The 243,793-nt window shown below is 42.3% G+C and overlaps 14 protein-coding genes and 1 long non-coding RNA gene across 24 annotated transcripts; 10 read left to right on the top strand and 5 right to left on the bottom strand.

Moving 5' to 3' along the window:
- Positions 1-7,343: 7,343 nt before the first annotated feature.
- Positions 7,344-18,801, bottom strand: eif4ebp2 (eukaryotic translation initiation factor 4E binding protein 2). 2 transcript variants are annotated; one of them, XM_030106262.1, is made up of 3 exons: positions 18,463-18,791; positions 16,774-16,953; positions 7,344-10,129 (listed from the first exon to the last, which is right to left on the bottom strand). In XM_030106262.1, exons 1-3 carry the CDS (start codon positions 18,593-18,595, stop codon positions 10,098-10,100), a joined length of 345 nt encoding a protein of 114 aa, XP_029962122.1. In that variant the 5' UTR covers positions 18,596-18,791; the 3' UTR covers positions 7,344-10,097. The 2 variants fall into 2 exon arrangements, with proteins under 2 accessions (XP_029962122.1, XP_029962121.1); XM_030106261.1 differs by lacking the exon at positions 7,344-10,129 and adding an exon at positions 15,085-16,326 and having other exon boundaries at positions 18,463-18,801.
- Positions 18,802-19,988: 1,187 nt separating this feature from the next.
- Positions 19,989-23,697, top strand: ppa1b (inorganic pyrophosphatase 1b). Its single transcript, XM_030106456.1, has 11 exons — positions 19,989-20,123; positions 20,905-20,969; positions 21,241-21,294; positions 21,710-21,829; positions 21,906-21,992; positions 22,128-22,254; positions 22,343-22,470; positions 22,846-22,931; positions 23,030-23,105; positions 23,187-23,226; positions 23,315-23,697. Exons 1-11 carry the CDS (start codon positions 20,063-20,065, stop codon positions 23,344-23,346), a joined length of 876 nt encoding a protein of 291 aa, XP_029962316.1. The 5' UTR covers positions 19,989-20,062; the 3' UTR covers positions 23,347-23,697.
- A 1,076-nt stretch (positions 23,698-24,773) lies between these two features.
- Positions 24,774-29,414, top strand: sar1ab (secretion associated, Ras related GTPase 1Ab). Its single transcript, XM_030106070.1, has 7 exons — positions 24,774-24,895; positions 25,988-26,058; positions 27,114-27,233; positions 27,340-27,405; positions 27,492-27,595; positions 27,700-27,831; positions 28,130-29,414. Exons 2-7 carry the CDS (start codon positions 26,001-26,003, stop codon positions 28,244-28,246), a joined length of 597 nt encoding a protein of 198 aa, XP_029961930.1. The 5' UTR covers positions 24,774-24,895; positions 25,988-26,000; the 3' UTR covers positions 28,247-29,414.
- A 907-nt stretch (positions 29,415-30,321) lies between these two features.
- tysnd1 (trypsin like peroxisomal matrix peptidase 1) lies at positions 30,322-34,380 on the top strand. Its single transcript, XM_030106066.1, has 4 exons — positions 30,322-31,521; positions 32,453-32,583; positions 32,686-32,871; positions 33,076-34,380. Exons 1-4 carry the CDS (start codon positions 30,446-30,448, stop codon positions 33,276-33,278), a joined length of 1,596 nt encoding a protein of 531 aa, XP_029961926.1. The 5' UTR covers positions 30,322-30,445; the 3' UTR covers positions 33,279-34,380.
- Positions 34,381-35,715: 1,335 nt separating this feature from the next.
- Positions 35,716-66,325, bottom strand: spock2 (SPARC (osteonectin), cwcv and kazal like domains proteoglycan 2). Of its 2 annotated transcripts, XM_030106067.1 has the most exons (11): positions 66,019-66,322; positions 52,806-52,814; positions 52,260-52,305; positions 43,404-43,518; positions 42,928-43,033; positions 40,428-40,536; positions 40,104-40,238; positions 38,238-38,456; positions 37,758-37,820; positions 36,812-36,943; positions 35,716-36,263 (listed from the first exon to the last, which is right to left on the bottom strand). In XM_030106067.1, the coding sequence occupies exons 1-11, from the start codon at positions 66,208-66,210 to the stop codon at positions 36,118-36,120; spliced, it is 1,272 nt and encodes a 423-aa protein (XP_029961927.1). In that variant the 5' UTR covers positions 66,211-66,322; the 3' UTR covers positions 35,716-36,117. The 2 variants fall into 2 exon arrangements, with proteins under 2 accessions (XP_029961927.1, XP_029961928.1); XM_030106068.1 differs by lacking the exon at positions 52,806-52,814 and having other exon boundaries at positions 66,019-66,325.
- Positions 66,326-74,246: 7,921 nt separating this feature from the next.
- LOC115399499 (DNA damage-inducible transcript 4 protein-like) lies at positions 74,247-75,359 on the top strand. Its single transcript, XM_030106916.1, has 2 exons — positions 74,247-74,433; positions 74,555-75,359. Exons 1-2 carry the CDS (start codon positions 74,268-74,270, stop codon positions 75,046-75,048), a joined length of 660 nt encoding a protein of 219 aa, XP_029962776.1. The 5' UTR covers positions 74,247-74,267; the 3' UTR covers positions 75,049-75,359.
- A 1,245-nt stretch (positions 75,360-76,604) lies between these two features.
- LOC115398952 (dynein regulatory complex protein 11) lies at positions 76,605-82,006 on the top strand. The gene is made up of 19 exons (XM_030106026.1): positions 76,605-76,652; positions 77,137-77,464; positions 77,588-77,707; positions 77,889-78,071; positions 78,158-78,229; positions 78,468-78,673; positions 78,792-78,876; positions 78,964-79,074; positions 79,231-79,300; positions 79,445-79,551; positions 79,691-79,777; positions 79,861-79,922; positions 79,998-80,080; positions 80,342-80,449; positions 80,538-80,737; positions 80,932-81,018; positions 81,111-81,288; positions 81,386-81,624; positions 81,896-82,006. Exons 1-19 carry the CDS (start codon positions 76,642-76,644, stop codon positions 82,004-82,006), a joined length of 2,448 nt encoding a protein of 815 aa, XP_029961886.1. The 5' UTR covers positions 76,605-76,641.
- A 1,209-nt stretch (positions 82,007-83,215) lies between these two features.
- dnajb12a (DnaJ heat shock protein family (Hsp40) member B12a) lies at positions 83,216-87,964 on the bottom strand. The gene is made up of 9 exons (XM_030106028.1): positions 87,791-87,964; positions 87,274-87,451; positions 86,370-86,515; positions 86,106-86,276; positions 85,336-85,415; positions 85,136-85,245; positions 84,882-85,054; positions 84,514-84,660; positions 83,216-83,238 (listed from the first exon to the last, which is right to left on the bottom strand). Exons 1-8 carry the CDS (start codon positions 87,921-87,923, stop codon positions 84,539-84,541), a joined length of 1,113 nt encoding a protein of 370 aa, XP_029961888.1. The 5' UTR covers positions 87,924-87,964; the 3' UTR covers positions 83,216-83,238; positions 84,514-84,538.
- A 66-nt stretch (positions 87,965-88,030) lies between these two features.
- trmt2b (tRNA methyltransferase 2B) lies at positions 88,031-90,631 on the top strand. Its single transcript, XM_030106027.1, has 2 exons — positions 88,031-88,914; positions 89,188-90,631. The coding sequence occupies exons 1-2, from the start codon at positions 88,081-88,083 to the stop codon at positions 89,794-89,796; spliced, it is 1,443 nt and encodes a 480-aa protein (XP_029961887.1). The 5' UTR covers positions 88,031-88,080; the 3' UTR covers positions 89,797-90,631.
- Positions 90,632-93,036: 2,405 nt separating this feature from the next.
- Positions 93,037-99,487, top strand: scdb (stearoyl-CoA desaturase b). The gene is made up of 5 exons (XM_030106030.1): positions 93,037-93,550; positions 95,373-95,503; positions 95,857-96,062; positions 96,514-96,746; positions 97,927-99,487. Exons 1-5 carry the CDS (start codon positions 93,316-93,318, stop codon positions 98,124-98,126), a joined length of 1,005 nt encoding a protein of 334 aa, XP_029961890.1. The 5' UTR covers positions 93,037-93,315; the 3' UTR covers positions 98,127-99,487.
- A 2,890-nt stretch (positions 99,488-102,377) lies between these two features.
- Positions 102,378-106,954, top strand: wnt8b (wingless-type MMTV integration site family, member 8b). Its single transcript, XM_030106029.1, has 6 exons — positions 102,378-102,457; positions 103,183-103,216; positions 104,284-104,422; positions 104,872-104,997; positions 105,083-105,225; positions 106,385-106,954. Exons 1-6 carry the CDS (start codon positions 102,387-102,389, stop codon positions 106,952-106,954), a joined length of 1,083 nt encoding a protein of 360 aa, XP_029961889.1. The 5' UTR covers positions 102,378-102,386.
- A 1,367-nt stretch (positions 106,955-108,321) lies between these two features.
- LOC115399406 (uncharacterized) lies at positions 108,322-123,633 on the top strand. The gene is made up of 3 exons (XR_003932642.1): positions 108,322-108,331; positions 112,670-112,679; positions 123,564-123,633. It is a non-coding gene; the product is annotated as an uncharacterized LOC115399406 (long non-coding RNA).
- On the top strand, positions 114,859-122,731 carry hif1an (hypoxia inducible factor 1 subunit alpha inhibitor). Its single transcript, XM_030106730.1, has 8 exons — positions 114,859-115,279; positions 118,257-118,507; positions 119,025-119,173; positions 119,292-119,437; positions 119,943-120,049; positions 120,784-120,847; positions 120,951-121,061; positions 121,373-122,731. The coding sequence occupies exons 1-8, from the start codon at positions 115,100-115,102 to the stop codon at positions 121,427-121,429; spliced, it is 1,065 nt and encodes a 354-aa protein (XP_029962590.1). The 5' UTR covers positions 114,859-115,099; the 3' UTR covers positions 121,430-122,731.
- Positions 123,634-124,792: 1,159 nt separating the features above from the next.
- Positions 124,793-139,627, bottom strand: cuedc2 (CUE domain containing 2). 4 transcript variants are annotated; one of them, XM_030106734.1, is made up of 10 exons: positions 139,616-139,627; positions 127,914-127,983; positions 127,170-127,256; positions 126,929-127,072; positions 126,637-126,698; positions 126,371-126,504; positions 126,092-126,259; positions 125,930-125,994; positions 125,784-125,844; positions 124,793-125,704 (listed from the first exon to the last, which is right to left on the bottom strand). In XM_030106734.1, the coding sequence occupies exons 3-10, from the start codon at positions 127,241-127,243 to the stop codon at positions 125,558-125,560; spliced, it is 855 nt and encodes a 284-aa protein (XP_029962594.1). In that variant the 5' UTR covers positions 127,244-127,256; positions 127,914-127,983; positions 139,616-139,627; the 3' UTR covers positions 124,793-125,557. The 4 variants fall into 4 exon arrangements, with proteins under 4 accessions (XP_029962594.1, XP_029962593.1, XP_029962592.1 ...); XM_030106733.1 differs by having other exon boundaries at positions 127,170-127,261; positions 139,616-139,621; XM_030106732.1 differs by lacking the exon at positions 139,616-139,627 and having other exon boundaries at positions 127,170-127,261; positions 127,914-128,015.
- A 32,662-nt stretch (positions 139,628-172,289) lies between these two features.
- Positions 172,290-198,022, bottom strand: pax2a (paired box 2a). 5 transcript variants are annotated; one of them, XM_030107027.1, is made up of 11 exons: positions 197,901-198,022; positions 196,420-196,597; positions 195,110-195,307; positions 191,604-191,689; positions 191,329-191,448; positions 190,301-190,345; positions 183,443-183,618; positions 181,453-181,573; positions 174,421-174,522; positions 172,768-172,854; positions 172,290-172,566 (listed from the first exon to the last, which is right to left on the bottom strand). In XM_030107027.1, exons 1-11 carry the CDS (start codon positions 197,941-197,943, stop codon positions 172,490-172,492), a joined length of 1,233 nt encoding a protein of 410 aa, XP_029962887.1. In that variant the 5' UTR covers positions 197,944-198,022; the 3' UTR covers positions 172,290-172,489. The 5 variants fall into 5 exon arrangements, with proteins under 5 accessions (XP_029962887.1, XP_029962889.1, XP_029962890.1 ...); XM_030107029.1 differs by having other exon boundaries at positions 196,420-196,585; XM_030107030.1 differs by lacking the exon at positions 190,301-190,345.
- Positions 198,023-243,793: the final 45,771 nt, after the last annotated feature.

Below are 243,793 nucleotides of genomic sequence, written 5' to 3'. Positions count from 1 at the left end.
AATGATCAAAGTTACCTGAAGAAAGATTACTTGTGTTTTATTTCACTTCTACTGAAGCAAATTAATGATTAAAAGTTTTATTTGAGTTATTATTTTTAAATGTTTTTTGTTAAACTAGGCATTCATCGTCAGCTCAGGGGCTAATTGCATACCATGATCAATTTCCCATCACCCCACAGTCTCTGTAATCGTAGTGTAATGAAATCTACAAAATTTGACCCATCAGTAGTATTGATCTCCAAATATTGACATGTAAAATACCCATACCTGTATACAAGGAAAGATGTTTTATATTTCACCAGAAGATGGCAGCAGACCTAAGGCTGCACTCTGACTGCTTGAACCTTGCCTGACCTTTTTTAAAGCCAATTTCAAAAGAGGGACTGTAACTGAAAAATGTTGAATGAGTTACAACAGTTTCTACTGTTGTGTGTCACGCTGACGTAAGATGGCTCAGTCAGGTGTGTGCGGTACATCATTTCTCTCTTGGGGGGGGAAATCGGTCAATTCATGGGAAAAAAGGGGACAACCGCTGCTACAACTATGTGAGGCTGGCTAATTTTTAGCTGACAACACTGCATGTGAACACACGAGCCTCCAGGGGCAAATGCTGTGGGGAGCCAGTTGTATTCACACATCAAAGCCTTTTGGGACCAAGCTGCAACTTTTCCACCTGTCTCCACGCAACCAACACTGTGCGTTTCCCAGCACTGCAGGAAATGAAGACCAGTTTTCCACAGAACTAAATCAGTGTGCTACAAGGCAGTATGCAGCTTCCGTCTCATCTCTGGGAGAAGGTTTAATAACAGTTTTGTGATTTTGCAGCTTGTGAAAGGGAGATCACATTTTTTTTCTTCTAATTAATTTAAGCAAGTACTTAGTGAGAACAAGTCTAATTGACGTCTTGTCCGTCTATCTTGATAGTTTCATATTTCAATCAGACACCAATAAAACCTGTAAGCCCATGCTAAATTAATACCAGCTCAGCCCATAGATTTTGCATGCCTGTTATATGGCTTGTTATTGTGTGAATGACGGACACTCATAAATTAGACTTTTTCACCTTATTACACACACAAAGCTGCCATTCTTTATCCCATGAACGGTGAACTTTGACAACATGAAAGGCCATCACACTGCAAAATCTTAGAATGTAGGGAGTATCCTGGTGAGGCTAACCATCTGAAAAGATGAGAGATTATTACTGGTATGTTGATGAATGCAATGTAATGTTGGAAGCACACTGTTCAGTTTTTTGTTTTGTTTTGTTTTTTTTTCGTTAAAAGAAAATAACTTGAAAATCCTGAATCATTTTCCCTCATTTTATGATTATGCAGCAAGCAGGGTTGGTCTAACATGTAAATCCCCAATAAAATATATCCACAATTGCAGTTATAATATGACAAAATGTTAAAAAGTTCAAGAAGCCATGGTATGTTCTGATCTATAACATGATAGCATTTAGTGAAATATGTGGCCACACGACTCTAGCCACCAACAGCCAGTGCAATATACACAGAGTATCGGAGGTGTGGACTCGAGTGATGACTTTTGACTTGACTTGATTTTTTTTTTTTAAAGACTTGCAACTCGACTTGGACTTGAACAGCAATTACTTGTGACTTCACTTGGATTTGAGCCATTTGACTCTCAATGACTTGCTGCTTTCACTCAGCGCAGAAATCGAAAAAAGTGAAAAAACACTGAACTCTCCCTCTTAGATCTGTGTGTGATATGCGTGTGCATGCAGAAGTGACAGGCACAGCATCCTATCAAATCAAATGAAATAACTCAAATGAAATTCAGTATATGTTGTTTGAACTGATATCAACCGACGAAGAAGATTAGATTTTTTTTTTTTTCAAAATGTCACGTTCGTGTACACATATTGCCAGATATACAAAAAACGAATTGCAGTGTACAAAACATGCTGGACGAAGATCACAGATGGAAAGGCAACAACTTCCAACGTCGTCAGACATCTGAAGTTGCACAAAATTTGGTACGTTGAGCTGATGATCTAAGGCTACATTATCCTATCTCCTAGTTACTATGCTAACATCCTGAGGAGTTTTGTGCCAGGACTGGTAAAATGAGGGAGAATGCCTCATTTATTTTATAGTACTTTCTATTTTATATTACCCTCTTCTTTATATGTCTGGGCCTCAAGTAAAGAAATTCATATCAGGTCATGCACTTGCTGGTATGAAAATAAAAGTCAGTTACAATTGTAAAATAATATTTTAAAAATGCTAATTTATTTGGTTACATGTTTTCAGAGAAAAGAGAAGAAAACGTGCATATAAATTACAAATATTGTATGAGACATGATACAGTACGTTAAACAATAACACAGTATAGTGTTCACAACATTTACTTTACATTAAACCGACAATTAAACCCCACTGCCCACCTCGAGGGGCGGTGGGGGTTTAAGCAGCCGCTGGATGTCCATCACCAGCCGATGGATATTAAACACCTCTGCAGCAACATGGAGCTCCTGATAGGAGTATTCAACTGGCTTATGAAGAAAAGAGGAAAAAAAAGTCCTGACTGGAAACTCAGGCCTGTGATTCTCCTCCAGATCTTTAAACTGCTGGTATGATCCCACCATCACTGAGCCTCTGGACTCACTCGAGAGGAATTCTTCTCGGTCATTACTTCACTTTTAAAAGGCTCAGAGGAGGCAGAACGTTCGCATGAACACAGTATTTCAACTGTTTGTTTTCCAGTACAGTCCAATGCTTTGTGTTTGACACAATAAACTGCAAATAAAAGCAAGTCCTGGTAATTATTACACTGACATTCTTTATAGAAGACATGAAGTCAATTCATGCTGCAGATGGTCTTCATACATCACAGTTTCAAAATGTAATGGTATTGGTGAATTAAGTGTCACTTCCAAAAACAGTCTGGGGAAGATGTTGAATTATCTCCTCCTCTCAGAGATGCCCTGTGGACCATCTTTTAAAAACAGTTCTTTCCTGAATTTTTTGTGCTTTCAATTTGAGATATATGAGAAACTTTCATGTATGTACTCTTGAAATACTGTAACTCAAGCCTACATAATTAGTTTTTGCTAACGTTTGATTCATAATCACAAATACCACAGTAATTTATACTGAACTAATATTAGTTTTATTGCAAAAACATCAAATTTTTGCTAAATTTACAGTAAAAAGCTCTTGTTGTCAAGATTTGCTGGATGCTTGAGTCCATCAGCTGAAAGTGTCATAAATATATGATGAATGCCGACCATCCTCTTCATCAGATGCTATAAACAAAGCGTGACTGCAATAATTCTTAAATCTAACATTTGGAAGCAGTGACACATGAGCACTCCTCAGAAAATGGAAACCATGACCTTTACTGAGCAACCTTTAGGGTCACCTCTCTTTCCTGGGGAACCTATCAAGACGTAGTCCTGCAGAATTTGGCTGTGGCGCTTCTGACTGCGCAGTGCTGACATGTCTGTGCTTTGCCAATAGTTCCTGCTATTAGCAGATCAATACCATCCAACCTCTGATTCTGATCAGACAGCGGTAGCTGCTGGAGAAGGTGCGTCGTGCGCGGTCCCAGGACCCAGACCAGCCGGGGGAGGCGGAGGCCCACCATGGTCGTCTATGGCGGATGTGATTCCTCCTGTGAAAGCTGTATGAAGCTGGTGCTTCTCGACTCCTCCACTTGCGCTCCATTTATTTTTTACTTAATCTGCTTCTTTCAGTGTGAGACGAGCGTCATTTTCCCGCTACCCAGTTTTCAGCCCAAACTCAGCGTAACCCGGCCATCTCAGTCTCAAAAACCAGCCCAAAGTACGCCCAGTTGAGTTGGACTGTCCTTCTTGTGAAAGCAGGAATAGCCAGCTGAGTTCTCCATGGGGTGGCGTTGACCGCGATGAGGAAGCCGCGGTCAGCCAACTCAGCGCGGCGACATTTCAGGCCCAATCCTTTCTCAAATGAATTCGTGCATCCGACAACCACACATATTACTATCACCTTAAAAAAAAGGTGTTTCATTCACGATACATGGAAAACAAATCCTCCGGTATCTCGCTTAGCTGCACTGTTCACACCGCTTTTAGCCTACCGCAAGTTTCCAAAAAGCACGTGATCACAGCCTGTCAGGTCAGGCCGACATCTAAAAAAAAAACTTACAAAAATATACAGATGTGGATAAAATTGTTGGTACCCTTCATTTAACAAAAGAAAAATTCACACTGGTCAGAGAAACAATTTGAATCTGACAAAAGTAGTAAAAAATTAAAATTTCATGAAATTTAACCAATGAAAGTCAGACATTGCTTTTCGACCATGCTTCAGCAGAATTATAAAAAAAAAAATGAAGTCATGAAACAGGCCTGGACAAAAACCCTTAAGATTTAGTTGCACAACCTTTTTGAGGCAATCTCTGCAATCAAACAATTCCTGTAAATAACTGTCAATGAGACTTCAGCACCTTTCAGCAGGTATTTTGGCCACTCCTCATGAGCAAACTGCTCCAGTTGCCTCAGGTTGGAAGGGTGCCTTTTCCTGACTTCATGTTTCAGCTCCTGTAGCGGAGCCAGAGTGGGGGCAAGGGGGCAGTCGCCCCAGGGCCCACAAGGTCATAGGGCCCCGTTTCATGTGATGTGTTCACATTTACTCGTAAATAAATTATTATAATAAAATGTGCAGTGTGTGCTAGAAGGTATACGCATATGAGTGTGGGCTCCAATTTGACAATTCTTACATTACGACTGTCCATGAATGCATCAGAGCTGTAAGCCAGCGCTGATTGGCTGTGTGACATGAACGAGTTTTTTCTTTTGCACTTGATCTGGACCAGGGGTCACCAACCCTGTTCCTGGAGAGTCCCTATCCAGCATGTTTTAGTTCTCTCCCTGATTCAACGCACCTGAATCTAATTATTCTCTAATCACCAAGCATAGAGCAAAGCCCAGTAACGAGCCTGTTGATGCCAGCAGGTGTGTTGAAACAGGGAAAGAAGGAAAACATGCTGGATAGGGGCTCTCCAGGAACAGGGTTGGTGACCCCTGATCTGGACTCTTTGGAGGGAAGTTCAACAGTATGCTAAACACTATGCTAGCCGCTAGCGGTACTACCCAAAACCTAACATCGGAGCCATTGGTGAGTCAGTGAAACCTTCAGAAATATTATCTTTATCAGAATGCTGTGGTCTTAAACATCTGCCTATTTGAATGTGCCTTGTGTTGCTTTCAACTATAAGAGACCGCTGAGTCTATTGTTTTTTTTTTTTTTATTATACGTGAATTCCAAAAGATATAGATAGCTGTGTCTATATCTATCTGAATAGATTGTGTAATTTTAGACCAGCTGTGTTCATTTTATGTTTAAGCTGTATCAAAGATGGCACAGATTTAGCCAGTAAATTTTTAATCTGCATTTTCAGCACCATGGACAGCGGACGCTCTGAGTGACACCTGTCAGGCTGCATTTGTGAGTGTGTGTGCGTGCGTCTGTGTATTTGTTCTTCAGAACAAGTTTGTGAACTGGTTTGTGACTTTATTCTGCTTTCTGAGGCATATAGGTTTGCTTGGCTCAATAAAAGTGAGCATTAGTGTGTTGTTTGATGGTAGCATGAGGTATTGTTTGAATGGTAAAATTACTATCATAAAGGCCCGTAGAGAATGCTCTGCCCCTTCTATACTGAGACCCACGCTCCGCCTCTGTTCAGCTCCTTACAAAGATGTTGGATAGGATTTAGGTCAGGGTTCATAGAAGACCACTTGAGAATAGTCCAATGTTTTCCTCTTAGCCATTCTTGGGTGTTTTTAGCTGTGTGTTTTGGGTCATTGTCCTGTTGCAAGACCCATGACCTGCGACTGAGACCGAGCTTTCTGACACTGGCAGCACATTTCTCTCTAGAATCTCTTGATAGTCTTGAGATGTCATTCTATCCTGCACAGATTCCAGACACCCTGTGCCAGATGCAGCAAAGCAGCCCCAGAACATAACAGAGCTTCCTCCATGTTTCACAGCAGGGACAGTGTTCTTTTCTTGTTATGCTTCATTTTTCCTTCTGTGAACATAGAGCTGATGTGCCTTTGTAAAAACTTCAATTTTGTCTCATCTGTCCATAGAATATTCTCACAGAAGCTTTGTGGCTTGTCAACATGTAGTTCCACAAATTCCAGTCTGGCTTTTTTATGATTTGTCTTTAACAATGATGTCCCTCCTTGGTCGTCTCCCATGAAATCCACTTTGGTTCAACCAACGACGGATGGTGCGATCTGACACTGATGTTCTTTGAGCTTGAAGTTCACCTTTCATCTCTTTAGAAGTTTTTCTGGGCTCTTTTGTTACCATTCGTATTATCCGTCACTTAGATTTGTCATCAATTTTCCTTCTGCAGCCACATCCAGGAAGGTTTGCCTACAGTCCCATGAACCTTGAATTTCTGAATAATATGTGCAGCTGTAGCCACAGGAACATCAAAGTGCTTGGAGATGGTCTCATAGCCTTTACCTTTAACATGCTTTTCTATAATTTTCTTCCTAATCTCCTGAGACAACTCTTTCCTTTGCTTCCTCTGGTCCATGTTGAGTGTGGTACACTTCATGTAACTACTGTCTCCCTCTAGATGAGCCACTGACTGATTACAGGATTGTTGACACCTGTGATGCTAATTAGTGGACACACCTTGGACTGACATGTCCCTTTGGTCACATCACTTTCAGTCTTTTCTAGGAGTGGCATCATTATTGTCCAGGCCTGTTTCCTGAGTTTATTTTTTTAAATAATTCTGTTGAAACATGGTTGAAAAGCAATTCCTGATTTTCATTAATTACATTTCATTGAATTTCTTTTATTATTACTTTCGTCAGATTCAAGTTATTTCTCTGACCACTGTGAATTTTTCTTTAATTAAACAAAGGGTACTAACAATTTTGTCCATGTCTGTATATCAATTATTGTTGGGTAAAGAACATGTCATATGCACACAGTGTTTCAAAGCTGTCCTAAATAAACAAAGGAAAATGATAGTACCATCAGATTTAATGCATCAATCTATGCTGGCTTCTGAAAAGTGATGCCAGTCAGCACCTGTCTCGTTGCTACCAAAATGAAAATATGTTATGTTTCTAGCGGGCTTTTCTTTTTTTTTTAAGTTAAGTTGTCTTTGACTTATTTATTTTCAGCTTTCAGCCTCATTATGGCGAAGACTGCATGATATTTACAATTCTCTCACCGAGCAGTACTTCATATTTAGTTTGACTCTGAATGAATTTTTCAAAAGGGGAGAACTGACTGAAAACATTTCACAGCAAAATCATCAAAGAAGAAGAAGCAAATAAAAAGGACACAAAAAACCACAAAGTCTCATTTTCCTTCAATGGAATTTTATTGATCTTGCAGCAACAGTGTCCACTGGCATTGGAGTTTCATGTAAAATAAAGTTTTTGAAATCAAAACAGAAGGTTACAGTAAGTTTGTTTCAAATCTCTTTCAACACAATATGTAAAGCCCTCATTGTCAAACTAAACCGATTTGAAATGAATTTCCCATCTGAGTTCTGTATTAAGACTGTTGTTGCCAAAAATGTGCAATGCAAAAACTGGGCTCAAGCAACCCTTCAATATAACTGTCACCAAAACATGGTCAGAGTTAATTCCAAAGCGGGACAGAAAATTAAACAATAACCTTTGATAAACATCATTCAGTGGTTCCAGTCAATCAGAGACACGGGAACTTCGTGGTTGATTGGTTCAGCAGGTTTTAGAGCTGCGACAAAGAGTAAAATTACCAGACCGGATTATAATTATGTTAAAAATTAGAGAAAAAAAAAAACCTAAAAGTCAGAATGAGGACAAAATGAGCATGTGGTAAGTGCACCGCATTTCCATTTCAATTTCCACAACATGTCCGTCCGTCCATACAATGGTCCACACTCACACACACGCACACACACTCACACACTTCACAGCTGTTTGACAAAGACAACTATGTAGGAGAAAAGAAAAAACAAACTTTGAACGTTCAGTTCTGTTGAATTGCCAAGTACAATGTCACCTGTTTAATGTCACAGTGAAAAAATAAACATCTGTTGGAAAGTACAAATTGATGACGAGGAACCTACTGAAGTTACTGCATTTCCATGTTAAAGTAAGGCATGGGTGGGCGCGACGCATGACGAGAAACAGGAAACGTCAGGTGGATTAAGGGCACTGGGGGACAGATCTCAAATTGAAGGGATCGCATCTATCGAAACCAGACGCAAACAGTAAATTTACTGGTTCCTTGATGAGTCTAAAAATCCAGGAGGCTTGAAAGTGCTCGTACCTAAAGAAATACCCTCAACACCAAGAAACCGTATTAAAAAATAAAATGCATATAAAACATCTGGATTACTTTAAAAAAAAAAATCAAAATCTTCATATCTTACCCTAAAATGGGGAGTACTGTTGGTTGTTGTTGTTTTTTTTTTTTAATCTGATCAGAATAGTTAAAAACTGTGAAAGCCCATGGCATTCACACAAGAAATAATGGGAGCGTTTTTTTTTTTTTCTGAATTAACCAGAAAAACATTCCCAAAACACACAAAAAATGATCTGTTTCTCTGAATAATGAGATAAGTTGGGTTTTTTTTTTGACTTGACAAGGTGAGTTTTAATTTATGGAAAAAAAAGCCTCAGAAACTCATCCAGGACTACTGTGGTGTGCTTCCAAACAACAAGCGAGGAGGAAACTGAGGTTTTACGTGTTGTGAAAAACTAACGTGCGTATGTAGAAAGTAAACCATGAAGCTGGACTGTGGTGCAGTGGAGAGCTCCTTCCTGTCGAACAGAAATGGAATTCCTCGTTCAAGTCCAGCGAAGATGAAATGATGGAGGTAAACCATGACAAGAGATATTTTAAACATCAAGTGTGTCGACCATTCGTTTGGCTTCACTGTAACGTCTTGACAAATCAGAGTCTCTCTTAAAGGCAATCTATTGAAGCTCAGAGGAAAAAAAGGACTGGTATGGAGCACTGGGTGAACATAAAAAGTTGAAATTATGAGTTTATAGTTTCATCATGTATCTGTATGGTAATTCAGATAATTCATTCATGTTTTTTTATTTTTTAAATGGAAACTTATCTCAGTTTTTCAGGGAAACAGAGGACTTTTCCCCTATAAATGAACGTAGAACACCCGGCAAATAGCACCCAGCTCAACTTCCTCCTACTAAGTTGAAATAAAGTTTTTCTTAGCAGACAATAAATGTGAAAATTCATTGCGAGGCCACAGCAGTGAAATGTAACCTTATTGTTAACTGTCAGATTTGTGAAAATCTGTATGTAACATTGGGAAATACAATCATTTCATGTTAATAAAACAGTCCAATCGCTGCCCTAGAAGTCATTAAAACATTTTTAATAAAACAACATGTTTTCCCTTGAGAAGTTGGAAAGTCATGCAGGCTTTTATCGGTAATGAAAACTAGAATCTTGGAATGACATGAAACCTTCACCTACGCTGGAATAGAGTAGCAACACCGCATCCGCTCACCTACCATCACTGGAAATTAACTTTACGAGTGATCATCGATTGTGGAGCTTTTCAAGTCGTTTCAAACAAAATCAAACAGGAAAAAAGAAACATTGCCTAAAAAAACATGGTCACAAGGGTCTTTAAAGCAAAGTCTGAGGAGGGTAGTGAAGCTTTCAACAGTATCTCAGGCTGGTACTAAAGAAGACTCCCCCTTAAGTTTAATAATGTGGTCTGCCAATCCCAAAGCACAGAAAGCTGTAAAATTAGCACTGCAAATGTAAAATAGGACCTTTTTAGAGGGGGGGGATGGGGGGGGGGGTTCATGTGATCCACACACACTCCCTTGTTGTGTTCTTATGCATTGATTTGTAGTGGTAGCCATGAAAATCAATTCAAATAAGCCTAGTTTCCAGAGTTTGGTCACACTGTACCTGTATGAATGATGGACTGAATCCCCATGGTTTTACACACATTACATCCAGCAGTGAGACGAAGAGCGAAAGAAGATGGCCGCCATGAGGGCTCACGACACTGGTTTCTACAAGCCAAGCCACTGGCACGGGTGGTGCCAGGTCACTTCCTTTTGCTGGTGTGGTTCCACTCGGCTAGATGTCCATTTCAAACTGAGCGTCATCACCTTGAAAGCAAAACAAGACACTGAGATAGGAACAGGTTGGTTGGCTTATTGCGACAACAGAGTTGAATAAAGACGTTCAGGCTGGGCTGCAACAAAGACACCAAGTATATCTATTTAGCTGCTCAACTTTATATTCTGTTGCACAAACTTTTATCTTAAAATCAAAAATTATACATATAACCTTGATTACACTGAATTCTAAAGCATGTTTTTATTTAATTTCTTCATTTCGTTTCATCACAGCACAGTATGTTGTTTTTTTCAAGCAAATAAAGGTTCAAAATCAATTTATTATCAATGTAATGGAATTTATGTCAAATAAGTTTTAGTTTCAAACTGTAACTGTAGCAGTTTTGGGGTTTGCACATGATGTCAAAAGACTCATCAGATGGTGTAAAGAATCAAACATGCACATAATTTTTTTCTTTTTTTTTTTTAACTTTGTTTATTGGGTTTTTCCAACAGGCCATGTTCAATCACATCAGCATATTACAGAAAAGCAAACAGTCTGTTACAATCAAACTAAAAGGGCAACAGAAGGAGAACAAAACCTAAAAAAATAACAACACATCAGTCAATAGGAAAATAAATAAGAATGAGAAAGACTATAACCTCGCCGTATGTGACCCTAATCACATATGTATTCACAGACCATTCACTTCTAAATGTCTATGTCACTCTGAGGGAATGTAAGTTTTTCAATATATTGAAGGAAAGGACCCCAAATATTATTGAATTTACTGGATAAACAATTTTTTTTCCAGTCTTAGAAAATAAAGAACGTCCCTTATCCAGTGAGCATGAGAGGGAGGTCGGCTGGATTTCCAGGTGATAAGAATGAGGTGTCGAGTCAAAAGAGGTGTGATGGCTATAATGTCCTTTTGGGGCTTGTGAAGAGAAGATGGTGAAGGAGAGACTCCAAATAAAGCACAAAGGGCATTTCGCTTAACTCACTCCACTACATCTACTGACAAAGTATCAAAATTGTCTTTCCCGTATTTGCAAAGAGAGGGACAAAGCCAGAAGGAGTGGATCAGGTTTGCAGGTGACTGATGACATCGGACACATAACGAAGATACAGTTTTATAAATTTCAGCTAACTGTGAATAGATATGATGAAACAGTTTACATTGAATAAGGCCACGCTTTGCACAAATTGAGGATTTATGATAATAGAGATATTATAATAGAGATATTAAAGCGAATCCGGTGTACCCATCCCCAGACCCTCAATCCAAAGGGACCTTATAACATTAAGTGACTGTGGGTGCAATGAGTGGATTTGATTGTAAATGAAAGATTTTAAAGACGCGATAAGCTTGAAAAAATGATCTAATGGCGTACCACTCAGCAGGTTGGGAAACTCTGGAGATGTACTGCGGACAAAACTGCGAACCTGTAGATACCTGAAGAAATAATGTTTTGGCAATGAATAAGATTTGGAGAGATGCTGAAATGATGCAAATGTCATGTTAATATATACATCTTTAAACTTTTTAATCCACAAATTTGGAGGAGGAATATGATTTGCAATCAATGGAGCATAAACTGATATTGAATGGAGTCCAAAGTGTTCCTTAAACTGAACCCAGATCCTACAAGCATTTCTAACCATCAGGTTATAGGTGAGGTTGAGGAGTGGATGGGTGCATGTACTAGAGCTTTTAATGATACTGGGGATGAGGAATTGGTTTCTAGAACTAGCCATGCAGAAGGGGGATTAAAGGCTTTAGCTTGAAGCCAGTATTTTAAGATTCGAATATTTGCCAACCAATAGTAAAGCCTGAAGTTAGGTAAGGCCATTCCACCCATTTGCCTCGGTCTTTGCAAGTATAGTTTTCAAAGCCTGGCAACTGTTTTGTTCAAAATATACCCCAAGATCAGACTATCTAACTTGTGAAAAAAAAAAAATTGAGGAAGAAAAATCAGTAGGCACTGAAAGAGATAGGAGAACCAGGGGAGGATATCCATTTTCACCAAACTGATTCGAGCAGGCAGAGGTAAATTGACCATCTTTCAAAGTCTTTGCGGACACGGGTCAGAAGTGCAGCAAAGTTAGTTTTATATAGACCTGAAAAATTATGTGTGACATGGACTCCAAGATATGTAAAGGCATCCTGGACAATTTTGAAGGGCCAGTTATGCAGTGGGTAGTTTGTTGCAGCAGCATTTACAGGAATTATTTCACTTTTATTTAAATTCAATTTATAACCTGATATTTCACCAAACGAAGTTAGAGTAGTTAGGGCAGCAGGAATAGAAACATTCAGATTAGAAATATCCAAAAGTAAGTCATCAGCATAAAGAGAAACTTTTAGTTCTACAGTATATCACTGAACACCGGTGATAAAAGGATGAAAGTGTAAAGCTATAGACAGAGGTTTGATGGTCAAAGTGAAAAGTAGTGGGCTTAAAGGACAACCTTGTCTCGTGGAGTGATAAAGACAAAAGTAGCTTCAATGTGTCTTATTTGTACAAATCGAAGCCATAAGTGATTAGTAAAGCAGCCTGTCCCAAGAAATTAAAGTCCTTTAAAAAACAAATTTCTCCAGTGTAAAATAGGTCGTCCCACTGTAGCCTATCGAAGGCTTTTTCTACATCCAAAGATATCAGAGCTTCAGGACAATTGGAGGACGGGTTGTAAATCACATTAAAAAGGCGTCTGAGGTTTGAAAAGGAGTGCCTGTTTCGAATAAATCCAGTTTGATCTGGGGAGATTGATGGGAGAACAGATCCTACACGTGAAGCTAATCATTTTCAAAGTATTTTAAGGTCTACATTAAGTAAGTTTTTAGGTCGATACGAGGACCAATTCAGAGGGTCTTTGCCTTTTTTGAGAAGAACAGAAATGGATGCCTGAGAGAGAGTTTGGGAAAGATGGCCGGGTTGAAAAGAATCAAGTAATAAAGGAGCCAATTTACCCCAATTTTTTTTTTTATTTTATTTTTTTTTATAAAACTTAGCCGAGTAACTATGTGGACCCAGACTCTTCCCACTTTGTAAAGAAACAATTGCAGCATTTAGCTCTGAGATGAAAATTATCTGTGACAGCTTGCTCTACAGAAGGAATGTCCAAATCCTTAAAAAAATCTATCAAAATTGAGAAGGGCAGTATCAGGATCAGAAGAGTTGGGAGAAATGTAAAATTCCTTAAATGTTTTAATAATTTTAGAAAAGTCTGTTGTTATGCCTGTACTTGTTTGAATCTGAGAAATCTGACGAGCCGATGAAGCCTGGCGCAAATGTTGAGCTAATAGTTTACTGGCTTTATCCCCATGTTTGAAAAACTAAGACCTAGTCTGAAGAAGAAGCTCAGTGGACCGGTGTGTTGTAAGAATATCATACTCTGCCTGTCGTAATAAGTGTTCTTCATATATCTCGGGTGATGGAGAGGTGGCATATGTGTTGTCAAGTTCTTTTCTGAGCTTATTCTCGTAGCCAGTATATGAAATTATTTCTCATCTAATATATGCCTTTAATGTCTCCCACAGAAGGGATGCTGACACATCTGGAGATTTGTTTTAAACTCACAAAAAAGTCAATTTGCTGAGAAACAAAGCTCACAAAATCTTCCTTATAAAGTAAGCGTGAATTGAATCGCCACCATGGTGACTCCTTCATTACATTATCAAAATAAATCATCAAGGAGACTGAAGCATGATCGGATAAAACCACAGCATTATATGTACATTGAGAGACAAAAGCAGGAAGTAGTCTGTATGATGATCGCTAGACAAGAAAGAATACTCTTTTCACAGTGTTAAAGTGGCGCCAGACATCAGAGACAGCAAACTCCTGCATGAAAGTCTGGATTACTATGGCAGACCTTGAAACTGAGGAAAGCTTGGTGGAAGACTGATCAAGTTGTGGGTTTAGCCAGCAATTAAAGTCTCCTCTAGTAGCAAATACTGACAAGACACATCTGGTAAAACTGAAAAAAAAAAAAAAATGCTTGAATCGTCATCCCAATTAGGGGCATAAACATTTGCTAAAACCAAGTGGGTATTATAGATTTCACCTTTATCTGCCATTACGGTCAGATATTTTGTTAGAATGTATAAATGGGATAAGATTTACGTAACATGACTGCTCCAGAGATACAGAGAGATTGCTCAAGATTTGCTACTGAATGAGGAGTGATAAACCTGTCCAACCCATCTGCTCTTGAGCTGAAGATGATCTGTAACTTTACGGTGAATTTCCTGTAAACAGATAATATGTGCCCCAGGTGGTGAAGCACCTTACTTCATTTAATGGGATTATTCAAGCCTTTCCAGTTGAGACTAGAGAACATTGCGTCACTCCCTGTGAGTGTAGTTGATGTGCCGCCAATCTCTGCTGGTAAAATGGGAAGATTATGCGGAAGCACAGAAAATCTGTAATTTTGGGGAAACTCCAGCAGGGGGCGAAGATGTTGATTTCAGAAAGAGCCCAGGTCTCATTGGAACCCATTCAAAAATTCAGATTTTCAGAGTAAACATATAAAGGTTTCACAATATGTTTTGGCCTCTATCACTAGTTACTACAAACATGTCGGCTTTACCAGACTCTGATTTTCGCATAAATCATCTGTTGATTTTATGTTACGAGTTACAGTTTTGCATAAATCCTCTGTCCACGTGATGCGGTCACGTGACAGGCTTAACCAATTGCATTTACATCCGGTTTCAAATATTTGATATGGAGACGTCCTGCTCGAATCAACACACGGGATTTCAGAACGCTATGGGTGACGTCATGTAGGTTTTGTCCATCTTTATAAACTGTGAATGGTCATAACAGATAAAACGACAAAATAAGAGCACAGGTGGTGGTCTGCAGGGTTGTTCATGACAACTATGACTGATGCAAAAACACACATTGAAATAAAACTACAAAAATAAAAAAGTCAAACATGTGAAATCAAAATACCCCCCCCCCCCCATTAGCAGAAGCATCTCCCCAAATGAGACGCACGCTTCTTTCCCACACACTATTAATGAACACTGTGGTCTGCAAAAACTCCAAACTTAACTTACCAATAATTATTGGCAAACTCAAACGAAATGTGACATACTAGTAAATAACAGCTGGAAAACATAACCTTCTGCAAACTTTAAGATGTTAGAACAGCCTTTAAGCCACTCAAAATGTTTTGAATAAGAACAAGGCACAAGCTAAAATAACTAGATTGAAAAAATAGAGTGCAAATCTGGCAATGTAAATATGAAACCTTTATCAAAACTATTTACAGTATGTGCTGCAAAAAACACAGATCGAAATATAAAGTATTCAAACGTCTCAACATACATGCGGACCTATAAGTTGTTTTTTTTTAACTAAGAGTACAAATAGAAGAAACAGTCAGATGGACACCGATTGTGAACGTGAATTACAGAGTCAATCCAAAGTGAAATGTCCGCAGTGATTAAACAACCTGAACGGTAACATCACCTAAATATGTTACTAGGTGCTTCCTGTTCACTGGAGGCCCATTAAACACTTTCGGGACTGACTGTTTTCTTTATGTGCTTCTGAATAAAGTCTGACGCTGATGCCGGATCTTCAAACCGGTGAGTCTGTCCGCTGGGCAGGGTGATGTGAAGAGTGGCTGGAAAAATGAGTCCAGACTTGACATTGGGGCAGGAGTGAAGCTCCCTCTTCACGGGAGTGAAGGCAGCTCGTTTCTTGGCCACTGCTGGGGTGAAGTCTGGGAAGACTGAAATCCTGCTGCCGTTGTACTGAAGCGGTGACAGCTCACTGGCACGGCGCAGGATGTGACTCGGTGGGATGGCGACCCTCTGTGCCCTCAGGAAAGCCCACCAGCCGCACATTACTCCACCTACAACGCTCCTCCAGGTCCTCACATTTCCTCGTGAGCGCCTCGACTTGAGTGGTTAGCATAGCAGCCTTCCTCTGAAGGTTGGCGAGCTGATTAGCATGATCGTTGGACAAAAGCTCGAGGTCTGCTACGGGTTTAGCTTTCAGAGGTTCCAGAGCAGTGGATAATTCCCTCTTGATGGTCGCAGAGATGACAGACTCGAATCTGGAGATGATATCAGTGCGCATCTCGTCCATCATCACTTTAATACTTGCCAGCAGGGCCTCATTTGCATCGGATACAGGAGGAGATTCCGACTCAGGTGTCAGTCGGGCCTTAGCATGGCTCGTCTTAGCCATCTCTGATTTTGGACGGACGGACACGGTCGTTGTTGCAGCTGAGCCGAAAAAAAATCCCACGAATGAAAAGAAAGTCTTTTTAAAACGACTAATATCAGCTAACGGAGCAAATTAATGCCAAAGGATACTATTAAAAGTAGCATTTCAGGGAGCCACTCCAAAGCACCATCCTACATCCTCACTGCTCAGCAGCGCCATCTTACATTATGAAAAACAAAAATCTCACAGCAATTCAAATTAAAGAGCAGTTTTCATGATAATTTCGAAATAAAACTTTTGTTTTTCTGGATCAATTTTGGAAAACACTCTGGACGAAGTGATTCACTTCTGGTTCACAAAGGAAAAACTAAATTCAATAAATGTAAATGAGTTTTCCTAAGAAGCACTCAGTTTTTTTTAAATCTGGATGATTTCCTCATAGGACCAGATGATGTCAAAGATCGACAGACAGACTGTGAAGCAGACACTGAGTTTTCATTTCTTACCGGTTGCAGGCTTGCCATCATGGTTGTTGATGTGGTTGTTGGCTTCATTCTTCTGGTTCTCGCTGAGGACATGTTGGCTGGTCACTCCTGGGATGACAGGCAGGTGAGCAGGGGGGGTCTGGGCAATGGGGGAGTTACGCCTCTCCAGCAGAAACCTCCGGTCGTAGATGATCCGGGTTCCTGCAACAGGACATTTCAAGTTTCTATTCGTCACGGTTTTTCAGAGGAAACAGTGAGGGTGCAATCAAATCATTAGTCAACAGGCTGGCCTTCTTCCAGAGAGCCCTGAGTCGAGCCACTCTGTCTATAAACACCTACCTGTCACGTAGCAGCTATTCTCCTTCACATTCAACCCAACCAGATAAAGGATAATCTGTGGAACAGGATTTTAGGACAGAAAATCTCATGTTTTTCTGTGGTGCTAAAAAACATCCCAGTTTAGATGTTCATTATGTTTTCTAGGCATACTTTATTTTAACATTTCTTTCAAGTTGTCAGAGCTTTGAGCAAAAAATACACTAAAGACATTGATAAGATGCAACTTAATGACATTCATTATGGGAAGTTTCATCTTGACAGCCATGTTGACATTAGAACAGTTCTGTTTGTTTATCACTCATAAATTAATCAGACAGCATGCAGATTGCATGTTTCCACAATAGATTTGTTTGACTTGTCTTAACAGGTGAAACTAAATTGGATTTTGTAACATTAACATTGGCAAAAGTTCAGTGATTTCTGCACCTCGCCATAGTAACATAACTTCTGTGTGCTTTAAGAAAGCTGCAGTAATGAAAAACACAAATCTGATTGAAACTATAAAAACTGCACACTCCAGAGCTTCAATTATTCTGTAAATACGTCATTGTAAACTACAACTGATTTGTTTTTTGAACTACGTGTCATATATAGTAATGATCATTCAACTTGGTCACACAAGCTAAATATTCAGTTAATTAATACTCAATATTCCTTTAATATTAATGTTCACCAGCATCTGTCCTCTGACCTGACTATGGACATTTTTAATTATCAATGAAAGAGTCTCTGCTCACAATCAGTACTTTGTAATGATCTCATTGAATTGTAACTGACACTATCTAAACTCCACAGTCTTTTATTTGTTTTTGGTCTTTTTGACCACAGTGTGGTTGCAGTGGGGTTTCTACTCCACACGTTCATCTGCTGCCATAGTTACTAAAAATCATTATAACTTCTACTCTCAAGAGAAGAAGAAAAAGTTGGGGAATGTGCTGCTGATCTGATTCAGTTTTGTCATCAATGCTTTAATTCAATTTTGGTCATGTGGCATCTGGTTCTTCTCCTTTGATTCAAACACGGACACACAAAGTGTTCTCTGTAAAGCCTGTCTAAATAATCATGGCTTTACTTTGTTTCTTCCTACTTTTGCAAATGAATGGTAAAACAGGGAAATCAAATTTGTGTGTTCAACATCCTTGCTGCATTTTGGCTGCATTTGATCAGATTTTATCATGACTGATATAAAACACATTTATTTTCATCCCTGCGCTGCAAACCAGCCAATTAGGTTGCAGCTGAAAGAAAAGGGGCGGGGCTTATCTTTGTTTTTGTTTTGATCAGGATGACAAGGCAGCCGAGGCCGGACTGACAGTTTACGACACAAAACAAGCGAGGGTCTGTCATGAAGCAGAGCCGGTGTGTCCTCACCTCCGGGAGTGGTGGAGAATAAAGTGCCTCCGGGGGTGGTGCAATAGTCATGAGGTAGCTGCGTTGTGTCGTTGATCAACACCGTCCTGTTCGGGATGGCCCTGCTCTCGCTCAGCTGACGACTGGCAGACATCTTCGGCGCCGATTGGGTGACAAATCCAACAGCTACAGAAAACCGGGGTGCTATTTTCCCGACGGACGGTGGAAACCCGGGCCGTTCCCCTCTCTCTTTTTTCCTCCCGAAGGCTTTCTGGTCTCTCCTTTCGTCCTCCCAGCCGTCAGCACCGTCCCCTCCCTCAGCAAAGGCAGGAAGCACGACGAGCTGCGACCGGACGTGACGTCGGGGGTTGAAATGCGCATGCGTGACTTATTTCCGAGGTTCATCAAAGATAAATTAAAATGTTGAGTCAAACCGCATTTTTCAATAATGCGTTCAGAGCACCTCGTAATTATTTATTCTAAGACGTCATAATATCTGTTGATTAGTAGTCATGCATGTTCTTAAAAATATTTATACATTCATGCATTCAGTTCAAGCCACCCTTTCATTTAGTAGGTAATGCACATAAAAAAATTCCATCATTGTTTGTGTGCAAGTGGGTTAGGGTTAATTAATTTAAAGCAGTCACAGCCACAGGCACTCTGGGCACCTCATGGGGGTCAAGGCTCTTGCAGGGAGCCACAGCGTCTATCCAATGAGAGGATCAGACTTGCAAACTCCCAATTTCAAGTCTGTGTCTCTGGCCACAAGGCCACCGCTTTGCATCACTGTTATATTTCCAATCATTTATATATATATATATATATATATATATATATATATATATATATATATATATATATATATATATATATATATATATATATATATATACACACACATATATATATATATATATATATATATATGTGTATATATATATATATATATATATATATATATATATATATATATATAATAGTTGTTTGAATTCTTTTGTTTCTCTCACTTCTCTTGGTGCAACAATGCAAATGTACCCTTTGCAGGACAAATAAATGATTTTCTGATCTTATAGGAAGAGTAAGTACAAAACAGAAAAACTTTAGATGAACAAATAGGCAAGAACTTTCCCAGAATTATGCATAAAGATCTGTACTACAATGGGGTACTATGGAAATTGACCAGCATATCATGCGGCATTGCAAATTGAATACTGACAAGTACTAAAAGTTGTGGTTTAAAAAACTATGCATAAACAGTGAAGAAGGTGGAGTATTTAGTAGGCACTAAATATTCCATTTGACAAGTTCGTTTCTTACCCTAATTTGATGGTGCATGTGTAAAGAACATGCATTTTTAGGATGAGCTTAATGATGTTCACTTTTAATTTACTTTTGATATCCGTTGCTAGATCTGAATCACAAGACTTAAATTAACAAAAACGTGAAATCTCAAAATTTGTTCACACAGATGTGTGAAATACATTATTACCGAGGGGACCTGAAGGCATCAGTATGGGTGTGCGCATGCGCCGTGGCACCACCCACTCCCCGGTGAAGACGTATTCTTCCGCCGCCATCCCTCATCCTGAGCCACACAGCCACACACTCACACCCCAACATGAGCTACACAGTGGAAGAGAGGGGCAACCCCAACACCTTGAACTACCGCATTTTCTTCAGTAAGTACAAAATGAGTAGAAGTAAGAAATAAAATGTCTCTCTTCTAACTTTTCCTTTCTCTCAAGTGACACCGTGAGTCAGCCTAAACCTCCCACGTGTCACCTTTTATTCATTATTGCTGGTGGATTTCGTCCTGTCACTGTTAGCAAGAGTCGCTATAATTACATGCTATTCTTTATAAGCATTGATGAAGAGGAGGCTTCTAAGTCATAGAAAAGACGCCAACCAGTCCTGCGGGTTTCTCGTCCCTATTTCACCTGTGTCGCTGGTGTTTCGGGTTAACCGGTTTCCTTGCTAACTGGTGACCGTCCGTCTTTACCGACCCTTGTCGTCGACTGTTACTAGCAGCAACAAGAGACGCCAAAAGACTTCGGTCACCAGTTAACAGGGAAACCATTTACCTTGTAACACCGGTCACAGAGAGGCTGGCGTGAAAGTGACGTGAGGCAGGCCCGGTCCCCGTCTTCAGGAGGCTATTCCCGCTTCATCCAAGCAACAGGAAGTTTTTAATCACTGGAAATCACTAATGAAACTCAGCGTTCCTTCTCTAATAAAAAAATAACTTTTCATTACTCACTGCAAATGTAGATCAATGCTAAGATGTCCCTTTTTCAAATTTTTGAGCCCTTAAAATACAGTGTTTGAACAAAACTTCCTTCAAAGTCGTATTCTCTATGAATGCAGGTTATTCCCAGTCTTAAAAAAGACGAAAGTAGAGAGTGCAATCTAGTTTTGCCATGAGTATGTGGAGCTAAGTCATTTAATTGGACTGTTTTCCAGAAAATGCTGAAGGAAAGTACATCTCGCCCTTCCATGACATACCAATGTATGCCGATGAGAGTCAGGTAAGAAAATGTCTGCCTAACCTTAGTTTAATCCCACATGTTGTGAAGTAGTGTTCTTTCTCTCATCATATTGATACTGATATGCTTTCACTTGCGAGCTACATAGTCTGATTACTAGGCTTCGTGGCCTTTGCTCTGGTGCTATGTCAATACACCCAGTGATTGCAAAAGATTATTGTCCTGTCTCGATAAAAAAGCTGCTCTTTACAGGTGAAAAATACTTGTGATTGTAGAGTTTAAATGCTAAGAATGTACTTCGTGTATGTTGCAGAACATCTTTCACATGGTAGTTGAAGTGCCAAGATGGACAAACGCAAAAATGGAGGTAAGACTCTTATTAAAATTTTCACTTTCACTTTCATTGACTGTCATAGTTCCATTCAAAAATATTGGAGCAACAAGGCCTATTTCTTTGTTTGTGTTGTTCACTAAAGATATTTTGGTTTTAGTTCAAAAGATGAATATGAGACAAGAGTTGAGAATTTCAACTTTTATTTCCTGGTATTTCTATCTTGTTGTGTTATAGAACTTAGGACATATTACTGTTTGTATTTTCTTACATGAACAACAAAAACAAAGAAATTGTCCTTGTCATTCCAATACTTCAGGAGGGGACTGTATATATAACCTTTCATAATGTTATAATGTTGCTAGATTAAAAGTCACAGCTCGTCATGATTTGATTAAAGTGAATATTATTGTGCGTCACCTTTTCAAGGACTAATTCACTCTTGCTTCAGATTGCAACAAAAGACCTCCTGAACCCGATCAAGCAGGATGTGAAGAAAGGCAAGTTGCGATATGTTGCCAATGTTTTCCCACACAAGGGCTACATCTGGAACTATGGAGCCATTCCCCAGGTCAGTGTGTAAGATCTGAAATGCTGAGAAGTGTCAGTATGTCTGATGGATTTTAATTTGTGGCGTTATGTTTCAGACGTGGGAGGACCCTGCACATAAAGATGGAGACACAGGCTGCTGTGGTGACAACGATCCCATTGATGTTTGTGAAATCGGCACTAAGGTGATGCTTTTACTTCCATAATGACATTTGTTCGTCTCAATAAGCTGTTGTTTTTTTTTTGTTTTTTGTTTTTTTTAATATTACTAACATGTAAAATGAAAATAAACATGCTTGAAAACTGAAAATGTCTTTTAGGTGTGCTCCCGCGGGGATGTAATCAAAGTGAAAGCACTTGGGATCCTCGCCATGATCGATGAGGGTGAGACTGATTGGAAGGTGATTGCAATCAATGTGGAGGATCCGGAGGCCAACCACTTGAACAGTAGGCACTCCATTTCATCCTCTTTCTTCCTGCTCAAGTGTTTTACTCCAGCAGCAGCTTTTCATACATGGATTCGGTCCGTTTTTAGACATCGGGGACGTCCAGCGCCTGAAGCCAGGATACCTGGAGGCCACAGTCGACTGGTTCAGGAGGTACAAAGTGCCAGATGGGAAGCCAGAGAACCGGTTTGCTTTCAACGACGAGTTCAAAGACAAGGTCTCTCCTCTTTACACACCTCACTTTTTGGCTGTGTGACCATTTGATTTAAAGTGATCACACACACCCTGTTTCCCTGCTCACTTGAAGTGAGCCTAATACACAGGAATAAATCGGGTTTAGAGTTTTTTTTTTTTTTTTTTCTTTTCTATCTGGTTGTTTGATTATTGAACTTGACACACATCCATCGTATGAGCTTTTTATTACCAAAGCAGAGGTACTTATTCTTTTTAACAGTTTGACAGCTTTAGCGCCGACATGAATTCAGTCAAAGGACGCTGGAGATTTTGTTCAACATGTCTCATTTCAACTTCACTTCAGGACATGAATTACAAAGAAATAGAAAACTTAAGTGTTCACTGTGATGTGTTTTAGGACTTTGCCATTGAGGTGATTAAGGGCACCCACGACTCCTGGAAAGACCTCATTTCCCAAAAGGCCAGCTCTGGTGAACTGATCTGGTGAGTTTTGTCATTTTTCTCGCTGCCTTGATTTACAGATACTTTTAGATATTATTTAAAATAATATGTCATGATTTCTTGATTAAATGTGACCGCAGCAAAAATACGTGCGTCTCGAGTGGCGACAGCGCATTCTCCTGCTCAGCGGATGAGGCAAAAGTGGCTGTTGAACAAGTGAGTAACCTGTTTTTGTAAAACAATAACTTCAGTTTTCAACATGGTACCTGTTAAGCTGATGTTTTACTTTATTTTTAGACATGTCCTTTTGGAGAAGGAGAGTCCATCCCCTCATCAGGTAGGCTTTTATGGGCTGTTTCTTTCACTAATGTCTGCATTATTGACTTTCTGCTAAATTTAACTGCTTGTCATGTTATCATTTGCAGTTGATAAATGGTTCTACTATGAGAGGAAGTAAGCCGCCAGCTTCTTGGACTGGAGTGGATGAAAGGCTCTTCTCTCACAGAAATACTTGAAGATGAAGTTCTTGTCAGGAACTGATGTGATGAAGAGTCGCTCAGAACCAGTGGGATGGTGGAGGCCTGGGTCTGGGTCGGCTGTCTTCCCGTAGAGCTAGTTAATAGATACTGTAAAGAATGAGAACAGTCCAAACACACTCATGTCTTGACCAACAACACATTTCCACTTATTAAACAAAGATCTCTTTGGAGATGTGCTATTATGAGCAACGTACAAACGCTATGCCTTGTAGACACCTGTGCCCTGCGTGAGACCGCTGTGCTTTAATAAAGCTCCTCTGGTGAAAGAATCTGTGTGTGAGTGCGTGATTCATGAGTCCTGAGCCGCATTTCATCTGACAGGAGCAGCCCTCCATCGTGTATGTGTGTGACAATTCCTCACCCCAGCATATATGAATTCACTGCATTGGTCAAATTATGATCAATTCCTGCTCATGTAGCTGATCTGCTCATATGAGCAGTGCTGGATTGGGAATATGTATATTGAGCTGGTGGGTTCAACAGGGCTGATGTGGGGAGAAGCTTGTAATGATGCTGCCACCTTGTGTTCGCTTCTGTCTATTGTCTGTCCTACTTTCAGAGTGTCCTGTCTGTTTAGGAACCACTGAATCTCAAATGCATGCCTTTGGAGTGTGAAAGGGACTCCAGGGTACCCAATAAGAAAAAGAAAAAAACGATGCTCTAAAACCTCAAACTTTCTCATCAGAGCCTTTTGAAGTGCCAAGACTCGACTAACAGTTACTGTATATGTGACTTCCTACAGTTTATCTGATTAATGAGGGAGGTGTGCCTTATTTCCGTATTTAGAGAAATAGTAACTATTTTGAAGGTAAAGTCAGTTTTAATATAGAAACAAACGTAATGAAGTACAATAGAGGAGGAATAAAACTTTATATTTTTTGTAAAAACTGTCTTTCATTAAATTTTATGGTTATGCTGTGACATGCATACAGATAAGGCGATGTTTTGAAAACAATTGAAACAATGTGATATTAGCTATGTTTTTTTGTTTTTTTTTTTTTTCTTTTTACATTTTGCACTCGTCCTTGTGTGGTTTTGGAAAAAATCTATTGAGAGTTGTGAAGTAGAACTTATTCCAAACTACTTTTTCATTAGTTGTTGACTAGTTTTGCACTACTTGTTTATGTGCTGTGGACTGGTTTTGGACTAGCGAGAGAGAGCTGTGGAATAGCTATGCATCAGCCGTCATGGTGTCATGCACACGTTCTTCTTCACACTCTTTATTCGAACAGGTTTTGATGTTACAAACATCTTGATACCAGCAGCCTTGTTCCTTTATTTCGGGTTTTATCAGCTGAGAGCAGCCCCGCGGCCCAGTGCGTCCCTGCCCCTCGCGCTTTATTGGGCACAGTGACGCACGCGCGTCCGGGTAACTGTCAAACTTGCGGGCTTCGCTGCAGTCGACGGGACAGGCCCGGACCGAACGGCGAGCGACAAGGAGTTCACAGACTCGACAGAAAAATAAAGGTAACACCGCGAAAGATGAGAGAAGTGGCGCTTTTCCCCTTGATAGTAACAGCTCCTCTGTCCCTCTCCTCCTGACGCTCTGTGGTTTGGTCACTCTGTGCGCTCGTGTTATTTACTACATACATGTGTTTTAACCTTCTTATTTGTTACTGTGGATTAAAAAAAAACCAAATGTAATAATACTCACACATTTTTTAAATGTTGTGCCCTATCCTGCTTTTATAATATTTGCATAATTGTTTTCTAGTTCTAGTTTAAGAATTGCGTAAAATGCGAATGCTATTTATACCAAAGTATGTCACCATGCATCTTGAATTACAGCGAGCAGTCCCTGACATGTAGTAATCACACGCGATTCTTTATATCTGGAGACCGGTGGACACACCGTGTGATGAAGTAACACACAATTGGGTCATTTCCCCAATCCTGGGCCAGAAGAGTCAACCCTGTCCGCAGCAGTCAGCACATGGAGTCCAGACAGAGTGACAGGTGTTTGTGAGCCAGTGAGAAACAGAAACAGAGGCTGACCGCCAGATCAGGTGTCCTTGCCACAACCTACCATAAAAATAGTTGATGATGAGTGTGAAGAAGTTGGGAGGCAGCTCTCACTTCAGAATAAAACCACCAGAAAGGCTGTTTGTTGCTTTCTCTTTCATGCCTTGAAACTTGTGCAATTACACAGAGCTTATGCATACCAGCAGAGTAATCCAGGTTCAGGAATAATGAGTAACAACGAGTCTTTAGTGTTGGATTCTCTAACAATGGCGTCCTTTTGCAACACTATTTCATAGTAATTCTAACAGAGGAGGAGTAAATAGCTGCTGGAAATACGTTCAACATGGTTTTAAAAATGTAGATATCAAGCAGAAATAGTTTGTTTAAAGGAATGTTGCACTTGTTACAACAATGCAAATCAAAAAAGTTTGACACAGATTTTGGATCTAGTTGGTAGTGATGATTTTTGAAATAACACAAGTTGAATCACAATGTGCAATTTGTTAGACCAAACCATTAATTTCGTGTTCTATTTTAGAGGTACTTTCCTCTTGACATTGTTGTGCCATAAGAGGTCACTTTGATTTTCTCTTTCAGGCTGTCACCAGAAATGTCTTTTATATTTGATTGGATCTACAGGAGCTTCAGCAGCATCTTGCAACTATTAGGTAGAGTATAAAACAAAGGTGTCATTATGGTCCAAACTGAAACTGCACAAGGACAAAACACTGCTACTGTAACACTGTATATGTCACAGAAACAGATCAGAGAATGTTTGAAAACCATAAAATCTGAATCTGAATAACTGTCAACACTATTGTCTTTACTTGTATCAGACGAAACAAATATGCTTTTGCAGATTCCTAATAAACAATAAGTGATATCTTTCGATCTGTTCAAATGTACATTTAAACACAAAAACTCACAAATGTGTAGTTTAAAAAATATGTTTGGGGTTTTTTCTGGAATGGGAAGCAAACTGGGACTGATTGTTCATTCAGAGCAGTACTTAAGTACAGTAACAGATTGATATTAATTTTTTGGCTTTTTACTTTTACTCATATGGGCAGAAATATTTGTGCTTTTTTACACATTGAAGACAGGTTTATTATATCAGATTTATTGATGCCATTGCATACACTCCTGACATGAAGACTGAATTTAAATAGTAGAAACAGGAACACTATTGTGCACACAATTCAACTGCCTGAGAGACAAAAAAAAAGATAAAAGTTATATAAAGTTGATGGAATAGTTAAGGAAGACTTTACCATGAACCAGTGACTCCCATTGAGTGTGAGGTGTGATATAAAGACAAGTAGAAAGTGAAACGGGCAACACTGGACAACACAGCAGCTTCAGAGCAGCACCATGTACTTTTTTCATCACTCTTCAGAAATATTTGAAGAACAGAAACATCTACTGGAAATTTCCTTTTCGTTTTCATATTGTAACAACACACGTATATTTTTTGACACAGCTTTTTGTACATTTTCCAATCATTTTTCTGAGTATTGTAACAAAAAATTAGAAATCCATTGTGCATGTGATGATAATAGAAGCTCCTCCTCATCATCAGTCTGTTTGACTCTGTTGAATTCACAGTGGATTTCATTCTGAGTTCTCTCTCTCTCTCTCTCTCTCTCTCTCTCTCTCTCTCTCTCTCTCTCTCTCTCTCTCTCTCTCTCTCTCTCTCTCTCTCTCTCTCTCTCTCTGTCAACAGGATTGTACAAGAAGACGGGCAAATTGATTTTTCTTGGACTAGACAATGCTGGAAAAACAACCCTCCTGCACATGCTCAGGGATGACAGGCTGGGACAGCACGTGCCGACGTTATATCCAAGTACATTCAGCAACATAACACAGCGTTCTGCCTGCACTTTTTTTGTTTGTTTGTTTGTTTCTTACATTATCACTTACCTAAAGTCAGTTTTTCATTTCTGCTTCAGCATCCGAGGAGCTGACAATTGCAGGAATGACCTTCACAACATTTGACCTTGGAGGTCACACACAGGGTCAGACACTGGACTGTATTTGTGTCATTATCTTGGTGCATCTCTGGAGGTGTCTTATAAATACTGACATGTTTTGGCTCCAACAGCACGAAGGATCTGGAAGAATTACTTCCCAGCTATTAACGGTATCGTCTATTTGGTCGATTGTGCAGATCATGAGCGTCTGGCTGAGGCCAAAGTCGAACTGGATGTAAGTTATTTTCATTTTCCTCTTATTTTGTCCCTGCAGGTGTTTCCATCTATCTCCGATTGGAGTAATCTTTTTGATCATCTTCTGCCACGTCTCTTCTGCAGGCTCTTTTAACAGATGAAAGCATCGCAAACATCCCTGTTCTCATCCTGGGGAATAAGATAGACCGCCCAGAGGCCATCAGTGAAGATGCGCTCAGGGGAATGTTTGGTCTTCATGGACATACGACCGGAAAGGTAATCAGCAATGTGAAGTAGAATTCAGTCAGTATATTTTTAAATAACAAAGGAGAATTGCAGTGGCCAGTCTAATGCACCGCAGTTATTATTGCATCCTCTCTGTATGTTAACTTATGTTTCAATGTGCCTAAATCCTTAATGCAAATTATGCAAATAATATTTTTCCACACTGTCTTGGATGTGCAGAATATCACAGATAAATAAAAAAACAGTTTGTTCGCGTGAACTCATGTTGAAAGGAATGCACTGGAACTTAAAGGCTGTGTTTTCAATGTGTGGTTTTGCTTCTTTTCAGGGTAAAGTGTCACTGAAGGAGCTAAATTTGAGGCCGATGGAGGTTTTCATGTGCAGCGTGCTGAAGAGACAGGGATATGGAGACGGTTTCCGCTGGCTCTCCCAGTACATTGACTGAACTGCGCTCCTGTAAAAGCCTTAATCAGATCTGCTGATGCAGTCTGTGCACAAAGACAAGTTCCACACAATACTACCTGCAGTAGATTTAATTAAATTCATGTGATGTAAGACTTTGACTGCCAGTAAGAGCTATGTTTCAAGTTTTGTTTTGTGGTAATACGCATAATCTGTAATGTAATCTGTGTATCACAACGATCATACACAAGACATCAGTGAAGATGAAATACGAATCGCCAGTCTGTATTATAAGGATAGAGTGTGAAGAATCATCTTTATGCTGTAGTTTGTACCTTAAAGCCCACAGGGAATCTGGTCTGCTGTATGGAACACGGCCTCACAGTGAACTAGTTTCTGACCCAGGTTTATTTTTGGCTGCTGGTGTTGACTTACAGTGAAGGTCAATTTAGTTAACATTGGGAGCTGGGGGGAACTCCGTCTCATGTAAGGACGGAAGATTTTTGTTGGCACAGATACAAATTGTATCTTAAATTCTTTCATATTTTTCTTTTGAAGTACTACAAATCCGAAAGCACAATCCGAAAAGATGTCTTTTAGAATGTGCAGCACAAATTGTCACCATATCATTTAATAATGTTACTGCAATCTGTTTGTCTCTTCTTTTTTTTTTTCCTTAAAACTACAGTTTACAGTTTAACACATTTGTATGAAAGTGACCAGCAGTGCATTTAATGATTTTTGCCATAAGGAGCTTTATTCAATATACCGTGTCAAATAATTGTAGGATAAAACAGCACAGCCTGCGGATGTGACTAACTCTTCCGCTGAGAGGAGATGACAGTAGCTGTGTTTATAATTAATTGCTGTGAAATGACTCGAGTACTTTGTGATTAGTTGCTGCTGAAAACATGCAGTAATATTATGAGAGTACTTGGGTGGTGCTTGAAAAAAAAACATTATGCAAAATATATGCATGGATTTATCATGCAATATCTTGTGGCATTTTGTGTATACAAATCTATTTATATTTTTGCAATAAAAATGGGCTTGCCCGATGTTACATGCAGGAGTTCAACAGGAAGTAATGCATCTGTTGCAAAAGGTAGGTCATATTCTTATTGGACGTGAAGTGTGTTTAAGGATGCTAAATATTTTTGACAAGACATTGAATTGTATTTAAGTATTATTGATTATATTATTGTTTGATGAATAAAGAAAATTTAAGAAATTCTGGGTGCACATTACACTTATCTAGCTCTTTCCCTTTTCAGTGTTTTGTGTCCTGCAAGTATTATATTTTACATTCACAGTACATTGTATCCAGATACAGTTTCCATCTATTCACCTTCAGCACATAGGAAGGCAGATTCCACTGTGGACTGACCACCAGAACAAACATAGAAATACAATCACGTATGGGCAATTCTGCAGTCACCAATTAACTTCAAATGAGTGTTTTTAGGCTGTGGGAGGAAACCACACAACCCAGAGAAAACCCACACATGCATAAGCAGAACATGCACACTCACACAGGACAAAAATCAAATCAGGGACAATCAGGTGCTCACCACTTGGCTTGTGTTCTGTAAAAGTGAATAATTGACCTGTGGAAAATGCAAGATCCTCAGTAACTGAAGCTGAGCTGAACAGAAACTATATAAGATCAGTGTTTCTTTCACTTTTACTTTTGTTTATTTTTATTTATATTTCTCTTCTATTCGGTTACTGTTTGTTTCTATTTTTTCCTTCATATAGAGAGTGAACAAAAGCCTTGTGGTACCTCATGGTTTCGTTTACATTGCTTCTTTCCAAACAATAGTATATTTTTCATTGTACTTTTGGACTCCTTTTCAGTTCTGTGTATCTAAGTGTTCATTGCGTAGCTTTTGTTGCTATAATCTGGTGGTTTTATTCTTATTCCTGTTTGTTTGGGGCCCTGTCTCTATTCCTGACTGTATAAAGTCCATGATAAGACTCCTCTCTTTAGGACACGCTGTGCTGGAAGGGTACAAGGTAGTCCCGCCCCCTTCGTTGCTATTGGCTCTCAGTTCCTGGTGTTTATATTTCAACCAATCACGTTGAAGCAACCAGGAAGTCGGGAACCGGAGGAGAATATTGATGAGAAAACATGTTGGATACTGTCATTTACACGTGTGGAGACTTTTCTTGACAAGCTGTAAATGTTTTTGTCGAACTTTTTCTTTTAAGCGATCCTCTGTTACGGTGGCACGAGAGCATCATGGAGCTGAAGGAGGTGGAGAGATGTTGCTGTGTTGTCAAAGTGTCAGAGGCTGTTTCCGCAAAGAAATCCGCGAGTTGCAGCGGTGTTGTCGTCCATCCTCAAACTGGAACTATTATTTGCACTGGCCTCCCATTTTCACGGTTCCTCGCTGACAAAGGTTTGCTGTCTTCTTTTTCGGACGACCGCTTCTTCCTGCCCCCGCGCAGCTTCACCGACAATCTTCAAATCCGCGTCAACTTTGCTGCCCGGCGAGGTCTGGACTCGGACCAGAGCCCACCCAGGAGCAGAACACCGCTGCTGCAGGGAGCTGCGGCCGAGCTGCTGATGCTGGTGAACTGTGTGGACTTCAAACGGGCTTTCCAGACACTTTTCCAAGGGGTGGACCAGTGGCGTTTCCATGGCGACGAGACTGAAGATGAGGAGCTGATCAGAGATGCTCAGCTCCTCAGCTGGTTCGCTGTGCTCAGGACAGGTGTGGAGGCCCCCAGCCTGCAGGGGTCAGAGGGCATCCCCAGGCAGAGCAGCTCAGCTCTGCAGAAAGGCTGCCCGGTGGTTGCCTGCGGGTCACCGTTCGGTTCTGTCTGCCTGGACCTCTTCATCAGCACCCTCAGCAGGGGCATCGTCAGCAACCTCGCCGGTGAGGACAACGCTGTCATCCTGACAGATGCCCGCTGCTTGCCAGGCACTGAAGGCGGAGGGCTGTTTGCAGTGGATGATGCATCAGAGAGGGTGCGTCTCATTGGGATCATCGTGTCTCCGTTTGGCTGGAAGGCCAGCGAGTGGATCGGCCTCACTCTGGTGTGCTCCGTCCAAGCCATCTTTAAAACTGTCATCAACTGTCTGAGCGGTGAAGATCCACTTAGAGACACGTGGCAGCATCCGGGGGAAGCAAACCTCTGCATGTCCACCGCAGCTCATGGGTCAGAGGCTTATAGATACCCCACTGTGTGCTTTGTGGACAGCGGGCAGTTCTGGGGCTCAGGTGTTGCTGTCACCTCTCGGCTGGTTGTAACCTGCCGGCATGTTGCCAATGGAAAGTCAACACTCACCCTGAAGTTTCATCACAAGGACAGGTGACAGCAGGGAAACTCAACACTTTTTGTGCTTTGGAAGAGATTAGATTTGAAGGCCCAATTAACCATATGTATTGATCATGATAAGGGAAGGGTAGCAAGAAGTGTTCATACTGTTAGTATTAACTCTGATTTAGCCACTTTTCTTTTGGAAAACAAACAAAAGTTGGAGCAGTCTATTTCTTTTCTCCCAGAACAGGTATTAGATCCAATTGACCTTTTTCTTTTCTGTTTCTATTAGTTTTGTCTCATGCAATTTTGTATTTATGATACTGATGTGTATGAAATGCTCTGATGGATATGTAAAGGGAGTTCTCTTTTGATGCATCAATATCTAATCCTTTTGTAAAGCCAGATTAATGCACATACAAATTCAAAATAGAGCAGTACACTCATCAAAAAAATGTCCAGATATTTTCAACTTGTATTCAGGTCCACTTCTAATTTTAAGTACATAGTGTCAGGTATTGCAGTCTCATTGGCTAGGCATGCCACATTATCTTTAAAAGCATAAATAAGAATATGAATCAGGCAATAGAAATCACAAATGTTCCAGTTGGAGCTCCTAATTAAATATGTGTAATATGGCTCCATATTAATCTAAAAATCAGCTTTCTGCTGGATTACACCTGAGTCAACTGTATGTGGAAGTCATCCAGCGATGCAGAAGCCTGATAATGAGTCATTCATGTGTGTCAGGTGTTTTGAAGCAGAGACAGAGAAAACATCTCGAGCTGTTGGTCTCGAAGACTAGGTTTTATAAAACACTTCTCTGAAACGTTGCACATGGAGCAACACAGCGTATTTGTGATGCTGAACATGTTTGTGAAAATGTCCTGCATAGAGGCTTCATCATGTATTGTTTCTGTTTACAGTGCTGAAAAGCTGAATCATTAAACTTAAATGTTTATTTTGGTTGTTTTTGTTTCAGGGTCCGTCACATTGTGGGTGATGTGGTGTTTTCCACTAAAGCGTCTTCGCCTTATGACTTGGCTTTAGTAGAGATGCGAGTCCCATTCCCAGAAGCCGTGGCCCCTCGGATGGCCAAGAGTTTTACTCCAGGTTGGTTTTGAGACACATTCAAGGGAATACTTCTAATTCACAGGAAGCTGCTGCTTGGGATGGTCTGTAATGACGGTGCCAGCTGCGCCTTTCTGCCTCCAGGTCAGCCAGTTGTCGTGGTGGGATACGGCGGTTTGGGCCGGAGGTGTGGCCCATCCCTGACCAGCGGCGTCCTCTCCAAGGCCATCATCTTGGATTCACAACCCGTCATGCTCCAGACTACCTGTGCAGTACAGGCAGGGGCCAGCGGGGGCGCCGTGGTTGAGAAACACTCAGGAGAGCTGCTTGGTGAGGAAGCTCTCAGCCGGAAAATGATGTGCTGCTTTGAACAGTGGGGGGCACACAGTGATCGAGAAAACCTTCACTGTGACATTTTGTGTTGAGGACAAACATGTAAACACTTCAGCTCAGGCTGTTCTCTCTTTTCTGCAATTGTAAAAATATAAAAGAGAAAATAAGCGTTTATTTTTTCTTATTTTTGCTGTTTTGCAGGTATTGTCTCCAGCAACGCCAGGGACTTGGCCACTGAGGTGACCTACCCACACCTCAACTTTTGCATCCCAGTGACTGTTTTTCAGAATCTGCTGCAGGATTTTCGTCAGACAGGAGATGTCAGTGTGTTCGGGGTGCTGGACAGCGCTGAAAACCAAGTCAGAAGTGTGTGGAGACTCCAAGGTGCTCAGAGCAAACTGTAATCGAGGGTGATTGCACTTTGAGATGTAACAGATATCAATCTGATGTTTAATCATTGCATTTTGTGGCCTAATTCACTTTACACAATCAAACTGACACTGTGTGAATTTGTTAAATGTGAAATTATATTTCCCAATATTTGTATTGATTTCTTCTTGAAAACAGTCACAACACTGAATGTGTAAAAGCAACTAAACCACAATTAATTCTCAGTATGTGAAAGCATTTCATCTTAACAAAGTCAGCTTTTAAACAATACTATTATTGATTCATTGCACTATAACGTAATTACAAGCCTTCACTCTGGCATTCATTCCCTCCTGGGTGTATGGTATGTTCGTCACATCACTGCAGCTGCATAAAATAATATTGATTGTCCACTCGCTCGACAGCATTCAATGGTTTCCAGCTTTGAAGAAAACCTAATTTCACATTTTCACCGAAAAGACATCTTTTCTGAAAGCGCAGCCTCAGATTTTCCCGGTATACTGTATATGACTTGTTTGTGCCAAACAGCAGGAATATTCAGCATAATGAGCTGACAGGCGGCTGAAAATGATTGGTCCCTTTGGGTAGCCAGCGGACTGCTGTCGGTATCAGGTATTCAAACATCTGTTGGAAGGCATACCCACTCACAGCTCACACATTTGAGGTTTCACCCACTGGGACATTACTGGTACTGATTTCCATTATCACAGAAATGCGAAACTGAGAAATGACATTTCAGAGGATTGGTTACTGTCATTTTTCACAATGCGAGGACAAGCTTTCCCAGCCCGAGCTCCCGAGGACGTGCCGGCGCTGTGGCACGCCGAACGTTTTCTGTTTCGCTGTCGCCAGCCTCTATGGTTCACAGCCAGCGGCTCGAGCAGAGTCCCGAGGAGCCCGAGGAGAGACGTTTCTATAGGCATTGTGCTGTTAGAAGTGCTGATATGCAGAGCCGGGTCTGTATCTCATTTCTGCCGGTTTCCCATAGCTATAAGGTACACTTCACTTCAGAATGAGGTAAGGCAAGAGGAGAGGGGAGCGAACAATAAGATCTCCTCCTCTGGGAATAGCTCACTCACAGAGGAAGACTTGTGTCTTTGAAATAGTGGGGTTTTTTTCTTCTTTTCTGTAAGAGCTGCAGAAGTGTTCACTCTGGCTGTCCGGGTCAGTTGCTCTGAAAATTGTCTCGAACCTCCGACTGACATTGGTGGCTTTGTTATGAATTTACAAGTATTTTTTTTAATAATACATTTTACCACCGAGATGGGAGATGTCATTAACAAACAGAGGTTGGAGGGAACAAATGACAAAAGTATTTTATTTTGGAATATTTGTTTCAGTCAACACTTTATTTACTGCAGTGTTTACCATCATTTTATTAATTTATATATTTGCATAGTTTTGTGTGTGCTTCCCTAAAGCAAAACTGGATTCTTCTCTCAATTTGATGCGAATGCATCCGAGTCCTTCAAGTACAACAGTTGCTGAAATACGACTGAATGTGAATCAGATAACCGGCGATGGAGCAGATTTAGAGCAGCCCACATAAGGCCTCTGTGAGAAGGAATGTTTGGAGGTTAATATTGATATCCTAAGCTGAATCTGTTTCAAAGACCATGCTGTTTTTTTTTTTTGTGAATCACACACAATAATAGAATACAAAGTTTCTAGCAAGTCATATTTCACTTTCTTCTTTAGGAACAACATCATGTAGGACAACAGTACTTTAGTCTTCTATATCTGGGGCTATAAAGCTCACACTTTCTAATGATGCTACCTTGATTGTTTTCACTAAATTGAAAAAACACCAAATATTCTTAAAGAATACACAAATAATCATTTTTTCTTTACATCCTAAGTAGCTCAAATTAAGGCCTGCAGGGCCAATATTCGTCAGTACTTCAAGTGCAGGGTCTGCTTGAGTTTCTGCATCGATGGAGCAAAGTTGTGCACAAATCTGACAACAAATAAAACATGACCCGGATGTATGGTGGCCCGCTGAGCCACGTAGATGAGTTCGTTTTATTTGTTTTCTTTTTTTATTAAACACATAAACTGATCCACATTATGATGCGATGTACACTTGTCCACTAAGCAGCTTCCTCTGCCCGTCTTCCAAAGGCGTTGATTACAGGACTAATAAGTGACATTCCGTCTTCTGATAACACACATTATATACAAGCTAGAGGGTGACGCGAGAGAAACCTCTTAAGTCATGAATGAGACAGAGCACAACTGTCACATATGAGCTGAAGCGTTTGACATGAGAACAGTAACGTGAAAGGGTGTTTTTCAGTATTCCAAAGTGGCTTCCTTGCTTTTATTAGTCAGTTTCCTCCCAAAAAACTGTTTCTCTAAATGTTGTTAATTTGCAAACAGAAAAGATGAAAGAGGCCAATTTGGACGACTGAATTGCACCCAGTCTTGCTTCTTCTTCTTCTTCTTTTTTTATTTTTTAAATGCAAGCACATGACGAGCACCTGCAGCTTCTTAAAGTCTCCATAATGCATCAGCTAAAAACTCCTCAAAGATAGTCTGAAGGACATATAACGGAAGAGAACAAAGATTCACAAGTATGAAGGACAAAATTCAGGACTCCAGACCCATAATTTCTTAGCAGTGATATTTCCCCCTCCCCTTTCCCATTTTAGGAACATTAAATACTCCCACAGCATCTATTTTCACCCTCCCAGCCTGTGCAACCCTCCCCCTTGCTTTTCCACCAACCAGTGTTGTTCTGAGTGTGTGAGCGCGTCATCATGTCCATCTCTTTATAGGATCTGTGTGTGTGCGTGTGTGTGTGTGTGTGTGTGTATGTGGGACCATCGAGATGCTGGACTGCACGTTGGCACTTTACCAGATATATCCCCCATCATCCACCTCTCCCACCTCTCCCTCCTCCTCTTCAGCCTCTTCTGCAGTCTCCTCAGCCTCTTTCTCCTCCTCATCCTCCCATCCGACACCGCTACCAAAATCACCCGAGTAAGTCATTTCATAATCTGCAGAAAGACAGGGAGAAGAAAAAAATTCAGAGGGTTACAGAACTATCAACTGTGGCTGTCTTGAACGTTGCAATAAATTGTGTTCTCCATGCCTTCCTCATAACTTAGACGGAGTTCCTCCTCCACCAGGCACAAATCCCTAAAATCAATTTAAAACATTGCCAGCAATGGTGGAGAAGAAAAGGGGCATATGTTTGACTTTGTCTGGATTTTAATAGCTGTTTCTGAACCTTGCCAGGGGACCCATTCTTATCAGGCGCAGGTTCAGTCCAAGCAGCTCTCATTTATCTTGAAAGACTTTTCTCACAGTGACAAGCGGCGCTTTGGCATGCAAATGACTCCGGACACATGAATGTGACGCCGGTCCCTGCAGTGAGTGACGCTGCGCTCGCCCTCAGCCCGTTAACATAAAGGGAACCTTGTGCAAAATGCATGTAGAGAAGAAGACTCCATTTTAACCTACATGATTTGGTTTTTTTTTCCTGTCGATTTTAAATTTGATTTCTCCGATGTTCTCGGATGACTTTTAAACCCGCAGGACTCACCGCAGTCCGGCTTGCCACGGATCCTCGATCCAGCCACCTCGCCTCCATTTTGGTCCACGCACCAACACTCTCCCCTGTCACACTGCTGCTTCCTGAAGTATCCGTCTTCGTCGCAGCTGGGAATGAATCGACCTGGCGACGGCGAGCACACAGCCGAACAAATAAATAAAAGTCGCGGCGATCCCTCCGAACCCCAGACAGACAAACACACCCTGCCTTCTGCCTCATCATATATGGCGTTGAGCCGGAGCGAGGGGGTAATGCATGTGCTGTATGTGGCAGCCAATTTCATATTCCATGAATACAAAATATGTTCATAGGGCAAGATACTGAGAAATAAGCACCAAGTCAGCATACTGCAGCATACTGGGGGGGTGCAGGATCGGCTGACTAATATTCATGTTACACAGTGAAAACATGACTGGAAAATGTTGGTGGTTTTTTTAATGTGAACACAGTTTTGAAGTAGGGGCCGTTCTCACATGAAATCTTGGGAGATGAATAGATTTGTCTTAATATCTCAGCTGGATTTTTTTTATAATGTTGTAGCAGTAATGCAAATGAGACTTGGGGTGGGGGGGGGGGGGTAAAAACTGAACGGTCTGTCTGTTCTTTCAGGGGAAACATCTGAGCGTGGGGCTGGCAGACTGCCCCCCGCTCGCCGCTCTGTGTCCTTGGAGAGTCCTGACTCACAGCCCAGTCAGCCAGCCAAAATCTGCAGTGCGCGCACACACGCGTTCATATTCACACCCGCTTACACATACATGTAAGGCGGACCAATAGCCGCTTTCCTCTTCCCTCCGTCTGTCAGTATCAAGTCATAATCCACAAGACTGATCGGGGATTAATCCCCACCTCCTGCTTGTCATCTGCTCGATGAAACCCTCGACCAAGAAAGACAGATCCAATTGGGTTGAAATCCTCTTATGGGAAGTCAGATACCTACCAAACTTTCTTTTGCCGCCATCTAGGACTTGGATCCTCTCAAGTTCAGCCAGACAGGGAGGCTCTTAAAAGAAGAGACAGTTATATTTAAAATCTAAAACAAATAAAAATGAAGGCACAATTAGAAACTTTCTCCAATTCTCAAGTATTTCCTTCCTAAAGAGATGAGCTAGTTTCTGCTGGGTTGGTTAACTGATGCGCTCAAATCTCTGAAAGCTGTGGGAGAAGCATGCTGTCAACAAGCAGCAGCAATGTTTTCAGTGCCTCGCGGAGACTATTTCACCCCACAGGACGGGGGACAGGAGGAGCAGTGGGAAGACAAATAGTGTTGGACCGGCTCTCGGCGCGGAGGCAGGCTGCACCTGGGGGCAGCCGAGCGCCTTGGAGTTAGAACGTGTCCGCCAAGAGGGAAAAATGTCAGCTCACAAACACCCAGACGTGCCCACGCCTGCGGGCACGCGGCCGCCGCCACGACACTCACTCTCTCTCCAGAAGCAGAGGCACCATTCGGCGGTGGAGACTTTCCCGTCCCTGTAGGAGTCGCAGGAGTTGAAGAAGGGCCGGATGCAGACCTCGTACTTGTCCAGGTTGATGGCGGCCAGTTCGGCCTGATCCAGGTACAGGTCGTTGTTGGTGTCCAGCTTGGAAAACATCCAGCCTATGGAGTCTTTACAGCTGGCCACCAGGCTCCTGTCCAGCACTGCCAACACAGAGACAAACAATTTCTTATCAGGACACACACATGCAAAATAAAAAAAAAGACAACAATGCAAGTGAGCTCTGAAATATGTTCTGTTTCCTATTCAAGTGGTCAAAAACTGATGAATGTCTTCATGGATGAGGATTCCTCACATGCAGCACACACTTTGTCTCATACGAAGTAGTCATTATTGATTCATGCAGGACTTTGATGTTATTCACAAAATCATGTTATTGAGTGTTTGGTTTTGCCCACAGGCAATAAAAAGGGAAGTTATACTCCACATTTTGACAGGAAGAGTCTCAGACCGTTAAGACCACAAGCAACATTTGTGTTCGTCCCTTCAACGCGGGGCGTGGACTCTGCCCTTTCCGCCATGCATTCCACCGAATCACGACGCATTATGATACTCTGAGGTGACACAGTATTGAATACTTTGACATTTAACTGACACTGCTAAGAGATTTCTACTGTATACTCTCAGTGAATGTTAATGCTGCAGACATAACTGGAATAAAACACAAGGTTCGGTTGACCTTGTTGACGATTGTTTTGAAGTGAGGGTTCAGCCTTTTGGTGTAAAGGATTGTTGCATTTGGTGTAACCTGTATTCTCCATTATTATTAATACAGTGTCAAGCTATTCTGAACAACTTTTACAATATTTGTGAAAAACATATTTTTTAAAGAAAAGTTTCCAAAAAGAAATTCAACCTTTAATTTGAGGGTATGTCTTGTGCAATTTAGTATCAAAGTTTTTTTTGCAACATACTTTGGAAGAAAATATGAATTCTCATTTATTGTTTTATCACTGAATATTTTCAGGTCTATTACAAAAAATGAATACTAATATAAATTATATAAACAAGAACACAGATAGACATTTGAACAAACTGGGTGCATTGAATTACTTCAAAGCAACTGAATAAGTCACAGAAGAGTTTATCTTTAAAATGATCAGTATCTTATTTATTCTGAAGAAATAATCTCCACATGAAGCGGATGTATTCATAGCCTGTGTAAACACTTCCTGATAAGCAAAGTGCACTATTACTCAATACTACCAACCTATTATCAAGATTTCTCACTTCAGACTTTAAAAGCTGCAATATTTTGAGAGTGATAAGGCTCTCCCTTTACCGACCAAACCATAAATATTTATTCCTGCTTACAATATGAAGCATGTGAACATGTGATGCATGTTGATCCACAACCACTTAGAGTGGAGTAAATGTGTCCAAAAATATAACAACCAGAGATTTCTTGCTTGTTTAGTCCGGTGAGAGCTACAGAAAAGGGTGGAAGCAGCACGAGCAGAGATGTAAAGTTAGATTTAAATTTGCTAATGGACGGGCTTACTGTTGATCGTGGCAACCAACACCTTGAAAACAGTGAAGATGAGCAGCTTAGGCATTCATGGGACACAAATGTGTGTTTATTATTTAGACATCCAGAGTTGTGAGTAAAACCACAAAGAGCTGCAGTAAAGAGTGTCGAAGCAGTACCATCTGGAACTGCCTTTGTCTTCACCGAGGTATAAAATCCCATTTAATGACTTGTTTTGACAATTTTATAGCACACTACCTGTAACTGAAGTACTGAGACATGCTCCTGATGCAGTTGGAATTCATTACGTAGCGGCTCTGACCTGATGTGGTGCTGGCCGAGGCCGCTCTGGCCCCGGGCTTGCTGTTGTTGTTCTGCTTGGCATTGGTCTGCAGGAGTTGGAACCAGTCCCTCAGACGCTCGCCGAGATCAGCCAGATCCTGTCCGGTGCAGCTCTCTGTGTGGGCCAGAGGGAGAGGCAGGCAGAGAGGATGTGGCGTTTGTTGCACTGGTTTATGATGATTGTGAGTGACAGTCTGAGAATAATAAAAACGGCTGAGAAGCCTCCAGTAAATTCCCATTTAACGCGTGTGCACTCAGTATCTTTTCCTGCATGTTGCTGATGTTACTGTTTGCTCGTCCTTACCATATTTACTCTCCTTGGATGTGGTGGCAGCGGTTGGACAAGGACACAGACCTGAACATTTCAGGGTGAGATCCTTCCCTGTAAGACACGCCTGCTGCTCCAACTTGCACTGCAACACACACATATACAGCCATGAATGCACACACACACATACACACACACACCCGCCGGTGACAAGGGGACACAAAGGTGAAGTAAAATGAGTTATTGCTGCGATGCAAATCAAATATTCATGAGGTGACCGACTGTAGGCCTTAATTCAAATCTGAGTCCTGCTCCTGTGTGTGTTTCCTGACCTCTACTCGCACACAAGGTCACCCACAGTCATCCAAAAGATAAAGCATTAATCAATAAACAGATGGAATTCTGTCACCACAAGACACTATTGGTCCTTCTGGGGCCTGATATCATGGATCTCAGTCTCAGTTTCTCCCCTGAGAGTCTCCTCACACCGTTCTGCTCTGAATGTGCGAGGTTTGTGTCGCTTCCTTATTCATAATGCATGATGCATTATGTTAACATATGTACATTGACAGCAGTGGCGATTAGCACTCCTGTATCACAGCAAGAACATCTCCGGTTCCAGTCTGAGCTCTGGGGCCATTCTTAAAAATATGCATTTTGGTAGTTGGTGACTCTAGATTTTCTGTAGGCATGAATTTGAGTGTACGTGACTCTTAGTCCTGGAGAAACCCTGCCTTCACTGGTAAAATGTGTCATGTTTGGGTTAAAAAGCAGGGCGACATGCTGGTTCTGGAGACTCAGCACTGTCCCATCATATCAGGAAGACGTAGGTTACATTTTACTCCGTTCTCTTGTGGATCCAGACAGAATCCAAGGACAAGCTTGTTAGGTTAATTGATAAGCTGATTGTGCCCTTCACTCAGAAACCCCCCACAACTCCTACTTGAATTAAACAGATGAAAGAAGCAAATATTACAACGCGGAAAATTTCAGTTCCTCACTTGTAGGAAAAGCTGTATCCTTCTCCTGCCAAGAAATCCCACCCTTCACCCACATCCACCAGTTGTTTCTACTTTTCATTTTTTTAATCGCACTGTTTCATTATCAAATAAGAAACTTTGCAATTATTATTTTTTTGTGGAATTAATTAGAACTCTGACATCTTAACACTGCATTAAGTAGATAGGAAAGTCGAATACGATTCAGTGTGGTTCAACAAATTACATCCCACAAAATTACATTTTATTAATTTCAATAAAAAATAAATGAAATCACCATTAGGAAGATTTAAACTGCTGTTCCGTGTTCAGCGTTTTTAAAATGAAGCTTTCAGCATTTTGAATGTTGTAAATCTGCATTCAGGCAGCAGGAAATCTTTGGAGAATTTTTGCTTCATATTTTAAAAGCGCCTCTTCAGCTCAAACTAAAGATCAATCTCTTTGGCTTTAAACCTGTTTTGGAGTTTCGAGTCACTCAGACCACATGTGAGCCGCTGTGCTGTTTCATCAGGAGGTTGTTTTCGTTCCCGGCCCGAGAGTCTGACCATTTCTCTCAGGATGGAGCCTCATACACCACATTGTTCTGCTGATACTTGGCTGTTTTGTCCTTGGAGTGGACATGCTTCACCCTCACAGTCTTACTGGGCTTGAATACAAGCATGCAAGGTTTTGTTTTTTTTTTCCCCCAGATCCTCTGACAATGTTTCCCTCTCTGTCTCTTCAGGGCTTTTCTGTGGAACTGCTGTAAGCCCAATTCAGGTGAATGTTTGAAATGCTGCCGTTTTCCCCCTGTCCTTGTGTGTCAGGAAAATATTTGAATTGCGTGGATACCAAATCGAATCTGCACTGACCTTCATTAAAGCACAAATACATACAAGACAGGCAGCAAGGAAAGGTGGGATTAATGGATAAGCCTTGAATTTCCTCGTGGGAGAAAGCAACCAATGGAGTTTGTCCATAAGGACAAAAAAGAGGAACCATATATACAAGTAATGCAGTGGAAGAGTTGGATTACATCGAGAAAAAACTAGTCCTCAAATTGATTTACAACAGTGGGTAAAGAAAGTTGGTAACCACGGGTTTATTTGAGTGGGTCAGCGACTCACAATGTGACTTCCACAAACTGTCAGTGCTTTTATAGCCTTGGACTCCACCACCAGCTGGCGGCTGAAGAAGCTTTCAGGATGAGAGGTTAAAACATCAAAGCGTGTGACACAACACGGGGAGGCCAAACCATCCGGCCAGGACTCAGCAGTCCTCCTGCATCTGAGGGCGCCGTCAGCTGAGGACAGGAGGAGCACACACATTTTGGCCGGTGGACTGAAAGAGGTCACCCACGTCAAAGCGGATCAATCAATTCCCGGCGCTTTCGGACAGCCCTTGCCATGAGAGACGACTTAGAGTCGCAGGCCCTCCATCAACCACCAGAGATTTAATTAGCGTTTGTTTCGAATACATCTGTGGAAATTACAGGTCTAAAACTGACTGCAGCACGCTGTGATCCAAAACCCTGCGGGAATGCATGCGATCGGACGTACCTTTGAGGCGTAGTTGTGACCGTCTGATCCACACACGGGCCCGGTGGAGGAGATGGGACAGGGCTGACAGTTCCCATCAGGAGACCTGAGAGCCGGCTGCTTCAGCCTGGATGACAGAGGACACACAACGCTTCAGTCTCGCTGAAGTCCAGCGGAGACAGAAAGCTCCGTGCTAATTCGGTGCTACAGACACGGCAGCACTAACCTGCGCAGGAAACAAACAGTCCTCCACAATGTTGTCTGAATGTATTAGCTTATCATTAAACAGCAGGCGGTCAGACCACACCGGTGTACAAACAGGCTTTATTATTGCCTCCGCGGCTGGGCAGAGAAACACACTCCAGTCCATCGCGGACCGCGGTGTGTAAACTCTGCTGTGTTCACCTCATGTTAGTGTGTGTGTTGGGGGGGGGATTTTGACTTTCTGTATGTTTGGGGAATCAGTCGGTTCTTGCCCAGGAGCTACAAACACTCACCTGTGTTCAAGTTTCTTGCGGTTGACGCACACAGCTCTCTGGTAGCCCTGGGCGATACACACCTTGTGTCGGCTGCACTTAACCTTTTGACACGGGTCCTTGGTAGTGTCTACATCTGGGAAAGAAAAAAAAAAAAGCAGAAAATTAGTTCTATACTGGAGCATCCCCACAGCTACACTTTCTCAGCCATCTGGCTGTCTTTCTGTTCCCATCGCTCCATGTTTTGCAAACGGCCTCAAATCCCAAATCTCTCGTCCGTACTTGCTCAGCACAAACCTGAGAGGCGGTCTAAATCATTAGAGCTGTGCAGAACTGGTGGCCGTGCATTGTTGCAAATAAGCATTGTGAGTCACTCTGTGGTTTACAGAGGGAATAGCAGGAATTTCATTATTGATGATGAAAATGACACAGTGACAGGAACACTGAACATGATGAGGCACATTTGTTTGTTTTTGGGCTCAGCTGCTCTTGTTTTTTTTACGCCTAATCATCTCAATGATGTTCAATCACTCTCAAAATACAGTTAATATATTCAAACAAAAGGGGACCTGGACGCTGTAAAGTGCCTCTGCCATCACTGGAAGACGTCTTTGATTCACTTATTTAAATCTAACAGAACACTTTAGGTGACAAAGCAGACAAATGCATCCTGCGATGTCGTCTAAAGCCTGGACGGTTAGCTGGCTCTGCTCCATCCATCACACTCGCCGCTCGCAGCTAACGCTGGACCGGGTGTCAGCGCCTCACGCACACTCATATGTCACAGCTGTCTGTTCCTCGCAGGCCTGCTGGAGCCCGACCTGGACGTCACCTGGATTCTCTTTAACTCCCCCCCAGCCTTTATTCATCTGCTCTATCCATCAGAGCGCTGAGCGGGAGTAAGTGCCTATTCACACACTGCCATCGCAGTTTTCATCTACATGATAGAAGCACATGTAAATCATGCATTCATTCACCTCCTGCTCTTCCTGCGTCCCGCTTTATGGGGCTGTTTATAATTGAGCGGGCGGGCTTAGGATCCCCTCTCTTGTCCTCTCTGCTGGCTGAACACATTAATGCCGCCTGCATCGCGGGATTATTGAGGCAAACTGACAGATATCTGATTTGAGAAGCAAATCCAAAACAATACACCCTCCTGTCAGAGCTGAGCCGCTTGTATAACCGCCTTCTCCTCTGCTGGGGAGGCACAGTGACGCCGGGCCGCGATGCCAGATGCAGACATCATGTACATTTAGACTGTCAACACTGGAACCATTATCTGCGGCTGTCCTCACATCCGAGGTGGAATTGATTATGCAGACTATAGAGTATCTCACCATACAATATAATCTCTCTACATTTCAGGCTCTCGCTCTCATTCAGTTATTATTATTATCATTATTACTGCTGCCTGTTGGTGGAGGCTGTTCTCAGAGTATAATTGCTTAGACTGAAGACAGCACGGAGAACAGATGATGTCCGGGGTCGATGGGGACTTTGAAGCTTTCTTTCTTTTGTCGTCTTTATAATGTAGTGTCTTTATTAAGGCAGGGTACTGCTCTGTTCATGATGCATACGGCCAACTCAGTACTTGCTGTAAGTCTTTGTTTTCTGCCGTGCGCCTGGAGAAGCACATGGTGCGGCAGCAGGTCAGGATGTTTTCTCTGGCTGCCCGATCAGAATGAATAAACATGGGATTAAAGGTTTAAATATTTCATCTTGCTTAGATGTATTCCTGAAGGCATTTTTAATCCACTTTTATTTTATTTCATCTTCATGTTCTTTCCTAATGGCTCTTTTTTCAATCTGCTTTGTCCTAGCAAACACCCGATAGGCACTCTGAATGGCGCCAATCGATTGATCGATCGGGAGAATCGGGGTGGAGGAGCTTGTCCCACCCTCTCACATGACGGACAAGCCGATTAAAGCAATAACACGAATGCCATGTTTTACAATTCATTTACACAAAAGTTGCCCTCACTGAAAAGAAAAGACGCCGTGTACAAATATAGAGGAGATAATCCTGCCGTCTAATGGCAAAACATTTGTAAATAAATCTTGTCTGCGGCAAGCAGCTACAATGCTGGCACAGTGCTGTGTTGTGAGTACAGAAGCATAAGGTGGCTGCCTGAGCCTCATGTTAACTTAACAGGCTTCCACGGATTAAAGCAGTGCCTGCGATGATGACGTTTCCATAGCAACAGGCTCTCTGTGGTCTGGGAATCATTTCTGGGTTGACTGTGATTTGCAGCTCAATCTGGTGTTTCTGAGAACTCTCTCTCCCTCGCCGTGTCGAAACCCCCGTTGTGCAATCACGTTTAGCGGCCCACCTCCTTTTCATTTTTTCCACATTCCTTTGTCTTCCTCTTATATTAGCCGTCCTCGCCGTGCAGTCTCACCCCTGGTCCGCCTGCACACTTTTTTTTTTTTTTTCCTCCCTCCTTGCATACACTGTTTTTCCACTGAATCCCCACTGCACCCAACTTACTTCCATTTTTACTTTTCAAAAGTCTCTCCTACGGTATTAAACTAATGCCTGCAGCAGTAAACCTCTCCTAATTAGGCTCCCTGCGCTTCAGTCTAATCCAATACAGATTTGCATGAGGTTTATCCCTGCAGATTGAGGATAACGGAAGCAGAGCACAGGTCGCATCCTCATCATCAGCCCTCTTATCTGCTATTTACACAGTCAGTCTTTAATGTCATCAGTGCTGCTGCGTTGTCTTGGCGTTTGCAGTGCGGCGGGGCGTGACTTTGTTGTTTAGAACTGCTAATGCGCTTAATGTTCAAATGTCTTGTCAAGATATGGACGGCTAAATCAGTTCTGCTGAATCTGAATATGATGCTGATGGAATTTTTTTGTCCCATTTTTGCATCTGGTTACGTAAGCATTGACTGAATAATAAACAATCAGGTAATTTCAAACAAACAAACTTACAAAAAACAACAAAAAAAAACGTACTTTCTAAACTCTTAAACTCTGGTTTTGTTGAGAATGTTGTGAAAAAAACACATTATTTCAAAAAAGAACAAATGTAGTGGGTACAGTAACTGAGATCTTTGGTTAAATGCCACACAGATGAGGCCTGTTTGCGAGAAAGCGATGCGAGGCATGCCTTAAAGAGATTATTTTTAAATACTTTGGTATTTGATAGGAGCAACCCGGGGTGGTCTGAAGAGGGAGCGCGGTGAGGGAGCGTCGCTGGACGTGTTTGTGAAGTGCGATGGGGAGAAGGGCAGCGGGAGCCCTGGAGGACTGTAATGGCTGTTTTTCAGAGGTGCGGAATTGTAGTGGTGCAAAGACACGATGTCGACAGTGTGTACAAGGAGCTGCGCTGATTCCCCAGCTTGGGGTGGGGGTGGGGGTGGGGGGGGGGGGGGGGGGGGGTGGGGTGGGTGGGGGGGGGGGGGTGTGAGTGTGATTTGCTGTACATTGTGAAGTGAAAACATCTTTTCGGCGGAGACAGCAGGGAGGATTTTTTTTCCCACAAAAATAAAAGAGCCGCATGATTGTCTTGACATTGCCTTGAACTGCTGGGCAGACATCCCATTAAAGGCTTCAACAAGGTGTTTGGTGACAATCGACCACATGTTCCTGCGGGTGCACAAGCTGCCCAAACCGCTAAAACTACCGACGGCCTTCAGAGGTTTCAGAACGTAGACCTCGTGTCGTGTGGACTCAGCAGCTCCTTCCTGTCTGCCATTGATCTGAAAGCGCTGATTTGACAGAACGTGTCCATTCACGGCTTGCCTGGCCTCTGAAGCCTCTCTAAGCCTAACATGCAGACGACAGTCTACGCTTGAGAGTTTCTATATAAATGGATCAGGCCCGGGGTGAGTGCTTTCCACAATCACTTTAGCACTTGAGTGTTTGTGCATGTGTGCAGATACGCTTGTTTGTTTTAACAGGTCCAAATTACAACCGCTCGCCGGCAGTATTTTCTGTCTTAAGAGCAAAGTGATTCAGTCAGCTGCTGGACTGATGAATCGACTGCAGAAATCAACTGCAAATTACCCTGACCTCTCCCTCGCTTGGCTCGGCGCGCCGTCGTCTAAAGTGGAGTCAGCCACTGCGGTGCCTGAATGCAAATTTCCACCTCAGCCTGTTGTCTGCATCGACTGTCTGTGTGTTAGGGGTGTTGACAGCTCCGAAGCTTTGTCTTACTCGGCATGCCGCCGCCGCCGCCGCCGCCGCCGCCGCCGCAGCAGGCTCGTGTGCATGACTGAGAAATGAGGCCCGCAGAATCAGACTCGGGAGTGAAGGCTTCAGACTGATTTAGAACCGTCTCAGAGGGACAAATCTTCCGTCTTCACTCCGGCGCTTCATTAGGCCACTCATAAAGGAAGGCAGATCAATGGAGGGAGATGGCACGTCCACGTCAAAATGAGAGGAAGGCAAATAGATAGATGTAGGGCTTTATGCAGTATGAAATGAAAGCCCTGAAATATGATTCATCTGACAACCTAAGGCGAGCATTAAAACTTTGCTGAAGTTTCATAAAAACACAAGATGCTACTTGTGCAGTTGATCTACACTGATCTATAGCGGGAAACCTGACAACAGTCTGTGAATTATTTAATCTCCACAGACAGAAAGAGACATCGATATGGGATGATTCAGCGAAACCAGGGAATGGATTCAAAGACAACAGTTAATTCGCTGTGTAAAACCGACTGAAGATAGATTTACTTTACAGACACCAAATTCTGCAGGGTAGCCGCGGAACGTGCTCCTGTCCAGATATCCGACTGCACAACACGGCGATGCGGACCGCGGGAGCTGCGACGGGAAGCGTTCTCCCGCTGCTGCTACGCCGTGGCTGTTCCTTCCACTCCGTGTCATTTTGAGACATCTCTTGTGACTCATTCCTCTTTGTTGTGTGATTCGGGAGAAATCACTGTCTCTCAGAATGCATTAGTCCGACATTGGGAAGATCTGTCCAATTTTAAATTACTTTTTTTTTTTCAGATAAGAGAAAACAGATCACTGCATTGGTGACATACTCCAGGCAGGACTTTTATATTGGCTTTAAGATTGTTGAAGGAATAAATAATCTGTTCAGAACTAAATCTAATGATACTTGCATGTTTTATTGAGCAGTTAAGCTGAATTAAGTGAGAAACACTGAATGTGTTCACCCTCACCCTCTTTCTCCTTCATGTGACATAAAAACTTCATTACACTGATAAATCAGCCTTTTAGCAGTTTGTAATTTCTATTGTTGTGATTCCTTCTAGACTTTTTTCAAATGACTGAACTGAGGATAGAGTGAACATGCCAGGTCTTGTTGATTTGCATGTATTTCTGCACTTTCGGCCACACCAACGCAGGAATTATCCAACACATCTGCTTAGAAACACCTGAATGTCAAGAAATGCACATTCTCAATGCTGTTTTATCTGATTCAGGGCTGCGGAGTGTGAAACTGATCCCACATGACTACAGATGAAGGCAGAGGAAATCCCAGACAGGTCACCAGTCCATCACAGAACAAACAAAGAGACACACACACACACACATAACAACACACTCACATTTACACCTGCAGGCAATTTAGAGCCACCAATTTACCTCAGATCTGTTTTCGGACTGATTTGTACGTCCTGACTGGGCGAGAGGAAAAGTCTGAATGTATGTTACAGTCAGTCAGCAAAACATTTTCCAACGCAGCTGGAAAAAATCGGACTTCTGTTGCTTCGTTGTGAAGCAGTGAGCCCCCCGGCCTTGTTTCTCAGAGGAAAATCTTGGTATTTTCTTTTCAGTTTGGGCATTTCATGTCTGTGTGCAGGGGATTTTGCACTCAGATCACCTCCTTCTTGTAAAGCAAGCAGCTCTTCCTCTTCATAAACCAACAGAGCACAGAAGCATCCTTTCGTTTCCCCTTTTAAAAAAAACAAAACAAAAAAAAAAAAGCGTACTCTCACACTCTCATAGACCTACCAACTTACTTTCATCCACCACAGTCCGCAATTTACTCATCACGAGATGGCAGGAATAATCTTAATGTCAGCCGCTTTGTGCTAAATCAAGTCATATTAGCCACCCACCCCCCCTTTCTTTTTTACGTATCTCTCTGGAGTTTCATTAGAAACCATAATTAGTCCTTCATTAAGTCCATGGAAATTGCGCTAATGGACTCTGCCATTCAGTTGACTTCATTTAAGCTGCAAATCAAACGACAGCGGTCGAGTACACGACTCTGTGTCATGACTTCATCTGGCGGGGGGGCTCAATTAAAGCCGGAGTTGAAGCAGGAGGCAAGAAGGAGACCTCCGACTCTTTGCACACGGCTCCTCATCGAGCACAGGCAGAGAGAAAAAAAAAAAAAGAAAGAAAAGGAGAAAGAATAAAGCGGTGATGGGTTGAAATGGAGGCGAATGTTTAGCATCTCCTGGGGGAGGCACATCAGATCCACTTGAGCAGATAAAACACAGCGCTAACATCTTTCAACCTTTTCAGCTGAGGTAACATCGCCGGCCTGGACGGCGAGTGGCCCGAGCCCAGAATACAAACGCAAAACACACACGGGGCTGTCTAATATGATGAACCGGTGCCGGTCTGGGAAGCATCAGAGTTCAGGAACAGGTCACAGACTCGGTCTCTAAGCCCCAGAACAAGCTAATGACATTCAGTGTCAATAAATCTCACAGGCTTTTGTTTTCACTGCATCAGCACACCTCACAGACACTTACCGCAGGTCTGCCCCTCTTTCTTTTCTGCATGTATAGATTTGTATTTGTGCCTGGAAGCATGATGACACATTCTGGGCAGAGACAAAGACTTTAATTGGCAAATGCAGATATTTCTGTTACCTACTTAACTGTGGGTAAGTCTGTAAGTGTTATACATTTTTGCTGAAGATGTGCAGAATTTTCCAGAAAAGTTCCAAATATGTCTACTGTTTATTTTGTATTGGTCTGTTGCATGCAAGCATTTAATAACAGTGTGGTATCTGACCCCAGGATGTTTTGTGGCAGATCCTTTAAGTTCCTTTCAAATCGAAACCGTAGGACTTTTGTTGTCCCATTTTTCAGATTCTGGCGGTTTTACATCCTCCAGCAACTTTTGATAAACACCGATCCCCCATGAGAGCTTGCAGTTCTGATTACACTCTGCTCCAGTCATCAGAATTTGAGTGATTCAAATCTTTGCGGTTGATCAATACAACATCTTCTGAGGTGAAAATGTCCACTTTCTGCCAAATAACTCACAGCTACTATCATCTGATATGAGGAAGAGATGAATAATAATGTATATCGATCAACAGATGTTCTAAAATCATTGTGATGTACAATAATATACCTCATAGGATAAAGACTTATCGTTGGTAAGAAGTACATCTTTGAGCAGAACCTCCAGCAGATGCTCTCTCTGAAAGCTGTGAATGTTCTTTTAAAGGTAATACCTTTGATGGAGTATGGCCATATTGGAGCGTTGCATTATAGTAACATCTGGTATTAACGCCACCAGGCTGGAGCGTTTCTTTATGGAGGCATTTCGAAGGTACATAAGAAATGCAATCCCACCTCGTGGGCTGCCACACGTTCTGGAATCATGTGTCAGTGGAGCGCGAATCAATCAGGAATCACAGATATAACTGAGTTTCACAACGACAAGCTGGAAAATGTCAACCAACAAATCTGAGCGGGAGACTGTGTGAGAACTGATATAAACAGAAGGAATAAGCACCTGCACATAAAAAAAAAAAAAAAAACGCAGTCAAACAAAATACGCAGCACCGGATTTATGTGGCACTTTCATGGAATTATTTAATCTTTCACTTTCAAATAGCATCAAGGAGACAGGTTTTCTTTTTTTTCTTTTACTCTCAGTACAGCTGTATCTCAAGGAAACAGTTCCACCAGCATGATTAAAAGGTCACCAAAAGCTTCAAGCCTAGTTCAGTTTTTTTTTTTCTTCTTTAACCACAGAAATTATTATGAAGCAGAAATAATCAACAGAGAAGTTGGAGTTTGTGTTCATCAAAGATTAAAACTAAGTTTTCAGGTTTCAGAATAATAATAAAAAAAGGAAATATTACACTATGCATACATTGTTCTTTCAGAATCAAGTCCGGATGTCAAAATGACGTATCGTGGTTCACATATCGGCCTCGTGTTTTCTGTGAGAGAGCCTGTCCTCCCTCCTCCTCGGGCTTTATTGCTGCTCTCCTAACGTCTCTCACCTGTACCTGAGAGTGTGATTGTCTTCACCTGGTGGATTTGGTGTATATTGGGTGTCTGTGGTCTACTCTGATGTTGGGCTGTGTTGATTTTGCTGATATATCTCTTGTGGTTAACGTGTGGATTCTGTTGTTGTCGTTTTGTTTTTTTTTGTTTCTGCCTTTGCAAAAATAATATCAAAATCCTTTCTCATCAACATTACTGTTTCTCATTATTTTCTGCAACTTTCAGGTTTGTCTGATGTTAGGTCTGCTCAATACCAGATGATCTTTATTTTCCCAATGAAAATCTTGTTTATGACTATTGGAATGGTTCCACAGGAAGAATTAAAACACTTCAGTAAGCCTGCTAGAGACTTTTAGAGTGAAAAGCCAACATAGCTCTTCATATAGAGCCCCTCAACCTTTACTGTACATGTATTATTGCACCTGTTATGTTTCTTTTTTTTCATCCATAATTGTTATTTCTCTCTATTACATTTACATAATATCTCTTTTTGACATGTGGCATTAACTTAAACAATGATACCATCACTCATTCCTTTTTTATTTTGAGATAGAAAAAGGGTATGTTGGTTGAACGCCCATCAACACGCCTCACCACGTCACACTTATCCGCAAATCACAAACATGACACACCGCTTCCCTTCAGCATCAATCAGAAAGTCGGTGAGAAAAAAGATGGCTGACTTACTGTCATTCGAACCCTGATTTTCATCCCATGAGCGCACATAATCGTCCTGCAGAAACATGAAGACAACAGCAGTTTATTAGCAGCTGCAGAGGAGGAGGAGGAGGAGGAGGACATGCAGTTGACTCAGTGTTGTTGACAGTTCAACACATGAACATGCTGGCATCGACATTCAGGAAACATGATGTAGTTTACATTATCAACGCACGTTGATTCTAATGTGTACACTGTCGTGATCATTAGCAGACAGACGGTTATGTACCGTGGCTGTGCATTGTGTACAAAAAAATGAAAAAAATCCACAAATTTGCACCCTCTGCTTCTATGTGAAACATATGGCAGCAGGGTTGAGCTGTCTTTTGAGTGCTCTCCTTTTCCTTCTGTTTAATTAGAGCATTAATCGTTCTAATTAAAATGAGCCAGCTGAAGGAGATGTTGGGGTAAAAAAAAAAAAAAAAGGGGGGGGGTGGAGAAGATGGGGAAAGAAAAGATAAAGATGCACAAAAAGACGTGGAAATGAGTCACGTAAGAAAAAGGCATTGAACTGACCTCTACCTCCTGGTGAAATGACAGCAAAAAGAGAGAAAAGAGCCAATGTTAGTGAGCAAAACGTGGAATCTTAGATACACTGCATTAACATATTCAATGGATTAAATCCATCTCTAAAAGAGATTTAATGTTAATATAGCAGAACCGAACTAGTTCTGTGTAACATAAAACGTCTGCCAATGATTAAAGCTGTAAAAACAGAGTTTTTTTTCTGTATTTATTAGGTTTTAAGGTTTAATCAGATGTGACTGAATGGGGCCTAGCAGTATTAGCATAAACATGGTTCAAGGAAACAAGAAACACCAACATTTCCTGCTCAAATCAATTCAAATCAAATCAAAGATAGGGAATATTTCCGTTGAAACAAACAAAACTGTCAGTTTTGTCAAAAAACAGCCCAATAATAAGAATCAGAAAAACTGTGATTTTGGGAGACTATGGAAGAACTGAAGGTAAAACGCATATTAGACACATTTCCTCCGGTTGAGGAGAGTCCTATAAGACAGCGCATATGGAAACCTTTTAAAGTATACTGCCGTCTGATATAATAAATATGAGTCATTTGGAGATATTTACAATCGGCCACCACCCCACCTTTTCGCGATGACTTACTCATCACCGTAAACATTTACTGTGGTGGAAGCGTATGCCAAACAGCTCCCCGGAAGGTGATAAATCCCAACACCACACGTGAGATAAGCAGGCCTCGTGAAAGCTGGGACCTTCTATTTCGACCCTCACAGCTTCGTTTCGCAGAGGTAAATATTTTTATCTCTGGCGAGGGCTTCTCCCGCGAGTTGAGCTCTACCGAACCGGACTGCTGTCACTCGACTCTCGCTTTTCCGTCAGCCGCCCCGACGAGCTCCGTGAGCGATCGTCAGCTGTGTAGTTTAACCTTGTCGGACCTGACGCAGTCCCACATTATCAGGGTGACACCTGGAAGAGTTTATGACCCGGCCGTTAATCTGATGCCCCTCATGTCGTCTTTATTGATGCTTCAGCTCCTGCATTATTTAGCAGCTTCCCCTATATTTGTGCTCCTGCCAGGACCGATGAGGAAACCGTCCCGCTGTGCTGACAGGACTGGAAATCAATGATTTCATAAAAGGGCGGCTGCGGAAAACGTGTTTGAGGAAAATAAATTCTCCTGAGTGCACAATGGAAGTGAATATGAAAAGTGAAGCTCTGTGACAAGTCTGGCACTCGGCAGACAAGTTACATCAATCAAAAGTGATCCACGGACTCAGATTGCGATGAAAAGACTGCTTGGTTTTTGTTTTGTTTTGTTTTTTTGTTTTCCTTACACAGGAGTGATTAGAGGAAGCAGACTGCAAGCTGCAAACACTCGGCCGCATCCAGGAGCTCTGTGATCTCGCCGATAACATCAGAAAGATCTCCTCTTGTTAAACAGAGCGGGGAGGCTTACCCTCCACATCAAACATGGCAGAAGCGTTCACCCCGCTGCACAGCGGCACAATGCTGATTGACAGATCACAATCCCCCCCCCCCCCCCCCCCCCTCCTCCTGTATCTGCCGGGGGAGGATCACACCTCAATGAGCCCGTCCGCCGAAAAACCGGGTTCGACTCGGGAGGAACTGCAGAGTGTCAGAGCTCACTTTAGAGAGACGGTGACAGTCAGAAAACCGAGCTTGTTTTTGCTGATTGAAACGAAGAACAAACGGAAAAGATGGGTGAGAAGCTCGCGCCGGCGTCTGTCTTGAGCGTGTGTGTGTGTGACTGACAGGTGTTTCTGGGTAAATGTCAGCTGTCACATGCACTCTGTGTTCGCCGCGGTTATCCTGCAGGGGGGGTCTGTCTGCAGCGACCGCCTCGTCGCTAACAAAGGACGCAGTAATAACACCCTCCTCTGGAGATCGGTTTGGGCGGGATGAAGGTTCACACTTGACCTTTCCTCGCAATTACTGCTCATATTGGCCTTCATTGGATTTATCAAAGTCACGCACAACCTCCCAGAGCTACAGTGTGCACACTATCAGAGAAGCACCGGGGGTCATACAATTCCCACAATAACAAAATGATTACAGCCTACACACACAACGATTCTTGTTTTTTAAGTGCGACAGCGACCAACACCTTTATTAGGAGAGAGGAGAGACGTCTGAGAGCTGGCGCATGCAAAAAAAAAAAATGTGATTACTCCCAGCAGTGTAATTATTTAATTTAGGTTGAGGCAACATTTTTATTTGATTATTTATCCCTTTAGAAAGAAATTTGCTGCTCCCTTAAAACAAAGTCATGAATTATGTCAAAATGAGAAAAGCGTCACAGCCGACAAAAACATTTGCAGGTGATTCACGCCTTCAAGCATTTCAAGCAGAATGTCACTGGCATTAAAAAAGAGCTTGATTTGAACTGAGAGAATGTCATAATTTCTGTTAAATACATGAAAATACACTCACCGGCCACTTTTTTTAGGCACACCTGCCCAACTGCTCCTTAACGCAAATTTCAAATCAGCCAATCACATGGCAGCAACTCAATGCATTTAGGCATGTAGACGTGGTCAAGACGATGTGCTGCAGTTCAAACCGGGCATCAGAATAGGGAAGGAAGGTGATTTAAGTGACTTTGAACGTGGCGTGGTTGTTGGCGTCAGACGGGCTGATCTACTGGGATTTTCACGCACAGCCATCTCTAGGGTTTACAGAGAATGGTCCGAAAGAACTATCCAGTGAGCGGCAGTTCTGTGGGCGAAAATGCCTTGTCGATGCCAGAGATCAGAGGAGAATGTCCAGACTGGTTCGAGCTGATAGAAAGGCAACCGTAACTCAAATAACCACTGGTTACAACCAGGGCATGCAGAAGAGCATCTCTGAACGCACAGCACGTCGAACCCTGAGGCAGAAGGGCTACAGCAGCAGAAGACCACACCGGGTGTCACTCCTGTCAGCTAAGAACAGTAAACTTGAGGCTACGATTCGCACAGGCTCACCGAAACTGGACAATAGAAGATTGGAAAAACGTTGCCTGGTCTGATGAGTCTCGATTTCTGCTGCGGCAATCGGATGGTTCTTCTGATGGCTACTTCCAACAGGATGTGATATAATTTCAAATGTATCCTGACCTCAGAAGTACAGCTGAAGTATAATATTTTATTGACTCATTCATCCATTGCTAGCCATTATTACACTCCTACACTAAATATCTAACCCTCAAATGTTCGCAGTCTTGTCTCATCACACAGTTTTACTCCAGGCAGAGAGGCATTGTTCACTGGGATGATCCAAAAAAAAGTTGGATAATATAGTACAAAAGATGGGTTGATATTTTTAATTTCAGTTTTAAAAATACAAAATAAAATGCAATGCACCACTCCAATACTGGTGACTGCTTATTTTTTCTTTCAGCAACTTGACCAACAGCGAAGGGCCCTACTTCACCGTCGCTGTGCTGCATGCTCACCACTTCTGCTGCTCAAGGCTCTTTTTTTTTTTCTGTGCTCTTTCGAGTCAACAGCAAGAAAGAGGTCCTTCAGGGAACACTTGAGCATGAGAGCCACTGAGGGCACATAGAGGCTGACCAATAATGAGAGTGTTCGTCAGAGATGGAACCAATAATTAGCTGATCTCCGGGCAGCAGAAAAACATCCAGGTTCCTGCTGGAAATAGCCACACTAGAGACTTGCTGTAGATTCAACAGTAAAAAGAAAAAAAAAAGTGCAGCTTATGTCTCTTTCTCTTCTGAAATGTTTGATCTTTCCGGGACGTGCTCGTGCACTGATGTTTTATTTTACATCAATCACAATTTAGCGGAGGCACCCTGCTGAAATAAGCTCTGCCGGTGCCGAACTACAGAACACAGCTGAAATTCACATAAAACAGAGCTGGAATCTTAAAGGCTATATCGCCCTGAGGTTTTCTGCAGCACCGTCAGAGCAATATAATGTGTGACGGCACACACGGCTTCGTATCACATCCTCCCACCTTGAGACTCGTATAAAGACCTGAATGCTGCTCGTAGCCTCTCGGCTCTTTCCAGATCACATGCAGCAACGCCCGAGATGAAACAAAACCCCCTCAACAATATCCTCCCTCCGTACGTCTTCTTCCTATCTCCACGCTCGCTGAGGTGCGGCGCACGAGAGGTGAGCCCGCTGAGTCGCGTCTCTACATTTCACAGGAGGTGAGGAGGGTGGGGGGGGGGGTGCGTTCAGAGCCGACGGTGAGCGGAAGCGGCGTGCGTCACGCTGAGATGCCGGTCTGGCTGCAGGAAGCAGCGAGCTTAGCGTAAGAGAGCTCAGAAGAATGGCTAAGCAAAAGGTGAAACAAGGGTTAGCCGTCTTTCAATGGGAAGAGAGACACAATGAGGAGCAGCAGCTCAAACAGGGATTTCACACAATAGAAGAAAAAAAAATCTCACACATGACTCGGAGGAAAGGAAACATTTTTCTAAACCAACATTATTTAGATTTTCCAGCATTACTATCCCAGTAATAAATAATTTGACCTACTGAGGGCAAAATAGAGAATGCTCTTCGTCTCAGTGAATTCAAGAAAACCTTGAGCGTTTCCACACCAACACGAGGCTCAGAGCCGGCGCTTCAGAGCAAAGGTCGGGACAGAGGAGCCGACGAGCGTCCAGGATGGAGCGAGGCTGGAGCGAGGCAGCTTAGAAAAACGGGTAAGTAAAGGGTGAAGCAAGGGTTAGCGGATTTTCAATGGTTAGAAAAGCGGCCCAGCAGCTCGAGCAGGGATTTCACACAGTAAACAAAGTTTGACATGCCTTGACATGACTTAGAAAAAAAAAAAAGAAAAGAAAACTATCTAACTCATATTTTCAGTTTTACTTTCTTCTAATTTTCCCAAGTGAAGTAATAAAAATTTGACCCCCTGGGGCCCAAACAAGATTATTTCTTTTTTCCTTCTCACTAAATTCAGAAAAACCCTTCAGCCTTTCCTTTGTTGTTATGAACACGAGAAATAAGCACATGAAATGGTATTTTTTAACTACCCAGGGTTCCACCATGAGGACTGCTTTCTCCAGAAGTGAGACGTTCAACCAGGAGAGGAGGAAATACGGGAACAAAACTTATTTGATGTTTTTGCCAAGCACAAAGTCCCAAACCTAAACAATCTTATAAAAAATTTAGAAAGGCAAAATGCCCAAAGGAGGCAGAAGCTGCAGCACAACGTACAAAAAAAAAGTATTACCGGGCAAATAAGAAATTTGGGTTCTTTTTGAAAAAATAAATAAGAAAACCCTCGAAGATCATCTCAATTAGGAAAACATAATTAATCCTCCATTTTTTCCCACTAGAATTTAACAGACTCCACAAAAGACCTTTTTCTTCTTTGTCAGGGCATTGTAACGAAGGACGCTGCATCATAACTGTTATTCATTATTAGATCATTTTGATTTTAATTAAATATACTTTATGACTTTTTCCAAATGTAATGATGAACTGTCTTCTATCATCGCAGTGTGATAAATTACTGGCATGCATATGTTGCGACTGAGTTTATAAAAAATAGCATGAACGATGAGGGGAAGGAAAGCGGCGTTTCGAGAGGTTTCTAAGAGCGCTCTCACACTGAACTACTGAATTATCCAAACCCATGTTAAAAGCTGTCGATCTGGCCTCCTGCAGCTCTGTATGCACAGTTAAACACCTCTCATCAAGCATCACTGTGAAACCTGAAATGTGCGTTTTAACAGTTTTGTCATAACTAAGCGTAATATTAAAGATTTGAGTTTTAAAAGTCAGGTTTTTTTTGAACAGTGGGACCAGTAAAAGGAAAAAAGCGTTCACAATAAGTGTTAATTCCATCCACATGTCCAAGGTTTCATAAAATAAACAAATATAATCTACGTTCTACCTCTACCTTAACGCACAGACACGTATGTTCTTTGTTTCACATCTACTCATTATGACTCTTAATGAGTGCTCTGCTTCATACAGCAGCTGTATCAGACAATGCAGCGCTGAGCTGTAAAGAGTGTGTGCATACATTCACAGAATGATTCGATTCATTGTTCAAGTAAAGCTCTGACGTCACTCTGCAAACTCAACCAGAGACCAATGACAACAGAAACTGTGACAACAAACAATGGCTAAAATAATATTTAGGACTGATTTTGTTGAATCTAACAAAAAATGTGAAGTGGTGCCATGAGATATTAGAGTATTTATTCCTTTATTGTCCCACAATGGGTGAATTTGCATTGTCACAGCAGCCAATAAAAGACTAGCAAAAAGAAGGCATCTGAACAATAAACAGGTATGTAAAAAAACCAAAAATAGTAACAACTACAGACACCGAAATCCAGCTCTGAAAATCACACTCAGTTCACAAAATCACAATGCACTCATGCCAGCCCTATGCTCACTATCTATAAATAAAATCAACCCTTGTGCCTTTCAGCGCCCTGTGGGGAATAAGAAAACAGTCTGCAACTCACTGGAGAATCCGCTACAAACAGCAAGAGCCTTCACACTTCACTGAAAACACCAAGCTCGGCTGAAAAACAGACTTGTACAACAATGGAAAATCAATGAAGTTGCCTAGGTAAGGCCTGCAACATGGATGGGAACCAGCCGATGATTTGAGACAGAGAAGTATAAAACTGTGTAATCAGGTTAGAGTCACAGTCAGATCAACAATAACAGGACTGCAAATCTGACCTCTTTCAGCGGGAACAATTAACCTGGGTGTCATTCATTTAAAAAAAAAAAAAAAAAGGAAATTGCTTTGGCATAAATATACACCTGACACTTTCAAAGGTTTAAATACCGCAGGGAATAATGACCTTTAGATAGACCTGCTCCTGTTTACCCCGACTGGATCACAAGCAGGCGGCAACGATTCCACACGTCAACGAAAAAAATGAAACAAATGAAGCAGAGCTGGCTCAAAAAACAGGCAACGCCCATTTCAGTGGAGCTGGGGCTCTCCTGCCGAGCTATATGGGCACAGTGCGGCTCGTCCTGTTTCAGCTGGCTCCGTGGTTTGATACGTGGGCCTCGTTTGGCTCATCGGCTGACTAATCTGCGCTCGCTGAGCAGGATCTTTGCCAAAACTGACCAAGACACGTTTAAACAGAACTGGGGCACTTTTGCTGAGTCATATGTGGACACCATAATGTCCACTGAAGTCATGTTATATACGACTAGCTTTTATATTTTTTGCTATTATCACTCATTGTTAATTGATTTCTCCAAAAGTGGCTCATTGATTGTGCACAAAAGCAGGGTCCTCGTGACAGTTGTGGTTTTTCAGCTTTTGTTGGCTTTTAGGTTGCACCAATGTTATCCCGCCGTTAAAACGGGACTTTTCTTTGTGTGTTACAAAGCCCAACAAAATAATACATGAATTGCCTCTGACGTTGGGAGGAACACTGGGGAATTTCACTACAATTTAATAAGGTAATTATCCTGAGAAAGGGGTGCAATTTTATGTTTCACACAGACAAACCCACCGCTTAAATTGTTCTTTTATGCTTTTGCTTTTGTAGTTTTAGATTTGGAAAGTGCGGAACGGAAAATTACATAAAATGTAAACCTCTGAATGGGAGAGTTATTTCTACACCGCCAAGCACGTCGCCTCCACAGAAATTATAAGCTCAAAACATTTGAAAAACTGACCAATCAACTACTTCAAATTATGGCTCAGGCTTGTTTCGGTTTATCAGAAAACCTCAAACTCCTTTTTCAAACAAGCATCTTAATTCCAAATGTTTCTATGCACAGACAGAGTATATTAGAATATTTTTTGCGTGAATACCGCAAATGCTTTCTCAGACTCGTCGGGCTATTTCCTAGTCAGAACTCTCAAAAACATCAGGATCTGGTTCATTATTATGAGCCACTTCTAACTTTTTTTTTTCCATCAGAGCTAATCAAATTCTTTTGTATCAGCTTCCGTACCTGCAGGACCTGATTTCACGCTGGCTGTGAGTCAGTCTGGCTCGGGCCCAGAAGTCTTTATAGTGGAGACAGCTACTGGCACTAAATGTTGGTTTGGTATGAAAAAAGTTAGATTTATTGAGCCTGTCAAAAAGTCCTGTTCAGCATCTGAATTCATATTGTCACTACACACTGATGTGACATTGTGGCTACTTTAGGGAATATTACTTTAAAAAAATAACTTTGATTTTTACTAAATATACACGTTTTCTGAAAAACAGGACATTGGAAGTATCCACAGTTTATTATAGAAATCAGTATGTCAGGTGTTCTGTGTGAACGGGGCAAATCCCATTCATCTGTTCATTCTCACTTCCACTTTTTCATGCGGAGGCATCATAAAGCGTCCCAGACGTCTTTGACTGATGCGGCTTCTGCCGGCTTTTCTCTGGACAAGTCGGGCCAGATGTCCATATGAGAGATATTCCTCTGCAGCAGGCCCCGTGCCGACCTTGGGGTTTCCGGCGTAGTGGGCCTGTCATGGAAGGCGACGAGGCGGCATACCGATCACATGGCTGACCTTCTCACTCTATCACCGACGATGACGGATGTAGATGACATTTCAGATATCAGAGAATGTTGAAAAATCATGAAAGGCTTGAATTTCTGGCACCTGCAAAAAACAATATTGCTCAAACAAGTGTTTAAACTAAGCTTTTCGTCACATTTGTATGAAGAGATCTGAAGGAAAATGGATCAATACATCCATCTTCAACATCGCTTTATTCAACTGGTGAAGGCAGATCACACTCTGAACTGGTTGCCAGTTCATTACGTAGAATCAGTCACCTCATATACAAGTTTTCAGACTGTGGCAGGAAACAGGAATACGTACTGAAGGGAGAACCCGCCCAACCCAGACTGGAACCAGGGACATTCTTGCAATGAGGAGAGAACTAACCACTACATCACGACGCGGCCTCTGTGGAGGCTTTAAAAGAATTGCATCTTCTGAATAACTTTAAAATTCTTCGTCCTTCACTGCTGTTTAGGCATTGTAACGTCCACGGCAGTTGTGCCCTTCAGCTGCGGCTATTGTGCCGCCATGAAAGCAGCTGTAGTCTGGCGTGATGAAAGGCTGATTCTTTCTTTTCTTCTACACAATCACAGACCACCTGGGTTCCTGGTACATAGCCAAGACAACCTCACCATGCACCAGTGGTTTGTCCACACCCTGAGAAAACACACTACCCTTCCCTAGAATGTACTCGGCGTGCGATGGGGATGCAGTCCATCTGCATGTCTGGCCACAGAGCGCTGGATTTTCGCAGCCACACAGAGAAAACCCTGGAACGATAAGGCACGACTCATGCCAGAACAAAGCATGACTAGATAGACTAATGGATTTCTGATAAGCTGTTATCGTCCTTCATAGTATGAATGCAACCCTGACAGACTATTTTAACATCACAAAGCACAGGGTAGTCAAACAGGCTGCGCGATAGGGAAGCCCGACTCGGCTGGCGATGATAATTTACTGTTCATCTGGATAGTCTTTAATGGATTATTTGGCTCCAGTTTTACAGACACCATTATCCATAATTATTTTTTTGTGTGCCACAGGAAAATGACACAAATAAGTCTCACTGAGGTCTGCACCAACAATAACATGGAGCTAAAATTCTGCTGGACTGAAGCCAGTCGGAGCTCAGGACAAGATGAAATCAGGTGGGTGATTATAGAACAGGCCAGGTATGCCAGGCAGTCAAATTGTTCTGTGAACATTTCCGGCGCGTGGGGGAAAAAATAAAAAAAAACAAAAACAAAAAAAACACAACATCGCATCATCTTAAGAACTGTCAGAACCTCCTGCAAGTGCTCCCAACATCCTGCATATCTAATCCTCCGACGTCGGCGAGGGATCTGATGTTTTTGCGCCGGCACAGAGTGTTTTCTGTTCATTAAAAATGAAGTGAACGGATACCAGGTGCAGGCAGGGATGGCGCAGCCTGACGAAAGAGGCGTGCATTTTTAAGATAAGGATTTACCAGGCACAGATAGTGCTGGGTCGGATGGGAGGGAGACAAATATTCAACAAAAAAAAAAAAAAAAAAAAAAAAAAAAAAACCCGACCTCGTCGACAGCGAACATTCTTCATCTTTCATGTGTGTTGTATGCGAACGAAGCGAATCGTCCTGCATCAACCTGCATTGCTATGACCTGATGATCATCGCATGCACAGGAGATGTATTTATCTTAAACCTCCAAGCGAAAGACTTGAATCTAATTTCATGGCTCCGTGATTTTACGGACAGCATCGTTTTTAGAAGGGAATTTAAGAAAAAAAAAAATTAATTTAGCGTTGATCTGCTCAGTGTTGAATCTGCTCTGTGTCAACACTGCTGGAGTCTGCGACCTGAAATGAAAAGACAGCGTCTGAACTGGCCTCATGATCTCAGCTGACATTTGATTAACTGTTCCTGTCACTCAGCCCACAAATGATAACGTCTGATGGTTGTAAGTTGTTGTTCTTGTTGGGTTTTTTTCTGTACTTTTTTTATTCAATTGTACAAAAAATAAAATATTTGTCATGATCAGATCAGCCATCTTCCATCTTCTGGCCATTCACATTCACAGAACACTATCACTTTCTGTGTTGTACTTAAAATTTTAGGTGTGTTGTTAACCGCAGCTCTTTAGTCAGCCTTATCTTTCATGAAAAACAGTAAAAACAGAGCCCAGTGAAGATAGCAGGCAAACATCCTGTCATTGCATTAATCAATGTTTGGACTAAAGGTGGCACATTTCCCATTTCAAAAAACTGAACTCAGGACATATATTTATGGGCCAAAGTGGTAAATCTGCATTCAGTTATCATGATTATGTTCCATGTTCACTGATGTATCTTTTTTTTTTTTCGCAGGATTTGGTGCATTAGTGGAATTAAATGTTGAGTGCACCTGTCAGATTAAAGGATTGAAGGTATCCCATTCTATTATTTGTTGACTGTAACTGTTAAATCTAATCGCCTTGTCTTCCTGTGAGATAGATTGAATGGAAGTGTGGGAGCTGGCGTGTTTTATCGGAAACGAAAGAGCCTCTTACGCTGATGCCGCTTTTACATCCCCTGAAAGAATAAATATGAAATATTTACACTGCACTTTCCACTGCCTATGTATTGTGGGTGTTTATGTGCACGAGAGGGTTTTTTTTTTTTTTTTGTGCATCTGTGTGTGTGTGTATATGTGTGTGTGTGTTTGCCTCTGTGCAAAAGAGCGACTTTCATGTTGTGCAGCTTTGATTATTGCTTTCCAGTGTTGGATTAATATTCAGCATGCAGCCCTCAGAGGACTTTGCAAGTCCACATCAATTTGTGTAAACCGAATACCTATAACTGTGTCACTGGCTCATTGGCAGCCATTTATGCATCAACCGAAAAAAAAAAAAAAAAAAAAGTCAGAGCCTGAACGCTTCATTATTCAGTTCAGCTTTTCTCTTGCTCTCTGTCTCTCTCTTTAGGCCACAGAATAACATGCAGCACAGCCAAACTGATCATTACATTCTAGGTAAGGAGGCTCTCATTAAAAATAATGAAAATAACACTAGTTAGTGGCACAAATGGCATTTCAGCTGCTGAAGTCCACAGTTTTAATGACTCGAAGAAACCTTAATTGAGAATATTTTCGTTTAGTCCTCCACCCTGGAGCAGGACTGGTGAGGGGATAGAGTCATCAAATTCCCTGTGAGACCTGCTCCATCTCAACACCATAACACAGACACCGCTGTTGCTACGGCAGCGAGCTGAAATCAAAGTGGTTTCTATTGGCGATTCCTCCGGGAGGTTCAGTGGTTCGCTTCTCTGATGTTTCTCCTGTCACCATCATCATCATCATCATCATCATCATCACCAGAGACGCCACAGCTCTTTAGCACGCTGGTAAACATGCACACCACATGCAACAGATCTTCTAGAAATACTACAATGTGAACAAGACACAGTCGTGTGTCTATAAGCACACAAACGCACAGTAACGCATTGAGACAACGACCCATTGGGAATAATAACCATGAAAGAGATGCAGTGTGTAACTGCAGGGCCCATTTGTGTTGCACAGCAGCTTTGATGTTAAATTGAGGGAAAAGAGAAGCACACAGTGAATGAAATCTTTAAAAGAGATGACAAACCCATAAGCAGACTGTTATCATATCTCCAGACGTGCTACATCTTCCAGTCAGGTTTGTGTTTTGTTTTTTGTTGCACAACTGATCAGGATCACTTAAATTCAGAGTAACACACTCCCTGTGACTAACATTTTAGGTCAAAGTTATATCTCAATATCTCACTGCCAGGTTTTTTTTTTAATGAATTTCTCATCATCTTCCTCTTGCTATGTCTTTGTTCTCAAATAATACACACTCAAGCTGAAGCCAACTGCTCACATTTCAGATCCAATACTGATACCTCCATCACATGGTGCATCAGCCACCCAGGATCAATTAAAACCCAATTAACAGGAGGCATATGGAGCATAATCCAAGCTGCACTACAGTCAAAATCCTGTTGGGATCATCAGTAATCGTTTCCCAGAGCTGGAGGCAAAACTATGTCCATACATTCACAGATCCAGCAATAAATCACTGAGCGTAGCCTGCAGGCTTTAATCAATCCCCGCAACCCAGTTCAGTCTGTTCAGTAGGTGAATACATACATCAATCAATCACTGCCCCTCTGTCTAATTGCTTAATACTCTTGTTTGTGAAGTCTCCCGAGACATGTCTTGAGGCACATCTGAGGCAATCTGTATTAAAGGCAACGTGATGGAATAGGTCTATGCTGCTGTGCATCTGGGACTTAAACATTAATTGCTTGCAAATTGCACAGGCCCCATACTGTAAAGGTGGAATGAATCACAATCTAAATGCTTTGGCTGCCGAGTACAATCTCCTGGTGTATAAGTTTTCCAGTGAATTTCAGTTTGGCACCTTTGAATTTTGAGAGTATTAAAAAGCAAAATGAACACGCTGCTTAAAAAACACGTTTACTTTACAAGCAATGTTTTTATAAAGTCAGTGTGAATAGGATCACTCATACATTTTTGTGTTTATTTCTATTTTATGACTTTACAAATGGAGTAAATGTGGGGATTTGGGCTTTTATCTGCGTGTTCGAGATATGACTCAACCACAGCACCAAGTTTGGCTGCATTGCCGAGCTGAGAAGAAAGTACAGAGATCACTGCAACAAATTGTTGTGTGAATAAAGTGTGCGTGTCTACAGATGCGTGTTATTATTATTATGATGAAGTGTCGCGCGCCGCAGTGGCGCGCGCCTCTCCATCAACACTTACATCTCTGAAGCGATTCCAGTGCTTGATCTTGCGGCTGTACTGTGAAATGGTGGACAGCCAGTGCTCGTCTTCCATGAAATTCCCCGTCTTTTCCGCCTCTTTTCCGCCGCTTTTCACCTCGGTCTGGAGGGTGGACCCCGCCAGCACGGCCAGCGGGACGAGAAGGCACACGATATCCGTAAATTCTACCATGGCAGCGGACGAAAAACACCTCGCGCAACGCACCGGTCTGACGGCTTCCCTCTACTGGGAGGAGGAGGAGGAGGAGGAGGAGGAGGAGGAGGAGGAGGAGGAGGATGCTGAGGCTGGATTGAAACTACCACCTGATTAGCCTATAGGATGGAGGGAGAGAGAGAGAGAGAGAGAGAGAGAGAGAGAGAGAGAGAGAGAGAGAGAGAGAGAGAGAGAGAGAGAGAGAGAGAGAGAGAGAGAGAGAGAGAGAGAGAGAGAGAGATATCCGTGGATAAAACTCAGGATTAGTCCTTTGCTGCACCAATGATTTATTTCTCATCCCTGAACCTTGTTCGTGTTTACAACACACAGGTCACCTGACTCCATACATTACTACCTTCACCCCCCCCCCCCCTCCCTCTATCCAGCTTAACTGGAGAGTGAGAAAACCTGACATAAATGTGATAAAACTCAACATGTCCTGTTAAATAAAGCGTAGATCCCCAGTAGTATTTTCTACAGTCCTACTTCAGCGAAAGCCGAAATGTCCAAAGTGTGAGTTTAATTTTATTAGATCGGCTTTTCTCATCTTTAACTGTCTCAGCGTGCAACACATAACTGTCCCATCAAGGTCAAGATAATGAGTTAAAACTCAGAATTTTGCTTTTCAGCAAAATTTTTCATTTTCATTTCATTTTCATTGTTAGTCACGTTCACCCATTCGCACATACATTCACACCCAATGGAGCCAGCAGCCATGCATGGTGCTCAGTCCATCCATCAGGGGCAGTTTGGGGTTCAGTGTCTTGCTCAAGGACACTTCGGCATGTGGACAGAAAGGGCATCCAACCTGAAGCTCTCTCACCTCTCAGCAAGAATATTCCCAGTTTTAAGTACAGGTGTGGAGTTTGCATGTTCTCTTTGTGGAAGTTTTTTTTTGGCAATAGTAACTCTCCAAATTGCCGTTCTGCCAAAAAGTGACCATATTCCGAATCAGCAGTACGAACCCACCATAACATGTCACATTCATGCAGAAAACTCTGCATTCCTGACACTGAAGAGGCATTTCTTTGATAACTTCTCATCTGTCAAGCCAGCAGCGTCTCAGGATTTCGAGTTCTGAAGCAGATGAAGCCTCCTGTGTTCAGCTCACAATGTGGCGAGATTACCGGATACCTGCCAAAAGACGCAGCGTCTGGGACACTGTGTTCCGTTTACCAATGTGGCAGGAATACTATAAACCCACAGAGAAATGTGTCCTGGGTATTAATGAGTGCCACGGGCGTAAGAACAATGGATCATGTGGTCCATAAAATGTGTCATGAAGAAGTTTAAGAAACCGGATTGGAAAAGCGGAGAATACCAAAGGATGTGGACATTTAGTTTCATCCATCCAAGAAATTGATTGGAAGAGTCAAATAACTTCACCATTACAAACAGATCTAGTTGGAGTAGAACCTTTCCAGTCTACAATCTGCTGTCTTCCTCTTAATTACTTTGGTTTTCTTCAGATTTCTGTCTGTGTGCATCCTATGAATCACAAGCACAGGCAGTTTTGTTGTATTAGCAAAATCAAAAACACATATTCAGCCTTTATTTTTAGGTACAGTGATTGTGTTCGAGAGATGAAGCAGTAAAATGTTCAATATAATTAAATTCAGACATGTATTTTGAGTTGCGGTGTACTATCACCTTCAGCTTTGTTCTCTTTCAGTGCCTCAGTCAATTAAGGAGCTGAGACACTGGAACACCTAAATGGAATGCAGCCATAATTAGTGTTATCAATTACACCTGTGCCTCTTCGGCTGTCCAAACGGAATCAATTAACTTGTCTGAAACACAAGCGTAATAAAACATTCTATTTAATGAATAACAAATGCAGTGCAGCTGTATTTGGTGATGCTCCCGTAAGGCTGTAATTTGAGGAAAAAAAATTATTGATTGATATTAGTGGATTGCATTTCATTTTACAGGTTTAGCTTTGAGCACGGTTTGCTCGTCCCTGCAGGAACAGAGGATGACCCTAAAACCTCAGTTTTCGGTTTCGGCTCAAAAGACGGGTTTAAATGTATTAAAACCTATTTTGTTGGAGTTAAACATGGACAGTGTCAATTTGACCTGGAAATCATCGTGTTGCTTAAATATTAACATGACATTGAGCTAAGGGACAAAACCAGCTCAGGACTTGTGAATGTGGTCAAAGGAAATGGCTGTGTGTGCAGATGGTTTGTGGAAATCAGCAGGGTTTCCCACTGCATTTCTAGGAAGGAAATTATTATTTTCCCTGCGACTGTTACAGTCCCTGCACCGGCTGCTCTATCTGCGCCCGCTGCAGTCCCGGCTCCAGAGACACGCTGAATGACAGCTTGTAATTGAAATCCTGGATTAACTGATGCCATCTTTTTTCCATCCAGAAAGGAGAGTCTTTAAGGCCTCTCTTAATAAAGGCAGGCACAAGATGAAGTGTCATCTAATCTCTCACAGGGACGCAATCAAGTTTACCAGAAAAGAAAAAGACAGAAACTTGTTCAAACTGAACACACGCCTAAAACCTGTGAGGAAAATTACAGTCTCCAAGCAACTGAACCTCTACTTTTACGTATAATGAAGAACACAGAGAGTGTGATGTATGTGTGCTCTCCTTTGATAGCAAAGTGCTCAGGTCAGAAATAAAATATTCAAGTGTGGAAAACCCACAAATTTTGCCGATAGTTGGAAAGAGGCTATACTCGCTTTGTACTCCAGTGCAAAGTATAGTCATATACTGACCCATTTTAGGACGGTGCTCTGCAGCTGCTGCAGCGTGCCTGCTCCACTCCCCTTGACTTCAAGCAGACTAAGAGCAGAGAGCCAAAGACAGGAAAATGGCAGTATGATAAGCCTACTTGAAACGTTAAAGAAGAAATGCAATGAGAGTGGAGTGCGGGCCTGGTCATGGAACCCCAACATATGTGATGTGACAGACACCGGAGCAGGAATCCAGAAGGAGGAGGGGAGAACATGGCAGGCCAACAATGATTGTCTCATTTATTGGAGAGAGTTAAGGAAAAAACGGCTGAGCAATCCTGGAGTCACAGAGCCAGAGGGGGTTTCAGGTAATCCCCTCATAAAAGCTGGCTGAATACACTCTGTCAGCCGAGTTGAGTGTGCTGTCCCCAGGTCTTATGCTTTGTGATTTAAAGGGAGGGGTGTAATTGTGAACGCTGGAATGGCTGCAGGATGGAGACGTGGAAAGATCAAATGAGGCTCATCAACAAAACATGGTGGCTCCCGGCATCCAGAGCAGACGCAGAGAGATACCGGGAGTTAATGCACCGTAACCTCGGGCCACTCTAAGTCTTTACATGCTTAAAACTCAACTTCATTTAAGCTGGTAAAATTATATAGGACAACCTCAGTACTTCACCATTAGAAGCCTGCATCTGTAACCTCTATGCTTCAGTGTTGGGAGACCATGACAATATCATAAAATACATGTAAAGCTTCCTCTCATGAGAAATAGAAATATTAACAATCATCAACAAGGTTCAGCGGTCAAACACAAACTCTGTTATTTACTGTTTCTTTGGCGAATTTTCTATGTGGATGACATGTTATGTTTCATATAGAGAGTTAGACGTATGCTTGAGCTCAGACAAGAGAACAACATCAGCTGGGGAAGAGGAGAGAAACCCTTTCTTTAGGCTATAATGTTTATGTTTAATTTAGAACTAGAAGGTAGAATATATTCATTAAACATGAATTATATTCAAAATACTTTACAATTCAAAAAGCGATGACAACAACACAGCAAGTCTTGTTTAATTCAAAACCAAACACGAAAGCACAACATTGGCAGCGCTGCTAAATAATGTACATGCTTCTAAAATGAGAAATAGCTTCACTTGGAACATTTCACAATAACAGAACTTATAAATAATAATTGAGATGCTTTTCTCTAGCTGCTGTCATGTGATCGTGATTCATTGTATATGCATTGAAGTTTCACTCACACCAGCACATTTCACTTAGCAATATGCTTCCTGTGCCAAATGACATTCAGTCAATATCAGTAATGATACTCATTCACAGGCACCATCATATAAATTGAAAGCTACAAATAATCCCGTTCTCTGGGTGTGTTGTGTCATGTTGGAGAGGGAAACAGTAATCCTTCTCAACATGTAGCCTTGTTATTCATATTGTCCTTCTGGCAATTTTAAAAAATAGAGGAAAATACAGCTTTTATACATACTAGTGTAAAATACACCCAGCTACTCCCAGTGTTTGCTTAAAGAACACTTCCATAAAGGGAGTGAGCAAAGTTTTTGTCCTGAAAGTTGAAGTGTGAGAAGCAGAGATCTCAGTGACTTTGACATGGGGGGGGGGGGGGGGGTCTTGATGTATGTGGAGGACTGGGTCAGGATCTCCAAACTGTTGCTCTTGGTCCTGGTCTGACAGTTCTGTATTGAACGAATGGAATGAAAAGTCAGTGAACCAGCAACAGGGGCACGAGGAGACCTGGTTCACTGGTGCATGTGATGACTGACAGCTGGCATGTGTCGTCCTATCCATCAGACGAATGCTGTAGCTCAATTTTTTTATTTTATTTTTTTCAGAAATGAATACTGATCCTGTTAGAAAGGTAGTGAAATCAGTACCTCAACACCTTGCATAACATTATGGGTTGTTTGACCCTGAGACAGAGCTGAAGTTGTGAAGCTCTTATGAGATTATGAGAAGACAGTACATGAATTTGAAAATGTGTTGAGTTCCTGTACTAATGCCGATATTCGCGTCAAACATCCACGTTTTTTCCGTGTTTAAAGTTAATTCTACAAGCATTTCTTTCAGTAAAAGTGACAATTGAAACATTCAATAAACCATGTAGGCCTGTCTGAAAAAATATACTCCTTAATTCCCTCATGTCTCTAAGTATATGTAAATTTGCATTCTTGTCTCCAGAGGATACAAACTGTTCTATTTAGTAAATGTTTAGCTTTTTGAATGTGCTTCACACTGAAACGCATGGTCAAGCAGAAGTTAAGAAATGACCTCGTGATGTTTGAAGCGTGTGGTATTTATCAAGGTTGTGTAAAGTGCGAAAGCTTTGATAAAGAACAGTGTGCATCAGCAAAGGCTCGCCAAACATCACGTCTCTCCTCTCCTGAGAAAGCAGGTCTGTTTCTGCTTCTTCCAGCAAAAAATAAAATCCTACATGGAAGACCGTCGCAGCTCCAGATTCAGGTGTCCCGGGCTCAGAGTGCTGGAGAGAGAGCAGACATCTGGTGAAAAAGGCTCTCCAGATAAACACAGGGTTCAATTAGAGACAGTGAGCTGAGATATTTATCTCCAGGGTGAGATGACTCTGTTTTTTGTTTTCTGATCACCGCACTGTCACCAACATCAGCCCAGTTTCTACATCACAAGCAGTGCAAAACAATGACGAAACTATAAACTATTCTTAGTCAGAACAATACACAGTCTGTTGCAGCATGTTCAGTGGAGAAGGCGGTTGTATTTGAGTTAATTCAGCAGTAAATTTATTGCATTCCCATCTTAAGTGCAAAGTAATTGCTTGTTCTTTTTACACCATTCAATGAAGCATATACAAGTCACTGGAGCAAAAAAACCTATAGGTCTTTTGTTCTGATTCACTACGAAGCATCTCTGATTAAAGCAAATTGTTGGAGGGGAAAAAAACCCTTCTCAACAATCCATTTGGTAACAGATTTATTATACATGAATTACATAGCCTGCGGCTGGCTGGCCTAACAACTCTCCCAGGCCTGTTTGAATTGTAAAACACAGCACCTGTCACGCTTTATTTCCTTTTTTCCCACTTTTCTTTTCTTTTCTTTTTTTTTTTTTTTTTCCATGACACAGTACAAATAATGTCTCCTCTCAAACAGTGCAGAGTAGAAACTGTGGTTTGGTAAAGACATGCACGGGGCAGAAGCAAAGCTAAAAATCACTTAAGATTCTTTTAAGTGCACTCAGAAGATGACAAGTCAAATACAGTGTATTTATAGGTACATTGACGTAAAAACAATAGGCGCAATCAGGCATAAACATTTCACATGCAAACGTGCACAAGGCTAGATTGTTTACAGAGGCTTTACAGTGTGCAGTTTAAAAATGGGACAGTGGCGCCCTCAGTTGGAGATGTAGTGTATAACAACAACTAGAAAAGACTCAGTAGACTGGATCTCATGAGTAAAAAAAAAAAAAAAAAGGTAAAAAAAAAACTGTCTGAATACTTCCATCTTTTCAGGAGCTCACGATTACTGCCTCTGCTCCTCACCGAAGCTTATTTAAATTTGACAAAAGCAAAATGCATAACTGTAATGCGGTCAGATTAATCTCTTTTGGCAGAGGAGACAATGGTCACTGTGTCCTGCAAATTAAAGAGAAAAGAGACCATCTGGCTTGTTATGAGAAGAAAAGCCACCACCTCTTCTTATATCGGAGTTCAATAACATCTGTGCTTAGGCTGCTTACACATATCAATACTAATAAATGACATGTTTTGGGACAACGTATGTGCTCATCCACTCTCAGGAAGGCCTTGCATGATTCACATATGTATTTGCATTTGAGAACTCCTATAGATGAACTGACCTGCCTGCAGTCCAGATTTTTCACCATGAGAAAACAATTAGCACATTTTAGAAGGTAGGCTACTCCTCCAGCAAAGGACGGTAAAATTCCACATCATTCATCATGAACAAGACGAAACTCCTCTCCAGACTCCAGAAATCCCTCTTGCTTCACAAAACAGAGGTGTTGCAAGCCAGAAGGAAGGCTAGTGAAGATAAACATTACCTGATGTGATCAAAAACTGGAGCTAATATTGCCATGAAAGTTTAAAATATCTTGCTTATGCTTTCTTTGTGGTTTACTTCATATTAAGTAATATTAAGTAAGTGATGTAGTATGTTTGGCTTCACTTGAAATTGCCAGAGAGGCTTCAGTCTCCAAGCAACTGAACCTATTAACTTTATTTGAGTTTAAGAGGTTTTAGTCTGCAGTTGTGTTGAACTAGAATGTAAAGTTTTTTTTGAATATTCTACATTTGTTACAACTGTTACAAAGTTTTAGAAAGCCTTGTCAAAACAAAGCTGAGTGTTCAATACTGCAGCAAAGGTAAGATACTAGTGAAATTAAAAGTCAAGTAAGCTTGCAAATGTGAATGATGAGTGCATCTCAATAAGCGGTTTATCAATCCACAGAATAACACCATTTTACATTTTGATGATTCTCACTGTTCTCTCGCACAAAGTACACACATTTTTGGAGTTTGTGTGAAACAGTTAACACATTTAGCCTAAATACCTTAACGCTGCAAAAAGAAAAAAAAAATCACATCAAAAGCATATTCACTTTTACAAGAAGGCATATGAGAATCGATGTGGAGTTAACTGAAACCTGAACGTGATATCACCAGAAAAGTAAATAATCCAGAGAACTCCAGTCGCATTTACTGCTCTTAAGACGCACAAAGTTAGAGAAAAATACTGGATCATTGCACAAGTTAAGAAATAACCTCCGAGAAATCACGGCGTGCACGTTTTCTTTCCTGCGCCTTGTGGAAAACTACCAGGTCTACGTGCGATACGTGTCAGTCTCAGCAGACGGAACACTGCAGGATTCTGTCTTCAAGTCTTTTTCTCCCAAATTCCGTGTGGGTGTGTCCTCCTATTGTTTGAGCGCATGCAACATTTCACTCACGCCGTTTATAGTTTCATACTTCACCGTCAAACAGCTGACACAGTGAAGCATGCACGAAAAAGTTGTGCGCAGAAGTTTGTGTTATGGGTCGATCTCGTGCACGACCTGAGGTTTGGCCTTTGCCACCATCCAAGCCCGTGAAACTGTTACCAGGCAGGACGGATCGCTGACGACGTGAGCTGCAGCCCCATTGGTCCAGAAATCCGGTGGGCGTGGCCTCGCGACAGGCCTATTTAACGCTTTGTTCCATTGTCAGACTGTGTGTTTTCCAGCTTGTCAGGCAGCAGTGGAGAGACACTGTGAAAGGACACCACCGCACTTTATCTCCACCAAAACAAACAAAAAAAGGCTCTTTTAGAGAAATTTAAATGTCTTTTTCATGCAATCATTCTCTGGATGGCAGCTTTCCTCCGTCCCCAGCGGAGGACAGGGGCTCACAGAGGCTGTCCTGGGGCAGTTTACTGCAGAGGCTGACAGAGCTGAAGGGAAGCAGCCAGAGGGTCACAGTGGATCCCTACTGCAGGAGTGAAACTGGTGAGTGACTTCTGCCTTTTATATAAACTCATGCAAGAATCTTTCTTTCTTCACAACTTTCACTGAGTAAATGATAAACCGAGAGTCGAGGTGGTGACGTGCATCCTCTCCTTTGTTTCAGGGTCTGAGGCCGACCTGTCCCTCTCAGAGTTAGACAACAGCTTCTTTTATCCACTGGAGGAGAACTTGGCCTCTGAGGTTGCATCCACCATCGCACAAAGCCTCAGCGAAGCCTCACATCTCCTGGGTTGCTCCAAACTCATCCTGCCTGACTGTCTTCTGCACAACATAAGTCAAGAGCTCCTGCACTTGGCTATCAGCGAGCCCTGTGGGCTCAGAGGAGCACTCATCGACCTGTACGTGGACAAGGGGGACCAGAGTTCACTGTGTCTGGTGGATGAAATAGCAGTGGATCCTTCCCTGGTCCCGATTTTCCACATGACCCTGGTGCTGAGGCTGCAGTCCAGCGGGCTGTGGCCGAAGGTTCAGAAGCTGTTCAAAAGTAACAAACCCCGGCAGACAGCTGCACCAACTCTGAGGCTGAGCACGGGCTTCAGAGCAATCAAGAGAAAACTGTACTGCTCTGGGGAGCTGCTCATCGAGGACTGCTGCTAATCCATCTGTCTCTTCCTGACAGACAGACTGCTGAAACAGGCCTACTGATTTCAATAAAGTTTGGTTAAGATCCCAACATTCATGAAAAGAACCATTAAGATGGTCCAAAAAGAACAAGAGAAATGCCTTGTTTGTGTGTTACCTGCATGTGCTAGTTTATGTCTCATGGCAGCTATTTTTTGTTTTTTTTATACATCATGGGTCAAATGCTTCTATGAATGTAAAATCACACCTGTAAGGGAATGACTGATGTGTTTGATGGTCAAATATCATCATCTGAACAATATCTTTTGTATTTTTAACTACTTGAAAAACAGATGAAAATAAATTATTTTCTTGTAATTGGTGATCTCTTCTTTCACATACTGGTTTTTTTTTCCACAACATTTTGCTTCCTATAATGCATCGTGAATTTTAAAGCCACATGACTCCTGAATGGATGAAACATTTTGGTCAAAGAAAGCAGAGGTTCAATTAAGTGTATTTTGAACTCTTGGGGAACACTAAGTTGTTTTACATGCCACAAAATAACTGTAAATCTAAATATTTCTCAGTAAATGTCTCTTTTGAGAAAGAACTTTTCAGTACAATGCCATTACAAGCTTGATATCTCAAGGCAGATACAAACCGCTGTGTTGTTAACAGGAATATTGAATATCAAACGTGGATCATCAACATTAGATTTGTCGTTATTCCAATTATATGTAGGAAACAAAGCAAAAACAACAACAACAACAAAACTTCTCATTTCCAGAATACTGTTATCAAACTGAGACTTTGGTGTTGCACGGTTTTTAAACCCAGAGACAAGTGGCATCTTCAGTATTACCGTCTTGTAAATGCAGTGCTTCACATCGAGCCAGAAATCTGAGTGTACTTATGTTCTCAGAAATGTAACAACCACATTAAGACAGTAAGACAACAACAAAATCAGCTTACATACACATGAAGAATATTGGAAGTCTTATGACCAGAAAAGCTTCACAGAAAGTTGTAAATGCATTCATTTTGAGCAGGTTTTATTATTGTAACAGTGTGCTCGCAGGTCTTCCGAAAAATGTGTCAGAAAACTGAAGCTCATCCAGAACTGCAGCCAGAGTCCTCACAAGGAGGGAGGAGCTTTTTATATCTGAGCTTCAAGGAATCATTTTCATCATTTTACTTCTCCAATAACTGTGCAAAAAAACTTCCTAAACAGCTGGAGTCTGATAGCACACTCTTGCCTGTCAAATCAATACTTCAAACATTATTATTTATTTAGAGTGTTTTGTTGTTGTTGTTGTCTTAACATAAAGTTTGCAGAAGAAACGTCAGTCTTTTTTTTTATGCATTTTTTTAATCGCCTTGTTTTCATTAGTTTCCTAATGTTCAATAATATCTGCTACCGTAATTGGCAGAGCGACATTCAAGATGGTAATATATTTAACTAAAGACACTTTGAAATGAAAATATGTCACCCATACTCAGTCAGTGTAGACGCTACTTCCTGATTCCCGTTGCTATGGAGACCTGTAAACGCAGACCTCGCGGCTGAGCTCCAGCGAGACGACGTTCAGAAAAAGAAGAGCTTCTGTTTCCCCTGGAGGCTAAAACATGTCGCAAAGGTAACTTTTCTAAGAGCTACACACTCTATAACAGCGACTGTAAGTAGAGATAGTCTGTCACTGCCGTGATTAACACCTGAAATAACTGACAGTTTCTTATATTGACACTTAAGACTCAAAAAAACAATAAACAAATTAAGAAAAAAAAACCACTCGTCAGTGTTTGCTTTCTTATCTAACAATTGCGTTTGGACATCTATTTAAGTGGTGAAGTTGTGAACTTTAGTTTTCTCAGAGAATATTTAACAAAACCTCCTCGATTAAAGCATATTTGCACTGTGTGGACAAAGTTTGCCCGATCATTGATTTTGCTTGTTTGTTAGTTCATTTGATGCACAGCCCACTTCTGTACAGTGTAAATTAATTCTTTTCTCATTTTTCTTTATTTTTGTTCATTGAAAGGTATATTTATCTGATCATCACAGCCTTTGACTACATCATGATGTGACAGTCTTTAACCATCAGTTTGTTCACGCTCTTGCAGGATGTACAACCAGATGTGGACAGATGCCATGGCCGAGCTGAGCCACTTGCTGACCGAAGAGCTCCCTGCTGAGCCTCGGCGTCCCGAAAAGGACAGAGTTGTGTTTTTCCAACACCTGGCTATGCTTTACGTGCGCTACATCCAGATATTCAGAACGCTGGAGACGGTCTATGACCTGGTGGTCCACCCTCAGAAGAGGAGAGTGATCCGGCTGCTTCTGGATGGTGTGATGGGGAGGGTGTTGGAGCTGAAGAATGAAATGGTTGAGAAGGAGTTTTCAGAGTACCACTACATGGATGATGTGATTTTCGACCTCAAGCTCACACCTGTATGTGTTATTTTTCACTGCATGCTTTAATTTTGCTAATCAGAAGTCTCTGTGAAGTATCCACACTAGACTCTCTCTCTTATCTGTTTTTTTTTTTTTTTTTGTCTGTTGTCATCTGATTAGGCTGACCTTGAGATTCCTATTCCTCGCTTCTTCCTTCATGAATGCAGCAAAGAAGTCCAAGAACGAAAGACCATGCTTACTGATATTCTTAAAATGGTGGAAATTACTGAAAGCTCTGAGGTGAGTGAGCCGTACTCTGGGAACTTGTCAATTTTTAACCATTTTCTTCACTTAACGTCATAAATATATTCGGATGAAATGTAATGTAACAGTGATGGTTTTCCTGTTGTTTCACACATTCACTGTGCGACCATCAGAAGCCTTTTAAAGTTATTTGTTAACATTCTCCTGGTGCCTGCAGCTTCTTCTGAGCAAAGACATGAAGCAAGAGGAGGCGATAAAGATCATTCAGATGGCAGAGAGGGCACGGCAAGGGCGCCTGAGAGCAAAACTGAATGAAAAAAGCATAAACATGAACAGGATGTACAAGACAAAGGACTCGGGCGCAGCTGTCGCTGAAATGGCCGCAACCTGCATCCAAAAGGTTTTTTCTCTACCATTATCATGTGCAGCCTGCTCTGCTTCAAGTCGTTCCTGATGCTCAAGTATTCGGTTTAATGTAACGTACAGATGTGGCGGGGATACCTACAGAGGAAGAGGACGAAGATTGCTCGAGAAGAGGAAATGATTTTTCTGGGAATGGTGAAGAATAACAATACAGATTTTCCCACTTTTTTATACACAATAGCAGTACATACCAGTGATTCAGTGGTAAGAATACATGTTTAATTTAACATAAAATACTATTTTGGAGGTTTTGGTAATGGAAAAGTACACATTCTTGTTAGAATTTTACATTTGAAAATGTTTTATTTTACAGAAAGCAGTGAGTGCATCAGGGTGTTTCATGTTCCATCTGTTTGTGTGACTGTATTCCAAGGCTATGGATCCAAAATATCTGATGCCGTGTCCTGCAGAAGTCACAGCTGATGCCATTGACGATTCTACGCGCCTTAAACGGGACGCACATGAGGAGATTTTCCAGAAAGCCGCAGTGACCATCACTAAAGAGCTCCGGGACACGGAGGGTCGTGACATGAGTGAAACCAAGAAGGGACAGATTCGTCAGTGGTTCTTTGAATGCCGGTAAAGGGGTTTAAAGTTTGCATTCAAGATCTTTGCTGTGATGATCAAATATATTGACACATAATAAATCTGAATTTGAAGTTGTAGCGTCACTGCTTGTGTCCTCTGATCTTTATAGCAATACTACCGGAGCGTTTCCAGACTACCCAGATGTAGAGGATGGAGGATCTGCACTCATTTTTGTTGAAAAGAATCCTCAGCAGGTGAGACTGCAGCCTCACTGGAAAGTAGATTTCATCCTGCGTTGTTAAGTTCATTTACAGAAAATCCTTCTTCACGTATGTTTGTAGTTACTGGAAGAAATTGCTGCAAAGGAAGAGGAAGATGCCAACAGTAAACCAAAAGGAAAAGAAGACAAGAAAGCAAAAGGGAAGAAGAACAAGGGGAAAGATGAAAAGGAGGTAATAAAGAAGCGGTGAAAAAGAACTTGCATGTAAAACATGTGAGTCACAGTCACATTAGTATTAGCATCTTTATTGTGGCTCTAATGAGATTTTGCATGATCAAACTTAATTTCACTGCTGTTTTCCTGAATTTAAATGTCAAAGGAGGAGGAGGAGGCAGGCTTGAAGATGCTTCCTTCTGCTTTTCTGTCGGATTTGGAAGTGGGACAGAAAGCTTACGTAGGTATGTCTGAATGTAATATCAAAGATTGAAGTACTTCATCAGTCTGTGTATGACCTCTCATAAATACAATAGGACATCTTTATCCGGTTTGTATGTAGAACAGGAGTAAACTGTGATTAATGTTTGAATATTTAACATCCTCAGATTTTTGGCAAAGCCGAAACGAGTCTGGAAACTTCAACCAGAGACATGAGGTGGAGCTTCTCAAGGAGGAAATGAGAAAAACCATCCAGGCAGAAATTCAAGTTCAGGTGTGGCTGCTCGTCGAGCAGAAAACATTTCACAAGCCCAACTTGCCTTCTTGTCCAGTTCTGTTTTCCAGGACCAGTGTTTAAATCAGATTACAGTAGACTTGTAATTGCTCTCTCGACTCTGCGGTGGTTGTTCCAGGTGGATGAAGAGATGAGACAGGAGCTGCTTGAATGGAAGCTCTCTGTAGATAAAGACAAGGGCAGTAAAACAAAGGCAAATGCCAAGGTATTTAAGTGAAACACGGCAGGCACCATTTACAATGATTCCCTTGAGCTGTCACCCAGATGAATCCTTTGTTTCTCCCACAGAAAAAGAAAGGATCAAAGAGCGGCAAGAAGAAGAAAAAAGAGAAAGATCTGACAGCTGATAGGTGAGGTCAGACGCAGCCTCTGTATGCAAAGAATGCAAATGAAAGATATAAGGAGAATTTGTTTCTATGGACTAGGACTGTTGAGTCTCTGTGTAAGGAACTGGTGGAACAGGGCTTGTTGAAACAGCCGAATAATGTCAGGCTGCAGGACTACTTGGGTAAGTCAGTGTTTCTATGGATCAATTTGGTGTCTTGTATTAATGTTTTTCTCTTCGTATGGCTTCAAATGTTGGACTGTTCTGAGATTGATGGTGTTACCAGACTGAACGTCATTGTATCGATGAGGTTTCAGTATTTCATTATTGCTGAATTGTTCTTGGTAGCTGTCTTAACACTGTACATTCTTTAAGATAAATATTCATCTTTGTTAATTGATAATGTAAAAGTCGTGACCTCTCCTTGTAATCTCGTCTTCATAGGTGACTATAACTACCTTGGCACCACTCTCAGGCAAAATGACATTGAGCCCATGCCGTCGCTGTCAGACGTACGACAAGTCTTAGCTCTTTACGCCGTTCTGCCTTTAGGTGTGAGAATTATTTCATCCAGATCATTAAACAGTACAAATCTGAAAATGTCCATGATTTCAGAAATGCGTGTGTATGTTGCTTACAGGCTCTCAGGCTGTGCACGAGAAGGCTCCTCTGATAAAGGCCATCCTGCTGGCGGGGCCGGCCGGCGTGGGGAAGAAGATGTTGGTCCACGCCGTGTGCCAGGAGACGGGCGCCAGCCTGTTTGATCTGTCTCCTCTGAACACCGCGGGGAAGTACCCCGGCAAGAGCGGCCTCGCCTTGATGCTCCACATGGTGTTTAAGGTACGACTGAAAGAATGAGCCGCTTTTGTAGTGATCAAATCAGTTTTTCCATGCGTGGGGAACCTAGATTTTCAAGGGAAATGTATCAATAAAAAAAGCACATCCACTGCTGGTTAAGTTTCACGTGGCATCCGTAGCGAATAAACTTTTCAGCCCAGCTTCGGAAGAAAGTGCTAAACAGTGTCTCCACACAGGTTGCGAGATTGCTTCAACCTTCAGTGATTTGGATCGGAGACGCCGAGAAAATGTTCTACAAGAAAGTTCCCAAAGAAGAAAAAGAGGTATTCGGAAACAAAATGAGGGCCTAGAGAAATTGTGTGTATTTTTTTTTCATAACTCACATTGTACTCTTGGCTTTCTAACCTGTCGACAGCTGGACCCGAAGCGGCTGAAGAAAGATTTGCCCAAATTCCTCAAACTGATCAAAGGAGAGGACCGAGTCCTGATAATAGGAACAACTAAAGACCCGCTGTGTGCCGACATCAAGCCGCTGTGTAAAATGTACAGCAAAATCATCCTCATCCCCAGGCCCGACTACGGCTCAAGACACAGTAAGAACAAAAAAAATACCTAAAACAAATTCCAGATTTGAACACTTTCATATTTCTTTGTGAATAATTGACCTTTGGCCTCTGTTTTTGCCTTCAGTCTTGTGGAAGAAGCTCATCAAAAGTCATGGCGGCGAGGTGACGAAGGCCTTGGACCTCAGCTCTCTTGCAAAGATTTCTGACGGCTACACCCCGGGCCACATCGTCCAGGTGATCCAGAGCGTCATCACGAAGCGCCGCATCCTGCAGCAGGCCAACAGGCCCATCACTGCCGCCGAGTTTGTGGCCCCGTTAGCCAAATACGACCCTGTGTTCCAGGAAGAAGAGGAAGCCCTAAAAGTACGTCCGGGATTTACTTTTAGAGTAACTTAAGGTCACAAGCTGGGAAGCTCAACCTTGTTCTCCTCTTAGAAAATCACTAAAACCCAGTTATTGATGGTTGTGGATAGAAATGTGCTTGTTCAACATGACCATATAAACCAGGGATTAAGTCGCTGGCACAAACTTAAAGTCAAAGTCAAACCACCAGAGGTTGGCAAACAAGCCGTTTGTACTTTTTATTGGCATTGCTTTGATATATTATGTCATTTTTTTTTTTTTTCTAAACCAGAACTGGTACGGCAAGACGCCCCTGGGAAAGAAACGGATTAAAGCTGCCACTGGAAAGGAAGACGAAGCACCGGTTAAAGGCAAAAATGCAAAGAAGAAAGGAAAAAAATAACGTTTTTCATCAGCTGGCAGCTGCCTTTTATTGAAGGTTGTGTTAATTAAAAAGAATCAAAAAAATCAATTTTGTATTTTTTATAACCAATCTTTCTTCGACATTGAATTATTGAAACAGTGTTTTAAGTTCTGCTTTGAAAATGATCTGCTACAAAATATGAAAAACATTTTATAACTTATTCAAGAGACAAAATAAGACTGTTGAGCTGGAGAAAATGTATTTACTTCTACAGTATGAAGAAGACTTGTTTAAATAAAAAAAAGTTAGGGTTCCAAAAGTCTTAAATTCAATCAGGCGTTCTCCAAGTTGTATTATATCTTCAAGTTTTGGATTAGTCCTTTATGAATCTGTAAATAAACAAAAGAAGAAAAAAAACCTCTGTGAAAAAGTGGGTTTGATGCTTGACCTGTTAAAAAAAGCCATCTGGGGAGTCAAAGTTTACAGAATCATCTTAGATTATAAACTAAACTTCTCTGCAGTGGCAAGCTAAATATCAAACTCATCTCCAAAATAGGAATTTGGTTTTTTAGTGAACAATTTTGGAAGTTCACTTGGGTTACATTAAATTCATAGGTTTATACAAAAGAAAATAAGCGGCAGACAATCAAAGGATAGATTTAATTTAAAGAATCCTTTATACAATTTCAGCATGTTAATTTAATAAATATGTTTCTTTTATTTGTGCAACAAATTTCAAAATCATATTCCAACAGGCTACAAGCAAAATCCACATAACATTACTGCTTACTGTCCAATACACCCCGCACTGTTAAAGTAAAATGAATATGTACATTGTTAAGAACTATAAAAATTACACACTTTTCTTGTGAGTGGCTCAGACATATGTCTATGAGAAGAGAAGGCCATGAAGTTTCTCAAAATGTTTCAGGAAAACAAACAAAAAAAAAAAAAGGGTTGGAACAGAGAAAGCTAATCTCAGGAGCTTTGTTTCGCCGTTCCAACAGACGATGGTTTTATTTTCCACCATGACATCCCCGGCGGGACTCTCACTGATGCGGAGACACGATCATGTCAGCAGTCGTCTCAAAAGCTTCTCACAGTTCTACAGGAAGTCGATCTACATGGAGGTGCAGAGAATTTCCCTGATGAGGTCTGCTGCCCACTGGATGTAAGGCATTCTTGATTCTCTTGGATTTCTGCAGGTATTTGCTCAAAATTTGAGTGGGCTCAGGCCGATTTCTTCTAATTAGTTTCAAGTAGTGACGAACCTAAGAAAGACAAAAAAAGGCATCGGCATCAGTCATGCAGCCATCACTTATGATATTTAAGATATCTTCATAATACATGAAATTCACAATCATTGTGCACTAAGAGGCTGATTTACTGAAGGTGAAAGGTCGCAACCTTGAGATTGTCTGCTGGGATTAAAAGGGAAAAAAACCAACTGAGTCATTGGAATGTGTTTCTCTTTTTTCAACTTTAAGAAAAGGATCATGGTGAAGAAGAAAAAAAATGGAGGATCATACTATTTCAGTATGATGCTCACTAGGACTGAATGTCTTTCAAGTGCTGTAGAAAACAAGTAAAACTGAAATGACCTGTAATGGTGAGGCGGCAAACTAAAAGCATCAAACTGGCATGACAGTGAATTATGCTCTCTAAACAAAATACTGAAGAGATTTTAGAGAGGCTCATTCCTCTTGGCATGAGACAAAGCATGGGAAGTTGAGAGGCTCATCCTCCCACACTGCTTTACCGAATATGTGTGGAAGGAATGACAGTTCATGCTAACAGGCTAATTCATCACGCTTGATAGGATTTCAACACCTAAAAACAACTGTGTCGATCATGATTGTTAACATGTTGGAAAAGAAGGTGCAAATCAGCTCAACCTTCAGAAAAGATTGTCGCTGTTCATGCACTGATAGGTCAGCCGTTGTCAGTTTGTTCTGATACAGCACTGACTTTGAGAAAGCTCAGAAAGCAAACTTTAACCTTTTGTGCTGTTATCCTCCTCACTCCCTGCTGTCAAATTTCATTTTGTGCTTCAAAGCCAACAGTCCTCAGTGCAATCTTTCCATGGTAGATTAAAACAGTAAACATGCACAAACCCTTTATCTACTTTTTTGCCTATACTTATTCCTATTGATCACCAGCACTCAACCGCACACTCCCCATTTTGGATCTTTTTTGTGAATTCATTCATTGTGAAAATCATCCACAACACTGCAGTTATCAGCAGAGTCTGTTCTATAAAGGACTCCTGGAGCAGCGGAGTGTTTGGGGGGGAAACTCGGACATCTGAGACGACGCTCAAGACTTTGATATCTGGTGTCAGTTCCAGCCTGCTGCTGCATGTCGACGGCCTGATAAGTTAAAGGATAAAAATAAAACTGCTGGCTACATTTCATTTAAAGGAATGGAAACTGGAGACTGGCTGGCTGGAGTCAAATAACTGAGAGTGTGTTTGATCCGTAGGGAGTCAGAGAAAAACAAATCTTTGCAGCATTCATCATCATGTTGTGTGAGTTGTGTTATCGTACCCATATCCATGTGTCCAAGTGGTTTCTAACCATCCAATATAACCTGAATCTCAGATAGTCTGGAGCAGCTGGGAGTCCCCATCCTCTGTGCCCTTTGGTACAACTCAGAGTCTCCGAAGTAGCGAGCGCGATAGAGTAACCCTTCCTCTGAACGCACAAAAACAAGAGAGCATCAGCACCGCAGACAGACAATCAACCTGGAAAAGTGAAATGACAGAATTCTGGTCCAGGAAACAGATGCATTGGAATTATTGAGCTATTGCTTTTGGGCTTGAGCATTATTTGCAAGAAGCTAAAAAAAAAAGTTAATTTGCTGTTTTTTCTTCTCTTTACTAATATTAAATGGAATATATATGCCGAGAACTCACTCTGCTGCTTCTCTTTCCAACAGTTGTTTCGGAGATTAGAGATGTAGTCTTCCTCCACACTTCTCTCCACATTCTTCAGGGAACTCCCAGAATATTCTTCATTAAAGCGATCCCCCACAAAGAAAGGCACCTTCAAGTGTGCTGTATGCCTTTTGTGAATATGCCCAGCTGACCTGCAGAAACATAACATTATAGCAGAGTGTGAGACAGCCATTATGATGATAATAAAGCTTTCTGCAAGACGAGGCACTTACAGGCGGTAGCTAAGGCTGTATGGAGGCTGTGTGACCATCATCTGGCTGAGAGCGGAGACGACGATGAGGATTAAGATGGGCATCAGCTGAACGAACAGAGCAAGACCCCCCTGAGCAGAGAGAGGAAAATGGAAAAAAGTTCAGTTCGAGTTCATAAGACAGTACTTAAATCAAGGATAAATATCAAAAACACAGCTTACATCTCTTTGTTGTTCTCTTCTTTCTTGTCTATTATGGTGCCCAAAGTGCATTCTTCCATTTCTGTAAACATGTACATTGTCTAGAGAGAATTTAAGAAAACTGGAGATTAAACAAGGCAAGGTAGAACTCAGTCAAACTCAGATTTTTTTTTTCACAGATATTTACAAATTCACTGCGACGCCACAACTGGACCACACAGAAAGCAGAAAGCTTTCAGAAAGCAGTTCAAATTGCAAAGTACAACTGAAGTAGTGGTAGCTACTAGATGCTTATCATCTCACTCCTCAATATATGAAACAGTGAAACTAAAAGTACGACTATTTTTGTATCATGGGCAAATTCAAGTTTAGAGTTGGAGGTGTTCTCGGCCGTGGCTGAAGAGTGTGAAGAGCATAAGGCTGAGGACGGAGCCCAGCAGGGGCTCCTATTTTTACAGCGAGGTGTGATTACTAACTCAAACTTGTTGTGGCCAGTTCACAAGGAAGTCAGTAACATATGAAGTCAGAGAATTCAGTCAATGTTCCAAGTCACCGATCAGGCAGTAGAGAATTACAGTGTTAAATACAGAGACCAAGTTTCCAAATTCTTCTTCTGAGCCTGTCAGTAATATTGAAGCACATAAAAATAAGCAAATTCACAAAACAGGTCTCTAATCAGAACATTTCACCTCAATACTGAAATCAGACAAATGTATAAAACAAATCACGAATTGCATTGCAAAGAGACACACCTTCACAGCCTGGCTGATCGTTTCCTGGCCTCTACTTACTTGTTGGGAACCCACCACCGAAGAACATATTGAAGAGGTCCTCAGGCGAAATGTCTGCTTCGAAGTCGCGGTGCTGTCTGTGTCGGGTCGGGTGTGTTCTCTCCTCTCCATACTGGTCGTACTGCCTTCGCTTCTCAGCATTACTCAGAACAGCATAGGCATTGCCGATAGCTGGGGGAAAAAAAAAAAAAACAAAAAAACTTATCAAATAGCTGTCACTTAAGTATGCAGCCCAAGAAAACTAATCAGTGACTTTTTATATACCTTTAAACGCTTCTGTGGCTCCAGGAGCGTGGTTTTTATCAGGGTGAAATTTTAAAGCCAGCTTTCTGTAAGCCTTTTTAAGGTCCTCTTCAGAAGCCGTTTTTTCAACTCCAAGAATTTGGTAGTAATCTTTACAGCTCTTTATCCTAAAGTGAAATCAGAGGCAATTAGAGGAAAAATTCACACAAAACATGCAGAACACACAAGTCCAAACTCCACAATCTACAATTTTGAGTAGCTTCAATTTTTATGCATTTTAACTTTTAATGTCTTTCGCCATCATGCCCACCACCCTGGGAAAGGAGGAATAAAGTCAACAGTCTTACAACTTCAGAATTTCAGAGTACAAAATGCGTTTTATATATTCAACTTTGACTGTCTTATTTCTATGTGGAGTTTGCATCTTTTCCCTGAGCATGCATGGATACCAGTCACTCTTGTGTGAACCTGAGTGTGTGCTATCATGTGTCTTTTGGTGTCTGTTCTGTGACGGAGAAGCAACCTGTCCAGAGTATCCTGTCTTCACTCACTCTGAACTGGATTGATCCGTCAGTCTGATAGGTGGATGGATGCTCTTAAACTGTCTTAATGTGTGAAGAACACATTGTCTGGTGCTGTTATACCTTAAACAGTAATGCTTTTATGTAAAGTAATGCTTTGAACCTGTAGGTTTGGGAAGTTTCCTAACACTACTCGTTGTTTTGCTCATCTTTTTTATCATTCAAACAACTGCAACCTTTTCAAAACTTTTCAAGATCAAAACACTGATAACAGAATTTTTCGACAGCTTTGGGCAGCTCTGAGCATCGCCTTTTTGAAGCCTGTTACAAAGTGTTTTACTCGTTACTGGAGAGAAGAGACATGATCAATAACAGATAAGCGAACTGCTCCCAGATAGACTGACTTCCTGACGGCCTCCAGCTGCTCCGCCGTGTATGGCTTGGCCGACTCCGAGGCTCCATTTGCGGACGCATCCGTCTCCTGTCTGTCGCCGCGGTGCCTCATGCTGGGTCCGTCTCCGTTTATATGACTGCCGTTCTCGTCCGGAGGCTTCCCATTCTGTGCTAAGGACTCCAGTAAATCTGGAAGAAAGAGACAGCGGAGACATCGCATTCAGTGTTCTCACCCGATTCCACCTGATCCACTCCGAGACGCGGCTAACAGTTAGCATAGCGGCTGCTGGCGACGACAAGCGCAGAAAATGTAGAGTTCTGTGCGAGTCCAGAACAAAAAGAGTGAATAACCGACCAAATAAAAAGGTAAAATTCATGTGGGGGTGAAAAACTACAAATACCAGCATGTTGACGGTGTAGCTGGTGTAACGTTGAGACCTTGATGCTAACGTTAGCTGATTAGGTTTCACGGCCATGGCCCAGTACACGAGAAAACAAAAAACAGAAAGAGGCGATAACTCGACGTACTTTTGGCTTGATCTGTGGGAAACAAACGCTGCGCCTTCTCCAGAAACTTCCTGGCTCTGTCGGGCTGGTCGCTGCTGAGCGCGTTCAGAGCTATTTTGATGCACCGCTCCGCTTCGTCCTTGTTTGAGTCCATCTCGACAGCGGAACTGTTTACCTGCCTCGCGACGCGCGGACATGACGTTATCACGGAATCCGTCTCGCAGAGATGACGTAAAACCCTCAGCGTGCGTCCCGCACTGTGGAAGCAAACTATTGTTTTTAGCTCAACACGCACCCCAACAACCGACCCCATGTCTCTGGCAGCTGCTTTCAACAGGTCAGTGTCTGTCAGAGGTCAGACCCTGAACGCTTTTAGGAAAACCCGCGTGCTGTTTATATCCAGCAACACATCCGAAGCCGAGCGGGACAAGCCTCCAAAGAAAAGGTGGAGGAGAAGTCACAAGAGTAGCATCTTGTCTGATGATAAGTCCTGGGAGGAGAGGCTGGCTGATGTGGTCACCCCTCTGTGGAGGCTGAGCTATGAGCAACAGCTCGAAGTCAAGCAGAAGCAGCAGGAGACGATCATGTCCCAGCTCCTAGGACATCTTTCATGTGACAGAAGTAAACCTCTCTTCCCTGTGCTGCCCATCCTGCCGTCACCAGTCAGAGAGGGCTATCGCAACAAGTCCACTTTTTCTATTAACAGAGGAGTGGATGGGAATCCAAAGACGGTTGGATTTTATGTGGGCACAGGCAAGCAGAGAAACATCGTCTGTGTCAGTGGAGACCATTTGCTCAACATGCCAGAGAAGCACAAACTGGTGGCCAGATGTTACCAGGAGTTCATCCGCTCGTCCCCGCTGGAGCCCTGCCTGCTCTTCCACACAGGGGGTCACTGGAGGGAAGTGACAGTGAGGACCAATGCCCTGGGCCACACCATGGCCATAGTGTACTTTCATCCACAAACGCTCACGCCAGAAGAAGTGGCTCTCCACAAGGCGGACCTTGTGGAGTTCTTCACACAGGGTCCCGGATCAGTCTGCCAGCTGGACTCTCTGTACATCCAGGAGTGCACCATGACCCGCTGCACACACGAGGACTCCCCCTACCAGCTCCTGTATGGACAGCCACACATATATGAGGAGGTATGAGTCACTGATCCTCCCAAGTAGCTTTTTTGTAATGTCAAATTCTTTGCTCCCTTTTATACATTATACGATACTATTGCTAATAAAATCCACAGCCAAATAAAAGTAAAACTCCCCTTGATGTTTGTGGTCAGTCTCATGTATTGTTTACAGTATCACAAATCACACTTACCACAAATGAAGTTCTCATAATGTGTGATTCAAATAAATCAGAAAAATTGTAACCACTGTTTTCAGATTGTTAATCCGGTGGTATTTTGTGATTCACAGGTCCTGGGCTTCAAGTTTCGTATCTCTGCTGATGCCTTTTTCCAGGTGAACCAGTCAGCTGCTCAGGTGTTGTACGGCACAGTGAGAGACCTGTGTGTCCCGAACACTGAGCCCGGTGGAGTTGGCCGTACACTTCTGGACGTGTGCTGTGGCACAGGCGCCATCGGCATCACTGCATCCCCCAAAGTGGACAGAATCATTGGCATAGAGCTCATTAAACAGGCGGTGGAAGATGCTGCACACAACGCAGCTCTGAACAAAGTACTGAACTGTGAGTTTTTGTCTGGGAAGGCAGAGGTGGTGCTTCCAGGCCTCATGTCCTGCTTGAGCTCTGCAAGCGGAAGTCTCACCGCTGTGGTTAATCCTGCTCGAGCTGGCCTCCACTACAGAGTGATCCGAGCTTTACGAAATCAACCGACCATTCGCCGGCTGGTCTACGTTTCGTGTAAACCAGATGGGGAGGCCATGAGGAACTTCAGGGAGCTTTGCTGTGATCCTGACCCTAAGAAGAAACTGACCGGGGAGGCGTTTGCTCCAACCCTGGCAGTGCCGGTGGACATGTTTCCACATACTCCACATTGTGAACTGGTGTTACTTTTTGAGAGATAGGATAAAAAAACTAAAAAATACCTTCATTAATTGAAGCTGTCAAAGCAACCTTCAAATGTTTTGACAGAATATCCCAGGTTCGAGGATCCTTCTGTGGGGAGTTTGCATGTTCTCCCTTTTGGTGCATACATTTTTCTGAGGTGCCCTGCTCTTCTCTTACAGTCCAAAATCATTCCTGAAAGTCAGACAGTAATGGAAAATCTTTGGTTAACATGACCTGTGGTTCACATATTGCACCTTTGTTACTTATCAGCTGATGCTCAGCTGGCAAAGATTCTCTAGTTTGTACAGGAATCACTTCCTTTGAAGCAATGCAACCACTGACTGGCCTTCTCTAAGCTGTCATTCACATTCTCAATTCCTCTTTTGCTTTGCCTGCATTTTCTCGAGTGCTCGGGAAGCCTACGATTTTTATGCATTTGCTATTTTTGTGCAGTAGGAGGCGCCATTACAGCATAAAACCAAAGTAGCCTTGAACATCTGTATCATAATGCATGTGCTGGGTCATGTCAGTCATTTCATTTTAGTAAGATTCATGACCTTTGATCCATACAGGTTCGTTCATACAAGCTTACACATGAGAGAAAACAGACAGAGGATCCTTTATCACTCGAGTGATGATTCTCACATGGAAAAATGTCAATGTTCTGGGTTTTATAAGAGAAGAAATCTTGGTCAGAGTACTGTACTTCAAAACACGTGTTCACTTTGTGAGTTTGTACTTCTCACCTGATGAAACAAAGATAAATAATGGGGGGGGATGTTCACTTTGCACTTATTCAGCAAATATGGACTCTAACACAGTAAAAATGTTCTGTCAGCTACTTCTAAAACTATTTCAACTGCCATTCACAATCATGTCAAATTTATTCTCTGAAAGCTAATAAAACATTGAAAAAAAATTGAACTTTCATTTGTTTGGAAATGGTGTCTTGCAAGAGGGAGTAAATATCACAGTCATGATAAATGTTCATTTTTAGATTGACCTCTGACACATGGGGCCACCATTCGTGGCTGACTTCATGATGTCGGATGAGCTGACCCTTGTTTGCAAACTCTTGCAATGTTTGGTTTTGATGTCACATTGAGATAAAGATACTGTTCAAAAAATAATTGGGCAACAGCAGTCAATTTTTTGCATGATAAGATCGTGTAAAAAAAAAAAAAAAGCATTTAAGCCTCAGATGAGCTCTCAGCCAATATCCAGAGGCAGCTGCATCTCTCTGCTCGGTGGTTGTTTTGAAACATCCTCAAGAGAATCAATAAGAGGAACTTCAGGAACTTGATAAAAGCACTAGTGGCATCCATCTCCCTCTCCATCTCAGTGCAGAGGACTCATCTCTGAAGTTCAACTGGGGTAAGAATCCATTTAAATCAATTTTAAGCATTTATAATTTACATGAGTGACTGTTGTAGAGGTGTGTGTAAAACAACTGGTGTTTCATGGTAAATTCAGGGAATCATAATGAATTCAATATATCATAACAGGAACGTTCAAGACTCAATCCCACTGAAATGAATAAAACCATAAGTGAAGCTTATGAAAATAGATGACATCTAAATGGAGATTATATTATGCTAAATCTGATGATGGCGGAACTAGGGATTTGAAACTGAGCTTTTATCTCTTTTTCATTCATGTGATATGCAAAGATGCTGATGCAGCAAAACTGCTTTTTATGGTATTGTGTGCCGATCATGAAAGTAGCCTGTTTATTTCGAAATGTCTAGTATAATATTGGGAAGGACTTGGAGAAAACACACATAGTCATATCAGGAACGATAATCTGTGATGAGAAGTAATCCAGCTGAAGCTGTTTGTGAGCAATGTCCAAACCAGTTTAACTACATGAGACCTTCAAAGCATATTTTTGCAATATAAAAAAAAAACATGAAAGTAAATACATTTACATATAGATCATGGTTTTTGTTGAAGGTGTAAAGCTATTCAGCACATACTCAGTTGCCTCTGTGATTTTAAGAGAAGCAATGCAAACTACGTTCAAAATTGTACTGTAATTGTGGACACTGTTGTGTGCACTTGTAATTTGCAGAAGTGAAAGTATAGATACTTCTGTAAAAAAAGCATTAAAGGAAAAGTAGAAGTACCATTTTAATTCTTGTACTTGAGCAAAAGTATGAAAATAGTGAATGTACTTGTTTATAAAAATAAAAGGGTTTTTTTGTTTGTTTTGACAGTCATGACTGTGGTGGACATACACACACACACACACACACACATTCATAATGTTAGTTAGATGAATTCACCAGATTAACATTGAGGGTCTGGTCGTCAAACCAGATTGAACACATTGATTGGTGAGTGAACAGACACTGCAGTTTTGACTAATTAAAGACTTTAAAATCTTTATTTACGTATTTCTCACTTTTAACCAAACTGCTTCAACGCCACATCAGGCTTATGGATGCTTTCAAAGAACAAATCTAAAATGTGGAGAACAGAAGTACTGATAACTCCGAAATCTACCTAAGTATTTGTAGTTCATAACTTGACAGTCTTTGTAAATCTACATCATGTTCACCCTACCCAGGGTCACAGGGGGCAGGAGCTGATCCCAACTGATGCTGGATGAAGACCCTTTGGACAGGTCACCAGTGGTCACAGGGCAAGAACAGGGAGAAAAACAATCCCCACACATGCACAGGAAGAACATTAAAACTTCGTGCAGAGAGGCTCGTCCATGTGTTTCTCACACCTTGGGTGTTCTGAAAGACACCTATAAATAAAGTGTATTGTGATTATCATGAAATTGCCCTTAGTTGTGTGTGAGTGTGAGTGTGTGTGTGATTGTCTGTCTCTCTGTGTTTACCCTGTGATGGACTGCAGGCCCGGGGTGTTTCCTGACCCACAGTAAACTGGGATTGACTCCAGCCTGCACAGGATAAAGCTGTAGAGAAGACGGATGGGATCCCAGAGTTGGAAGATGCTCAAACTCTCCTGCGTTTATTAAAACTTCCAAATGCAGTTTTTATGGAGGGAAGTGGGCTGAAACAGATGTATGAGAAAATGTAAACAACACAGTAACATTTTTTTTTATTTGAAATAATATTTTAAAAGAGATTAAAGGTGGAGATATGAACTTGAAACGAGTGAGTAGGAAGAGGACTTCCTCCTCCGCTGTGAAGGTCGCAGCCACAGAGTCGTCGTTACTCGTTACATCACTGAGATGATAATAAGGGGGCGGGAGAAAATCACACGCCTGTACAGCACGAGTCATATTTAAAATGAGCCAGCAGAAGTGAAGCGCGCAAAGAGAGAATAGAAGAAGAAGAAGAAGAAGAAGAAGAAGAGAGAAAAAAAAAACACTGAGATTGCAAACAGTGGCACATCTGCAGGCGTGATCCGATCTTTGCGCGCGCGGACAGCGTGCATGAGCTCCGGCAGCCGCCGTCGCTTCCTCCGCGTCTCCGCCTGCTGCATCCTGCTGTGCGCATTTTCTCTGAGCAGCGCCTCGCCGCTTGTGTTCCAGGCAGCTCCGGGAGAACAGCGGGGGGAAGATGACCCAGACGGAAACCAGGAACCATCGCGCCGTCCAGCAGCAGCGGGGAGACGCCGCCGCCGAGACGTCGACCGTGGAGGATGTTTTTGACGACACCTACAGAGAGAAGGAAGGCAAGAAACCACCCAGGATATTTGTGTGGAGGAACATCATACTGATGTCCCTCCTCCACGTCGGAGCGCTGTACGGACTGCTCTTCCTCCCCTCCGCGTCGTGTTTGACTCTCGCATGGAGTAAGTATGGGGCTCGGGCGCAGCGCTGCAGGTTTTTCCTGCTTTTTTTCCCTTCCTGCAGGCCACAGCGGGAGAACAGAATGTGCTGATGTGGTGCGATCGCTGCTTACTATACAGGACATGCTGCCTGAGGGGGTCATGCCTGTGGGAAATGAGTCACTCCAGCCCTGTAATTCTCACCGTTCGAGTGGTTTAATTCGGCGTGAGTCACAGATTCGGGCCTGCAGTGAGAACCTGTTACAACTTGAGTTTACACTGAAAGCAAGTTCTGCTGAAAGGATTGATTTTTCATTACCCCGGCTTGTTATTACCTAATTAATCAGAATGGTGGAAGTAAGCACTGATCATAAACTTAAAAGCCTATTTTATCACCAGAAGCCATCAGACAGCCCAGGTAATCACTTGGAAGATCATTCTAGATGTCAGTGTGTTGAAACTCTCTCCTGCTCAATGTACAAATGCTCCATTGCTGCCACATCTGTGTGGTTTGCAAACCAAGAAAATGACCATTTTAGGCCACATCGCAGCCTCTCATCGTGGTTGAAGTCCATATTTTCACAGTATCAAAACTTTATCCCAGCTATAATCCTTCAGAGCCGAGAGGGGATGGGCATAGCTGAGGCCTGCTGGTGCATAACTGAGACAATCTTCAAGCTCATCTGAGCTTGAAGCTTTCATTTTTCAGATAAAGGCCAACCTTACTGGTTCTTTCAGTTATTTCGGCGTACTCCGGCACAGTACAGCATTTGGACAGTATTTTGCAGCCACTCTCATGCTTGATGCTGTTATTGAGAACTTCTGCAATCAGTTTATAGCAGGAGAAGCAAAACTGCCCATCCTTTGTTGAAAAGCTTTAAAAAGTGGTTCTTGACTCTTTCCGGACTTGTATGTCTGAAACTGTCTCACATTGTCTGTAATTTCCTCTGATTTTTCACCCTTTCAGTTAACACTGGGCTATTTTTAAATGGTGACTTTGCATAACAGGGCTGGCAGAAATGCTCTGGTCCAGCTGTATTCAGTTACCAGGCTGCTGGTTGAAGCTCTGTACTTCCTATGCAGACTCAGCTCATGTTGCATAATATTAATCTTGCATCGCACTGTATTAACGGTCAAAATGTCGTGTTAACTCTGAATTTTTTTTTCAAGATAATCATTCACTTATAACACAGCGACTCTGCCTGCAAATGCTGACATTCCTCCACACCTGCATGGCATTTTTTGTGAAGCGCATTAACCCTCAGCTGATTGTAAACTATTGGGACATGTTATGCGCTGCATGTCTCCAATTAGCAGTATTTGAATTTCAGTGGTCGCCGTCAAACAGTGTGCTGATTAATTTGAGTTATTGCCCTCTATATGTAGACCGCAGAGGCATGACTCAAACTCCTGAACAATCTGAACTTTGTCTTCCTTCTGGCACCGCATAATTTTCCCCTCTCGTTGCAATGCTGGGCTGCATATTATTTCACTTGGGAAGACAAAGCACAATCGCCGCTGTGATAGACATCCCATTGTGAGCTGCGTGACACCACAACAGAATGCTCTTTGCCAATCAGAAGCCCCCGGTGCTCAGACCCCGGGCAGTTTTGTCTGGGCTTCACATAGAACTGCATTCAGCAGTTTTAGAACAACAAAAGTGTGAGGGCCGACCTGCGCGCTCCCACTGTCCCGTCTCCCTGTATAGATGACTTTCCGCCGAACAAAAAGAGTGTTATGAAAGGAACATGGCGTCCCAGTGACTCTGCTCCCAGGGGTGTAGTCCCACAGAGTGCTGACGGCTCCCTGTAAAGATACCTCTCCTCTCCACCTCTCTTTCTCCCAGCTGCAGTGTGCTACCTCTTCAGCGCTCTCGGTGTGACTGCCGGTGCACACCGGTTATGGAGCCACAGATCCTATAAGGCTTCGTTCCCCCTGAGAGTCTTCCTTGCCCTCGCCAACTCGATGGCATTTCAGGTAAAGGAGAAAACAACAATGTAGTAGTTGACCTTTATGTAAGGAAAAATGTTTGATTATTCATACAAACTGCAATGCAATGAAATAGAGATATTAAAGCCATCCTAATGTTTGACAGATACACTTACTTGTTACAGCATTTTAATCAGGATCACACTTGTAGTGGTATGCTCCTCTAAGTGACTGTGATGTTAGTGAAAACGTGTAATCTGTCGATACATTTACTGTTTCCCTGCCACATGGTATCTGACCTTAATCTGATGATCTGAAGCTTCCATGCATATCTATAAGTGCCTAATCTAATCTAATCTAATCTTCTCTGTCGGTGTTTGTTTGTGTGTGTGTGTCTGCAGAATGACATATTTGAGTGGGCCAGGGACCACCGTGTACACCACAAGTACTCCGAGACAGACGCAGACCCCCACAATGCCAAGCGGGGCTTCTTCTTCGCCCACATCGGTTGGCTGCTGGTCCGCAAACACCCCGACGTCATCGAGAAGGGACGGAAGCTGGAGCTGTCCGACCTGAGGGCAGACGAAGTGGTCATGTTCCAGAGACGGTGAGAAAGTCTTCCGGTGCGCGGGAGGGCGGTTCCCTCATGAAAGACTCAAACAGTGCAGACTAAACACGTCCTTGTGGACTGTAACAGGAGACGGTGTGTAATCAGCTGCTGGGCGATTGGCCGAGCAGCACTGGACTTACAAGTTCCAGTGCTGCACAGTAACAAAAGGTGGGACAGAGTAATAATTCTCATTTCATAATGTTAAAGATTTTGTCCCCCTCTTTTCAAATATAAAGCATGGGAAGGTGCTGTTTGAACATCATGGAAACTTCTGTAACCTGACATCCAGTCTGCAGGATGGGGAAGGAAGTCCTGTTTTAAACAAACTCCAGATGACTCAGGCCCACACAGTAGTAACAATCAGGCCACGATCTCGTTTGTTAAAGAGACTCTGAGCCATGAAGTCTCTCTGTCTCTGTGTCCGATAATGTCTCTCGTTTGATTCCAGGCATTACAAGCTGTCCGTGGTGATCCTCTGCTTCCTCGTACCGATGTTGGTGCCCTGGTATTTCTGGGGGGAATCCTTGGCTGTGGGATACTTCATACCCGGACTGCTGAGATACACTATAGTGCTCAACGCCACCTGGCTGGTCAACAGCGCCGCACACATTTGGGGCAACAGGCCTTATGACGAGTCAATAAACCCCAGGGAGAACGCTCTGGTTGCTTTCAGCGCCGCAGGTAAGGATCCGCCACTGACTGATACTTCTGATATTGCATCATGCTTCACGGAATAGCGTGACTTTAAGAATTTGTAGAGTAATTTCTGACTTTATGTGTTTTGTAACACTTTGTCTTGTTACGTCAGCCACAATGGGGTCTTTGTGCAGCTGTGGCGCACTGCGAAGATCCAGTGACTGTGGGTCATTTTGTCCCGACTGATCCAGTTCCAGTGCTCAAACGCGTCACTGTTCGTCTCTCAGACGTTTTGAAATCTTTCAGAAGGTTATTTTCATGTCGTGTCAAAAAAGACCATGAAAATTATACTCGATCATTCAAAAAAACACGAGCAGCTGTGTTCTGTGCGCCATTTGAGAGTGGCGTGGCGACATCTCTGTAATTCACTGCTGAAGCTTTCTGTGGACTTCAGCACAAAACCCAGTCGATTATTCTCCATCTCTTGGCAATGATTGAATGAGAAGACGTGGCACGTGTCCAGCATGACTGCTTTTAACAAAACAGTTGGAAAATTCTTAGTAGAAATGTTAAATATTTGATCTAATCACCCGATTCATATTTCTGTCAGCGACAGACCTCGTCAGGCTGTTTTCTGCATGATTACCAAAAAGCGCCTCTTCTTGTTGGTCTGGATTTCAATAACCGATTCAGTGAAACAGATCAACACAAACTAACTGATGGAACTTCAGCTGAACGTAACGAGTGAATCGGTCATCAGACTGACCCACACAATGCAAACCGCTCAGCAAATGTGTCACAGCTACAGTCATACAGCTGTGTGCTCAGTAAGCATTGGTATCTCTGAATTTATTTTTATTTGTTGCACATTTATCAAGGTTTAGCAGCACTGCATTCCTGTTATGGCGTGATTTTATTTATTTATTTATTTTAGATGTGTTACTGTGTGAGATTAAATACGGTTTAAATTGGCAAATTTGATTTTGCAGCCTGTAGACGACACCACATGACAGTCACCCTTAAGGATTTCAGAACAAAGAAAAGGTCTCCGCTTTGCGCCAAATCAAATTACTGATCACCTTCTACCGTCAGCTGTATCCCTTTACTGAATTTCATTCTTGTTAAAGTCTTTAAAACACTTTAATTTAGAGCAGAACCCTGAACAACAGACTTGCTTTCAGAGTGTTAAACCCTCATGCACTGACCTGCCCTTTTTGTCGTCCAGGCGAAGGTTTCCACAACTACCATCACACCTTCCCCTTCGACTACGCCACCAGCGAGTTCGGCTGCAAGCTCAACCTCACCACTGCCTTCATCGACCTCATGTGCTTCCTGGGTCTGGCCAAAGACCCGAAGAGGGTTTCGAAGGAAATGATCAGCGCCCGGGTAAAGCGAACTGGCGACGGCAGTTACAAAAGTGGCTGAGCGACGCGGCGGCGGCGCGGCCGATACAGCGTGTCGAGCGAAGGCAGAGGGGGCAGCGTTTCACTTGCTGGGGTGTCGATTACAAGATTTCTGATAATAAGTTAAAACCTCTTCTTGGAACTAATATTGGCTTTTTACAGAGTTATAGGCCTTTTTGTAAACTGCCATGGGGCTCCTAAATTCTGAAGTGTCTTCATCGACTATTAGCGACAGGTAGCAAATTAACTACATGTGCAAGCACAGCTTTTTCAACGGGCATGTGGAGGACGGAGGCCTTTCACAGGCGCATCGAGACAAGAACAAAAAAGCAGGTCTGTGTGAGCGGCGTGCAAAAGCAGTAATATCAGAATATCAGAATAATTTACTGTATCTTGTATTTATTAATTTGCTATTTATTAATAGGTTTTGGCATGTTTTGAAGTTGATTGAAGCCCTTATACTGAGGTTTCTCTGCAGGCAAAACTGAAGTCGCTCAGTTGTGCTCTCATTTTTTTTTATTTTTTTTCTTCTCAAAAGGTGGCACTTTATCTTGATAGTAATTCATCTTAAGCTAAGGTTTTCCTCCCTTTTTTTGAAAAGCTGTTCGTCTTACTCTCCACGGACTGCCGCGTTCAGGCATATATTTAGACAGCCCTCTATTAAATTGTCCCTCTTGGTCACACAGTTCAAATTCGTTGTACTTGTAACACTTTGAACCCACCGTCTACCTGCTCAAGGGACTTTTAATGAGACTGAAATGATCTCGTGGAAGTCAGATTATACCTCCGGTAGACGACGCGAAGCTACCTGCAGATCTCTTCATGAACCCTCTCCATGTCGGTGCCTCTGGACTCTGAACAGAAATCCAGACTTTTCGCTCTTTATCCAAAAAGAGTTTGTATTTATTTTGTAAAGATTTAATTGCAAGTAATACAAGATCTCCACCTCCCTCAGATAAGGCCTGCGAGCTACGAGACGGAGGTGCATTTACTGCACCTCCAGTGCGGTGTGATGTTACTGAAACACACGTCAGGAGTTTTGCCCAAATGCCTTATGACGGTTTCACATCTGTTTCAGAAAATTAAAAGTGCAAGTTATAAATGTATGAATCAATTAGGGCTTGATTTCTGTTGAATTGGTTGTTGATCAAGGGAACACTTGGAAAAACGGAAATCCTTCATTTATAAGTCAAAATAAGTTACTGTGATCTTACTTTTGTGTAACCAAAACCAATACTTTGCTCTAAAACAAGACCCATGCTTGTTTGGACATCTTTAATGACATGGTTGTAATATTTGTCACGATCCCTCTTTTACAGAGCAAAATTTTTCTACAGTGTTAAAAAAAAAAAGGCACATTTTTTTCAAAGAATGTTTTTGTATGTATTGTACGTACCGTAAATAAAACCAAATTTTCTACATGTGACAAAGTACGTTTGCCTGTTTTTGTTGGAATTCTGTAATACTCCTTCAAATACTGAATAAAAACTATGATCACAACTGGAATGGTACTTCAACTTTTATTTCATTACCGACCCACCATGAGGATATGTGCACACTGACCAGTTTTCACTGTGTGATAGAGGCACAAACACACTCGCAGTGGTTTAGTGGTTAGCACGCTTGACTCATACCAAGAGTGTTGTTGAAGTCCGGCCCCTGTCTGCTGAATTGAGCGTGTGCATTGGTCTTCTCCAGATGCTCCATTTTAATTTTACAGTCTGGAACGTGCATATGAAGCTCGGTGCTGACCACGAAGCTGTGAGTGTGTGAGGTCATGAGTGTTTGAACGTGCATTTGTCTACTGCTAAGTGGAATCAGCTGCTGCTCTCCAAAGACCTTGAATTGAGTAAACCTGTGTGGAATCTCGATTCTTAGAAGCTTTGATAATGTTATACATGTCAATGAAATTAATCATATTTTCTGGTTCTATTTAATTCCTAAATATCAGCCTGCACTTTTCAAAAATCACACATGAATGATATATCATTATCAGTGGCAGTGTAGCAGAATGCTTCATTTATTTCCTCTCAAAAACACTGTCTTCGTTACTCGTTGCAGGTTTTTGAGTTGTTCACGTGCACATCAGGTATTTATTTAGCGATGCCAGAGTCCAGGCATATCAGAACGTTCTTATCTCCATCTTTCTGCTGACGTTACCAAGCTTTCAAAATGTCAGAATCTGTACAAGTTTTACCAGACATGAGAGGAGAGGCGCCCCTGGAGTGGCTGACATGTCGTACCTGGTGCTTTGTCTGCTGTCTGCGTGCCTGCGCTGATGGGGATCTACCTCTGGCGTGCATGCCTGGCTCGCTTGTCTCACAGTGTTGTCAGGACAGCGGCTCTTGTGAAATCAACCACACATTTTTACATTATCTGCAGATGTGACTTGAAGATAAATGTGCCTTCCGCAGCACGTGTTGGAGAAGACGCAGTCTGTCATGTTTGCACGTTGACAGTCTGAGACACGCCTTCACAACTGTTACTCAGAGAAAAGGAAGGTGAAAAGATGAATGTCATCCATGTCACACTTTAAGCATTAGTTGAAACTGGAGTGATGTGAACCCTCTGAGTCATTTTGGCACTTGCTCCCTCTGTTGGAGGAACATGGGATCACAAAACACAGAATGCATGATGTATGGGAAACACATGAAATGTGATTTGACTGTTGCATGCGGACTTCTTTTCTTTTGGGTTGTTTATCTGCAGGAAACCCTTGCCAGTGTGCATCTGTGTTCAGTTCCAGCAGGGTCCTCATGTACTGTCGGTGGGACAGCAGTGCAGATCCCAGTCGCGCTGACAGTGACATCAGCCCTGTGTCCATTGGCTGCTGACTGTCAGGCCATCCTCTCTGGGGCATGCAGCACCTCAGTGACAGCTCGGACACTGCTCACTGGTCAGCTGCCTGCAAACTTATGCAACTTCAAACTATTCAAACAGATGAAAAGTGACTGCTGCTGTACGCATGTCTATATAGATAGATTTAGATTCACTTCCCGTGGCTCAGAAATAAATACTTTACTATAAAATTATTGGAAATATAATTAAATATGTGCAGATTATTTTACAAGTGGTTTCCAGCAGAATAAATAGATTTGTAAAATTTAACAAGAAATCACATTTAAAAAAAGAAAACCTGAGTTTAAGACTGAGCTTTAAATACATATAGTTGTTTTTTTGTTTTTTTTTAACAACATGTAATGATGACAGACTAAAATGTTTTGGGAATTGTTTTGTGTAACTCCAAATAAACTGAAACAACAGGACGGTCCCTGTTTTTGTCCCCTCTCACTTGTCATTTCTCTTTAAACCTTAATCCAAAAACATCCCTCAGAAGTTCCCGGGGCAAATCACTCTTTCCCACTAATCCTAATTTGCACACAAGAAGATTGCAAAAGGCCTGCCTGTGGCAAAGGAAAGAGACCTAGAGGTCAGACAAGGTTACTGAGGAATAACCCTTCATCCAGTGTTAGGAAAGGCCGTCTGGATTAGTCATGCAAATGTCCCGTAGCTATCTGATCAATGGCCCAATCCTCCCTTTATTTTCTGCAGATCATCACTGGCAGACATGCTTGCTGCTAAATTCCTCAAATAGTTAAACAAATTACAACCATCCCATTCCGATGTTTCCAGGACATAAAATGTATAGGTAATGAAAATTAATCTTGTTTTTACATGTTTTTTTTTTTAAATGGAATTTACCATTTATGCAAATTTACAATGTAGATCCTACATATTGCGATTTGATATATTTATTTAGCGAGGGATGAACAGCTAGATGAGTATCACTCCTCAAGTTTCGAGGTGACACACACTGATTTAATCACATTTGAATAATAATTCAACCCCTCGACAACACGAGGGTCATTTTTATCATCCCATCAAATTAACAATCGAGCTGTATCTTCCCCTGATCCCCGACAATCATCTGTTAGAAATCCATTAGATAAACGTTTCTCCTCAGTGAGGGATCAGTGTTACACTTTCCCTGTGGGATTAAACAGATCTTCCTTCGCCCCTGAATGGAGGCAGGGAGCCCAGCCTGGTCCGGCCCTGAAGGCCCAGGGTGCCCTTTTGATCACTTCACTCTCTCCTCGGCGCAATACTTCTGATTGGCCGGGAGAGCAAGACGGGGGAAAATCTTTAATTAAGCAGATAATCTCTTGTTGGGACCAGAGCAGCTCCATTTCAGAGCCCCCTCTCCTTGAATGCTGGAAGCCCCTGGTGAAGCTCCTCAGTCTCGCTGGTCCATCGCTCAGGCTCAGTCCGCTCACCTGTCAGGATGTTCCTGCACTGCGAGACTCTCTACTACGCTTTTATTCTGCTGGCTCACATGAGATCCTGCTGCTGCTGGTAAGACACTTTTTTAAAGAATATATATAACTTTTTTTTTTTTTGGCACGTGCAACCAATATTTCTATCTTCTCTTGTTAGTCTAAATGAATTAGAACAATGAGTTTGTAGAGGTGTGCACATAGAGCCATGAACACTAATTACTCAGTTTTTGCAAAAAAATAAAAAACTGAAATCTATTTATTCCTTTCTAATAAGAGGTATTTTTAAGGTGCGTGAGTTAAGTCTTGACCTTGAGTGTGGGGAACCCTAGTTTGAAACCTGGTTTAAAAACCACTTAAGTCAATGCTGCAAATTAAAGTGACTTTCCAGTCATCCTCCTCTTTGGTTTAACCAAAACTAGTGGTTTTCCCAGAAAGGGTAGGCCTGCATATTATCTCAACCTCATCAACACTGTTAACGTGTTTTTTTCAAGATTTATGAACATTTCTTATAGTAGCCATGATGTCCTTTTTGATAAATGGATGTCCAATATTTCTAACAGCATTATGTTGGGAGCAGGAATCCACTGGATTTTTAATAACTGGGATTTTAAGGTGGAGTGCATCAACTCCTGTCATTCTTCAAACCCTTCGATAAACCAAGCGCTACCTTTCACTGAGGAGTGTATGACTGCTGGTGTGACAGTTTAACATGTTCCAAAGTGCACTAATGAGAGATGTTAGCCGAGGAATTTGCAAAGGACACTGAGCTTCCTTGAGCGAATAAGCTGTCTTCTTTTCCAGGTCAGTGAATAATTTCTTGATGACTGGGCCCAAGGTAAGCCAATCTCCTTTTGATCTTTTTCTCCCAAAAGAAAGAGAGTGGTAGAAAGCATGCTCTTTGTGTTGTCTTACCTCGAGTGTGTGTACAAGCTCCAGTACCTGTTTTCGTGCCACAATGACAGTGATATTCTTTGGCTTTTGTGATTTTTTTCTCCCCCCTCTGTACACTTGACCTTATTCAGAGGCTCTGTGTATTCCAGGGTTGAATGTGTTAAGAGGCAAGGGCAGCCCGGGCTGTAGTGGGTGGTCATCATTAGCGAGCCAGACCCCTGTGAAAGAGGTGGTACTCCATCTCCCTGAAGGCCACTTGAGACATATTAGTTATATTATCATTCACACAGTCTGAACAGGAGACGGAGGGGCAGGCGAAAGCCAAGGACGGAGCGCACCGGTTCAAAGAAGCTCAACAACTTATTGCGCTCAGTTAAAAGTTTATTAATGTGGGAGGTCAGTGTGGGCCCGCATTGTTTTTTGCTCAGTGAAATTGACAAGATTACTTTGTGTAAATCCAAAACATTTTAACCACATTTTCAATCCTCCGCTGTAATTTAGCGTTGCTGTGAATATTGCTTTAAAAAGACTTTGAGCTGAAGGCTTCCAACAACCCCAGGAAGATAAAAACAGGCTGAGATGTGTTTTCAACTGCCATTTTGCAAGATCAGACTTTACCAGCCATCACTTAGCTCAGAAATGCCCTGAAGTATTCTCATAGACACTTAAATCACTTTAGGATTCACACACGCCTGCACAAATCAGACACGCTGAACCAGTTTGAGGCTGCCTGCAATTCAGCCTAACGGACAGCCAAAGTAAGCAAAGTTTTAAATATTCCACCTTGGCTCGGAAAAAAAATATGTTAACATGCTTTTCTTACTTACTGGGTTGTATTATACATTTGGTTGCAATAGCTTGAATGCATGCAACAGATGAGGAATTGCATAACGCTCAGGACACCTGTTCTACTACGAGTCGTTCTACTACTGATAACAAGACGTGAAACGCTCTGTTTGTGTTGTTTGTTTTGCTTTGTATTATATAATATCATATATTTTGCTGCCACAGGCGTATCTGATCTACTCGAGCAGCGTGGCGGCAGGCGCTCAGAGTGGCATAGAGGAGTGCAAATACCAGTTTGCATGGGACCGCTGGAACTGCCCAGAGAGGGCTCTGCAGCTGTCCACACACAGCAGCCTACGCAGCGGTAAGCCTTCAGTCCCTCAGAGTCCTAACGCCTGCTCAAACAACTCACAGTGATGCTTTTCAACGTTTTTTTTTTTAAAGAATAATAGTGCAAAAAAAATTTTCAAGGATGCTTTTCTTTAGATCTGTATTCTAAAGGTGTTTCCCTCCCTCTGTGGAATAGAGCTGACTGCTGAGTGAACAGAGAGTTTGGAGAAGTTACACTTACCACTGATGTTAGGAGTAAAACAAACAGACTAATCCCTTTCAAAGCATATATCAGAATCAGTGCCATATCTAGGGATTAACAAGGAGAAAGAAACAATGTGTTTGGAAAGGCATTATGATGCAGATTAGAAGCGTAACTGTTATTAAATTTGGATTTTATGTCTTCAACAAGAAAAAAAAAGCTGATCAAGCCAATTTTTTACTTAATTTCAAACGGGATGGTCTGTGCATTTCTGTTTTCAGCAAATCGGGAGACAGCCTTTGTCCATGCCATCAGCTCTGCCGGGGTTATGTACACCTTAACCAGGAACTGCAGTCTTGGAGACTTTGACAACTGCGGCTGCGACGACAGCAGGAATGGACAGCGAGGTGTGTGAAAACACATCTGTTTTCGTTCTTTCCGAAGGCGCCGGAGCAGCAGTCAGCTCTCGATCTGTTTCTGTTTCTCGTCCAGGCGGTCACGGTTGGCTGTGGGGCGGCTGCAGCGACAACGTTGGCTTCGGAGAGGCCATCTCCAAGCAGTTTGTCGATGCCTTGGAGACTGGGCAGGATGCACGAGCGGCCATGAATCTCCATAATAATGAAGCTGGACGCAAGGTACAGTGGGTGTTGATCTGTTTCAGCTGCCTTGGAAATGACTGATGAGTTTCAGACGTAGCATCCATATGCAGTCGAAAGCGTATGGTTTGCCACTGGGTGGCAACTTGGTTGAAATTTTTGCAAATCTCTCATGGCCCTCCAACTGATTGGCCCTTTTGAATAATTTTTTTCTTTCCTGCTCCGAATTACACTGAGTGTGCCACCCAAGCATCTCTTTCACGTCGCTATAAGTGAGGTGCCACTCGCCTCTAATAATAACAGTGTGTTCGGTGTACCAGAAGGGCCTATTTACCAGTGTTGAATGCTCCTTATGACAATACCTCAACTCAAGAATCTCAGGATCGCTGGTGCAAGCTTAATTAAAGATCCCGGGGAGCCAGACATTGCACAGCATTCTGTATTATTCCGCTTTTTAAAATAAGTGTTTAGTTTTATTCTTGCAATAAGGATCCCACATTTATGTTGGTCTTTGTTTGGCCCTGAGGGTGTCTGAGGGGACCACAGGCGTGCAGCTGAAGTGCTCTTTGTTTCTGGTGCCTTTGCTCCCCCCGGTTGGACCTTGGGATCCCCACGGCACCTGGAGCATCATTGTAACAGAAAAAAATGGGGACATAAAGAGAGAAAAAAACTCCTTTTTTTTTTATTTTTCCGCTCAATGGGACTCTCCATTGGGTCTTCTCACACCAGAAAACATGTTGATAATGAACATGCTAAATAAATACTCCTATTTATACTGGGGCGGACAATAAGTCTCATTGTGAAACTTTGATTCAGCCTCACCTCAACAGAAAGTTCATCCCCTCTTCACCGCAAGAAAACTCCCTCTTTCAGACGACAGCTGTTTTGTGTCGGGCAAAGTCAGGAAAAAACACTGAGGGTGACAAAAAAAAAGCTCTGCAATGGAACCTTGAAGCTGGCATTCCTCCTTTTCATCATATTCATCGTTTTATTTTAACCTAACTGGGGGAATTTTGACAATACAATATGTTAATTTGACAACGCATCAATCAAGAAACAGGAAAGAATCCAGTTTAATCTTACATAGGTCTGATTTTATTAATAAAAAAGATGAATTTGATGAGTTCGATCAATTTCTGTAAACAACATGAGAACGCCTACCGTAAGTAACGCCCGTGTCGCCGCTCTGTGTCCCCAGGCTGTGAAGGGGACCATGCAGAGGACGTGCAAGTGCCACGGCGTCTCGGGAAGCTGCACCACTCAGACCTGCTGGCTGCAGCTGCCCGAGTTCAGGGAGGTGGGGAACTACCTGAAGGAGAAGTACCACCGCGCTCTGAAGGTGGATCTGCTGCGAGGAGCGGGCAACAGCGCCGCCAGCCGGGGAGCCATCGCCGAGACCTTCAGCTCCATCTCCCGCAAGGAGCTGGTCCACCTGGAAGACTCCCCCGACTACTGCCTGGAGAATCGAACCCTGGGCCTCCCCGGCACGGAGGGCCGCGAGTGCCTCAAGAAGGGCAAGAACCTGAGCAAGTGGGAGAAGCGGAGCTGCAAGAGACTCTGCGGGGAGTGCGGGCTCGCCGTGCAGGAGCGCAAAGCCGAGATGGTGTCGAGCTGCAACTGCAAATTTCACTGGTGCTGCGCGGTGAGGTGTGAGCAGTGCAGAAAGACGGTCACCAAGTATTTTTGTGTCAAGAAAGGAGGACAGAGGGGGAGGAACGAGAGCGCCAGCAGCCGGCGGAAAAACCTCCGACTGAGGAAGAAGCACTGAACTTCTCCGTCTCTTCACAGCTGCTGTCCGCACCCAGGAACTGCTCAGTGTTTGGCTAGTGTGTATTCTCTACAAAAAAAAAAAAAAAAAATCAGCTAAAGTACTCCAAGTAACACTTAAAATAAATGACAGTGAGGTGTGTGTAAAGCCACAGGATGGAGGAGAGAAAACTTTCACTTTTTTTTCTAAAAAAAAAAAAACTTTGTAGTATTTTTGGTATAAAAGTATTTAAGGTATATTTTTATACTTTTTTTACATCATTTTTTGGAAAAATTTCTGGGCATTTGAAGTTTTTTTTTTTTACTACGAAAGTCACTTACTGTACATTATTTATTTTCATGTATACACAAAAAATCTTGGGGTTAAACCTTAACAGTTGGATGACTGATCTGGCTAATCAATATTTTTATGAATGCTGCATCTGCAGCAGTGAATCTTTGGATGCTTCAGCTGCTGCTGCCGCCAGGTTCTGGTTTCATTTTCCTACACATTTTGACATTTCCGGGCTCATCATGCTCTCCCGTTGTTTGGTTCACCTTGATCTTTGCTGCCCATCTCGATGTATTTAATTGTATATAAAATGAAGCACTTTGTACTGTACATTGTTAATTTATTGCACATTTCCCTAGTTTTGCTATCTTGGTAGTTGCCCACGTGGTTTGTTTTCTATTAAAGTATAACAATAAATCCTTCCATTGTGTATCATTCAGCCTGAGGACAATGTCTCTCTGTGACAGTAATACCTTGTTGTTTGGAGTAAACACAGCCTCGCTCTTCGCGCTGCTCCCACTGGGGTTAGGATACTCAGCAAACCAACGAGCACAGAAAACTTTTCAGCGCGCTCTTCTATCGTGCCTTTCTCAATTTCGCCTCAACAAATACCTCCCGTTCTCTCTCTCATCATTGGTAATCCTCAAAGAGCCTCCCTAACTCCTGAGCGCTTGGAAATTTCTTCACTGTTTAATACTGGTTTAATTAACTTTGTCCAGACAGAGTAGGGCCTTGGGGGTGGAGGGCATGAGGCAAGTTGCCCTTAAAAATGAGCCCGCCTCTAATTTTGTATGCTAATCTCCTTTTTCACACCGCCCTTCCTCAGGAGTGGGGGGGGGGGGAAAGAAATGTTGGGAAAACTTTGGGTTGCCTGTGCAAGGCTTCCTGTGGCTGTTTTATTTCTGGGCCCACCTATTTGGATCCTTTCACTCCTCTAGGGCCTTCCTTTGCTCGATTTAACAATGAATGCAGAGCTAATCAGCTCTCTCGGAAATGCACCACTGTCGAGCAAGGTAATCCCTCCTTCTCTGCTCTCAATGGGCCGTCGCCTTCTAAAGGACTTTGGGAAAAGGCTTTGCTCAGATTCACACTGTTCACTCAAAAGAAGTTAGTTCAAGTATTGTGCCCAAACAAGTGGGTTTTATAAACACATGCTTGCCAGGATACTCACCCCACCTGCAAGTAAGAAGTGCCAGGCCCAGGCAGACTAGCACATGGCAGCCGAAGCCGAGGCCCTTCAGACAAGAAGCCCCTGAAAGGGGAGATTAGAGGTCCCATTGAGAAGGGGGCGTTCATTTCTGCACCTTCCTCCTTTTACTCAGTGAAGTGTCAAGGAAACACCTTGTTGACATCTTATTTACCTAATAATGATCATAATCAAAACTACCCTCTCCTCTGATGACCCCTGTGGGCAGACTGGATTGCTCTGCCTGGCATGCAACAAAACGCTCTCGCCAACAAAAGATCCAGCATACCGAGCTGTTTGCCCCGCGGCTCTGTGGAACTTCAGCAATATGCCGCGTTCAAGCCTCAAAAGTTAATGCAAAAACTTGGTTACGACTATTTTAGGTTAAATCCGTCAGACCTGCTGCGGTCATCATCCCACGTCTGCCCACAGAAACCCACATGTATTAAAATTATCACTGAAAGAAAGGCTGCAACACGGATATGTGAGAGATCTGCTTTGTGAATCTGGTCTCTTTCACCTGTTCTCTGGGCCTCAGCTGTGCATCAGCAGCAGAGATAAAAGAGGGCATTGCTCAGTTGGAGGCAGCATGTGTCAGCCGCTGCAGGACTGCAGCTTCAGCTGAGAGAAGCACAGAAATATCCGCTGAAAAAAGACAAAACAAATTCATGCTTACAGTGTACTGCAACCTTTAATCTTTGATTTTATTCACCAGCGCAGTGTCTTTGGTGCATCTCACCTGCTGACACGCAAGAAAACTCAACTTGTCTCGTGTCATCTCCTGTTTCTATATATACTATACCTTTTATCTGAACAATGTCTACTTCATTCAATTATAACAGGCGTGTGAAACAGCACACGGTGTCAGTCATGATTGAAGCATTCGATTCCCTCCACCCCAGAGAGTGACACGACCTCCGACCGAGGGGCCTGAACTTCCGTCTCTCAGGCCGGCCCTGCCATCTTCAATCTGCTGGAGCACATGAATCCAAGGTGGCAGCGATAGAGGCAACTCTGCTGGGATTTCAGGCACATGCTTTCTTTCAAAAGCTTATGTAATTAATTTGAACCTCTGATCTGGAAGCAAATACACAAAGGTGGGAAAAAGAGGACACACATTTTCTATATAGTACACATACCTAGGTGAAAAAAAGGGTACTTAGCGTATTCCAATGTTTCACTTAAACATTTATAGGAATCAAATTCTCAAGTTTTATTGAAGGTCTATTGAAAAAAAACAAGACTTTGATGATTTTTAAAAGATTTATTATAAATAATATATTGCACTTGTTTTATGTACGCAATGCATACAAGAATATAAAAACTAACTGTTGTGAATGAGACACGCTCAGATGGACCAAAACGCAACCAACCATGTGTGAGATGTTAGGGTAAGTGTTGTTATCATTTTTCAAAATTCTAAAACTGATAGATAAGATACAACTTAAACAGTGTACAGCCTAAACCTTTATTCATTACTCAACCTGTTCTGCCTGCCACAGATATCATTTTCAAATTATCACATTTTATTTAGAATCATCTCCCCGTTTGACTTGTTTTGGGTTTTTCTTTTTTATGAAAACCACATTGGTATTAAAAAAAATCCACATGCAAACAAAACTAAATCCAAGGTAAGTCAACTTTTGTGAATATCTGAAAAATATTTAAGTTAAATATGTTTAATAAACACATATATTTGTATGAATTGGATACCTGGAAACATATGCATGAAATATACAGAATATTTTTTGGCATTTTGTATTATAATACTGTACAAGTGTTACCAGATTTAAATCTTGGTTTGATGTTGATTTTAACGTTTGGGGTGTTCAGAGATATCTCAGTGGCTCTGCAGAGGCTGCAGCTTTCTCAGGTACGCTATCATCAGGTAGCTAGTGATAATGCAAACAATTAAAGCTGGGAAAATGACTTTTAATGCTTCAGAGAATCCCTGGCTAATAGGATTTATGGCTTAAGGGTTTTGGACCCACAACACCTAGAGGGGCGAGGGTCAGGGAGAATGTGAGAGAAAGCCATCACAGATGAGCGGTGCAGGCACCGTGTGCTCCGGTTTACATGAAGCTGTGAAACCCGGAGCTGCTCTTTGTTCAGGTTTTGGCGTCTTTTTAGTCATTATTGCTTTTGCCACCGCCTGCCCTTGCTCTATTTGTTAGGTACCTCCACTTATCAGGAAATCGTTGTTACTGTAGCTCCCTAAGAGGGTCTTATCAGCTTGTCTATTTGTTGTGGAGGAAGCAGCGTCGGCCCATGTTTGTTTGTATCAGACGGACTGAGATACAGGCTTACTGTGACTCACCAGGGTGATCAGTCACCAGGCTGTGGGTGTCTGCAGAGAACTGGAAGAAGACGGATCAGCTCAGCTCAGCTCAGCTCAGCTCAGCTCACTGATGTGCACAGGAAACAGAGCATGGGAACCCAGCAGGAAGCCCGAACCAGCTCCTGCAACTCAAATCTACGCCTGAAGTCTGGCAATGGTCAAAGTGATTAATAGGAACATGTTGCCCATCTATTTCTGAGCTTGTGTCATATTGACTAAACAGAGTTGACCGAGCAAGGTGCATTTTGCTGTGTCACAGAAATCCCCCCACTGACCGAAACAGCAACACGCGATACGTCATAGTTAAATATTGACTGTGTTTTTCAAGTGTGTTTGTTCAGTTCCGAGCCATGCTGTATACTGTTTGTTGAATGCGTTCAGGTCTGGGCCTGTACACTGTCGGCACTAAACTCTGACGTTGCCTGAGGCACAAAAGTGACTCAGAGCAATAAAAAAAAAAAAACTTTCACTTGAATATACTGTACACGCTCTCCTTACACCTGCTGTCCTGACATGTTTGCATGCCGCAGCAAGCAAAGCGCAGGTGGGACTGCAGACAACCCAGCCACTTCCAGGGTGCTTGTGTTCACAAGCTTTGCATTATTGTTTTGTTTTCGTTTTTTTCTTCTTTACAGCGACTTCTAATGCAAATGGGTCAAATGCAGAACTATAGTTAAATAAATTATGGAATATTGTTAAAATGTAGAGTCCAAAAAGTGTCCAGGGCATCTTTTTTCTTTAAGTTACCAGACATTTTCAAGGAAATGCATGAAAATATTCCAGAACATTGTATTTCAGTCACTCCCCCATGTCTGCAGCCTCCCTGAAGCTCTCATGAGTGACATAAAGTTCGACAATTCTCCAGAAAAGCATATTGAAAGGTTTTTGCTAAATTTCATCCATCATCTTATTTGCATCATCTAATTGTCACAGGGTGCTGGAGCCGGTCACATAACATCGAAAACAGAAGTGTTAAAGTAACTGAAGGCATGGTGTGCCTTCATCAAGCAGGTTTAAGTCCAACCAACAGACTTTGCTTCATGCTGTGGAAGTTGTCTACAAACTGCAGCAAATACAAGCGCTACTGATCTTGTTCAACAACTCAAAATCCTCAATTCTTCCCAAATAACAGCCGATCTGTATTTAGATATTGACTGGAAGCATTAAGACGGTATAAAATATCCTCATAGGAAAGGCGGTTATCGTAAACAAACACAGTTCATCACTATAAATTTGCACCGTAACGTCTGCCAGCGATATGTCATAAACTATTTATATGCTTATATTCCATTTCTGCATTCTTAATGGAGGTACTTAAAGGTGGAGCATTAACTGTTTTCTTTTTTTTTAATCTTTCAAACATTATACTGAATCATCATTATTATTGATAGCAGTCAAATTGATAGTCTTGATGGTACTGCAGTTCAGAATTTTATCACATCTCATATTTTACCAGATGATCTTGTGTTTTAAAATAAAAAGAAGGTATCTGCAAACTGGTTCACTTTCAATGTCAGCAATCGTGCTTGGAATAAAAAAAAATAAAGGAGGGCTGAGTAGTTAAGAAGTTAAGAAGTGGATCATTGACTCTGCACAGATCATTGAGAGGTGTGCCCGATAGAGAAATACAGTGATACAATAGTAGGCTGATGAACCTGTGTTACTCTTCTTGAGAAACATTGACCCAAGGTTGATACAGCATCTGCATTTCTTTGAGACCACTCTCCTCAAGTGTGTCTTCAATGTCCGATAGAACGTGTATTCAATTTATCGGTGGCTGACAGTGCAGAGATGGAGTTCTACTGTCTTTAGAAATCCACGTTGGTGTAAAGAACACATTGTACAGCTTTGTATCAGCAACCTTGTCTGTCAGCAACCAACCTTGTCTGTCCTTGGAAAACAGTTGAAAGGTTGTTCTCAGTGGTGGAAAAGTAGTAGAGTCGGCCATCCAGCACACAGTTTCCTCCCTTATGGCGAGGCGATTGTCACAGTGTGTCTAGTTGAAACTATGGCTGTCATGGCTAACATGTTGATACAAACACTGTTTCAGGTGTTTTTTAAAACGCAAATCAATTTTATACCTATTTCATAATTCCCTTGATACGACTCTGCCACATCTATGCTTTTCTTGCACATATACTGCATCCTGTGTTCACAAATGAGTTTGCCCAAGAACAGATTTAATCGACATGTGCACATTGTTTTCAAACTCTCATTGCTGTGAAAATAAATGTTACAATCTGTACAATCTTCATTTACATTGGGAAACTACGGAGCCCGTAGGAAACATTATTTCAGAGAAAAAAAATACTGTTCCCATTTCTTTTCTTTCTTTATTTTGGCAAGGTGCACCACTGTCTATCTCATCAAACAGATAAATGTAGTTTTTAGCGAGTTTGTAGGGAATCCCTTGTACTGAGCAACACATTGTCAGTCTTCAAGTGGCATTCTTTTCCTGGCCGTACAGTAATAAATCTAAGCTGAAACTGCATAATTCAGAAGAGATGAGATTGCAAGGGAATGTCCTGATGATCTCTCCCCCCAGTTCAAGCTTCAGCTTTCGAAACCTTTCATTCAGAACCTTTGTGATCTCTGGCGCCTCCTAACGGAGGTTAAAATAACTGCATTGAATAACCCTGCAGAGCAAGAATTTGCACAAAAGGTCCCTGAGTGCAACTATGCATGTTGTATGTATCTCTGACCCCACATTTTCTACAAGCAGATGTGTTCTGGAATATAATAAGGATATGTGCCATTTTTTTTTTATTATCCATACGAGTTTATCATTAAAACAACAAAAAAGAATTGCATCACATCTCTGATTTTACTCTTGAGTTTCTTGGACTTTTCTGTGGGGGGTTGCATGTGATTTGATGTCCTCTTGAACGCAAGGAAAGCTAAATTTGGTCGTTTTGCTAAAAAGTGAAACTGTGACCTGCTTCAGGTCATAGCTATTCTGATTTTCATCCGATTCAACTTCACCTGTGAAATGAAATTGAAATTTTAGGGAGTAAGGTGAAAAAAAAGAAAAGGCATTGTCTGTGATAGAATAATAGTTTAATAAGCATCGATAATGGACATCAATTCTCGTTCAAAGAGCCTCAACTCATAATGTAATAACTTGAAAATAAGATATTTCATTCATCATCATCTCCAGTGATATTGTTGCTACATGATTAAAATAACACAAAAAAGTATTTCAAAATGTTTAACCACACCAATGTGTAATGATCACTGTTAATCAAGTTACTTTAAGCTGCCTTTCAATGACCGGGGCTCTCTGTGTCTCTGTTATGTGACGTGATGTATTTTGCACCAATGAGGTTCCTTCGTTCTGTGCACAAACTTCTGCACTGTCGGCTCAGTTAGAGTCCAGTGGAGAAAAAAAAACCAAGCTGAAAGCAGTGAATTATAGTAACGGAACCACACATATTAGTCAGAGACAGTAATGGCGTTGTAACTCTGGGAAAAGTAAATATCTAGTTAACCCATTACTAAAAATAGTAATATAGTAATGCCATTTATTTTAACACATTTACTTGAATTACTTGTTTTGACCATTTAATTAAATTTGTCCAGGATATGCAAATGAGCAGCAATGCAAGTTAGATGATGCGTCCCTGACTGAAGAGGTGGCAACAATGTATCATTTTTAAATGACGTCATCACCTAATTGAACCTCGATATGCAAATAAGCAGATATTTAAAGTAGACGATGACGTCATTTGTACTTTACTGAGTTGGCAACAATATATCAGTTGTAAAGCAACTTTGTTGTTTACAAAACACAATAAAGTGAATCATATTTATTTTTTTTAGCATTTAATGCAAGTATTATCATTATTTTCAGAAATTTTCGTTTAAATTATGATGACATTGTAATATGGTCAAGCCACGACTGTAAGACATATTAATCAAATGTTCTGTTTGGGTGATTCTGTACTTCAGTGCTTCAGACCATTAGGGTTATTTATAAATAAATCTAATCCAACAGCGCCCCCTTGCGCTGGAAACAATTTAAAAAGTGTATCTAATTGTCCTCCGCGCCGCTGGGTGTCGCTGTTTAGCAAAGCGGGCACATTAAGCCGAAATGTTTCCTGTCGTGTTGTAGGCTGTCGTTTGTTTGGAGGCTGTCAACACGCCGATAGCCCCCCAGACCGGGCGGTGTAAACATACACGGAACAGCGCCGTGCAGAGGGGCTGCAGCCAGTCTCCGTCCGCCGGCTCCATGAATGAGTAGGCTCGTTTTAAAGCCCCGCTGCTGACCGTGTGGACGGAAAAAGGAGCTGGTCTCTGCTCCCATCATTGTGCGGGACGACGCAGGCGGCACACCGGGCGCTCCTCGACGACCATGGCAGCGGCGACCGTGGTGGAGGCAGATCCGACAACGAGCGACGGCGGGGCGGCTTTCTCCGGCGTGCAGAGCCGCGGCTGGGATGAAGCTCAACTCCGCAAGTACTCCTTCCCGACTCAGCCGATCCCCAGGCTGTCTCACACCGACCCCCGAGCGGAGATGCTGATCAACAACGAGGTAACGGCTGAGAGTTGGACCCGCTGACCCGGTTTGAACTGTCAGTGCGGGGATCTGAGCCATGTCAGGATCCACAAAGACAGCTGCACCCCTGTAGCAACATTTTTGGCTCCTCTGTACCTATTGTCTCTCCAGGATCCAGCACTGCACTGACACCGAAACTCGCTCCTGCAATTTTAATCAATGAGTAAAAATATTGCAGTATTAATGATTGCAGGCGAATTGAAACAGAGATATTAGTCCAATTTTAGAAGACACGTGTTGCAACGTAAATAATGTTGATTTCACTTTCGAGTTCAATCATCACAGCTGTATTTTGGTTTGTAAATTTGTACTAATTTAATTTATTATATATTTTTAAATGTACTACTTTTTATACATCAGAATGAATCCAAATGTCTTCAGTGATCTCCTAAGAAGTGATTGACCAAGAGTCCAGGAAGACATGCAGAGCCTTGGCTGATACTTAACTGTGTGACTGCGATAATAAAGAATCGGAGGATCTGAGATGCACTCAGATGCAAGTCCAAAGAGGGCTATAAAATCCTCCATAAAAGCTTCATATCAGGTCTGCAATTGACTAAACATCAACCAACAATAAAAATACCTCAAAGCAATAGCAGCAGGTGTATTTTGCATGCAGTCACATCGATGTGAGGAGATTCACCACTGATGTTTACTTGCTGTCAGCGGTCATTTTGTAGTTTTGCCAATGCATAAAAACACTGCAAAGCCTGCTGGGTTTCAAGTTCAAAGGTAGTCCACTTACCAGTGTCATGTTGTCCACACTTTGACATTTGTTGGAAAGCACTTACTGACAACATAGATAACTGAAATATCTTAACATTGTGTTTTGGTTAAGAGTACAGCTCATGGTAGTGTTTATAGCTTGCAGCAGCTTTGCAGTGATGTGATGCAGGTTGATATTTTAGACAGCTGCACCTGTATGTTCAGCTACAACAACCTGATCTGAATACTTTGCTTAGATGTTTGTATTTTACGCAAATTGCTTGAGTTATACCTTATTTGCAGACATAATGGCATTTCAGACCAATGTTTTTTTTTCAGATTAAAACGATGCCTGTTGTTCATCATAAGCAATAGTTCCCTGTTGAAACTACTGATCGAACAGTGACTTATCATGTATATGGCATCTGACTGAAACTGATGACTGTTGACATTTCATTTCTGAAGAAGCTACACCCTCATGCGCTGTTACCGGAAGCTTGTGATAATATATGCTTTTTCTCACCGGAGCTTACATTCTTTATACTGCTTAGTCTTGCTTAGCTTTCAAAGATTAAAAATCACAGCACCTTTAGTTTTGTTAGGATGCAATCAGAAGTGTAGGTTGCATTTTTTTTTTTTAAACTGCCCATTCATGTGACCATATCTTACTCAAATAAAGACCAGTTTTACATTAATAGCATTGAACCTTTCACTTTAAAGCAATGACTGGCTTACAGGAATAGAAATGTGTCCTCTTCAAGACTTCCTCTTTGTCTTTCTGCCTACTTTTTTGGTTTTTCTTACACACCAAGCCCTGGTAGACATTTTGCAAGATTAGCTGCATCAGTCTTATGAAATCTACCTTTTATTTCAGGGGCCAAGACGTTGTTGCTTGGTAAGGGAAGATAAACTGGCTCTTGTTTAAAGGACTGTTTGACATAAACACTGTAATGTAGGATTTTTCTGTATACATCAGCTGCTGCCATGTGTAATTTATAACTCATCCATAATTCAAATCCATTATCCTAATCGAGGCACACCGACTTCTTCTATTCAGTAAGCTGGCCCCCGTTATGTCCGCAAATCTTATTGACACATTCATAATATCTATTTAATAAAAAAAAAAAAAAAAAAAGATAAAATAAAACACTTGCAAATCACAAAGGACAAATCCACTCAGGATATGTGATATCCAGCCCGACGAGCGGCCCGTGGTTTCTCTGCTGGCAGGCGCACACGGATAAAAAAAAAAAAAAACAGAAGCTTGATAACCGACTGAAAACTTAAAACCGCTAACTTCAAGCGCGCCTGATGCGCGAGCATCAGTTCCTCCCGCGAAAGTGAAACCCGGAGTCGGTGCAGAGCGCGCGCAGCGGCGGCGCGCACTGCCATGTACGTTCAGTTAGTCACGTAGCCCCTGTGAGCGCGGGGGCCTCCGTACGAAGCAAGGAGCACTTCTGCATGTTTCTCCGGTTCAGGAAGCATGTTTTACTGAAAGCTGCTGAATTCAATCCGTGCATGACCACATATAGAGAAGCACCATAAATCCTGCACATTCTATTCTACTGGAAAGTAGAAGAGTCCACAGTCCTGTCATAAGCATAGTATAATTAATATTTTTCAAGATGTCGTGCAAATATTCGCATTGAATTAAAAGAGACTGAGTGTGCAGGCATCCCCTGCAAAAACCTTTCTGCCTGCGTTATTTTTACCCCATTTTGATAGCTGAGAGTCATGCATGTGGGAGAAGACAATAAATCATGCCTTGGCATGGGATGTGGAGGATCCAGGTTCAAATTTCAGTTGCAGATTGAAAGGCACCCTGCATGAAAATTAACCAGTTCTTTGTTGTGAGTCGTAAAGATTTGCAGTGTGAACTCGCTGCTCCCCTGTCGGGAGAGATCAGGTGAACGCACTGAATAGAAATGAATAAAAATGATAAATTAGGTGCAAAACTCCTAATATATTTGTAACAGTCAATAATGTCTGCTTTCTGTGAGGACTTACTGGATTCTCTGTATTATAAGCATCTAACTGACATGAGATGAGTGTTTCCCTCATTGATCTCAACATCTTTTAACATTTAAAAGTCTAGTAAATTCTATGAAATATGCCAGGTTTTCAATGGGAGTGGTAGAATTGGCTGCAATATGGGTCAGTTGTGCAGTTAAACTTAATTGCAATAAACAAATGTCATTTTATGTGTTTTTGGTAACAGTGTAGTAAAATGATCTTGTTCTTTTTCCAGGAGCCAGTGGTTTTAACTGACACAAACCTCGTGTACCCAGCTCTAAAATGGGACATCGCGTACCTCCAGGAGAACATTGGGAATGGAGATTTCTCCGTCTACACTGCAGAAAACCACAAGTTTCTCTACTATGATGAGAAAAAAATGACCAACTTTGAGAACTTTGTCCCCAAGTCTCGACGGATGGAGATGAAATTCTCCGAATTTGTTGATAAAATGCATCAAACAGAAGAAATGGGAGGAGAGGAGAGGTAAGATGTAAATAAAATTCAGTTTTAGCTGTAGCTTTGCACATGCATGCATGCATCCTAACCCTGCTCATGTTTATTGCTCCAATCAAGTTGATTTTTCTTTTTTTGTTGAGGCTCAAACGGTTCGGTGTCTGGAGTTGTGATTGCGAGACAGGTGTGGCTGGCAGTGAAGGGTGGCTTCGCTCATAAAACCCAATGCAGCATATGAAAGCGGAGCAAATGACTAAGCATTTACAGCGGATAGCATAATTCCTTTGGCCCGAATTGACCTGACAGCACACACATAGATCACTTACTGCGAGCACGGCTCTGTTTTTCGTTCAGGCCCAAACTGTTCATCTCAATCAATGTCACATTGTTCTTCACGCTTTAAAGGAGACAGAGTGGGAGTCCTTTTTGATCAAACTGATATCCCACAAATTCATCCGAACCACTTTTTGAAAAATCACCCACATTCTGCCTTTTCTGTCCACAACAGAGTGACATACATTTAGTTTCTTTTGTTATTTATTTTAAGAGTATACCTGCAGCAGACCCTGAATGACACAGTGGGGAAGAAGATTGTTGTTGACTTTCTCGGTTTCAACTGGAACTGGATCAACAAGCAGCAAGCCAAGAGAAACTGGGGGCAGCTGACATCCAACCTGCTGCTCATCGGCATGGAGGGTACGTTCCTGTCAGTAGTTCTGGTTTCTGCTTTGAGGTGTGCTTTATGTTACCTCAGTTGTGTAACGGTGGGTGCATTTGCCTCTGCACTTGCTCTATTTACACTCTCTCACCGTAGGCAATGTGACACCGGCGCATTACGACGAGCAGCAGAACTTCTTCGCACAAATCAAAGGCCATAAAAGATGTATCCTCTTCCCTCCAGACCAGTTTGAGTGTCTCTATCCTTATCCTGTACATCACCCCTGCGACAGGCAGAGCCAGGTAAGGCCTGGATTCTCCTCGTTTTGACAGTGAAAGCAATCGAAATGAGGGATTTCATGAAGGACACACAGTGCTGTGGTGAGACGATGCTGGGATGATTTTCAGTTCAACACATGATTAAAGTGATTATCCTCCCTGTCCTGCTAATAACTTAAAAAGTTTTGGAAATTGCTCATGGGCCACGAAGAATGGTCAGTTCCTTCCACCGTCTCCTTCCAGTGTGATGTGTGTGTGTGCAGCATCCTGAGGTGCTTCCCCTGCATCAGCACTGGAGACAATGGGATAACTGATGATCTTGTTTACGTCAATATTTAAAAGTCTCAAATGTTGTCAAAACTGTTGATTTCTTCCATTTTTGTGGTTATTCGGAGCTATTTAACAATGACAAGTGTTCTCAAGAAATGTTGTCTATTGAACATGAGGATATACTAATTTGGCTTTTTTTGCTCTAAATAAATATCTGTATCAAAATCCAGGTAATGCATTGTATAATTTTCTTTTCCAGGTTGATTTTGACAACCCGGACTATGAGATGTTTCCCAATTTCAAAAACGTTGTTGGCTATGAGGCTGTTGTGGGCCCTGGAGATGTGCTGTACATCCCGATGTATTGGTAAGGGTCTCTTCTTGCGTGGCCTGTCTGTAGAAATCGCATAAACAGTATTTCCCAGGAAAAAGCTGCCTGCGTCTTGAGCATTGAGTTCTGGAAAGCCCCGTCAGCCGATGTGTTCATATCCTGCTCTGCAGTTCTTTCAGTGTGAAATTGTTTGATGTAATGTCTCCGCATGCAGCTGAACAATTATCCACCAGTCATTTTGTTTACTGTGCTTTATTGATCGCTGTGTAATTAGTTGACAGTTGTGCAGTCAGAATGACTTGGAGGCAGTTGTAATCGGTTGTAATTGTCTCTATCAAAGCTGTGCTGGATCATGACTCCAAATTGTATCACAATAACACCTCTTTAACTGGTAAGAATAAATACCCATGGTAACAATAGCCAAGAGGTGTGTTCTGATTTGAATAAATCAGAGCTTGAGGCATTTCTGCTAATAAGACGTTTTAATTAAAAATACATTTAGAATATCAATCCTCGTTTAAGCTTTGAAAAACTACAGCGGTATAATTAAGCTTCGCTTCTCTTAATCAATATCTCAGTTTCTGGAGATTTTTAATACATTTAAAATTTTATCACTTCAAAGTGCCCAAACTGTACTGTGTTTATTACAGGATTCCTCTTCATGTAGTTTAAATACTTTCTGCTGAGAAAATTGTTGTTTTGCATTCTAGCTCTGTTAACCTTTTTTTTTTTTTTTTTTTTTTTTTAAATAATTATTGCTCTTCCTTTAGGTGGCATCACATTGAATCATTGCTAAATGGCGGAGTAACGATCACTGTAAACTTCTGGTACAAAGTAGGTATATTTAAGGAGCTACAGGCATAATTTTTGACATTTGTTCTTCCAAGTTTGAACGTTGGTCAACAATTTCTCTCTTTTTTTCTTTTTTTTTTTTTAGGGTGCTCCGACACCAAAGCGGATAGAGTACCCTCTGCGAGCTCATCAAAAGGTGGCCATCATGAGGAATATTGAGAAAATGCTGGGAGAAGCACTTGGAGATCCACATGAAGTAAAAGCGCTTGATTTTTTTTTTTTTTTTTTTTGTCCCCCCCCATGCCGTTCCACCTGTTATCGGTTCACAGATTGCAGTCGTCGCTCGTGAATGTCACGCTGCCCGTTTCTGGAACATCAAATCAGACCCACATTTAGGTCACCTGTAGCGTGAAATCCCCGGGGCACGCTGACCCTTCCAGAAACCCAATTACTGTGAATATTTATGGCGTACCTGATTTAGTACATGTATGCATTTTTGGGCCAGTGGCTGAAACAATAAAATATGCCTGACTTGTAAGATAATGCTCATGTTTGTGTTGTTTGCAGGTTGGACCTTTACTGAAAACGATGATCAAGGGGCGATATGACCAGGATCACAGTTAGAGCTCCCGCCTCTAACTGAGAAAAGTAAACTGCTTTGAATACGGTATGCATGTGAAAGTGACACTGCTGTGTGTGTGTGAGTAAGTGTGTGTAATGCACATGTTATCTGTGGAGCTACACATTGCTGCATGGCAACAAGCAACCATCAGTCTGCTTCAATCATCTCCGAGTGCCATCGCCATGGCGACCTGCCACCTTTGCAGAAGAAACACCGGACTAACTCAAGGGAAGTTGAAGAACTTTTCCTCTCTGAAGACAAAGCCTGATTTGGCCTCCGTGTTTGCTCAGCAGTCCCACAGTAGTCAGCTCTCAGGACTGTTTGAGATCGGTACCTTTTGGAAAGCCTGATTGTTTTGACCACTAATAAAAAAAAGGTAATCGTGATTTTTCATATACGTGTACCGTAGACAAGTCAGATGACTCCCATACACAACACGTAAGGCGGTGGAGGCCTGATTGGTTGATTTTAGATTGTCATATTGTAGTCTCCATTTTCAGTGTCACAGTTTCTTTGCGAGTGACATGGCTTCAGCATCGGCACAAGTTTCAACCGCTCACGAGTAAAGTGACCTACAAACTGATAACGTTTAACAAATGTGTGTGAGGAAGATTAGTATTTGGCTGAAGGAGTGCTATCAGCAGAGTTTTTTTTTTTTAAATGGAGTGATTGCTTTTTTATTTTATAAAAGCTCATTTGTATATTAATGACTTCATTAGACATGCTACTGTTGGTCTGTGTAATAGTAATTAAAGAGAGGGTTGCTGCTGATAAATGACACTGCAAATTGTAGTTGCAAATGTTAAGTTTCAGGATTAGAAGTAAACATAGTTGCGAAATGCTGGTGGAGAAACTTCTCAGGAGTGATCCAAATGATGAGAATCCATTAATTGAGTTGAGTTATACATTTTACTGGTGTTGAAAGGCTCCAGTGGAATGAATCCGTAGTGTCTGTGCTTCAGCTCACCTGTTTCTGTCTCGTAGCTTGTCATTCTGCTGAGCTTGAGGTTGACACACTCATCAGTTCAGGTGTTTTTGAGCAGGAATGTCTGAAACGTGCAGGACGGAGGCCCTCTGGTGCCAGGATCAGACACCATTACCAAAAGATGAGCTTTTTTTGAGTATCTGCAGTGCAGCATAAAGCGCCATCTAGTGGCCACTTATTTTAAAGTAAGCAGTCGTAACTGGAGCAGGTCTGAGTTAAAACATGTCTGCAGCGTGTGCAAGAAGAGCGGTTCCGAGCATGGAAGGGATGGCAGTGCCAGCCCAAAATGCTCTCCTGACACATGATGTACCTTTAACAAGAACAAAAAGACAGTGAATCCATAACCTGTGATGTATGTGCCAAACTAAAGTACAAACGAGTGGATGATTGTCTCCATATTCAGAGAGTAGACCAGCAAATAGGACTATTGAACTTTTTCCGAGGCTTTTTCCCCATCTGGATAAATTCTGCCTTCAAAATCCTAATAGGCGTTCCAGAAATAGATCAAGTAAACGATCAAGTAAGTGCTAATTATTTTGTAAATTATAATTGACCTGCGATCAGATGGAATGTCTTATCTCTTTTGTCATTGCTAGGTTAACTGTTTACTGTATAAGTGCATTGCCTGAAACCGGCATGGCATTAAATGTTGCAAGAATTTGATTTTCAATTTTTTTCTATGTTGCGGTAAACATATTTTCACTCTTGCATTAAATGGTTTTAAAAATGCCTTTTATAGAGACAGAGGCATGTGTTTTTTTTTGTTTAACATGTGGTCGCCTTGTTCCTCTGATTAAAAAGTTTGCAAAAGTCAACACTGCTGTGTTGTGATCGATTGCTGTCCTGCTTACACTGTAAATTCACGTGAGCAAAGAAACAAGACAACAGAAATGGTAGTCTACAAAAATTAGTCTTTATTTACTTATAAATTGTGCGTCAGCGTCTTCTTAAAGCAAGAGGTTAAAACTCAGTTGAGAAATCCACTCTGTGCTCTCTACACCATGATCGAAGATGACATTGCTGCTGATAGTGACGATCATCAGTCACAACACATCTTCTCAACACTCGGGACAAGTACACTCTACCACCAACTCAACATAATTGCTTATAAGAGAGGATACTCAAAAACCAGTATATCAGGGAAAAAGGAGAAAAACATTTATCCTAATGCACCATGAACAAGAAAAGAGAATCCAGTCAGAATCCAACCAACAGCTGCAATATTTCCACACGATGGGGTCAGAAAAGCCATGACACGGATCCACGTGGGTAAATAATATGTAAACAGGCTGAAAGCAAGCGCACGGCCTTTTGTCCTTATGAATACATGTTTGAAGACTTTGCAAATCTAAACATCTATATCAAAAATAAAGTGGAAGCTGCAGGAATTCACTTCTTTATCAGCAGCAGCTTTCATCTGAGGGGTGGGGTGCGGGGAGCGGGGGTGGGGGGGGCTCTTCTCCAGAAATAACAGTGCTGTAACACCTCCTGAGGGAAGAGTCTGTGGTGCAGTAAAATCACTTACAAAACGGTAGCAGAGTCACTGACGGATATGCGATCTTTCCTCACAGGATTAAATACTGCAGAGTCATGGTCTCACTGCACAGGTCTTCCTACAGCACAACAACTCAACGAACATCACAGCATCATGTTACTGCAGTGTATCCAAGGAAACAAAGTTAAATTGGCATCACTCAAATGATATGTACATTATAAATATAAAGCTGTTCAGCAGAGAAGTCCACAGCACCACAAAAAAAACAAAAACAAAAAAAAACAAACCTATTTACAGATATTATCGTAGATCCATCCACAACGATGTGCTGCGATGGTGATCTTATAAATATATCATGGCAAGGAAAGTTTGAGAAAGTGAGTATTGTCAGACCTGCTGAGAAAGCCAACACTCGATACAGTAGATTAACAGATGTGCGTACACCCCTGTGTCATAACACGTTTGAAAAAAACAAAAACACTGCAGTGATAGTTTTGAGTATTTCTTCTTTCTAATGAGCGAACCGTGAACACTTTGACATTGGTGACCCCGACATGATCAAAACCAAAAACCATGGTCTTCTCCCACAGTGGACAATGCACAATGCATTAGAATTAAAAGTATCATTTGAATTTATTTTGCAGTTTTCCTTTTATTCCCTGTAGTGACTTAGAAAATGTTCTTCCTGCACCTGTTTGTATTTCCTGTGATTATTCACACACTCAAAATAAAAATAAATGAAAAGATTGCTTTTCAATGTGCCTGCACAAAGTTTGATAGCCAAAGTTGCATAAACTACGGAAATGTTTCTCCAGCACAGCCATGTCAGCTCCCAGTGATGAACGTGTCCCATACAAAAAAGGATTTGGCAACGGTGGATTTTATCAGGCACAATGGTAAATGGAGATAGTTTTACAGCAACGCCATACAGCAGCAGTGATACTGTCATGTTTTCTGGAAAAATAGATTTTTTAACTCGCTGTAGTATCCTTACATTGAGTTTATGTGAGTTACAGTACGCATTTTAAAATTGCTTTCTGTTGTTTGCTTGAAAAAAAAAAGAAGAAATAATTCATCTATGGGAGCACCTATAAGTTTTTTTTTCTTCAAAAAGTAAGCAAATTCATGACAGTCGCCATACATACTTTCATACCTCTGCTTACTGTTTCTTTTGTTCATATTTGCTGATTGTGGGAGTCCACAGGTAACGCCAGGTCAGCATTGTAGGGCTGAAGTTAAATTTCCCCCATGAGAACAGTGAAGTAAAACACTGTACCGGACATGCTGGAATCCCCTCAGTTGATACAATTTGGAATAATCCCACACATACTACACACACGGGGGGTGTACACACTTCTGTAGCACATTATAGGTTAGGCTGTTGAACCAAAACACAAGTTACCACAACATGACTGGAATATCACTCGATTAAACAGTACTGCAACCAAAACACTGTCCAACTTAAAGTTTCAACCAAGGCATATGATGGTGTAATAATATTCATTACAAAAAAAAGCCACGACCACGCTGTTGAATTTCTTCCTGTACTTGAGAGAAAACAAACGGCTAAATGAACTTGATAAATAAAAAAAAATAATAAAAATACTGTAAACAATATCGTCAGTAGCTGCTCTTACAGTGTTGTGCTCATCAATGAAATCTGTACTTCCGTGCAGGCTTCAGATTGACGTACGTCTTCTTCATGTCCTCCGCCTCGTTTGTCTTCACGAGCTGATACCGCTCACCTTTGGTGGTGACCACTTGGTTGCTATGGTAACGAACTAGCTTCTTTGGAGCCTGCGACAACAAAAATCACACCATTAGGTTTGAGTGTATTCAGTGTGAAATCTGAGAATATTTATCGCGGCAGTCTTACATCTTTGGGAGCAACAGGCCGATGTGTCTTGTTATCCTCCTCTCTGTCCACGAGCATGTACCTGAAGACACCAAACACAGCCTTAACCAAACCGGAAGCAAACGAGTGAGGCCAGCGTCTTCTAAACGTGACACAAATGACCTTACTTTTCAAGGATGCTCTCTTTAAGCTTCTGGTCCGCCTGTGAGGAAATGTTTTTCCCATGGTTTACCTGATGCACCGTCAAAAAAAAAAAATTAGTCATCAGAACTCTGGACAAACACAGTGTGCTCAGATGCAGTTTGTTTGGGTGTGCAGTGGAGGCTGACATTGAAAGGAGAGGGGCTGAGCTGGACGTCTCCCTCGATGATGAGGCGCACAGCTTCCTCCATGTCTCCTTTGGCAATAGACAGCGCGCTGCGGGCCTCGGACAGACTGCACTTGGGAAACATCTCGAGCAGGTGTTGCTCCTGAGCCTCCCACTCAGACACTGGCAGCTGAACAGACACGCATTTAAAATTCCTCATTCCTAATGAAAATTACATCATCCAAGGACACACAGGAAGCTGCATCAACAGTGCAAGTAAGTGAGCTGCTGAAATGATAACCTTGGCAGTGGCGCCCTCTGTCGGTGTTTTAAGGCACTGCGTTTCTATTCCTGGTTGGGGCTCGTTGGGCATCTTGGCCACTTTCAATGTCAGTTCTGCAGTTGTTTCCTTCGGCGCATCATTTTCGTCATCAGCTAAAAAAGAACAACAAAGGAATCAGCTCCGACACACAGTGGGAAAAGTGTTCAGCAGATTATTTCTGTCTGCAACACATGCTAGAAGAGTAACAACACAATATCCATGAAATATGACAATAAAAACAATACCTGAGGTCCGAGCAGTCGCAAGCTTTGAAGCTAAACTGAACATCATTTCACAGACTTTCACGCTGTTAAAAAAAGGGGAAAACAAGCTGCATGACACAGTGAAATTGAAATATAAACAGGATTAGTAGAACTGATGTGAAACATGACAAAGCATCCCACTTCTGTTCTAACCTGACATATATTCACATAAACACAGACATGTTTTTTCTTCCCTTTCCACAACCTTTTCTCCAGCACGACCATCAAACCACAGGTGACTTACAAAATAGAGAAACAGCGGCTGTCTTTATACCTGTCTATTTCAGCAAAGCCCGGAATGTAAGCCTCCAGCATCTCTGTGAAGACCTCCACATCAAAGTTCTCCTCAACACTCTGCTGTGAGCCAAGATCCTCCAGGACTCCAGTTATGTAAGACAGGAGAACATCATCCAGTGTGCTGCAATAGAAGTAAGAAAGAAAAAAATGCAGCCATTGCAAAAACTAACCAAACAAGACGTCTCTTGCAATTACAATAAATCTGGGAAACACTTTACCTGAGGTCTGCATCAGGGATGTAAGTCTGAATAAACTCGTGCAGCGCATTGTGGATGATTTTGTGGAGGTCCATTGCTTTTCCCCTGCTTTGCTGAGAGAAAATACACGGTCAGAGAGAGAGAAGAGAGAGAGAGGCGAGGCTGCAAACCTTTCAATAACCAAACCATGAACCAAGTGTGGCACATACTTTCAGGCCAGTCTTACATGAGCCTGTTACAAAACCAGTCCTTACAAAAGCTTTTATTTTTTTGACAGGACGACGTTGACTTATTCTAAAGATCCCAAGTCGAGTTAGCGTATGTGTTGAAAAACAAAATAAAAAAAAAAAAAATACGAAGCTAACTATCAAGAAAACGTGCATTACTGCTCAGTGTTTAAATGACACAACAGCGCTCATCTGCAGCAGTTTAACAATCTCCATCACGTTAGCAGCTAATGGTTAATTATTAGCATGGATGCTAACCTACAATAAGCAAAACCACAAAGTCTGCAAGCGTGCAATAAAGTGGCACGCATATCGACACGCGTCTCCAACCTTATCTCTCTACATTCGCCAACAAGGTTAACCTTTATCTTTCATTCTTTTATCTTAGCAGAGAAATAGCGGCGGGCTGAGGGCGAATTAGCGCTAGCTGGTAGCTAACACACAGTAATAACAACAGGGCTAACGATGCTAACGCTTGAAAGCCGAGTCAAGCTCGTTTTTCTTTTTTTGAGCAAGTTCTCACGGGAACCAGACCTACTGTGACAGGATTTATGGAGACATGAATGTCAGATGTGTCCCCAGATGTGAGTGGAGAGGATGGATACACACTGGCTCTGCGATGCTCCGTAACCCGCACCATTCAAAATACCGCACGTCATTTCCCCTCAGTGTAAACAGCCCGGGGCAACAAACCTCAGTCCTGTTGTTTCACAGGGGGGAATTACAAACTGCTTATAGCTAATAATAATAATAAAAAAGTAATTAAAAAAAGTATTTCTCACCTTGCCTAGTTTTATAATGTAAAGATGGTGGTTTTGCATTTGAAGTGAGTGCAATACCTGTTTTATATGTTATCTTTTATTACGATACACAAATGTATTTATTCATGAAATCAGATTATACTGATCAACTTGTCTATTAGAAGTCTGTCTCAAACAGATAAAGTCTTGGATGCGCTGTAATTTTCATCTTCTCAAAGCATTAGTTGTTATATGTGGACCAAAACATCTGAGAGGGAAATTATCTCAGCTTAATAACACTGAATGGTATTACATTGACTTTCTCTGTGAGTAACCTGGGAGTTACTTTGACCAGAAGTTATCCTTCGTCTGTATGACTGCCTTTTTTCACCTGCCTAATGTCTCCAAAATTAGAAACATGTTGACTCAGAGTAATGGAGCATGCATTTTTTTCTCCATCCATCTATCTGCTGTACAATTTACTTCATTTGGGGTTGCAGTGGCAGCAAAGTAGTCTCTTTCAGCTGTCAGGCTCCCGTCATGAACCAGCTCACAGTTTCATTGAGGGGAGCTAACCCAGTCTCTACTTTTACCTTTCCTATTTAACAGTTCTGGCTCGACCAGGCCACCCTGGACTAATTTCTACTGCTGTAGGTTTAGATTGCTGGGAGGTCTACACAGAGTGGATTTTTTTCTGGTCTGTCTCATGTCTGTGCTCTTTCTTCTCTTTTAATAATGCCTTTATGCCTGGTAGATCAACTTTCAGTTCTTAAGGCATCTCACTAAAGAGCATTATGTTAGTGTTTAATGAGTCAGAAATTGGCTCCATGTTCCTCTGTAACTTCCTGCAGGGTCTTTGACAGTGAAAATGACAGTTTGTGTTCTGCCTTCTATGCCTCCATCAGGCCCGCAGAGAGTGGATTGGCCTGCTTTATGGCAATCTGTTTTGTTTGTTTGTTTATTTGTTTTACTTAAGAGATAAGAAAAAATTTCGTTCTATTCATCCCACCTTTTGAAATTCAGTCATCACAGCAGCTCATTGCACAAATGATATGAAAATAAGCATTTAAGGAATAATAAATATTCCAATATTGTTCATATTTAAAAGTAAGGTGTAAATAACCAACAGACAAACAAAAACACTGAGTTTTTCTTCTTCATCTGTCAAACTGTTTTAAGATGATTATTTTATCATTGATACTAAAAAGTATTGAATTGACAACCAGCTTCTCAGGAGCTGTTCTTAACTTTGAATATGATGGATCAAATACAGGGAAGTAATTTTACCAAATAAAATATGCTTCTTTATTTTTTTTCTCCTGTGGTTTCCTCTCATATATATTCAAATCATTATTTCTATCCAGCTCACGTGACTCTGCACGTGTCATTGATCGTTGTTCCGTCGTGACCGGAAGTCCTCGTGGCAGAGCTGCAGTTCAGGTAGTACAACTAAAAGAACTTTGGTTATTTCCTCTGACATTTATTTCCAAAGACGTCAAGATAATTTAGAAGGTTGTTTTTGGTCACAATATGTTCAGAGGCGCTTTTGGGCAATTTGCGCGATTGCGCAGCGCATTTTACCAATCCAAATTAGCATGCAATGGTCGCAACCTACCCATCCTACACTTTAGCAACCTATTGACCTTGCCCATGTATTTACCTTTGGATTCAATGTCCTCGAACGGGAGCACAAGACATAGAAGTAATTAACTAATTTCTGAGATATAAACAGTTGAATACCAATTATTAGTAATCAACACTAAAAAGAAAAGTATTTATGTTTGAAAGAAAAAAAATCTGTAGTTGAAGATGAATGGTATTGCAGCAGCATGCTTTAAATATGAATGTACTGTGATGCACTGAGGTAATCTTTTTCCAACATCCACATTGAAAACATTGGAAACTATAATAATCAGAAATCAGACTATTCAATCAATCAGGAGTATTGTCAGAAATATTTCAGCATCATAATGCAAAAAATTCTCTGTGTATTTGTGGTGGGGGGGTCCAGTCTGGGTCCTGAGGGACCCCTGTCCCGCATGTTTCAGGTCTGTCCCTGCTGTGGCACACCTGATTGCAATGAATATATCCATATTTGGTTTCCTTGGAGATAGGTGATGGCTTAATTGTTATATTCAGATGGGCTGATATACAGAACATGCCCAGTGAATGAAATACCTCCATCTTGATAATCGGGTGGTACCTTTTGACTGCTGCCTCTGTGTCAGTCACAGTGTTTTCAATGGATAAAAAGCCCCGCGCTCCATAAAAAGAGAAGAGGCAGTTATGTTTTATATCTGGCTGTCTTTGTATAAATGAAGGCTGTAGCATTTTAGTAGAATCTGTAAAATTGTTAAAGGCACTTGTCTGTGTGAAAGGAACTATGCTTCTTTTAGTTGAATAACATTAAAATGGTTTGACAGTTTTATGTTGTAAATCTTTCATGTACTCTTGGAGACCAATACGGGCTAAACATGTTTTGCTGTGAACTATTTCTGAAGTCAAAACCAGACATTTTAGGCTGTGCTGTAAACATTTGGAAGTAGAAGTTGATGTCTCCATGTCAAAAAGTATAATGAGTATAATGGAGAACATAACAAAATAACTGACAGTGAAAGTAATAGGCTGCAGCCTGATTGTGCCGTGGAGCTGAAATGTCGCCTTGACTTAAAATGATGACAGTAAATAATCAGCCAGCATTATTACTCCTCGTGTTTAATTGTAGTTTAAGTTGTTTTTGTTCAGTGTGTCAGAACGTCTCAGATTGTCCTCTTCAGACATTCATACATGGATCAGAATCATAGCAGGGGACTTTCATATTGAGCTTGATGTGTGTTCATTTTATTAGTCAAGAATCTGGCAAGTGGATAAATGTGAGGCTTTTCTTTAGTTCTCTTGTCAGAATCTGTGACTGTGTGGTCCACGTTAGGCGGGTAAAATAGTCTACTCTCACTTAGACCTTATCCAGATCCATACATAGTTGATGATGGAGGTGTTATCTGAGGCAGCATCAGTGATCTCATGAGATCCTGCTCTCAGTTACCGCCGCCCGTGTTGGTATTATAGCAGATATGTATGTGTAAATCATTAATGCCCGTTCGATTGTTTTCTTGCTGCCCTGGCAGTATCTCTTGCCGGCTGTAGTATTTCATGGAGGAAATATGGTACACGCCGCTGATAAAACAAGCAAAGAACAATTCTCAACTTGGCTGAACTCTGTTTCAACTCTGAGCTCATGGCTAGACAGGCGCAGCGGCGGAGGTATCGGGGAAGAGCGTGTAAACGCTACAGTGAAGGACAGCATTTTGTTTATCTGTGTGTTCACAGCTGACACATAACAGCAGCCTGCGAGCCATGGAACACCCCAACCATTTCCCTCCGATGTGTTGTGCTGTTACTTTCACAGGTGTATTAAAGTTGTACACGCTCGCTTCAGGCAACCTTTGCTTGTACAACACTTAAATAAACAAAATGCTACACTAACACAGACCACAGCCACGCCACATTTAGCGGAACATAAAACAGAATAACCTCCCATCCTCTCACTGACCTGTGTATAATCACATTTTCCATCTTTTCTAAGGTGAAGTTAACTGCTTAATGCAGCCTCTAATGTAACAGATCTGCTAAACTTCCAGCTTCAATTCTCCTTTAAAATAAAAAAAAAACTGAAGATGTCTGGACACTGGGTGGCAGCATTGAGTTATTAGAGACAGCAGGCCCCCTGTTTATTTTTCAGAGGGGATGATATGCTCTTTGGACCTTTAAGTAAGACAAAAAGCAATTTTAAATACATGTATCAAATTGACAACACACTGGCGTGTCTGGTTGCTTCCCTGATTATCTGTAAACACACACATAATCCCGAGCCGCCCTGTAATCCTAAAAATATAAGTTTAAATTACATTTAAGCAGTTTTTTGTTTTACTCACTGTCACTGAAATCTCCTTATGTTGTGTTGACATTTTAACCTTTCATTTCTGTGCGGTTTGTTTCCCAGCTTGCTTTTCTAATTTATTTTTATGGGTGAAGACAGACGTGCCTTTTTGATGCAGGCAGTGGCTTTTGAGAAAATGGAAGGCACGCATGTTTCAAAACGGGTTATTTCTAACAATGTCGAGGAAAACTGATAAAACCATGGATGTAATCATGTCCTTTAAAGAAAAAAACAATTTGACTTGAAAATAACAGAAACATTGAGTCTCTTCTGTTGTTGCACACATCAGAAAGCATTCAGCTGTTTGACAAATTAAATATAAAAACATGCTGGCAATTACTTAAATTAATGTACTCTATGTTTTATATTCACAGAAACTGTACTAGACAAGACAGTGGGTGAATAAGTTAAGCAGCAAAACATTATCCTTATGATTGTTTTAAGAATGTGGCAAAAAGAGAACATGATAAAATAGTTTCTTGAAAAGTGTGTAGTTGAAGTAATATATATGAACATTCCATTTAAAAGAACAAAAACTGTTCTGAAAACATCCGTCATTTTATTTCAACGTGTAAAATTAGATTTAACCGTTCACATTTTGCTCATTAATGTAAGTGAAAGGCGGCCCTTAATGTGTGCTAATGGTATGTTTATACAGTTCTGCTCCTATATGCCAGGGCACAATCAAGCATGTCCTGCAACAATGTGGAGGCAGGGCACATAATGTGGATATTGTACTGGTGGCACAGATTTCCATTTTCACATAGACAATAGGAACTGGGGGTTGGCTGAGGCGACGTCTGAGAGAGAGAGAGAGAGAGAGAAAGAGAGAGAGAGAGGGAGAGAAAAAAAATAATTTTACAGTTCTCATCAGACTCCCCAAAACACTGAATGATTTACTGCCAAATTAATTACCCTTTACCCAACTTTAGACAATAATGCTCCGAGCTGTCTGTTGGAACAGTATTCTTCTATTAACGTTCAATTTGCAGTTCAGCCAGAGTGACTTCATATTTAGATTTTATTGTATTTTCTCAGTGAACGTGTGGCATTGCATCCACAATAGAAAGGCTGAGAATTATGTGGTATTCGCAGTCGAATCACCTGTGCGGCAGAGATGGGATCGGCACATTCTTGTCAATGGAGAGTTTGTTAAAAAATTGTTCTAAAGCATGACAAAAGGTGCATTTACAGGGTGAATTCAAGCACAGTGCAGTTTAATTAAAGGAAACTTTTACAATATAAGTCCTCCTTCATAATCATAACCCATGTTTAATCAAATTTGGGACTTATTAATCATCATTTCACCTTTCTCTGCTTGGTTTGTGACGGTCAGGTGATTCGAAGTGATCGTGTGCAGGTTTTTTTTACAAGTACAGTGTTAAGAATGCTTGTGAAATTAAAGTTGGCACATGTTTTGTAATAGAAAGTACCACTACACACTTCTCTTCTTCAAAAGAATTGACTTGAAATGAGTTGGAGCGCAGTCTTAAGGTTATGCGGGCTGTTGTTGGAGCAGCCGATCCAGATCCTGGCCCCCATATGTGGGCCTGCTGCCTTCCCGTCTGCCTCCGGAAACGGTCACCCGGCGGCCCACTGGCACTTTCTCCATCCTTTCAAAAACTTCCACAGTCGGACACAAACAGTGAAGCGCCAGACTGGTTCTGCAGGAAATGTTGATTCCTATTGATAAAACAATTTAATTAACAGAGGAAAAACCGACACGTCCTCGGAGATGCAGTTGTTAAACCCGAACTTAAGTGCTCGGGTGAAGTTTTGTGTAGCGACGACAGATGGGCGCAATAAGCAGAGCGATGCAAAACACAACCGGCTCGGGTTCATCCCAGCAAATGAATCGGTCTCCCCTGTCTTGGTCTGTGTGTCTCTGTTGTGCAGTCGATAGGTTAACCTGCCCGTGGCATCCATCTTTTGCGGCCCCCCCTCGCATTACCATTGATCTGAGGGAAATAAAGAGCACATGTGTTATTATATACAGCCCAGAAAAACACCCTCTCACAGTGATGGAGTGAACAGTCCAAATGTATGAAATATTGCCCCTCCAACATATTCCGTCTTCCTGTCAATAGTGCAGCCTTTGCCCATAAGCTGGATCAATAGGGACTTATCTTTTCATGATAACACATAACAATGTTGTCTGTTGTCTTTTTCTGATATCGAAGCTCTAATTCCACCCCGCCGCCTTTTTTAAATCACCAGCGCTGATATGTATATTTAAACGTTAATTTATAACCATTCCTCTTTTTTTCCTCCTAAGCGAACTGGCGCGGGCCCGCTAGTCTCAGACTTGGCAGTTGCAAATTTACATGTTGGTTTTCTGGACGTTTCTCTGAAGCTTTTGGGGGTCTCTCATGTGTGAGACTGCTCAGCAGAGAGAAGACACCCCTCTGTAAAAACATCTGTTGTGGAAATGGCTGTCAGACTCCCTTTTGCGGGCTCCGTCTCTTCTTTGCACAGAGATTGTCATTTGTTTTGATCATTTACGTGGGTGAAGGAATAATGATAAAGAATCGGCAGAACGCGGCCGTGCACTGGAGCTGTCTCCGGGAGGTTGTGTCTGTTTTCTTTATGGAAGGGAACACTTCCGTCTTGTTTCACCGGCGACGTGGGCTGCACATCGAGGCATGTCATTTAACCGGTGTTATTTAATCTGAAAAGTGCACTACATCGCTTTCTGTGTGATATAATGAAGTGAAGTTTTTAGAAATATCTTGCAATTAACCATTTCAGTAAGCATACTTTTGCCAGTGTTATCGACAGCCTGCATGGAGATGATTGGAAAAAAAAAAAGCTCTTCAGTTATTCAGGCTGTGATAATTGTCATGATATATGGAAAAAGTCACTAAGGGAGAGAAATTTCGACTGTTTCAAATTGTTTCAAGTGATTGTTTTGTAAAAAAAATGTGATTCATTTTGCAAGAAAATCACAGGTTTGCATGAGAGAATGAAGCAGGCGATGTTATTTAATAGGTTTTATCTTACACTGAAAGCTGTAAATAATCACAATCCAGGTAATAGGAGTTGAGTTTGCTGTCTGGATTCCTGAAATTTATTGTCAGTAAAAGCTTTGCGATATTACTTCTTCCTTCAGAATGGCCCAGGGTGCGGCGACGGCGCCGTTCTCCACCTACACCATGTGGAAGTGTTTTGAAAGCACCTGTCCAGCGGCCGCCACGAGGCTCGCCGCCCCCCCCAGTCCTCTGCAGGTCAGCTGCCATTCATCTCAGTCACAGTGCTCTCCTCCTTTTCTTTTCTCTCCCCCCCCCACTGCTGAACAGCAAAGGCAACTCAAATGTATTCTGAAATAATTCGCCGCTTTGAATAAATTTAGGAGGAGTGCGTGCAGAAAGTTTAATCAACTGACGCTGCCATGCTTGAATGTTTTTGTGTGTGCATGTTTTTTCAGAGACCTCTCTCAACTGCTAAATTACTGAGGTGTTCAATCATTAGAGCCAATTAAGGAATTTATGTAAGTCTATTTTGACAGCTGACTAACACAACCTGGACAGATACACATCCTGTATAAGTTAAAACACTTTTTGTTTTTTAATGGCAAACACAATTTCTTCACAATGTCCAAATTTTATTCCAAAAGTTTAAAACACTAAAATCAAAGCAAAGCACAGTTTGCTTTCTTATCCTGTAAACTGAAGTCAGTGATGTGTTTTAGTGTAGTTGTTAATGAAACATGCCGTGTCACCATACGTACCTATAGCTTCCATACATAATTAAATAAAATCACACTAAACATGCAAATGAAATTTGGCATTTAACCAGCTAAACATTGTGAGACTTGGTTTTTAAATGTGCGAAGGCATCTTCGTCTTAAATTATTCATAACAGTAAGATCCCTGTGTGAATTAATGGGACGCCTGTTCGTGTGTGTGTGTGTGTGTGTGTCTGATTTCCCTGCAGAACAGGTGAGTGTTTGAGCAGGGTGACACCTCATAAACTAGCTGATAACCTGTTCTTCTGTCTCCTTATCTGTCTTCCAGACAATCCCGGCTCCCTGAGCGCGTTGTCGTTTCCCCTCAGGCCCATTATCAGATCCCCTCCGTGGGCTCCCAGGAGCTGCGGTTATTGTGGACGACGCTGCTTTTATAGCCTCATGATGCCTCTGACAACACCGCTTTTTATGAGTGAGTACATGTTGTCTGCCAGTTGTTAGGATGCGAGTTCCCCTCTTTTGTTTGGCTGTGAAACTTCCCTCAAAGTTAGATTTTTTTTTTGAACGTCAAAATCATGATACATTTCTCTTTTTTTGCAAAGTAAAAGAGGATTATTGCAAATGTGGCAATTTAGTATTTTTTTTTTTAAGTTTATTACAGAAGTCAAAATTCAGAGCAGTTTAAATATTGCATTAAATATATCTAAGAAATTGAATAAGACAAGCCAAACAAAAGCTTGTCTCAGTATTTAATGTCATTGTTCTGACACTATTTTCACTTACTGTATCATCAATCATCTTTTTCCAATCCCGTTTCAGCAGTGATTGGCCCCCCTGCTATCTGTGGGAAGCATGTTATCTTCCTCTGCCATTCATGTACACATTTATTGGCTTCCAACTCTCTGGGATCAATCTTTTGGCCACCAGAGGAGCATAACTAATGGCAACATTAGAATGGCTTTGTGAGAGGGACTGGCCGGATGCGGTTTAACCAAGCAGGAAATAATCTAGGATTTTATATCCTGCATGAATGGCCATAGGATATGCTGAGAATAAATTAATCCCCCCTTCCAAAATTTTAGCGGTGAGGTTATCTTTTGAATGAAACAGTCTAAAAAAGCCAGGCGGATTTCTCTGCCCCATTTTTATGGGGACGATGTTTTGCTCCCCTGCGTGCACGTGTGGAATTTCTTTCCAGATAATGATCGCCATCTTAATGCTCCGGCAGGGTCAGGCTATCCATTCTCTCCCTCTGACCACCGGTCTAGACGGTCTCCCTCCGCAAAGCCTTTTCGCCCTTCCTTTTAAAGACCCACTTCTGTTTTCCTGTTGTGCCCAAACAAGGATTTTATAAAATGGGTGACATCGCCACACAAGCTGTCTGTCGAATCCCCCTTAATTAAAGTGACGTTTAAAGCCTTCCTCAGACACTAATAAACCCCCTCTCCATTAAGATCCTCCTAATTACTGTGTGCAAAGGAAAAAGGGGGACACACACAGACAGACAGTGTGGAGGTAAGCCTGCTGGCATTTGGCCTCATAAGCTGAGCGCCACACAAAAGAAAATGTCCCCTGGGTTACCCATCCTACCAGAGAGACTCCTTTTTTTTTTTTTTTCCAGCATCACTCCCCCTCTTCTGTTTTCTTGTGAATGAAAGTATATGACATGTGGTCCTGGCTGTCCATTCACAGAGCTGGAGGAATGTGTGAATTAGGGGTTTTGAATGAGGACTGAATCGCAGCCACCTGATTAGTCATTAAGAAAGCTTTTGACATCAGCTTTGTTTGGACGTGCGTGATGGAGGTGAGAGTGCTGTCATCTATAAAACACCCATTCACTCAGCTGAGGCTGATTGGAAAAGATGAGCAGCTTAAACTTAGGCCGTCCATTGTTTTCTTAGAAAACATAAAGCAAACTCTTATGAAGAAACTAGAATATCTGCAGTGTTAAATTGTGCTTCTCTGTTTTTTGAAAAGAGATTTGTATTCTTTCATACAATGAGCTTTAACTGTCCACACACACACATACACACACACACTCAAGGTACAGGGTTGCTCCAGCTGCACGGTGGAGGCGAACCCAGAAAGGTTAAACGTGTTTGGTTCATGGCCTGGTCTGCAGATTAATGACATTAACGAAGTTTCCATTATTCGCGCAACTGGGGGAGACAAGGGCGTCCATGCGGAAAGCCACATGACCGACGCAGAGATAAGAGAAAATGAAATACGTCTTCGCGGAGACAGGAGGGGCCAGGAAGTGCCACTCCAAATTAGCCGCAGGCCCAGTTTGTTGTTACTTCATTAACCCAACAGCCCCGGGAAAAATAAAAAGCAGGGTCACAACCTCTCAGCAGCAGGGAGGCCTGCAAATCACACAGAAACTCCCTCAAACTTAGATTGGATGCAACTGTTGCCTCAGTAAACAGTAAAATTCATGGAGGAAGGCTGTCATTATAAAACTGTCTTTGCATTGTCAGTCGTTTCATTAATTAAATCTTATTAACTATACACACTGCTTTGAGTTATATTTTAGATGAATCAATCAGTTAAGAAAATGACATACCTGCAATTACCTTGTTTGGTTAATTGTTTAGGAAATTCTGAAACAAAAAAAATATAAATATATTCATCAAATGCGATTCTGAAAATGTTCAGAATTCAACGTCAGTTTTTCCACCTGCACCGACTTCCAGTGCTCCGCTCAGACGGCGTCCCTGACGGAGGAGACCTCATCCCATCACACTCTTCAATGCCTGACAGTCGCATCAATAATATAAAGTCATTATCAGCTGTTCTACAGATGAGAATAAAAAGCATATTACAGGAGCATCAATATTAGATAATGCGCATTGTGCTGTGTCTGTTGCTCTTTAACATTTGCTGGTGTACTTCAAAACAAAGCCGAGGTGTATAATGCCGCCCTTGTTGTTGTAACACGAGCTGCACACTGGTTCTTTATTTGCAGGCAGTGACTTTATTAGAGTCTATGGTTACAGACCCTTGGAAGGAGGGCTATTGTATTCTCACCCCTTCTCTGGCAAACATACCTCTGCTGCTCTCGTTCCTTTTGTACACTCCTCATAACAAGCAGACCTAATGTGACCTGAAATCTGAAGCTACCTGTGTTACTTAGACGTTTTTGGAGTCTTGTTCATAATAATTCACTTTATTTATTTTCATGGAAGTCTGTTTTCTTCTGAGTATGTAATGTTTATTCCCTAAAATTTAGTTAAAGCTAAGTTATTCATGCATTTCCCTGAGTTTTTTTTTTTTTCCCCCTCTCACTGTCACACACGCTCGCCCAGACCCACTCAGCAACATGGATGAGCAGCAGCTGACTTGGCGAGAAAGTCTGTGGCACAGGTAGACAGAAGCAGGGTCCAGCGAGTATCTACTGAGGCTGCAGACACATCTGCCTGCTTGATTTCACCTGGTAACTGAGCATGTAGTATTTACTTCTCGGCTGAAATGCAATCAGGGACTGGTAGCTGGCAAGGAAGCAATGAGCCTGCGATTAGCTCCAGTCCCCTCCTCCTCCGGTCCCACCTCGCAAGAAGTGAGGAAGTTTGACTTCAAGAAAGATGCTTTGCAACAATTTAGTATCTGACAGTTTAAACTGAAAAAGGAAAAAGTTGTACGGAGGAGCAAAGAAAAAAGAATCCTTTGCTTGTTTAGCTTGATACGGTGCATTCAAATAGTGTGATGTTAATAATAAAGCATTAACTTTAATAAGAATGAAATCAGGATTTAAGGTCTTGCTTATGGAAAAACACAAAGGCTCACTGTTTGAGGCGAGTCTTAAAAGCATCATTATGAGTTTGTTCATAGCTGACGACAAGAGCCTCGTGAATTCCTGATGATGAACGTAATAGTGACACCGCTGAGGTTCTTACGGTAGAGCGCTCCCTGTGTGCATATAAACATTTTACATCCTCGAGACAAGAGTCACCTCTCTAATCTGGCTGAAGGAGTGTGTGGAGAGGCCCTTTATCTCACCCTGCTTTAACCGGTTGCTCACAGAAGAGCCATTTACCTCCACTAATGGGGAGTGAGTCTTTCACCGGGACCCGTTTGCCTCTCAACCCCCTGAAAGAAAAGTTTGCCAGAGAGGAGACATTAAGAAAACCAGTTAATCTGCAGCAGTCTGTCTGTGTCTGCCCAGGGAGTGGACCCAGCTCCTTGGTGCCTTTTCAAGAGGCTTCTCTTCTCAACAACTATAGAAGTGTTAGATCAGCACTTTCCTCAGTTGCTCCGATAAAGTCACAGCGGTTGAACAACTAAGTGTTTAGTCCTTTCTGGTCTTTGTTTATTGAGTTTGAAAGCTTTGGACAAACCTTTACTGTGCACTGCATAGTTTGTATTTATTGCAAAATGTCTCGTCACCTTATTTCCAAAGAACTTACTGCATGTCCAGCTCTGTGAGGAGTTTAATAGCACCTTTGGTTGAATACTAAAATTATGTAATATCTTTTCAGCAACTGCAAGGTTTGCTTGGTCATTTTAGTAAATACAGGTGTTGGTATTAAAGCTATCCGTAAGTACAGCTGAGGCACAGAAGAAAATGTCATTAATTTTAACAGAAACAGTCATTGGTTTTTTTAAACAAGAAAAATGCACATTATCACATTAATCTAAATGTTTGCCAAAACATGATTTTTTAAAAATCTGTATTCCTTGTATAAAAGTTAGAATCTCTCTAAAAAGAGAAAAAAATTACAGCTTGTTCAAATTACAAGTTTCCTGGATCATCTGTGATAATGTAATTACAATGAAAAAAAGACATGTAGATGAAAACGTTCTTCAGGAAATCCTTAAACATGCAGCACAATCAATAATTCATTCTCATAATTTTATAAGAAATGTTGATTGAAGAAGACCAGCGATGAGCTGCAGTGTTGAATACTCAGTATATAAATTTATTATAGGTTGGCCAGCGCATAATCCTTAAATAGGCTTAGCTGCTGAAGCTTAATTTCCCAATATTTCTTTTTTTGGAAGGTGCTGCACACTCTGGACCAAATGGTGGCGCTACCCGACAAAGTCATTATTTACCATTTGTTGATAAACCTCAAAAAAGATGTTAAAAATGTATGTTTTCAGTTTGCTTTGTGAGTAGGACTGATCTGAAGCACGACACGCAGGAGTTTTTGATGTATCGCAGATCTTTGCTTGTGCATTGCGCACGAGATGCTGTTTCATCCATATAGGTGCAAGTTCAGTATTAAATTTTGACGATAACGCAGGTCAGACCTGGTGACGGTGCTCGGAAGGGAAAGTTGTGCACTAATGGAGCAAATTCCTGCCTCTCTACTCTACGGTGATCGAATTGCTTTATAACCTAAAGACTGAGCAAAATGTTGATATTAGAGGGCTGGTTTACCACCCTTATAAACCAGTCAGTGAAGCCTTACTCGCTCTCTGAAAAGATCCTGCACCAGGAGGAGCTGAAGCCCCGCCACAATCACACCCAGTCACTGTTACTTACCTTTGTTTGTGACAGTGGGGGCCGTTAACCCTCAGACACTCAGTCTTTACTGACCATTTATGGAGCAATCCTACTGTGGCAGGAGTGGCGGACCAAGGTCATTAGTGGCTGAAGCGAGAGTGACCTGTCGTTAAAGACATGCCAAATAAACACAGGAGGGACTCTGGAGAATGGGGGGGCTAATCCCGGTAGGTAGCCACAGTGGCAGGTAGCTGCCAGGGTGGGATTACCAGGGAAAAAAAAAAAAAAAAAAAGTGTGTGTGAGGCAGGTGCGGGGTGAGATAATAGCGGCTGTGTTTGAGTGAATTTTTAGCGCCGCGGCATGAAAACGCAGAGGGCAGAAATAACAGGGGCAAGACGCATCAAGAGCCCATATAAAATACAACGCATTCAAACACACACCCTCCCTCTCTCTCTCTCTTCTCTCTCTCTCCCTCTCTCACCCGCTTGTGTTTCACGACAGATGCCGTATGGACGGCTGTATTCTCGGCAGTGAAGGAGGTGCCCTGAGGGTGTCTGCTGTCAGACAGTACACCAGGGATCATCTGTGACACGCTGACACCGATCCCCTCGTGTCACACACAATGCTGCTCTAACACCACTATCTGTGTAAAGCGTGTGACTGTGTGTGTTTCAAATATACCACCACACATTTATTCATTCCTCATCACACAGCAGCGGGTTTTCTCCACCTAGATCACCCACCATCATTTTTTTTTTATTTATGTTTTTTTACCTCAAACACAAACATGTAGGGATATTTTTGGACATAACTTTTACTAACAAAACAAAACTGACAGTTTTGCATGTTGATGTGCACTGGGAACGCTGGCAGCTGCTGCAGGTTGTACTGCCCGTGTTTGGCCAGTTGAGGCCATGCTTTCCTCAGGGTGAGCGCGGTGTGTTTTCACCGTTGCTCTGGCCCACATCTCTCCTCACAGTCACGCTGGATATGTGGGTCATGTGGAGAGAGAACAAGCATTTCCCTAATCATTTTGCAATAAATGAACCCCGAGCAGCAGTGGAACATTTTTTTTCAAGACTTTTATCTTTTATTATCATGCATACATAGTTTCTTCTTTTACTCTTAGTGCATGTACACTTAATTTTTTGTAGCCGATTAATGCTGTTTTCAATACGTCAACACTTAACAGTGTAGGACAGAAAATGATGTGCACTTTAATATTTTTGCTGCTGCTCAGACTTACTTTGAGAAAACACTTTATTTTGCGCTCTTTTTGAATAACTGAACATGTCTTCGCATTTACAACCAGAGTTCTACAAGTTATGATGCATTTAAGCTTTATAAAATATATATTTTACCACTGATATTTTAGAAATGTGACATTCTGGTGCACTATCAACTTTAGTAAAGGTTCAAATTAATAGAAAAGTCCTGCATAATGTGTGAGACGATAGAGCTGAGACTGATAACTGAGCCTGGCGTCTCATCCAGCTGCTGTGGTCCACATGGAAAGCCGGTTCGCCTCTTTCCACCATCTCGACTTAAAACCCGCCACGAACCTGTCAAATAAGTAAAGCCAGAGAGATGTGTGGCCTGTGAAAGGGATACGCTCATCCCGCGAGTGTGTGCAGAGACGCTCCTTTGTTTCCTGGCATGTCTCACATACTTTCAGAGTCCAGATAAGCCTCCGCACCATGAAACACGGCTTTATGTTTGGCCTCGGTGACGTCCCAGAGAGGGCAGAGTGGACCCGGAGGAGAGACCAGCCAGTAGGCAGGTAATATGTCCTCTGAGTCACACCTTATTAAAGGGGCAGATACATCAAGGAGCAAAGGCATTGTAGACTGGAAGTATTAAAGTCCCGGCTGAAAAATCCTCAAATAACCAAAATTCCCAGTTTGGATTTTCCTCTCTCCAAGCTCTTTGGTCATTGTTGACTTATTTCCCTCCTTGTCTGAGGAGACGGGGGTGAGCTGGGATGGAGAAAGGTGAAGGGGGGGGCAGGAGGTGGGAGTTTGAGGGGAGGACGGTGGGGGCTCGGCTGTTTCCTGAAATCGGATTAGTAGCTACTCTACACTTACATTGCAGAGACTGGGGCTTTAGTTTAGCCCAGCTCAAGACCACCCAACAGGTAAACAGGTACATTACTGTGGAGCCAAAAAAAAAAAAAAAAAAAAGGGAATGTGAGTGGTGGTGAGACAGAGGATAGAAATGCTCAGGCGAATACTCAGTGCAGCACGGACGGATCATTAAAAAAGGGTTTCTTTCTCGGTGATGTGATAATAATTCTGAAATTTGCTCAACAAGCGGTCAAGAAAAAAAAAACTGCGGTGGAAAAAACAAAGAATTAAAAACTGGCAAACCCTGCTTAGTTTTGAAATTTATTCTGAACCACCAATTTATGAACTTCCACTTCTTGAAGCAACTCTCTGGACCTCTACAAAAGACCTACATATCACCCCCCCACCCCCAACACACACACACACACACACACACACACACACACACACACACACACACACACACACACACACACACACACACACACACACACACCGAGATATCTAAACCTCACACTGTCATGCTGCTGCCACTGCATCCCACAGAAAACCTCCTGAAAATTAGTTTTTGGCAACCGGCTCGCAAACACACTCTCCTGTCTACTGCAAGCCACCAAGGCTTTGTTAGGCAGGCCTGCTCTGAGCCCAGAGCCTTCAAGACCCCCATTATGCAGCGGGACTCAGCGGGGCAGAAAGAGCAGGAGTGTTTTCGCCAGTCATGTGGGCACACAGGCATTATACACTCTTCAGTGGCACTGTAGATATTTTGTGAGTCTTACAAACAGAGGGGGAGGCCTGCAAAGGCTGCAAGAAGAAGTTTTGATAATTGGGAGTTATATAAGTTCCCAAATCCTCACAGGAGGATTTTAAGTTTTTTCCCCTCCTTTTCCCCTATTGTGTGTTTTTGAAAAGCGCTGTGCAAAGTCCCCACTGTGAAGGTGACAAATCTTTTGACGTAAATCATTGTGTAAAGGTTAAAGGGATACAGTCAAGTGCTGAGGAAGAGGAGCCTCTAATTGCCTGCTTTGCTCCAGCTTTGCTGAGCAGTGTTTTACAAATTAAACAACAGCTCCTGCATGTGCTGAACATTTGTTTGTGCGTCCTCGTACGTCAGTGTGTCTTTGTTTACGTGTTCCCGTGTGTGAGTGTGTGTCTGTCCACTTGCATCCACTTGCAAAAAAAAAACAAAAAAAACGCTCGTTCGGAGCTCGTGTCAAGATCCACGGACGAGCATATCAGCTGCAGCTGGGCAGAGAGAGCTGGAGTTTTTAACTAATCAGTGATGGACAAACTCGGGGCTCCCTGCATCTCAAACATCACTGCTTCTGTCAGGGGCCCCGAGTGCAGAGCAAGTAGGTTGAGCAGCTCTGATCAGCAGCGTTGTCTTATTTTTTTTGTGTTTTTTTTTTTTTTTTCTCCCCCCGCTGGATCACACAGGGGAGTGTGTGTGTGTTTGAGATGCAGGGATGCATGGTGCTAACCCTCCCCTGAGTAGTAATGCATGAACTGTTAGCAAAACATTGTTGCTGCTGCTGTTTCCCCCTATGTTAATCAGACGTGGATCGGGGCGGGGGCTGCAGCAGGTGCACAGATGTAATTCAAGGTTGACGTCCCAAGATTCATAAAGCACCTTCAGAGACGGATATTATGAATGTGGCAGACTTTTGGTGAATGTTCAAAGCCAACAGACAGCACCATTAAGTTTGTATTAAGCTGTAATATTAAATGGCCTCTTTTTTTTTTTTTTTGTGTGTGCGATTACATTTTTCATTCAGCTGTTTAGGAAAACTGACATTAAAAATGATCCATAAACTAAACACATTCAGGAACGCTTTGACACAGAAAGCCCACAAAGCCTCTGTGTTTGTAACCTCTGCCTTTTATGCAGCATTTTTGAGCTGTCAAGCCGCTCATGTCACTCAGTTATATGTTGTAGAGAGAAGAGTTTAGGATGTGTAAATGTATTTATGAATGCATGATTTTTTTTTTTTTTAAAGTGTGTAGTTGGCTCTTTCCTCTTGCTGTCTAATAACTGGTAACCCCCAGCTGTGTGTGTATGTGTGTGTGAGTGTGTGCGTGCGCGCGTGTGTAAAGCCGCGGCTCGCCGGGGCACTGAGGCGTAGCTTGGCCCCAGTCAGGCCAGTGCGCAGAGGGCAGAGACCAAAAAGCCTCCAGCCGTGCTTTCTCCCTATCTCTCTATTTCTCTTTCAGTCTTTCTCCCTTCCACTGGGATTTGGAAATAGGTAGCCCGGAAGATGTAACATTTATTTACTGTGTATACAACATTCGGGGATTTTTTTTTTCTCTCTTCTTTTTTGTGTAAATGCGGATGTAATGCATTGTCGTCACCTTGCAATGTTCAAAAAAAAAAAAAAAAAAAAAATCAGTCCAATTTGATCATGTTGCAGATTTTGATTCTTCACTTATTTCCTTGCATATGTTCATCGTCTTCCTCTCGTCTGCTTCCCTCCACATTGGACTGTCCACTAGGAGAAGCCAACAGGAAAGGATCTGAAATCAGATTATATATGGGCCTGCTCAGTCGACTTAATGGATTTGAAGAGACTATATCGTATTAATAAAGGAATAAAAGTGATGGGGGGGGAAAGGAGGAAAAGAGTGACTCTGCCCTGGAGGCTGTGGCCCCACGAGTGGGACTAGAAGGCTAATCTGCCATGCAAATGAAATGCTGCCTCTCTACGCTGGCCCCTCTAATGTCCTCCATTACACACCTCTTATCTGTTGTTGTTGTCTGATATTACAAACAGCAACAGTCAGGGGCTTCAGATGAGCAGGGATGATTACTGTGGAAGATAGAAATTCCTCCTCCTCGTCCAGGCGAAGTGGTCTTTCCCTCCCAGGAGCGAGCAGTGGGAATATTCAAAGATTGTATGCAGATTGGGACTGACACTCATTTGGCGTCTTCACTGTGCTTTTTTTTTTTTTCCCCCTTCTTCTTCTTCTTCTTCTCTCAAGGAATCCACCTTCGTGAGTTCCAGGCAGGATTATGATGCAGTTGAGACTGAGAGGTTTAATCAGCGAGGGTGGCAGTATTTGGGCTGCAGCAGAGCTTACCCCGCCGCTTTCTCTTTTGTCTTAATGAGATTGTACTTTGCTTCATTCCTTGGAAGTCTACCTCTCGCACTCTGTTTCTGTCGAGCTGTCAAAAGTAGCTGTAAAAACACACATATATGTCACATATGCTAATCCGATTTGCACTTAATCATGACAGGGATTACACTGTACGTACAGTAGCCGCGGAGCTGTGAAACTTTCTGTGCTCCCTCGGGGTTTTCCAGCAGCAAAGTTCACCTTTCTGTGAATCTGGAACAAGTGTGCATGCTAGACAATTTCACTGCGATTAGGATTTAAAAACGAAACAAGGCACAGAGAAGGAGAAAAGAAAAATCCTAAGAGCTTGTGCGTAAGTAGCTTTTAAGGTTTCCTGTTCAGGCTTTTACTTCAATAATCACACGGAGTGAGTAGATGAAATTCTGGCTCAGGTATTTGTTTGTGCTGCGGCCAGTTGGTGGGAAAGTACCGTCTTTACACAGAGCAGTTGGAAATCTCTTCATCTGTATCAGGAAGTATCATGTAGGCAATGAGAACAGCTTTTTTTCAGTCAGGAATGAAAAAAAAACTTTGCTGAGAAATAAATGCTTCTATTGCATTTATTATTTGAAAATTGATAAGATGAGAAATCCAAAGTGCAGTCTTTTTTACATTTCTGCTGTACGTACATATTTTCTTATTGTTCATTCTTGAAACAAAAATGACAAATAAATCTGCGCTCTCCACGTTTTCTTTCAAACTTGGTCAATAAAACAGCTTTGCTTCTTGTAAATGCCCCACATTTTCTATTGAATGTTAAAAAGATGGTCCTACTCCTTCTCTTGCACTCTGTCAGGGGAGGAGGAGCATTAATTCTGTCCAATCACGACAGAGAAATACGCAGCTAAAACCGAGCACAGGCATCCTTAACCTATTACCAGTGTTTGACTGTTTGACCAATCATTGCAAGAGAAACTGCTTCTGCAGGATAAACATAAAGGAAATCTGGAATATATCCTGTGTCTCTGATATCAACATCCTGCCAAATAAAAATGAATATCCACCTTTCAAACAAAGGTATGCCTGGGAGTGTGGACCTCATTTCAAGCACAATTAACTTGAAATGGAGTGCTGCAAGATCAATAGTCCCCAGTTGATCCAGAGGGAGCTGTCAGTCTATGGAAATGGCACACATATGGTAATATCCCCAGCTTAACAACAACTTAGAGGATTTACTGTTGCTGTTTTCAGACCCACATGAATAACAAACAGTGGGCCACCCCCTGGGAACCATTTTGTTTTATCCCAGCTTCAATTAATCTTTAAGGGGGAGGATACCATTTTGGAGAAATGGCAGGGGGGATATGAAGAAGGCGTTTGTGGATGCGAAAGGTATACTGCTAATTATGAAAATTACAAATAGACAATACGCTCATGCAAATTTCACTGAAGTGCGTGTTCCGCGGTTGTTTTCACCCAACTAGCTTTTCATCATCTCCTCTTTTTTCCCCCCCTTCTCTCCTCCCTGACTCTCACTCCTTCACACACACAGATGCAGAGATGAAGTGTGTTTGCACTTTCACTATCTAATTAGGGCACTTTTGTCTCAGTGAGAGTTTCTATTGACATGCTCGCAGACATTAGCGGGATTATATGAGTTCTTACACTGATCAGCGGGATGAGATCTCAGGAGATGCGTATAGATTTAACCTCCTGCTGACTGCACTTCTCTCTTCCTAGCCTTGGGCGAGAAAACCTGTGGCTTAAAAGGTTTTTCAGACTGGAAAATGCAAGTGAGGATCCGCGGCGAGCGTGGTCGTTTTCCGCTCCAGTGTGGTGTCATTAAGTCAGATTCGTTTAGCGGGAGTCAGGTGCGGACAGCCATCACGCTTCGACAAAGCAGTGTCCCCTGAAAGAGCTCCCGGACGGAGGTCAATTCAAAATTGATTTACCTCAACTTTGCGATTGATGAAGTCCGTTCAGGTTAAACTGCGGAGTTCTGGATTGAACGTGTACTTTGGGGAGTTGGCTATTGGAATTGACTTCTGTGTGTCACCCTCCGCTCAAGCCAGGTGGGAAATTGAGTTACAAAGCACAGCGTGGAGAGGGGATAGATGACCTCTGTGACAGTTATACAGTCTGTGTCTGCCTTTCATAACTCCAGCTGCAGAGAGTCCGTTGATTGACCTGAAAAAGAGACTAACGTGAAAAAAAAAAAAAAAATCCATATTGCTCTTTTCACTTTTGTAATCTCAAAGCAGGTTGAGTCCCCCTTGAGACGAAAAGTACTGAAGAAATGGCACTATTCAAAACACAACAGGGAAAGCTCTGCTCGGCAAATTGCAGAACGACGAGCCAGTCGGAGGCATGTAAACTACACTCCCTTCTTCATGTTCAGCAAGAAGCAGTGTAGGTGGAGACGTGTGACTGGCACAGAGGCAATTCCCCGTGCTGTTTTCCAGGGAGCCTGTTAAGTCCAATCCTAATAGCTATGATTTCATCACTTGCCTGTGATGAAGGAGAAGTGATGTTGGTAAAGAAATGTGGGGGGGGAGAAAACGCCAAGGTCCGGGGCTCGTGGCTCTTCCCAACTCCAGCTTTTATCATGCAAATAAGCTGAATGAGAGTTGGTGAGCGGGACAATTCCCCAGCTACCACTTGGGCCAAATGCAGCTTTCCTGCATTTTAGATCCACAATGAGGAATGTATTTGGTGTCCTCAGTTTTAATTTAACCGGAGTGGCAGCTGAGGGGGCACCAGGGACTTCGTCTCATGACTGCTACAATCACTCGGGTGCAAGGAGGGGAAACCTCAACCTGGCGCCTTACATTTCAATGTGCAAAGTCTCTTCCACGGCTCCATCACACTTTGCGTGTGTGTGTGTGTGTGTGTGTGTGTGTGTGTGTGTGCGCGCACATACGAGCGTTTTGTGTGTTGAGGCTGACTGTTGCACCCGCTCCGTAACACCTCTCTGGTTTCCCGGGGAGGAAACACGCTTTCTGCTCCTCTCTAACATTTGATTCATTACAATTTGCAACAGCACATCAGTTTGCTTATTATGTCTTAAAAAATCCTCTCAACGTCCCAAAGAGCAAGGGGGGAAAATCCACCGAAGAGGCACTGCCTTGAAATTGACAGCTGTTATTGTGCTGTGCCATCTGGTGCATTTGCCATGAAACAGAAAAGGGTTAATATTCTATGATGTGTGGTAGCAGTGGCACAGCCTCCCCTGCACAGCCAGCGCGAGACGCCGTGTGCCAGGAGTCTGTGCACCCGATGGAGAGAAAACCTCAACATTAGCATGGCGCCATATCAACCAATGTGGCTAATTTAATGGGTCAAATACGGTTGGGAGAATGCCAAAACAACAGCCGTACCGGCAGCATTTCTAACAGGGAGGAAAATCACAAAGGGAAGTTACGGCGTTGCTTCGCATTATGCAGCTTTTATTCACCTTTTTTTATTTATTTTTTTTTTTTGCAGACAAAATGCAGAAAGAGTTGAATTTTTTTTAACCCCCACATTTTACATCTGTATTCATGCTTGCGCGTCCATTTGCGTCTGTGTACATTGTGCGCAAGTATGTGTTTTGCTGTGTTGGAGCTGTCATTATTCATTGACCACAGATGTAAATGGAACTAAACAATGGGACGTGCGTGCTGCGGGTAGCAATCGCCCCTGGAGAGGACAGGGCCTGCTGAAATTAATAGGCCTCCCGTGGCTAAATAAGCAATGGCAAAATAAGCCTAAATGTCCCCCAATCACATGACAGACAGGGCCCAAGAATCCGAACAGCAGGTAGTTATTATATGAATTGCTGGAGAGGGACATATTGCAGACCTAACATGCCACATCAAAACCATCACACTGCACTGGCTCTGAATCATTATGTGTACGTGCTAATTTTCTGCGCTATGTTTCCAGTGATGCTCTGCCTTCTCTGTACCAGCGTTTTGAAAATGTCAGTCTATCGCTTCACTCATAAAAAGAAAAGTCAAAGTGAATGTTATTGAACTTGTCGAGACGCGAGGGAGATAGGAAAATAAAGTGCAAAGTATGAAACGTCGAACATTAAAGCAGTGTCTTCCTCTTAGAAAGCATCACATATGGGCACTCATCTGCCCAAAGCCCTAATGTAGGGGGAAAAAAATATTGAAAAATATGGATAGAAATATGCTCCTTAGCTGGAAGACACACTTTTTTTGAGCCATCGGCTCATTTCTAATTCTGAGTGCTGGTTCACAAAATGGTCCAACATTTAAAACGACTGGCAGGGGGTAAATTAGAGCTCCGAGATGAATTATCATACAATTAAGGAGCCCAGAATGTGCCAAAACACAAATCCCACAATATGGAGGAAAAGACCTACTTTCCCCCTCATTCATCAGAGGCAGACTAGTTTTGCATTATCTTTTGAAGAGAGAGGCTCAACTTTTGTCCATTTACAGAAATACTCCCACACAGCTGCGCTTTGTCCTGAACATGAACTGCAGATTTTCTGATTTTCACCGATAGATAATCATTCTGAGAATTTCTGTGGGAAAGAAAAGGAAAAAAAAAAGTCATTAACATGCATGTAGCATGACTGAGTGGTGGTTTAGAAGTAGCAGTCTTTCATTCTTCGTGACATGTGCTCCTCACGCTTGCCGCTGTCCGTCTTTTCTTCTGGCTTCGGCGGCGGTGATAAAGGTGGCCGCACTGGGGATCTGAGCCGCGTGGAGTGATGGGACTGCTGAGGTGGTCAATAATCTATTACCACACACAGCCCTCCGCAGAGTGACAAATGTCTATCAGTGAAATGGGCCCGAAGAGGTCAGAGCAGGGCTACTGATCACAGCCCTGCTCAGCCACCACAAACACGGCAAAGACAGGCTCCGGAGGAACGGAGCCTCTGATCACAGCGCTATATGTGCCTTTATAAAAATGAACCAACGGCCGACATTTCAAACATTTGTTATCTCTCAGTGTTGGACTCTTCATTCCTTCACAGGTCTTTAAAGTGCAGCCTGAATTCTCAGACTGAAATAGAATATGATTTAGATAGAAGTACTTCATAAATCCCAGAGGGAAATACTAAAACACTGCGATCCCATTGCAGGACACATGCATTAAAAAAAATCTCATATTTACAGTGCCAACTTGGGAAAAAACTAAGTTTGAAAAATATATGTTTTTGCCGTAGAATGGACTGATATTAATGTTCCACTGCTGCAAGATGTCTCTCAAACAAAACAAGAGTGTGAAACAGACTTTGACGTGCTGTGCCGTGGGAGTTGTTGTCTTTATTGTTTAACCTCCATTGCTGTGGATAAAATCAATCTGTCAGAACTCAGACAGAGGAAATGGAGAGATGTGAATTTCTCTTCATGGAGGTCAGGAGGAGTCTCAGGTAAATCTGGTGTCGTATCAAATCACAATGATGTTTTTTTTTTCTTTTTTCTTCTCAGTATAGACATGATGCAGAATGCTGGTGTCACTCTGTCGGATCATTTGGTCATTTCTGTGTACCCAAATCACAGATTTGTGACAGAGGGAGCGGAATAGTTATGTCACTAGTACCATTAAACCAATGGAGATATAGCTTATAGCCTAAAATGTTATATTGAAAAATATCAAAAATGCTTTTATCAAAACCAGGTGTCAAATCGAGTTAATGTATGCCATTGGATGATGAAAGGTATCAGGATTTTTTTTCTTTTTTCTGTGCTATTTATGAAAACAAATTCCACTGGGGCCAAAGGGTCAGTTCAGACAAATGGGGTTTTACCAACATTTCGCTCAACTCCTATTTGGCCGGGGGTGCTATTAACTAAGTTTGGGGTCAGCAGCAGGAAATGCTCGACCACCATGGATTTTTTTTTTTTCTTTAACCAGCATCTTTAGCAGAAGTTTTTGGCTGATTTCAGAGCTCTGGATGAGATGCCATACTCTTCAAACTTTTAAAAACAAGTTGTGAAATCTCCCAGTGGATTCTTGAACTGGCTGGAATACATTGCAACTGCGTCGCTAAGTTGCTTTACTGTTAGTTCACACAGGTTGATATTACAGACTAGAAAACAAAATCTTATGTGATCATTTTCTCATGAAGGGGACAAAGAGGAAAATTGGCAATAATCCCTTTCACAAAAAGAGTCCTGATTTTGTTTTTTTTTCAGGAGAATAATGACTGATTGTGATCTATCATGGCTTAAATGTACACCACCAATTAAAGCTAGGAAGCAACAAAGAAAAAAAAAGAAAAAAAAAACACAACATGATAAAGGATTATGGTTAACACGTTGAAATGAGAGTGAAAAGTCTGGCATTAGCACAGCAGAGCATACACTCTATAGTCGCACTTGTTTTTTTAATTGCCCTTGATCAGATGGGGAGGCTTAATCCAGCAGAGTGGTAAATGCGGCACAGCGCAGACGGCGAGGAACCAAACTGGGTTCATTATGTCGGCTGTGTTGAGGAATGCGGCACTCCTATATAGAGATAACACCTAATCCTCTTCACTTCTATGCAAAAGTAATGCTCCAAAATTAGGATAAGAAACACAACCTGAACACTGACGTGCATTTACTAATGACATTTGAAGGTTCCTTCCTATGAAAAAAAAAAATCTAAACCTTAAGGGTTATTTTGCGACTTTACATAACTTTTCAATAAGTGATAAATAAAACCCAAGTGTCATTTTCTTTCTCATTTTTTCAATCTCATGTGTTACTTAAAGTCTATCCATGGACCAGAAGTGTCGGGTCATGTTGTCATTATCATGCGATTCTGAAGAAGCAGGCTTGACTTTGTAAACTGCATCCTAGAAATGAAGTTGGTGCTGAATGAGAGCACTAAAAGCTCCCCTGCAGCCTTTCGGAGTCACCCTGAGAGGAGCCCGCGGTCTTTTTGTATTGGCAGCTCCGCTTCCAAGTTGTAATGATAGGAATGGACGTAGCCCATTTAAGTATCAAATCAATAGCAAATTAAATTTTTTAGCAGTGCAAGCTACACTCAGAATCACCTATAATTAGCCTTGACAGACTCTGGTTACTCCTGTTCTCATGTCACTTTGCTCTCAATACCCCCACTTTTAGAGCTACCAGCAGTTTCTGATCTCAATATGTATAATGTGTTACGTATTCTCGTCTCTGTGGGTCCTCAAAATGTTTCTTCCCTTGTTTTGAAAAGTATTAAAGCACTACCTAAACAACTGAAATAGGTTAAGAAGACACACAAGCGTCTGGCCTGGTGGCGTGGGTTGGAAAATGGGCTGAGACCTGATTTAGATAAGAAACACAATGACCCACGGGCGCTCTTATAACAAATAGTTTGTCCTCCAAGCCTTTCGTTTTCCTCCAGCCTGCCACATTTGTCATCTTCATATGAATAAACAGGCCTATTTAATCTCTCTGTCCTTTTTTATGGCACATATACACTAACAGCAGGCTACTTGGTGCCTACAAACATGCTTGTTTTCTCTTGTTTCTATTGAATGGTTATCAACAGAATCTCCATTGCAAATGAACTGCGGGGAGATGCAGCACCAATCTGTCATTCCCTGAATTTATGTGCAAACTTTGACAGTGTTTTGGAATGAGCTCAGTCGCCGCCACGCTTATCGGTGCAGTGGGATTTTTTTTTTTTCTTTTTCTAACGTGAACCCCGGTAACAACCTGCGAGGCCTCGTAGGTTCATCTGAGGCTGCTCGGAGGAGCAGGGGGAGGTGGGTGATGTGTTGATGCTGACCTGTCAGCCTGTCTGCTCCCACTTTCTGCAACACATCTACTGTTGATCAAGTGGAAATTAAGTGCACTTCAATGACGTGCCATGCTGGGAAATCTGCACATTGCCTCAGCCGTTTTAATAGACTTACACCTCATTTGGCCTCTAAAGCCTGTGAAACCTCCCATGGGATGGCCCGAGGCAAACACACACACATAGACACAAATACATGCACATATAGAAAGCCAGTGTAACTGATGCTTACGCCAGAGGGATAGACTTAAAATGATGTAGAGAGGGAGAGAAACAGAAGGGGAAAATGTAAAGAGATAGAAAAAGACTGATTGTTTTGCAGGAAAAAGAAGATGAGAGAGAGTTGTGGGGATGCGGAGGAGAGAGTCGCAGAGCGCAGACAGAAATGGAGACAGGAACAGACAAAGAGACAATGGTGGATAAAGGAGAAAACACAGAAGGAGCTTGTGCTTTTTTTATGTCAGACAGCGGCCAACAAAGCCTGATTAGGCCATCGCTGCCCGGTCAGGGAGGTAGCGAGCGAGGCTCCGAACAATTGTAGCCCGCTTCCCCTTCATAACAACAGACCTTCCTGTCTGACCCCCCGACCTCTGTCAGTGGCAATACGTGTCACGGCGACGACGACACCCTGTCAGACTCGCCGCTCGCCTCGCTCAAGGCGCCCAGCCCAACATGGTTGACCGAAGACCCTCAGATTATACACTTTTTCGACAGCAGGTGTGATAAAATGGGTGTTTTCATGCCTTTTCCTTGGACTTATATACTGTCTTTATCCTCTTACTGGAGGGACGAAGATGTTAAGGAATACTTTATTGGCGTCAGGGTTTAGAGGTGAAGTGGTCGTCTTTCGAGAAGGCCGAGCTTTGTGGATGTTTTCTGTTTAGCTGGTGGGAATAGAACTTATTTGTTGTTTTTTTTTTGTTTTTTTGGATTGAAAAAAATAGCTTTATGTAGGGAGCACTTAAAAGCAGGGAAAACAGAAGTCAAACATCGAACTCCTCCATTTCCTCACTTCATTAATGAAAGTAAACTGGTCACATGTCACAAATTATCACTTCATAAACAGGGATTCTTAAACGCGACTACTCGAAGCATGTCCTGTTTTTCAGCGTGCATTCATAGACACGCAGGCCGAATCGTGCCGCGTTCCTCGTTTTGTATTCATTCTGCACGTTTGATGTAACTCCGGCAGATGGTTACAGCAGAGTTAAAAATCTGCTGCAGACTGGCATCCCTCTATCAGAAGTTAACAGTTAACAATTAAAAGCACTTCTCCAGTTAAACCAGATACAATTAGCTTTTTCCAATTTCCTCCCTCTCGTACCCCTAAAACATTCCATCTGCTATATTGGAGCTGGTGATTGTGAACTCCAGCATGAAAAGGAGCTTCTGCGAAACTATGTTTTTTTTTTTGTTTTTTTTTTTTTTGCTTTTCCACTGGCTGGTTCGAAGTCATCTTTTGTCTGGAAAACGGGGGGGTTATTGTCTTGTCTACATATTAAGTGAGGTTCAAGTAAGGGTTTGAGCAGCATCTTGACTCCCCTAAGCTGAGGAGCAGCTGAGGTTAAGTGGTCTCCTCGTTCATGGCACCCATCTTCTTCAACACCGTGACAGCTGGGGACCAGACCGTTGCCATAGATACACCCCCCCCCACCCCTTGTCAACTGCTCATTTGAACACACACACACACAAGCCGACTCACACACACATATGCGGTGCATATACATTTATATATATACTGTCTATCAGGCAGGAATGATAGATCGTCATTTGTCTTTTCACCATTTTCATTTGTTTCTCTCTTCTTTGTGTTCTTTTATGAAACAAACTAAAATAAAAGGGAGCACTGAGCAGTATGAATGCTGAGTCTGAAAGCAGAGAAACTACTTTCCTTCATGCACACTAAAGGTTTAATTGTTATCTATTAGAATTGATTATGAAAAATGGAAAGTCAGTTTTTGGAACAGTAAAAATAAATTTCAGTCATTGTAGATGAGTGCATTTCTGTTTGTTTTGCTCAAATTGCAGAACTTTTCACAGAAGATGGAAAAATTCCAAGAGATAAGCCAGCGACCTGGAAAATAATTTCAAATATTATTTTCCAATAACACACTCCACGGGGCAACTTCTTGTGTGCCAGGCTACAAAAGACACAGGTTTTGCTCTCTGACTGAGCGGACTGGAATTTGCTTGATATGCAAGAAGTTTGAATGATAAAATCCCAAGTTTAAAACCCCAGAAATGCTATGAGGAGAAAGACTTTATGTTGGTATGAGATCAAATGCAATTTCTGAATGTTGAGTTTAAGGTTATCCAGTAAGAGTTAAAAGAATTGGATTTCATTAATGATGCTTTAAGAATAGTTACGTTTTTATACATTTTCAATAGAAAATACATCACAATATTCATTAAAAAGTATTTTTAAGCTATGGTTGAGTAAATATATTGGCACTAATGTTTTAGCATAAAGGACGCAATAGTCTCTCTTATTCATGAAGTTATTTCTCTCTTTGACGTTTGCTTTTAGCAGCAAATCCTTTGTGACAAATCCTATTTTGCCTTTAAGAGAATAACAACAACACGTTGCAGTCAAAATTGCCTAAATACTGTTTTATTGATGGAATAAATTATTTTCTCTGTAAGACTACAACAGGGTATTTTTTTAAGTAGATGGAAAAAATAGAATTGATCAAGCTTTTGCATCCAGAGATGATGAAATCCTCAAATTCTGCCTCTGACACGTTCATCAAAAATCAACTAAATGCAACATTTTGTGCTTTATCTTGTGGCAAAATCACACAATGAATAGAAGTTATTTAATACTGTGTGTTGTGATCGTATCTTGTTTGATTCTACACTGTACCTCCAGCGTCAGGGGCTTGATTATCAAAACTCTTTGGCAGAAAATGTAGCTTTAAGTAATGAATGAAGACCCGTTAAACTGTACAGCAGCAGGAATGGGAAGTTGGATTCTCGGCTCAGCACATGTATTATGAGTTATTATGATTCATCATCATATCATAAGTCATCTGAACATTCTGAAAAAAATACACTCCTCAAAACTCCCCAAAAAGACAGCAGTTTAATGTTGTAACACCACAACATGGATAACACACCACACATTTGACATTTTAATTATAGTGCCTCATTCAGAAGTCAGCTTCCTGCTGGAATAGGATTTTGTGCTTGGAAATGATTCTATATGATATCAACAGCGTAATGTATCACAGCTGTTTAAAAAAAAATGACATGGTCGATTTAAATTAATGTTAGACTGCCCGTGTAAAGCGACCTCACCACATCACTGTCTTACATGTGTCCCATTTCCGTCCCAGCAACACCCAAGACTACGCTTTAGGAGCAGAAAGGCAGAGGATAGGACGGCGAGGAGGCCCCCGCTGAGGACCCCGAACCAGCAGGCTAAGATTAGAGGACATTTGTTTCACAATATTGCTGCCTCCTGGTTTCCTAAGGCTGGTGCGTTTTGCACAGAAGGTGTAGGCAGATATTTGGGCTGCAGCCAAAGTCTTTCCTTGCTAGCGGGCCACCTCGCCAGAGCTGCAGGTGCTGCGAAGGACTCCCCACTGCTCCCTAGTGTGGTCTGCGACCCTACAGGCTGATGGAACAAATGCTGGTCGAGGGAAAATAAACTTATCTCATTTGGATGACAACACATAGCCCCGGGCGACGCTGTTGTGTTGCACCAGTTTTGAGAAACAAGTCGGATGGGGTCAATGGCTCCTCCACAGCTCTCCTTCTCCCAGTGTCCCTCCACCGTCTAACCCTGTCTGTGTGTGTGTGTGTGTCCATACACACTGTGCTGTTATCGTCTACAGCTCTGTGCAACTCGGAGTCAGGTGAAGTGTCTTGTTTCAGAAGAAGTGTCAGTGGAACAAGCTGCAGTTTACATCTAAACACTTTGGTCAATTCCTCCAAATTCTTTATGAAAGCCTCACACTTGTCTTTACCTTTTTATGTGACTGTTACTCCTCAGTTTATCAAAATTTAGTCATTCTATTTAAATCTATTTATATAATCTATTTCTTTGGGGTGTACTTACTTTTTACTCAAGACTGTTTGCGCACTTCCTTCTTGCTGATTGGTTTTTCACGGGGAGGCATTAATCAGATTGGAAATCGTAATGATTTTCCCCAGTGCACTTGGAAAGTGTTCAGTAGCTCAGAGGGATGAGGGAAGTGCTCTCTGTGGAGGGGACTCTCTACTGGCTGACCCGGCCCTGACCCCTGAGGTGAACCCCATCACACAGAGGTGTTCGTACGCCACCGGGCATGATGGATCACCCCTTAGATCCCTCTGATCTTATAATCACGGCCAATCATCAGGAGTCTCTCTGTTACTATAATGATCGGCAATGATTTGGGCCTGGAGTATTCAGATGATGGATGGAGGCTCCGGAGAGAGGATGAGTCAGGCTTTCAACGTCTATGGAAAAGCGCTGGTAGGTTGGATAGTTGTTCACATCTTTATCATAATGAAGTGGCGATACTTAACCCTGGAGTACGGAGGGGTCTCTTGGTGCCTTAACACTGATGTTTAAGGTGACCCCCCTCAGGGAGACGCCCACGTATTGCTAACCATTTTGCCAGATGATATGCTAATTTTTGTGACCTTATTTTGATCTGGGTTAAAGTCGCGTTCGTTGTGGGGAAAAAAAGAAGAATGATGAAGTCAGCTTAACTAATCAGCTTTCGGCTGTAATCTGAATTTCATGTTTGTTTAAGGGAAACACATCTGGTGGTCCATACTGCTGGATGGTGCCACAGATATACATGCAACTATTTGGCAATCCCTGGAAATATATACAGGAGATTACGGTAATAAAAAATAGTAATGCATACAGCATGAGCTCCATTTGTAAGGAAAGGGCAAAATCTCTGCAGCAATAACACGTTTGAAGCCGGGCTCTGTACTGTATCTCTATATAATACATGCAGAGTCTGTGTCTGGCCTTGGATTTGGGTAAAGGCTGTCACAAGCTCACATGAGTGCATGCATCAGGGAGCAGGGGTACTCATCCAAACCCCACCCAAAAACCCAGTCCCTCGGTGCAGGGAATTACTGGGCCTCTCCCAGCTCCTGGTAACCCCTTCATTATCCACACACCAATGGGTCCGGATCAGATTCAGCCTTTCTGCAGGGGGGAAAGAAATGGAAATTGGGAGGCAGGAGCTGCAGCCCATGCATCTGAACAATGCCTCAATGTTTAAGAAGTGGCCTCACGGATAGGAAGTGATAGGGTTCACTTCTGGTTGGTCTTGAACAGGCTTCCTTGGTTTCATTTGGCCGTTTGTGAGAATACATCACATCGAGATGAGTCCTTTTGGTGTGTGACTATTTAAAGCTGACATATTAAATTAGCAGCTTTGCTTCACAGAAAAAAATACATTTGATACTTCTGGTTTTTTTTTTTTTTTTTTTTTAAAGAAAAGCCAAACACTGTTTTCTGGATCTGTGTTGTCTGTTCGGCCCTCTTTCAGTGTCTCCATCACTTTTTCTCCTGGTATGTCCTCTATTCATGTTTAAATTAACCTCCTAATGGACCTCATCTGTCCAGAGAGAGCCTATTAACTGAAGCCTTATTCTCATCCAGGGTCGCTGCCGTGGAGGGCTGCAGTCCCCACCCACATAAACTTGTCCCTTACTACATCCTCGCACATCACGAAACAAAAATCAAATGTGGAAGAAACAAAGACGCAACAAAAGGATCACATTATATATAGTTAATTACCTTCTGCCCTTTTCCGGAGTGCAGAATTAGAGGACTTTAATTGCTTTATCACCTGGGCTTGTGCGTGCAGCAGCTCAGCAATCAGCCTGATTTGTTTTAAATGAGCTGCCATTGGACGGGGTGGAAGCTTGATGCTCTCTCTGCCCTCCAGCACGTATAGGTGAGGCGGCGGACTAAAAAGGTGCGGCCGCGAGAGTGAGCCTTCCCGTGACGGTAAATTGAATGTCTGTAATGAATGCACATCAACAGTGTCGGTTCCCTGTGAGTGTATTTTTGTGGCTGAAATGATCATAATGAAATGGCTAGTTTTTTTTTTTTTTGTTTTTTTTTTGAACAAAGGTTTCCGAACCCCAACATATCAACTCCCTCAGGATGGTGCAGTAGCCTTGGGATTTGAGCACCAGTGTTACTGAAGCAATTAGCATATCCCTGTATTAAAGGAGGGAAGCGTGACAGTGTTTTCCAGGATGTCAGTATGTATCATTAAAAGGCATATTTTAATTAGGGACATGTTAGTTCGTTACACTAAATGGATTAACATTGCTTGTCAAGGGTAGAGATATGTTTTACATTTAAGTCCATTGGGGAACAAGGTCTCAATTTAACAAGACATCTTAAGTTGAGATGGGTCTTGTTAGTGTGGGCTCAGAAATGGCACTTAGACAGTTTAATATTTTGCAAATGTGGGAAGATGCCACATCACTGTTTGTGTGTAACTGGGTGGAAGGAGTCAATTATTATATTGAGAAAGTCTGCAGGCTGTGATCTGGAAACAGTACAATGAAAGGGCAGACAGTTTGCCTTCATTTATAAACTTTCTCATGAACTGAAATAAGACAAAGTGGCTTTTTTTCTTCTTCACATTATCGTCAAACATGTGTGTTATCGTAGTCTTCCTTTTCAAAGTTTTTGAGCGGGGACTTAAAAGTGAGGAGCTTGACAGTCCACTTTCTGACGATGCAGCGAGTATAGGTTCTGCATGACCGTTCGGATCAAAGAGTGGTTATCTCTCCTATTGAGCTGTTCTCACCTCTGTCTTCTCTCATTATGGGGCGACAACAAGAATTTCCCTCCATTAATGAGAGCCCGGTGTCTGTGTGAGCCATGAACAGAACTCAGAACGAGCAAAGACTCAAAAATGCAGTGTGTGTGTGTGTATATATATATATATAAGTTAAAAAAAAAAAAAAGACAAGCATCTTCTGTATGTCGTAGATGCCAGAGAATTGATTTCTTCCCTGTTAGTGGGAGAAAATGGGCGAGAAACTACTGCTTAGCCAGAGGTTCTACTAAATTAGATTCACTTTGTGTGTTCAGTCAGCAATCAGTCAGCAAAGTCAACTTGAAGTAGTTGTGAAGTAAGCACATATTCTTATTAATTGCCTTTTTTTCTTTCTTTCTTTCTTTCTTTTTTTTTTTTTTTTAGCTGTAAATGATATAATCCTTCACCTGACCACAGTGGGTAGCTCGGCATACATTTAGACAAGAGCTTTACATCCATTTATTAATAATGAGCTCACTTCAAAAGAAAATGTATTTCTGGGATTCCCAAAAGGAGCGTGTCAAGCTAATTTGAGACTGTTAGGAAAATCGTCGGGATGTGAATCCTGTAGCTGTGTTTTACACCCTTACACAGATTATATCCAAGAGGCTTTACTGCCTTTAAGAAGTGAAAATCAAAGGTCACCCCGACTCTCGACATGTGCTATGCATATTCATGACGTTCCAACCAAAAGATGAGATTAATTCAGACCTGTATAAACGAATGCATGATGACATATGCATGTTGATGAATGCTGTCAAAAGCTGAGCATTTCAAAAGCCGGCGCTTTGCATCCAGAACTTTCAGACCTTCCCAGGCTCTGCCTCTTTTCTGTCTAGGTATAATGCCCTGCCCTACTTTGCCAGTTCTTGATTAAAATGTTGACTTTTTGCTGGGTAATAACCTGATTAATGTAATTGAATGTAAAAGGGCGTAGCTCAGCAGCACTGCTGATCACTGGAGATGGATTAGGAGAGAAGGCTTTCAAATTGAATACAGTTCTCCCTCCTCAGCTTGTTAATTGTGCCGTTTACCACTACCTGAGTCAGTGACCACTGCTATTTAGTCTCTCTAATGATGATGCACAGTCCGACCCAACCACAGATAATTAAAAAAGCCTTCCCTGCACCCACCCCCCATCTCTCTCTGTCTTGAGTTTGGTGTTGCATTGACAAGCCGCACTAAGGCCAGATATTGAGCTGTCTGCTTTGCAGAGCCTTGGCCGCAGTACCATGTAGACCTCTAAACGCTGCTATTTTGTGTGTTTTCTCAGAAGAAAGTTAGGTATGGATCGTTGGCATGTGGCTGTGACTGGCGGGAGAAAAGTCTGAGGTTTCTCCAAGTTGCGTGTGTCAGGTTGGGTTACCACTTTGTCTTGATCGAGCCAGATCAACTGATCTTGTAATATTAGCAAGTGTAGCACACAAAAGAAGAAAAATTACTTTTCACTTGATGTGATGAAAATCCAAAGTTAGTTTTTGTTACGTGAGGGCGTATCTCACGCCAGTCAAGAGAACAGAAGAAAGAAACCGTCTTCTGAGACATATAACCAAGTCCAGTTGGCTTCATTTGGTTTGAGAAAAGTCAGATTCTCCATCCATCATTAAGAAACGCAGATTTTTGGATGATTATGACATATTTTATGTTGAGTGAGGAGTCATGCCCGTTGTACTGATATACATAGCATAATGTTTTATTCTACTTCGTCATAAGAGACTGAGAATTTGTGAATACCGGTATTTCATTTCTGCAGTTCAACTACTGTACATAGGATGTTTCATACTTACTTTACTATGAAATCTGTTCTAATTTTTTTCAGGTAGGCAGTTTCACATGAATCTTGTTGAAGTGGAATATTGAGTCAGTTTTTGTTTTTTTAGACTTATATTTTATTGAACATTTTGAAGACAAAAAATGGGAAAAGAAGAAAAAAAATGGGCACAAGGAGTGAAAAAGATACAATGTACATTTTGACAATGATTATTGAGTCAGTTTTGATCTTCAAACATTTTTTTTAATATTCATCATCCTGTTGTTTAATGTTTCGTTGGCATTGAGCGCCTACAAATGATCTTCCTTCAGAAGAAAAAACCCAAAACAAACTCAGCATACCATGAGGAGCATTCTGCAAAAAAGAGATAAATGGAAGATAACATGTTTCCTTTAGTTTTTTTTACATTTCTGAGAAATCAGATAATTTTGCTTGACAAATGTTGATGTTCACTTGACTGACTCAAATGTGTCTCGATCCAGTCACTTTACAGCGGCACTCTTCCATTTTGTATAACTAACAGTCAGTTTTGTTTGAAAAATGGAAAACAGGTACTTTGATACTTGCTCCTTCTGAAAGGTATTAAATCTGTTAAATTCTATCGGGACCCACAAACACGAAGTTTCAGTTTAATTTTGTTTTGCCCATCATTTTGTATTTGATCATTCAAATTTCTTCATTCTCAAAACACTGACGATTTCCTCTTGCTTTTCATGGACCTCCCTCTAAAAGATTGATTTGCGGTTATATTAAAACATCAGGTACAAAGACATGAAACAATAAAAATTTTTCCAAATTATCCCATAGTAGTTTCATACAAAAGTAGTTTTACCTTTGATCTAGAATTGCATTTCCGTTGAATGAAGTTACAACATATTGGACAATTTCAGATCAATTCTGCATTCTTATATTGGTCCATTTTTGTTGGAAAGCAGATTGCTGTTAAATGTGCAGTTTTTGTGCTGGGGTTCAGGTTAATATACCTTTCTTTGTTGTTTCGATGAGTCGATTTCTCTGAACAGTTGCCATACTATTGTAAAAAAAAAAAAAAATACCCTCAATGAGTTTAACTTACGTTCCACCACATAGTACAGTATAGTGCTTCATTCTGTGTAGGAACATTTAAAGAGGAGAGTATGTTTCCAGCTAGAAATTCTACTTCACAGTCATTTTCAGTCATATCAAGTATAAATTTGTCTTTTTAAATGTGCCCTGCTGAAGCAGCTCTGCAGCGAGGAGCATTTCCAGAGGTCTGAGAGCAGAAAAAGCAGTCTGTGAATTACACAGCTTGCAGTCTTGAGTAAGTGCTGAAATAATTAGGAGAGAGAAATCTTTGGCTTGTGCAAACTTCCTTCCACCATTGCAGAACAAAATAATAAAGAGAATGTGTGTGAGACAAAGGCAAGAGACCCCCATGGTGCCTGGGTCTCTGCTTCCTGTCATGAGTATTCCTGCGGGGTTTCACATGACAAAACGCAGAAAGTTGTTTTGTCCCCGTGCCTGTCACCCTCATAACCGCAGCTGTGTGTTTGTGTGCATATGTGTGTGTGTGTGTTTGACTGTGCACTCGCACATGTGTGTGTTTGTGATTGTGCTTTTCCTTTTTTTGTGCTGGCATGTTGTCTCGCTGTCTTTCCTGTCAGCTTATAGCCTGGCACCTGCTCTCATGTTCCTAATTAGTCTCATTTAATTAATTATATTCTACAGCACATCTCCTCTCTGTTCATAGGCGCTTTCTTTCTGTAGGTCTAACGGCTATCCCTCGAGCTTCTTATACTTCATATGGAAAGAAGAAAGACTCAGCATTTGAAGTACTGCAGCAGTTTTCTTGAAACATATTATGTAAGGCTGAAAATTTCAATATTAGGTGCATAGATATGATTTTCTCCAGGTGGCCAAGTCTTCATACTCTCAAAAAAAAAAAAAAAGCATTTTGTAACTTTATCCTCTCAAATTGGACCGTAAATGAGTGGTTCTGCTTGTGAGAGGTGCTGACAACCAGCTGACTCACAGACAGAATCTCTTCAGTAAGCTGCAGGAAAACAAGTCAAGTTTAGAGCGTGGTGAGTAAACAGAAATCAGGAAAGCACTTTACCTGTGACAGTTGGCCTAAGCACCTCTTTCTTCTCTGTTAGCTTTTCTGTTCCATTTGTCAGGTTCACTTGGCTTGTATGCCACTGTTGTCCATTAGGTGTGTTTTCACTGTACTTCGCACCGAGGCGAAGGGCTAAAAGAAAAGTAACGGCAAATGAAGAGGAGGAAAAAAATAACTGTGTGGGTATGTCAAGAAATTTGTAAGTAGTGAGCATTTACTGATTTTGAATTAACATATAAATACACATCAGTGTCGCAGACGAAATGTGCAAATCTATCCTGAGATCACCTTCAGGGTGTGATAATTCCTTAAAAACAAGTGTCGCCGATACGAGGGCATCCAAGGTACACTGGCAGTGGAAACGGCGTAGGATTTCACTTCCTGTTGTCAGAGGAGAGTGGCAGCCAGTCACAGGCAGCTTCCCAGCTGCCCCTCATCCCGTGTTTTCCACTGGAGGATCCTGCGCTTAAAGAAAAGGCGCCGTTTAATAATTCAGGCCCGTGATGAACACCGCCCAACACCGCCACAAAAGACAAGATCAAACTTTTGGCAAAGCCCGCGCCACAGCGGGCCGATAGTGTTTCCGAGCGTCGCTCGCTGTACGTTGACCATATGGACACGATAATCACCCGTGGGATGAATCAGCAGATTCTTGATCTGGAGCCCAAAATCACACGACACCTTAATTAGCCGGTGTTGATATCGCCCTTCACAGTGCTAATTTGTCACCACGAACACAACAGCTCCTGGCAACCTCCTTTCAGCCGAATTTCATCAGCAGCGTTGAGGAAACGGAGACGGCGGTGAGAAACGCTTCAGGTCTACAAGTAAATGTGCTTTGACAGGTATCTGTGCCGAACAAAAGATTCCGATGATCAATAAACGATTTACATGAAATCGTGCTGTTATGAACAAGTGAGCCCGAGTTTGTGGTGGTGATTCCCTTACTAATATATGCAGCTGTCATTAAATAATTTGGGACTGTGTTTGTTCCTGATGACACCCGGTTCCCAATAAGGTGTAAATAATTGCTGCCCTCCTCGGGAGGTGTAGCCACCATGAAGCAGCGAGTTGAAAAGGTCAGACGTGTTCTGCACGCAAGCTCTAAAGTGGTTTATTAGCATCCCAACGACATATTCAGGAGATTGTCTGAGACATAATTACCTGGATAAGGTACAGATGAATACTGTATTTGGGGGAGAAGGCAAGGTTGGTTGGATATTGGCTTTGTCTCCATTAACCTGGAGCACGGTGTTAAAGGATCTGTTTGTGGAGAGAAAATGACAGGGAGTCGGGCTGACGGGGCCGGACTGAGACAGTTAAAGGCCCCTCGCTGCATAGGATAATTAATAAATAAAATACCAGGGGAGCCCCTGCCATGCCTTCGTCTATGACAGGGGCTGTCTCCAGTGCGCTAAAGCATTAAATGACCAATTTCTGTCAGACTAACTTCCACCACGCTCCCTCTGCCTTTCTCTCCCCCTCTCTCTCGCTTGCCCTCTCTCGTCTCCACTCCACTCTCACCCCTCTCTCTCCCCCATTCCCTCCCTCGCTTCCTCGTTTTCTGAAGTGGGGCTACTTTGCTCTCTTTGCACCGAGTTTTTCAGCGACTGATGGCTCTAGTTCATTTCTGCTGAATTAATTGGTCCCTGAATGAATTCTGTTGACAGGGCAATTCATCATGTGTTTGGCCTGACAGTGACTGGGTGTTGGGTAGGGGAGGGGGTGGAGGTGTTGGGGAGTGTGTGTGTGCGTGTGTGTGTATGTGTGTGTGTGTGTGTGTGAGTTCATGGGAGCAGTGTGGAGCGGTGTGGGGGAAACAGTCAGAGGTGGTGGGGGTTGGTGGTTGTGGCCTCCCACTCTTTCCTCTTCCTCCCCTCCTTGCCTGGTCTGCCGTCCCTCCGTTCTCCTGGAGCTGCAGAGCGTCTGAGGCTCCTCTTGAGCTATTTTACCAAAACAGTCGGTCATCAAACAAGCCAACCCCCCCACCTCCACTCTTCCAGGCTGAGCTTCTGTCAGACTGAAGACACTCTCTCAGCTTGAAGGGGGCACGCAGGTCAGTGCTACCCCATTTTACACATTTTGGCCTTTTGTTACGCCCCCTGCACACTTCCTCCCCAACCCTGATCTCACCCCACTGCTTGATCTGCATTCACAAACACTGGGACACCCTTCGTTTGTTGCCCCACAGCTCCTTGGCTCTTTTGAAGAGTGACATAATCAGGTAGCGAGGCATATTTAGTGCTTAATTACACAATGTGTCGCACAATGGCCATTCAAAACGATAATTTAGCTCCTGAAGGGAAATTGCTCTGCACTGCTGACTGATCTAACAGGGACGGGAACGGTATTATAGCATATAGTTGGCAGATGAGGTCCGGGTTACAAAACGCAGCAATCGCGTTTCTCCAGACAGCTCTCGTCTGCTCATTATTCTAATTGCGAACTATACCACGGTACAGGATGCACCAGAGAGTCTGAGCATCCTTTGAGCTCGAACATGTAGAAAAGCTCTTTAGGCTGTGTTGACTCAATCAATGCTCACTCATTACAAACATCACAAAGTCATGTTCTTGTCGCCTGGATGGTCTCACCCGCCGACAGTGAAAATAACCTCATAATCATTGTTCTGTCAGGGTCTGGATCATCAGAGACCAGGCCTGAGCTTTCCAGGCTCCCACACCACACTGAGAGCCTTTTATGAGAAACTATAATTTAATTTATACACTTAAAAAAACCCAACAAAAACATGTTTCTTCATTCATTTCACTTCTTCTGTGGTAAATGTTTTCATTTTCTGTGAAAACGTAGGACTTTTATATCAGTTTTTAACATACAGATTCACTTATAAGCTACTATTTTTGCATTTTTTATTTTTTAGCCTTGCAGCACAGTGTAGCTTCCTGATCCAACACTGGACCACTGTAACGCTTCCTCTCCCCAACACGAATCCATCTGGGATTAACGGAGTTAACGAAGGCAGAGTTATGAACAATACTGCACCCGTGCAGCCACTAATTAAAGCTGCTTCTAATGAGGGCTCGTTGATTGACACAGCAGGGTTGGCCTCTCCCCTCGCCAGCATCAACTATGACAGCCACATGATGAGGCTGATGACAAGCTCCCATGCAGACAGATGACGGGACGTCACCGTGAGACCACCGCCACTTTTCAGCTCCCAACAATGCCGCACTCAGACAAGTAGACGTTCGTCATGTCTTGAAATTCAGATGTTTACACAAGATACAGTTATGAGAAATTGAATCCTAGGTGTTGATACTGATCTTTTTTTATTTCTTTGCTTGTCAAACTTGGGAGTCTTGAGGATAAATGTAAAAGTACTAATATAATTAAAAATACGGCACTCCTTCACACCTAATCGTGACTTCTTGTTCACATTCAATAGGTATGTGGTAATCCTGATGAAACAAAAGGGGAGAAAAGAACAAGGAAATCTCTGTTTTCTATACTATCTGATTTTTATAAAATACCGTTCATTGAATGTTAATGACAACAAAATCATACATCAGCTAACACACGTCTAAAAGCTGTGGCCATCAGAGTTTCAATGTTTTCAGGAAATACTCCAATATTTTGCTGTGACATCTGGTGAATAGAAGTTTTAAAGTAAAAATAGTTAAATAACAATAGTTTTGTGAAGTACAAGTACCACCAACAAACAGCAAATTGCTTGAGCAAACTTTCCTTCTCCGCTGTCAGCTGACAGTGATGTTTGACACTCTTAATAAATCTCTATATAAAGATTTCACATTCCAAATATACATTTATACAGTTCTTAAACTCTGTGCCGCATGTTGATGTCTTAAATTTAAAATTTGCAAGAGATTGCCTCATATTGTTTCCATCCACCAGCTCTTTAAAACGGTCTTATTTTCCTGTATATATTATTAGTGATGGACATGAATCATGCCAAAGAGGCCTTGCTGCGGGGCATCGCCGAGCCCAGTTGACAATGAGGGCGGAGTGTTGGGGTAAATGTTGCACGAGGCCCGCTGGCCCCCGCGGCAGGGCCTTTCCGCGCCGGTTTGAGAAGCCCCGAGGATGACAGGTGCTTTTCGTAATGCCTAACTGATGAGAGCCAATCAGTGTGCTCCATTCTGCTGGTGTGTGTCTCTTCTCCTGTTGTTGTCATCTGGCCCACTAAAGTAAAGATGAGCTTGACTGACAGATGCATCCGGGTTCACAGTTTATTGGTTTCTACCAGAGAGCCAGATATGCCAATTTAGACAGGGTAGTGACAAAAAAGTTCCCATCTAAATGGAATAATTTTACCACTGGGAATTCTCAGCTGGGAGAGGAGGGTGTGTTAGTGTGTGTGTGTGTGTGGGTGTGTATGTGTGTGTGTTTTATCTTTTAACAAGGCCTGAATGACAAACACATAGGACAGTAAGGGTTTGTCAGAAACAGCAGCTTTTGATGCTTCACAGGGGATCCATGAAATAAACAATAGGCAGAGGAAGCAGAGAAATTGAATTACAGCTGGTTGGGTTTGTGTGTTTCCGAGTAGTGAGTGTGGAGTGAAAGTCAGGCGGCGGCGGCGCTGCAGTGTGGTATAGCAGCAGGATGAAACCAATGCATCATTAAATACACTGGAGTCAGAAGCTGGGCCAATGCTCTTCTGCCTACTCAACTGTCCTGCTTCTTTGTTCAACCCTGTATGCTTCCAGTATTGTGCTGCGCACACGCACGTGCACAAATGAATGCATTGACAAAATAAGTCAGTTAATTTTTTTTTTTTTTTTTTTTTAAATGGACTAAGCTTAAACCAGTGTTAATATATTTGATTTCCACAGACATCCACACATGAGTGCAGCATGTTGTGAAGCCTTCATGTATTTTATGTGCGAGAGCCGTAACCCGAATGAGCGCTTTGTTCATAAAACCCAACATCAATACAGCGGCCGCCGGGATGCTCCCCAAGAACCTTGAACTCTGAATCATTTTCTTATGGGGTTAATAATGAGGGGACGCCAAGTCAACGACAGACATATAAAAGAATTTATTTCTCATGTGCACAAAAAAGAATTGGAACAGAACTGAAACAGAACAATGATTGAGGCCACAAGGCTTTCCATATAGATTTTTGTCAGAAATCCTTTTTATGTCCATGACACATCCCCTGTATCATCTTTACAATAGCTCGAGACCCTTCCCCGCAGAGGTGTTTCGCTTCCTGAAGCAAAGACTGAGCCTGAAAGACGGCGGCTTGCACTCTGCACCACTGTTTCATTGTCAGATATGCTGAGCTGCAAGTAGACAGAAATAGGCAAATCCCAAGTGCAATTTGTAGAGGGTAGCTTCTCCTGACAAGCAGGACCGATCTGTGTCTCTGTTTTCTGGTGCGCTGACCACTGGTAACCCTGGAACCAGATGATGTACATTAGCCTGTGTAGACTGAACGAAAACCTGCGTTTCGATTATTTTTTTTATTTTTATGCTAGACCAGTTGTGCTGGGGTTTAGGAGCAGAGGGAGCGGGGATGGCAATTTGGAATAAGCGTGGATGTGTTTATATATATGGATGCAAAGACCACTGTAATTTGAATCAACATAATGATCACAACATCTACAAACAGCAAACAGGGCAGTCGTTGCCAAGGACTTCAGTTTGATCACATTTTCTTGAGGAGGATTTGTAGAGCCGAAGTGAAACCGGAGAATAATCATTTCACACAGGAGGTCGTTTATACTTTTTTTTTTTTTTTCAAAATTTTTATGCTGTTCTCCATGGGGATTAGTTATTCTGAGCCCAACAAGAAAAGATGATACAGAAAGCCATTTAACTCATTGCATAGTGACATAAAACATCATGACAATATCATGGAAATAAAATAAAATGACAAAGACAACCTATGTGATGTTAGCATGTGAAACCTGCTATCGACGTAGTCATAGGTTATACAGGAGTTGTGCTTTTTCTCAGAGCACAATGTTACAATAAGACACAAATGTAATGAATGTTTTTTTTTTTCAGTCTGTATATCTACAAAGGGATCCAGTACATTAGTATGATACTGCAATGGTGTGTAGGAATATGTGTGTGTTTGTGTGTAAGTGTGTGTGAGACATTATATTTACAGAGAAGAATTGTCTTCACATTATTCACAAATCGTTCTATAAAGCAGCATTTTGTCGCAGTTGTTGGAATATCGAGTCACTGCATTTTCACTTCTTCTTCTTTTTTTTTTTTCTCGTGTCAGTCAAATGCATCATGTTATTCACCTGTCGAAAAGCCATGACGTACATGTTCAGTGTTGACTTATTTAAAAGATAATACTGCTTTAATTATGCATACATACACTGTAAATAAAATATTAAATATCAAACTAAGTCTTTGGCAAATGTAGGTAAGAGTACATTCACAAAATATTTCTGAAAAACCAAAATTAATCAGTATTTCCTTTCAGCCCCTATGGAGTTTGGATGGTGGTGAAAAATGCATTTTTAAAGGCAATTAATTTTATTGAACAGGCATGGATTTAAGTTGAAAAAACAGGTTTGTAAGGCAATTGTTGAAGCCAATTTACAGCTGATTTGCACAACTGTAAACTGCTTTCTAGACCGTGTAGGCATCTAGTGGTACGACTAAGTAGCTGAATGATGTAAAACTGGATTTGTTCATGTAGCCAAAGAGCTATGGCTTCCAATGTCTTCAAAAACGTTGAAGCATCACTTTCACTCTGAAATGTAATTAAAAAGAGAAAATACAGAAATACTTAATGTTTGTTTGTTTGTTTTTTAGTTTTTACACCAAAGCATTAATTAATTGAAATGTATGCTTTAAAAAAAAAAAAAAGAGAGAGAGGTAAATTAAAGTTAATTCTAAGTGGATGTACCAAATCTGATCCAAAAAAAAAAAAAGTTTGGTTAATTTTATCGGCTGTGCAAAATAGAGGAATAGATGGTACCATGCATAAAAGACTTGACTAGAAAATTAGGGAAATGTGACTCTGAAAAATCTTTGATAACTTTTCTCACAGTTAAAAAAAGAAAAAAAGAAATGTTCGAAGACATTACACTTGTAGCAAGAACACCTTGGGTTTGTGGTTGCCATATTTTTGATACTTAGCAAAAATGATTTACAATTTTACATCTGATTGTTTGCCACAGAGAGAGTGATGCTGCTATGGGCCTGCGGGGGTCGGAAGGTGTGGGACTGCCTGATAACTCAGAAATGGGAGCAGAAGACGGAGTCAAAGCACCAGAGTGAAGCCCGTTCGACAGTGTGGAGCCTGACGGTGTCAGAGGGGCCCCACAAAGCTACATCGATTCTCAGTGTTGCCGAGCCGTGGGGGCCGCTGTCGCCTCCCCTGCACTTCTCTCTTGGGAGCAGAAAAATACTGCAGTTTATTACATAAAGGAATGTGAGGATCCATGAATAAAATAACAACAACAACAACAGCAACAAAGGAACAAAATTAAAAACCCACAATATTTTTCCACAGGGTATTCTTCACACTGTTTTTCTTCAATTTATATTTTATAATATATATATTTATATAATCTCTTAAAGTCATTCTGGAAATGTTCAGGCCTGTAAGGGAGGGGAGGGCTTGATAGGTGAGTTTCCAGATGCCCCTTTGACCCGGTGTGTTTAACGCTGAAGCTGGGCGCGCCGGCGTCGCCCTCGCCCCTCCGTCCTCCACGCGACGCAGGACGACGGGGTGTTTTTTGTTTGGGACTTCGCCTCGCCTCCCCTCGACCTCAGCGTTTTTCTCAAACGGGGACAATATGGAGGCCGAAGCTGTGGCCCTGCAGTTTGAGCTGGTCTCCGGGGTGACTAGTGGCGGTCGTAGGCAGTGGCAGCAGTGGGAGGTGCGGAGCCACGGGATGCGGCACTATAATAATAAGGGGAACCTGAAAGTTAACAGAAGAACGAGCCGTTGGAAACCATGAGGTCAAACGTCACGTGTGACAAATGCGTGAAGGTCCAGGGACAGAAAGTATTCAGAGCCTGGAGCGCTTCGTGTCATTTGTGCGAGGTATTTTACTTTGAGAGCATGCTCGCACCAGGTTTAGTTAATCATTGTAAAAGATTACGTCAACAAAGTCACTTACTTAGTAATGCTGGATTGCTGAACCGCCATGCTTCGTTGTAAGTCGTGTACTGTGGATGAGAGTAGGGATTTCCAGAAAAATCTCCTCCTGCAGAATAAAGGAAATGTTTTGTAAGATATTAAACGTCCAATTTAGGATCTCTGACAATCCAATAAAATACAGATAAGAACCAACAGTCGCCCATGAGAAATTATAAGAAAGAGTTGAGGAGTAAACTAAACAAAAGCAAATCTCCAGCATAATCAGACTCGAAAGTGCTGCTCGTCTGATACAATGTTATGATATCAAAAAAAAGACTTTTCTCTGCGTTACGTGGCAGCGGTGTCTCTGAGGCCTTTCTGCCATCGCTCCTCGTAAAGCTCCACAGTCCCCTCAGGTGAATTGGTTGTTTTATTAATCCTCTGTTAGCCTTCAGGATATCCTGTGTTTTCTAACGTAGGACTTGTGTGCTTTTGGTCCTGCTTTGAAGTGATGACGCTTCGCTTCAAAACTCCCTAATAGCTTCTCAGAGACTCTCTTTCTCTCATTGTCCTCCCTGTGCGGGTTGTGGTGAGGAGGACGGGCGGCAGAGCGATGCTGTGGGTCCACAGGTTTCCTTCTTTTATGGGACTATAAAGGCTGGGTTTTATATGAAGCTGCTGAAGAATGGCCTTTACTTTAACAGTGTTTGGAGCCGGTCACTAAATCTTAGTCATTCGCCGCTGGATGATAAAAAAAAAAAAAAAAAAAAAAACCCACAACCTCTGGAAACGGAGGCATTTGTGTTGTTGTGCTTGTAAGCGTTGTTGGTTTGGCATATCCACGAGAACTCTCCGGCGGCGTGCGCTCTAATAAAGCACGGCGCGTTTTCTCAATTTGATCCGAGACATCAGGTTTTACCTCTGCTTATGCGCTTAAAATGTTACCCTCATGCACACTGAGTTCACTTGATTATTGGTCAGCGTGAGAGGTATACGTCTCCGAGCTATAAAGGGAATTGTGTTTTCAGCTGTTTGGAGGAGAGATCTACGCACACTCGCCGCTATAGCATCCTCACCGCCGGTTGTGTAACTCGAGCTCATCCCTGAGAGAGATAGTGATTTAAATATTTACAGGCCCTCCACGCCTCTGTGTTTTGACCCTTAACTGTTTGCTGTGAACCTGAACTGCAGGTTAAGTAGAGGGGAAAGAGATACGCTCTGCAGCCCTGGGTGTCCGGGGAGGCGAGGAGAGGAGCAAAAGCAGTGTTTATCGATGGGGCTGGTGAGAGTGCGCCGTGTGGACACGGCGAGGGTAATGAGCGCTGGGAGCTGGAGTGTAACTGAGAGGAACTGTCCTATCTCACGGCCACTGATTGTGGTGATCGCCTATCGAGTTCATCTAATGTCCTCATCCACAGACGCTAACCGCACGCTAACCGCAGTCTAACAAAGCTATAACAAGCTTGCTTCAATCCTTCGAGTCAGAAGCAATGCTTTGCTTCTTAACTGTCTCAATACAGCCAGGGTGTGTTTCATGTTTCTGCTTTTGTTAGTGTACATGGGCACTATTGAGCGAACTCGACATCTATACGATACCTTTGAAGGAGACTAATGAAAATACCCCCCCACCCCCACCCCCCCCACCCCAACAGTAAAATGAATGGCATCATAAAGATGGAGCAGGATGACCTACCAGGAACCATTCCAGCCAGTGTGGAGGTGGGGTAGCTTCCTTGTCCTGTTGGGGGGACGTGAGGCGGGTATCCAGGTAAGGTGGTGCTGGCCATGTCTCGACCTGTGGAGACACAGAGGGATGCGCCGCATTACATGGATACTCTCCAACGGAAACGCTACAACTGATTGGGTTTCGTTTCAGGAGTTAAAGCAATGTGTGGCCGTGATTAGGCAAGAAATGAAGAGGTTAGAGGAAGACTGACTTTCCACAACTGTCATTTTATTTTCCATCTTTTCGACCATTTTTTTTGCTGTGATAAGGCTGTATAGACTCAAATAAATCAGCAGCAATGTGGAAATAAATATATTTCTTAAAGATGGCAATGGTTAGAAAAAGGAACTAAATTTAAAATATGTGAGACAAACTTGTCAATTCAGTATGACCAAGAAAAATCAGTTCTTTTTTGATTGAAAAGATGTAAAATTGAATTATTTAAAATGCAGAGAAAGATCAAAAACATGTGAGATATTGCCTCCTGATGCACGAGGTTGCTTGTTTTCTATCTAATCAGAGTAAATCATAATATAATAGAAATATCCTAAAGGGCTAAAAATGCCGGGAGCGTCACACCAGTGAGAGCTCTCTGTGTTCTTTGCTTCACATTCAGTCCTGTAATTAACAGTGACAGCGGCAAGCCTGACTGGACGGAGGGGCTCACAGGACCGAGACATACGGGTCCGGCCAGGCCCCGGCATCAGCCCTACATCGCTGCCTTTGCAACCCCCTACTTTGGCCTTCCTTTGGAAAGGACTGGGAGGCCTATTGTTAGCGAGAAAAACGAGCAACGGGTCAGATGTGGAGGAAAGCAGGGGGAGAGAGAGAGAAAGGGAGAGAGAGAGGGAGCAGTCGCCGTTAATGAGAGCCAAACAGTCAGTTTTGGTCCTGTGTGCACAACAGCAGGGCCACAGAGCAACATGTGAGGCGGCAGCTTCAATTTGGCGCGTGATTAAGAATGACTAAACAGCCTTAAAAATGAACACAGATGTAAATAAGAGTGACGCTGATTGATCTGGTTTGATCTGGTCTATGGGGCCTTGCGGTTGAAGTTGTACCTGCGATAAAGGGCTGGCTGGCATACTGGCTGAAGCAGGGGCCTTGGGCATGAGCAAGGAAGCTGGGAGTAGAGGCATCTACAGAGAGGCTGGACTGGTGGGGCAAGAAGTCAGCTAGAGCCGAATCCCCCACAGAGGAAGGGGTGAAGGGGGCAAAAGACGCCTCATGGGGCTCTCTCTTTACACACATGGAAGGTGGATATGATGGGTGAGAGTCTGGCAGATGAGAAAAAAAAAAAAAGGAAAAAAAAACTTGATACAATGCAGACATACAACTTTACACGTACTGTGCATGTTCGTTTCGGATACTCACATGGATGGTGAGATGGGAGTATAGATTTAAAAATGAACAATGAAACTGCTGATCTGAGGTAAAAACCTAAAAAATATTAAAATGTTATCGTTCATGTAGCATGACACAGACATGAGATAATGAAAATCACAAGAGACTGAACTCCAGATCCTTATCAGACTGAACATGGGAGGCCATAAGGATGAGGATCATCATAAGAAGTGCATTTGCTCGTGCGCAATAAACTTATCTTTTAAGAACTCAACACCAGGCATCATATATGAATACTGAATAGATGAGCAGTCTTTAGCTCCCGATTTGTTCATTTACATAGCTTATAATAATAATCTCACACGCACCCAGCAGTAATTCATTCAACTAAGTGGGAACATACACCAGTGAAATGTTGCAACAACACATCGCGCCTGATCAATCAAGCTCAAATGCGTAAAAAATTTCCCCAAGGTTTTGGGAAAACAAACAACATAATCTCACGGCTGCTTTCTCACAACAAAATCACTCCCACAAATAACCAAACAATCGGCTTGCAGACAGTTCAGAACTCTACACTTTGATCTAATTTAGCTGATGAGTCTTGGCATCTTTCATTTCACCGGCTCTGCCTCTCAGACCTATGCAATCAATGTGAGCTCTGTCTCCGGCCTCTGCCGCAGAGCTCGCTCTGTTCGCCGGGCTCTGTGGAGAGAGAGATGGCTCTTTCCCGACACCATGATAGCCTCATTAGCTGCTTCCCTCATCATTGTTGTTTTACAACAGGACTGTGTGTTGCGATTCCTCATTAAGATAAAGGCCGTTCTATGGAAAGGGGACGCACCGGTGTCAGCCCGGAGAACCTAATATCACACAGGCAGGCGATGTAACTCGTTGCTTTCCCATACGGTCTCCCTCCTTATCCGTGTGACATTTGTAGAAGTAAGGAGCTGCAATTACAGTAAACGCGGTCTCATCTCATCTCAGACAACTGTCTCCGCTGCAGTGTGAGCAACATGGTCCTAACTGTATGTTTTCAATGTATGATCAGATCATTAAAGAGAATGGTTGCCTTGAATATCTGCCATGAATTGAGATATTCTAATGAGTGGGCTTTGCATTTAATTGGATGGACCAAAACTTTGTCGAATGCACTGTCCAAATAGCCTCCGTCAGAAATTTATAGGAAACAGGGTCTGCAGTCGGGAATGACGGCAAATCCCTTGTGCTTAGTTCTCCTCTTCAGTTAATTATAGCTAGCATGTCATCTGTTAAAGCTTTTAAAGTTAAAACAGCTTTCAAAATCCCAGAGTCTCCGTTCAGTATTTTTTTTTTTTTTTTTTTTTTTTTTTTTAGCTCCATTACATACCCAGAAAGCAGATACAGCTGATACAAGTCAAGGACGAAAGAAAGAAAGCCTCACCTTGTTTCTGTCTAAACCACCATGAAAATATGGTTCTGTATACAACTAATTCTGATGCATTGCTGCTTTCATCGCCGTTCATGATCACAGCGAGCTTAAATCATTGAATTAAACATGAATTTCCAACAAAGCCAACCAAGAAATTGCATGGAAAACAACCATAAAAGAATGAGATTCACACAAGATTTAAAAACATGGTGTATTTTTCTTATGCTCGTGTGAGGAAAAACAACTCAGCCCTGGAGTATCGTCGTTCTCAAACACAGATCGTGCAGCGATCGCCCGAGATGGCTTGTTTAAATGAACGTTGCTCATGCAGTCACAGTATATCATCATCCCTGAGAGCAGCTTGTTGTCAGGTTATACCGTCCACCTCATCTCCGGGACATTAATCTGAGCGTTGGGATGAGAATGGAGTCGCCAAACATGAGGTCAAGTCTGCCGACGCCGCGTCTCACATATCCTGCATGTTACTGTAAGCCTCTGCTCTCTCAACGCCGCGAGCAAACGTTGTCAGGCAGACAGGGGTTACAACGAAACAACAACCGATACAAATGCTGCGTTCAAGACCACTGAACTCTGAAACTAATCAGACATGGTGTTGCTTATTGTCCTGGAGACGAGGCAGCGCCTGGGTAAAGGGAGCCTGTCAAATCACAAGCCCTGATGATGGAGATGGAAGATAAACTCGCTGTCCTTGGGGACTTTTCTCCCCAGCAAACACATCTCTGAGAGAGGGGAGATGGTATAGAGTTCTCCAACATCTGTCTGAGCTCCACCGCATCTACAGACCCCATCAACCATAGAAATGGACTCTTAAGAACCTACAACAGTCCTCAGAGCGATGCTTCCAGATATAGCTGGAGCAGACTTCCCCCAAGTGAGCGTTTCATTTTTTTAAACGTACACAGAGGAACTTTCCTGCGTGAACCATTTACTCACGGAACTCTTGTTTTGAGGAGCTGCCATCTGATCTAAGGAGAATTGCTTTTTTTCTTTTACAGTATGTTCAAACAAAACTTCACTTTTGTTGAGAGAAAGATGAATAGAGGGCAGATAACAAAGAATTAATGTTAGTCTGGTTAATATTTGCCTTATGAACAATATATTTAGCTTTTTCTGACAGGAGCAACAAAATAGAAACTTAAAAGCTGCATTTGTTTGTTGAATGAGTGAAGAATTTAAATTCAAATTCCACATCCACAGCTTCAGCATCACTCATTACTGAATGTGTCTTCAAAGCTTAGCGTGCTATCTGTGCGTGCACGTGCGCCCGTCTGTGCGGCGGGGGGTGATTTGAACATTAATTTCCGAGCTGGCGGCTGCAGGTGTGAACTGAGTGGAGACAAGCCGTTTGTCACCAGGCCGCACACCAGGCACCGCGGGTCAGGCGGCTGCTTGTTGTTCGCCACCCAGCAGAGAAGAGCCGATGCTGCCAGCTCAAAACAGAAAGCAGATAAATAAATAATCTAAAACTACCACACTTGAGTGTGTAAATGAATCTGAAATTTCATCTGTACAATTTTTGTCATGAGAAATTGATAAACAGATGAAAGAAAGAAGGGAGCAGGTCTCATCTTGTGGGTTTTTACCAGGGCAGAGGGGAGCCCATTTACACCCGGCCGTCCCACAGGCTCTGTGGAGAATGATTATCTGGCCCAGCCTGATCCGACGCCACTGAACTCTCATCGGGCGCCGCCCTGCTAAACTATGGAGAAGTATCGCAAACATAATCTGTTCCACATATAAATCAGCAAGTAGGATCAGAATCACTGAATCCGAGATGTACACGATCTGCAGGGCACTGTATGTTGTTTACTTTTTTTTTTAAGTTGTCACGGCACAAATACACACACACACACACACACACACACACACACTGGATGAGAGCCAATGATGAATCATAACGTGTGGTATTTGCGCCGTTCACAACATCCATCAGCTGCACACAAACACAAAAAGTTCTTACTTGAAGGGAAGTGATGAATTTAGTCAATTTGAATTTGTATCCACTCAGACATGGAGCCACTATTATTTTACCTGGCTAGGAGAAAGATTGCATTTATTCTCTTCTTTCTTTCTTAAAAAAAAATAAAAAATAAAAGTGCAGCAAATGCTCCTGCATAAAATAAATATTTAAATATGGATTTATTCAGATTTTCTTGATGAGTGAGCTTCTTCTTTAGTGTTCGCGGTGGGTTTCACTGCACTAAATTTCACTCTGGCTTGGCAGCCAATCGGCCTCCCTCCTAGGTAACTGTCTCTTTCACACATTAGGGTAAACAGGGGACACAAAGATGGTCGGCATCGCTTGTGCCTGCGCCCCTAAACTGCAAAACTGAGCACTTCATTAATCATTCATCTTTAATAGATTATGCAAATTTCAAGACATAAAAATCAACAAGATCAATAACTGGGTGGATTTTAATTGGGTGCAGAAAACATTTAAAGAATGAATATAATCTCATCGCTTCATACCGTCTGCGAGCATAATTTATTGATAATTGGATCCCAGCCTAAGTGAAGAAGGTAATTTAGCATTTTTTTCAGCCTTGGCGTTCGTTCCTATTTACAGGGTTTGCTAATGGCGGAAAGAATATTTTGCACTAATAACCTACACACAATCAGATGCCTAATGCACTAGTTTGCATAGTCGTGAAAATAAAGTAATAAATGCGTGCTGGATATTACTTGGGTTTAATTTGGTGCTCAAGATAGTCAAACACATTTTTCAAACGGCTCCATCCAAAACAGGCTGTCATATTCCACTCTGCCAAAAGTTTTGTCAGTTCACCTCTTTTATGCACTCTGTGGCCCTCACATGTCTCGCTTTAGGAGGCCCCCAGGACCCCAGGTGGCTCGGAGGCCACCTGCTATGAGTGTGCTCCCCAGAGCGAGACCACTTTCAGAGGAGGAGCCCAGCATAAAAGACAAAAACACACCTTTCTTCTCCTGAGGCCCAACTTTCTGGGGCGTAGCTACCTCCCACATATTCCGGAATAAAAAGGGGGTCTTTCTTTTCCCGTCGCTCTGCGCCCGAGTCTGGGGCCGAACTATAGAGATCATATGAGCAGGCCTACTGCGGGTTTCAATCACGCTGTCCTCGTCTTTACTTACTCTCTCACACATGCACACAGGGCACACTCATTGAGTCTAATTCCCACAGCATAATTATGGGACTTTTATTAAAAGGTTGGCATATCATTCTGGAGTCAATGTGGCTATCAGTGAGCCTCGCCTCTCCTGGGGAAAAAACCCTCAGAAGTCACAATGAAGTCATATTTCAATTAACCAGGTGGTGATCAACATGGACAGCCGAGCAAGAGAAGCCACCGTGCAAAAAACAGGCTGGGACGGTGGAGGTTATATGATCCAGACACTACATGATATCCACTGCTCCGCACCTGCCTTTACTTATCGTAGAAGCTACTCCTGCAAAGAGCAATCGGTTCATGAGATGGGGGAAAAAAAAAAAAAAAAAATCAGTAATTTCAGTGTTTTCTTTCATTGCCTGGCTCTCAGGTCTCTCTCTCACACTCCCTCCGCAGCGTGAGGCAGCCAGCCAGCCACGGTGCTGTTCCAGCCGCTGTCAATCAACAGGCTATGATAGCCTTTGATGACAACGTCGTGTCACGGCGAGAACAGCAGCTGTCTCTTATGAGAAGTGCTTCTAGTCAATCTGTTATCGGGCCAATCCAAGCCAACGCAGCAGCCAGTTAGGAGCGGTGTGTGGAAGAGCTGTGGGATTTTAATGGACTCAGTTGATATATCTCTTAGAACTAATAGAGGATGAAAAAAGTGCCTTCAAAAGCTTTTTTTTTTTTTTTTTTTTAATTGTGATTTTATATAGTTTCGAAATATGTGCTGAAAGTGATCATATGGTACTGTAAATAAGAAAAGCTTGATAAAGTTTTAGGATTTGCATTTCTAGTGTAAATATTCATGGAGAAATTAGTCATGCTTACTCAAGATGACACTATTCCCTCCACTTTTTCCTGCTGCAACTATCTCATTACAAAGATCTTGCTGATAATTGAGTATTTTGGTTACAGAGAAAGACATCAGAGCTGTAGAAAACATTTAAAGTTGGCTATTTGAACAGTTCAACACCGTGTGGACGACATGTTACTTTGAAGTTTGATCGCCGTGCTGCAGGTTTTTGTGGGTGAGCCGCAGCCCGGTGTATTCTTTTTTTTTTTTTTGGGAGCGATGTAGCATGAGTCAGATTGTACCTGTCACAACAGAGTAGCTCTGGGAGACGCTGGAGGCGAGGTCAGAGCTAGCGCTGGTGGAAAGGCTCGGCTTCACATCCTCCAGGCCGGCATTCAGGGACGGGAGAGAGTACTCGTTTGCCTGCGGACAGATTCACACGTGAGCAGGTGGCAATCAAAAGGAGCAATTCAGCACAGGCTTTATTAAATCTCACATTCCACCAGATCAGGTCACGATCTAGTTAATGTCACTATTGAGCTCTTATGGACGTCAGGTTTGGAGCAGCTTTGCCAGTTTAGGCGTGGATGTGTAGAATATGTCTGAAACAAGCCTGGGGTTTGTTTGAGGAAGGCGCCAGTGATCCTCTCGCTGTTTCCTCCTGAAAATTTCCAATGAACATGGCCCCCAACCCTGCTTCCTGTGCTTTACCAAGACCTATGATGATGTATGCATGCATTAGGGCTTGTCTGAGGAGAAGGCGGAAAGAGAGAGAGGGATGAGAGAGGGATTGGAAGAGGAGTGAAAGGACGGGGTGTCAGCTGGCTCTTTGTGCTCCACTGCAGTCATCCCTGTGACCAGTCAAGGGAGGAGACATTCAGGGCTTTGTTACAGGAGAGACATGTGGTATGTTTTTTAAAGGGGAGTACAACCTCAAAATCGGCCTTTGTGCTTTGCCTCTAGGATGAACACATAAAACAGGGTTGTTGTTCTTTTTAAATGGCATTGTTTGTGACTTTTAGGCTTTTATTGGTCTCTTCATTTTTAGATTGGATTTATTTTTCACCTCACACACACACACACACAAAACAATACTGTGCTGTTCAAGTTATGTTATCACATTGTAGTTTCTATCATATTTTGCACCAGTAGCAGACTTAATCCACATCCAAGCCTCTCCAGTATTTATTCATTTTAATCTGTGGTTCAGGCCGCTCGCGGTCGAGATGAATCCTGTTTGTTAATGAGATGACACTTCCTGACCCGATTCTCTTTGAAAGGATAAGTGTGTGTGCACACAGCAGTGTCTACGAGTATTTGTTTCGGAGTGCTTGTGTGCATCTGTTTGTCTCAATGGGGCCGGGGTCCCACAGGGGCGAGCTGGTGACCCCAGTCTTGTCTGCCTCTATCCCAGATAAACTCTAATTGTCTGCTTACAACTGTTCCCTGGCACTAGGCTGGATGTTCCTCTCTATTCCGCTGGGCCTCCGCAGCACAAGAGCCATTTTGTCATGCAGATGGGCTGTGGGTAGGGCTGGGCAGGACTGGGCGGAGGGCGAGTGGCGAGCACAGAGGGGCCTGAATGACCTGACCACATGGCTGCCAGAAGTGTGGGAGGGATGAGGCCTATTCAGCCTGGCCTCTTCAAAATGGCTTTTTAATGCCCTGACGCAGACACCAGACAAGCCCCTAATAGCCTAATATCCCACCTTTTCACCAGTTTAAGAAAAGGTGGGGGTGTTGGAAACAGGGAGAAAAGAGGAGGTGCGTAGAAAGAGTGGAAAGCAGTCTGATTAATATTACATTAAATTAAAACTGATTTTTCTGGACCATTCTGACGCCGTTTTTCTCCCCCCCTTCGCCTTTTTAATACCTTCTCCTCCACTCTTTGTGATTGCAAGTCATTTCCAATTCGTTTTGGTATTGATCTTGCCGTAGAAATCACTTTGGTAATTAGCTGCATTAGGAGCTGTATAGCAGGCTGAGGGGCTGTCCCTCTGATTTATCGCCGCTGTAATTCCCCACGATCGCGCAGAGATGAAAATGAACTCAATTAGGGCACTGCTAAGGCTGCATGGGTACCCACGTAGAGTTCCAATGGAAAAATTAATAGTCTCTTGTTGTTTAACAGTTTAAAGTATGTAAATAAAGGTTATCTGCTGTATTAGGTTGTCGGCTTGTAGACTGATTTTGGCAAAAAGTAGCACAAGAGTTTTTGTCACAGGTGGAATTTTTTTTTTTTTTGAACAATTTACAACGTTTTGAATCTGTGAGAATAATTTTTTCATTGACCTGTTCGGGTTTGATGTGTTCTGAAGTGGGGAAGACATCGGGGTAAGAAGGCCTCTCGAACACACGGTCCAGGGCCTCCAGCTGTTGCTGGGTGAAGGCGTCCGCTCGCAGGTGCTTTCTCAAACTTTCCACGCTGCCCTGAGAGTCGCTGCCCGGGCCTGAGCCATCAGAGCCATCTAGAGTAAGAAGGAGAGGGGAAAAAAAGGAGGGAGGGAGGGAGGGAGGGAGGACAGGGAGGGAGGGTGACAACATTCTGCATCAGGACACGGCTCGAGCCAGCTTGGTGAAAAAATCATGAGGCAAAAATGTTCAGAGCTCAGTGTCTATGAGGATAATGGCACAAGGAGCGGTGGTGAATTCAGAAGACCCCCCCCCCCGTCAGACCTGGCTTTTCTCCCTTCCTCTCACACACATGCAGTCGCTGAAGCGGCTCTCTGCCTCCCCCACCTCTAGTCGCCATCAGCATGGTCATCATGTGATCGGTCCGCGGTAATTGATGGATTGCCTTCAGTGCAAATATATACTTGTAAGGGAGAGCGTGTGTTTCAGGAGAAGAAAGTAGGGCCGGCGATTACATACAGAGCCTCTCATTCTGCCAGCGGGAAATGGAGAGCCATTATTTAACTGTACTATTTCCTCCTGAACGTATTACCCTTGCCTCTCTCCTTCCCTCTTTCTCTCCTTCCATCCCCCACACGCTTCCTCTCTTTCTGAAAGCAGAACGGAGCAGGGACGGCACTCGGGGCCGAATGAGGACGGGGCGTCGAGGGCAAGTGTATGCATTTCCTCACTTGGTCACACTCTATATAAACAAATGAGCCCATGCTTCCCTCGTTCCTCTGATCTCTGACCCCATCAAGCCGGCCGGGGAGCCCACCTCTGCCGCTGCAGCTCTCCCTCTGCTCACTCATCACACCCCCAGCACTGAAAATAAAATAAAATACAAAACAAAATCTGGAGCTGAGACCTGCAGCCGGCATTCCAGGAACCTCCACTCTGCTGGCTGCGTCCCGCCGCCCTCCCTTTTCCTCGCTATACTGCGCCACCAACAGCGGATGAGGGCTTTAGCCCTCGTACAAATCTGTCATTCTAAATTTGCAGCAGATTATGTTCTCTCCTGGGCGAGCCAGCGGTGATATATGATATGCAAGGCCGCTATTGATTGCCTGATCCGCTAGCAGAGGAGGGAGGCGAAATGAACTTGGAATGAACATCATGCCTCAACTCATTGTGCGTATAATACTCTACTTAATCCCACATTTTTCTGTGCTATGGAATTCAATTGATCAATCATGTTCCACTGATGGTACCATTTCAGGGGCGTTATTGCCATTCTGCTCGGCTGCTTGACCTTTTTTCAATGGCTGAGGCCAGAGGATGAACCCGATTCGCACCAAGAAATAGATCCATGGAGAGAATGGAATCGAGGGCTGCAATTGGCTACGTGTGTGTGTGTGTGTGTGTGCGTGTGCATGTGCAGACAGGCGCGCATGTGTGCCTCAGTGTTAAAATACATATTGACTGTAGCTTTGCGTAGCATTCATTTGAAAAAACAAAAACAGCTTTTTCCTTCCGCGAGTTGGAAGAATATTTTAGCGTTGACGTTTTTTTTTTTTTTTTTTTTTTTTCATTTTATTTTTTGCTGCGTTGAGTGAAGGTTGCTGGTGCTGCGGTGGAGCAGTGGGTAGTGTTGCTGTATAAAATTCAGTTGTTCTCTGTGTTACAGCAGAAAATGGAGTCATTAATTACCTTGTATCAGCTGGTCTGAGGGAAAAAAAAGGCAAGGCTGATCAATAGCAAGTGTTTGCCATTCACTCCAGAGGACTGCGCTCATACTAAGCACCTCCACACACCCTTAATAAGGCCTCCTGAACAAGCAGTAAAAAGAACACTGATTTCCACCACAGGGCTCTTTTTGGTGCGCCTTCTCTTGTCTAAATGTGGACAAAAAGAATACAGTAAAGATAAAAGCAAGCTTGGGTTTTTATAACCGTCAATGTAAAAACACTTGGGCGTCATTAGAGGTTGGTTTCGAAAGTGGAGCAACGGAGTTTGGCCATTTTAAGTTCAAACCCACAAAATATTCTCTCTCGCCCGTGAAATTATTCACATGAATATAATTCAAATTTATGTGGCCCAAAAATTACTGATTTGGCCTTTAAATGGAAATAATAGTAAATCATTTATTTTCAGAATTTGCCATTAAGGGTTCATGTTTGACATATATCATAAGATCGCTGCAATAAATCAGATTCATCCTTTGACAGTCAGCGTGTCAAGTGAAGTGTGAAGCCCGACTGTCAGAGCGTGGTGTGTGTGTGTGTGTGTGTGCGAGCGTGTGTGTTGTCTCATTGACTGGCTTGCTTCGTTTCCTCAGTGTTTCTTCACCCCCTCCGGGTGTCTCAGCAGGTATTCTCTTATCACTCCCACAGCACCAGCTGACTGCGTCTCTTTGTTTTAACACCAAAGGCCGAGGAGACGAGCCGAGATAAAAACAGGAATCAGCGGCAGTGACACGACGAAGGAGTGCGGACAGACCTAACGGTACGTGCCTCATTTGGAGGGATGTTGTTGTTTTTTTTCCTCAAGTCCAAAAGTTGGATTTTCAAGTTGATCAAAATGTATTTAAAAAGTAAACTCTGCCGCTTTGCTCCAACTCAAGTAGAGGAATTTAAAAATAAACTGTTCTTAATTAGTTATTTTATGAAAATATAAAAGTTATCCACCAAACATCACATGTGCGCAGATCACCTGAGAGTTGAGTGTGTGTGTGTGAGTGTTTCTCTCTCAGATCTCACTTGCATCAAAGCCGATGTGTTTTGCCTTGTCTTTAAAGGGGATGTTTAAGTCCTACGGTGGCGTTGTGGCCCTTAATGTCCTCCTTTCATCTCTCCTGTTCCTGTGATAAGATAACTGGGAGAAGAGTCGACGCGGAGGCTCGTTTGAAAGGCAAATGGATTCCTGCACTCTGCCGGCCTCCCTCCCTAAATCAATGACACGGGGTTCCCTAGATCAGAGACTGCGAGTCAGCTCTTTACTTATTTGTCCTCTGCTGATAGGTGAAATGATGCTGTTGCAAATTGCGGATCATTTGTTGATGTTTTTAAAAATGCTGTTGAGCTTGGGAAAAAAAAAAAAAAAAAAAGAAAAAAAAAGAGAGAGAGAGAGCGAGCACAAACAAACTGGTATACCCAGAGGGTGAACACTCCTTCGCTGTAAGCTAGCTATATTTATGAAACCTCTGAAGCGGAAAGGAGAGAGGTGGGTGGGGTGGGGGAGAAAGAGGAGAGAGGCAGCTACACTGCCATGGCTGTTAAGATCCTGTTATGTTGTGGCGTGTTTAAGAGCTTTATTAATTCGATTTAGCACCACCAACCAGTGTACAGACTGTCAGCAGGCACAGTGAGAGCAGATATCAAATAAGCATCACTGTCAGCACTGAGGCCTTGTCAATAGCATTTCTTCAGGTATTTTATTTACTTTATTTTATATCCTGAGACCCAGGCTGATGCAGAGCATTCATCATGGAAAAAAACAGCAATAACATTAAAGCAGTTTGTGAATTGACTACATTATGAGTTGGATCTACTGCAGATGGAAGGCCTTAAAACTCCAGGTTGCTGGTTTGATTCCTGGGTACTGCTGTCCACATCTCAATATGCTGATTTGTTCTTGATGTGTTTGTTATAAGAAAAATATATTTCTTCTCATGAGCTGCTGATTAAATTTGAGTTAATATCTACATGTTATTTAAAATACCCCACAACAGAACAGGAAATTCTAAATATTATTTGAAATAGTAGAAAAACACGCTAAAAGATCATTCAGATCATTTTATCACTTGTTTTATGGTATTTTAGGTTTCCTTTATTTACCTAAATCAATAATAATAATACATTTTGCATTGCATTTTGGCCTATTTTCGTGTGATTCCATTACCTCTCCTCTGTGTTTCTTTGTCCTCTGTCTTCATCTCCCTCCTCTGGACCAAGCTATCGTTTAATGTAGCCGCCCCGTGTGCTGAGTATTTGTGGAAATGCAATTAACGTATCCCTACTTTTCTCACTCTTCAAGCTGAGTAATGCATCGCTCCATTAATTCTCGGCATTGCTGCCAGTAATTGACTTTTCTATGACATGATTCCTCTTCATTGAGTGAATTTGCTCTCTCTGTATTTTGGCGACGGGGCTCATTGTATGTTGTTTACAACTGCGCGTGGGGTCCTCCTGCAGCCATTTTGCCTGATGCAAATACTAGTTTATGCCACAAGCCTGAGGAGGAAGAGGTGCACAATAAGAGGAGGAATGAAATGCCGAGGAGAAACACAGATAAAGCCGAGGAGGGGGAGGAATGCAGTGTGGACCCTTTTGTGCCTCCGCTACTGTCAGGGCCCTAACAGCTTCTTGTCTCTATGTTCCGCTCTGTGGCCTCTCTCAAACCTGGGCTTTTCTCTTGCACACACACCCCATCAGAGCCATCATGGCTCTCATAATTCCATTTTTTTTTTTCTGCCTCGCTCTGGATGCATTTATTTTCTAAAGTGATCCTCTATTGACTCATTGTCATGGAGTGGCTTGACTAGTCAACCAGCGCAGGCCCTGGTTCAAATCCATACACTAACTGATTTAAACGCAGTAAATGGGTCAAATGTGTTAAAAGATACACTCTGGACAATCTCCAAAAGGGCCAACTATCAAATCTGAACAAATCTTAACCGTTGTGGTGTACATTTCTTTTCACGCCATTGAAGAATGATATGATTCCCGTTGCTGCCAGCGTTCATCGAACAACCTGCTACACCATTTTCCCCCCCCCCGTCCTCTCTCACACACACTCATCAGCTCCTTCTACACTCATCCCACACCCACGCTACAATCACAAGTTATGACCTTTGCTTTCTCCACCTAATTTATCACCGCCGCTCCTCACTGCCTGTCCTCCCGGGAGCTCCGCTGGGCCCCGTCCAGGACCCAGCAGGCCCACGGTGAGGGAAACATGCACTCAGGTCACATCAACCTGACTGCAAACAGGAGCGGGGTCAGGGATAACCTGTCACTGTATCGCCAAGACCGGAAAAACAGTACATTTACATGAGGCCGCGCCACCAATAGAAACCACATTTCTTGTAAAAATAGAAGCGATCTCTGCAGCTTTGGTACATATTAATTCACTCCAAGTCGTCTTGGAGAAAATTCCTGCGAGGCTCCAACTTTTTAAACGAGTGCATTAACTTCTTGCAGTGTAATACACATTTTTATAATCAGGCAGCAGTTGTCATCCAATCCTCTCCGTCTCTTCTTGGCTCCCACCTCCGCCATAGGTTTAAATGACTGAGTGAGAGCATGCTGTACAACAGGCTAATTTCCCCACTTCACTATTAATGCATCTGGCAGGAACAACATTCCATTTCCTGTAATGAGATATACAAATAAATCTGGCTATGGATAGATTCGGGGTGGTGGAGGTGGTGACGGTGGGGGTGGGGGGGCAGCAGCGAAGGAGAGGGACGCATTGAGACGCATTCTCCCAGCACTGGCATAATTGGTATCGCTGCTTGCAGACATGCAAACCAATCTTACCACAGATAGGACTGAGACTCTCTCTTTTCCCTCCTTAAGGCTATTTCTTTTGTCTTTTCGATAGCTTGCACATCCAAGATAGCGGGAGGGGAGGGGCGGGGGGGGGGGGGGGGGGGGGGGTTAATTTGTGAATTAATAGCTTTCCTCTGCAGAATTGCAAATTCTTTTTAAATGTCACTGTGTGAAAAGCATCGGAAACCACAAAGTCAGAGAAACGCACACGTACCAGACACATCCGTTCTGAGATGCGCACCTGCACAAATCCTAAAAACTAGTTCTTGCTCAATCCTTGTTGAGGTCCCTTCGCTCCAGCTCTCCGCCTCCTCCTCCTCATCCTCCTCCTCCCCTCACAAGCCCACTCCCTCCCTCCCATTCCTCTGCTCCTCTGCCTCTCGCCCCCCACCACCCCTCCCATCTTCACTCAGAGCCGTCCAGTGTAACATGCTACTTTTAATTTGCAATAACACATGACAAGGACAGATTAATAGCTCTTATGGCACCTATGTCCCTGAAGCTCGTCTTACGGGGACCTGGTGTACATAACGCGTGTCACACTACATTATCTCTACAGCCCTGCAGTAATGGGGACCTTTTTCTTCCTAAAAGGGCAACCACTGACTTCAGTCACACCGGGATCACAAGCCGCTGCCATCACAACATCCCCGGTACGAGGACCGGGAGCTTCCTCACGGTCAAACCACAGCAAACCCCACATAAATAGGAAATACTTCTAAGTTCAAAATGTTTGATTAGTTTTACAGATGTGCAAAAAATCCGAGAAATTACTTTGGAAATATTCTCAACTCTTTGATGAACTAAATCTCAGCTCCTGCATTTTATGTTTACATGTATTTACAGAGGTGTCTGTAAAATAAGTGCTAACACAGCTGAAACAAAGACAAAGTTTAAAGGTGACAAATTAAATATTAATGTAATCAAACACAAAATTCAGATTTTTTTTTTCACCAGAATAAAAAAGAAAATTACTATTGAATTACATTCTGTTGGTGAGCTGTGTTGTTCACCACAGTGATGCAGACCTGAAAACATTTCTCAGTAAGCCAGTCTGCGACTTTATATTCTATTACATAGAAAATGTGATTTTCTTATTACTTTGGCTGAATTTTCTGTAATCATTATATACATTAGAGGAAAAAAAAAATCAACATCACACCTCATAAACTTATAACCCAGAAAGAGCAAAAACAACAAGTGAGAGGAGAGTATAGTGATCTGACAGACCAAAGCAAAAGAAAAGGTTGTTCTATCTTCAACTTACAATGTCCTATTTTCCTCCCATCCAAGTGGTTGCCACTCCAGAGAACTAAAGAGACAGAAACATAAAAGAAGGAAGTGGCCTGTTTTGATAAGTGCTCTTTGAGATCAATTTCAACCATATCATCCCATCAGACACACACACACACACACACACACACACACACACACACACACACACACACACACACACACACACACACACACACACACACACACACACACACACAGAGCCCTCTTCCCTGCCTCCGCCGGTCTGTTCCTACACCTGTTCAAGCCTCCACCAGGGACATGTTAATTCATAGGCATTAAAAAAGCCAATTGTTTGCACAACCGATAATCTATTAGCCCTCAGGCAGCGTGTGTCCACTCTCTTGCCTCGGAATGAGAAATTCTGACTTGGACCGAATCGGCTCCCTCTTAATCTTTGAGAGTGTCTGCGTCTATTTGCCTGCCAGTTCTTTACCAGTATTAGTATACAGTCAAAAATATTGCATGTTTTCATGTTTCCTTCCTTGATTTTAATGCCTCGCCTCAGACTTAAATAGGTTCAGAGTCTAACAGAAGCGTCCTCTTGTATTGATGTGGCACGGAATATTTATTGGCTTGTAGTTACTGGCCGACAAAATATCTTCTTTTTCTGCCTTTTGCTGCTTTATAGGATTGAGAACCCAGAACAGCTCGGGGCTGGTGTCGTGCCAAGGGGGAATTACAGTTGTATGACAGCTATATGGGGAATCTACAATACGTCCGAGGAGGTATAAAATTGAGATGCTGCTCTGTAGGCGTATCTGTATGGTAAAATGTAGGGCATCAGAAAGACTGATTGAATCACAGCACTCCCTCAACACTCGCCCTGCCTGATATACAACATAACAAGTCACTGGAGACAGCATACAGAAACACACTTGGCTGCAGCGCTGTCATAAACGCCATGCTTTTCACACACAGGAAAAAAAGAAGTGGGAGACGAGCGATGAGGAGAATTAAAAAGACGGGAAAACAAAGAGGGTCTTGTGTTTTTTTTCGTACCATCGTCTCGTTTCCTCTTCTCGCCGTTGGAGCGCGGGATGCCCAGGATGCCATTGATGGAGTAGGATCCTACAGGATCGTTGGAGGCACTGGTCACGGGAGGGGACGCTGTGCTGGGCACTGTCAGAGAAAGCTGTGTTAGCCTGCGCCGGTGTTTATTTAGGCGTCACGAATTTTAGAAGCGTCTCCAAGTTTGTAAATGGACACCATAAGACGACTTCTTTTTTCATCGTAGTTCATCTGTGTGATCTGTGTGCAGCCGCTTTGGCGCTCACCTATGGTATGGCCAGGCGTGGAGAGCGGCGTGACAGATCCGTCGGGTGATGGGTGGAATTGCTGTTGGACTTTGGTGCGGATAATCCTGGCAAAGTGAACAACAGACACGGATCAATCAATAGCGCTTCCAGAGCATTGAGATTTCACACCGGACCAGCCGCCGCGGGACGCTCCAACACATCACATCCACTTACGCCCGTGCATGTACAAGTGCTTCATCGTTTGGGTTCACTCCTGGCCCTCATATTCAGGCCCCAAGTCACAAATGGCCACTCTCCGGGCTTTAAGGGCAATCTCTGTGCTCCTGTGTGAGTGTGAATAGGAGCTGCCCCCTGAGATGGTGGATTCAATCTCGCTGGATTCTGGGGTTAGAAATATGATAAAGTCCCTATACCAGTAAGATGTGATGTGGCGGGAAAGTCTTCATTGCACTTTGGTCTGAATGATCTTGCAAACAAAGCATGAAATCACATCAATTCACCTCAATGATCAGCTTGACTGGCTCTACCTGGCCAGCTCTAATAATCTCCCTCTCCGGCTCCCCTCTCCCTCGTTTTTCCCCTCGCTCTCTCATTCTCTCTCCATCTCTCAAATCTGATCTTTTACTCCCACCTTCATCCTCTTTTCTCATTTTTCCCATCTCCTTACTTCTCCAATGTGCCGTCCGCTTTACTGTACTTTACAATGGCTGTCTTTCAGAGCCCATCTTTTTCTTTTCTGTCTCTCTTTTTAGTCTTCTCCTCTTCATTTTCCTATTTCTATACGTCTGACTGTGCTCTCTCGGGTGTCGGTTGTAGTTTTTGGCCTTTTTACTTGCGCACAGGACTCATCCCGGCTCACTGGGGATCAGTGCTTATTGATTGGGATGACCAGATAGAAGAGTTGGCTATGAATGGCAGCAAAGGAGCAGCGAATGCAGATGGTGATCTTTGAATTATAGTAAATTATAGTAAAGCAACAGAATCTTTTTTTTTTCCGGCCCAAGCTTGGACACCTTCCGCATTCAAAGTATTTTAATCTATGGTTCACTTTGATTCCACAACAGTTATATAAAGACAAGTGTTAAAATATTTTTAGCAAGAACAGAGAAAGCCTTAAACATGATTGTATATTTAGAAATGTAGCAATTGCTGTAATTCGTTCAAAGATAGAGATACAGTGGGATTTACCCCAGCTCAGATTTAGCTCTTATGGGACATGATCGCATTACATTAAACCATGACTGCTGTAATCTTTTGATTGACAGATGAACACCAGATCATCCAATAACAAGCAGCACTGTAAAGTGACAGAAATCCCACTTGGAAACTCTTGAACTCCAGATAAAAAAAAAAAAAAAAAAAAAGCAGACAAAACAGTGTTTTTAGGGCCTTCGGATGAGGCCAAAAAATGTTCACTTGTGCATGCAGAGACCAGCAAGAGGCTCTCAATTGGAAGCCAGGCAGCTATGGGGTTAACTTCCTCAGGGGTAAAAATGTACATCAGACTCTTTTCATTCCCCTCACTATCTCATGTGTCCTCCATACTCTCTCCTTCAGGCAGGGCAACAAAGGCTAGTAGCCTCCTCCAGAAAACACACATCAATATTTTATTTGAATTTCTAACATCTCACCACAACAGTTATCTGACCTCATGACTCGGGGGAGTCTCATAAATTCAAGGACTTTGTTTCGAGTCCATGCTGTTGATATTGAATAAGCAATTTGGATGGCTGAATTAACGACTTTGGTGTTTGGATGTTAAAAAAAAAAATTCCTGAAAGAAATATTAAAATGTGAATCAATATGATTGAAAGCCGCTTATGGGTATGCTTTTGTCCACTGGGCATGGTGCAGCGTGTGGAAACTCCTCTCTGCGACAACAAAACAAAGTGCAACCCAGTCTCTGTGTAATCTTTAATAATTCATGCAGGAAAATGTGTTTAAAGCCAGGACATCCTCTTTAGTCAACAGAGCAGAGGTCAGCTCTTTAACCACAGAGACCACCAGGGGTCCACTGTGTCTGTCTCTCCCCAGCCTGGCTCTTCTACCAGCACTCCTTTTTTCCTTCCCTTTTCCTCCTCCACACTGTTCCCAGTCCTCCTTTTAGCAGCAAATCCAAATACGTATTTTTTTAAAAACTATAATATAAAATCTAGCTAACTTCCAAAGAAGGTAATGTGATATTTTCCTGCACAATTTCTGCAAAAATAATGCAAATCTGCGAATTATGTTTTAAAATCAGACATTATGAAGAGAAAGTCAAAGTTTGTCCCAACAGTATTTAGTTGAGATGAGTGAGCTCACACTTAAAACATGCAAGAAATGCTGATTTGTGCTTTGAAGCAAAGTCTGATGTTAATTATTAATGAAGAAGCTCATGGCATGATTTCCCCTAATTGTTCTGTTGCACAACTAACATTTCGGACAGGATCTGCAAGGATTCTTTTAGTAACACACCGGCAAAACAGGAATAAATATTGAGTAAAGCACATGACGCTTTTTGGTTTCTGTTTAAATCAGAGAATAAAAAAAGAAACCTGTAAATCCAAAAATTCTAAAACTACCAGATTCTCTTATTTCCTCTCTTTTTTTTTCTTTTTTGTAATGACTCACCCATCTCCTGCATTTAGCTTGGATGTGTTATGAGACTCTCTTCAGCTCATTAAAATGTAATGCTGATGACCAGCTCTCTGGAACAGTGCCTCCTAACCAAAGTTCATCACTGGCAGCCACTACGGGGGTTTTTCACTTTGCCTACATGCGGTGGGGCATTTTTCACCAGCCGCCCTCTGTCTGGAGACACTTTGTCCACTTTTTCCCGCCTCATGTGGAAAAGGTGAAGGTGTTGGGTGTCTGCTTCAGCGGAACAGAAACTCTTTTATTGTACTTTTACGCACCAAAACTGATGTTTTATTTTATTTTATTGGACTTTATTATTATTATTATTATTATTATTATTATTATTATTATTATTATTATTATTATTATTATTATTATTATTATTTTATTTTTTTTAGTACCATAATAAAAGCGTAAAATGTAAATGTGCTGTTGCCCCACGCCTCGGTGTTGGAAAGCAGCAATCGTCTGGCAATAAAGAGGCTGCTGCCGCCTCTGTCGCAGTGTGGTCCGCGTATTGAACGACTTTGTTGGGTATTTCCTTCTGCCTCTGGATCTGGTTACGCGGTATTGATCGGTTTTTATCGAGACAGATGTGATTGTTGGCGGCCCCGGCCCCGGCCCCGGCCCCCGTGCGGGCTGTGTAGTGGAAGGGCCGCACTGGGGGATTGAATTGCACTTGTGAGACCACCCCGGATAGGCGTGTGAAGATCAAATGCTTATTTCGGAGATGATTTATCCCCTTTACTTGTATTTGCATTTTTAATTATTATTTTTTTTAAATATCATCTTTTGCCCCCAAATTTGCAAAAAAATAAGAAGTGCTCATTTGGAGCGAATACCAACATATTTTCTAAAATAAATAATTAAAATCTCCACCAGAATAAAAAGTTCTTCCCGCCTACCTGTTGATGGATGAAACGCTGGGCACCGTGTCGTTGTCGCAGACGCCCTCGGCCAGTAGCCGGTCCCTTATCTCCCAGGCGAACATGGTCGGATTCTGGCGCTTGTATTCTGCAATTTTATCCACCACTTTCGGGGTTGCAACCTTTGGTTTGGAGCCACCGATGACTCCCGGTTTAATACTGCCGGTTTCATAATACCTGCAACGTGAGGGGTGGGGGGGGGGGGGGGGGGAAGGAAACAGATCGAGCGTTCCTGAATGCATCCAATCAAGGCGGCGAGAAAAAGTGGCTTTAAAATCATTTGTGTGGAAACAAATCTCCAACGACCTTCTGCAGGTACATATAACAGGAAAAAAAAAAGAAAAAAAAAAAGAATTACCGAGGAGTATGATGGCGGCATTAATCTATTAATTGTGTGCAGTTATAAGGGTCTAATTGAGTGTCAGCTGGGAAGCGAACAGAGCGGATTCTCAACGAAAAGCAGTGTCATTAAAATAAAACAAGAAGAGCAGTGAGACGGACAGAACAAAGGACAATTTAGCTGGAAGAGCACGGTTTGGAGGGGGGGGGGGGGGGGGGGGGGGAGAACCTGCTTTTCTAGTCTCCATCAGCTTACAGCAGCATGCACGACGTGCCACCGTGATCTATTGGTAAATGTTATTGACAAACATTCAGTGTGTGTGAAATGAAATACCTCTGAAATGCCTTCTGATAGCTGAAAAAAATATATTTCAAAATATTATCTCACAGCATTTGTGCTCTTTAAGTAAAATGACCTACTTTTATACGTTTGCTGTCGCTTAGTCTAATGAAAAATACAGGGACGTAACTTATAGGATTTTTTTAATCAAAGTTTTTTTTTCATTTATATTTTTTTGTGTTTTTCTCTATCTTAAATTATTACAATTTGTGCCTGAGAAGTTACTTTTTGCAGTAATCCCACAGGCACCAGTGTTTACAGTCTTATATAATATTCACACAGCCTCACATTTCTCCTAGAAATATTTTTATTCATTATTAGCTGCTCTTATTTAATTTCATGATTATGATGCTTTTCTCATGCGAGGCTGTAGGCGATGGATAGAAAAAAAATCTTGGACGCAAAACTTGCTGTGTTCAAGTAAAAAAATAAATAAAAATAAAGTAAAAATAAAAAAGACAGAGAGAGAGAGAAAGGGGAGGGAAAAAAATGACCTGCCTATATAACCGATGACTGAGGCTGAAATAGAGCTGGGTGCGCATACAGCAGCTATAGAAGATTGATGTTTGACACACAGAGGGCTCTGTCGGTGGTGGATCCACCCTTTTACCTGCCGAGGATTTTGCTGACACAGCCGTGACTGACCCGTAGCTGTCTGGAGATGTCGCAGGGCCGGACGCCCTGGTGGGCCAGCTCCACGATCCGCTGCCTCACCACGTCCGGGAGGGGTCTGCCGTTCACAAACACCCCACCGAGCTGGTTCACACCGCCGTGCCCTGCGTGGGATACAACAGCGGCACGAGGGGGGACATAACATTACATACCTGGGAAGGACGCGGCTCCTCGAGACACCTGCCTTTCTATCTGTTCTCATCTACTGAATGTGTGTTATTTCCTGTCTGGAACAAAAAAAAATACCACATCGACTTTACGCACGGTGTGGATCACGTGCCAAACGCATGTAGTAGTAGTAATAATAATATTAACAATAATCATAAATATAAAAATATATATATTTTTAGGTATGATAATTAAATGATAATTATTAAATAATAAAATAATCCAAAATTCTTAAGCCAAAAAAAATAACTACTACATATGGAACCTTCACCTTTTTTTCTTATTTCTTTTTTTCCTAAAATATAATTATTTGAAATAAAAAAAAAAGCGCCTGGCCTGCTTAGGCAATATTTTCCAGTAGCATCTCCTCCACTGCAGCCCAACACATGGCGCGCATATTATGTTTCCCCCTGTTTAATTTTCCTTGCACAATTATTGTAAATAATTAAAATAAGCTTTGATAACTCATATTACAAACGTTGGATTGTGCGAATGGGGAGGGATGAATAATTCAGCGGGAGTCCGGGTCTTCTTTACGCATATCGTATGGAGGTAAACACGAGGAAAATGAAGAGTTCCAACAACAACTGGCCCAGTTTTCCTCCTCAGGTTTATTCTCTCCTCGCTGTCGTCCGCCACGAGAGACGAGAAAACAATATTTTGTCACGTTTGTGTCGATTTACACACAAAGTACACTTGTCTTGCTATAAAGCCAGGGCGATTTCACAGGTAATAAAAAAAGCTTTGTATTTAAATTTAGGAGTTTCTGTTCTCCCGTTTACAGTCTAACATCTCAGCTGACCTCAGAGACCATAAAGTTTCAAGAACTGTATTAATAGAAATAAAAATAAAGCTAAAAACACCCAAACGTTGCTCACGTGCGTTATTGTTCCAAATAACATCCACGTACTTTTCAGTGTTTTCTAATTATTTTACTCTGAAATTGACGTGGTTGTTTTTTTTAGTCATTAAATATTCCTGGTAATTAAAAACAAACTTTAATGTAAAAGATATTTTTGAATAAATGAATAAATACATCTATAATTATGAGGTAGTTTTAAATCTTTTAAATCTGTGTTTATCCAAGATATGGAAATTAAAATGATGGCAAACGGCGAGAAATAATTACATTTATTTTAATAATATATCTTTTTTTGCCTTTTCTGGAATTAAAGCTTTGGAAATACGTCGCGTGTTGTTTTGTGCAGGGATTAAAGCCACAGCCTCTCCAAACTACTCCAGCATACTCACGGTGCATCGCTGAGAAGGGGTCTGCTTTGCAGTGAATATCCATGGGATAGCAAAGGAAAGAAAGGTAATCGACTGAAGTCGCCGTTTCGCCTCGGTGATGCAGCTTTAAAAGAGTGAGAAAAAAACAATCCGCAAAAAAAAAAAACCAAAACAAACAACAACAACAACGGCGAGGCTTTTAAATGCAGGAGTCAAGCAGTCCGTGTTGGAAGAGTCCGAACAACTTGTGGCTAAGTTTTCCTCCCGTCAGAAGTGCAGAGCGGACAGTGTGCAGCAGCAGCTGTCAGGTGCAGAGCATGACCCACGCGCGTGCACCGCGCTCCGGCCGCAGCGACTCACACTTTGTCTTTAAAGGACATGATGAGGGGGGAAAAACAACAAATAAAAAGAGTGGCTTGAGTCTCCACTGCTCCGCTCAGGAAGGAAGAATAAGAAGGAAGAAAAAAAAAAATCCGCTGGCTGTCCCGTCCTCTGCTGTGTGGACGGCGCTGCTCGGCGCTGTGGTTTAATCAGATAGGGGCGGAGATGACAACAACATGGACACGGAGAAGTAGTACGGAGCGGCGCGTCCCCCTCTCCTCCGGAATGGGCTGTGCCTGAGCGAAGCTTTGGGCTGAAAATGAAACCCCTCGCGTTGTGTGTCTGTTTCTAAAAGCTGCAGTCCCACAGATCGCCCCCTCCCCCTCCACCTCCTCCTCCTCCTCCTCCTCTCTTACCTCCATCCCACAGATCCCTTGCATAGAGATGGATGACTTGTCAGACAAAGGCAATAGATTCCAACACTTTGTGATTCGCCCACGTAAAAAAAAAAAAAGAAAAAAAAAACCTGCAGCCGAAATGAGGAGGTCCCTGCATCCGACAAGCCAGGAAGGGGAGGGAGACGAAATGGGAAATGATGAGACTTTGGGGTGAAGAATCAAGGAAATTAAAGGCAGGGGGTAGAAGGAGAGGTAAAGAAGTGACACGCAGCTGCAGGTTGTGTAAAACGACGCTGCTCAGACGTTTCAATGGGAACACTCAGGAGTGGGACGCAGGAATGCCCTGATGGACAGCTGTTATTGGACATCCCATAGTAACAGAGTCAAAAACTATGGTGGCTGCATCAATACCGACTCTTAAAATTATCTTGTAAAATTAACCAGGCCTATCTGTTACTGCTTGTGTTTAAATAACTTCTAGAAGTGCGCTTCTTTTACTTCTTTTTGTTGTTTCGTTTTTTTTTTTTTTTTAATTTTGTGGGACAAACTTCTTTTTTTAGATTTTTGCCTGTTTTCTTCAGTACATTTCCAGAGAATACTTTACACACACACACGCATCGTTTTCCTAAACACACTGCGTGAATCACTCTCAATATATTTTCTTCTTCCTGAAGCTTTTTTTTTTTTTTTGAGCTGCGTGTGGTCAAAGCGGAGGTGTGCGAGGTGAGCTGGCAGCCTGCAGAGGGGGAGTCAGTCAGTAGGCCATCATCATCATCATCATCATCACCACCATCATCATCATCTATACTCACCGCCTATGTGCGGCGGCGCTCTGTAGATGGCGCTCATACAGTGGGTTCCGCAGCCCGCTGCGCTCGTGCAGGCGCGCAGGTGAGGAGGCAGAATAATGCAGCTGAGCTTTGACGGGTCAAAGGTTGACGGCAGGACTACAGTGGATTATATTGATATCTTCTCTGTGTCTGAAGGGGGGAAAATAGAAAAAAATCAAATATTAAAAATGCAAAAAAAAAAAAAAGTAAGGCTGCAGCACAGGGCTTCCATCGACTTTTATCTACTTTTTTTTTGCAATGTCAGAATATTGAAAGTTTTTTTCCTTCCAACTATTGAAATATTCCTTAATTTTATTGCAATATTGGCATATTGGAAACTGTCTCTCAGATGAAATACTGCAACCCAATGCAATGTTCAAACTTGCATTCCTTTTGGAGATTCGCCCTCAAACAAACAATTATATTCAGTCGTTATTCCGAGGTTTTAGGGAATTCATGTCTCGAGGTTTCGTGTTGCGTGCAGATGCCCTCTGCACAAGTTTGACGACGATCCCTATTTTTTCCCTTTCTTTCTTTCTTTTTTTTTTTTTTTTTGTTTCTGCATTTTTTGGGGAGGGAGCTTCTGGTACAATATGTAGCACCATGGGCTGTAATTTCACACGTCAGTGCACTTTTGCCCTAAAGCTGCTGCTGTTTCGCCCACAACAGCCCTATTTGCCCCCACGTCCCTCTCTCTGCATCCTGCCCGTGTCACAGCGCTACAGCGAAACAAACGGCGTGATAATTAAGAAACTGTTAGTCCTGACTTCACCCCCTTTAAAACCCCACAGCCACCCAGGACCCTGCGCCATTATTGTTTTCGATTTTTTTGCCTGCATTATACAATAAAGTGTTGTCACATACAATGAGAAAAAGTGGATTTTAATATGTTTCAGACACCTAAAACAATTCCAAAAATGTTCCAGTTTTTTAAACAGTGTTTTTATTTGTATCTGCAGAGATCACGAAGACCTTTTATTTTATTTATTTATTTTTGAACAGAACTATTTTTATTTTTATTATTGTGTGCCACAAGAGCAGGCAGATCAGAACGACGGAAGGAGGAGGGGGGATGATGAATTTCCAAAAAGGACTAAACAAATCCTTTCCTTCCGTTGTTTGAAGCGTGTGGCCTGTAACGCGCTCTCAGGTCAATCGATACCTCTGTTGTTATCGTCCTGCTGTCTGAGGCGATGCAGGGCTCCCACAAACATTTCGAGCCCCCATAAGTCATCTTGCATGATCTAAATATTTTTTTTTAAATAAAGTATTTGTTAAAGACAGGGCAGCACCTTGAATATAAACCATTTCCTTCTTAAATAATTGGAAATCCAGTGGAAAATCCCTGTAAACTCTGCTCAGCCCTCTGTTCCCCTGCAGCACTGTGCAAGTTTAATTGTAAAGTGGGAAGCTTGTTAATTTAAAGCTCATCTAAACCTTCCTGGATAAACCTTAACTCTGTTTAATGATGACAGATTCATCTGCGTGAGACATTTAGAATAATAAGAAAAAGCCCTTTTTTTGTACGGCTTTGGTATATATATATATAAAAAAGCAGCTTTTACCTCCCAACCAGGACACTCAGGTGTCACTAAAAAAACATTCCTGCTCCAGAGTGATAGAGTGATCCAATTAATACTTAAGCGATCATTATAAAAGTGATTTCACTTGAGACACCAAAAATGCACACTTCGGTAAAAGTTCCTTTTTTTTTTTTTTTTTTTTTTTTTTTTTTTGTTAAAACATCAGAATCATATCGCGAGTCAGTCGCAGCATCCCACAATGATTTGGAGTCTCCTGACACCCAGAGCCATATGGGGAGGCTTTGCCAAACTGCAGGATATCAGCTGCGTCCTTAGATTGCTTATTCATGTGCTTTATAACGGGAGCAGATGGATATCAATTTGACTCTATTCTCGACACCATCACAGATTGATTTTGTACTTGCTTTTAATTTTGCCATAATTAATTAGATCATTACAACTGTTTTCCATTGATCTTCCCATCTAAACCCAAAATTGAGAGGTGAATTAGATTGTGATCTATGTTTTCAATTACAGCCTCGAGATTATAGATGATGTTAATGGACTATCAAACCAATTTGTGTATTATTATTATTATTATTATTATTATTATTATTATTATTATTATTATTATTTTCTGATCAATTAAATCCTACTGTGTAATTTTAAAAGACAAGTGCAGATTTTTCTACAGATGTAAATAATTCCACTAAATAATATTTTCCATTGGAAAGTCCGTCCGAGCCACCGTACCTGCAAACAAACGCTGACATGAGTCCGGAGCACGAGGGGAGAAATCCTTACCTGATCGACCCGCGCTGTGAGGCATGGCTTTCCCTTGTCTAATGGTGCGTCTCTCCGATGCAGCCCAGTAGATCTGTCCGGCCTCCCGCGCTCCCTCCCCGGCTGGGCGTCGTGCTTCTCCCCGCTGGTTGTCAGAATCTTTGACCGATCATCCAAAACTAAACGGTTTAGGCGACAACAAAAAGAGGAAGCAACCCTGCTCCAATGAACTACGGATTGATAAAGGGAGAAGGAAAAATAGAAATCAAAGAACACAGAGGCTCGCAGGTGCCGAATTAAAAGAAACTGTAAAAGTGGTCTGCAGTGAGAAATGAGAGGAAATATGCAAACAGCTGCAGCTATGCTCAGTCCAGCTGATGTGAATTTAGGAAATATTACTGTACTCTTAATAATGATCCATCTTAAATAATTAGTTATTAAATAATCATTGCATTTTATTATGTACTGCTAACTTACAGAAAATAGTTAAGGAGAGAGGAAAAGAAAGGCATACTGTGATTTTTCAAAATGTTGTATTTTAACTTTGCTATGCTTTAGGCCCCGCTTTTCTACACACACATACAGACATAAATACAGAGAGAAAGACAAAAAGAAGATTGGGGAAAATACAATACAGTGTTAATTTTCCTTATTTTTTTTCCAGTAATTGGTGTTTGTTTTCTGAGTATATTCAGCTGCTCAAGTCAAAAGGCAAAATATTTATTCCGGTCAGGTATTAAACTGATAAACTTCAAACAGGAAACTTTCTCAGTGTGTTTAACAGTGTAACGAAATACAAAAAAATGAAGAAGGGAGAGTATAAAACTTAGTAACTGGAACATTAACAGATGAATAACCAGTAAAAATGCAATATTACAATATCCACAAGAACGACAGAGCGTGGTAAAGCTATAAAATCCAACATTAAAAGATTATAGCTTCTTTATCGGCTATTTAACAAACATTTTGTATTATAAGACTCTTTACAGTGCTTGAAGTTCAAAAATGGTCATAAGGCTGCCACTGGACCAAAGACCAGTAATGGATATTATGGTACACTTTATGCTCAGGCTGAAAAGATGACTAAAAAACCTGACTACATTTTTTTTCTCTCAAACTGAATCTTCTCTGCAGCCCTTGGCTATCAGCTCCTAAAAACTTCATGTCTGGTGCAGATTCATACATAACAAAAATTGGAGGATTTGTTAAATATTGTAAATTGTGTGATTTAATCCAATGCTTTTACAATCATCTAATTATATTTGTTCACACATTTTAGAAAATATATGTAGAAAATAAGCCTAAAAGTGTTTTATTTTCAATTCATAAGGTTACATTCTGGGAGATACTATTGCCTTTGTTTTTACTGTGTATAATGTTCATTAATACAGCCATTAAAAGTACATTTCCAGCAGTAGAACTTGAGTTTGCATAGGTAATTGTGACATTAATGATCTTAATAAGTGTATTCCCCCCCCCCTCGGCCTGGTCAGGCGTCCTGCAGGAACATCCGAATGGGAGGAACCCAAATCGAGGGTCTTAAATGGCCATAAAGCTGTGTGGGCTGTCAGTAATGGAACCTAAGCTCTTTTCACAGCCGCAAAACACATTTACGGGTTATGACCGGGAGTCTGCAGGAGAGGCGGACTGAAATTGAGGCAGAGGAGTGAGTTTGGTTGGACGTCGATGGCGGTGGAGGAGGAGGAGAGAGATCTTATGGCGGAGTCCATTAGCCTGGTCACGAGTATCCACTCCCTCCACCACTGCCAGGACGGTTAAAACGGGGGGAGTTTTTGCACGTGTGGCGCTAGTAAAAGGTGTGTATCAGTGGGGTTTTTTTTGGGGATGATCAGGTTAATGCTGAGGTGTTTATCTGGCTCACCCCGGCTTCCCCCTCCACCGAGAGGCAAAGTTCTCACCTGCATTTCCGCCCATTCGTCCTCAGATCCCGTGTACTGCCACCGCCGCCGCCGCCGCCCCTCCTCTCCTTTATGTTTTTTTAAAATAGTGTCCCACTTGCTCATGGGCTGAACATTAAATAAACCTCCCTCCCTTCACCCTTCATGCCCCTCCATCTCTCCTTGGCACCACCTCCCTCTCCGCACATGGAGGCCACAGTAACTCTATGCACCAGGCAGTGCCCATCATTTATCACCAACACACACACACACACACACACACACACACACACACACACACACACACACACACACACACACACACACGAGAAAGAGAGGGAGTCCAGTGTAATTCTTTTTTCTTCCTTTTTTGGAGGTCAGATTTAAAAAAAAAAAGAAATAAATAAAATGACTTTTCACCATCACAAGTGTGATTAGTATTTAAAAGGTCAAAAATGCTTCTTCTTTTTGTTGGGTCCTGAGGGATAGAAATGGCCAAACTAAGACAACAACACGACAATATGCTTCCTGCCTGGTGTCTGGATGGTTTGTTGGAAATCTGGGCTGAGCGACAGCCAGTATCATCATCATCAACTCTTGCCAGCTTTTCATATTTAAAGCCAGCAAGGGTTTAATTACCAAATGATGACAGTGTCATATGGTACCATGATGGCACAGAATGAGTGTGTGGAATGTGTGTACTTGTGTGTGTGTGTGTGTGTTGTCTTGCACTCCCTCTGCCTCTCTCCCTCTTCTACCGCTCTACACATTTGTTTGTTTCAAGTGTGAACACCTCTGTGTTTCAACACCACGAACATAGGTATCGCTGAAGGGCTGGAACACGAGAGGGATGGTGGGCAGGAGATGTTTGTGGGAGGGAAAAAAAAGGACAGTAAAACATCTGTAATTTGTAATTTCCCAGTATTCAATGGCTGCTCATGGATTAAAGATTAAAATCTATTGTCTTGACAGATGGGAGAGAGAGGGTAAGGAGAGGGGGACACTCATGCACATCCCATTTCCATTTGTATATGAGCGGCACAGTTTGGCTAATCACAGTGGAGAAAAAAAAAATAAGCTGTCTGCTTGCCTTTCTCTGGGCAATGCCACCATGAGCCTTATTTCCAGCTGTGGGGACATTAGAGGCAGACAGAGCGCGGGGCTCGTGTTGAGGCGGTGCTGTGTCAAAGCCTTATTTGTTTACTGACACTCCAGTGGGAATAAAACACAGAGCTGCACTGTGATCAGCAGGTAAGAATGGCGGAATCTCACAATGTCTCCCACCTCTCCGAACCATCAAACCAGCTGTGATGAAATGAGCCACCAAGGTGCCGCGGATCACAGTGAAAGAACGCATTTTGTTCAGAACTCAAGCTGCAAGTGCAGCAACTGGGGGGCTGTGACATGGTGTGTGTGTGTGTGGTTTTTTTTTTTTTATATAATTAAAATTTGTCATTGCCTTGTTGAAAGTGTTGATAGTTGTGCACAGGAAGAGTGCATGATGCTGGATGGATAAGTTAGGGTTTCTAGTTTAGTCTGTGTGGTCTGTACTAAGAGGGCTGTGTGTGTGTGTGTGTGTGGGGGGGGGGTAATGGTCTGGTCAGTGGAGTGAAGCAGACCACCTGAGAGTTGTTTTTGGGCATTAGTGTTCTCTCTCTCTCTCTCTCTCTCTCTCTCTCTCTCTCTCTCTCTTTCTGTGTGTGTGTGTGTGTGTGTGTGTGTGATATATGACACTGGCCATCTGAAGGAGGTACCGCGCTCTCCCTCTCCAGGTCGCATGAAAGGGAGCTGCGAAGCCCGATGAATTAAAGCCTCTTTTCAATAAAACATCAGAGTCTTTCAGTAGCACACGCTTGAGATGCCCCAGTAATTGACTTTTGGACTTTAGGATTTACATGAACCCTCCAAAAGAAGCTTACCTGTGCAGCGATGCCCCTTGAGTCTGCATCCATTCCCTGCTGATGTGGATTTCCATAAACTCATGCAATCTTCTAATTTTTTTTCTCCCCCCCAAAGTGATGAATGCAAAACTATCTTCTGGAGATAATTTGAAGGATTTATTGAAGTGTTTGAATTTATTTATCTCGACTAACAAATCTTTCCAGATAAATTTTAATCCACAGATCTTTGGCACAGTTGTTCTTCAGACTCCACTCCTTCCATGATGTTTATACTTTTAGTGCAGGTATAAAGTTGCATGTTTCCATGTTTTCACTGTGGTTTACTGCATAAATGTAAATTTCATAACTGTGAAATAATAGAGACATCCAGTTTACTTCTTGAAAGCCTCTTTTTGATCTATAAAGTAAGACCCACTCTGATAATAGACTAGTACAGTATATTGGATGTCAAAAGGCCACATTTGCGCCTATCTGTCAGACCAAACATTATTCATTGCAGCCGGTCAGAGCAGCCCAAGAGGCTTTGTTACCTTTTTGTTCTCTTGCAGCCAGAACCCAGAAGCTATTAAAGAGGGCAGGACTGCTCCGATGTAGGATTTATTGGCCCCATTCCTCACAAGTGCCATGTAACAGTTGCACCTTATAGCTTTCCCCAAATATGCAGCAAGAAGTCTGGATGCAAATGAGAGGCTGGGAACGTAACGGGAGTCATCAGGTCTCATTTTTGATGCGCGTGGTTTGGAGAGTCGTCGCCGGACAAAGTTGTGAGTCTCGCTCGGCGCATAATAAACTCTTTAACAAGACGAGGAAAGTAAGAGTGAAGGAAGATCTATGGGAGGGGCAGAAGTGCTTGGCAGATTTAATTAATCACTGCATATTAAAATGTTTGTTTACAGAAGTGAACAGCTACAAGAGGTCCGATGTTAATTAATTTAAGGCGTACTTCCCCCCAGCCTCGGCGATGTGTCACAAGCTGCAGAGCGACTCCCTTTGGCAGGGACTCTGCGTCTCATTGGATATCCATCAATTGCTGTGAGGTGTGTAAGAAACAAAGAGGCGCGGAGCGCAAATTAGACCCAGTGTTAACATGATTGCATATTAAGATTTCTAATTAGCAGGCGAAAGGAAAAGGTGAAGAAGTTGAGGAGTTTGTGGTGCATGGATGGTCACTCCGAGGAACACAACAGACGAGACACGGGTGTTTATCTGCCGGGCGTCTATTTTCTGTTTCGCCACAGAAAATAATTGAATCTCGTGCTCTCTGCTGCGCTAAGCAGCCCAGATGTATGTGTCCGGCGCGCTGACAGATGCGGTGGCTGGACGCAGTCGGACTGCCTAACACATGTGCAGCTTCTGTCCGGCCTCTAGAGGTTCCTGCTCGGACAATGATGTATCTCACTTCCCTCCGAGGTCAGCTGGACTGAGTCCAGAACATCACCTGCAATCAATAGTGTTGGTAAAGCAGGCCCAACTGAACGCATGTTAGGGCAGAGACTCCACTCAGAATCCCACTGTGGGGAGAAAAAGGGCCTGCATGGCCCATTGCCTTGCTAAAACCAAAACACAGCCAGGTTGGACACCTGACACATGGGGGTCTTTAGGAAAAAGGGTAAAAGATGGAAGATTAGGACGGAGGGGAAAAAAAAAAAACTAAGTGTTGATGCGTTGATACACACATCATCTGCAGATCACTGTGAGGGTTTGTTTGTAGCTCTGGGTTACATGAGGATTAGGATGCATCATGAGAGGAGGACGGCTGTTCATTCAAGTGAACCATGGCTGTATTTGAGTGATCATGATTACCTGTCCATACTGTAAAAATATTGGCACACAATGGCATTATGTTTATGAAATATTGTGACTTTTTTCCTCAATTCAATGAAGACAACAGTAAAATTAGGTCTAAAGGGAAGCTAGGGGTTTTTGTTTTCTTGCTCCATTCTTGACTGGCCACCATCTGTGGTTCAGTTCTGAGTCTTGGTCTTGTGTTTCGGCTCCCCCAGTGGTCCAATTAGGATCAGGAGTTACTTTTATTGAACAAACGCAGGTAATTTTCACACAATCCAAGGTCATCCTGCAGCCGGGATAGGAGTCTTTTGTGGGTCAGTTTAGGCCCACAGGCAGGATGTTTATCACCCCTGGATCCTGTCTAAAAAGAAAAAAAAAACTTTTCTTTTTATGCTAGTATACAGTCTATGCATGTGCGTACTTCACAGTAAAATATTTTTTAGTTTGCAGCAACCTGTCAAAGTGAATAGCAAATTCATAATTTATTTAGCATACCTTTTGTCCAAAGTGATATATTACTGAAAGTGTTGAAGTCTGACCTCTGAAATATTTACTTCAAACATAGGATTGTCATGATAATTTGCCTGAACAGTTTATTAAAACCTTACAGAGGTCTTATTTTTGGAATGCTGCATACCTGTTATTCTCAAAGCTAAACAAATTAAAAACCAAACAGTAATAAGCAGTTAAAAGTTCATCTATCAGTCACTACAATTCCTGTGCTCTCTCACTAGTTTATGTCTCTTAAAAAAAAATAAGACGTTCATAGAGCATACGCTTGTCTTACCTCAGTCCAAACAGCCGAGATGTATTTTTTATTCTTTTCATAAAGCTGCAGCAGCTTCCTAAATCAAGGCCCTGGTGCACCACAGCTATAAACACCGGCGTCAGCTGCACGGAGGCTGTGGAAATTGGCAGACGCTCAGTAGTGTATGTTGTGCGGCGTGTTTGTGCGAAGTCCCACTGTAAGTGGGTTTTGAAGAATTGGGACAGTCATCTGAGCAGCGTGCCGCATCTCTCACAAACAAATGAAGGCCCAGAGCCTCAAAGTGAGATTGATATCTCTTTCTAAACTTCACAGGGAATATTCCGAATATGGAGAATGGTTCCTCGTTCCCGTGGGATCAGAAGGGTGCCTCCTCTTTCCACTTTTCCCCACCTCCACGCCAACAATAACAGGAAAAAAAAGGAAAAAAAAAAAAAAAGAAAAAAGGTCTGGGTGCATCTTTTGTGTTCATCAATATTCACTCATTCATCGTATGTCCTGGCAGCTGAAATGTCGACAAACATGAGCCTGAAATCCACTTTGTCGCAGCGCGGGAGACGTCTGGAATTGAGGCTGGAATTAAAATAGAACAATCCCCCAATTTTTTTTTCCTGGACCGGAGGCAGTGCCATACATTTCACTTAGCGACTGAAAACTTTTCAATTTGTGCGGTGGGTCTTCAACAGAACCCAGCCATTAAATAGGTCAAGGATGGATGTGCGCCGGCTACATCGCTCTGCGAGTCGAACAAAGAAAGTTGGGGGGCACGAAAACGCCATTTGTTTCACAGTGGAGGAAATGCAAGCGACCAGAGGGGGGTGATGCACATAAGAATATAACGACGTAGGATTTTCTAAAACAAATGCTGTGCAGTCAAAGCATCCAGCTATTGTGATTGGAAAAATGATCTGAAATGTAAAATCGAATGTGCGGTGTGTCATCCTGGGATACAGTTTCCTGGGTGGCGTTCATCTCAGCCAAATGTAACAATTATCAGCCCATGGTGACTTTGACTGAGCCGGCCGTGCTCTGACTCACTGACCTGGGCCGGCATGGGTCACAAACTAGGCAGAAGTTTACGACACCGAGGCGGCGGACCTCTGAACACATCTCTGTTAAAATCCTGTCTTTGGAAAACGTGGTGGGATCTGCCAGAATCAATACAACATGGTGATATGTTTTTAATCACTGGCCGCTGATGATGATTTGAGCGTCGTTTTCATGCTCGATGCGTTTAGCTGGTGGCACATGTCCACTGACAGGGTCAGTGATTTCTACAGTTTCAGTGTTATATTGTCCTTTTTTTTGCTGTAATGGCAGTGAAGACTTGTGTTTTGTTCCATTCGCGTTTAAGTATGTATTTATCTTGGCTTATAATTTTAAACAGACATCCTCTATGACATTAAGAGCATGTAGGATTGGAGCTAATACCTTTTTAGCCCCCTTTTAATCCCTTTCTCCCAAAGCTACTTCATAATGATCTCCTCCTGAAAGGTAAATCAATTATATAACCACGACAAAAGAACCGTTTTGTCATAAAATGGTAATTAGTTTGGGTCCTGACCTCCCTCTTGGCAACCCGACTCCCCCAGCTGAGGACCGGGGCAGGTCCGCAGTCCACACTTAACGATAGGCAGGCGTAACACACTGGCTGAGCATTGTGGGGCTTTTGTCTTCATTCAGGGGGAGATGAAGTTCTTGCCGCCGCGTTTATCAATCACGGAGGGGCTCCAGCTGTTCCGCGGGCTTCGGCCTGACTTCAACAGCCGGCCTTACAAATTGTCTGTGAATAGCAAGGAAAAGGGACCCCCAAAGCACACACACACACACACATACACACCATACACCCACACAGACGCAAACACATCCACGCACATACAAGAATTATGCTCCATGAATTTCCTTTTCTTTTTTTTTTTTGTGTTTCAGCTCACATGCAGCATCAGATCTTCAAGCGTCCGTGCAGAAGCTTTCACCTTGAGTGCAAACACATCCAAATACATAATGCCTCCTATTGTTCACGTCTGGTGACAAATGTTTCTCCGCAGCCTCTCCACACACACGTCCAGCCCCGCAATCTGCTCGGCGCAATTACAAGATGGATTAACAGCTCTTTCTAGCACTGTCATCATCACCTTGCATGCCTTGGAGGAATCTGAGGATGTTGCGTTCCTGGATGGGAACCACGTCCAATTACAGCTTAATGAATGAAGGAGAGGCATATACCACAGAACAAACCAGGCATACATAAGCGCCGCGATTCGCCTTGGTTTAGTTTCGATATTTCTTTATTCAAGCGGGCTCAGCGTGCCGGAGCTCGCAGAATCAAATCCGCCGAGTAAAGAATTATGACTGTATGTTTGCATGGATGATCTGTGGGCTTTCACCGAGATGAAAAGTTACATGTGTCAAAAATATAGATGGATGAACATATAAATTAGTTGTTCTCCAAGGTCAAATAGTGATTGCGTTGTTACTCTCACATGCCACAGTGTCAGGGCAGTCCGCGCTCCCACTTTTTCATCATATTCCGCACCTCAACAAAATAGCAAGAGGATGAAGTGAAGGAGACAAAAAGAAGGAGAGGAGAACGACAGACACACACAGCAAGGGAAGACGGAGAAAGAGAAAGCAAATACAAATTGATCGTTTGGTGGCTAGATCAGTCATAGTCATCCCGGGCGGATGGATGAATGTCTTTGACGGCCACTACAGGTTCAGGGAGGGAGAGTGTCTGAAAACAAGAGAAATTGGTTTGGGCCCTCGGGAAAGGAATCAATGTGAGAGGGGCATTTAAGTCCTGCACTGCTGTTTTGTGCAGGGGTATAGAGGTTGTCCAAAGTTTGAGGGGTCTTGAATGTGACAGCTGCATTTTCTTTTGAAACGTGTACGTTTTGTTTGCTTCTTTACAAAGTTGGCAGTTGGAGTTGAGTTAAATATGTTTGTATAGGCAGGCTGCCGCCGCTTAATGTTTTACTTCCCTTTAACTTTATGAAAGTAATAAAACCTTCTGTTCAGATTTTTTAGTGACTTACTTTTGAAAAAAATGAAATTTCAACTAAAAAGAAAAAAATGCATAACCCTAGTGGAAAATGCCACACATCACTATCTTATTATACTGTGCCTTCAAATTATTAAACAATATGATCCTGGTAATTAAAAGCTCTGCTTAATTTTCTGATTGATGGGAAAAAAACTACATAAACACAACATATGTCCTCAGCTTTTACACATATCAGCGTCTAAACAAAACTCACAGTCCTTTTTTTCATGTTAACACTGTGACGTTATTAGTACCTTCAGTTTGCATCAACAGAGAAACACAGTCGATGTTAGTTCCCTCAAATATTTCTTTCATTTCACACGTTATTGATTTGTGGATTTAAATTTTAGGTTCAATACAATAAAAGTAATTAAAGAAATGTGTGTGTCAGTCTAATATCACAAGTAATATAATCTACCATCAATTATGATGAAATGATTTTGGATAAATAAAGATTTGGTGACAATATGAATATATCCAAATATCTAAGCACAGTTTATGGTGGACAGAGGTTCACATTAGGTTTTCCTCCCTCTCTCCTCCTGACACCTGCCGTCCAGGAGGCCCGAGGAGGTCAGCAGCTGGCTCGCTCGCACTGCTTCATTTTTTCCTTTATGGAAAATCTCGCAGCTTCAAGTGATGTCCTTTCATCTCCTCTGAGTTGTAGGGCTTCAGCTTTTAATCTTTGACCAGAGTGAGAGGGCGAGGAGGTGGCCAGGCAGGTGCTCAGATTTTTATTTTTTTGTTTTCGTAGGGCTGCACTAAGAGCAAAAAAAAGCCCAAATCCATCTGTATCTGCTCGTATCTCAGACGGCGAGGCTCGGCGGCCGCTGTACTCACAGGAATTTTGACACTAATGGCGGCAACTGTCTCATTCACGGTGGCAGTAATAGAGTTTTATTAACTGATTAGTCTCTATTTTCGGGGTGGAAACAAGAATCAAAATCTCATGCCACTTAATGGGGCCATTGTGACTGGAACACTTATATCTGTTGGATTATGATTTTCCTGCCAGACAGGCTCTTTGAACGATGATGCAACCAAGTCGACTGTGCTCTGGTAATGAGTCATATGACAACTCCTGGGGTTTCTCCTAACTATCCAGGCAAATGTCAGCAGTCTACCCCCCATTCCCTTTGATGACCTATTAAATATTATGAGGACCCCCTCCTGTGTGCACTGTAGTCTCACTCATATCAAGATGGTGTTTAATGCCCATGAGACAAACAACAGACAGATTAAAGCTATTATACCCTGCTGCACTCCCACATTCACCCTCTGCAAAGTGGAGTTGTGATGAGTTGTTTAATAGTTTTGCGGCTTAAAACCAGTTTATGCCGTGCGACACGACTATAAATGACGCCGGAGAATTTATAGTTCAGCTGTCTTTCAGAAATAAAGCAGACTTGCTGACCTTTGTGGCGATCCCATCTCGCGGAAACTTCATTCTCGCACTCAAGACGACTCACCTCCCCCCTGATCCAGCAGTTGTTATTAATAAAGCTGCTGAAACTTAATCAAATTCAAATACTCCTTGTCAGATAGACAATATATTAAGACAGATTATGATTTTTATTCCCTGTCAAATGACAGACGTCAAATTTCTTGAACATGGTCATTTTCTGGCTTTGTAAGTGGAGTATAAAGAGCTAATTATATGACAATCTGAGCAAAAATAACTTCTCATTTTGAAGAATAATGGGAGTGAAATGTTATAGATTAATGGCACTATTTATCTTTTTTAAATTTCTGTCTTTCTCTTATGATGGCGGCGCTCCCCCAGGAAAATATTCATAAAATGAAATTGAAGTCATAACTTAATAGGTTATTAAAATTTTTGAATGCATATCACTTCTCCTTTTGCTGCGCTGTAAATTTAAATTGAAGTTTGTGGCGTTCTGAGACACTGGCAGGGGCTTTTTTTTATGGTGGCGCAAGTAGAGGGAGGACATGCATCTCTGTCAGTGGGGTATTTGCTAGTCTAATTTTACGGCAGGCCAGATTATCAGGCAGGAATGTCAGTGTGCGCCGGCCGACTGCTGACAACACCTTAGCCCTCACCCATGTGTTTCCATTAGAGAGAGCCGGCGTCCGGGGGCTTGTTCCCACCACTTTTTCCTATTTCTGTCTTTTATCTTGATTTATACCGAGACTCTCTGCATATTCCCCTCTTGTCATTTCCGTCCCGCCTCCAATTGCCTGCACTTAGACCCTTGTTCTGTTTTCTGCTCTCGTCCGCTCCCTGCAGATTGGCTGTCTTCTGTATTCTTACCACCTTTTTTTTTTTTTTTTTGTTCTTGTTGCTTCTCAGGGGGCCCGGGGGTCTCGCAAGAGACAGACAGACAGAGAGAAGGGTGAGGAGACGGAGAGAGACGCCGCAGAAGTCTCAGGGGGTCGAGGTAGTGAAGGTGAGAAACCTATCTTTAGCCTGCTATCTATGTATGGACACAGTGCCAAAGAAGGTAAGATGTATGGAGGTGATTGAAAACGAGAGGGGGGGTGGGGGGGGGTGGGGGTCCATCATCATCTCAGCTGGATGCGTTGGAGGTGATTTTTACTCAAGGTCAAGGGGCAAATTTATTTATTTCCCTGGAAGTTACAATGAAATTTTACTGAGTGCTTTGCTCTGATGATGAGAAGAGATCAGCAGCCGTAAATTTGTCTTGCCATTTGGTTGCCAGTGATGAACCATTTATTACGCTGCCTTCAAGGACACAGCATGGTATTTGTATGATAGTGCTATTCTATGTAATGATATCCATTTCATTGTGCCGTATAACACAAATGAGAAAATTAAGAATAAAACTGCTCGCTGCAGAGGAATACCAGCTTTATTCATAGCTATCTAATGGGATATGTACAGTAAATGTCACATGATATTTGTGATGCCCTTGTCCCGGTTTTACAGAAGCGGTTAAATGTTGATGTTATCCCGCCTTTGAAAAGGACGGAGCTTCTCAGAAATGTACGGCACAGGTGGAAAGCTGAATTTGGCCAAATATCCCCGTGTCTCACAGCAGGGAAGGGCCAGTCTGGTATGAATCGGTCCTCCCAGCGGTCGGATAATGGAGAAATTACCTCAACTAACAACAAAATTAGCTCACGTTTGGCTTCTCACATTCATCACTCACAAAGAATAGGGCACTTGACAGCGTACTCGTCCCCTTTTCTGTGAGGCCTCTCACCACACGGCAGACACCTCCAGGGTCCCTCAGAGGGCATGATGGACTAATGCTCTGTATTGATTGGCCATTTAAAAGCCTCTTGTAGCCTTGGGAGTATGTTAATGCCATGAGGCCCTTTCTCCTGGCTGCTCCACGGTCTCCAGGGCCCTCGTGTGTATTCCTCAGAGGGCTATCACCGGGAGTTCATTAATGGTCAATTACTAATATCTGATGAGCTTCATTGTGCCACAATGGCGCCGTAACCGGACATCTGTTTCTACTGCTTTGTAAACTTCACAACAACACCGCAGCGGGATGACACACTTAGAAATTTCACTTTGGAATTGAGGAATGGCGTCTTGTTATTTCAGGATTTACAAGCTCTTATGAGGATTTTATGGCTTCATATTTACAACAATACATCTTCCCCGTAATTTCCAATATCAGTTTAGTAATTCTGCTTGGTGGGAACCTTAAAATATTCCATACCGAGATGCTCGCACAATCCTGACCTATTTATGCGTGGAGACTTGATAGGCTGTCAGGCCCCCGAGAGGGAAGAGACCCCTGCACGAGGCAAGCCATTCTTTGACTGCCAGCCTGATATTTGGGGATAATAAAAGGAATAAATCAGACAATTGGGTTGAATATTTCATTTGTTACCCACAATCCTTATGGGAAAATATACACACAAATGTAAAAACAGCAATTTCCCAAACAGCCCCTGTTGGGATTGTGCCAGAGCAGCGGGGTCGTTTCCACGTCTGAAGATAAAGTGCATCTTTACCAGCCTATTCTCCGCGGTATAAATCTAACAGGCAGCTTATACATTACCTGTTCCGATGTAACGCAGCCCCGGATAGATATGTTCTCTTATATGTTATTATTTCCAGTTTGTTTTTCCGCCGCCCACCTCCTGTCTGTCAACACATCCCTTTCTCTTGCTTTCATGTCCTGTATCTGTTCTCTCCAGAGGACAATATTCAACCTCTGAGACTTTTTGGGTCAGCAGGATAAGTTGCGATGACGATATAATGGCCTTCACTTTTCGCCCCCTGTGCTGATGGATCCCAGGAGTTATCGCTCCCTCCGCTGAGAGGTGGAGCTTATCTGAATGAAAAGTCCCTGTGAAGTAATAACCAGCGTGCATTGTAGCCACTCGGCTACTTTACAAATGGCAGAAATTAAAGGCCGCGTGGTAGAGTAGAGGTATTGTGCTCAAGGGGAATGCAGTTAGAAATGTACTCAAAGCTGATGGTAATCTGTACTCAGAAGTGATTTTAAACAGAGTTTTGCATGAACAGTCAAAGGCCACGACTTCTCAACATGAATTCATGGGAACTTCATCACTCTGTAGTGTACTCACGCTTTGCATACTTTGTAAAGAGATTATTCCTCATGTTTTTAGAATGCAGTTGCTGTCCACGATGCCTGTAAATCCAAAACTACTGAAGTTAATTGACAAAATGCACATCATGAGCATGAGACAGACAATGGCGAGCGGAACAGTAAACTACTTGCGCTCGCCGCCGGTGCCAAGAAAAAGGCCTATTCGGTGGGCTTTTTATGCCAGATCAGCACTCTGTCCCACAGTGCCCCGTCCCATCTGTCAGTGAACCCCTTAGCGCCGGGGAGCATGGGGGTGGCAGGGGCTGAAAGCAGGGCAATTGGGATCACTCTGTGTCCCGCAGCCATTATCAGTTTTGCCCTGACAACACATCTACTTTTCACTTTCACCCCAGAAATAGGGGAGGCGGACGGGGCTTTCTCAGAGGCTGTGGCAAGAGCAGGAGATGATGGACATGAAAATTAGCTTCCCCCCCCCGCCCCCTCCTCCTTGGTCCAGACAGTGGAGGAAAATGCAGTGTCATATCTTGTCAGAGTTTGGCTCGCGGCCAGGAGGATCTTCATGTTGAAGTATGTTTAGCCGCTTTGCTGCTTCTGAGTTCAAAGTTTAAGAGAAGAAACAGGCAGGAAAGTGTCGCTTCAGTCTGCGCTGCACAGGAACTCCGTGATAATGAGAAGTTAGCATAAATATGTGACTGGAGGATACCTTTTATGCAATGCTTTTCTCAAACTTTATTTAGTTTGCTTCTGGTGGCAAGGAAACTGTTTTGTGTCCTTATCATAGTTACTCTTGATATGAAATGTAGTGACGACACTGAACCACGTCAGTCTGATCACCTTGGTTAAAAAAAAAGATTACTATCTTCACACTTTGCCACACTTTCCTCCTCCTCCAGCTTTAGGAGGCTGCGGTGAGGAAGGAATACGCCAACAACAAAAAGCCAAACCACAGTGACAGGTGATAAAAGTAACAGCAGGAGTGTACACTTTGTTCTGTCACATCGCAGGTAGGAAAACAAAAGTGCGTTGAGCTTTTAGTTCTGGCTTTGATGCCATTATGTATCAGCGGCACTTTTTTACATGGAAACAAAGAACTAGTAGTGTTAGTAACAGACTCATATGGCAAACAGTGGACTTGACGTGTGTGACTTGACTCAATACACTGATGTCCCTCTCAGATAAATGCAGATGGTCGGTGTGAACATGCACACAATTTTTTTAGTGATCAGTTTTTATTTAATGGTTAGTGATTTTGGCTGTGGTTTAATATTTTCTTTCTTTCAAACGTTTGCTTTTTATTCTGAAAACCATTTTCTGTTTTGTACCTGTAACCTGTCGCCAGTCCAATCCATCTTTATTTATAAAGCACTGAGAACAATCACAGATACACCCAAAAAAAAAAACCAAACAAAAAAAACATTGTCTATTAAACTGCTTGTTGCGCCCATTCTGATTCAGATTACTTGTTGAAAACTTTCTGAATAATATTTTTGATAGACAGGGGCCTTTCATTGAGTTTTGTTTAAAATCATACTTGTTACATTTTTCTACAAGTTGTCACTTTTGTGATTTTTTTTTCTAGATGCTGTGTTCTTCTTCTTATTTTTTTTTTAACCCTGCAGGTTAGTTGCTAAGTCCCTGTAGGCGATCCTTGTTTTAATTGGTCCCAAAAGAAATGAATCAGTGTTCGGGTTGGTTTGGTTTTCGGGAGGCTCAGAGTTGACATACAGGCTTAACTTAGTGTTCCTGAGTCTTGTTTCAGCCAAAATATCAGTTCACATCTCTTTAGAAGTCACAGCATTTTCCTTTGTAGTCGATAAAGAGCCAATCTAGATTTGAAACATGTTACTTTTCTCATTAATAAAATCAAAAAATGAGCATTTAACAGTGTAACAGTTAAAAAAATAAAAAAATTTCATTAAAAACCAAACAAAAACTCCTCATCCAAGGGCCCTGTACTATTACGTTGTAAATATAATTTGAAACAGAAGTCCTAATGCGAAGATTTTTTTTTTTCCTCTCCTCCAGTTTCCTTTTTTTCCAGCGTGTCTGCTGAATCATTCAGATGGTGTAGTGGGCAGAGGTGTGGGTGAGGGACCGCTCGTCTGATCATTGATGACCGTCAGCCGGCGCGAGGCCTCTGGTGATATGTGGGCTCTCCGAGCTCCGATGGCCCCACCACACCACACCCTGGGGTGCAACAAATATCAGCATTGTAATTTCACGCCTGTGATTATTATCGCGAGCTCTATCTCTGACTGGGAATCCTCCACCCATCCTCTTTACTCCTCCCAGCTGAGATACTGTTTAAGAGCCTCTCCCTGGACCTGTGTGCTCAGCTACACACACACACACACACACACACACACACACACACACACACACACACACACACACACGCAGATGTATACCCCAACACGTGTGCGCACACATGCACAAACACACACACAATATTTTAATGTCTGCCCTCCATGGGCCCATTTTAGGCTTTTCCATTTCTTCTTCTCCCATCTTCTGTTAATTCACCACCATCTGCCTCAGCATCTGTTTGAGGAGCCAGAAAAAAGTGTCTGCCATGGCGGAGAAACTCCATGCTTTTTCTCTCTTTCGCCTTTTTTTTCTTTTCTTTTTTTTTTTTTTTTTTAACCCCCAACTTCTCGATTCCTTCCCCTTTTGCCTATTTAAACACCAGGAGCAGCATCCTCTCCGGGCTTTGTCTGGCCTTGGGCTCCACCCCCTTTAGTAACTGGCCCTGATTTAGCATAATCTCCAAAAACCTTGATCCCTCCCCTTCAGCTCTCTGCAAACACACCGTTTTATTTCAATATTTACAAGAGAACAACAAAGATAAAATGACATGTGCTTATTATCACACATCAAGCTGCAGTTTTTGTAACAAATGTTCTCGTTCAAACAGTCCAGGTTGAAGGAATTCAGAGAAAAATACATTAAAGTGTAGAGATGGCACAGAAAAAAAGTGAGTTTTATGAGGCAGATTAACAACAGAAGATGTTACCTGCTCCCCACCGTCACCTCCACGTCCGTAATCCATCCTTCCCCGCACTATATTTAACCGCCGCCGCAGCCTTTCACTTCTGAGCCCTTTCTTCTCGGCCTCCTGCCAACCGCCCCATCTTCCTTTCCTCCTTTGAGGTTTTGGGCAACAATAGGACTGTCCACTCCACAGACGGCCCGAGCCGCAGGATGCTTCCCTGCCAGAGGAGATTACAAGCATTCTTCTGCCGGGCCAGAGTCGTCCTGGAGACTCGGGATGCTGGGAGCTTTCTGCTTTCATCCCAACATATCTGTCCCTTACAAAAAAAAAAAAATCATTACAGGGGAAGCCATTCATAAATTGTAATTCGTAGCTCAGTCTGTCCGTTACATTAGTACAGTATAAGGTAAGAGTCTTTATTTTAACGATTGAAGAGGAAGTTTTTAATACACACACACATCTTTACCACCGTTTGTTTGTCTTCTTCATGTTTTCCGTCCGCGGTGCATTCAGAGCGTCTTCGCTGTGTTTACATCCCGTGAGTGACGCTCATCCTCCCATCATCCCAGGCCCACTGGGACCGGCGGCGTTTGTTCAGCAGCTCTTACAGACAACAGCATAAACCGCTGACTTCCACTGGAGGCCTGGCCACAGGCAGGAGCTGCTGGAGTCTTTTAATTAAATGGAGGGCTGGGTGTCCTCTGCTCCCCGACGCCCCTCAGGCCTCTACAGATTGGCCAGCCTTTGTACAATATGTAAAAACATACGGGGCGATACTGGGGATCCCTGATAGACATGTGATGTTTGACACTGCAGCCACTTCAGAGCAGTACGATAACGGTACAGTTTCTCCTTCATCTTATTATGAAATCCTCCCTCCTCATTCCCCCTCCCTCTTTCTCTCTCTCTGTCCTATCTGATCTCTGTGGGGAGCTTTTTTTTTTCTGATAAGTTGTCACATTAAGTGCTAACTTTTGGGTGATCGCCGGGCTTTTCCTTCTATCTCTTTATGGCCAGGCCCTCTAATAGCTGTCCTCCGGCAGCGCCTGAGGCAATCATGTTACAAATAAACAGGCTGACACAGTCATTTACTCAAATCGTCCCTGCACTATTCACAACCCTCCCCTGGTGATGATCCTTCGAACAACAATTATTTCAAATGTCAAAGATCCAGGCCTTCGGGGCGTAGACAAACGAACATTAAAAATCTATTACCAAACACTTTAAAAAATATATATAGGTTTTCTTTATTTTCCTAATAAAAGATGACGATAAGATGAAATAGCTAAATTTAAAACAGTCTTCTTTTTTAGGATCAAGAAAGTATAAAAGTATGTTTTTTTGGGGTTTTTTTTTTTTAAATAAACAAATTTTTTTGGAACCCTGTCTGTGTTTATGATGCCATAATGAGGCCATAAGTCAGAGCTGCCGTGGGAAGCTCTGAGGTGATGGACTCGGCCCGTGGAGGTTTGTCTTTGAGTCTCATCTCCTTGTTTCCTCTGGCTTCCCGCGGCCCAGACCGGAGGGGTGGCCTCTGATTTGTTGTCACACAGAGCTGTTCTACATGACCTCTCATAACCTCATCTCATCCCTTCGAGGACTCCCAGGAAACCTTCAGCCGACCCCGCTGATGAGATGAAGATATTCCTGCCTCGGCCGAGTGAAACCTCCGGGGGTGATAATGGCTTCAGAGTAATCACAACAGTCACTTTTTCACCCGTCTGATCCTTTGATGCTCACTTTTTAAGGTAAACAGTGAGAGTCCTGAATGAACCAGAGAGGAAGTCTGAAGCATTTCTCATTAAAGTGGTCCCTCCTTATCTGCAGATACTTGATTCAAGCGCTTCCTGTTTTGCCTTCTTTTAAGTGAATTGTCCGGGCAAGATATATACGCCTAATATAAAAGTATCGCTCGCAGTATCAATCTATTCCGTGTGATTGCCCCTCATGATGGGCACAAAATCCATCCAGTGATAATGGCATCCATCTTCACCTCTATATCACGTGTATTTGTTACCTTTGGCCCAGTAGCAATAAATTCAATCTCGTCTCCTGGACGTGGACCGCTGACCACTACGAACTGGTCAAGGAGAGTGGCTACAGTTCATTTCACATCAACGCCAGTCACGATTACGGGAAGATTAAAGGCCCTCCAACCATCACACTGCAGCTTCTTTCAAAGTATTTGCATACGTCTGCTAGATTAATGTAAACCGTGTTACACTGAGAAGATCTGCTGACGGTGTTGTCAGTCAACTTCAAAATGTATCTTGATAAGCCTTGGAAATTTTTATCCTAAAGCATTCTTAAACAATATACATATATTTTTTTTCCCTTCAGTAATAAATTTGTATGTACGCGTTTGTAATTTACCTTATCAAATCAGTGCACCTCACTGATACTGAAAGAAGTTTGCTATGGCACCAAACAATATGAGCAACTCCATCAATATTCAGGCTCACTGAGGGTCAGTGTGTGAATGAATGAATGAATCTGTCAGTGGCAGTAGCGAACTTTATAGTATTTTTTTTTTTTTGTAATTTAGCAGTGTCAGAGTCTATTTGCAAGCATCATTCTTTCAAAAATCACAAGTTACTGTATAAATTATCACTCAAGTTTAAGATTTTTGCAGGATGAAATGAACAGAAAAGATCTTTCAAAACTTATGTTGTGAATTATTTTCAATTGCAATTAAAAGTGACACTGTAAAAAAAAAAGCAAAAACAACATGCTTTTCTCAAAAATCTACTCAATTTATCAGCTACCATTTAACCACATCTGATTGCTTTGTGAGTAGTAACAGAAAAATCTACATGACTGTCAGTTTTCTTGCTGTTGCCTTCATGACCCTCTCCTCTGTCTCCACTGCTCCACCGTGGGAAACATCCTGTCATTTTCTGCATTCTTACACATGCTGATAAAAACCAGGACTGCTAAAAAAAACTTGGTTTAAAATTATTTTAATATTTATTTTTCTGTATTCAGTAGTAATTTGTGAATGTGTTGAGGGGCTTTCTGTCTGCAGTTTGCATGTTCTCCCCATATATGCATGGGTTTTCTGTGGGTTTTTCCCACAGCGCAATAATACACATTTTAAGCTAGATTGGGGAGTTGTTGGAATTTGACACTTCTACAGTTTGAAATTAAATTTACACATATTTAAACACCTTTGCTCTTTTCACTTTTAGGTTGCACTTATATGATGCAAAAATGGTGAACTCCCATATTGGATGTTAGTTTGGGAACACTCAGGACTCATCAGCAGTGATTTCAGCATATCACGACTATCCCCATGGGAGCTGTATAAGTGGAGCAGATGGCAGACAAATAGCATATAAGGGGAGAAAAATTAAAGATTTTAATCAATTACCTGCACTAATGTATCAGTATGGAGGGAGAACAAAATCTCACGTGTAATATTTTGACAGGACCATCAATATATTAATAAAAGCAATGCAATACATCAATCTTAATTCCCAACTTTAAATGATGGCGCTGAACAACAACACCGCACCTGACAGTGGAAGTTGTAAAAGGCCCGGTCTTCAGCTCTCGTGCTGGACCTCCCGTACTTTCCATAATAGCAGCCAACGAGCGAGTCATCGTCCCGCATTAGCATGTTACGGTACAGAGAGTTAAAGAGCCCAATTTCATCCGTGCCCCACATCATGTGATGGGATTGGCTCTGATGAGCTCCTGTGTTAGAAAGCCAGCCGCTGGCTTCATGAAGGATGATATGAGTGTGTCATGGCTTCATAAAGCAGTAAGACATGCCTTTTGGACCCTGCAGAGATTGCTTAACTCAGACCGATTACGAAGCAATCCCTGTTTCAAGCTGTGTCTACATCGAAGGCGTTTCTTCTGTGCATTTCAGTCCCCTGTGCCATTTGCAGCTATTGGAAGGGATCTGTTTTATTCTAATGAATTTACAGGCGACAGTCTCACACAGAAAATATACGAACAAAAAAGGCAAAAAGAAACAAGGACATAAGAAGCAAAATAACAAAAAAAGGCGAATTTCCAAATCCCACTTTGAAGTTTTTCACTTCCAATTGTTTTGTTTATCCTGACGCCTAATTAAAATGTTTAGACTTCTGTAATTAAAATGCTCCTGGTGTAAATGTAATATTCACGAGTTCTTGTGACAGTGATATATTCTACATGGATTATCCTCAGTGATTTTGACTCGCTAATTAATCAACATTATTTATGATGATAAAAGAGGGGAAAAAAAAAAAACTTGCTGATGAACAGACTGCCGCAGCAATCATGATGTACCGTGTCAAGTAAACTTCAGAAATGTTTATTATTCGGAGAGAATGGTCCAGTGTGATTGTGACCACGATGTGACGGTGGCGGATTCCTGTTTAACTTGATACTTTAGCTGGAAATCAACAGTGTCGCTGAAGGACAGCGGAATAGTGGAAGAAATGGAAGATAAACAGATTTTTTTTTTTTCTCTTAAATCTTTGTGGCCTTCACAGTCAGTCCTAAATTTTTCTAAGGAAGTGCTGTGATCTCTAATTATGCCAACACAACAAGGGCTAATCTACAATTTTAAGTCGTTCTCCATGAAATAAAGAAATATGCACACCCACTTCCCAAGGCTTCCAGGCTTAGCCCTGCCCATTGTGTTTTTTCGGCAGTTTGTCTCTATTCATTTGCATTTTTATGCAAGGTTAGTCGTGAGGGACTTCTATTACTGCCATGAATACATTAAGAAAACCATTAATCACGTTTGGTGTAATGCGGAGTGAATCAGCGACACACCTGTCCCGCTCGCTGGAGGCCGTGTTACTGATCGCTCACGCCGGGCGGCGCCGGGACGTGAACCGGACGCAGACGCGTCCAGGCCTGCCCCCTCTCCCAGCAAGACGGATACGCCGCCCGACCGCTTCTTTAATGTTTCTCTAAAACTTCTCGAGACATTCATTAACTTCGCTCTCTGTTTTCCTTCCTTTTCGGGGAGGATTTTCCACCTCCCCCCTCTCTCGGGATTTGAGAACAAAGTGTTTTCCTCCGGTATGCAAATTCTAAAATACTGCATAATTCCTGATCAAATCAGTCAAAACCAACCCAATAAATAAGCATTTACTGCATGCCAAATGATGATTTTTGTTGAAATCCGGGCCATAAAATTGTTTTAATCTTTTGTTGCCCAGTAGCTCCTTAATTTAACCTGTAGCTAAATAGCGAAAATGATACTGAAGCTATTGCTGAACCCCCAAAGCATCAATTACAGGTTCTTAAAATGCACTTAGACCAAAGAGGAGCTTTATTTCTAAACATCATGAGAAAAATGACAGGATTTAGCAGACCATCAAGGGAATAAGCAAATAAACAGACAGCATAATGTAATAGTTATGGTGCTGCTCCTGAAGTTGATGTTCCACCTACCTTTTCTGTTTTTGTGAAAGGAACATTAATCTGACGCACCAGTGGCGCTCTGTCTAATGTGAAAATGCACCATTTTTTTTTCCCCCTGCTTCTGCACGGAAAAGGCTTCTATCACGCTAATGATAATAAATGGCGACTAATGGGATGACCAAACATAACAAATGGAAAGTTTTAAAGGTATGGGGGCCACATTAAATCTGCACTGACATCCGCAAGTCAGTGCTGCGTCTGTGCTAAACAAGAAAAATTGATCACAGTTACAAGCAAAGTTTTGGGATATCATTGTTCATTGTAATGTGCACAGTGTACTGTATATACTGCGCAGACTGTGATTATTTTGTGGGCCTTGATCGTATGGAAGACTTGTAAACATACAGCGGATGATGAGGATGGTCTGCTATGCGGATTATGTTGAGTCAACTTTTGAAAAAATTGTCAACTTTTTCCTTGTTGAAACAATCTTAATCTTTGAATATGTAAAGAAAAAAATCCTTTAAAAGCATGGCTCTAAACTAGAAGTACATACAGGCTGTGTATTTTTGAAAACAGAGCACAGAATTTTAGGTCTTTGTGTGTTTGGCATTGAGTGGAACTGCATTTGTCTTAATGATCGTGCTCCTTGAGCTGATTTTTGTTTCACAATAATCAATATCGAAGTCGCCAGTGGCAGCAATGCCCAAGAAAGGAGGGGGAGTAGATGTAGAAAGACATTCTTTCTTTGCGTCGGCCTTGTCAATGTAACAATGCTTTTAGAGTTTGGCCCTGAGCATCTAAACACACTCTCAATCACTCCTGAAATCCTAGTAGGCCACACTTGGCTGCTATTGTAACTTAGATACAGTCTCAATTTGTATGTTGTCTCTCGGTAGACATGGGGGAAAAATAAATGGATTGATCCCTCGTCCCAGTCCAACAACTACAGAACATCTGTTTTTAGACAGGATGTATTAAAAAAAAAAAAAAAAAATAAAGTGTCACAGCCAACAGGAAAACAGGTACAGAGGTTTCAGCAGCTCCAGCTTTGGCCTGTAGGTTTTCACACTTTCCTCCTCAAATACAACACAGATTTGAAGCTTTTTTGCAGCCAGCAGACACATTTGAACTGTTCTGGCTCTGTTCTTTTTTATTTTTTTTTAAACTCACAAACACACAACAGACAGAAGCTTATCGCTGTATTATCACCTCACTGCAAAGTCTGTCGGAATTACTGAGCAGCTGCATCCTCTGGTAGACTAAATTCAAGAACATTCCACTGAATGCAAGGCTTTTTGGGCTCAAGCTGTGAAATTCAAATCCATTCCCTTCCTATATTTATCGTAATTAGACTTATTCAGATTGTGGTCCAGTGAAGGGGAGATGTGAGAGGCGTGCAGCCCTGTTTGGCCCCTCAGTGACCAGAGAGGTGGTGATAAATGACTACAACACTCGTCCCTGTCAGGACCAGGAGGGGGGGGCGACGCCGCCCTCCTACCATGAGCTACATCATCCTAACAACATTATTCTTTTCATGCAGCTTGTCGATAGAAGCCCCGTGTGATTGGCATGGGGATCCGCTCAGGTTAATTGGAAGCCTGAACTGTGTAACGGCACGGGAAGCTGAGCAGACATTGTCCCCCTTGTAATAACACAGGAGGCCTGTGTGTCTGTGTATCGATTACATCTTAGGTTCATGGCACCCGTATGGGAATGAAATATCAGAGGACAGGTTATGGATGTTGCCATCAATGGCACTGAGAGAGAGCGGAGATGGGCCGCTTGTACCGAAGGAAAAACTCCCGACGAAACTCCTTTTAGGAAAGAAGAAACATCTCATTCTACCCTTCGCTGATACATATCTTTAATTTAAAGCCCAGAAGCGCTGCTTTCAAAGCGAACGGCGGAGCTTTGATTTATCATCAGCGGCGTATTGACTTGCTGGGAATATGTGAGAGGTGTATTTGCCCTCACGTCTGGGATCTGTGAGCACAGAAACACTCCGCCTGACCTCCCACTCCACAGCCTTCTTTTGATCAAGGGCCCATGGCCTGCATGAGATGAGGGACACATGATACTCCATATAGGAGGTAACCCAACACACCTCCTTACCTGGACACATGCCTCGTGAGCCTATGGACCTGGTCCGCAGCGAGATTAGCAAAAAGACAGGGTGACTGACACTTGTGATACACAGGAAAGATGAGAGAAGAGCCTTTTGCATTAGTCTCTCTCTTTTTTTTTTTTTAAGGAGTCATCTTTTTCAATAGATGAGAGACAGATCATCTGTGAGTTGCCCACAACTTTGTTGCATAATTCAACTGTAAAACAACCTGCCACGTCTGTGAAGTATTCATCTCTCCCCAAAGTCATATTCCTATTATCATCTCGATCATTCCAGGTGGCACCTTGACGTATTATTTAGAGATCAAGGTTTTAGAGGGTTTGACGCCATAACTCAGAGAAAATTTTTGCTTATTAATTTAGAAATTAATTACAAACACAAAGTGACATTTTACAAGAAATGTTTAGCATAGCATGAATTATCGCCGCTGTAAATTGGATGCAAGCGACGGAGTGCAAAGCCTTGACTTGAGCTCTTCGTGATTAATAAAAGAAGCTTTCACTTCAGTTTTAAAGTCAGTCATGATGAACGATATGAAGGGATGAAACAAAGCTCCGCCTCCAGCTGAAGGACAAGCTATTTTAAGGGTGGATGTACATTTTAAAGATGTATTAGATTAAGAGGAATCAGGGCTATCATTTATTGTATTTGTTGTTCCGTCAGACAGTTCAGTGACTAATAGCCAATGAAGGACATAACTTAAGATGGAGGTCACACATGTATTTAGTAGATTGCAATTTCTGCCTATTAATATGCTAAACGAGTCAATGTATGTCACCAAGTTTTCTTTTCTTTTGCTGATGATCACATTATTGCGTGACATTTTGTCATAGATGAAATGCCTGCATTAGCGACTGCACAGGCAGGCAATGACTTGGACACCCTCACTCTGTTCTGCGGAACACAAACAGGAGGTCCGTCTCCGTCTCCCGTGGAGCAGAGGATCTGGATTCTACATGAGTGACTGAGACACAGCAGCCTCCATCCTGCCTCTCGCGGCCCCCTCGTAGAGTCCCCACAAGGCCGCGCCACGTGGCTCCCGGCGCCGAGGTCCAGATTGTGCCACTGGGCTGGTACCGGACTGGAGGTGGGCGACGGAGCCCCAATCCATCTCCCGCAGGAGCCCGGTGACGGGAGCATCGGTTGCCCACTCCTCGGCTCTGAGCACAGTCACGAAGATGGATTGGTTGGCCAACTCACCAAAGGAGGCAAAGCATGCCGTTAAGAGCCTGTGCATCACTTGGCTGCTCATATGCAAAGTTTGATGAAAGAGGTTTTTCTGGGAGCGATGAATTAGGGCTCCACTGTGAAATTAGATTTCTGGTGAAAACCTTGCAAGGTTTCGAAGTGGCATTGTTGCTTTACTGCCATCTAATCGAACCCCACTGTAATTATAGATTAAAGTCTATTTATTTTGGTAATTTAGTGATGGATGGTGGAGATAAATGTTAGGATAGCCTCACAAACATATTACTGGACCAAATGATGAGTGACACAGTGAAACTGTATAAAGAATAAAAGGCAGATATAAAACAGAAAAGAGAAAAACATACAGTATTTGACTCGAAAAGTGCTTCGACCATTGTCATTTGAGTTGTCCTAAATCATTCCTTAAATCGTCGATTGTCAGTTGTCTTTAATCATAAGGTGACGACTCTTTGTCACGGTTTTGCATTGCTCCACTTCCTTCGGCTTGTACAGTATGTAAGGGAGGAACAGGAAAACAGGTAAACAAGCGGGGAGAATATGAAATATTTCCTTCTGATGAAATAAATCTTGTGGAAAAATTGCCTCATCTTCGGAAAGAGTCCAAATTGGTCGGCACTTTAACCTGATACACTAAGGAGCCCGCCTCCTCCTCCCTGTGACCCAAACCTACAACGGCGGCATGAACACTGACAAATTTGACAAAGGGAATTTGCTCAAAAAACACAGCCTCTATTTGGTCAGCCAAGCGGCAAATATGTTGGATGATATGGTTTATTAGGCAATCCATTTCTCCACAATAGTGGGGCCATCTGCAAAGGTTAGCGTGCATAAGGTTCGTATGGCAAATTCTATCTAATCTGCCTTCGAAGGGCTGCCGCGAAAACTCGGTGGCAGATTTTTCATGTACGTACGATTTGGAATGCAAATAGAATCGCTGATGAAAGAGGTGACCTTCTAAGTGCAGAGCAGCAGGGGCTTTGTGGAATATGCAGAGGCAGAATAGAATAGAAAAGAATGAGTTACTGCCACTGCCACCTCAGCTGCATTGTAATATACGACTGTGGCTCAGATACAAGTGAACCTGGCCTCAAGAACATCTAGGGTTAATCTCTGAGGATGGCACATCATGTTCTCAGTGCAAAAAAAAAAAAAAAAAAAGAAATAGCTGGCTCGCAGAATTATATGCCTTTATGCATTCCATAAGGCCTTCAATGTCAAACAAAATACCTCGAAAATAGTGTATTTTATAGTGTGTGCAACAGAGTATTGTATTAAAATTCCTATATGTCATTTTTTTTTCCAAAGCTTACCTCTCATTCGATTCAATATTTTACTGTTGAGACAAAGTTGACTGGCCTTATTTTGGATTGATGTCCTCGTAGCACATTTTGGATTATAAATAGCAGCATGTAAGGAGCATTAAGTGGCTGATCCAGTGATGGATGCTCTAACATGCTTAAATTCCAACTCTAAATGAAAGTTGTAACAAGATATTCAGCGATATAAAGGTGAGACTGTATGTCAATAGTGTAGCGTACGGACTCCTTTGTCATAGGTAGTGCAAAGCTTGAACACATAGACAAATGGGTAAGGTGTACCATGGTCATTCAGGCGTGCATGTCTCATCTGTAGCCAGCTTTGGCAGAGTAGTCATCTTCATTCCCTTTGTCCTTACTGCAGTAGGTAATCTATCAGCCTCGAGACGTGCTGGAAAGTCCGGCTGGCCTACTCGCTCTCCCATTTGAATTGAGAACCCAGTTTCTGCTATACCCATGGTCCCAGTTAGACCAAGCTGCAATTGAGAGTGAGTGAGCTGTCCTTGATTCATATTACTGTCCCGGCATGATTGAGCTTCTTTGGTATCGCTGGAGAATGGAAGGAAAATTGAGCACTTGACTTTGCAGGGTTGAAATCCCAGTACTGCATGTATGCATTTTCTCAGGGTTTTTCACGGGACACACATGAGGGGCGTTTTTTTTTAATGCCGTGCTCAATGAGACAGAAGCACAGGGGATGTTTAGGGTTTCATTTGGAAGTTGGCACAAAGCTCTTTCTTGGTATGAAAAGAAAATCAGGGCAGCTGACTTTATTCCAGACTGAAGGTTATTGCATCCGCTATTGAAACACATGAAAAAACCAGAACAGGAAGATACATTTCATCGATAAAAAGGGTTTGTAAAGATAAGTGAATTTCAAAACTTATGCAAAGCTATTAAAGTCTGACAGTGAGTACTGATCATGAGCGCTATTATTCTTCCAAAACCGCTCTGATTTGCTAAAGACGGTACGAGGAAATACGTGTGTTAGAAATGGAGATGGGTAGAGTTCTGCTATTTGTCAACATTCTAGAATGTCTGAACATATCCTGAGTAACTCCAATAACCAGTAATATAAAGGGATAATCTTGGTGTTCATGTCAGTTAAAATTACATTAGTTTTCATTTGGAGTTTGGGTTCATAAGTATATATATATATATGTATTAAGCATATTTATGTGTATCTCTAAAAGTACTCATGGTGCTTGAAAACTATATAAAATGTCATCACCTAAAATCAGCACAACTAACCCTCATCCTACCTCTTAGGAGGTCTGACTGATGTATGCTTTCATTACAAAGACTGAAATTGTCCTTCTCTTGGAAAATGTTATTTGTTACAGGTTCGTATTTTATTCTTTCTCCTTAAAACTCCCATGTTCGTGGCCCTCAATGTCTGCTCATTACTACGGAGGAAAAAAAAAAACATGGAAATTGACTATTATAGCAAGAAAACGTCCATAGTGCAGTAAGAGGGAGTAAGGATTTAGAGGCAACCGTTTTACCATTATTTACTGTAACGAATGATGCATATAAAGTAGTGTACAGGTGTGTTGTAATTGTTTTTTAACAGCAGTGTGAATACATTGCTTTAAATCAGTGGAATTGTTGACACAAAATAGAAATGCGTATACAGTGTCTTGTACAAAAGTATAAAATAAGAAAAAAAAAAGTTACTTTTTAATAGATTAATAAATTCATGCATAGAAAAAAGAAACCCACCCACGCCTGCTGACGTTATAACGGTGGCTGTTAGGTGAGCTGATGCTGTGTGAGCCCAGTGAATGTCTCTCCGTCTGATGATTAAATCAATAGAGATTTGACACAGACTTGTGGGAACATGCCTGTCTTATTTCAGCCCAGTCCCCCCACTTGCGGTTATGCTGCGGTGAGATTCATCACCCGGCTGGTCTCTGTCACCTGACGGAGACGGGCTTTTAACCGGGCCTCCGTGGAGGGAGCCGATTATGATGCATGTCAATTGTTCCGGCAAATATTGACATGGAAACACTGGGAGAACAACCGCACGGCTCATAGCCCTTTCTTCCTCGTACTGCTGGCAGCTCCGCTGCCCAAGTTCATATCACACCGGCACACACACTTGCTCACACACACACACACACACTCGCAAAGTACAAAAGTACCTACAGTTTACAGACATTTGCACAAAAACATGCATGCTTGCACTGTGTGCATGAAAACCTCTCATCCCAATCGATGGCTGTGCTTTTTAGGGTAAAGTCGCGGTCCTCTGCTGTGTGTGTGTGTGTGTGTGTGTGTGTGTGTGTGTGATGTGGGAGGCTGATTGTTTATTTATGTTTATTTACTGAGGAGGAGGAGGAAGAGGCCATTTCCTTGCCACGTCTCCGGACCGCCTCGCTGTTTGTCTTTTATCGCTACAGATTCCCACTCCTTCTGCACCTGTCCCTGGTCCCTGGGAGCTAAGAGGGTTAATGATGAAACACAAACATTGTTTGCTGTGAGAGAAAAAGCAAAAGGGAGATCTGTCAGGACCGCGAAGACAGTGGAGGGGAACTGGGGGAGTGAGAGTGGAAAGAAAGGAGTGAAGCTGTGTGGAGGGGGGTGGGTGGAGGTGTAGGGGGGTAGCGGGGGGCGCTAATGATAGGTATGTCTGTAAATTCTTCATCCTGCATAGACTGCTTGGGAAACCGCTTGGCAGGGCGCTCAACCGTGACTTTACAACTAATCCTGTTTGTAAGTTATTATTTATCTTCGGCAAAGTTTGTCAAACTCGGGCTTTGATTTCTCCTCCTGAGTTCCCTCTCGTGGCCCGCTCCCGCACATGCTCCCCACATAATTTATGACTGCCTCTGGTCCTGATGACAGATTATTAAAAGTAGAATTAGTTTTTTGCTGGGGATTTTTCCTGTGGGAATTGGGAAGGCAGGGCTCTCAGAGGAAGGTCTCTGACGAGGTCTCCATTACTAATAGAGGCAGATTTTTTTCCTTCCCCGTGTGTGATGGCGGAGTGAGAAGACTAATGATTTGAATTTACTGTGGCAGCCGTCACGTGGTCTGGAAGCCGGCATCGGAGGAGAGGAGAGGTTAAGTTCTTCCCTGTGGAGAGGTTTATTGGATTGTTTAGCACCAGAAGGATAATGTTTTTGTCATAGACTGCTGGTGCTTCTGCTGTTACACTGGTGGGAGGCCGGGAGCAAATCCTGTGTGTGTGTGTGTGAGTGTGAGTGTGTGGGTGTCTGTGTGTTTGAAAGAATGAGTGAGCTCAAATCAAAGGTAAGGATCAGAGGAGAAAAAGGAACATCTACAGTGAAGTGCTTACAAATGTTCAACATCATAGGAGCCAACAGGAAGAAACTCATAATCATAGCCAAAAAGTCGACATTTTGTTACTTTGTGCGGAAAGATTTGAAGATATTCTCTTTGACTGCGTCCACTGAACTGATAAGAGCACCACTTCTCTCTCTCTCTCTCTCTCTTTTTTTTTTTTTTGAAGTTGCTGCCAACTCTCTGATCCTCCCCTATCAGCAACTCTTCTGCACCAACTCCACACTTTCCCTCCTTCTCTGCTGACACAAAAAGAAGATTGTAGGCTTTCCCTTTTCCCCTGTTCACCTGATGGCCGTTTGGAGCCTGTTCCCCCAGCGTGTGTCTGCAGCCTGGGAAGCAGAGGGGAGTCTCAGCACAGCTGAGAGGCTCGGCTTAATCTTATGCATCATTAAGCACTCAGCGGCACGCCGCAGCTCCTCATATACATCATCCACGCTTAATAAACATAATGATGACATAAGATGTAATTCCAGATGAATTTTCATTTTATAGGGAAATGGAGAATTCCTGTAGAAAGGAGGGGAAAAAAGAAAAGGGGAACGAAAGAGGGAGAGAAAAAGTAAATTATCTGGGAAGTACAGAATAAATGATGTTTTTTTCTCCACAAGATGGATTGTGGGGTTCGAGGGGCAGCTGAAGTGGGAGAGGAGAGTCGGAGGAAGGGAGGGTGGGAAAGGTGAGGGGGCAGAGGGCTGCGGCGGTGGCGGCCTGAGAGTAAAAGGGTGGCACTAGGGGGGACGAGAGCGGGGGGGAGGAAGGGGAGAAAAATGTTGGTCATTCCAAGTGTTTAATCGCAGGGCTTGATGGACAAGCTGAGAGGACCTGAGGTGCGGCCATCCATCATATGCAGGCCAGAATGGTGCAGCGCGGAGCGGAGTTTCAGAGGGGGCTCTCGGGCTGCGGGGGAAATGGGATTCTGATGAAAGTGTGAGAGAAAGGCGGCTGTACACAGTAAAGGCCAATGAGGGCAAGAGGAGCGAAGATTAGCGCTGTGCTTCTGCAGCGTGTTGGGAAAGGCAGGAGAGAAGGAGATTTTAATGGCACTGCTGCCGTGTGACACTGTCGCCATTCCCACTTCTGTTCATTTGACAAGAAAAATGCTCACGTCCCACGAAGTGAAAATTTCAACTATTTATTCCAGCATGAATTTAACATTTCCCTACAGAGCAAAACAGAAACACACACCCACAGTGTGCATACCCAGGTCTTTTTTGTGTATTTTTTTGTCTGTGTGTGGACTAGGTGTTGTTTTGGCACATTTTTTGTCATGTTTATGTTTGTGTGCATCACGTGTGGCCACAGCGGGTCAAAGAGGAGCTGCGAGCCTGCCATGTTGAAAATAAGATATGGTCACCAGGGACCCTAGCCCCCCCCACACACACACACACACACACACCCACACACACACTCACACACACACACTCTGATGCACTTTTCCTGAACTCAGCCCTCACCCAGACGCTCACTAATGCAGACAGCGCAGCTCACACACCCATCCAGCAAACTAACCAGCCGACCTGGCAAAAAACAAAAAGCCTCAGGAGGGAAGAGGAGATAAACTGTGAAGTAACTTTAGTAAATTATCATGTCTCTCACATTCCAGTGAGAGTATAACATAAACCCTCCCCTTCTTCATCTTATCACCCACTTTTGAAACAGGTGAGATAACATTTTTTAGAGCCAGCTTACAAATCACAGTATAATTATGACTTTTGAGGGAGGAGAACCTAAATGTAGAATAGCAACAGCAGGATTTACTATTAAATATTAGATTGTCCTGTGGCCTGTTTTTCCTTTTCCCAACTATTTAGAAATGAGGAAGTATTTAGCTCTTGCCAGTGAAGCCAGTTTTGTCACGGGAAAGCATGCAGCATCCTATGCATGCTTCCAGCTGGAGCCTTTCCCAGACTGCCATGCCTGGTTAATGTGGCCAGTCTGCGCTGCCAGAATTAGAATTCATGGTTTATATTAAACAAACAAACATGCAAACAAGAAAACAATGATACAAATTGACCTCAAATGAAATGAACATACATTGAATGGTTTTACTGAATAATAAACGTTCTCATTCAAAGCAAAGTAGTTTCTGGTTATTGTTACTTTGGATGCTGGGGCCCATTTTAAGCCTATGCAGATGTGAAGGTCTGAATGCACACTGTGGTGATCCAATCCATAGATTTATCCATGCAGTCCTGATGTGATACAGTTGGGGATATTAATGTGGCCTCCCGCCTCTCCTCTGGTGGCCCGCGCTGCACAAAGGCATTTCTGGATTCAAACCTCAGCATGTTCGGAGCCAGTGGAGCATGCCCAGCTGTATGCCAAGGTTAGATGGGTGCCAAGGGTGCCACTAAACAGAACCCCATCTTCTTCTCTAGCTGCTCGTCTCTCCTGCTGCAATATAACACGACGCCACATAAAACAAAATGCAGCAGGCAAAATGGAAGCACAAAAAGCACCCAAACAAAAAGAACCGGCGCAACGCATCAAGTCTACTTATTGTTACCTGGGAGCAAATTCCTCACCGAACTTCGCAGAACCTCCGCTATTGAAAGATTAATAATGTACACATCAGTGACTCAGCCTTGGCAACAGCAGATGCCCACTTCATCTGTCACTTTCTCCGTCTTGCAGCTCCTATACTCTTCTTCCCTCCCATTGTCTGTATGAGTATAACTCAGGGATAATGTCGTCATCAGTGCTGTTCTCACTGTACTCTGTTTGCGTTGACTTACAGGCCACACTCCCTCTCTCCCACACACACGCAGCCCCACTCTGCTCCTGGCACCAAACGCAGATTACATCTTGTTTCCCAAACTACTAAAAGTGTCAGATGCTGTCTGGCTTTGCTTTTATATAGTGTTATTAATGGCAGTGAGCACCCGCAGCCCCAGTCTTTGTGTATGGGCGCTAATTAAAGGATCGCTGCTTACAGAAGCAGAGAATGGGTTTGCAAGATAGGAAATAATAATTGCAAATATTATCATTATTATTTTCACGGCTTATAGAGGAATGACAGGAGATTGGAGGAGCGTTTTTTGAACTGTGAAGTGTGAACCTGCTCAGCGATTGTAATGAGTTGCTGATAAAACCATAAGGGCCGGCCGTAGCTGTTGCACAGCCTCTGACCAGCGGCTCGCAGCCTTCTCGTCTGAAGAGGTTAAAGGCGGAGAATTTCCTGAGAGGAATGTCACACAGTGTGAGGCACCGCCATCAGATCAATGGAGGAAGTGTTCAGTTTAACAGACTTTCCACAAAAATCCCATTAGCTGTTATCAAACTGTGAATATAATGTGATGTATATTAATACATTGTGTATAGATTTCAAAAACATGCTGTCTTAAGATGAAAACTAACTTTAGGTTGTGATATGACTTCTTCGTAGCCCAGTCATCTTTTAGCTGAAATCAGATGGAGAAACTTCAGCAAAATAAAGTATCTTCTAACAGCTTTTCTTTTTTTAATTCAACTTATCAGAAGAAAACATTTGGACTGAACCATCTTCTTTTTGTTTGTTTGTTTCAAATTGTGTTTTTGCCTTTCTTTAAAAAATGGCATACGGGACAGTTTGCTGCACACAGATCAATTCTAGTCCTACCTATTGCAGCTAAGCCCAGTTCGCTGAGAAGTTGCGCTGATATACCTTTTTTATTTTGAATTATTCCTGAGCAGGGTCTGGGACCTTAGGCCTATTGTATCGCCGAGCCTTTTCTCAGACGGCTGTGGCTTGGCTGGCTTTCAGCTCCCCCTGTCTTAACCTGAAGAATTATGTGCTCAGATAATTAGCTCTTATAGGTACACTCTCCATTTCTCCACTCCACTGGGCACATCATCTTCCTCGCCTCTTTATTGTTTGGTTTGCTTTGTCAGATCGATGTCTTGCTACTGCGTAACCAGCACTCATATCTCAGGCTGCATAAATCACAACAAGGTTTCTGTCGCTCGGGAGAGTGGTGTGGCTTTGCTGCACACACGCACGCTCACAGACGCGCGCGCGCACACACACACACACACACACACACATAAACAAGTGGGTGGACCACTTTATGCTTCACATCCAACAAACTCTCTTCACCTCTCTCCTTGTTACTCCTGCCCCTCTCCCTTCCTCTTCTCTCCCTGCATCCCCTCCGCCGCTGAGCGCCCACTGAAGAGGAACCCATCAGATTATCCTCTACCCGGTGGCAGTGGGCAGGCCGGGTGCAGCAGAATGGAGGGAGGGTCGGGGTTCTGTATTACGGCTTATGATTGCAGCACCACCCTGTAATGAATTCGAGGAAAATGCAAATGGCCCTCCCATGTAAAAGTTGACATTGTCTCCTGTGATAAATTTTCTGCTGAGGTAAGAGACAATTTAGATGCGAATTACAAGCAGGCTCTTTGTCACTCCTCACTTCCATTTACATCCTTAATTAGCCGATTCCCTCTCGCTTCCATTAGAGGGTGAGAAGGAAAGACGGACGGACACCGTCGCGGAGAAAAAAACCGAGATCTTGTACACGTTGCACAAAAGCCTTCAAATATAAAGACTGTCTCTCCAACTTCACACAAAGGTACATAAGCCTTGATTATGGTGTAGGAAATGAGCCAGAAACACCATCCCATGTGCGAGGACCTCGGGGTTGATCAGCATCCCCGGGTCTGTGCCTCCGCTAATGTCATCCTTAACAGCAAACTAAACACTGCAGGTTTGTAGACATTAGCTATGCCTGCTAAAATACTCATTTACGGCGCCTCGTCATCACACAACGCTCCTTTGCTTTGAATGACAGGCCTAAACATGCCATTCTATTAGGAGGCTTACTCAATAGAGCAATGTTCAGTCATTCGTGTCCCTCCCGAGCGCACGGCTTCTCTGCGAGACCCCACAAAGAATATGCTCGACGGCGAGGTCATATATTACAGTTTACAATAAGTGCTTGGTCTCCATGACAGTGGAGAGCCACTCGAAGCACAACATCAAAGCTCCGACTGGCACACATGCTACGGTTTCTAATGATGCAAACTGAAGCGTGGTGTGAATATTCATGTTTGGGCCAAAGAACGATGATGTTCTGATTTCATGGCACAGAGAAGGTCTCGCTGTCTGATTCTGCTCTGCAATCTTTAATGTATACATTCAAACAGTAGAGACTAATAGAGCATGTGGCAGCTTTACAATGCGGCGGATCTGTGGGTAGCCGCTTCATCCTGCCAGCTGACTGTCTCTAAATGTGGGCTGCCAAACATGGTGTTGCTGTTCTTTCAGTTAACGGTGTTGGTTCATGTCTGACTAAAGCCAGGGACGGGAGCTGCTTACAACTATTGGCAATTACTATGATCAGCTTGACAAGGAAAAATTACAGTGAGATAACTTCTATGTATGGAAATGATTTGCGTGCTACTCAAGCTTGGTAGTGATAGCTGTAATTGTTATTTAGGTTTTTTAGAGCAAATATGCAGTAAAAAAGTCAAATTGGTGGCTTTTTTTTGAATGCCTTAAAAAAAAACATTAGTTTGTGACATTTTGTTGTGCAGCAAGAAGCTGCCAGTATGTATCTTAGATGCTATTATTTGCTTACAGCAGCTCCATAAGTACTTAAATACAACACCATAAACTGTGGATGCCGTAGCATTATTAAGTCAAATTCAACTGTGTCCTCCTTTATGCTACTAATGTCTTTATACTTCCACGTTTACTTTTTTGAATCTGCACACTTGAACATTTATCTTTTTATTTTTGACATCGTCTAATAACACACTCATTAATCTTACACAAGACAAATTATGATTTATTTCAAACATTTTGAAGCTGTAACATTATGTATTTATTATTGTGACAGTGGTGTTAAGAATTGTCTTAACCTAAATCATTAAAGCAAAATAAAAAAGCCTGTTTTATTTTAGGTTGTAGGACTGGTTAAATGTTAAATGAACATGTAGTGTAGACTATAACTTCCTGCTCACTTAATGCTTTGTTGTCATATTACATAAAATAGGAGCCACAACATAAACAGTTTTTAGTCAATGAAAGTATTAAAGCGGTTCTGTAAATTCAGTAATCTAAATTTTGTTTCAGTGTCAGCAAATATTGAAATATTGAAATATTGAAACAGTAAAAGACTGCTGAAGACAATGGTGTCTGTTGGTCAACGATCTCTGTGCTCATGAATTCCATTAGTTAATTAATTCTCATGAATGAGATAATATTACACTTTTAGTGTGAATTTCCTAACACAATTTCAAATCTGTTTGAGTTTCATGTCAAAAAGCTACCATAGAAAAATAAAAAGAACATAATTTTCCTTCTGCTACAATACAGCTACAATACACACAAATGGGTGTGTGTATCGAAACACACATCAACAGTAATGTGGAGTGCATTTACTTGGAAAGTGCAAAATCCTTTTTTGATTTTGAATACAACCCGTATTTCCATTTGAGTTGTTTGTCATCCTGTCTGAGGAACTCTAATGTCTATAACTAGGTTCATAACTCGCCAAATATTTGGTCAGAGGCCATTAGTTCTGTCTGGTAATGTGCCGCTTCTTCTGCTCAAAGAAAAGCAACTTTTTCTTGTTTACTTTACACACAACTGATCAGGGCAACAATGGCGCAATTGACCACCCACTTGACCTGGCCTCGACACTGTAGTACATCAGATGAGGGTTTCCTTTTTTTTTCCTTTTTTTTCCTTTTTTTTCCTTTTTTTTTTTAACTGGTATGTAAGTGGTTCATGAATGTGGTTTGCTCTCTAATAGGGCTTGGGGATGCTTGTGGGGAAAAAAATACTTTGTTTATGTGGGTGGCTCATTGTGTGCTGCTCCTAATTGATTTGGATGACCAGCACGTCAAAATAATTAATTTGATTCATTGTCTCTGATAGCTCCTCTCCCATTGCTGTGTGTGGGGATTTCACTCTCTACATTATTCTGCTCTCGCAGTACATGATTGGCAGCATTATTTCTCATTTTGCTTGTTTTTTTTTTCCTTCTTTATCTTTTTGTATCACGCTCCTGATATATATATATATATATAGATTTTCTTTCCTCTGTAACTTTAAATGTAGAGAAAACCACACATATGACTTTCACACAGAGAAAACACTGTCATCGCCCACATCAATCATGCACAGTATTTTCAGACATATTGCTTTAATGTACCATTTTAAATGCAAAGTCTGAGGCGCACGCCGTTGCTGGCCTCACGGTGTAGGTATATGTTTTTCAGCCAGTGTAAAATGTGTATGAACAGACAGAAGCGTGGAAGTCACGAGAGAAAGGATGCATTGTCTGTCTTTCGCTGTCATTAGGCGGCGTCTGGAGGATGATGTGGAAGCAGTATGGGGTCCGGGGGAAGTATTTATGACCCTGTAGGAAACTCGTTGGACTGCGGTGATCGCGGGGAGATAATGGGAGGGAATGGGATGCAGCGAAGTGTTCTGAAGGCACCAACCAGACAAGGGAACAGCCAGGATAAATCAATGTTGGTCATTTTTCCTCTCCTTCCCCGCCCCTGCCGCACACCCCAAGTCATTTACACATCCCGTCATTAATGCCTAGGAATTTTGCACACACACACACACACACACACACACACACACACACACACACACACACACACACACACACACACACACACATACACACACACAAAAAGCTCACATCAGAACATAAAGCTAGAGCAACTTTTACCTAAATCTGACTAATCCAAAATGTTTTACTTGAGCAGTTTGATGTACAATGGCAGCATAATACCGCATAATAATGTTAATTTGATTTAATTCTGACACCACCGCATGAATGACTTTTCCAGTGACATTGGGAGGCATACAAACAAGACTTCACCTCATTAAACAGGAACAAACTGAGGGGGGAAATTAACTTGCCCTGACTTTAAGCTGGAATGTGAAAAGCATCGGTGTTGGTGTTAGCTTTGCTGTGACTCTAACGCCATTAAAGGGAGTGAGGATCCAAGTACAATCTAACCTCTGATGATCAAAAGAGACAACTCATTATAGAAGTATATTGACCTTAAAGATGGCTTAATTTAATAAAGTGCTACCTCCAAAGGTAGGAGTGCGTTTATGAGTGCTCAAGTGCAATGCACACACCATATTACAAGTGCAGCTAAAACAGATAGATGAACTACCGCAGCAAATTTAGAGCGCTGTAATTTTACCAGTGGAACTGCTGAACCAATACAATCTCAGGAACATGAGTTTAAGCAGTTGGAATAAAAGCAAATACATGTGTATGGACTTTGTGGCTAAGTGGCAACTTAAATGTTGATATCTAGGAAGAGAACTTTGCCACGTAATCTGGTTACATTATAAAGTGTTTAGAGCAAGACAGAGAACACTGAAGAGCTGAACGGCATAATAATTTAATGATGAAGATGATGACGTGTTAGAATAAAACCTGACCACTTACAGGCAGAACATGCAAACTCCACGCCAAAAATCAGGACAGAGTTTTGATTGACTTGTTAAGTAATAGTAAATAAATGATTGCTTTCTAACCTTGGGTTTGTTTACATTTCCAATTTCCAGACCATGCATCAATTGTCAAACTAAACTAAACAGAGTTCCACTTTTTCTTTTTGAAAGTTTTCTTCCATTTCACTGTCTGTATGTTTACACCTGATTTATATGGTGCAAAGTACTGACACGAGATGACGCTTTTAAAAAAATAAGGTCTTTTTCTCCGTTCATCCTTCAGCCTGCTTTTGTTTTTCAAGGTACTTAAAGGTGACATTGAACGGGACGGGTGTTTATCTGTTGTCTACAAACTAATCTGTTTGCATTACCGCTTGTATTCCAATGGCCCCATTATGTATTAGAAAAGCAATTAACAGTTCATTAAACTTCGAAGGTGTTAATACAAGTCATAAGACTAAGCCATCTGTCGGATTCTCTCCCAAGCCCGACTTTGATACCATCCACTAAACAACGTTTCTCACCAATTAAGGCTAGACTTGGTAATTTAAATTTGAAAATAGGACATCTTCTGCTGGTTGTCTAATAATAGGGATACTATGGTGAGGGTTTGGAGAGGTATAATGAGAGAAATAGCCTCCTTAATTGTCTGATAAATATTGGGGAGATGGGCATATTGAGGCCTCAGGACTTAACATATGTTACCTTCTACCTTCATGCTATATTTCAGGAAAGGCAAGGAGGATGACACACAAAGAAAAAACAAGGCAAAGCAAAAACCAGTGAGAAGCTGCAACCCTCTGCCCCGGTATCCCCATCTTAATATGTTATTAAAAATCCTGACACATGAATGAACAATGAGGGGCCCACCTACTCATTTGCTATTTGTTGACTAGATAGATGTTGCGTTTTGTCTCATCTGTGAACACGACAAATGAACAGGGCGAACATGATTCAATTCATCATGTTTCTTGAGGATTTTGTGAGATTTGCTCTCATTAGTGACTCATCTGTCAGGGAGACACTCTGATCCAGGAGAGAGAGAGAGAGAGTGAGAGAGAGAGAGAGAGAAACTGCCTCTCCTCACTTAATTGGAAGCCACACACGCAGTGAAAGAGACACAGCAGCTATGTCAACCTTTTACATCCCAAATTTATCTTCCAAAATCAATCCGTCAACATCCTAATTGGCCCTCACTTTATGATTGCTGTGCTGGCTCACTCTCTGAGGAGCTAAAACTAAATGGAGTCATAAGCTCAACAGATAAAATGTTGAAATATGTGATGCTTAGCCATCATCCGTTTATATAAATCTTATTCTGAAAGATAGGGATTAGATAAATGTGTCTGGAGACATTCAAGTAGGAGGAGGAGGCAGCTTTAAAGCCTTTCAGAGTTTATCAAATGCTTATACTGACTGTCTACAGTACAGAAGATTTGAATTATTATTACATTATTAGTTACCCAGACAGTCGGCCGGCTTACAGATGCACTTAAAAAATGTATCGCATCAAATGAAGGTAAAGCAGGTAGCATTCAGCGTAGCCTGAATGAGTATTGACATATTATTCAAGGTGCTGGAAAAAAGAATGGCTCTCATTAGTCTTGTGTGAGTCGGTAATGGCAGATCACCTCTTAGGGTCATAGGATTGACAAGCTGTGCTCCCCCTCAGCAGATATCTGAGAGCTTTTTATTGGCTTCCCCTCCAAACACCCTCCTACTAATGCTGCCCGATGGCCTGGTTAACCTTGGTGATGGCTCTGAAGCCGCACAGGCTCCACACAAAGTTCACTCAATCATTAGCAGTGCAGAAGAGTTCAATGCTGCATGCACTGAAGTTTTATTGATATTTGCATGGGGATTTATTTGGAGCTGGCAGGGTTCTATGGAATTCTTGAAAACAGGGGGGGGGGGGGGAAGAGTTACTGCATTTGTATCATGAAGAACAGAAGAGACACTGAATCTGCTGTTTTGTATAGAACACTTTGCAAAGAGAAAAGTTTCTTTCTCCTGCTTAATGAACAGGTGTCTACATAACACAGCCCACCCCACAGATGGCAGCATAATTAGCAGTCATTATGGTGGTCCAGAAGAAGGCCGGGATCTGTGCGGCCGCACAGAGCGCCTAACCTCTTCACCCCCTGACAGGGCCGGCGGGGGGCCGCTGACACGTTGTGTGTCTCCGCGAGGAGCCAAAGGTGGAACTCCCTTTTTACGAGATGTCATCCTGATGTGCTGCAAACTCTGAGACAAGTGCTAAAGGATCAGGATGTCAAGGGCCTCTCTCTGGTCACAGCTCCAGAGGAACAATGAGCAGGGAAGTCCGCTGGTGTTGAGATCCTCTTCATGGAAAGATCATAAAAACAGAATTACTCAAATGATTTAATTTTCACTCGAGGACTGACTTCAAAAGTTTTTAAAAGTCATCCGTCTGCATAAATATGAATCCAGTCCTCCGCCGGCGCTGCTCTGTACCCTGAGCAGCAGACATATGCTTGTGCAGCCTCACACTGATCTGACCTTTACGACAGCGCCGCTCCCTCCTGCCACCCTGAAGGTGGCTGTGGATTGGTTTGTGGGGTCATTCCCTGTTCATGTCACTTGTTCATGCCCGACTGCCCCTCTGTTGTGGGGCCACTGCTGTCGGGGGGGTGGGTGGGCAGAGGCTGCTGTTACAGAGGTTGGGGCGGTTGCCATAAGCTTGTAATTTCCCCTCACTTAGAATGAATTCCATCTAATCTCATTCCACCATGTCAATAGAGGCGCGACACGCTGTTTTATACTGTAACATTTGGTTATGCCGAAGCAGCTGACTGCCTCTCGCTCCAGCCCGACACCCTCTGGATATTAAAAGTCTGTATAATATTTCACTGCGATCGGATGTGGCTTAAACACAGTGCATCAGCGTGGCCCTGATAAATACTTCCAAGTTTGCAGCCTTACATTTCCTATCCAATAAAAATCAGCTGACTCTGTGAGTGTGATTTACTTTGACCTTACCGCGTTAAATATCAGGGCTGAACTTAAAGAAAAGAAGAGGTGATCCTTCAACAGGTTTTGAACACGTCTTTGTCCTTTTATAGCTTATTTGAAGGTCTGCGAAACTCATCCTGAAGAAATAAACACTTTTGTAGTAACTTAATATCACATTTCTGACATGGCCCGCTTTTGTCATTGTTCAAGATGTTTCCACCGATAATTAAGCCGCAAAAAATATTTGTAATTATAGCACGTACATCCTCAATGAAAGTATTCACTTCAACAGTAGTCCAGTTTGACAGAGATCTATCAGGAATTCAGATGCTAATATTAAAAAATATTTTTATGGTGTGACTTCCACCCAAAATCAGGGGTCAAACGTGACCTGGGGCCTTATATGCACTGAGGGATTCTGTGAGAGCTCAAATGAAGA

The sequence above is a fragment of the Salarias fasciatus genome, chromosome 13 (genome assembly GCF_902148845.1).
Source record: "Salarias fasciatus chromosome 13, fSalaFa1.1, whole genome shotgun sequence".
Taxonomy (NCBI): Eukaryota; Metazoa; Chordata; class Actinopteri; order Blenniiformes; family Blenniidae; genus Salarias; species Salarias fasciatus.
The sequence above is the reverse complement of the archived record's forward strand: the minus strand, read 5'-3'. Positions and strand labels throughout refer to the sequence as shown.

Coding starts and splice junctions, on each gene's coding strand:
- eif4ebp2 (XM_030106261.1), bottom strand. CDS start 18,595: ATGTCTGCCAGTCGTCAGCTGAGCGAGAGCAGGGCCATCCCGAACAGG. Junction 16,954..18,462: donor ATTCTCCACCACTCCCGGAG/GTGAGGACACAC, acceptor GTCCTGTTGCAG/GAACCCGGATCATCTACGAC. Junction 16,327..16,773: donor TGATGGCAAGCCTGCAACCG/GTAAGAAATGAA, acceptor TTTTCGGCTCAG/CTGCAACAACGACCGTGTCC.
- ppa1b (XM_030106456.1), top strand. CDS start 20,063: ATGAGCTACACAGTGGAAGAGAGGGGCAACCCCAACACCTTGAACTAC. Junction 20,970..21,240: donor TGTATGCCGATGAGAGTCAG/GTAAGAAAATGT, acceptor TGTATGTTGCAG/AACATCTTTCACATGGTAGT. Junction 22,255..22,342: donor GGAGGCCAACCACTTGAACA/GTAGGCACTCCA, acceptor GTCCGTTTTTAG/ACATCGGGGACGTCCAGCGC.
- sar1ab (XM_030106070.1), top strand. CDS start 26,001: ATGTCTTTTATATTTGATTGGATCTACAGGAGCTTCAGCAGCATCTTG. Junction 27,406..27,491: donor CCTTGGAGGTCACACACAGG/GTCAGACACTGG, acceptor TGGCTCCAACAG/CACGAAGGATCTGGAAGAAT. Junction 27,832..28,129: donor ATGGACATACGACCGGAAAG/GTAATCAGCAAT, acceptor GCTTCTTTTCAG/GGTAAAGTGTCACTGAAGGA.
- tysnd1 (XM_030106066.1), top strand. CDS start 30,446: ATGGAGCTGAAGGAGGTGGAGAGATGTTGCTGTGTTGTCAAAGTGTCA. Junction 32,584..32,685: donor GGCCAAGAGTTTTACTCCAG/GTTGGTTTTGAG, acceptor TTCTGCCTCCAG/GTCAGCCAGTTGTCGTGGTG. Junction 32,872..33,075: donor ACACTCAGGAGAGCTGCTTG/GTGAGGAAGCTC, acceptor GCTGTTTTGCAG/GTATTGTCTCCAGCAACGCC.
- spock2 (XM_030106067.1), bottom strand. CDS start 66,210: ATGGTAGAATTTACGGATATCGTGTGCCTTCTCGTCCCGCTGGCCGTG. Junction 40,537..42,927: donor GTCACAACTACGCCTCAAAG/GTACGTCCGATC, acceptor TGTGTGTTGCAG/TGCAAGTTGGAGCAGCAGGC. Junction 38,457..40,103: donor CTCGGCCAGCACCACATCAG/GTCAGAGCCGCT, acceptor CTGTGTTGGCAG/TGCTGGACAGGAGCCTGGTG.
- LOC115399499 (XM_030106916.1), top strand. CDS start 74,268: ATGTCTTTTTCATGCAATCATTCTCTGGATGGCAGCTTTCCTCCGTCC. Junction 74,434..74,554: donor CTACTGCAGGAGTGAAACTG/GTGAGTGACTTC, acceptor CCTTTGTTTCAG/GGTCTGAGGCCGACCTGTCC.
- LOC115398952 (XM_030106026.1), top strand. Junction 80,081..80,341: donor CAGGCTGCAGGACTACTTGG/GTAAGTCAGTGT, acceptor TCGTCTTCATAG/GTGACTATAACTACCTTGGC. Junction 81,019..81,110: donor TTCCCAAAGAAGAAAAAGAG/GTATTCGGAAAC, acceptor ACCTGTCGACAG/CTGGACCCGAAGCGGCTGAA.
- dnajb12a (XM_030106028.1), bottom strand. CDS start 87,923: ATGGACTCAAACAAGGACGAAGCGGAGCGGTGCATCAAAATAGCTCTG. Junction 86,516..87,273: donor CAGCTGGAGGCCGTCAGGAA/GTCAGTCTATCT, acceptor ATTTCACTTTAG/GATAAAGAGCTGTAAAGATT. Junction 85,055..85,135: donor TACAGCCTTAGCTACCGCCT/GTAAGTGCCTCG, acceptor ATGTTTCTGCAG/GTCAGCTGGGCATATTCACA.
- trmt2b (XM_030106027.1), top strand. CDS start 88,081: ATGTCTCTGGCAGCTGCTTTCAACAGGTCAGTGTCTGTCAGAGGTCAG. Junction 88,915..89,187: donor AGCCACACATATATGAGGAG/GTATGAGTCACT, acceptor TGTGATTCACAG/GTCCTGGGCTTCAAGTTTCG.
- scdb (XM_030106030.1), top strand. CDS start 93,316: ATGACCCAGACGGAAACCAGGAACCATCGCGCCGTCCAGCAGCAGCGG. Junction 93,551..95,372: donor GTGTTTGACTCTCGCATGGA/GTAAGTATGGGG, acceptor TCTTTCTCCCAG/CTGCAGTGTGCTACCTCTTC. Junction 95,504..95,856: donor CCAACTCGATGGCATTTCAG/GTAAAGGAGAAA, acceptor GTGTGTCTGCAG/AATGACATATTTGAGTGGGC.
- wnt8b (XM_030106029.1), top strand. CDS start 102,387: ATGTTCCTGCACTGCGAGACTCTCTACTACGCTTTTATTCTGCTGGCT. Junction 104,423..104,871: donor ACACAGCAGCCTACGCAGCG/GTAAGCCTTCAG, acceptor TTCTGTTTTCAG/CAAATCGGGAGACAGCCTTT. Junction 104,998..105,082: donor CAGCAGGAATGGACAGCGAG/GTGTGTGAAAAC, acceptor TTTCTCGTCCAG/GCGGTCACGGTTGGCTGTGG.
- hif1an (XM_030106730.1), top strand. CDS start 115,100: ATGGCAGCGGCGACCGTGGTGGAGGCAGATCCGACAACGAGCGACGGC. Junction 119,174..119,291: donor GCTGCTCATCGGCATGGAGG/GTACGTTCCTGT, acceptor CTCTCACCGTAG/GCAATGTGACACCGGCGCAT. Junction 119,438..119,942: donor CCTGCGACAGGCAGAGCCAG/GTAAGGCCTGGA, acceptor TTTCTTTTCCAG/GTTGATTTTGACAACCCGGA.
- cuedc2 (XM_030106732.1), bottom strand. CDS start 128,015: ATGGTGCGGGTTACGGAGCATCGCAGAGCCAGTGTGTATCCATCCTCT. Junction 126,260..126,370: donor CAGAGGGCGCCACTGCCAAG/GTTATCATTTCA, acceptor GTGTCTGTTCAG/CTGCCAGTGTCTGAGTGGGA. Junction 125,995..126,091: donor TCAGCCCCTCTCCTTTCAAT/GTCAGCCTCCAC, acceptor ACGGTGCATCAG/GTAAACCATGGGAAAAACAT.
- pax2a (XM_030107027.1), bottom strand. CDS start 197,943: ATGGATATTCACTGCAAAGCAGACCCCTTCTCAGCGATGCACC. Junction 190,346..191,328: donor GAAGAGGAAACGAGACGATG/GTACGAAAAAAA, acceptor CTGTCTCTTTAG/TTCTCTGGAGTGGCAACCAC. Junction 172,855..174,420: donor ACTGGCTGGAATGGTTCCTG/GTAGGTCATCCT, acceptor TTTATTCTGCAG/GAGGAGATTTTTCTGGAAAT.